General features: G+C 41.8%; 1 protein-coding gene across 1 annotated transcript; it reads left to right on the top strand.

Annotated features, from left to right (window-relative positions):
• The first annotated feature begins 107,869 nt into the window (after nt 1-107,869).
• Nucleotides 107,870-287,199, top strand: LOC127571014 (retinoic acid receptor beta-like). Its single transcript, XM_052016987.1, has 8 exons — nt 107,870-108,294; nt 139,502-139,650; nt 173,749-173,890; nt 218,963-219,123; nt 255,711-255,887; nt 276,746-276,950; nt 282,761-282,919; nt 285,663-287,199. The coding sequence occupies exons 1-8, from the start codon at nt 108,138-108,140 to the stop codon at nt 285,890-285,892; spliced, it is 1,380 nt and encodes a 459-aa protein (XP_051872947.1). The 5' UTR covers nt 107,870-108,137; the 3' UTR covers nt 285,893-287,199.
• The last annotated feature ends 1,159 nt before the right edge of the window (nt 287,200-288,358 follow it).

Here is a 288,358-nt window from a genome sequence, read left to right as displayed (position 1 = left end):
CCCCGACACCTCCCCCCAACCACGCCTCTTCTTTTCTTCCCTTTCCTAGCCTCTGTCTCTTTTTTCTTCCCCCTTCTTTCCTCTGTACCTTTGCCCCATCCCCCGGTGGATCTGCTCTCCCCTCCTCCCCCACACCTGCCCATCACTATCTTTTACCTGCATCTACCTACCACCACCTTGTGACCACCCCGCCTCCCCTCTTTTGTCCACCTATCACTGCTCTGCTTTTCCCTCCTATATACTGGGCTTCCCCTTTTCCTATCTTCAGTCCTGAGGAAGAGTCCTGACCCGAAATGTTGACCACCTGCATTTCTCCACGGATGCTGCCTGGCCTGCTGAGTCCTGCCAGCATCACTGTGTTTTTCATCTAGATATTCCAGCATCTGCAGTCCTTTGTTTCTCCTGCGTTATGGCCTTTTGTGTTATTGAAACTCACCCTGACAAAATTCACAAATCACTACCCAAAAATTATAAATTCAGAATAAAATTCACTCTCACAGAATTTGTGAAAAGGTGTAAATAAATGAAACGCAATTCTTTTTTCTGAGCTCGCATTTCTCAATGCACGTGTAGTTGATGCAGCTACACGTTACATTGAATCATGATGTGGCCTGTTTTTTAGGAACGCAACCCAGCCCCCATAAGGTGGGGGTCGCCTGTAATTCGGAGGAAACTCCGGCAGCTTCAGAACATGGGTGTATAGGTTATGGAAAAATAACATCATATATCATACTGATGTCACACGTATGATGACCTCATTATATCACAGGCGCATGTGACTCATTTTACGTATTTTGCACACAAATGAATTGCAGCCCTGAGCTCTGGAATTCCTTCTCTCAGTTTACCACCCTTTATTACTTACATACTTCTTCAAACTCTGCTTATCTGACCAATCTGTTCTATTCAGAATAAGGGAGTGACAACTTAAGACAGAGTTGAGGATAGATTTCATCTCTCAGAAGTTCATGAATGTTTGGAAATTTCCACCTCAAACAGCCCTGGAGACTAACTCATTGAATATATTTCAAGACCAAGATAGGCAGATTCATAGTCCACCGGGGAGCCAGGGGGAGCAGGCAAAGATGTGGAACTGAGGCCAACATCAAATCAGCCGTGATCTTATTGAGAGGAAGAGGATGTTCAAGGTCAATGGAGGTTTATGATTCATGACCAGAGTGAAGGACCTTCCAAGTATAAACTGGGTGGAACTTATTCCCTCCAGCAATAATATCTTCTAATTCTTACATTTGCATACATCTTTGCAGCAATATTTGTTTAGTAACACTCCTTTTAAAAAATAGGCTGGTATTCACAGTCAACTTGGTTTCTTTAACATGTGAGAGACATTGGTATGACTTTGCTACATTAAAGGTGCTATAAAATGGAAGTTGTTCATGTTTTACATTTTGATGGCAAAAACTTGAAGTCCATAATAAAAAGTAGATTGAAATGCCAAAATAAAATGCAAATCCTCCAGGAGATTTGCAACCTTCCAGTTCATTTGAAAGCATTCAAATTTCATCTAGTTCAAGTTGCAACACATCTGTTGTTTGCTTTCAGTGGAAAGTTGTGCCATGCATATAAAATGTCCCTCCATGTGATAGGTTCTTCTGCTTGTATATCCTTCATAGTCGTTGAGCAAGAATTTTCCATGTTCTAATGTGATCTGGGAAAAGTAGAATTCAAACTTTCATTTTTAGGATCAGCTTTTAATCTCACTTTTTTTTGAGGTTCTCTTGACATCAGAATTCCCACATCTCAAAATGCTTCAGTCAAGAATAACTAGAATATATTTTAAATAATAAACTGGTATTCATAACAAAATTGGTTTCTTCAACATGCGAGAGTCATTGGTGCTTTAAAAACATTTTTTGTAATGAACTTTGTCCTTGTGAAATTGAGGGAATACATTGATGCATAATGATATATTTTTCTTTCTATTCATTTGATACACCCATCAAGTACTTTTAAATTGTTTCTATGTAGATGCATGGTCCCTCTGTACAATCCGGCAACATTTCTCAACCCCAAACTTATAAAAGCATCCTTTGTGTTGGAGAAACATCTGCATTCTCACAGCATCTATTTTTATATCATTTGAAGGACGCCTAGAGAGAACTGATCTGGCACCAATCAAGACCATTTCACTCTAAACAACAATATTTAACAATGATCAGTAGAACGTACATGTCCCTGCTCAGGCCATTAAGAAGTGGAAGGGGTGGGCTTTTGCCCACTGTGTTTTGGACATCCCTTAAAATAACTTTCTTAACTTAGTCCTGCCACAGTGTGTTTACACTTTGACATTTTGGTAATATATTGCAGACATGCCACATTTACCCCTGACACAACAGTTCTTTAGTAAAAACAGAGATCTGTGTTCATTCTCCACTGAATGATTCACCTGCTACTCAACACTGGAAGACCTCTATAGCAGCTTTCATAAATCAAGAAAATTGTCTTTCTTTAAACTTGTTAACAGGCACAACATGCTTCTTTAGAAAATCCTACTATTCTCTCAACAGACTTTGATTGAAAATCTTCCTTTTTAACTAGCACATTCTAATTCACATCTAGTAGCAGCTTGTATGGCTGACTAGGAGCTAATTTATTAGCCTTTAAAGATTAGTCTATGGATGAATGCTTTGTAAGTGTTTAAATTTGTATTCACTCGCACAATGCCACTGAATGTATTTCCCTTGATTCTACTTGAACAATAACCATCTCTATACATTGAATTCAGTTTATTTTGTTTGTTCTACAATTTTTGCCTCTGCTATTAAATTAGCTACATTTTACATTAAAGAAAATTACTCAGAACCTTTCGTGCCTCCTAAGGTTTACTTACAAAGCGTATCATCAATATAAGTGGACATTACTAATAAACAGTTTGCTTAAATCAAAACCCAATCTAAAAAATTACAAATTAACAGTTCAAAACCACATTCTACCTACAGTCATTGCACCAACTCTGTTCACATGGATATTTTTTGTGTGTGCTCTCTAGTGAACATTTCTGTTTTCCCACATCCACATTTTCCCAAATTTATATCTCAAACTTTATTGTAAACAATGTTGTCGGAGCTACTATCTGAACAGATTAGATTAGGTTGTTCATTTTAGAGAATAATCTAATGCAAATTCTTGTTCTGCTAACTCCCTTACCTTTTCTAAAGCTCCAGCTGCAAATCTTTAATGAAAAACTATGGGGCAGATCCCCCAGTTAAAACCCACCAGCTGCACTCACAGCCACTTGTCAGGAGTGCGGGTCTCCCAAGCAACAGCATATCCCAAATTTCCATTCAGCTGATTGCTGATTCGGGAACATCTGCACTCCCCTGTTGGACTCTTCATGGAACACTTAGGCTGGGAAGTCTTCTTGTGTACCTTGCCGGCTCATTGCTTTCAATGGGCAGAAGCAGCTTTAGATGGATGTGTTAAGGTAATTTCCTCTTCATTTGACTTAATTGAGCTGCTTTTAATATATTCAATTACGTTTGTGTTCTTATGTTTTAGTATTTTATTTTTTATTTATTAAATCACTTAATAATTTCAGTGGTAATCTTGGTTTCAGTATTTCAGAATCAGAATCAGGTATATTATCACTGACACGTCGTGAAATTTGTTGTTTTGTGGCAGCAGTACAGTGCAAAGACATAAAAATTACTATAAGCTACCAAAAAATAAACAAAATAGTGCAAAAGAGGAATAATGAGGTAGTGTTCATGGGTTCATGGACTGTTCAGAAATCTGATGGCGGAAGGGAAGAAGCTGTTCCTGAAACTTTGTGTGTGGGTCTTCAGGCTCCTGTACTTCCTCCCCGATGGTAGTAACAAGAAGAGGGCATGTCCCAGGTGGTGAGGGTCCTTAATGATGGATGATGCCTTCTTGAGGCACCGCCTCTTGAAGATGTCCTCGATGGTGAGGAGGGTTGTGCCTGTGATGGAGCTGGCTGAGTCTACAACCCTCTGCAGCCTCTTGTAGTCCTGTGCACTGGAGCCTCCATACCAGCTGGTGAAGCAACCAGTCAGAATTTGAATGTTTTTGAAAGTTTCTGGAAGTTTGATACTCGGCGATGTTTGGAGCAAGACATCACTGGTTATCGGAGGAATCCGGCAGGTGGATCCTGTCAGCAGTGATGGGAGAGACTCCCGTGCTGTGCGAGACTCCTGTGCTGTGCCAAACCTTGCTGATTGTTGGGGGCTGGCTTCCCCACAGAGACCACGTAGAGCCCCGCTCCAATCAAATGTTAAAAAGAGAATGGTCTCTGCCCGCCCGGCTGCATGAAGTAAACATCTTGAGATTAAATTGGGGTCGGTAGTGCCCTTTAATTGGGGTACAGTGACGTCCCAACCATGTTCAATACAGGCGCACAGACTTCTGTTGGTAGGAGTGGTAGATGTTATGTTTGTAAACAATTAACATGTGTAGGTCCAACACTAGCTTAGGTCATGCTGACAGGCGGATCATAGTATCGGTTAGTCTGTGATGCTGATTTAATGCCTGCACTGCTGGTTTGGAGCACAGCGCTTTAGCTTCTCTTAACTTCAGACAGCTGAACATGTTTTAAACAGAATGAAGGGCATTGCCACAAACACTAAATAAAGAGCTTACACTCATAACAGTGCACAGAGCATCGAACAGTCCAGCACTGGACAGGCCATTCGGCCCACAGTGTTGTGCTGATCTTGATGCCAATTTATACTAAATGTCCTCCTGTGTATCATGCATATCCCTCCATTCCTTCATATTCATGTGTCTATCTAAAAGCCTCTTAAACTCCACCAAACTGCCTGCTTCCTCTACAACCCCTGGTGACCCATTCCAGGCACCTACCGCTCTCTGAGTAAAAAAAAATTACCCCTTACTTCCCCCTCCTAACCTAAAAAGCACGTCCTCTGGTGTTTGACGTTTCTACCCTGGCGAACAGACTCTGACTGTCTACCCTATCCATGCCTCCCAGAATTTAAAGAACCTCTATCAGGTCTCCCCTCAGCCTCTGAGGGAGAACAACCCAAGTTTGTCTAACCTTTCCTAAAAGCTCACACCCTCTAATCCAGGCAGCATCTTGATGAACCTGGTAAAGTAATAGAGGCACACAGCAGGAATAAAGATCCTTTGACAGAGTCTGTGGCAACTATGAAACACCTATTTACACTAATCCGACACTAATCCTATTTAATGTCCCCAACTCCCTACAGATGATTCATCCATTCATACTAGGGGAAATCGACAGTGACCAATTAACCTACCAATTCACATTACCTAAAGCACCCAGAAGAAGCACATACAACCATAGGAAGGCTGTGCAAACTCCACACAGGATTGAACCTGGGTCACTGGCACTGTGAGGCAGTGGTTCGACTAACTGCACCACTGTGCACGCCTTACAGAGCAATTATTGGTTGATTTCTTCTGACTGAAAGACACAATGATGCTGGAGGAACTCAGCAGGCCAGGCAGCATCTGTGGAGAAAAGCAGGTGGTCAACATTTTGGGTCAGGACCCTTCTTCAGGACTCTCTACATTGGTGAGACCAAACGCAGACTAGGTGACCGTTTCGCAGACCACCTGCACTCTCTCCGTAACCATGACCTGCATCTCCCCGTTGCCAGTCACTTCAACTCCCCCTCCCACACTATCATTGATATGTCAGTCCTCGGCCTCTTCCACTGCCAGGAGAATTCCAAGCACAAACTGGAGGAGCAGCACCTCATTTTCCATCTTGGAACCTTGCAGCCTAACGGCATGAATATTGAATTCTGCCACTGAGTCCTGAAGAAGGGTCCTGACCCCAAACATTGACCACCTGCTTTTCTCCACGGATGCTGCCTGGCCTGCTGAGTTCCTCCAGAATCATCATGTTTCTCATCTATATTCCAGCATCTGCAGTCCTTTTTTCTCTACGATTTCTGATGTTTTTATAATCCTTTGCCTGGAAATTCTCTAATGGCATCTGAAAGCAGCATCACATGGGAGCTGCAGGCTGTTTTGTCTTTGGGGGGGTGTTCCATCAACAATATTGTATCAGAACCAATCTTGTGCATGAAGATTAACACAAAGGCTGTTCCTCCTCTAACTCTCCCATTGTGTAGTATCAGAAGGAATCAAGTGGGCCATGGATTTCTGGAGCAGGGCAAGGACATGGTTGGGGGTTGAGGTGGGTGGTGGTGTTGAAGACCCAGTGATGGGGGTGAGGGACAATTGGAACTTTGGGGGCTGCAGTGAAGAAGTTGGGGGAAAGGACATCAGTTGGGAAAGGATCATTGGAGGCATAACTGGGAGTCCCAACAACATAAGCTCCATTAGGAAGGAAGGACTTAGAGCAAAGACCAAGCAAGGAATGTAACAGAACATTGATAGAATGGCCTCCACGCATTGGACCAGGGCGATTAGTTCATTTTAACTAACATAGCAGAACGTCTCCATTCTCCAGTTAAACCTTGCTTCAGTATGATTGGCCTACACTGTTCACTGACTTTGGATTTACAATCTAACTTTGCACCAAAATGGCCTCAAAATGTGATCTGGGCACTACTTGCCATCACAGTGGAGGGTTTGTGACTCCCATCCATATCTATGTCATATGTAGATATAGAACAAATTTTCATTGTTCTTGAACCTATGTACAAAGGCAATCAGGCTGTAGGTTAAACTTTGGAAAGAAATGTCCAGTTCTATGAGTTTTGGATGTTTTCTCTGGTTGGTTCAAGTTTCACTTGTCTTTTGGGAGGGGTATGGTAGGTGCTGAAGGTCTTAAACACTTACTTAAATTCTCCAACATTGACCAACATTAAGCCTTCCTGTTCAAATGTTGAAAGCTTGAAAATCTTAAAATCTTGAAAACCTGCACTACCAGGCTCAAGGACAGCTTCTATCCCGCTGTTGAAAGCCTTTTGAACAGACCTCTTGTACGATAAAGATGAACTCTTGATTTCTCAGTTCACTTCGTCATGGCCCTTGCACCTTATTGTCTGCCTGCACTGCACTTCCTCTGTAACTGTAACACTATATTCTGCATTCTGTTTCTGCTTTTCCCTTTGTACTACCTCGATGTACTTATGTTTTGGAATGATCTGTACAAATAGGTTGCAAAACAAAGTTTTTCACCGTATCTCAGTACATGTGACAATAATAAGCCAATTAGCAAAAACTGAGCGTAGTTGGGAGAACACAGAGAGGAACAGAACCGGCAGCAGCGTTGTAGAAGGAGAAAGACTCTCAGTGGGAGGCCAAACCAGCAAAGGGTGCTTGAGGAACAATTCTCCTCGCTGAACTTCGGGCAAAACCAGAGCTTGAGGCATCTGTGCCACCAAAGAGGTCATCACGGAAATATGCCAACAGCTGCAGCCATAACTCTATTTGCAGGACAGGTACTGCACCAGATTGTCTGAGGCTGGAAGGGCATCTAAATAGTTATGTGTCTGTCTCCTTCAACAATGTATCTGGAGATACAACCCAACCACATGCTACTGGCCAATAAGGGTTATCAGCTGATAATAAGACTTGAGGCTCTGCTTCACAACCTGTGCGTGGTAGGCACACAGTAAAAGTCATGGTGTCACAAGAAATCCGATCGAGTGGAGCATTGGTGCCCTGAAACAACTGTCTGTCTGGAGGAGCATGGAATAGCCACAAGATTTGTCAAGCTGTGCTGTAAGGTGTGTAGCTTTGCCATCATGAAATACCTATCAGGTGGAGAATGAGGAAGAACGTACATGAGCCGTAATGGTCCCTGTTGTCTCATCCATGTTCCTGCTACTTCCAAGAGCACGCCAGCTTCTCCTGCAAGAGAGAGGGATGTTTATCAGTGAATATTCAATCTGGCTGAGCGATGTGGCTGTAACAGTTGAATAGCTGGCAGTGTATTGCATGCTGCGAGAGGTGAGTTTGAAATTTTCAATAGTGTCTCTGTTTAAGCATGTGTATGTCAGGGGAGATGCCTGCTTGACAGATATTGTAGGCAGCTGCACAGTGAGGGTGTGGTGAATTGAGTCTCATGATGAAGTTGGTAGGAAATGGTATTTGAGGATGAATTCACTGCCTGATCCCACGTGTAGTGTAATTGAACTTCACCAGAATGCATCCATGTTCTTGAAGCGATACCATTTGCCAGCACTGACCCCCTCTGCTACGTACTACCTCAGTCTTCTGAGGACAGTGGGTGGATCATGGACAATGTGACGAGCAGCCCGTACCTGCTTCTTTGGTCCCAATGGTTGCACTTCCTCTTTGTAAACCAGCAGGTCATTCGCCCCGAAGGCCCCTAAGTCACAGCCCTGCTGCAGGGAGGTACAGTCCATGAGCAGTAGCTAAAGCAGACTGGAAAACCCTGAGGCCCTGTCCCCAGACTGTTCCAACTGTTCCAGACTGCTAATAGTCTGATTATGAGCGACACTTAAAAATGGTTTAATCTAAATAAAAATTATAACCAGATATATTTAAAAATGTTTTCAAGTGATACCCATTATTTAAAAACACTAAGATTAAACAAATTTGAACAAAAACACTTACCTGAACTTACCTTTCCAGTCAAGCTAAGGGGCCCCATTCAATCGAATGGGGCTGCTCTATTCATCCCAGCACAGTGCTTAACGCTGCAGCTTCAAGGCTCCAGGGATCCGAGTTTGGTTCTGACCTCTGTGCAGAGTTTGCACATTCTCCCTGTGACCCTGTGGGTTTCTCCCGAGTGCTCCAATTCCCTCCCAATTCCCAAAGAGGTGCAGCTGGGTTAATTGGCTGCTGTAAATTACTCCACAGGGTCAATCACTTGCAACACAACTGTTGAAAGAGATGCAGTTGATGGGCATGGGAGACAGAATGTATTGCAGGGCCACATGGACAATAAGGAGAGGGAGTCAGACTGAAATGATGGCTCTGTTTAGAGCCAGTATGGATCCAGTGGACCTTATGCCCTCCTTCCATGCCGTAGTGAGTAAGGATCATTGGTGAAGTGTATCCAGCCCCTCAGACAAGAAATTCTGACCTGTGCTGTGGACTCAATGAATCTGACCTCCAGCTCATTGCTGACGTCGATGTAGTGTGCAGTCAGTCAACAACTCTCCATGGGATTGGCAATAGAAGAACATCGTGATCCCACCTGATATTTCTATTTCTTTCCACCACTTCAACTGAGATCATCAAATTCAGCATCTGAAAACCTTTCTTTCAAGGACTTGGGTTTATCCTTTCCCATGTTACATTCACATGTGCAATGACTCAGCATTTATTCCAGCCACAGTGAACCTTGTTCTTACAATGTGTAGCCTAACTATCGCAGGCTTTCTTTATTATTGAACACAACCAACAAAGAGTATGGGGATTGTTGGCTGTACGCAGCTACCAAGGGAAAGAGCAGATATTGGTCTGGTGCATGCATTGCACAGAACAGGTGCTGGTTAATTGTGCATCACATGTACATCAAAACACACAGTGAAATGCGTCTTTTTGCATTACTGAGAATGTGCTGGGGGCAGCCCACAAGTGTCGCCACTCCTCTGGCGCCAACAAAGCGTGCCCACAGCTCCTAACCTGTATATTTTTGGAATGTGGGAGGAAACTGAAGCACCCGGAGGAAACCCATGCAGACACGGGGAGAACGTACAAACTCCTTACAGACAACGGCCAGAATTGAACCCAGGTCGCTGGCGCTGTAATAGCGTTACACTAACTGCTACACTACCGTGCCGCCTCCTGTGCAAACTTTTGTAGGCTAACTAATTTAGCTCGCCCTCTGGACTAAAACATCATGCAGCACACATTCTGTGAAATTTTCGAACGATGCATGGTGAAAGGAGGTGATTCATCCCTCATTACCTGTGCCGGCTCTTTGAAAGAGTTATTAGCTACCTCATTCTTATGTTCTTTACCCACAGTCCGTATGAATTCTCCTTTTCCAGCAGCTAATGAAATTTAGACTGAGTGTCAGATAGGACCCAGAGATAGTGGACTGAAATGGTTTACTCAGAATCACTTGAAATAACTCTACATCAGGCCACAGCGTAAGTAGTATGGCTCAGAGCGGTTTTAAAGCGTTGAAGTGATTTCATTTGTCCCTGTGCTATCAGGAAGGTAGATTACAAGGAAGTACTGCATTTAGAAATCTAGCCCTTTGACTCATTAAATTGTGGATTAAATTTTACATTTTCCAGCTGTAATTATTAATGTCAAGGTGCTTTGGGGCATTTCAACAACAGACTTACAATAAAAATAGGTTGGGAGGTTTTGCTGCCAAACCTGTCTCGTCATGTTGCCACCCACGCACTTCAATCTGCTGCTCCCTCACTGTCACTGGAACTACAATGCCTTTATCTGCAGCTGTTTTCCAGGGGCAACAACATGTTTAAAAAAATAATTTGTTCATCCCAGTAATTCAAGCGACACTGGCAAGCAATCCTTGTTGACTTTATGTAGTCACAAGCAATACCTCATTCTTGCATGCAATTCGAATGTACAAGATTCACTTCCTATTCACTGTGATTGTAGTATCATGGCTTTAAGCACAGAAATCTTAAACCCTTACCAAAAGCATCTTTTATTTAGTGTGCAGATATTATTATTTGGCACTTATCAGCTGTATTTTCCATCTCCTGTTAGAGTGCTGAACCCAAGGTTCAGAGGGCGGTGAGGAAGGAAGTACAGAACAGCCTTGGCTTCACATTATGATGGGTCTGTCTACCATTTCTTCCATTCACGCACCATTGTGGTTCTGCTTTGGGGCTCCTGAGGTGTAAAGAAATAAAGGGCAATTGTTCCTGAGGCTGGTAGGGAGATGGGATGTGGAAAATCTGAAACTGTGAATATTGGCCAATCCAGAGAATGAAATGTTTGACTGACAGTCTCTGGCTGATAAAACTTTCAGATTTTCTACATCCCATCTCCCTACCAGCCCCTGCTCCCCAAACCTTTCCCCATGTTAGTGGGTGTTTCTTGGAGTTTTGTATCTCTCCTCCACATTGCTTGCAGATTCATGTCATCTACTTTTCAACCCGTTCCACCCAGACACCACAGACATCTGAGTTGGCACACCTACACTGTATTTGCAGATAGAAACAGTCCATTCAGTCCATCTGGTCTGCACTGCTGTTCATATTCCACTGAGGCCTCTCCATCACACCTTGTAATGCTTGTCCACACTGTAACAGGATCCATGGTGTTAGTCTCAACTATTCCATTTTGAGGCAACTTCCACAATCTCCACTGTCTTGGTTTCTCTCAAATTCCTTGCTGGATGTATCGGTGATGACCTTCGGTTCCTCCCTACTCTGAGTACCTCTTTGGTATCTGCACAATCAAATCCCTTCATACCATTAAAGGCCTCTCTCACTCACCTCTCAGCCTCTTTGTTCCAGAGAAACAAGCCCCAGCCTGCTCAATGAGCTGTAACTCAACCTTAAAAAACCTATATTACACCTCCTCTATCGTTTCCATATAGTTTTTGCTTTCCACGATGACAATAATTAGTTACGTCTACATAACTAGACAAGCAGCAGAAGCTGGAAATCGAGAACAAAAAGCAAGATCTGTTGAAGGTCCCTTGCTTAAAACATCACCTGGTTCCTCAAGCTGAGAAAAGTGCTGCTTTCTGTCACTGTTTCACACAAACGGATCTTGGTTTAAAAACATATTCAGCAATTCCTTACCTCCTGACAGGACTCTTTGCCACTAACATCAGGGTATTCAGCAGGGCAGGTACCAGATGCTGCCATTTCTTGTGGAAGGGATTCGAAAGAAAACACGTGCCCAAACATCAAACTAACAACCTGAAAAACAACCCTTATTTTTAATAAATTTTGACAACCCGGTACACCACCGATGCAAGGCACACCAAATAAAAGCTGCCAACAGTCAGTCTGGAATCACCACATAACTGGTCATTTTTGGATGGATAGGCTGCTACTAATTGGATGCTGGAACTGCAGATGTTCCCAATCTACATCAATGAAAGTCTTGGGGGTGGGAGTTGAGGGGGGGCCTCAAGTGTAATATTTTTCAAGTTTGATAATGATACAAAGCTAGATGGCAAATCGGGTTGTGGATGCAGTGAACCTTCAGGGGGATATGGACGGGTCAGGTCATTGGGCAAGGACATGTCGACAGATGGAATATAACATGGGAAAAATGTGAGGTCATCCACTTTGGAAATAGAAGAGCAGATGTTTTTGTGAATCGTAAAAGAATGAAAGGCACTGGTGTTTGTAGGACACAAATCATCGCAAGTTAACCTGTAAGTACAGCAAACAGTAAGGAAGGCAAGTGTTATGTTGACCTTTATTGCAAGAGGATTTGAAGAGGTGTCTTGCTGCAATTATATAGAATTGTGGAGAAAATGTATCTGGAACATTATGGACAGGTCTAAATTTCCTATCTAAGGAAGGCTATACTTGTGGTAGAGGGAGCAAACCTTCACAAGATTGCTTCCTGTGATGGTGCACTTTTTGACCAAGGAGAGATTCAGCAATCTATTTGCCATTAGTTGGACCCTCAGTAGATTGATAAATCACTGGAAAATCGGAAGTATGAGACTTAAATGAAAAACAATTAAGAGTGACGAAAAGGTTCCCTCTGATATCCACCTCAGAATACTTAGAAGTAACTGTCTGTTGTGCTGTTTTGGGCTGTGGTGCTGATGCTGGTGTCAGGAACTTTGGTTGGGTAGGGAGGAGGTGTTGTAATAGGTGGCAAGGTCTCATTCATTTAGGTGCTGTGAAAATACTGTTCGTGCTGCATATCCCGGGAAGAACCCAGTCTATTTCTTATGATAAAGAGCTCCTCCTGTTTCCGCCTAACGTGATCTTTAGGCTTGCAAGTTTCTATGAATTGGGTTAAACTTTAGAAGGAGGCATGCACACGTGGTGGTCCCTATCCTGTCAACCTTACAGCAACAGGTTAAGAAAACAATCTGCGAATTGGCTGTGTCAAGACTTGTGGAGAGGGTGAGTCAGGAGAATGGAGAGGTGGGAGAAAGGGCATGTATATAATATGAACAGCAAATCAAGTAACAAAAATTTTGCGTATTTTGGACTTTTTAGTGGCTTGATTTGAAAACTCATAAAGATCATGATTTTCTTCTGTTCAAGCAGCTTAGTGTCCAATAAAACAAAACAAATTAAGTTTGAGTATGGGGTATGTGGGGGGGAGGATGGGGGAAAGTAAATTTGTATTGTTTTAATAATTAATGTGAAATTTATTCTGTAAAGCAGTGAATACGTTGAGATCATTGAGGACACGTTCTTTGGACAGAGGTCCCGACTACTACTGAATCTCCAGAATAGATAAAGGTTAAAAGTAATGGTGGGCCGAAGGGCCTGTTTTGTGCTGTATGTTTTTTTTAATTTCAAGCAAATTATGTTGTTAAACACCAGAACCACCAGTCATATTTACTTGCATTTTAAGTAAGGGAAGTGTTTTTGGCTTGTTGTTTGGTAACATTCAGAACAGAAACCAGCTGTTAATAAATTCTTGCATTTTTGACTGTATACGTGAGTAAAACTATCCTCATTTGGTTATATACAGTTGAAAGAAAGCTTATTTTCATGTCAGTGGCCCTTGGACATGATACGGATTGTCAATTGGGCTATCCCACTGATAATGCTGTACACCACTGCTCTAATTGCTGTTTGTGGGATCTTGCTGTGTGGAAATTAAGTGTCCTACTGTATGACAGCACCTACACTTCAAAAGTGGTTCTTGAGCTGTGAGATGGTTGGAATGCTCAGCCAACACAAATGGGTCTACATAAATATCTGTTCTCTCTGTCCAAAAGCCAGTAACGGTTGATATTTTAAGATTCTGCACCTTAATGTACTCAAGATCATGGAGTCAAATCAATGAATTGCTTTATTCTGCTAAATGAATCCTGAATTCTTACCACTTTGAATTGATGCACACCCTCTTCACAAAAATATCTCTTCACAATGTTCGATAATGCTCTTCATTGCTGTAACTTGCAATCTATACACTTATTGGATGTGAATTTGTCTTTAATGGAAAAAAAAGCAAGGGCATTAACTGGAAGATTGCATTTTAACTGGGTCTAATGTTCATATTGGCTATAAAGACATAAAAAAATACATATTTAAAGGATTTGCTCAGCTTCCAAAATGTTTCTGTATATTTCTGCGCTGCATTGCATTGGATGACACAAGCCAGGAAGATTCATGACTTAGTCCTTGATTTGTGTTAAATTCAGCAGAGGTAGCAGTCGGGGGCTGCAGTTGACATACTGGAACCTCTTGCGTTTAGCCAACCTTAGACCTCAACCACTGCTACATCAACAAGTTCCGTTTGTAAAGCAATATTAATGATTCAGGCAAATCCAGTGAGTTCCCGAGTGTGTTTTTGTGAACACTTTCTCACAAGGATGGGATGTGACAGTGCTCGCAAATCCTGGGCTGGAAATCCTTACCTGCTTGGTAGCACATGTGGGGATTGGTTTTCATATGTGCAGAAACTGCAGGTGACTTGTAAAGTCAATGAGTGTGCACTTCAAAGTGTAGATTCCCGCCATGGTTTGGAACTTCTATATCCAAGAGGAAAACGAGGAGATATTTGGTAAAATTTCTGAGCTGCGTCCATAACTCTCTGCAGTTTCTTGCGGTCCTGGGCAGATCAATTGCCGTACCAAGCCGTGATGCATCCAGATAGGATGTTTTCTATGCTGCATTGAGTAAGTTGGTAAATTTCTTTATTATTGTCACATGTACCAAGGTGCAGTGAAAAACTTGTCTTGCATACTGTCCATACGGATCAATTCATTACATAGTGCTTTGAGGTAGTACAAGGTAAAACAATATAGAATGCAGAATAAAGTGTGACGGTTACAGAGAAAGTGCAGGTGCAGGTAGACAATAAGGTGCAAGGTCATAACGAGGTAGATTGTGAGGTCGAGTCCATCTTATCGTACTAGGGAACCATTCAATAGTCTTATAGCAGCAGGATAGAAGCTGTCCTTGAGCCTGGTGGTACGTGCTTTCAGGCTTTTGTATCTTCTGCCCAATGGGAGGGGGGAGAAGAGAGAATGTCCGGGGTGGGTGGGGTCTTTGATTATGTTGGCTGCTTTACCAATGCAGCAAGAAGTATAGACAGGGTCCATGGAGGGGAGGCTGGTGTCCGTGATGCGCTGAGCTGTGTCCACACCTCTCTGCAGTTTTTTGTGGTCATGGGCAGAGCAGTTGCCATGCTAAGCTATGATGCATCCGGATGGGATGTTTTCTATGGTGCATCAATAAAAAATGGCGAGGGTCGACAGGGACACGTCAAATTTCTTTAGCCTCCTGAGGAAGTAGAGGCGCTGGTGAGCTTTCTTAGCCGTGGTGATTATGTGGTTGAACCAGGACAGGCTATTAGTGATGTTCACTCCTAGGAACTTGAAGCTCTCAACCCTCTTGGCCTCTGTGTTTCGATGTACATGTGACTAATAAAGATATCTTATCATCTTTTCTTATCTTATCTTATCTTAGTGGTAAGCATATGTGGAAATCTTGCTGGTTGGTTGTAATCACTGCAACACGTCCAGCTCCACTAAATTCAGTTTTAATTTCATTTTAATATTTTTGGGACTTCCTTAAGTATAAGAATTAATATAATTATTAAATGTTAAGTGTAATTATAGGTTTTTTTTGTAATTGAGTATCTCAACTGTATCTGAAGTCTTCCCAGATATGGCAGCTGAGCTCTGTAGTTGCAGAATTGGAGTGGGAAGGATGTTGGATACAGTTACCTCTCGTGATCTTTATCAAATTCCTACTCTGCAAAATGTGCACTTGTGGACTGAACCCATCACCCCACACAGCCCCAAATACATACGCGCAGGAAGAGCATTATATGGGCTGCACGCAGACATCTTTAAGACGAAGAATACCATTGGGAAAGTACAAAGAATCTTCTGCACATTCATTATCAGCTTCATCTGAGCCGATGCAATTGGAGTAAATTAGATTTGCTTGAAGTGATGTCTAAGTGACTACAAAATTATTTTCATGAAATCATTGTGCCATCCCTTTATAAGAAGAAAAGCAAAATGTAAATGAAAATAGTAGTTTTTATTTAGATTTCTCTTCATCCTTAATTTAACATATCTGTTGTGAATTATTTTTAAGATTAATTTTCATTCATTTACACTTGTTTTCAGTGTTCCTTCTTGTGTCATCCTCCGGCTGTTACTATGTGGTATTCATTGTTCCTAAGTGACACAGGTAGGAAGTAATGAACACTGTCCCCCTATTGGTGAATCATTCAGTTGTAACACTTAAAATGATGGGGTCACCCCACAGTTCAAGTTTAGACCTTCCAATTGCTATTCTGGGTAAACCAGCAAATATTTTATTGACTTCAAAACAGAGAGATAACTTCACATTAAGTGTGAGGTTGACAGTGTTGTCAATGGGAATGAAGATCTGTGTGGTTTGGATCTCAGTGCTACTGGCAATGAATAAATATACTACAAGGTGAAACCGGATCATATTGGAAACAATGAATGGGGCATTATTTTTATTGACATTTCTCCACTTCCTTCCCTACCATTTTGTTCTTATGTACTAAACTATAAAAACAATTCTTCCAGAAACTTCTGAAAGAATATATTTTTAAATATACTGAGAAATCAATATTGATAGCATAATAATCCTTATCACATCAACATGCCATACATTTTATGATCTCTATAAACAAAATAATGTCTCCTTTGAAATATTGTGCAATTATTACACCATCTCTGCACCATTTAATAATCTGTCAGTGACAAAATAGTGTTTTTAAATTAGAAAAATAATCCAACCCTTATTTTTTTTCAGATAATAACATGATCAGGATAAAAAGGCTTCAAGCAAGTTAACAGCATGAAGATGCTGGATTAACATAACCTTTTTGAAATAGAACAATTATAGGATCTGCCACATCCTAACTGAGACTAGAGTTAGGACAAAAGTGTTACTAGAATAACAGTGAAGTCTTGTAAAAAGTAGCCAGAAAGATCAAACTGGCAAAAACCAAGCTGCCTTGTAAGTAAATTCCCAACTGAACTTATCATTAATTAGTGGGAGTGATTGTAATCAGCCAAGCAGCAATGCTCCTCAGTAGTTCAATGGGCTCAACCTATGCAGAGCAGAGTCATTGCTCTCACACTTCCCTCAGAGCAGCAAGCACACAGATGAAGCTCAGGTAATTTGGAGAAGGCCACATTCTAATTGTGGAAGAATTTTTGGATGTTAATCATCAGCTGATTTTTTTGCACAAGCCAATTACAGATGTGATACTATATTTATTAATTTGCTTAAATGGCAGCAATAATACAATTGATAGGTATCATCTGCCAAAACATGTGTGCAGAGAGCAGAGAAGGATTAAGTACATACTATCCACCGAAAGAATCCAGAATGGGAATGCGTAGGATTAATGGCCCTCTCGGGGCATTGACTCCACAAATTTTCTCCTCGTTCCAGGTTTCCCTGCCCATTTCCAGACCTGCTTTTGTCAAAAGGGGTGGGTTTCCGGCTCATTCCATCGATGCCGCTCCCAGCCAACATTGGGCTTCCCCTTGCCCTGCATTAAAAAACGCCTGTCAATTCCTTGACGTTTTCTACTGTGTTGGTACTGAGTTTAGCGATGGTAAACCATCACTCCTTGCTGTGTGGGTGTCTTGCCAATCTACATGGATTAAAATGCCAATTTACTTTTGGCAATGAAGTAAAAAAATGTGGATTTGAAAATGATACATAATGATGTTTTAATCTCAGAAGCCTTCAAAAATTCTATTCTTCAGGAACATCAACTGCATTAACCATTAAGACTCCTGTAATATTGTCATCATTACTGTAGTGTAGCAGTTAGCATGACACTATTACAGCACTAGCGACCTGGGTTCAATTACGGCCGCTGTCTATAAGGAGTTTGTATGTTCTCCCTGTGTCTGCATGGGTTTCCTCCGGGTGCTCCGGTTTCCTCCCACATTCCAAAGATGTACATGTTAGGAGCAGTGGGCATGCTATGTTGGCGCCGGAAGAGTGGTGACACTCGCGGGCTGCCCCCAGCACGTTCTCAGTAATGCAAAAAGATCCATTTCACTGTGTGTTTCGATGTACATGTGACTAGTAAATAAATATCTTATTGTATAAATATCAATGCAAATGTAGTGTCACGTGACCAGGAAAAGTGGGGTCATGCTTCAGTTTTCTTTTCAGTCTGCATTCAGTTTACTGCCCCATGGATGAACCAATCAGTAAAACAGTGCAACGGAGTGGAAAGGTTTTACAGAGACAAGAACACATTGTGTGGGCTAATGTCAATCTACCCATTCTTTTGTGGTCCCTCCTCCACTCCTCTTAACACTTCTTTGTTATCAGTTATTCATTAGGCATTTTTGATCAAAGTATTTCATCACAAACATCCACAATAGTTTTACTTTGAGTCTTATATTTCCTCGATGAGCAGCTTCAAGTTCCTGGGCGTCAACTTCTTAGAGGATCTGTCCTGGGACTACCACATTAATGCAATCATGAGGAAGGCACGTCAGTGGCTCTACTTCATTAGGAGTTTGAGGAGATTTGGTCTGTCACCAAAGACACTTGCAAATTTCTACAGATGTACGGTGGAGAGCATTCTGACTGGTTGCATCACTGCCTGGTACGGAGGCTCCAATGCACAGGATCACAAGAGGCTTGTCACGAACCAGCAACAAAAGAAACACACTGAGCATGATTCAGTGTTAAAAACTATTTTATTAATCACTATTTATGATAATACGTAAAATAAAAGTAAAAATGTTAGTATGTTAGAATTCAAAAATGTTAAACCTCGAACGTTAACCCCAAAACTAAACTCGTCGTGTGTGTGTGTGACAAAGTCCCAAACTCCAAGTTCCGGAATGGTTCTTAAAGTTCAGTTCCGCAAGCCATAAGGTGAAACATGAGCAAGGGCTTCTTCAACAACCACCGTTGTCTGAAGATAAGACGTAGATGTAGAAAAACAGAGAGAGAGTACATACGAAATCCAAATGTTCCATGATGGAACCCAAACGACACTCCAGTGTTTACTCGGTAGTGACTTCCTCACCCCGAAAAGCATCCGAACCGTGGTCGTCCACACACAAATACCTGTTTCCTTCTACAGGTCAGCAACAAAGTGAACTCCACCGGATTACTTCCAACTTCCATACATGGATTTCAGTGGCAAACACAGTTATTGTTTCTCATCCATCGATAGAGAAAACAAGCAGGCTGGTGTCTCTCTCCCTTCTCTCTCTCTCTTTCCTCTTCTTCTTCTGACTTCAACAACGTCATTACGTCCTTTATCTTCTATTGACGTAAGCACGCCCCACACACACATACACACACACTCTCTATCTTAAAGGGACTTTCACTGAGTCCGTAACACCTCCCACCTAAAAAAAAATTTTCCAAGAAAATTTTAACCGCGCATACAGTTAGTAATGTTAATAATTATCATGCTACACAACTACAGACTATCAGATTAGTACAGATACATGTTTCCCATTTAACATCGGGAAAGACAATCAGCAATCACATTATCTTTGCCTTTAATGTGAGTTATCATGAGATCAAACTCTTGCAAAATTAAACTCCAGTTTAACAGCCTTCTGTTCTTGTTTTTGACTCGGCTCAGAAACACCAATGGGTTATGATCTGTATACACAGTCAATGGTTTCTGAGCGGTGCAAACATATACACTGAAATGTTGCAAGGCTAAAACAAGCGACAGTAATTCTTTCTCTATGGTGGAATAATTCTTTTGATGCTCATTAAATTTCTTTGAAAAGTAAGCTACAGGATGGTCAATATCATCAAGGTCATCCTTCTGCAACAACACAGCTCCTGCAGCTTCATCACTGGCATCTACTGCTAATGAAAATGGCTTTTCAAAGTCAGGTGTTTTGAGCACAGGATGGTAGCATAAAATGGCTATCAGCTTCTCAAATGCTTCTTGACAAGAATCTGTCCAAACAAACTTTACTCCCTTCTTCAGAAGATTAGTTAGGGGAAGAGCAATATCAGCAAAATTTTTACAAAATTTTCGATAATATCCAACCATTCCCAAAAATCTTCTAACAGTCCTCGTACCTGTGGGAATAGGGAACTCAGATATTGCTTGAACTTTTGCCTGAACAGGAGCTTGCTTGCCTTGACCTACAACATAACCAAGATACGTCACAGTGGCATGGCCAAATTCACTTTTAGCCAAGTTAACTGTAAGGTTAGCCTTGGAAAGTCTTTCAAACAACCTTTCTAATGCAGAGATGTGATCTTCCCAAGTATCATTCCCAGTCACTAAGTCATCAATGTAGGCATCTGTATGTTTTAACCCATGAATCACTGAATTAATCATTCTTTGAAATGTTGCCGGAGCATTTTTCATTCCAAATGGCAAAACATTGTATTCATACAATCCAGAAGGGGTTACAAAGGCTGAAATCTCCCGTCCTCTATCTGTTAATGGAACACACCAGTACCCTTTTAATAGGTCAATCTTTGTAAGAAATTTTGCCTTTCCCACTCTGTCTATGCAATCATCCACCCTAGGAATAGGGTAAGCATCTGACTTTGTTACAGCATTCACTTTCCTGTAATCTGTGCAAAATCTAACAGTTCCATCAGGTTTAGGTACAATAACACAGGGCGAACTCCAATTTGAAGTAGAATGTCTAATAATATCATTTTCCAACATGTATTTTATTTCCTGATCAACAAGTTTACTTTTTTCCACATTCATTCGATATGGGTGTTGTTTGATTGGTTTTGCATCCCCAACATCAACATCATGGGTAATTATCGATGTTCTGTTTGGAACATCTGGGAACAGATTTTTAAATTTTAAAATTAATTCTCTCATCTGTTGTTTTTGTGAAACTTGTAAATGGTCCAACTTCGTTTCAAGGTTCTCCATGATATTTTGGTTTTTCAGTTTCGATGGAACAATATTTGGTCTAAATTGGCCTTCCTCAACATCAACATCAGGCATTCTAGAAACAACCTTTTCACCATCCACCAAGGCCACCACTGAATCCCTCTCATAATAAGGTTTTAGCATGTTTACATGACAGAGTTGTGTTTTCTTGCGTCTATCTGGTGTTTTGATTATATATGTTAGATCAGTCACTCGAGATTCAATAACATAGGGTCCAGAAAAAACGAGCTTGCAAGGGATTATTTTGGCTAGGGAAAAATACCAATACCTTTTGCCCCACTGCGAATGTCCTAGGCCGAGCACGTCTATCAAAATATGTCTTCATTCTTATCTGGCTAGTTTTCAAATTCTCTCTCGCTAGCTGGCAGACTCTCTCCAACCGAGTTTTAATTTTTTGGACATGGGGAGGTCTCCATTTCCTCATTAACACTCCATTTTTGACATAGTATCCAGTTGGCACTTTCTCAATCTCCTCACATGAGAGAGCTTTTTCTTTCAATTCTGTCAACTCAGGGTCCTTTGTCTGTTCCACCATAAAATCCTTCCTCGACAAAGACAAATCTTTAAATTCAGGCTCACTATAAGGATGTTGATCCTCCAGTGAAGACAGAAAAGTCTCAGATAAGGCATCATAATTTTCTTCCTGTTTAGGACTGTCACAAGGAACCACATCAGACTGCACCGGACTGTCTGTCTTGGCTAATTCTCTAGCTCTAGCTCGAGTCACCGCACATGATGGGTAAACATCTGAATCATTCTCAGACTCATCAATCCTTGGTTTGGTCGTTAACCGTACCACAGGATCACTTTCTCCATCTGCAAGGTCATTTCCCAATAACAAAGAAACTCCTTCCACTGGCAAACTAGGTCTTATCCCTATCTCGACTGGTCCTTCTACGAACTTTGACTTTAAAATCACCCTGTGAAAAGGGACAGACATGGTCTCACCTGTAACGCCTCGTACTAGATTTACTTCACCAGTGTCACTTTCTTCACCAAAATTTAAAACACTGTCCAGCAAGAGAGATTGACTAGCCCCAGTATCTCTAAGAATTTTCACTGGCACCTGGGGTGACTCATCATTCAGTGAAACAAAACCCTCTGATACATACGAACGGAATTCTTTTCTCACCTCCTCCAACTTTTCCGCTTTTCCCTCTTGCAAGGACTGGTCTTTAACAGCATCTCCTAAACCTTTTTGATTTTTAATTGCCTGAAAACAAGCATTGGGCCCAGCTTCCTTCTTTTTCTTCAAAAGGGCACAATTAGATATCACGTGGCCAGGTTTCCTACAGTAATAACAAGTACGCTCAACAGGTTTCTCCAGCCCTGGCTTCTTTTCATCCTTTCCTTTTTTATTACCTCCCAATTTAATCTCTGGTTTACCTGGATTGTCTTTGTAACTCTTTTGAAAGGTTTTAGGTTGTCCCCATTTGGATTTATGGGTTAAAGCATAATCATCTGCCAACCTAGCAGTTTCTTGTAAAGTTTCCACTGCCTTTTCATTCAAATATGTTGTTAATTCAGCTGGAACACATCTTTTAAAGTCTTCCACCAGTATCAATTCTGTCAATTTATCATAATCCCCATCTACATTTTTAGCCAGGCACCATCATTCAAAACATATTCTCTTTCCATTGGCAAATTCCATATAAGTCTGATCTGCAGATTTCCTCAAGTCTCTGAATTTTTGTCTATAAGCCTCAGGGACCAATTCATAAGCCTTCAAAATAGCTTGTTTACCTTGGTATAATCAGCTGCATCCTCAACAGACAAAGCAGAATAAGCTTTTTGAGCTTTACCTTTAATCACACTCTGTACCATAAGAGCCCATCCTTTCCTTGGCCAGTTTGAACTCACAGCAACCTTTTCAAAATGTTGGAAATACTGATCAACCTGATCTTCTTCAAAAGGAGGGACTAATCGAACCTCCCTGCTGGCTGAAAAACCATCATCAGAATCAGATTCCGAACTCCTACGCTTCATTTGTAACTCATGCTGCCTCTGTTTTTCCTTCTCCTCTGCCTCAAACTTTAACCGAATTAGTTCCCGTTCCCGTTCAGCCTCTAACTTCATCCGAGTTATCTCTTGTTCGGCCTCTAATTTCTTTTGTTCTCGTTCAGCCTCTATCTTTAACTGGGTTTGTTCTCGTTCAGCCTCTATCTTTGCCAGCTGCACCTGTGCCTCAGAAATTGCTATTTCACTGCCAGGAAACTGTTTTAACACTTCCTTCTCAAACACCTTCTTTTCCACATAATGACCAGCTATCAGTCTCTGAATATCTGCCTTTCTCATAGACTGCTTTACTTCTGTAAGGTTTAACCTTGTAGCAATCTTTATCAGATCATCCTTTTTCGTCACCTCCAATCCCTTTTGGGTTGGTGACTCCAAAAATGCCTTAATATCCATTGCTGCTGGTTTCCACACACACAAGCCAATTAAAAACAATTTATCAGACCTCCCTCAAAAATCTTTGGATTGAATCCCGAACAAATCTCGTCAATCTGGGGTACAATCCCAGACGACACTCGTTAACCTTGGGAACTATCCCGGACGAATCTCGTTAACCTTGGGAACTATCCCGGACGAGCCCCCAATTTTGTCACGAACCAGCAACAAAAGAAACACACTGAGCATGATTCAGTGTTAAAAACTATTTTATTAATCACTATTTATGATAATACGTAAAATAAAAGTAAAAATGTTAGTATGTTAGAATTCAAAAATGTTAAACCTCGAACGTTAACCCCAAAACTAAACTCGTCGTGTGTGTGTGTGACAAAGTCCCAAACTCCAAGTTCCGGAATGGTTCTTAAAGTTCAGTTCCGCAAGCCATAAGGTGAAACATGAGCAAGGGCTTCTTCAACAACCACCGTTGTCTGAAGATAAGACGTAGATGTAGAAAAACAGAGAGAGAGTACATACGAAATCCAAATGTTCCATGATGGAACCCAAACGACACTCCAGTGTTTACTCGGTAGTGACTTCCTCACCCCGAAAAGCATCCGAACCGTGGTCGTCCACACACAAATACCTGTTTCCTTCTACAGGTCAGCAACAAAGTGAACTCCACCGGATTACTTCCAACTTCCATACATGGATTTCAGTGGCAAACACAGTTATTGTTTCTCATCCATCGATAGAGAAAACAAGCAGGCTGGTGTCTCTCTCCCTTCTCTCTCTCTCTTTCCTCTTCTTCTTCTGACTTCAACAACGTCATTACATCCTTTATCTTCTATTGACGTAAGCACGCCCCACACACACATACACACACACTCTCTATCTTAAAGGGACTTTCACTGAGTCCGTAACAGGCTGCACAGGGTTGTAGACTCAGCCAGCTCCATCACGGGCACAACCCTCCCCACCATCGAGGACACCTTCAAGAGATGGCGCCTCAAGAAGGCGGCATCCATAATTTAGGTCCCTCACCCTCCGGGACATGCTCTCTTCACGTTACTACCATCGGGGAGGAGGTACAGGAGCCTGAAGACCCACACTCAATGATTTAGGAACAGCTTCTTCCCCTCCGCCATCAGATTTCTGAATGGTCCATGAGCACTACCTCGTTATTCCTTTTGTTTTGCACTATTTATTTATTTTGTAATTTGTAGTAATTTTATGTCTTTGCACTGTACTGTTGCCACAAAACAACACATTTCACATCAAATAAGTCAGTGATAATAAACCTGATCCTGATAGTTGATGGTGGGCTTGGACTCGGTGGGCAGAGGACTGTTTCTCTCTATGACTAGGACACTAATATGCCTCCAGCAGCTATTGTTCTTCATCCTGTCCACATTCCTCTGATCCCTTAGGAGCATTCTCCCACTCCTTCTGCAAACACCCCCCTCCACCTACACCCATCGTTACATCTTCCATTCATTCAGCCATATCTTGCTTTTGTAGCTGGGAATTGCAGCTTGTGTTGTGTTATGTCCCTTTAAGAGCTGACTGCAGGGGTTTCACCTGCTGTGTTTCATGCTGAGACCTTGCAGCACATCCATAGGTAATGCTGCACAGATATTGTCAGTGTCCATTTTACAGTGGTGTTACACAGAGAAGCACAACAACACTACTTCGTGAACCATGTAACTGAAGTTCTATGTGTCTTTTGCACACAGGGTTACCCACACTGCCATTTTAATGCCAAAACGTGGTGTGGAGCAATTTCAATGCCAATGATTTTTCTTGGGAGTTTCAAAGATTCTTATTTGTTTTTATGTCTGAAAATAATTACTCGAATGCGAAATGTGTGGAGAAATCTGCACCCGATCACCAGAAATCCCATTGTGGGAACAAACTGTGGCAACCAGTATTGCAGCAAAATCTTACATGGACTTAAGAACATCTAAACCATCACCATGTCCCCCACAATCAATGGCCTGGAGGTCACCAATGATCAGAAGCTCAGTTAGATCTACCACAGAAATACAGTAGCTACAGGAACAGGTCAGAGACTGGTGACTCCCATCCTGCCACCCCAATGCTTCTCCACCGTCTAAAAATACAATAACGCTCAACCATCCAAGTCAAAGCAGCCGGATTAATTGGCCCCTCATCAACCACCCTCGATATTCATTCCCTCCACACTGGGTGCTCAGAGACTGTAGTGCATGTTACTGTCATCACTAGTCCAGGTTACTTCCTAAATCCACGACCTCCACCACCAAGGACTGTACATCAGGCATATGGGAACACTGGCACGTCACCACTTGTAGGTTCCCCTCCAAGTCACGCACCTCGCAGGCCTTCATTGTCGCTGGATCTAACCCCAAGAAAACTGTACCCGACAGCACTGCGGGAGTACGTTCACAACCAGCCACTCGAGGGCAAGTGGACATGGTCAATAAACACTGACCTTGCCAATAATGCACAGATCAAAGTCGGGAGTGGCGTTCCTTGTCATCTGTACAAGTCCATGTGTGCACAGGTGCAATGAAAAACTCATTGCAGCAGCATCACAGGCACAGAGCATCAGAGTCATGACAGTCACAAGAAAAGCCTAAATTAAACATAAATTGTACAAGAGAGAACACAATTAGAACAAAAAGAAACAAAGTCCATTGTAGTGCAAAGTGGTCACAGTGTTGCTATGCTGAGGTACTGATAAGGGTTTTGCCGGTGAGTTCAAGAACTGAGTGGTTGAAGGGAAGTAGCTGTTCTTGAACCTGGTGGTGTGGGGACTTCAGGCTTCTGTACCTCCTGCCCGATGGGAGCTGTGAGAAGATGGCATGGCCTGGCTGGTGGGGATCTTTGATGATAGATGTTGCCTTCTTGAGGCAGCGCCTCCTGTAGATGCTCCTGATGGTGGGGAGGGATGTGCTCGTGATGTATTGGGCAGAGTCCACTACTCTCTGCAGCTTCTTACATTCCTGCACATTCGAATTGCCATCCCAGACCGTGATGCAACCAGTCAGGATACTTTCAACAGTACATCTGCAGAAGTTCATTAGAGTGTTCGGTGACAAGCCGAACCTCCTAAGAAAGTAGAGATGCTGACGTGACTTCCTTGTGATTGTATCAATGTACTGGGCCCAGGACAGGTCGTCTGATATGTTAACGTCCAGGAATTTAAAGCTGCTGACCCTCTCCACCAACAATATAGACTGGGGCATGTTCTCTCTTAAAAAAAATAGACAGCTATTTCACCCCACTGGGATGATATTATCACGATAGCAGCTTCTCCCTTGAACATAAATGATGTTAGTTTCCATCCCTGAGAGGTGGCTGAAGGCCCATCATGTCCCTTCTCACCCCGTCAAAGGTCTGGCATATCCTCCCCCTTTCAGTCATGCACAGCATGGATAAAATCCAGAAAATATTCAATAATTCTGGCAGAGTTACGGAATAGTCTGTGCATGGATGCTTCTCACCTTTTCTAGGATGTGGAGCCCTCACCTCTATCAAGGAGAAATTCATTGAGCTTATCAGCAAGCCTCTTCAGAAAGGCTCTGTATGTGGCAGTCAAAGTGATTGTAGCCTCAGCATCCATTCAACAGGTTGTTAAAATTAACAGCAGGAGATATCCACTGGATGACACAACTTGCAGCCCACATTTGATCTATTACCTTGTTTGCCCAAGCCTCTTAATTTATCAAACTTCCCCCGAAAACAGGCAGCAACAGAAAATGAAGAATGGTGAGAACATCTAAAGTTCAGAACATTATTGATGACATGAGTCCATGGGAGTCCTCATCTCCCACTGCCAACTCCCATAAATAAATACATTCCACTCCATCAATGTGAATGCCACAAGTGCTAAGTTATGGACGTTAGTAGCAGCTACGATGGCAATAGTGGTAGCTTATGTTGGGCAGTCCATGGTTTTACCAACGTTTACAGGTCAAAGGCTGCAGCATCAGCTTAAAACCCCGATGAAATACCAAAATCTACAAAGTGGTATAAACAAAATAAGGTCCCAGAGCCTCAGCTGAGCAGATTATTCCTGAAGCAAAAATGAAGATGTTTAACTTAATTCACATACCCAGAAGCTTTAGTGATGCACTGACTCCGGAGTTTTTCAGCTGTAGGCAAGTGAAAAGTCAAAGTCAAGTTTATTGTCATACGCACTAGTCCATGTATGCACAGGTGCAATGAAAAACTTACCTGCAGCAGCATCACAGGCACATAGCATCAGATAAGCAGCATTCACAAGAAAAACATGAATTATACACAATTTTTATAAGAAAGAACACAAAACAAAAACGAAACAAAGTCCATTTTAGTGCAAAGTGATTGAAGTGGTCATGGTGTTGCTAAACTGTAGTGATTAGGGTTTTGCCGGTTGATTCAAGAACCGAATGGTTGAAGGGAAGTAGCTGTTCCTGAACTTGGTGGTGTGGGACTTCAGGCTTCTGTACCTCCTGCCCGATGGGAGCTGTGAGAAGATGGCACGGCCCGGATGGTGGGGATTTTTGATGATGGATGTATCCTTCTTGAGGCAGCACCTCCTGTAGACACACCCGATGGTAGGGAGGGAAGTGCCCGTGATGTATTGGGCAGCACTCCTGTAGATACTACTGATGGTAGGGAGGGATGTGCCCGTGATGTATTGGGCAGCACTCCTGTAGATACTACTGATTCTTTCTTTCCTTCTTTCTTTCCATCCATCACTTGGTGACACGAGAGAGAAAGATGAGCTTTTCTGTTACAGTGACACAGAATTTGCTTTCGATTTTCTGGAATGCTGATAACTTTCTGAAATTACTGGAGGTTTTGTATCAAGTCTGGAGAGTTCTCAAAGATGCCAATTAGGAAAATACTTCAGAACAGCCCAGAAAAAAAATCGTGATGCTGTACTGTGGAACAAGCTATAGAAGACATGCCTGCATCCTCTGAATCTCCAATGACCACCTCACTCCCCCAAAAGAAATCCTTGACTCTCCATCCTCACACACTGTCTCCTCATCTCTAACCTCCCTTTCCTCTCTAAGTCCTTGTACTGTTGTAACCTCCCATGTTTATGGCCATTCTTCCTGTTGTTTCTTGTATGAACTCGTTCAGTTAAGTTTCCATCCCAGTCTCATTATAACAACAGCCCTCAGCAGAGTCATTAATGAGGCAGGCGGGGACATAGAATATGACCCACAGTAATCAACTAGTAAAATATGTACAGCAGAAGTTTATGGACACCAACCGGTAGCTTTAAAGATGCACGTGCTTACTCCTCTTGGCATCTGCATATGTTCAATCCCGTGTACTGCCCTGTCTGACACTGTGAGAAAGGCCATCTCCCTCTCTTAATCTAAGGTGCCTGCAACTTTTGACACAATCTATTCTTCTCTCTAGCCTCCCTACTACTGTCTAGTTGGGTATAAAACACACTCACCTTGTTCCATGCTTATCTGTCCAGTTTTAAAAACCATCTCTAACAACCAGTCCTTCTGCACCCTTATCTTTACATCTGACATCCCCCTTGATCTGTCCTGGACCATCTCCTGTTTACTATCTGCGTGAGGACAGCTTCTACACACACACTGAGGACAGCAAACCCTACCTCATAATTGCCTCTCTCTACCCCGCCACTGACTCCAAATTGCCATAACAGCTTCTCCAACGTGCAGTACTAGCTGAGCAGCAATGTCCTCCGACAAGATATTTAGAAGTCTGAAGCCACTGCATTGTGACGCTGTCACAAAATCTGTTCCCTTCATCCCTTTCCCCAATGACTGCCTGAAGCTGAATCATATTGTTTGCAAACTTGGTGTTGTGTTCAGCTTCAAACTGAACTTGGGAGCTCATATTCAAACTGTCATTAAGACTGCCTGTTTCCACTTTGGCTACAACCATCTGCTTCCTCAGGTTATCTAATGCTGGAACCCTTCGCCAATACCTTGTTACTTCCAGAGTGAACATTCCACAGCCAGGCACCCTCATACTACGCTTCATCATCTTGAGATGAGTCCTAACTTTGCCTTAAGTCCCCGACACAGGGCTGGTTTGAAGAGGATAACCTGGAGGTCTAGGAATGAATTAATCACAAGTGCAAGATTCTCGATTTGGAAACGCCAATATTTCTCAAGAAGGCCATAAACAGCTCTACAGGTATCTAACTGCTGATGTCCAATAAAAAACCCATGACCTAGAGAAATGATGGTGGGTAGGAAGACCATATGACGTCCACTGACAATGTCAACACAGGTAGATTTTTCAGGGATATCAAGACCATTTACATCCAAGGACCACCCCACTGAGAGGCGAGAATGGAGGAGGGCTTATCAAGGACAACGAATCTGTCAGCCCACTGGAAGGAGTACTTCAAAGAACTTCTCAACCAAGATATGTGTCATTGATTTGGCATGTCCCCTTTGACACTCACCAAGTTTTATCGATGCACCACAGAAAGCATCCTATCTGGATGCATCACAGCTTGGTATGACAACTGCTCTGCCCAGGACTGCAAGAAACTACAGAGAGTTGTGGACACAGCTCGGCACATCAACGAAACCAGCCTCCCCTCCATGGACTCTGTCTATACCTCTCGCTGCCTTGGTGAAGCAGCCAGCATAATCAAAGACCCCACCCACCTGGGTCATTCTCTCTTCTCTCCTCTCCCATCAGGGAGAAGATACAGGAGCCTGAGGGCACGTACCACCAGGCTCAAGGACAGCTTCTATCCCATAGTGATAAGACTATTGAATGGTTCCCTTATACGATGAGATGGACTCTTGACCTCACCATCTACCTTGTTTGACCTTGCACCTTCTTGTCTACCTGCAATGCACTTCCCTGTAGCTGTGACACTTTACTCTGTATTCTGTTATTGTTTTTACCCTGTATTACCTCAATGCACTGTGTAGTGAATTAATCTGTATGAACGGTATGCAAGTTTTTCACTGTACCTCGGTACAAGTGACAATAATAAACCAATACCAATACTGTCTACAATCTCAGTGTTACCTCGCCCAGACGAGATTGAAAAAGCAGTTCAATAGCTGGAAGCCAATTAGGCCTCTGGTACAGATAAAATCCCTGCCAGAGTACTAAAACATTGTGAAGAAGTACTTTGGGCACTAATTCATGATCTCCCATCCCTCAACTGAGGAGAGAAGAACTTGGCAGGTAAACTCAGAGCTCTGCGATCATAACCATCTTCAAGAAAGGAGCTGTCCAATTGAAGTAGCTACAGAGGGACTTTCCCTGCTCTCGGTTACAGGAAAAGACATTGCAAGGATCCATCTCAACACTTCCTCCCAGTACTCAAAGAGCTTCTCCCAGAGCCACAAATCCATCCAACAAGGAGCGCAATTGACAAGAAATAAACACAAAATATACCAGAAGTACTCAGCAGGCCAAGCAGCTTCTGTGGAGGGAAAACCAGCACTAATGTTTCAGGTGAATTCATTTCATTTGAAATCTTGCCGCATAACCCTTGTATGGTTCTAACTTTGGAGCTTGTTTGGCACCTGACAAGTAGTCATCAAGACACCAACGTGCTCATTTTGTCCTATCATCTCACCCCAAACAGATTATGATTACAGAAACAATTTAGACCTCATTAGAATACATTTCTCTTGCATCCAGCGCATGGGATGTTAACATTATTAAGGAAGTTAAATATTTCATTTTAAGCATCAAATGATTTAATCGTATAAATATTTAGAAAGCTGCACTGAAGAGTTTAACTTATTACTGATAATGCAATTGATAATCAAAGATCGCAATTTAGAAAGCTACTTTTAGCCACAAATAATCTTATTTCTATCTGGTACCCTAAGCAATTAAATAAATTATAGTGAGATATGAAATAATGGCCAGAATTAATGAAGGGCAAAATTAATTGACTAAATCATCGATATGTAATAGGGCATGACTTAAACAGGAATTGATTACCGTGAAAATAATGTGTCTATGAAAAAGAGGGAAAAATACAGAGACTGCATAAGAGGAAGAGAAATCAAAGGATAGAGAATTAAGAATGAGGAGCAAAATATAAAGCCTATTGGTAAAACATACATTAGGAAGATTAAGAGGGAGGATGAGAAAAAAATTGTCAAAACAATTAAAGAACCAAAAGAGAGCACTTAAGATAGCGACAGGTTATTAGGAGATGTAAGCAAGCTTGTCGCCGAGACTGAGGAAATGGCAAGGAAATTTGCTTTGATTTTCTTTAAGAAAATATGTTGGGGATTGTCAAAATGTGGATAGAATATTTAATAAGGTTATTATTCAAACACAGAGGATTACTAAAGAGACTACGAGCTTAAAAATGAGGCATAACTAGAGGACACTTGGTCTATATTCTAGGAAAGGTGAGGAAGCAACACCATTAGACCTGATTCAACTTTTCCAAAGTGACTGGAGAGTGAATGTGGAACCCTTCTTCAAACAGGTAAAGACTGAAATGATAGTGGCAGTTGCTGCTTAACCACTGGAAATCATTGAGAAATATTTCTCAGAGAAAATCTGAAATTTGGTTTGTGGTTGATAGAATGACTTGAAGAACTGAGTTGAAGAGGATACAGTGAATGTTTTCTTCTCACAACCCAACCTGTTCATCACCGTACTTCCAAGAAGAGAACTCGCCATCCTGTACAGAGTGCCCTGGGCAAAGGAAGTGTAATGAATGTAGGCATCCCCATTCTCAGAGAAAATAAACACCAAAAAAATTATGAAAATATAAACAGTGCCAGATTGTTTCCATTAAAGAGGAAAACCTTCATTACCAAGGGGGGGTTGAGAGCCCCCCTCATAGCTGAAAAGGCAATTTGTTTAAAAAGTCAAGTATTAAGTTAAGGCAAATGGAACAGACTTAAAGGACCCAACAGCCTGGATTTGCTCCACGCCAGTCTGTGAAGTTCATTCAGTGGTTGAATGGCAAAACCACTTCACTCTCACTCAGTATTGACTTTGCTTCCCCTGGAGCTTTCTCCATTTAATCCTTCTGTAATGAGACCCACAAAAATGCAAACAATATAATCATTGTGATATAACCAATGTTTGCACAAAATGCTTCTTTCCTGCGGCATTCCATGTCTCAGTTGTAAAAATCAATACAACATTAATTTATTATGGTATTTTATCTATCAAAATATAAAGGTCATGGTTCAACAAGGAGTACATTATGCTAAAGTAGTGAACTCTATGTGATATAAATGTCCCAAGGATGTTGTTTTTCTATTTTATAAACCCTCAGCCTATAATTTTAATGTGTTAAAAGTTTTATTGCCAATGATGTTGGACACAGATTGAAGCAACTGCACACTGAAACCCTCAGTTTCCAAATGCCCAAAGACACAATGCACAGGAATGTAAGAAGCTGCAGAGAGTAATGGACTCTGCCCAATACATCGCGGGCACATCCTTCCCCACCATCGGGGGTATCTACAGGAGGCGCTGCCTCAAGAAGGCAACATCCATCGCCAAAGATCCCCACCATCCAGGCCATGCCATCTTCTCACAGCTACCATCGGGCAGGAGGTACAGAAGCCTGAAGTCCCACACCACCAGGTTCAAGAACAGCTACTTCCCTTCAACCATTTGGTTCTTGAACCAACCAGCAAAACCCTAATCACTACAGTTTAGCAACACTTGATCACTTTGCACTAAAATGGACTTTGTATTGTTTTTGTTTTAATTGTGTTCTTTCTCATAAAAATTGTGTATAATTTATGTTTTTCTTGTGAATGCTGCTTATCTGATGCTGTGTGCCTGTGATGCTGCTACAAGTAAGTTTTTCACTGCACCTGTGCACACATGGACCTGTGCAGGTGATAATAAATTCACCTTTGGCTTTGACTTGACAATTGACCTGCTCTGTGTCTTGGAGAGGAGGGATGGGAGGAAAGATCTCCATCTGTAGATAAATTGCCATTAAACTCCTCCTTGCTGTTCTCCTGACGCCGTGTCTCAACCTGAAATGCAACCATCGCTTTGCTTCCACAGACGTTACTTGACCCACAGAGTATCTCCAACAGTTTCTCTACTTGATCCCACCTTCCTCTGCCACCCCATGTTCACTTTAACAGTGCTGATTCCACTTCTCAGCAGGCAGTCTCTGAATGCAATGGCAACTGCAAAACTCCTTTCTTCGATGACCCCTGATATTCCGGTAGGGAAAATGTAGTCCACATTTAAGACAAGATCTCTTTATTAGTCACATGTACATCGAAACACACAGTGAAATGCGTCTTTTGCGTAGAGTGTTCTGGGGGCAGCCCGCAAGTGTCGCCACACTTCCGACGCCGACATAGCATGCCCACAACTTCCTAACCCATACGTCTTTGGAAGTGGGAGGAAACCGGAGCACTGGGGAAACCCATATAGGCACAGGGAGAACGTACAAATTCCTTACAGACAGCGGCCGGAATTGAACCCAGGTCGCTGGCGCTGTAATAGCGTCGCGCTAACCGCTACACTACCATGTGGGTGAAATTCAATTTCTGAGCAGGAATGTCTTTCTTTCTCACTTTGCACTATGTAAACATGCAGCATTCTAATTGAATTAGTTGTGTTTCGCTTCTTTCATTATTTTTCTGCTAGTTTTCAGCAATCAAACAATTAACATACCTTTATTGCTCAGATCTATGGAGAAAAGTAAACCAGTAAGCAGTAAAAATCTACACATATATAACAATATTTACTTTTTGGCTGTTTCCTTTTTCCTCTTCGTTCTAGAACATTAAATATTTTTTATTATTATCTGCCAATCACTGCAGGTTCCAAAATGTTACTTCTGAAGGCTTCAGTATAAAGTGTTTTAAATTCTTCTATATATCCACTGAAGGTACTGTTTTGGCCTGGGGATGATAACTCAATGTGTTTCCCTCAATGACCTAGTGCGAGGGCACTTCTGGTTCCCTGCTGCTGAGAAAGTACAGTGCAAATAGACAAATAACGTGCAAGGGGCATGATGAGGTAGATTGAGAGATCAAGAGTTCATTTTTATCACATAAATTTTTGTACCTTCTGCCCGATGGAAGGGGAGAGAAGAGAGATTGACCGTAGTGGGAGGGGTCCTTGATTATGTCAGTGGCTTTCCCGAGGCAGCAGGAAGTGTAGACAGAGTCATTGGAGGGCAATCTGGTTTTCGTGATGGACTGGGCTGTGTTCACAACTCTCTGAAATTTCTTGCGGTCTTGGGCAGACCATTTTCCATACCAAGCTGTGATGCCTCCAGATAGGATGCTTTCTATGGTGCATCTGTCAAAATTGGCAAGGGTCATCGGGGACATGCTGAATTTCCTTAGCTTTCTGGGGAAGTAGAAACGCTCGTTTGTTTACTTGGCCGTGGTGTCTATGTGGCTGGACCAGGACAAATTGTTGATGATACTTACACCTAGCAACTTGAAGCTCTGAGCAATCTCCACCTCAGCACCACTGATACAGACAGGGGCATGTAGTCCACCCCGCTTCCTGTAGTCAATGACCAGCTCTTTTGCTTTGCCGACATTGAGGGAGAGGTTGTTGTCTTGACACCATGTCACTGGGCTCTCCCTCTCCTTCTTGTACTTTGTCTTGTCGTTATTTGAGATCCAGCCCACTAACAGTGGAGTCATCTGCAAACTTTAACTTTGGTGTATTAGACATTAAGTCCCAGCAACAAGCAAGCTTCCCAGAATGTGGATTAATTCTATTGGATGAAGAAGTTAAAGCAGTTGTATTTCTAATTTGCCAGATTAGTTTGAGATAAGAGAGCCTTCTACCACACCCCACAGGTAAGGTTAGAATAGCTTGTCTTCGTCGAGTACAGTAGATTTCCAGAGGTCTGAAAAGCTGAATATCCTCCACCTGCTTCTCTGTTTGACAGTTTGTGTCCTTTTAATGAACATTAACTAAGCAGTGCAAGTTCCTCATTTGAAGATAGAAATACAGTTGAGAGTTCATGAAGATGTTCTTGGACATGGAGAGATGGGTTGAGAACAGGTTAAGATTCCAGTCTCTCTCTCTCTCTCTCTCTCTCTCTCTCTCTGCTTCTTCCTTTGAGAAAAAATAAATCAGCCTGTATTTGTTTGGAATATGAAAATCAGTGTGGCAGGTGCTCCTCTCTCTCTCGCCAGGAAACGACTATGAGCAACTATAGGAGAGAACTTCCTGGGTGGTTTGCTTCCTTCTGGCTATAAGACTGCCAAAAAGTTGCGGAAAGTCAAGAGTGACTGCTCTAATTCAACTAGTGCTTGTTTGCGAGGTATTTATGATTCTGACAATTTTACAATGCCATAATGCAGTCACTGTTGGTCAAGACAGTAGGGTTAGTTTTGAAGTTCTATCATTAATGGATATATTAGTCAATAATGGCCATTGATAGTGGCAGCTATGTTAAAGGGTTGCTGGCCTGCAAAGAAGGTTTGACATACTAACAGGACTGGATTTGCATGAAATACAGTTTTCCATGTTACAGAGGGTGATAAGAAAGAGATTATATTTTATTAGCTGTCTTAATTCTATTTAATCATGCACTTGTCATTAAATAGGTCAATTTGGTGGTTCGCATGCTATGTATTATCTATCCACCTTCTGAACGTCACAAATTGTGAACATGTGTGATCAAAGAATCCACTTTACAGAATCAGAGGTCTCATCATACTACAATAGACATCAAGCAGTGAACATCATCTGCATTCCATAAGACCATTAAGACATAGGAGCAGAATTAGGCCATTCGGCCCATCGAGTCTTCTCTGCCATTCGATCATGGCTGATTTATTTTTCTCTCTCAACTCCATTCTCCTGCCTTCTCTCCGTAACCTTTGATGCCCTTACTAATCAAGAACCTATCAACTCGGCTTTAAATATACCCAATGACTTGGCCTCCACAGCCGTCTATGGCAATGAATTCCACAGATTCACCACCCACTGGTGAAATAAATTCTTCCTCCATTCCATAGTGTTCTTTATGAAGTTAGCCAGAGACACTGAGGTTGAGAACTGGCAAGCCTAGATCTGAAAAATGCAACTCCATTTTACCTCAGCAGTGGAATCACTGACTCACTTTTCGGCAGACCTGTAACTCTTCTAGACTTTTAGTAAGGTAAACATGTAGAGCTAGTGTACTTCTGCTATTTCCCGGTATTCTGCATTTAGTAAATGCCCATTTAAAGCCATCTATTTTCTTATCAAATTTCTCTTGTTGTTCAGCTAAACACAAATCTTTTGCCCATGGCAAGATTCTACATGTTTTTTTTATCATTTTATGAGACGTTTAATGATAATCTGACAGGCAAATGAGGCTTTAGTTTAACATCCTTCTGAAGGAACTCCACCTCTGCCAATCCATTACTCTCTGTACTTTACTGCACTGACATGTCAACCTAGATGTTAAACGAGCAGAGAGCTTAAATTCTGACCCTGAGGCAAATTATCAAAGTTGCCATATTTAAGATTCTGAAAATGGATAAAAATACTTATGTCCCAGTGCAAAAAAAAATGCTTTACATAAGTGAAACTGGTACAACCAATGGAGTTGTGATGATGTTCAGTTGAACTGCCTTGTGTTCTGTTAATACAATGGCTAATGGATTATAGTTGTCACCATAGAAATTGTTTAATAAAGTAAAACAGAAGTTAGAATGATTTACATTATGGTTCGATTTTTAAAAGGGGTTCACATATACTGGTCTTGGAAAGTAGCAGAATGCTGATCTAGCTATTAAGGAAACACATGAGTTCCTTCACTTTATAAATAGAAAAGCAACAAATTCCACTAAACCTTTGTGAAAGGCTGGTTAGGCCTCAGCGGAAGTATTGTGTTCAGTTCTGAGCTGCACACTTTAGGAAGGATGTCAAGACCTTGGAGTGATTTACTGGAATGGTTCCCAGGGATGAAGGACTTCTGGAAGAAGAATGGAGAAGCTTGGATTGTTCTGTTTAGGGTAAAGAAGGTTAAAGGGAAATTTGATAAAACTGTTAAATAATCATAAAGGCTTTTGATAAAATAAATAAGAAGAAAATATCTCCACTGCCAGGAGCAATGATCACCAGAGGTCACCAACTTAAGGCCATTGGAAAAAGACCCAGAGAGAAGAAGAGGAGATTTCTTTTAATGTAACTCATTATTATCACACTGCCTATAAGAATGGCAGAAGGAAATTTAGTCGTAACTATTAAAAGGGGATTGGATACATACCTGAAAAGGTCACAGTGAAAAAGTAGAGATGTAATTAAATAGACTTCTGTAGGGCTGGCACAAACCTTAATAACCTATTTTTGTGTTGTACCACTTTTGTGTTGTACCACTTTTGTGTGCAATGATGAATTTAGAAATTTGCTTTGTAATTACATACTGATGAAAGTGTACACTGCAGTGGTTTAAAAGAGTGAGTTCAAGTATGAAATGTGATTGTTTGAACAATGTTTTTCTAATACAGCCATAAGTCAGACAGTGAAAATGGTATCCAATTGCTGAGGAAACCAGATCCCTTGTGCAAAGCTGAAGATAGCAATGATTACAGGAAAAGATACAGCTGGTCGGAATAGTTCCTTCAATGGATTCAGTGCTGGATCCCTGAGATCACTGAAGCTTTCCTGCGGTGGGAACTTAACCACATGTTCAGTAGATGCCGTCCACGTGCTAGTCAAGTGTGATGGGATACTCCTAGTCTCTTGTTTCATTTTGCTGTTTCTACCATGCCAGGTGTTGTAGCTTGCTCATGTCTGCCTGCTGGAAAAAGGGTAGTGCAAGATGGTCCAAGCAAAGACTTACAAGTAAAACCCTTATTGAAAATATCAGCACAACATTAGGACCTTTAAATGCAATTAAGGCCTTGTAATTGCTGATCTCCATTGATATTCAAAAGATCTTGTGTCTGGGGCTCAACAAAACTTGGCCTTACATTTCTGTTCCACAATCTTCAATCAGATCATTAGATTTTAGGACAGCACCATTCAATCCATTTTTGCCTATACTAGCTCTACGATTAGTCCCAATCCCTCACACTTACTCCAAAATATTTCTTCCCTTCAAGTCTTTCAACAATTTCCATTCACAGCAAGTTTTCATGCAGTAAGTTCCAAATTAAGACCCACACTCAACAATTCAGGAACAGCTTCTTCCTCTCCGCCATCAGATTTCTGAACGGTCCATGAACCCATAAACACTACCTTGTTATTCCTTATTTATTTTTGTAACTTGTAGTAATTTTTATGTCTTGCACTGTACTGCTGCCACAAAACAACACATTTCATGACATAGAAGACAGTGATAATAAACCTGATTCTGATTCTCAGTGTTATAAAAAATTCACCCTCATCTGGCTTCTGGCACTCTTTCCCACTACTTTAACAGATTGTCTGATTATCATCTCTCAGCCAGCAGAGAAAAGAGGGCAGAATGGTTGTAGAAACATTGGCTGGGATCTTTGTGCATAGATTGGTGCCAGATCCTGCCAAGGGCACAGTGTGTACCCCAGACCCTTCTGTTCCTGCACCCTCAGCAAAACTAAACTATACAATGTATAATGTATATTGTACATGTCTATTATAAATATATAATAATTAATGTGTATTAATATACTAAACCATACGAGACCCCACCCACCCCAAACATTCTCTCTCCTCCCCTCTCCCATCGGGCAGAAGATACAAAAGCCTGAAAGCATGTACCACCAGGCTCAGGGACAGCTTCTATCCCGCTGTTATAAGACTATTGAACAGTCCCCTAGTAGGATAAGATGGACTCTTGACTTCACAACCTACCTCATTATGACCTTGCACCTTATTGTCTACCTGCAGTGCACTTTCTCTGCAGCTGTGACATTTTATTCTGCATTCTGTTATTGTTTTACCTTGTACTACCTCAATGCACTGTCATAATGAATTGATCTGTATGGATGGTGTGCAAAACAAGTTTTTCACTGTACCTCAGTACATGTGACAATAATAAACCAATTTACCAATTTAATTTTACCCTCCACATTTCATACAACTGTGCGTTAAGTTTCATCTGGCATCTATCTGCTATTTAACAAGTATATGTTCTCCGTATTCTTTTACTATGCTCAATGTTTTTGACTTTTCTACTTTCATTATAAAGTGGAATCACGAAACCACAATATATTAGAAGACCAAAGGAGGGGCTACTTAATTCACCATGCCCATGCCTGCCAGCAATGCTATCCAGCCTAATCCTACTCCCTAGCTCTTGGTCTGGAGCCATCTTGGCTCTGACACATATACGTCTTGTTGTTTTCCAGAGCACTATTTGTTAATTAGATTTCCAGACTCAGATCTGTGGCTCACAATGTGTTTATTCTTCCAGACTCTTTGCCATGTGCCAAATGATACAATGTGTGTTCAGTATGCAAATATAGTGCATCCAAGCGTGATGCTAGAGAAGAAATTTTTGATTTTTCATATGTGAATAGTTGTAAAATTGTAACTAAGGCATGGTGAGAAGCTTAGCTAAGTAAGTTAAGGGTTAAAGAATTGTGTAGCCAATAAGTAAACCATGCATGGACATTTTTTTGTTAGCTGTGATAAGAATCTTTGATTTTGCAATTACCTGAGAAGATATTGCAGACTAAAACCAGCTGTAAATGCTTCTTCCATGAAGCAGTATGTGTTCTTCATTTGTTACTTTAAAAAAACTGCAAAGAAAGACAAACCAGACCAAACCTATAAAGTCATTGACTTAGCAGAAACGAATAGGTATAAGCAACTGTGAGGCTGGATGTCTGCGGAGAAGAATGAGTTAGAAACAGGCAAGAATAATGTACGGGGGGTGGTCATGGTAAACAATCCCTAAATCTGTTAATAAGTACAGAACTTTAGATTTAACAAACTCAGAATCAGGTTTATTATCACTGACTTGTACGTCGTGAAATTTGTTGTTTTGCAGCAGCAGTACAGTGCAAGACATAAAATTACTAAAAAATTACAAAATAAATAAATAAGCACAAAGAAAGGAATAACAAAGTAGTGTTCATGGGTTCATGGACCGTTCAGAAATCTGATGGCAGAGGGGAAGAAGCTGTTCCTGAATTGTTGAGTGTGGGTCTTCAGGCTCCTGTACCTCCTCCCTGAGAAGAGGGCATGTCCCGGGTGGTGAGGGTCCTTAGTGATAGATGCCGCCACATTTATTTTCATTTACACTTTTTGGGAATATTCCTCAAAGAAGACTAAGTATTCTTAAGGCAGAGGAAGATTGATTCATGACATACAAGGAGGCAAAAGGTTGCTGTGAGTGGAAAGGCCTGTGAAACAGAGGTCACAATCAGATCAGCTGTGATAGTATTAAATGGCGGAGCAGGCTTGAGTGGCCTCCTGCTTCATATACACACAAACCTCTGGTTGCTGCTCATTTTGTCTTGTTCAAGAACCATTGTGCAGTACAACAAGTGCAAAATAGTAACAAACAACACACAGAATGCTGGAGGAACTCAGCGGGTCAGGCCGCATCTGTGGAGGGAGATGGACAGTCAACATTTCGGGTCGAGACCCTTCATCAGGACTGGAAAGGAAGAGGGGAGACAGCCGGGGTAAAAGGGTGGGGGGGAAGGGGTGGAGCGAGAGTTGGGGGGTGATCGGTGGATCCAGGTGAGGGGGAAGGGGGTGATAGGCAGGTGAGGGAGGGGGAGAGTGGGAATGGTGTAAGAAGCTGGGAGGTGATAGGTGGAAGTGAGAAAGGGCTGAAGAAGACGGAATCTGATAAGAGGGGACAGTGGACCATGGAATAAAGGAGGTGGGGAGGGGAACCGGAGGGAGGAACGTGTGGGTGAGGGGCAGATGGGGAGGGCAGGGGAGGGGAAAGAGAAGGGGTGATGGGGGCCAGTGGGATAAGGGAAAACAAAGGAAGGACAGAGGGGAGCGGTTAATGAAAGTTGGAGAAGTCGACGTTGAGAGACTGCCAAGGTGGAATATGTGGTGCTGTTCCTCTGATCTGTGTCTAGCCTCAATGTGCAGTGGAGGAGGCCATGGACAGACATGTCGGTGCGGGAATGGGAAGTGGATTTAAAATGGCTGGCCACTGGGAGATCCTGGATGGTGTGGTAGACGGAGCGAAGGTGCTCGACAAAGCGATCCCCCAATCTGCGTCGGGTCTCACCGATGCAGAGGAGGCCGCACCAGGAGCACCAGATGCAATAAATGGCCCCACTGGATTCACAAATCTATCCATAGTAACAAACAAACTGCTGGAGAAACTCAGTGAGTCAATCAGCATCTGTGGAGGGTGGGGGGAGAAGGAACTGTCGACCTGTCGGGTCGAAACCCTGCAACAGGATGCTGCACAGGGCTCCACCTGAAAATTAGTACACTCATGTGTGACAATACATTTACTCACTCAGTATTACAATAACATACTCAACCAACCAGAGACTTGTTAAGTATTTTGACATCTCTGTTTCTACCCCCTTTGCAGGCAGTGAGTTCTGAACCCCTGCTACTCTTCAATTGAAGACCATTTCCCTGCTGGAGATGGAAGCTCTGATCTCCTTACAGATTACCAACTCCTTGTCCCCAAACCTCAAACTCCACAGCCACCTCCCACCTGGTCCTCAGAGTTAAAGTTCTCCATCCATAATCCCTTCATTGTATCTCTTCTGTATCTTCTCCACAGCTATCACGTTCTTCCTGTAGTGTGGTGATGTGAATCATGGTACACTAGTTGTGGCTTGACTGGTATTTTACTTTGTTCTGTTATTTAATATTATTATCTTGGCTTACAAAGGAAAGTATCACCTCTGCTTTATTAACCACTTCAGCTGTCTGTCCTGCTGCCTTTAGTGATCCATGTATGTGCATTCCCTGATTCCTTCATTTCATTGCACTTCTGCTTTATAGTTTATAGCCACAGTAGTGTAGTGGTTAGCGTAACGCTATTACAGCGCCAGCGACCCAGGTTCAATTCCGTCCGCTGTCTGTGAGGAGTTTGTACATTGTCCCCGTGTCTGTGTGGGTTTCCTCCGGGTGCTCCGGTTTCCTCCCACATTCCAAAGACGTACCGGTTAGGAAGTTGTGGGCATGTTATGTTGGCGCTGGAAGTGTGGTGACACTTGCGGGCTGCCCCCAGAACACTCGACGCTAAAGATGCATTTCACTGTGTTTTGATGCACATGTGACTAATAAAGAAATCTTATCTTATTCCTTCGCATTGTTCGTCTCCCCACCCCTACCGCCATCACCCCCTATCTATGAGGGTTGCGTGGTAGGGGCAGGGGTAGAGATGATATGGAGAGAGGTTTGATTGTACCATCTGAAGCACTGTGCATGTCCTGACACGTATTGTGAGTAAGATGGAGGGCTGGCAACAAATCTGCCATTTTAGATATTAGATATTTAGATATCTATATGGCAATCAATAATTATGCAGTAAGCATAATTACTGCAAAAAAGCTGCATAAAAAGACTGTGTACAGTTTTGGTCGCTCTGCTATAGGAAGGATGTGGTTAAACTGGAAAGAGTGCAGAGAAGATTCACGAGGATGTTGCCAGGACCAGAGGGCCTCAGTTACAGGGAGAGGTTGGCCAGGCTGGGTCTTTATTCCTTGGAACGTAGAAAATGAGGGGCGACCTGAGAAGTGCTTAAAATTATGAGAGGCATAGATAAGGTGAACGGTAACAATATTTTCCCCAGGGGGAGGGGGGTATAGATTTAGGGTGAGAGGGGAAAAATTTAAAAGGGACCTGAGGGGCAACTGTTTCACGCAGAGGGTGGTGAGTATATGGAACGAGCTGCCAGAGGAAGTGGGTGAGGCAGGTACAATAGTGTCATTTAAGAAGCACTTGGATAGGTACATGGAGGGGCGGGGCTTGGAGGGATATGGGCCGAACACAGGAAATTGGGACTGGCTGGGTGGGCACCGTGGTCGGCATGGACTGGTTGGGTCAAGGGGCCTGTATCCATTCTGTATTGCTCTATGACTCTAAGCAGCCTCTCATATTTGATTATATCCCTTCATGTAGCACACAGAAATGTGGCGCTGTGCAGAAGAATTTTGAGTCCACCATCTCCTCCTTAAATGCTTCCCAATGCTTTGACACTGATTACCTACAATTAGCTGCTCCTAAATCACATCACCATTTTATAAAGTTGGCCTATCTCCAAATGAGAATGGCCTATCATGCTCCTTTATCTTAACTGCTTTAACTCTAATCGAATCATAAGTCACTATCTCTAAAACACTCTCTCATTGATACCCTTTCCATGTTCAGAGCATCAGTCCCTTCATCTAGGTCCAGAATTGCCTCTCCTCTCATTGGATATGCTTTCTACTAGTTTAAAAAAAGCCCTAAATGCATCTTAAGAAATCTGTGCCAGGTTCTGCCCTGGTTAATATTACAGTGTTTGAAATCCATGTTATTATTGCTCTATTGTTTTTGCATTTCTTGGGAATTTGCCGAGATATTTTCTTTTCAATGTCCCTCTGACTGTTCAGAGACCAAAAGCACATCCCAGCAGTGTGAGAGTCCCTTTTTAGAACTTCAATTTAACTTCTTTGGCTTAATTTGATGAACATTCCGGTATATATCTTTGCTTCTCATAAATGTGAATGTTTCTTTCACCCATAATGTGATCTCACCCTTTTCTGCTTTAATTCTCTTCTGTCTTGTCTTAAAACCTTGAAATCGTGGGTTAAACTACCATCTTTAAGCCATGGTTCTGTAATAGCTACAATATCGTCAACTTCATCTTATTCACGAGGCTTTCAGCATTGAAGTCTAAACCATTAAGTCCTACCAAAGTCAATTTCTCAGCAATGGTTTCTTCTGCCTTGCATTCTCACTTGCTAGTTCTCTGCTTGCCATTGTCAGCTCTTCTACTCTTTCTGAACCTATGCTCAGTTTCCCACCCTCTGCTAAGATAGTTTATACCCTTCCCAACAGCACAAGAAAACACCCCTGTAATGGTATGACTCCTGCTCTTTTAAGCCTCAACTTGTCCAGTTTGCGTAAGTGTCACTTCCCCTGTACAGATCCCATTGTCTGTACGGAGCAACACACAAGATGCTGGAGGAACTCAATGGGTCAGGCAGCATCCGTGGAGAGAAATGGACAGTCGACGTTTTGGGTCGAGACCCTTCATCTGGACTTAAGAATTAGCAAAGACCACAACCTCTGGCTTTTCTCCCTCACAACTCATCCCTTCCCACAATGTTCTGCAGCTGCTTTTGGCACTGCTAACTCTGGAATTTGGGATCATGTCAACTGCTGCAGGAATACCTGTCTGTATCCAGAAGCAGTAAATTCCATTGAGTTGGCTCTGGCTATATGTCACTTCAGAGTATGTTTACCCTTGATAGTATTCAGCCAATTAGGGAGCAAAATACACTCACAAATCATGCCTCCACTATGTAGACAGGCAGCTGCTGTTGCTGGAATCTAGAGCAATAAACTACCTGCTGGAGGAACTCAGTGGGTCGAGCAGCATCTGTGGAAGGAAAGGAATTGTCGACATTTTGGTTCGAAAACCTGCATCTTCAACCTAAAACATCGACAATTCCTTTCCTCCCACAGATACTGCTTGACCCACTGAGTTCCTCCAGCAGATTGTTCTCTCTCCTCTATGTGCTTGATTCTTCTTCTCAATTGTAACCAAATGCCCAGATTGATCAACACTGGTTCACTCTAAGACCAGCAGTCGTGTCTGGTTTCCTTGCCCCATGGTGGAGGATCGGAGCTGCCTTCAACATTTCTACTTGCTAACTGTAAACTAAGAACAGAGTATTGAATATAGCACATTGTGGCTTCAACAGGCTCCTTCTGCCTGTGTCTCAGTGCGTAGTACTCCTGCTATCTGAATTAATCCTGGTTCAAGTCCAAAACCAGAGATATAAATGCACAATCCAAGCTGAAGGACTGAGCAAGTGTTGCACTGCTGGTGGTAACAGGTAAGTGGGGTAAAAAGCTCCATGGTATTGTATTGAAATATTGTGTTAGGAGTCAATGAGTTGTTATAGAACATGGAACATTACAGCACAGTTACAGGGCCTTTGGCCCACAATGTTGTGCTGACATTTTATCCTGCTCTAAGATCTATCTAACCCTTCCCTCCCACATAGCCCCCCATTTCTCTATCATTCATGTGTCTATCTAAGAGTCTCTTAAATGTCCCTAATATATCTGCCCCCCACAACCTCTGCTGGCAGTGCGTTCCACGCACCCACCACTCTCTGTGTAAAAAAAACTTACCCCTGACATCCCTTTTATACCCTCCTCCAATCATCTTAAAATTATGCCCCCTTGTGTTAGCCATTGTCACCCTGGGAAAAAGTCTCTGACTGTCCACTCGATCTATGCCTCTTATCATCTTGTACACCTCTATCAAGTCACCTCTCCTCCTCCTTCTCTCCAAAGAGAAAAGGCCCAGCTCGCTCAACCTATCCTCATAAGACATGCACTACAATCCAGGCAGCATCCTGGTAAATTTCCTCTGCACCCTCTCTAAAGCTTCCACATCCTTCCTATAATGAGGTGACCAGAACTGAACACAATACTCCAAGTGTGGTCTAATCAGAGTTCTGTAGAGCTGCAACATTACCTCACGGCTCTTGAATTCAATACCCTTAGTGAGGGTCCTTAGTGATGGATGCCGCCTTTTTGAGGCACCGCCTCTTGAAGACGTCCTCGATGGTGGGGAGGGTTGTGCCCGTGCTGGAGCTGGCTGAGGCTACAACCCTCTATGGTCCTACTAGTAGTCACCATTTTTCTCTCTGTCTGCACGTTCTCAAGCTCGAGGGTGGGGAGGTGGTGAAAACCTTTTAAAACATGCTATCCATGTAACACTTTGCCTTGCACATGAATTGCAGTATCATTTGCAATTATTCTCTGTAACCCCAAGTACGTGCCATTAATATATATAATAGTCTTAATACTGATTGCACTACAGTGTATGTTTAACCTGCTCCAGATGATCAGAAGAAAGTCTCCTATAACTGGCGACTATGAGCTCCATATGTTAAATTTGTTAATGCTGTTTCACTTCACTTTGCTCTGAGCATGAATCCACATCATAAAACTGACTATATCTCAGCCTTAAGTTGACTGCCTTGTTCAAAGTTGCCATAAGGATAGCTATTTTGGGAAATAGAAATCCAAAGTTGTTTTCAAAAGAACATTACAGGAGCAGATTGGACGATGCTTTGTTCAGAATCAGAATCAGGTTTATTATCACTGACATTTGTCATGAAATTCATTGTTTTACGGCAGCGATGTGACAGTACTTGATACTGGAGCAATGCACCCAAAGTGCTTGAGGAACTCAGCAGGTCAGGCAGCATCTATGGAGGGAAATGAACAGTCGACATTCCAGGCCGGGACCCTTCATCAGGACTGGTGAATCCTCTCTTCGACAGATTCCAGCATCTGCAGTCTCTCTGGTGTCTCGGTACTTGATACAGAACTTGGATGAAACGGGCAAGGATGTGTTCTAGTTTCCAAAAAGATGACTCGTGGCTTATAATAGTAAAAAAAGGACAGTATTTTAAGTTGAGGGAGAAAGAATTAATAATACACACTGACAACCCAAAAGTGAACACAGTCCTCACAGAGCAGGAGAATGTTAGTAGCTCTTGGGCCTGGAGTGTGTTACAAAGTTAAGTGATATAAAGAAAATGTTGCTTTCAATAGCTTATAAAAGTGTACAAGTAGCAGCTTGTCATTTGAGCAGGGTGAATAATTTGTTTGATATTATCTCTTAGCTTTAGAGTTCAAATTATATGCCTTAAATTGCAGCACTATTATCTATTTTGACTTTTAACAGACATAGCCTCACACACATAAACCATGTCAGGAAGGAGCTGCTAGGGAAAGTGAGTGCATGGAAGATGCACAAGAACAAAACATCATCACCATTCTTCCAACAGAAGCGATTGGTGGACTTTGCCTTGCCTTAGAGAGCCATGTCATCAGTATCCACATTTGTAACTCTGAACAGAAACAGCTGTAAAATCTCCCAATATAGGAAATCTGAGGGTTTCCAACTACAACACTATAAACTAAACCAGGAGGTGTCCCAACTTCAAAGGGGTTGTTCTGCTTTTTGAAAGCATTTGCATTCACTTCACTGGCTGGGTCTATGCATATACAACAGGCTTGGCATCGAGTCAAGTTTTCATGACATCAGTTGGAGCAGAGGTCTGGTACCCCAAACCCCAGCAAGAGAAATGTAAATCAATCCTGACAACAATTGCAAATAATGCAAACAGCTACAAAGGGCTCCCTTTAACATTGTTCCAATATTCGGATTGCCCAGAGGTGATCTAACACAAAAGCTACAATGGGCATTAATTAATCTGTAAACAAAAATCATACAGAAATTTTTTCAAGAATACATTGCAGTCAATTTCTTAAAATTGAAACTGCATTAAGCCAGGTGGTCAAAACACTGCTGTGTGGCTATAGCTTTTCTTAACAGAGGAAGCCTGATTATTACCCCAAATGCAGACTTCAATTTCGCTGTCAAAGTTTTAATGGACCTTGAAGAGAAAGAGTAGCAGATGTTATGGTCCACACCCTCAAACAGGCCACCCAGAGTTTTGTGAAGCCCTTTGATTTACCAGTCAGCTTCCAGAGGGTTGACGACTTCATGCTATGATGAAACAGTATTCCTACTGCACACCAGTAACACCCTGCACAAGGCAAAGTACAAAGTTTTATATTATTTAGGTTATGCATCAAGTCACGTTAGGACCCCTCAGGAACCATTTGTCATTTAAAGATTTGTAACTGTGACTATTGTGATAGCTGTAATTTTAAGGAAGTATGTAGTTTCTTGAAATAGGCCCTGGAGCATTACATCTAATGTTTAATTTACTTACTGTGCAGTTCCCCTAATCCCTGCTTGCTTGTCTCCCCAGCTCCCTCCCTCCCCACCCCAGCACACTCATCCCACCCATCAGTACCTGCAGTGAAACTCATAAGACTGCTGGTTACATGTCTGTTAGGGTTATCTGGGATTGTTTTCTCAATTCAAGGGCTGGTCGTTCAATTCAAGTAATTCTGGATTTAGTTGCTTATTTCACCGATTGATCTACATAACCCCATTGAAAGGCTTGGTAGCCAAATGCTGCAGTTCATAATTTGCCAGGGGTCTATGGGATATGCGGACCATTTTTAATTTACTGTGTTTAACTTGGAAGTCTGCCATGGAGAGATTCAAATATTCCACAAAAGATTTTTTGTGACACAGGACAAAAGGTTGTTAAACAAACACAGCTTTTTTTCAAAGAAAGCAAATGTCATTTATTTGTTCAGATGCAAAGAATTTTTCTCTGTATAAACATTTAATAATTTGACGGTTCATTTAGAGGTTCCTCTCCCATTCTTCTGTTATTAGATTTTCTAGAAAAACATTTGCTGCTGGCTGAGAGATTCGGTTTACACCTATATAATAATAACATCTTTTTGTGGTATATCAGTGCCCTTCGAATGCACCCAGTAAAGGTTTACTGATAGATAGATTTGGCACTTCTGCCAAGTCTAAAACCAGACAAAGGGCAAGATTAAGATGGAGGTGTGGAATGACGGTTTATATTCTCTTGTTTCCTTCTCTGTGAGTGAGTATTATCTGAAAACTTACGTAAGTCCAATGATTAATGTTTTCAGATTATAAGGCACCAGGACACATTGAAAAACAAACATCAGTGTTAAAAATAAGACATTTTAGCATCCAATTTCCATTTTGAAAACTTCAGTATATTAAAAACAATGACCCTTCAGTGAACAATTCAGCATTTCATTACCAAACCAAATGAATACAAATCCTAAGTGTAAAATTATTTACCTCAATTTTTCCAATTATTTCTTTCTATTAAGAATATCAAAATAGAAGCTTAGTTAATGCCAGTTTAAGTAAATATTTTTCATATCTATGCTCTTATGTGTCGGAAAGCTGCTTGTACAAACATGTCAATTCATTTCCTTTCATTATTCCAGGTAACCAACTAGTCAAACAGCAGAAGCCCTTCTTGCTAATGTCAGTAATAGTATGGATTAAAAATTCCAGTTCACAGGGGAAAATCCTTGACAAAAGTGCTTGCTTAAATTAACACTTAGACTACTATCATCAGAGGTGCATAAGTAGAATACAAAAGTAAATGCTGCAGATGCTGGAAATCTGAAATGAAAACAGGAAACAGTCAAAATACTCAGCAGGGCGGGCAGCATTTATGGAGAGAGAAACGAAGTTAACTTTCGTATTGGTATGGTTTATTATTGTCACTTGTACCGAGGTACAGTGAAAAACTTGCCTTGCATACTGTTCGTACAGACCAATTCATTACACAGTGCATTGAGGTAGTACAGGGTAAAAACAATAACAGAATACAGAGTAGAGTGTTTCTGGGGGCAGCCTGCAAGTGTCGCCACGCTTCCGGCGCCAACATAGCATGCCCACAACTTCCTAACCCTTATGTCTTTGGAATGTGGGAGGAAACCAGAGCACCTGGAGGAAACCCACGCAGACATGGGGAGAACGTACAAACTGCTTTACAGACGGTGGCTAGAATTGAACCCGGGTTGCTGGCGCTGTAATAGTGTTACGCTAACCAACCCTGAGCTACCTGTCACTTTGTCAATCTGTCAGTTTTCTACACCTGAAGTATTAACCCAGCTGTTCTCAATACAACTACTGATGGCATATCTGCTGTCTGTTTTTGTCAATCTGTTAGCTTCAAATACAGTACCATCAGAAGCAACAATCTGTGCACATAGGTGTTTATTGACTAGTATCTCCTTGTGAATCCATTGTTGCTTTTCTGGGTACAGGCTAGATTATGGTTAAAATAAATGAGCAGGAAATCACTTGTCTTTTCTCTATAAAATTTTAGGAGACCACTTGTTAGAATGTAGGCCTTCTCTCTGTGGATTTGTGGCTTGTGATTTTATGATGACAATAAGGTAGACAAAGACTTTTCATGTGCCATTCCCACATATGTGGAGCATGCAGTCGACACAAGAATATTTTTACGTCGACTGCATGTGCCACACATAAAGGAGTGATGCATGTAAAGTCTTTTCACACTTTTACCTGATTATTTCAAACATTGTTATCACTAAATGACAAGGTGCAATTGAATGAAGAGTTTACATTCTAACAAAAGTTCTTAAATTTTATGGAAAAAAGGCAAATAAAGATGTGATTTCTGGCTGGCTTATTCTGATCAGAACCTGGTCTGTATCCAGCAAAGCATCCAAGGATTCGCAAGGAGATACCAGACAACCAGCACTCTTCAACAACACACACAAAATGCTGGAGGAACTCAGCGGGTCAGGCAGCATCTGTGGAGGGAAATGGACAGTTGACATTTTGGGTTGAGACCCTTCATCGGGACTGGAAAGGAAGAGGAGAGATAGTCGGTGTAAAGGTGGGGGGGAAGGGGTGGAGCAAGAGCTGGCAGGTGATAGGTGGCTCCAGGTGAGGGGGGAAGGTAGGAGGGTGGAGGAGGGGGGAGATGTAAGAAGCTGAGAGGTGATGGGTAGAAGGGGCAAAGGGCTGAAGGAGGAGGAGTCTGGTAGGAGAGGGACCATGGAATAAAGGGAAGGAGGTGGGGAATAGATGGGCAGGTCATGAGGGCGAGGGAAGGGGAAAGAGAAGGGGGAGGGGGGCCACAGGTTTCGTGAAGGCCCTCAGCAACAAAAAACTATCTTCTCACTGAGGACTTTTTAATTGCCCATTTGAATTCTCTGCCCCATCCTGCCCTCGCTGTCTATACTTCTTATGATTTTCAAATGAACCTTATTACAAGCTGGAGGAACAACCAATCTCAAAATTAGGCACAATACAATCTTCCAAACTTAATATCAATTTCAGAATATAATGACTGCTCTCGTTTTCTTGGACAGCGTTTATTGGTAGTAATTCTGCTATTGCTGTTTGTAATTCATCCAGACCAACATTTGATTTCTTTCCTTGTTTCATCCCAACCCAGTTCTAATGCACCATTATTAATATTTCCATGTAATCCCTTGACTTTTCACCCTAACTCACATCTTCCCACTTGCTCCTTCCATTTCCCTCTGCCTCCCTCTTGCCTGTTTTATCTCTTCCTCTGACTTGGATATAGGATCATCAACCTTGACATCTTGCACCCGCACATTGCAGATTCTATCTGATCTCCTGAGTATTTCGCATTTTTTGCAGTTTTACAGAATCCACAGTAGTTTGCTCTAGGGAGGGAGGATAAATTGTTCCTTTTTCTGATTGTCATTGACCCCTTTGACACTGACATTTGCCATAGTATGAGCAATGAAAATAGCCTCATGGTTTCAGACTACCAGCTCATCCCAAGCCATCTTTTCCTCTCCACTTCACAGTTGTAGAATTTGGTTTATCTACATCTCTCATGGGTTCTAATGTTCCAAGATGATAAACCAATTGCTGTTATCGCTTGACAGAGATTCCCCGAGCAATGAAAAGAAAGACTACCCTCTAAGCTATGAGCGATGGTGAATGGAATGCAGAAAATGAACTGCATTGGATTAGTTCACCTAATTAGTGAAGGTTTTCAGACCCATGGGGAAAACTGTCTGTGCTTCATTAGAGGGTGCTTCACAAGTACTTTCTTAACAAATGTAAACTGGCAGCCTAAATGGCATTGCTTCAGAAAGTAACTGACTATCAAAGACAAGATAGTAAAACATCTTTGAAGAAAATCCCTCTCCAAGGAAGAAAACAGTTCATTCATTGTGCTTTTCATTTATAGCGCAATAAAATATTCTCTCACTTTGGGCCATTGATTTTTAATTTACCAAAAGACAATGTAAAGCTCTGTTCTCCATCTCAGGCACGAAAGAGCTTTCAATCCCAGTATTCTGTTCTTCAAATGATACTCTCAAAGAGGGGCAACAATTAAATTAATCGGGTGAAACAAAGGACTGCAGATGCTGGAATATCCTGATGAAAAACACGATGATGCTGGAGGAACTCAGCAGGCCGGGCAGCATCCGTGGAGAAAAGCAGGCGGTCAACGTTTCGGGTCAGGACCCTTCTTCAATCCTGAAATGTTGACCACCTGCTTTTCTCCACGGATGCTGCCTGGCCTGCTGAGTTCCTCCAGCATCATCGTGTTTTTCAATTAAATTAGTCGATATTAGCACATGAAATAGCCAAACGGATAACATGCAGGAATGTTACAGTGGCATTGGGACAAGGATTCCCACATATCCATAGAATATCAAAGATCTGTTACCCCACAGAGGGAACTCAATTAGTCCATAGTGCAGAGAAACAAAGGACTGCAGATGCTGGAATCCAGATGAGAAACACAATGATGCTGGAGGAACTCAGCAGGCCAGGCAGCATCCGTGGAGAATAAGAGACGAAGAAAACTTCTTCAAAGTGGGCATCCTTGAAGAGACTTTGCAGTCCATAATATCCCTATTTCCTTCTTTTGACTGATCTATTGGGACATTCTCCCACATTTTTCCCATTTGCTCTGTTAAATTACCTTAATTCAGTTGTCTATCTACATATCTCCCCTGTTTCTTTTGCCTATCACTTAGAAGCTATCTCTTCAAACTATACGTTAATGAGAAATGTTCGTCGCAATTTACCCTCCCTAAACAAATCAAACCTCCTCTCAGATTGCTGCAAGTAGACCAATCCCAGATTCTCCAGACCATTATTTCAGCTAAAATACCTCATAGAACACAGAACATAGCACAGTACAGCACAGAACAGGCCCTTCAGCCCACGATGTTGTGACTACCTACAGAATGCGCATATCCCTCCATTTCCCTCTCATTCATGTGCCCATCCAAGCCCCTCTTAAAAGCCCCCAATGAATTTGCCTCCACCACCCTATCAGGCAACGCATTCCAGGCGTCCACCACTCTCTGAGTAAAAAAACTTACCCCTCACGTCTCCTCTGAACCTACCCCCTCTCATCTTAAATGCATGCCCCACCCGTAACCTAGATTTCATCTCTGGAACTGACCTAGTACATCTTTTGTACAATCTCTTGGACCTTCACTTCCTTCCTAAAGTGTGGTGACCAGAATTGGATTCAATATTCCAGTTGTAGTCCAACTGTAGGGTAAAGTACAGACAACACTGATTCAAGAAGTAGGTACATGCTTAACTAACTCAGTAAAAGAAAATTTGAAATTACCTAGATTTTTCCAAGCTCTCAATAAGATTATCGGCCAAGGTGATGTCATGAAAAGCTCTACAGAAACAAATACAGTAATTCTAGTCCAAGGAAGATGCAACTATAAATCTGGGTTACAGCTAGTTAATCAGACTATTGGTCTTGAGGAAAGGGAATGTACCTCCAGAATGTCACCATCACATTTCTTAGTTTGGCAGAGTATTGCTATATAGTCCATAGTTTAATCACCATTGGCCCAGACATACTCAGAGCTCCTCATACGAATCAAATGGCTACAGTGGCTATGCCTCATTCAACTCCATTTTAGAAATTATGGCAGGACTAAAGCAAGAACATAGAACATTACAGCACAGTACAGGCCCTTCGGCCCACAATGTTGTGCCGACATTTTATCCCGCTCTAAGATCGATCTAACCCACTTAGCTCCCCATTCCTCTATCATCCATGTGTCTATCTAAGAGCCTCTTAAATGTCCCTAATGTATCTGCCCCCACCACCTCTGCCGGCAGTGCGTTCCACACACCCACCACTCTGTGTGTAAAAATCTTACCCCCGACATCCCCCTTATACCTTCCTCCAATCACCTTAAAATTATGCCCCCTCAAGTCAGCCATTGTCGCCCTGGGAAAAAGTCTCTGACTGTCCACTCGATCTATGCATCTTATCATCTTGTGCACCTTAGAAGCTTTATTCTAAGAAGCTTTAGATTAGATGTTTATTCTGAATGGTAACTTCATTTCACGTGTTCCACCAGACTGCTGCACGGTTGCCCCCCCACAAACACTTGGGCATGTGTCGACAAAAGTTTCTGGGGGACAAAGCCATAAACTGGGAAAGTTCTTAAACCTCTGTAGATGGAAGGTCTCAGCTGTTGATCACGAGGGCAACTCCTCTACCCGTAACTTTATTGTATCAAATCTCCGACCAATCTTGGCCAGTTGTGTAACCACTAAATTGATGAATATTTCAGGATTCCGGTGCTTACCATCCCAGATCTTCCAGTATTCAGAAAGCAATGTGCTATCAAAGGCAAAGATAATAAAACACCATTGAAGAAAGTCCCTTCCGCCGAAATGAAATTCATTCATTGCGGTTTTCTTCGATAGAGCAATAAAATAACTATGAGCCCTTCAACTTTCAGCTCAACATCCACACAGTTATAATGGGTGCTAACAGTACTCACCTCTTGGAAAGCCCAACATGGTAGTTAAGATGCACAGTCTTTCTCCCTCTCTCACTCGCTCTCTCTCACAATCTCTCTTGCTATCTCTCTACATCTCTCAAATAGATGGTGTCTAGGGATCAAGAATGAGTTATTTCCACTCCAGTTCTGTGAGTTCTGAGCAAGCTGATGAGGTCACTGTGGGAGCCACACAGACCCTGACACAGGTTGGGCAGGATGTGCTTGATCAGATGGATGGGAGTGTATTTTGGGAGGTCCGCAGTTTACCCTAGGTTTCCTTATGGTTGCAGGGATGGACTCAAAGTTCTCATTGCCACACTGAATATTCCTTTTGACAATTTGACTAGTGATCAGAACCAGGTTTATTATCACCGACTTATATGTCGTGAAATGTGTTGTTTTGTGGCAGCAGTACAGTGCAAAGACATAAAATTACTGTAAATTACAAAAATAAATAAATAGTGCAAAAAAAGAAATAACGAGGTAGTGTTCATGGGTTCATGGACCGTTCAGAAATCTGATGACAGAGGGGAAGAAGCTGTTCCTGAATCGTTGAGTGTGGGTCTTCAGGCTCCTGTACCTCCTCCCCAATGGTAGTAACAAGAAGAGGGCATGTCCCGGATAGTGAGGGTCCTTAATGATGGATGCCACCTTCTTGAGGCACTGCCTCTTGAAGACGTCTTCGATGGTGGGGACCCATGAGTCACTGAGGATATTATACCTTTCCAATGAGACCTTGAGATTGTCATTGGGTCACGTCCTCCATCCTCCTGGTGATCTCTTGTTTTGACGGAGCTCGGAATAAAATGTCTGTTTTGGGATTCAGGCATACGAACAACATGTCTTGCCTGTCAGAGCCAACCATGTGTAATAGGGCCTCAGTGCTGAGGGTATTGGCCTGGGAGAGAACACTGAAGTCTGTTCACTAATCCTGGTAGTAGATATGAAAGATTACGTGGAGACGGTGTTTGTGGTATTTTTCCAGTACCTTTAGGTGACTGCTGTAGGTAGTCCATGTCTCAAGAAAGCAGGAATAACATAAGAATATAAGAATCAGAGCAGGATTAGGCCGTTTGGTTCCTACAGCCTGCTCCACCATTGGCTGACCAATCTTGGCCTCAGTTTCCTGCTCATTCCCCATACCCCCTGACTCCCTTTCACTTTCAATATATGTCAATTTCTGCCTTCAATACATCCAATGACTCTGCTTCCATAGCTCTCTGTCTCTCTTGAGAAATGCAGAAATTTATGACCTCTGATAGAATAAATTCTTCCTTCTTAAATGGGCAGCACCTTGTTCTGAATCTATGCCTCCTAGTTTGAGATACTCGCATGAGGTGATACATCCTCTCAACGTCCACCCTGATAAACCCCTCTCAGGATCTTATATATTTCAATAAGATAACCTCTCATTCTTTGATACTCCAATGAGTACAGGTATTTGCCTTCTTTCTCATGGTGCCACTGAGGTCACTGGCATGTCCTCCACTTCATGGGAGATGCTGTTGAAATTTGTGACTGAAGATCCTCTCTGCCAAACTTTAGGACTTCAGAAGGGATGCAAACTGCTCCCAAGGTCTTGTTAATTTTCAGTTGTCATATGTTTTTATTTCCCCTTTTTGTTGCTTGGCGGTGGGGAGGTTGGACTAGGTAGTTTATTGTGGAATGGAGTCAAGGGCACTCATATCAAGGACAGAGTCATGGTTATGGAGTATGTCTCCTTTGACAACCCAGCATGATTCAGTGAGCTTTCCAGGACAGCTTCTACCCAGCTGTTATAAGACTATTGAACAAGGACAATAAAATAGACTCTTGACCTCACAATCTACCTTGTTATGACCTTGCACCTTATTGTCTGCCTGCACTGCACTTTCTCTGCAGCTGTGACACTTTATTCTGCATTCTGTATTGTTTTACCCTGTACTATCTCAATGTACTGTGTAATGAATTGATTTGTATGAATGGTATGCAAGACAAGTTTTTGACTGTACCTCGGTACATGTGACAATAATAAACTAATTCCAATTGCTAAACTTCCAGGTACATTGATTAGACAGAAGACTCACTGTACATGTTGGAGAATATTTTTTTTATAATGACTTACCTTTCCCCAGTTTTCACAAGTTGATTGGTTCATGTCACACTGATTATGGATGTGAAAGGTGCTTCACTCTATTTTAATTCGTGCATTGGAGAGATCCTTCCATAGAAATACACAGAATTGGCAGCACCAAAATGGACTATGTTAGCATTTACCCTTCACATGAACAAATAGTTCTTGCCACATTTACCCAACCTATTCACATATCACTTCAACTTCATTTCCTTTATTGAACTGTCGAATCCATCCATCAATAAATATCCAGCAATATCTAAAGCTGAAATACTTTCTGTCTTAACCATTAAACCTGGATTTTCACAACTGTAAGTCAGATAAAGATCACTTACCAGCTGCTGATAAATGGGCTTCATAATGTGCCATTGCAATTTACACAGGTATATGTTGCATGGCTTTAATTAGCAAAATCCCAGTACCATTTCATAACCAGGCGTGGAAAAAAAACCTAACAAAGCATCTTTTTTCCCAACAATCCACAATGAAATTTTGCCGAAGACAATAAGGTTCAATGAGGCATAATAAGTACAAGCCCTTGGAAAAGGCAGTGTAGGTTATCTCACTCTACAGAAAAGGACATTTGCAAACCCGTGGTCTGTTAGTGGCTGGAAGATGTGTCACTCTCATTTTGTTGTTTTTGCAACAACACAAGTTTGCAGAAAATGCCTCCTTGTTGAAAAAAAATGTTTGTTGGTTAAAAATACAGACTAAAATTATCCCTGTTCATTTGCATGTTAACATATGTAAATGAATTAATACCATAGTAAAGCACAGAAGATTCAATGGAATATTTAACTCTCTTTATTTGCTAAAATGTAATTGTTTTCATTCTAATTGAGGTACAGGCATTGTAAATATTACCAATATTGTATCGGCAATTATAATTATTTTCTCCCAATACACAGGACATTACAACCTGGCATATTTACAAGTGAGTGTTTAGAATGGGAATATAAATCATTGGTGATGGGCTTTTAGATCAAACATGGTTGATTGCATTAAAAAAAGAGAGATCTTATATTTTTATAGTGCGTTTTGTGTCCTGAGGCCATCCCAAAGCACTTTGCAACCAACAAATTACTCGTGAAGTATAATCATTCATATCATTTAGGGAAATGTGACAGTCAATTTGCACACACCATGGTCCTACAAATAGCAGTGAGATGCATGACCCATTGATCTGCTTTGTGGTGCTGGATGAGGGATAAATATAGGCCAATACACAAACAGCTCCCTTTTTAAAAAAAGAACCCAAGCTCTTCAGCAGACAGCCTTGGTTGGTATTTAATCTGAAGGACAGTACCTCAAATATTGCAGTATCTCAAATAATGCAGTACCCCAAATATTGCAGTACCCCAAATATTGCAGTACCTCAAATATTGCAGTACCCCAAATAATGCAGTACCCCAAATATTGCAGTACCTCAAATATTGCAGTACCCCAAATAATGCAATACCTCAAATAATGCAGTATCTCAAATAATGCAGTACCCCTAAAAATGCAGTACCTCAAATAATGCAGTACCCCAAATAACGCAGTACCTCAAATAATGCAGTACCCCTAAAAATGCAGTACCTCAAATAATGCAATACCCCCAAATAATGCAGTATCTCAAATATTGCAGTACCCCAAATAATACAGTACTTCAAATAATGCAGTACCCCCAAAAAATGCAATACCTCAAATAATGCAGTACCCCTAAAAATGCAGTACCTCAAATAATGCAGTACTTCAAATAACGCAGTACCCCCCCCAATAACGCAGTACCTCAAATAACGCAGTACCTCAAATAATGCAGTACACCAAATAATGCAGTAGCTCAAATAACGCAGTACCTCAAATAATGCAGTAGCTCAAATAACGCAGTACCTCAAATAACGCAGTACCTCAAATAATGCAGTACACCAAATAATGCAGTAGCTCAAATAACGCAGTACCTCAAATAATGCAGTACACCAAATAATGCAGTAGCTCAAATAACGCAGTACCTCAAATAATGCAATGCTCCTTCAGTTTTGCAGCTGGCTATCAAATTAAGTCATCTGCTTCTGTAAATGTTGCCTGAATCAACAGTCTTCTAACTCGGAATCAGAAGCTAAAAACTGAGAACAAAGTACTCGTATCAGCTGTTAGTTATTTGTCGTGTTAAAAGCAATGAGCACATTTATACAAGTATTTATGTGCTTTTTACTTCTGCCCATTTTGATGATACTGATTGTTGAGATGTGCAACAATGGCATAAACGCTGTGGAAGAAAGACGTTCACTTCAGCAGAATAGCGACAGGAGTGGGAGGGAAAGCACAGGCCTCCTCGCACCAGAAGGAAAGTCTGAAGCTCGAGGTGGTGGATAGAGGATTGGGACATTCAGTTCCTCGTGGTCCATCTATTCAATCAGATTATAGCCAGTACTGTCATGTACCCATCTCCACTCCACATCCCTTGATGCTTATACCAATCAAAAACCTATCCTTCTTAGTCTTAATAATTTCACTTATCTTGTGTCCTGTATCTTTCGGAGAAAGAGATTCCAGGTTGTGAAAAAAAAGTGCTTTCAGATTTTGCTCGTCGGTAACCTGGATCCAGTCTTCAGAATTTAACCTCTTATTCCCGATTCACAAGCACAGAGAAATTTACTCCAAGCAAAAAGCTGCAGAAGCTGGAAATCTGAATCAAAACCATAAGACACTGGGAGAACTCAGGACGTCGGGCAGCATCCATGGAGACAGAAATGGAGTCAATGCTTCAAATCAATGCCCCTTCATCATAACAGAGTAAATGAGCAAACAAGGTGACTTAAGTTGCAGAGAGTGCCACGGGTGAGGCGAACTGAGGGAATGTTTGCAAACCAAAACTGGCAAGCTAACAATTACTTTAAGTATTAACATTTAGAGACAGAAGAGAGGAGAACCAAAGCAGCAAATTGAAATGGAAACATCCAGCAAAACCTATGCAGAAAATAAACAAAAAGCTCGTTACCCAAAATGATTGAATTCAGTATTAAGTCCCAAGGACTGCAATGTGTAAAGATGGAAAATGATTGGAACAGTGTAAGAAAATGGACGGTTGCTTTGTTCAGTCTGCAAGGATTACATAAACGTTCAATCTCCTGTCGCTTTAGTTCTCTGTCCCCTTCCCACGACTGATTTCTCTGTCCTTGGCCTCCTGCACTTCCCCAAGGTAGAAGTGAGGAACAGTGCCTCATCCGCCACCTGAGCACATGGCAACCCTCGGTACTCAGTACTGAATGCAACAATTTCAGGCAACCAACTCTGCTTTTCCCCTCTCTCCACAGACCTTGATGGATATTTCAGCTTCAATTTGTTTCTTCTTTCTACTGATACTTGAAGTGTTTGTTACTTTACCATTCTTGTCCACACTCTATCAGAAACACTCCCTCAGTTCTCTCCACCTTCCCCTTTCTGCAAATTAAAAAAAATGCTTGTTTTCTGACTGTTTCTGACTGAATTTTGACTGTGCTTCTTTCTTCACGGATGCAGCCTGACCAGCTGACATTTTCCTCAGCTTCCCTGGAATTGCCCTATCGAATACATTTGACATGTAAAATACATTGATCAGGTAACCCTCCTTGGTATTGGTATTGGTATTGGTTTATTATTGTCACTTGTACTGAGGTACAGTGAAAAACTTGTCTTGCAAACCAATCGTACAGATAAATTCATTACACAGTGCAGTTACATTGAGTTAGTACAGAGTGCATTGATGTAGTACAGGTAAAAACAATAACAGTACAGAGTAAAGTGTCACAGCTACAGAGAAAGTGCAGTGCAGGTAGTCAATAAGGTGAAAGGTCAAACAAGGTAGATTTTAAGGTCAAGAGTCTATCTCATCGTATCAGGGAACCGTTCAATAGTCTTATCACCATGGGATAGAAGTTGTCCTTGAGCCTGGTGGTACGTGCCCTCAGACACCTGTATCTTCTGCCTGATGGGAGAGGAGAGAAGAGAGAATGACCCGGGTGGGTGGGGTCTTTGATTATGCTGGCTGCTTCACCAAGGCAGCGAGAGGTAAATACAGAGTCCAAGGAGGGGAGGCTGGTTTCCACGATGTGCTGGGCTGTGTCCAAAACTCTCTGCAGTTTCTTGCAGTCCTGGGCAGAGCAGTTGCCATACCAAGCTGTGATGCATCCAGAAAGGATGCTTTCTATGGTGCATCGATAAAAGTTGGTGAACGTCAAAGGGGACATACCGAATTTCTTTAGCCTCCTGAGGAAGTAGAGGCACTGGTGAGCTTTCTTGGCCATGGCACCTACGTGATTTGACCAGGACAGGCTGTTGGTGATGTTCACTCCCAGGAACTTGAAGCTCTCAACCCTCTCGACCTCAGCACCATTGACGTAGACAGGTGCGTGTACACTGTCCCCTTTCCTGAAGTCAACGACCAGCTCTTTTATTTTGTTGACATTGAGGGAAAGGTTGTTCACAAGATCACAAGACAAAGGAGCAGAAGTAGGCCATTTGGCCCATCAAGTCTGCTCCATGAGCTAAACTAAACTATTCCTATCTAGCCCCAATTTCCGGCCTTTTCCCCATATCCCTTGATACCTTGATTAATTGGATACCTATCAATCTCCTGCTTAAACACCCCCAATGATCGGGCCTCCACAGCTGTATGTGGCAAAGAATTCCATAAATCCAGAACCCTCTGGCTAAAGAAATTTCTCCTCATTTCTGTTCTTTTACACTCAAGGGAACTAAAGCTGAGATAACGTAACCAGCTCGAATAATTTAGTCCTGTGTGCCCAGCAGTGTTCTGATGAGTCATTTCTGCTCCACATCCTTGAGGCCAATATATCGCTCCTGACTACAGTGCCCAAAGTTGGAAGCCATGGTCCAGATGGGGTCTGACCAAGCCTCGATACAACTGAAGTACAGCTTCCTCCCCATTGTATTTCAGGAAAGAAAGCCCCAGAGTGGGATAGGAATGTGTCAGTGCTGCAAAAAAAACCCTCTAACCTTGCATTCCAGAGCACTAGCAGTGGAAAGAAAGTCTATCCTAAGGAAGGGGATTTGCAAAATTGAGGAGGGGTGGGTTAGCGAAGGGTGGAATAGACATTTGAGAAGCAGAAGCCTCGAGACAGAGCATGGAAGAATGTTAATAAGATTGGCTAGGATACATGTATTTGATGATACTAAATTGGCTCAGCATTTTAGTCAGCTTCATTCTTTTAGATATATTGAATGTTCAGGGTAAGCTAAGCTATGGAAAAAAATGTATAAACTTAATCTGTTGATTGCTCCGGTACCAACCAATTACAGCATACGTAAAGTGATGAATTCTTTTTATACCTGGTTAAATGTAATGTAAAATAAACAGAATCAGAACAAGTCTCAAATACTGTCAAAGACTGATAGGCTACTTCAGTGTGTCTGTCAGCACTGAGCTGAGTAGGGACTGGACAGTTTCTTTATGAGTAAAGTTGTACAGCTGAGTGTTTTGGACTCCTTTGGTTTTGGCTCCAGACCCACAGTTATTTTCCACTGTTTTTCTAGCGCTTGCATTCAATAAGGAGCTGATTTGTTGATTCTGCAGCATAGGAAAGGGCTGACAACAGATTTACTAGATAGATGGTTCAGCCATCCCCTTCAAGTGTTGTGAAAACTGTTTAAAATGTTTAGATTGGCCTCTCTGATGTACAATAAATTGTTGTTATCTGGAACGGTTGATAATCAAGGAGGAAAAGGCATAATTAAATTTCAGGAAATGCAGGGCCTGCTTGAACGAAGAGAGACCAACTTGTTTCTTTGACAGAAAGCTGTGGAAGGCAGTGTGCCCCACAGGAAGGCCTTGCCTTGCTGTCCTTTTGGTGAACCTGCCTGAAAAGGAATACAGGAGTTATTGGGTAATCAAGAGTTGTCAGCACCTTGGTTATGCAGTATGGGTTCAATCCGATAATGTGAATGGAACCTGTAATAGGGCTGATGAAAAGAGGAGCATTTGAAAAGCCTTGAATGATTTTTTTGTTCCTTTTCTGTTTACATGTAATATGTTATTGATGACTTCATGCATCTGGTTGGGAGGCAGCCTGGAAATTCATTACTTAAAAAAAAGATCCTGTTACATACAGAAAATTGCACTGGAAGAGCATAACTGAAAGATATTGATTTTCTGGCATCTGACTTTTTCAGATTAGAAGTGCCAGTGAAGGAGGCTGAGGAGCTCATTGCGATGTGGTTCAGATGTAGTTCAGTGTCACTTATTGTAATATGTATAAGCAGATTCTCTTGAATATGTACAGGCACAGAGACTGAGATGCTTCATTTGGGACAAAAACAGGAGTGAACACATTTGCTTAGAAATTGGTATTCACCCTGTAGGGATCCTTTAATTTGTGTATCTTTGCTGATTTGCTGCAGGTATTTCTCCTTGTTTTACAGTCGGTTATTAGCGCAAGCCACAGCTTGCACTTTTAACAAACAATTTCTGTCAGTAAGTGCAGAAGTGGCCCCTGTGCACTGGACGATACCTTGAGATGTGTGTCTAGTGCTGGGTAAATGTCAGTCAGGTAAAGCAAACCATGCCAGAAAGTGCGCAGGCCAATTTTCCGATGATCGCTGATTAACCAGGAAATGATCGCAAGTGCAATCTAATACGCACAAAATGGCTTTTCTGCTCAAATCACAGACTGAAAATGTGCGCACATGGATCCAATATCCGAGTGTTTTGAAAGCAATGTTATAATTCATAAGCAACTACGGCAGGACATTGGGGAAGAAGGAAGAGGACAGGAGGAACATCTCCGCAAAAAGAGCAGATCTGGAAGAGTTTTGTTTGTTCTGTTTACTCCTACAAAGCTATAATTTGGGAACATTTTCAAAGCCTCTGCTCCCTTTCCATAGGCCTTTTACACCTATACCCGATGTAGCCCTGGGGATTGATTTCATGATATGTTTGATTATTGTTCAGTAATTTTACTTCTGTGAAAAAAAAAGTCAATGATATCTGAATCAGAGAAAGTTTCCTGTCCCATAAATCTTTGTCTAGTTTCACTTAATAATGTACATCCTTAGGAAAATACAGACAATCATTTTCAATGTTTGAAAAGTAAATTGAGATTTTTAATTTAATTAAATTTTCATTCAGAATGGAAAACAGAAAGTACTTTAGACAGGTCTAAAATTAGAAATGCATGTTCTCTCACAGAGCAGTGACTCCACCCAGGGTAAGACACTTTGTTTTTCTTTCATTGTGGTATTGTTAACATAAAATGACTCCGAGGACAAGTTTATAAGTTCACAGTGACAATATCATTTGTTAGTATTGCTGACTGGTGATTAGTTAACTGTAAGACACACAGGGTATATTATTTTCAAGTATCATTGAATCAACTAGATACAGTATGCTCCTGTTACTTAGGTGGCTTCCTTTTGTCCATCGGGTTTCTCACATTCGGGAATTTGACACTCAACACTGCTTTTTAAAAACCATAAATATTTTCAGTTTTTATTTATATCATTGCTAGTAATAATATATTTAAGAATAGGTTTCAAGCAATGTATTATATCAGTGTTTAGTTAACACTAATATATGTCAAATAACCTTATATAGTAGAACATCATGAAATATTTCTCAATGCACATTAGCCCAAGTATCAATAAATCAGTTTGTGGCCTTATAAGAAAAATATCCAAACATAAGGCCCTTTTGGGAACACTGATATACTACAAGTCACATTACAACCTGCAATATTACTGGTTCATGCACCAAATGAAATGTCATACAAAACTCTCTTCATAACACACTTTTTGTATACTACCCAAAGTCCCAAAGGAACTCAATAAATATATTGCCTTTAAAAGTAAATGAATTATATTAGTTAGTCTTCACATATTTACAGCAACCGGTCATCAAAACTACAGCATGATCTTCAAACTGGATTTTCTGAGTAAGATTTTTATTGTTTAAGTTATATAAAGGTTTTCTTATTTATACATAAATTTACCAGATTTTGATGTAATGCTGAAATAATTATGTTATTTTGGTCACTCGGTGTAAAATATCACGTGTCTGTATGCCCATGCAATGGGGCATTGGTATTCATTGTAGGGTTTTTGGCTTAATCTTGAGTTATACTAAAAAATAAATGATGGTTTGAACTGATGGACAATTAGTAGTTCTGGGATATATTCAAAAATATAAATAATTTTTTTAGGTGGAAGTTGCCAGGGTACCTTGGGGTGATTTTCATTTATGTTATTATTATTAATGATCTAATATTCTAGTAAATGCGTTTTATTTGCCTTGCACAGTTAGAATGGTTGATTGCATGGTACCAAAACCTTATTGAATGCAATTATTGGTATATTAAAATGCTGCTTTAAAATGCAACCGTCAATATCATATTCCCCAAGAAGATAATGAAGCTGGCTTGTACAAGGCATAGAGAAATAATCTAAGACGTTTATGATTTATTATCTGTTGGATTCCTAAGAAATTAATGATAAAAAATAAGATAGATTTAATAATATTGCTGTGATTATTAATATAGTCCTAGGACAGTTGGTGTGAGTTTTATTAAGATGTTATTTTAGTTAACTTTTTCAAGGTATGTTTGTGGCTCTATTTTTTCTTTAAAAGCTTCTTTCAATTCTCTCTTGGATATTATTTCTGATGGGCAAGCAATCTGTATTAGATGGAATAAAATCAGAAAAAGCTGGAAACACCCAGCAAGTCAGGCAGCATCTGCGGATAGAGAAATGCAGTTAGTCTTTCAGGTCCGAGACCTTTCTGTTCTCAGTAGCACAGAAGGTGGTGGGGAGAAAGGGGAATGACTAGAACAAAGGGAATATCTGTGCCGGGGTGAGACCAAATGGGTGCGCCGTTGGAGGCAGACTATGCTTGCTGGATTGCCTGAATGAATGGTCTGTTCCCAGATCTCCTTCTATTCTGTCCTTTGGCCAGCCAATAAGAACTATACAAGGGGAGTCAAACAGGAACAATGCTTCCTAAATTATCCTCTTTCTCTTCTTAGAAATGTGTGGCTATAGTCATGCATGTCCCCAGAACACTGCTAAACATTTCACACTAACGAAGTGCCCTTGAAATGTAATCACTACTCTTGGAAAATGCAGCAGTCACTTTGCACAGTGAAATAAATGTTTCAATGGTGTTGGTAAAAGAGATAAATTTTGCCAGGACATAATTTTCACACAACTATCACAGCATTCATCTGCATTCCTATACTTGGCATTGTTCAGGCATCTAAATCTTCAGGATTTTTCTCAGGGTATAAATGAATTAATTTTATCTTTCCATCCAATTATTCTGTCAACTGTAATTTTTCATTTTTTTCTTATAATTCAAAGTATGTTGAAAGAAATATTTGCTTGTTTGTTCGCATTTATCCCTAAAGTCCATTTTTAATTTCGCAAGGGAAAGTACCTGAAAATTGCTATTTTTAAAACAACTGTATGAGATGAAGGTCCTAACAACCTAGAACTATCTTTAACATTACTGAACTGACTATTCTGTAGTAACAACAGCAGAATGACACTGTATAAACAAATTAACTTTTGGAAACCAGAACAACTGATGACACATGGCCCTTAGAAACATAACAGAAAATACATTCATTTGCAATTAACACTGCCGAGTACTTAGACTGCTATAGGCTCTGCAATCAATTCTATTTTTGCTTCAGCCTTTCACCTTACAACATACGACCTGTTGAAATTTTGAGCTGTGTTTAAGGAGCTATTTTTATACATGCATTACTTTTAATTTAATTTGCCTGCAAGTCTTTGAATTTCTGATGCAGATTGAAACCGTGGAAATTTGACAAAAGATGGTTTTCAACATAAGATCAGAATTTCATTTTCTGGATTTGTTTCCTTGATCAAATCCGATTATTAGTTTCTATGTCTGCTTCAGTTTTGGTGACCTGACACAACCAGGAGCTCCAAGGTTTGCAATTAAATTTTCCCTGTTGACCCAGTGACTCAGCTCGACTGTGCACACTCATTTTTCGGTCAGAAAGTTGAGTGCTCAGGCTTCACTCCAGCACATAGGAGCATAATCTTGGCTGACACCCCAGCATAGAATTAGAATGCTATATTGCCTTTGAAAAGATGTTACACCAAGACCTTGTCTGCCTGTTTCAGTGATCTGAGTAAATGCAACTTTGAGGAAGACTTGGTTAACTTATCTTGCTTATCCAATAATACATGAATAACATTAACTCGTCTTATGGTATTTGTGGGGCATTTCAAATGCAAGCTGTCCATTTTACCTGTAGAATAGCCATAGCTGTTCTTTAAAAATAACTAATGTACTAATACGATATGACTTTGGCCCCAATGTTCCTGACAGCTGCAAGTCGTTCACACTTTCCTAACCCATACTTGTGCAGATCCTATGTAAGAACTTCCTTGCAGAAGCCATCCTAATTCTAATTGACAAAGTCCCACTGACATACATTCTATCATGCTCCCTACAGAAATGTTGAGAAACCTTACATAGATGGCTGAGTCAAGTTGATGAGCTCAACCAGCATTCCAAAACCCTTAAAAAACTTTGAATTTCCCTGACAATCAGAAACACTCAAAGGCTACTAACAAATAAAATTATTTTTTTCAAATAAGTATTTACATATTTTAAAAAATAACATGATAATTAATTTTTACAAACATCAGTTATATTTACCCAGATCTCTTGAAGGCTTTCCCCTCCAATGAAACATACGGAGTTGCAGTTCCTCGTAGAATCGGTGGGCAGGTTCTCCAGCCTAAGTGTACATTCAGCAACTGAACTTCCATGTTGATGCAGAAGTCCCAATCTTCCTGACACCTGTGTGGGGCAGATGCTGTTAGTTCCATATGGGGTTGCTGGCATTCCTTAAGAAAATCCAGGACTATATTGTCTTTCATTCAAGGTGTACGAGTGATACAGACCAGAAATTTGTAGATGTCATTCATATTCTAAACTGATATCTGGTCTTATCAATTGTTGGGACACCATATGTGGCTTCAGTGTTTCTGGAATGAAGAATCTGCAGAACCTCTTGTGTCAGCTGGAGTCTCTGCTCCTGATTATGTCCCCATTACTCTTACTATAAAGTATTGATGTCTGATAGGATCATTTCTGGCAACACTGAGTAAGAAAGAACTGAGCTTGGCTTTTCATGACTTAGTATTGTCATCACTGTCGTAGTGACAACAGAACTATCAGCCTCACCATTATTATCCCATGAAACCAATAGCAACATCAAGATTTCTGTGCATTTGTATATGATAGCAGAAATTTGAAAGTTGCTGTCAGTGATTTGCCAATAAGAAGCAGGCTGCACTCCCAGTCCTGATGAAGGGTCTTGACCTGAAATGTCACCTGTCCATTTCACTCCATAGATGCTGCCTGACCCGCTGAGTTCCTCCAACATTTTGTGCGAGGCTGCACTCCAATACAAGATGTCTTATTAAGTTCAGGGTGGGACCAAGAACCTGGGCTAGGTCTCAATCACTTTTCTTACCAATTTGCCAGAGAATTCTGTGTCAGGTACGAGGATGTGCAAGGGATACTCTCCCAGTGACTACAATGGAAGCAAATGGTGGCAGGAACTATAGGTAAGAACTAGTAAAGATTAAAAAATACCCTTTAAGATTATTCCAAGAATGTCTTTTAAATCTCTCACTGTTCATTAATTTAAACATTTTTTAAAAGTATTTTAAGTGTTCAAAGGTGTTCAAAGGTGTTTTTAAACCACTTTAGGCTGTTAATGTTTCAGGACTTATTAAAGTTGTTTAACATTTCTTTGAGTATTTTATAAGATTTTAAACATTCAGAAACAAATGGTTTAAGGCTTTGACAAGTCTGGTTAAATATGGGGAAAGACTTGGCTGACTCTCAATTCTTGTTATCATTTTGAGGGCAAAGCTAGCTGTGCCTCCCAAGTGCAATGTTCCTTCAACGTGGGAAGCCATTCTGATGATGGAAACCCTTGTTCCAGAAATCCCTCCTGGCATTCACATAAGTTCTTGCAGAGAGAATTACATGAGATAAGGGCCCAGATCCTGCAAATAAATGCTAACAGTTGCAAAAAGAACTACCAAATTTAGCTATTTAAATGGAAGCATTTCTAGTGCTTCTGTATATCCCCTGCAAATGTGGAGTCTGACAGCACAAACCAGATAAGATACCCAAACAATTACCCTGGATCTGATTCCTCAGTGATTTCAATGGGGAATGTAGGTCTGCAGATAAAAAGATGAGGGAAAGAATTCTTTTGTAATTATTCTGATTTACTTTAAAGTGAGTATTTATGTCTTCATCTGTGATCATAGTAGCACTTTATTTTTAGAAATGCTTTAATCTTTTTAATCATTAATTTCAATTTTCATTATTTTAAAATGTATCTGAATAAAAATAATAAGATAACATAAGATTTCTTTATCAGTCACATGTACATTGAAACACACATTGAAATACATCTTTTTGCGTAGAGTGTTCTGGGGGCAGCCCGCAAATGTCACCACGCTTCCGGTACTCACTGCGTTTGCAGTTGACAAAGCTGGGAATGGGGGTTTTGCCAGTTGTAAACATTTGCAGGATTATTTTCGGTTCAAAGCTTGCTCAGTTTGGCCACCAGAGGCTTTGTTGACATCCAGTCCACACCAATAATGTCCAAGATGCTTTGGGCCAACAAGATTGGCCCTCTGCATGCAGGCCTGATAAGTACAAGCATAGGGGCATCCTGGGCAGCGATTACCTTACCACTCAGCAAGCCATCTAATCTTGAAAGGTAAATCTCATAACAGGACCCCAAGTAAGCTATAAAATAAATTCCCAGATTATAAAGCAGTCAAATTGTTAATCAATAATGTGTGGGGATTCAAAAAGTTCTGTGTAGCTTTATTTTTCTGTAGGATGAACAGAATATTGTCTTATGATTTACTGAGTCATATTTATACCTAATTTACCATGTAAGGAAAATGCTCTGGGGATCTTTATAAGCAGTTTGGAAGAGTTGAAGCAAGAAGGGGGAGAGAAGATGGTATTGGTACTGGAATTGGTTTATTATTGTCACGTACCGAGGTACAGTGAAAAACTTGTCTTACAAACCAATCGTACAGGTCAATTCATTACACAGGGCAGTTACATTGAGTTAGTACAAAGTGCATTGGTGTAGTACAGGTAAAAACAGTAACAGTACAGAGTAAAGTGTCACAGCTACAGAGAAAGTGCAGTGCAATAAGGTGCAAGGTCACAACAAGGTAGATTGTGAGGTCAGACTCCATCTCATTGTATAAAGGAACCGTTCAATAGTCTTATCACAGTGGGGTACAAGCTGGTACCCACCTAGAAGTCTAGTGGTAGGTGTCCTCAGGCATCTGTATCTTCTACCCGATGGAAGAGTAGAGAAGAGAGAATGTCCCAGGTGGGTGGGGTCTTTGATTATGCTAGCTGCTTCACCAAGACAATGAGAGGTAAAGACAGAGTCCGCGGAGGGGAGGCTGGTGTCCATGATGCGCTGGGCTGTGTCCACAACTCTCTGCAGCTTCTTGTGGTCCTGGGCAGAGCAGTTGCCGTACCAAGTCGTGATACATCCAGATAGGATGCTCTCTATGGTGCATCGGTAAAAGTTGGTGAGAGTCAAAGGGGACAAACCAAATTTCTTTAGCCTCCTGAGGAAGTAGAGGTGCTGGTGAGCTTTCTTGGCCGTGGCATCTACATGATTTGACCAGGACTGGCTATTGGTGATGTTCACTCCCAGGAACTTGAAGCTCTCAACCCTCTCGACCTCAGCACCATTGATGTAGACAGGTGCATGTACACCGCCCCCTTTCCTGAAGTCAATGACCAGCTCTTTTGTTTTGTTGACATTGAGGGAAAGGTTGTTGTCATGACACCATTCCACTAAGCTCTCTATCTCCTTCCTGTACTCTGACTCATCGCTGTTTGAGATACGGCCTACAATGGTGGTATCATCTGCAAACTTGTAGATGGAGTTAGAGCAGAATCTGGCCACACAGTCGTGAGTGTATAGGGAGTAGAGTAGAGAGCTGAGGACGCAGCCTTGTGGGACACCAGTGTTGAGAATAATCATGCCGGAGGTGTTGCTGCCTATCCTCACTGATTGCGGTCTGTTTGTTAGAAAGTCAAGGATCCAGTTACAGAGGGAGGTGTTGAGTCCTAGGTCTCGGAGTTTGGTGACAAGCTTGCTTGGAATTATTGTATTGAAGGCAGAGCCGTAGTCAATAAACAATAGTCTAACATTGGTGTCTTTACTGTCCAGATGCTCCAGAGCTGAGTGTAGGGCCAGGGAGACCTGTTTTGGCAATAGGCGAAATGCAATGGGTCCAGGTTGTCTGGAAGGCTGGAGTTGATGGTCGGCTGGTGTGGGTGAAAAGCTAGAATTGGAAGATGCATTTGGAGGTGGGGCAAAAGGTGACTGGGGGGGGGGGGGTGTTAGAAATAGTGTGCTGGAGTGAAGGAGGATTGGAATGAAAGGCCTCCCATCATTATGGAAGGGGCAAGGTAATGAGTTAGTTTTCCCTAGGAAGTCTAAGTCAACTCTCAAAGGCTTTAGGTGAGCCACTGGTGAGTGCAATTAATGCCAATGTCTGTCTATGAGGAAGGAGATAAAATACATGGGTTCCAATACCATAAAATCTGACACCAAAAGAAAAAATGTTGGAAGTACATCATAGATCCTCTGAAAAAAGAGAAGTCTGGTTAATGTTTCAGAGGTAGTTCCTTTGTCAGAATTCACAAAAGCCCTGATGAATGGTGTACACTTGAAACATTAACTTATCCTTTCTCCTCCCAGTTACTAAAGGAATTGTTCAGCATTCACAGGATTTTCTTCCTTTATTATCAAGTTTAATTGCTACTTTCCCACATTACGGCAGAAACTACACAACAAAAGTACATTATAGGCCGTGAAGAAATTCAGGATTTTCTGAGGTTGTGAAAGTTAGTAAATGATCTCCTGTCAAGTGGGGATAAGGCAAGTTCCACCAAGATGGTCTTCATACCATGGTCATTTACCTGGCTTGGAAGAATAGAAAAGAATCAGGATCAGAATCAGATTTATTATCACTGACTTATATGTCGTGAAATGTGTTGTTTTGTTACAGCAGTACAGTGCAAAGACATAAAATTACTCTAAGTTACAAAATTAATAAATAGTGCAAAACAAAAGGAATAGCGAGGTAGTGGTTGTGGGCTCGTGGACCGTTCAGAAACCTGATGGCGGAGGGGAAGAAGCTGTTCCTAAATCGTTGAGTGTGGGTCTTCAGGCTCCTGTACTTCCTCCCGGATGGTTGTAACGAGAAGAGGGCATGTCCCAGATGGTGAACGTCCTTAGTGATGGATGCCACCTTCTTGAGGCACCGCCTCTTGAAGATGTCCTCAGTGGCGGAGCTGGCTGAGTCTACAACCCTCTGCAGCCTCTTGTGATCCTGTGCATTGGAGCCTCCATACCAGGCGGTGATGCAACCAGTCAGAATGCTCTCCACCGAACATCTATAGAAATTTGTAAGAGTCTATGGAGACGTACTGAACTTCCTCAAACTCCTAACGAAGTAGAGCCACTAGTGTGACTTCTTCATGATTGCATCAATGTATTTGGCCCAGGATAGATCCTCTGAGATGCTGATGCCCAGGAACTTGAAAGAAGAATATTTCTTAAATGGAGAGAGACTGTAGAATGCCATTGAACAGAGAGATCTGGGTCTCCTCGAAACGCAGGAAGTCGACAAGCAGGCACAGCAAGTAGGAGAGCAAATGGAACGTTATTATTGCAAAGGGGGTGGAGAATAAAAGTGGGGAACTCTCACTACAACCATGCAGGGCATCAGTGAGACCACACATAGAGTACTGCATACAGTTTTGGTCACAAACCAGCAACAAAAGAACCACACTGAGCATGATTCAGTGTTAAAAACTATTTTATTAATCACTACTTATGATAATACGTAAAATAAAAGTAAAAATGTTAGTATGTTAGAATTCAAAAATGTTAAACCTCGAACGTTAACCCCAAAACTAAACTCGTCGTGTGTGTGTGTGACAAAGTCCAAAACTCCCAGTTCCGGAATGGTTCTTAAAGTTCAGTTCCGCAAGCCATAAGGTGAAACATGAGCAAGGGCTTCTTCAACAACCACCGTTGTCTGAAGATAAGATGTAGATGTAGAAAAACATAGAGAGAGTACATACGAAATCCAAATGTTCCACGATGGAACCCAAACGACACTTCAGTGTTTACTCGGTAGTGACTTCCTCACCCCGAAAAGCATCCGAACCGTGGTCGTCCACACACAAATACCTGTTTCCTTCTACAGGTCAGCAACAAAGTGAACTCCACCGGATTACTTCCAACTTCCATACATGGATTTCAGTGGCAAACACAGTTATTGTTTCTCATCCATCGATAGAGAAAACAAGCAGGCTGGTGTCTCTCTCCCTTCTCTCTCTCTCTTCTTCTTCTTCTGACTTCTTCAACAACGTCATTACGTCCTTTATCTTCTATTGACATAAGCACGCCCCACACACACATACACACACACTCTCTATCTTAAAGGGACTTTCACTGAGTCCGTAACAGTATTTAAGGAAGGGTATATTTGCATTGGAGGCAGTAGGGAGAAGGTTCACTTGTTTCATTCCTGGGATAAAGGGATTGACAAATGAAGGAAGGTTGAGCAGGTTGGATCTATATTGATTGGAATTTAGAAGAATGAAACATGATTCTCTTCACTTTTATATACTTAAAGAAGTTCTTATGGTCTATTTTTATATTTCTTATTCGTATGCTCTCATAATCTATTTTCTCCCTCTTAAGATAAGATATCTTTATTAGTCACATGTACATCGAAACACACAGTGAAATACTTCTTTTGTGTAGAGTGTTCTGGGGGCAGCCCGCAAGTGTCGCCACGCTTCCGGCACCAACCTAGCACGCCCACAACTTCCTAACCCATACGTCTTTTTGTGGAATGTGGGAGGAAACCGGACCATCTGGAGGAAACCCACGCAGACACACGGGGAGAACGTACAAACTCCTTACAGACAGCGGCCAGAATTGAACCCGGGTCACTGGTGCTGTAATTGCGTTATGCTAACCGCTACACTACCGTGCCATCCATATTTTTATCTATGATCTTCTTGCTCTCATTGGGCCATTATCATCCCCTAGAAGTGGTTCGAGCCATGATGGCTTTGGGGCAGCTGACACAATGGGCACTTTATGCTGATTATTTTCACCCCTCGCCTTTATATCCATTGCAGAAGGGGCTGACCAGATTCTGTGTACAGAGAGTGCAGTCTGCGCCAGAGTAAGAGAAATGCATTTGATCGCATTAACGTTGGCACAATGACACTGCTCTACTGGTTCTATAATCAGAGAAGTGACAGTAAAAGCAGCTTTTCATTACATCGAAGGATAGCCACCAGGATGAGAGGATCGTGCCGACTGGTCTAACCAAACAATTAAACAGCTGCTCTAAGAAGACAAAACTGCGAAAAATGAAGAGCAGGTCAAATAGCATCAGAAAGAAAAAGGTCAACATTATGGGTGGAACCTTTCACTGGCACCAAAATGTTAAAGCAGGCTTGTGGGTTTTCTGTTTTCAATATTCCAGATTTGCTTTTGTTCTTTTCAAGTCTAATAAAGCAGCTGCGGCTTATCGAGGGTAAGTATTACCATTCTTGGTATTTACCCTGACACTAAAGTGCAGCACTAATGACTGGAATCATAACTACAGCTGTGCTTGTGACTCCAGCTCCTCAATTAGCTTTTCTCACTGAGTGAAATTAATTGAGGTTGCTTTCCGTAGTAGTCATACCTTGTGAAACTATATGATTAGTTCATCTCAATATAACACAAGTCAAGGAGCTTAATTTGAAATGCTTTTCTGTTGGCAAAGTAACATTTTAACTTCTGGAGTCTGAACCAATTTTATCCCCTGAGGGAGTGGAATACACCTAAATTAAATTGATTTGAAGTTAGTTTAAATCCATTGTGTGCACAGAGCTGAACAAACAAATTTCTTATCTTGAAGGATGGAATCATTACCTCCTAATTACCAACTCATTTGCAGATGTATACAATTACCTTTCAAATTAAACACTGGTTTAAAGTAGAAAACGCAGACCCTAAGGGGAAACCCACAAGTGATTTATTCCTCCCTCTTTTATCAATCGACCTTATGATTTGACATAAATTCCACAATAACTACTTTTAGTCCATGTCCTATAGTGACATGTATGTAGTTGAATAACCACCTGTTGTCAATTTTAGTTTATCTTTGAGGGCATGAAAACTATTTTTCCCAAGTGATCCAGTCCATGTTGCTTACAAGTTGCTTAGAGCTGCATGTTGGGATTATAAAAGAGACGTGGTTAAACCAAACACCCCCAACCCCTCATTTTCCATCCATTGTGTATTGTCTGAGGTGTTTTTAGCATTTCCCACAGCAGTATAACTGTTGTGCCAGGGAATAAAATAGTCAGAGGTTGTCACCTGCTGTTCTATCACTCAGTGATATGACGGTGCAATTCTTCCCAAACCAGTGACTTCATACATACAAATATACAGATAGAAGTAGGGAGGGGAATGCAAACACTTTTACAATCTAGTAGTTGTAAATTTTGTGCCGGTAAAAGTTTGTAATATAAACTTAAAAAATGAAAAGCAAGGAATAAAAAATACCTTGTACAGGTGGGTTTTTATCTCTGTTAGTAAAACAAACAGGTTAGGCAACATTTTAATTGTTAAGCCAGTTCTCTATGATGATGCTCTGGGAGCTGATTGATCACCTGCTTTGGTTTCTCATCATCTGATTGACATGTTGCTAAGTAGCACTTGTGCAACTATCTTAATCACTAAGAATCTTACAAAATGGCATCAGCAGCCAGACAATGTGAGGTAATTGGTTTAAGCCCCAAGAAACTAATGCCTGCAGCTCTGAAACAACTTCTTTGTACATAGGCTTGCATGTAGAATGCATTGAATTCTTATGCAGCATTCCAAAGAACTTGGGAAAAAATCTTCTGCATCAGAATCTCAAAGTGACCAGAACACTGACTTAGAAAAGGTAGATGAGGCTAACAGCAGAGATCGGGGATGTCCAACTATTTGAGCTTGGAGAACTTTTTCAGGTTGTAGCAGAACACTACAGGACTGTTTCCAACATCTCTGTGTGCCTGGTGGGGTGGCCACAGTGCATATACGATGATAGCAAGTGGCAAGAGACCTCATTTGACTTCATATGCAAAATTCTACTGCCTGAAAATACTGAAGCAGAGTTCTTAAGGCTGCTTTTGCATTAGTTAAAAGGCTGTTAAGCTGCTCCTGCAGAGTCCTAGACACTCAGGAAGGCAATTTCTTCAACTTTCTATCATTGCTGTTTGTTGTACTTAAACATCCTGAGCCTGATCCGATCCCACGGGCAACCACTCAGTCATCTGCTGAAAGTGGATGGATTACAGGTCAGGATGCTGGGAATGGGTAGAACCTACTTGTGCCAGGAATCGACCCTGTTTGTGCTCCACAAAGGTATTCAATGGTTTGAACCCTTCCACAAGCTGATGGTTTGTTTCAAAGGGGAACATCTGAGGGATTATCCCAGCCTTCCCTTTGAATGGGAGCCTCATGTTCAAGTTTAATGGTAAGATAAGATTTCTTTATTAGTCACACGTACATCGAAACACACAGCGAAATGCATCTTTTGCGTAGAGTGTTCTGGGGGCAGCCCGCAAGTGTCGCCATGTTTCCAGTGCCAACACAGCATGCCCACAACTTCCTAACCCGTACGTCTTTGGAATGTGGGAGGAAACCGGAGCACCAGCAGGAAACCCACGCAGACACGGGGAGAACGTACAAACTCCTTACAGGCAGTGGCCGGAATTGAGCCCAGGTTGCTGGCGCTGTAATAGCGTTATGCTAACCACTACACTACTCTGGTTTATATCAACTAAATTCAAATTCTCAGATTATCATGGCTAAATTTAAACTCACGCACACCAGATTACTTGTTGAGTTATCTTCCAGGTAGGGGGTTTGATATTCTGGAACAGGTATCCGTATCAGGAAAGAGGAAGTGCTAGAACTATTGGAGCATATTAGGGTAAATAAGTCCCTAGTGCCTGATGGGGTTCTATCCCAAGATGTTAAGGGAAGCAAGGGAGGAGACTGCTGGGGATCTGACACAGAATTTTGTTAGCCACAGGTGAGGTAGGTACCAGAAGACTGGAGGAGAGCTAATGTTGTCCTGTTATTCAATAAGGACAGTATGGATAAGCCTGGAAACTGCAGCCGGAGAGCCGGGCATGAGTGGTAGGGAAATAGTTGGACAAGGTTCTGAGGGACAGGATGTATGTTCACTTGGAAAAGCAGGGACTGATTAGGAGGAGTCAGCATGGTTTTGTGCAGGGGAGATTTCTTTGAGGAGGTAACTAAGAAAATTGATGAAGACATATTGTAGACATGGTTTCCACGGACTTTAGTTAAGGCTTTGGACAAGGTCCCACATGATAGGCTGGTCCAGAGGGTTAAGACACAAGGGATCTGAGCCATGTTGGCAAACTGGATCCAAAATTGGCTTGGTGATAGAAGGCAGAGGGTGAATGTGTGATTTTCCAACTGGAAGTCTGCAACTAAGTGGTGTACCGCACGGATTGTTCTGGACCTTTGTTTTTTGTAATATGTATAAATGACTTGGATGAGAATGTAGGTGATAAGTAAATTGGTTTATTATTGTCACATGTACCGAGGTACAGTGGAAAAACTTGTCTTGCACACCGTCCGTACAGATCAAGCTATTACAACAGAGAAAGTGCAGTGCAGGTAGACGATAAGGTAGTCATAATGAAGGAGATTGTGAGGTCAAAAGTCCATCTTATCGTACTAGGGGACCGTTCAATAGTCATAACAACGGGATAGAAGCTGTCCTTGAGCCTGGTGGTACGTGCTTTCAGGCTTTTGTATCTTCCACTTAATGGGAGAGGGGAGAAAGAAGAATGTCCGGGGTAGGTGGGGTCTTAGTAAGTTTGCGGATGACACAAATTGGTGCAGTTGTAGACAGCAAAGAAGATTGTCAAAGGACGTAGATCAGCTGGAAAGTTGGGCAAAGCCATGGCAAATGGAACTTAAACCAGGCAAGTGTCAGGTAATGCACTTCAGGAAGTCAAATTCTTATAGGACATATTAGAGTAAATAGCAGGGATATGGGGGAGTGATGATATACTGAGAAATCTTGGGTGCAAGGCCATAGCTCTCTGCAAGACGTGATGTGACCTCACGATCTACCTTGTTGTGACCTCGCACCTTATTGCACTGCACTTTCTCTGTAGCTGTGACACTTTACTCTGTACTGTTATTGTTTTTACCTGTACTACATCAATGGACTCCGTACTAACTCAATGTAACTGCACTGTGTAATGAATTGACCTGTACGATCAGTTTGCAAGATAGGTTTTTCACTGTACCTCGGTACAAGTGACGATAATAAACCGATACCTATACGAATAGGTAGAAAGGGATGTGAAAACAGAACTTGTTATGCTTGTCTACGTAGGCTGAGGCATTGAGTATACAGTAAAAGTAGGGATATTGCAGCTGTACAAAACATTGGTTAGGCCACACTTGGAATACTGTGTGCAGTTCTGGTTATCACACCATGGAAATGATGTGGCACAGCTGGAAAGAGTGCAGTAGTGATTCACCAGGACGTTGCCTGGGATGGAGGGCTGTAGGTATAGGTAGAGACAGGATAGGCTGGGTTTGTTCTCGCTGGAATGCAGAAGGCAGAGGGGTGACATTTTTGAGGTTGATGAAGTTACGAGGGGCATAGATTAGATTTTTGTTAGATTTCTTTATTAGTCACGTACATCGGAACACACAGTGAAATACATCTTTTGCGCAGAGTGTTCTGGAGGCAGCCTGCAAGTGTCGCCACGCTTCCGGTGCCAACATAGCATGCCCACAACTTCCTAACCCGTACGTCTTTGGAATGTGGGAGGAAACCCACACAGACATGGGGAGAACGTACAAACTCCTGACAGACAGCGGCCGGAATTGAACCCATGTCATTGGCACTGTAAAGCGTTATGCTAACCGCTACACCACCGCATCTAGATTAGCTAGATAATCAGAATCTTTTTGGTTCCCCAGAGCAGCAGAGTTTAGAACTAGAGAGCAAAGGTTTAAGGTGAGAGGGGGGGAAATTTAAGGGAGATCTGGGGGCTAAGTTTTTCCACACAGAGGGTGGTGAATATCTGGAATGAGCTGCCAGAGGAGATGGTGCAGGCAGATACATTTATATCATTTGAAAAGCGTTTCAACAGGGATAGGAAAGGCAGAGAGGTCTGTGGGCTTAATGCTGGCAAATGGGACGAGAGCAGTTACACATTAAGGTCAGCAAGGACGAGGTGGGCCAAGAGGGGCCATTTCTGTGCTGTATGATTCTGTGACTGCATTATCCCACCATACTTGATTACGTACTTGATTACGGCGGTCAATTCAGTTAAAAATGCCTTGAATGAAACCTCCCTAAATATCTATTGCGGGCAGAAATTTTGTCTTATAATGTCAATCAAATAAATGAAATGCTATAAACACGTGATTATGCTTTGTCTTATGATAACTACATATACTGTCTTTACTGAGAAGCCAGCCTGTTTGTTTCATCTGATATTCTACAAAAGTAAATTCAAATGGTATACCTGACTAGTTTGTTTAAACTCCTTGCAAAATATTTCTTGCTTCATTTCTACGATGGGCAGACCTGTAAATGTTTCTGTAAATAATTCCTACTGGACTACAATTCTGGCACCAGCTTTTGGGTGACCTTCATAAAATTGGCAGAAAGATTGCTAGTTGCTCCTCCAGGCTCTTGAGCATGAAGGGAATTAATCGAAGAGGAGCTGTTCGGAGTCCTGTTGTAGGACAAGGAGGTACAGGGAATAAATTCAGCTGCAGTGGAACTAGACCAAGTTGAACGTAACATTTTCAGAGAGGTGCCTGTCCTCCCAACCAAATTCAATAGGCCTGTGAGAACATCCCTCCAGTTCTCTGAAGAACAAAGTAAAATGAAGGATGTGTTTCTCTAGAGACATGTCAGGTCTTGCAAGAAAACCTGTCGCTATCAGCCAGAGCTAGCACAGCATTGTTTGCTGTAGTCATGGTCGCTGCAGCCCTTCACACCTTGCCTCCAGCTCCTGCCAAGCTGCCAGATGTAATTACAACAATCATAGTCAACCTGCAGTGTCGATTTGGATTAAGCAGACAACTAGTGCTTTTTTGCTAGAGAAAATGAATTCTTCGCTCTCTGTACCGGTATCTGAAGACAGCACAATAGTGCTCTGGGATTCTCAATGATTTCGGGATTTTCTTAAGTCCAGAGAGAGTATAATAGATTGTGTCCTCAAGACCTCACAGGCGCCTTCCCACAATGTGACTACCTTCATGTATCATAAAGGTACCATTCCATTAACGCCTAGCTAACGTGATGATCAACAGCACAAGAAGTGTCAAGGTCAAAGTAGAGAAAAGGTTGGCCAACAAAATACGAAGGGGGCTCCTTTTCTTGACAGCTGCCATAGTTTTATATTCTGCCAATTTCTCCACCATGTGGTGGAGTACGATGAGCTCATTTCGTAGCTGCTTGGTATTAAGCATCATGTATGCCTGACCAAAGATGCTTCATAACGAACGCATTTAAGCAGAGGAATGCCTCTACAATCAGACCCATAGTTGGAAAAGACATCTATTGAACAAAACAGCAGGGACAGTGAAAAATGACCTCAATTTCCCAGAGAAATGCTGGTAATTCTGAGCAGAATTGTCGGCACTTACCTCCATGATTGTGCGGGTTTTTCAGGATCCAACTTCAGCAGAGTTTTCTTCATGGAATCCAGCAGTGGCTTGCAAAGTTTCATGGATGTCCCAAGAACAGTAAGACCATTCAATGGACGGAGAGGATTGGTTAGGAGAGAGAAGGGTGAATATCGATAAATTTACATTCTTTAATTTGACTTAAGTTAATGTATTTAAGTTGTTCTAGTATTGTAGAGTTTTAGATTACTTCCATAGTTTTATTTTCCTTTTTAATAGTTTTTGAATATCTATGAATGTCAGAAATGTTCATCAACTTTTTAATTTCTTTGACTTGGCTGGCTGTTACAGCAATTCAGTGGGCTGGACTAACTACTTACAAAGGGAAATGCCCTGCGTTGTGCTGGGCCTCACCGATCAACTATATGCTGGCTTGCCTGAGGAGTTCCATCCTGGGACACCCACCCCAGATAAAACATAAGAACATAAGAAATAGGAGCAGGAGGAGGCCATCTGGCCGGTTGAGCCTGCTCCGCCATTCAATAAGATCACGGCTGATCTGGCCGTGGACTCAGATCCACCTACCTGCCTTTTCCCCTGAACCCTTAATTCCCATCCGATGCAAAAATCTATCTAACTGTGTCTTCAATATATTTAACGAGGTAGCCTCTACTGCTTCCCTGGGCAGAGAATTCCACAGATTCAATACTCTCTGGGAAAAGCAGTTCCTCCTCATCTCCATCCTAAATCTACCTCCCCAAATCTTGAGGCTTTGTCCCTAGTTCTAGTCTCACCTACCAGTGGAAACAACCTTCCTGCCTCTATCTTATCTATCCCTTTTCATAATGTTATATGTTTCTATAAGATCCCCTCTCGTCCTTCTGAATTCCAGCAAGTATAGTCTCAGGGAACTCAATCTCTCCTCATAGGCTAACCCCCTCATCTCCAGAATAGAACAACTGCTTCAAGCAGGCAGGCAAATGTTGAGTGCCAAGTATGAGCCAGGCTATCGGTGAATCCGAGCATTGAGAAACTTCGACACATCTGGTGCATTCCATCAACACAGGGGACGTCCAACATGCAACACACACAAAAAGTGCTGGAGGACCTCAGCAGGTCAGGCAGCATCTATGTTTCGGGTCGTGACCCTTCATCAGGACTTTCATCAGAGTCCTGATGAAGGGTCTTGACCCAAAACGTCGACTGTTTATTTCTGATGCTACCTGACCTGCTGAGTTCCTCCAGCATTTTGTGTGTGTTGCTCCAGATTCCAGCATCTGCAGAATCTCTTGTGTCTGTGGATATCCTACAGGTATGTTGTGTGCTCCAGCATACAAAACTTAACTCTGCATCGTGGAGCATCCAGTCTTTTCCCCTCTTCACTGCCATAACTTTGGTTGAAGTGTACTGGAAATTCCAACTTGCCTCCGGTGCAATTAAACTGGTACTGCAGGAGGAACTTCAAAGAACAACTTTTATAACGTACTTCAATCAGTATCTGAGCTTCAGCTGTTGTTATTCTGGAAAATACAGATGCAACTGTGCTTTGTGGAAACTGTGTAGATAATTAATGGCCTGTTTCAACACACTTTCTGAAAATCTTTGAGATAGCTATTCGGACAACACAAGTACTGACACCGTTGAGACACTTTGAGTAAGGACAGATTTGTCAACAAGCATACAGTATTCCTGGTCTTTGTTGTGTCTTGTTCATTCATAAGTTTCAAGTTGCTGAAAGGCAATTGAGTCTTTTTCCGAAGATCATTTAAATCTATTCAAAATAATACGACAATATTAACATTTCAAAGTTAAAATCTATATTAAAACATTTTTATTTATTACAAATAAGGTAGGTATGCAGTGAAATAAAAGTGGATTCAGACTGTAGTTCAGTTGTAATATTTTATTCTGGCATGTTAGCAGACTATCTTGGGTCTGGTTGATGCACACCAGACTGATATCAAATCTACCTTTTATGATGGCAGCTTAAATAACAATTAACTTAAAGGCCATTACTTTATTTGCTGTGGAATCTTGATAACATTGGCAAGGCAGCATTTATAACCAATCATTCCTTGGACTGAAGCCATTGAAAGTCAATCACATAGCCCGCAAGTAACCAAATGCAATTCAGTTTGCCAGGGTGGATTTGAACTTAAGTGCTCTGAGCTGTTGGTCTAATAAAACAAAACTAAAATCCGACAAAACACTAGATAATGGAAATCTGAAAAAAAAACAGAAAATGCTGGACATATTCAACAGGCAAGGCAGCACCTGTGGAGAGCGGCGGAGTTAATATTTCAGGGCCATTCTGATGAAATGTCACTGAACTGAAACATTATCTCTGTTTCTCTCTCCACAGATGCTGCCTTACCTGCTGAGTATTCTTGGCATTTTCTGTGCTAATCTTCTGGTTCAGTAGCACACTGTCACTTTCAGTCTTGTTAAGTTTAATTGGAATGATCGCTAGGGTTTCCTTTGTGGGTTCTTCGGATCAGACACCATAAGTTGGACGGTAGTCCTGGAAAGCTTGAGGAAATGGATTTCCTGCCAAACCTCTCATACCATGCTCATAACAGACAGAGAGGCCATTCACCATACAGAGTCTATGCTATCTCTCAAAGTAATCCCATTTTCCCAATTATTTGCTTGCAGTCATTCCCTCCTACGTGTCCTTCATCTGTGTGGAATTTGCATAGTTGCTACCTCAGCTCTAGCGATCCAGGTTCATTCCTGTAACTTCCTAACTAGTAGCTCTATGACTGTTGCCACAGACTCCAGGGTGCTCCCCATTAATTCTTATACCACCCACCTACATTAGGAGTAATTTGCAGTAACCAATTACCCTACCAAGCAGTGTGTATTTGGGATGTAGGAAGAAACAAAGCGCCCAGAAGAAACCCACACAGCCACAAGGAGACCAAGCCAGTTCCACACAGTGTGGAAGTAAATCTCCAATTGCTACATAACTGTACTACCCAAAGTTGTGGTGACTGATGAGGAGACTCCACCAGGAAATTTTGAGCAAATTTATTTTTTGATACTAGTCTTTGTTTAAATTATGTTCTTCAGCATCTGCTCCAACTTTTCCATAAATTGGTAAATTGGTTTATTATTATCACATACTGAGGTACAGTGAAAAACTTGTCTTGCATTCCGTTCGTACAGATCAATTCATTACAACAGTGCATTGAGGGAGTACAAGGTAAAACAATAACAGAATGCAGAATAAAGTGTTACAGTTACAGAGAAAGTGCAGTGCAGGCAGACAATAAGGTGCAAGGTCATAATGAGGTAGACTGTGAGGTCAAGAGTCCATCATATCGTACTAGGGGACCGTCCAATAGTCTTATAACAGCGGGATAGAAGCTGTCCTTGAGCCTGGTGGTACGTACTTTCAGGCTTTTGTATCTTTTGCCTGATGAGAGGGGGGAAAAGAGAGACTGTCTGGGGTGAGTGTGGTCTTTGATTATGCTGGCTGCTTTACCGAGACGACGAGAAGTGTAGACAGAGTCGATGGAGGGGAGGCTGGTTTCTTGAAATCTTGCCATATAGCATACAAAAATCAGCTAATCGTGCTTGTTTAGTGCCTACCTTTCATGTGACTTTACCCACAGACATTGTGTGACCGGATTGGTTGCCCAACAGATGTCCACAGTGGAAACATCATCTCAAAACACCAAATATCTACTTTACAGATTTCCAGCATCTGCAGTCTGTCTTGTGCCTCCAAATATCTCCTTGAGTGTGGTTTTCATTGTTTGCAGGCTGCCCACATGTGGTTGGTTGCTTCATTAGACATGGCAACAGCAGCCAATTCTTCTAACCTTGTGACAACTCTTTGGTTTGCTGCTGCACCAAATGGAGGCATCATGAATACAGCTAACACCTCAGACTCTGAGCTATATGATTCTCTGTCTATGGTCACATACCAACTAAATGCTGAGTGAGGATTTACTTATTCTTTTTTTTGGAGGATTTGAGCACGTAAGAGTTGATTTAGAACATTCAAAAGGCATGAAGTCTGTGGCACTCATTGCCATGAGAAGCAGTGCATTAGTATCACCTGCCTGCTCTTGTAAGACAGTTGCTTGCTGGGACCTTCCTGTCTATTGAACCCTGCTTACTTCCAGTGGATGTTCCCTCAACAACATTGTTTCTGGTTCAATACATCTCTCAATGTGCCCATGAAATACAGCCACCATTTTAAGCCTGCAAGAGCCTTGTGGTGCCCCCGACACAAATGCCAGTGGCAGTGTGAGTGTTTCATTACTCAGCATAAAATAGAACCAGGAAACTGACTAGAGACACAAGAGAGACTGTAGATGTCAGAATCTGGAGCAACGCACAGAACGGTGGAGGAACTCAACAGGTCAGGCAGCATCTATGGAGGGAAATGGACACATTTTGGGTCAAGACCCTTCATCAGGACTGGAAAGAAAGAGGCTCTTGCTCCACCCACTCCTCCCAACTTTTTCTACCAGCTATCTCCCCTCTTCCTTTCCAGTCCTGATGAAGGGTCTCGACCCAAAACATCGACTGTCCATTTCCCTCCAATAGATGCTGCCTGACCTGCTGAGTTCCTCCAGCATTTTGTGTGTTGCACCAGGAAGCAGAGTCCAGCTCCTGGTCAGTCCAGTTTGATGACATTCTTCTCGATGTTTTGTCACAATACCTACATAGGTTGATGGTGATTTTAGAGAAACTTCCTGCTTAATGTGGATAAAATAGTCACTGAAAATGGCAGGAAACAATACTACATCACTCTCAAGTGAGTCTGATTGATTTCTTGCCCTCATTGTTTATGTTGTATTAAATAAACTGGCTGAGCAGATTTTGTCAAGATTTGACAAAATTAGCAATTGCTTAATTGGTGGGGTTAATCTTAACTCACAGGCAAAAATGTAGCAAAAGGCACCACTTGCCAATTTAGCAGGTCATCATGCAGCCTTGGCTAACTTAACAGCCGGACGTCTTTAACATGCTGCTTGCAGACAACTCAGAGACAAGAGTCATTAATTGTGCAGTACGTTGTCACTGTTGGGGGAACTGTCCCTTTCTAAAGGCACATTTTCAACAATGAGAAGTCTAATCAGAGGTGGGGGAGTACAAAGCTCAGATTGGAGGAAAGCTCAAGGTTTTCCTATGGGCATGGAAACATCACAAGGAACTTGAAAAAAAATAAATTTATGTAGCTTGCTGTGATGGCCATTCCCTGGAAGTTCAGGCTGCCATGGAATCCATCACTTCCGTGTTCAGCCTTCAGATTATGGCAGCAAATGTCACTGTCGGAAGCCGATCTGCCTTTTGGGAAAGGATCTCACAGATGCAGTTTTGAAAGGAATCCTTGTTGCTTCTAATTTAACATTGGCTACAGTCATCTAGGAAAGGAGTGGACAAGACCAAATTATTTATTTTAGTTCCCTTGTACTTAATAAATACAGTAAGAGACATATGGTAGATAGCCAATTTGTTTGTGTCTGGCAGTATCAGTTCTATTTGTTTGGCGGCACGGTAGCATAGCGGTTAGCATAACGCTATTACAGCAGCAGCGACCCGGGTTCAATTCCCGCCGCTGTCTGTAAGGAGTTTGTACGTTCTCCCCGTGTCTGCGTGGGTTTCCTCTGGGTGCTCCGGTTTCCTCCCACATTCCAAAGATGCACAGGTTAGGAGCTGTGGGCATACTACGTTGGTGCTGGAAGAGTGGCAACACTTATGGGCTGCCCCCCAGCACATTCTCAGTAACGCAAAAAGATGCATTTCACTATGTATTTCGATGTACATGTGACTAATAAATAAATATCTTACGTGAAATTTGTTGTTTTGTGGGAGCAGTACAGTGCAAAATTATAAAAATAAATAAATAGTGCAAAAAAAAAAGGAATAATGAGGTAATGTTCATGGACCATTCAGAAATCTGATGACGGAGGGGAAGAAGCTGTTCCTAAATCATTGAGTGTGGGTCTTCAGGCTCCTGTACCTCCTCCCCGATGGTGGTAATGAGAAGAGGGCAAGTCCTGGATGGTGAGGGTCCTTAGTGATGGATGCCGCCTTCTTGAGGCACCGCCTCTTGAAGATGTCCTCGATGGTGGGGAGGGTCGTGCCCGTGATGGAGCTGGCTGAGCCTACAACCCTCTGCAGCCTCTTGCGATCCTGTGCGTTGTTACAATGTTTTATCAGATGATATGAATTTTGTTCCAGTTTATGATCATCAGAGTAAGTGGTACATATCCGAGACATATCCAAGGTGCTATTAGGACTGAAGTACATTAGAAGCCAATAAAATAATTTAGCATGCTGGTAAGTTTTTTAAGTATAGCCATGGACAGAAGTCATAGAAGAAACATACACACTTGTTTCTGTAAATCACTGCTACACTTCTGAACCTACCCCCCTCACCTTAAACGCATGCCCTCTGGTATTGGATCACTCAATAATGGGGAAAGATATTGCTTGTCCACCCTATCTATGCCCCTCATCATTTTATAGACTTCCAACAGATCACCCCTCAGCCTCCACCGCTCCAGAGAAAAGAGCCCAAGTTTGTCCAGCCTCTCCTGACAGCACATGCCCTCTAATCCAGGCAGCATCCTAGTAAATCTCCCCTGCACCTTCTCTAAAATTTTGACATCCTTCCTACAGTGAGGTGACCAGAATTGCATGCACTACTCTAAATGCGGCCTAACCAGTGTCTCATAGAGATGCATCATAACTTCTTGAATCCTATACTCAATACCTCGATTAATAAATGCAAGCATTCCATAAGCCTTTTTAACCACCCTGTCTACCTGTGTAGCCACTTTCAATGAGTCATGGACTTGCACCCCAAGGTCTCTCTGCTCTTCAACACTGTTAAGGGTCTTGCCCTGAAGAGTGTACTGCCTCTTGACATTAGTCCTACCAAGGTGCAACACCTCCCATTTATCCGGGTTAAACTCCATCTGCCATTTCTCTGCCCACATCTGCAGCTGATCTATATCACGCTGTATCCGTCACCGGTCTTCTACACTATTCACAACTCCACCAATCTTGGTATCATATAGAGAGTTTCTAATGACATCAGACCAAAATATATTTTGCATGGAAAGCGTCACTTGTAACTTGCAGTATTTGCTACCTTTAAGAAATATGTTAAAACATAAACTAGTCACTGTCTGAATTTTAACATATCAACAAATGAGCCTGTAATGATCCTTCTGCACATTATTTGACCTCTGTATTTAATTTTCTCACACCTGATGCTTTCAGTCTACCTTTTAAGTTTCAGCTGCCACCTAATAATGATGAATGCGCTGTCTGATTTTCTGTCATCCTAAGCTGTTAGCTCCCAATAACCAGTGAGATTAGCATTGGTTGCTCAGGTGTTGGGTTTAAAACTAACCAGGCTCTTTCCAATATCTTCAGGTGGGTGAGTTAAGGGTCGCCCCCCCCCCCCCCCCCACCGCCCTCTGTCTGCCAATGCCTGGCAATGATGCAAAATAGGGCAGGAGGGCAGGCACGGTAGTGTAGCAGTTAGTGTGACACTATTACAGTGCCAGCGACCTGGGTTCAATTCCTGCCACTGTCTGTAAGGAGTTTTACGTTCTCCCCGTGTCTGCGTGGGTTTCCTCTGGGTGCTCTGGTTTCCTCCCACATTCCAAAGACATATGGGTTAGGAAGTTGTGGGCATGCTATGTTGGCGCCAGAAGTGTGGCGACACTTGCAGGCTGCCCCCAGAACTCTCGAGGTAAAAGATGCATTTCACTGTGTGTTTCAATGTACATGAGACTAATAAAGATATCTTTACTTATAAGTACTCCCTGAATCTCCTAACTGATGTGTACTGGATCACTCATTTCTTTATTTTGCTATCGTCTTTCACAAGCTCACCATTCCGTGTTTCCCTTTTATTGAGTTCTGTTCAATATTTTCCTGCTGACTTTACACCTGCCTACCTAAAGGAGCTTTGGTTTATAATACAAATACTTTTAGTTGGGCATGATTAAATGCACAATATACACTCCAAGAAAACTGTTACTTTCATACAGATAATACAGAGGATATGGTAAAAATATTTAAAACTGTCCAGCATCAATTATTAATTTTTTCCTCTGTCCTCTGAGGAAGCCCCAAGTAAGATGGAGCGACAATGCTACTCGAGAATTATTTGTTGTTGGAACAGAAGGGATGGTGCTCAAAAGCTGAACTAAATATGCAAGTTTGGAATAGGGTGATCTCCACCTTTCTGTCTTGGGTGTAATACCATTACATGGCAGTAGAAAACTGGCTTAACTTTACGTCCAGAAATTAAATTATATTGGAAAACATCTTTATTGTAATAACTGTTGGAAACTAATTGTGAACCATGCAAGGTGGTCTGTCAAATACGTGAGTGCAGATGATGGACTAAAGCATCTCACCTCTGCCCATTGGTTATGGGTAAATCCAAATCTGCCAATCAAGAAAACATAATCAGGCTTGGAACACAGCACATATTGGAGGTCCACATTCTAAACAGTAATTCTTTCAATCGCTCCTAAAACACATCATTACAATGCTTCATTAATTTGGCCAACTTATCTACTTTAACTGCAGTTTCTGGAACTGAAGAGGCAATTTATTTTCAGGTTTAGAGTGCTGATCAATGTTGTTTGTGGAGTTTTATGATCCAAATCACATTAGAAAATAAAACCAACTTAACTTTATGTACCGCCTTTAATATTGAGAAGCAACCTCAAAAAGGCACAAAACTGAACTAATGCAGCCTTTTGAAGCAGGAAAAATTGCAGCAAGCTTCAGGGTGGAGACACGCAGTGCCGTGTAGGACTGGAAGATTTAGAATGATAGGGAGCGAGTGACATTTGGATGGTTTTAGAAATCAGAATAACATTTTCTGAATTAAGTACATGTGGCTGAAGAAGCAATTGATTAATGGAGGGATGTTGGGTTCAGGACGACATAGAATGAGATATGGGTAGTCATGAGCAACACACAATCTGCTGGAGGAACTCAGCGGGTCGAGCAGTATCTGTGCGAGGAAAGGAATTGTCGATGTTTTGGATCGAAACCCTGCATCAGGACTGAGAGTGGAGAGGTGGGGTGGCCAGGATAGGGAGGAGAAGTGGTGAGAAAGACAGGGTTTCAACCTGAAACGTCGACGATTCCTTTCCTCCCACAGATGCTGCTTGACCCGCTGAGTTCCTCCAGCAGATTGTTTGTTGCTCCAGATTCCAGCATCTGCAGTCTCTTGTGTCTCCATGGGTAGCAGTGAGTTGGACAAGCTGTAGTGTATGTAGAATGGAATTCAGGAAGCTGTGGGCAAAGCATTAGAAAGCTCATTTGATAGTAACAACACGTGCATCAGCTTTTCAGCTTGCTTACACACAGGTCTTTGACCTGAAATATTAACTCTGTTTCTCTTTCCATAGATGCTGCCTGACCTGCTGTGCACTTCCAGAATTTTCAGTTATTTTGTTTTATACCAGCATTCAACACATTTCAGATCTGGTCCATAAGTTAAAATACATCACTGTGTTTGGCTACTCAACTATCAAGGGAATACAATGTTCCATTAGTGGGAATAATAAGCACTCTGGATATCTAACCCACTTCCCCACACATTATTATGTAACCATATATTGTTGTCTGCCTCTCCAACTTGGGGAGCAATGGTAGTTAGTATATTAGTTCATTGTAAGCTATTATAATGATTTACCTTTGACAAAGTGCATCTGAGGAAAATACAATATCTCAGTTTGTTTATGCTTTTGTAACCCTGCAGGTATTTTCAGCAGCCCTGCTAATGGGAAGCTAATGTTCTCAAAGGATGAGAGAACTGGAGCTGGAAAGCTGTGGCCATGTCTCAGAACCAGAATCAGAATCAGTTTTATCATCACTGTCTTATAGACGTGAAATTTGCCATTTTGCGGCAGCAGTACAGTGCAAAGACATAATTTTACTATCAATTACAAAGTAAGTAAATAGTGCAAAAAAAAAGGCTCCCTTTGAACACGGCTACCTGCAGTGAGGGTGGAGTTGGTGAACTTGCCTGTAAATGCAAAGTCAGGGCAAAGAAGAGCTGGAAAATATCAGATTAAACAGGGCGTTGGAGAGGCAGGAGAGTTGAGGGGAATATGATACATAATTTCTGCATTTATCAATTCACAAGCATTTTTAATAACATTTTTGTCTGATTAATTTTTAAGATACCGTCACGATCTACTCAATGCCTTTTAATTTAGAAGGGAATGAGTCAAGGTTATGCTGCCTTGGTGGGAAGGATGTTGCTCTGATTTGGAGATGGTGAAGGGTGCTGGATTATAAGTGCTGGGTGTTGAAACATTCGTGAGCAGAGATAACTTGGTGAAGGAGAACAGATCCTTCAGAGTTTTTTGTTTCTGCAATGGCATCTTGTTCATCTGCAGCATCTGATTGAATCAAATGGCTGACCTACATGAAATCATAATAAGTCATGACTGGCGTCACCATCCCTCCCCCCTGCTAAAGAAAAGTTATTTCAGTTGATGTTACATATAAGTAAAAAAGTGCCTTTTTGGGGGAATGGAAGGGGAACTAACTTTTTCAGTTTTGCTGTAATTTATTTCGACTTTTATTTCTTTTTCCACCTGGCCAGAATCCAGAATGATTGAGAGGATCTGTGCAAATCACACCCCCAGGATTCTGTGAATACTCCCAGCTGCCAGGAGGTATTGGCATCACCTGGCTGGGACAATCTTCCACAATTTGCTTTCCTTTGTGGGGAGATGCTGCAGCACCTGCTCCGCTTGACCGTGAAATGTCTGCCTTCCTCTGCTTTGTTTCTCTGTATTGACTATACAGAGGCTCAGTGATCACCAGTTCACTTTGGGGCTGTCATTTGTCTCATAATAACGCAAACATTTCAGGAGATACAGCTTCTGAAGTAACAGCAACAGAATTTAGCAATATACGTTATTGCTTTTGGAAACTAATGACATTCCTAATATTCTCATTATTAATTAGATAAGATATCTTTATTAGTCACATGTACATCGCAGCACACAGTGAAATGCATCTTTTGTGTAGGATGTTCTGGGGCAGCCCACAAGTGTCGCCACGCTTCTGGTGCTAACATAGCATGCCCGCAACTTCCTAACCTGTACGTCTTTGCAATGTGGGAGGAAACCGGAGCACCCGGAGGAAACCCACGCAGACAAGGGGAGAACATATAAACTCCTTACAGACAGTGGCGGGAATTGAACCCAGGTTGCTGGCGCTGTATTAGTGTTATACTAACTGCTACACTTCCTTCAAGGAGAGGATTAACTCATGGGGAAGAAATAAGGTTAGAGAACAAAACTTGGTCATAATTTTCTAAAATCTGAATAACATTACTCTCTCATCTGTACAAGCTCATTGCCTTGGACACGTATGAGGAATACACTTACAATCATTGATCTGTAATGGACTACCAGTGAATGGGATCTGCTGGAGTCTTTGCCCATATGGAGCTCATATCCACTGTTAACGTAAATTGGAAGTGTCACGAACCAGCAACAAAAGAAACACACTGAGCATGATTCAGTGTTAAAAACTATTTTATTAATCACTACTTATGACCATACATAAAATAAAAGTAAAAATGTTAGTATGTTAGAATTCAAAAATGTTAAACCTTGAACATTAACCCCAAAACTAAACTCTTCGTGTGTGTGTGTGTGACAAAGTCCCAAACCCCAAGTTCAGGAATGGTTCTTAAAGTTCAGTTCTGCAAGTCATAAGGTGAAACATGAGCAAGGGCTTCTTCAACAACCACCGTTGTCTGAAGATAAGACGTAGACGTAGAGAAACATAGAGAGAGTAAATACGAAATCCAAATGTTCCACGATGGAACCCAAACGACACTTCAGTGTTTACTCGGTAGTGACTTCCTCACCCCGAAAAGCATCCGAATCGTGGTCGTCCACACACAAATACCTGTTTCCTTCTCCAGGTCAGCAACAAAGTGAACTCCACCGGATTATTTCCGATTTCCATACATGGATTTCAGTGGCAGACACAGTTATTGTTTCTCATCCAGACAACTAGCAGGCTGGTGTCTCTCTCCTTTCTCTCTCTCTCTCTCTCCTTTCTTCTTCTGCCTTCTTCAACCATGTCATTACGTCCTTTATCTTCTATTGACGTAAGCACGCCCCACACACACACACACACACACACACACTCTATCTAAAAGGGACATTCACTGAGTCCGTAACACCTCCCACCTAAAAAAGAATTTTTCCCAAGATATTCCATATAGTCTGATCTGCAGATGTCCTCAAGCCCTCTAAATTTTTGTCTATAATCTTCAGGTACCAATTCATAGGCCTTTAACAGCAGCTTGTTTTTACCTTAGTATAATCAGCTGCATCCTCAACAGACAAAGCAGAATAAGCTTTTTGAGCTTTACCTTTAATCACACTCTGTACCATAAGAGCCCATCCTTTCCTTGGCCAGTTTGAACTCACCAGCAACCTTTTCAAATGTTGGAAATACTGATCAACCTGATCTTTCTCAAAGGAGGGACAGTAATTCGAACCTCCCTGCTGGCTGAAAAACCATCATCAGAATCAGATTCCAACTCTTACGCTTCATTTGTAACTCATGCTGCCTCTGTTTTCTCCTTCTCCTCACTATCCAGCTCCATCTTCCTTCAATTCCATCTGCCTTCATTGCTAGATCAGCCCTCTATCTTCAATCCGAGTTATCTCTCGTTCAGAGCCTCTAATTTCTTTTGTTCTCGTTCAGCCTCTAATTTCTTTGTTCTCGGTCAGCCTCTATCTTCAACTGGGTTTGCTCTCGTCAGCCTCTATCTTTGCCAGCTGCACCTTGTGCCTCAGAAATTGCTATTTCACTGCCAGGAAACTGTTTTAAAACCTTCCTTCTCAAACACCTTCTTTTCCACATAATGGCCAGCTATCAGTCTCTGAATATCTGCCTTTCTCATAGACTGCTTTACTTCTGTAAGGTTTAGCTTTGTAGCAATCTTTATCAGATCATCCTTTTTCGCCACCTCCAATCCCTTTAGGGTTGGTGACTCCAAAAATGCCTTAATATCCATTGCTGCTGGTTTCCACACACACAAGCCAATAAAAAGAATTTATCAGACCTCCCTCAACATCTTTGGATTGAATCCCGTAACAAATCTCGTCAATTTGGGGAACGATCCCAGACGACACTCGTTAATCTTTGGAATTGATCCCAGACGAGCCCCAATTTTGTCACGAACCAGCAACAAAAGAAACACACTGAGTCATGATTCAGTGTTAAAAAACTATTTATTAATCACTACTTATGACCATACGTAAAATAAAAGTAAAAATGTTAGTATGTTAGAATTCAAAAATGTTAAACCTTGAACATTAACCCCAAAACTAAACTCTTCGTGTGTGTGTGACAAAGTCCCAAACCCCAAGTTCAGGAATGGTTCTTAAAGTTCAGTTCCGCAAGCCATAAGGTGAAACATGAGCAAGGGCTTCTTCAACAACCACCGTTGTCTGAAAGATAAGACGTAGACGTAGAGAAACATAGAGAGAGTAAATACGAAATCCAAATGTTCCACGATGGAACCCAAACGACACTTCAGTGTTTACTCGGTAGTGACTTCCTCACCCCGAAAAGCATCCGAATCGTGGTCGTCCACACACAAATACCTGTTTCCTTCTCCAGGTCAGCAACAAAGTGAACTCCACTGGATTACTTCCAATTTCCATACATGGATTTCAGTGGCAGACACAGTTATTGTTTCTCATCCATCGATAGAGAAAACTAGCAGGCTGGTGTCTCTCTCCCTTCTCTCTCTCTCTCTCCTTTCTTCTTCTGCCTTCTTCAACCACGTCATTACGTCTTTTATCTTCTATTGACGTAAGCACGCCCCACACACCACACACACCACACACACACACACACACACACACACACACACACACACACACACACACACACACACACACACTCTATCTAAAAGGGACATTCACTGAGCATTCACTGAGAAACACACTGAGCATGATTCAGTGTTAAAAACTATTTTAGTAATCACTACTTATGACCATACATAAAATAAAAGTAAAAATGTTAGTATGTTAGAATTCAAAAATGTTAAACCTTGAACGTTAACCCTAAAAACTAAACTCTTCGTGTGTGTGTGGCAAAGTCCCAAACTCCAAGTTCAGGAATGGTTCTTAAAGTTCAGTTCCGCAAGCCATAAGGTGAAACATGAGCAAGGGCTTCTTCAACAACCACCGTTGTCTGAAGATAAGACGTAGACGTAGAGAAACATAGAGAGAGTAAATACGAAATCCAAATGTTCCACGATGGAACCCAAACGACACTTCAGTGTTTACTTGGTAGTGACTTCCTCACCCCGAAAAGCATCCGAATCGTGGTCGTCCACACAAATACCTGTTTCCTTCTACAGAGAAGAAGAACATTCACAAAGAAGTATGTATGGTATAGGAAATAAATAGATTCAGTGGGGGAAACAATTCAACTGTGCTCCAGTCAAAAAAATTATAAAAACATTTACTGAGAATGTGCTTGTAGTTTTGCAATACTTGGCATACAGAGGTAGCATTCCTCTTGTGTTTAAATGACAGTGAATTTTTCTCAAAGTATATTTTTTTTATCTTTAAGAAAGCACCATTGACATTAGGTTTAATTAAAACTAACCAATATAATCATGCCAATCATTCTGGATGACACCCTTTCAATATGCATCTGAAAAACACTTGTGATACTGGCAATAATGCAGAAGGCTAATTACTAAGGAATGAAGTGTCCTAGCTTTGGAAAAATCTTAGTTATTCTACTATGGAAAATACAATATATAAAATCTGCACCAATAATTTTGGAACTGGGTAATGTTAAGTGATCAGCCATATGCAAATAGATTTTCTGACAGTGCTCCATTACTTGACCACGATACATCATGGAAAGTTGATGGGGATAGTTGGTTACTCATTTTTTTATTGTGGAAAAAATTATAGTATTTCTAGATCTTTTAAATGTTATTAGGTCATTTTGATTGGCATGTAATTAAACGATACATATTGGAATTACTGAAACAATAAATAGCTTCTGTATCAACACGAGCTGTATTTTCAAAGATATACAGATTTCATACTTCATAAATTTTTATTGAAGTTAATGAAAATTGAATCATAAAGCAAATAGACGTACAAATGTATTCACTCCATGCTGATAGCATAAGTATAATGTGGCAGTTATTGGATGAAAGAAGCAAAATCGAAAAAATTCACAAAACTAAGAGTTGAGCACAATACATAGACCCAGATTTATGTTTCTTTTGAAAAGAACTGCAATCTAATTGTATTTTTGAATCAACTATTGTAAAAAGAGTATTTCTTTTGACAGGTAAGTACTTGTGTTTGTTTGATTTAAGTTAAGTTATTTTATTGAATTAGATGAAAAGTGATTCCGAATTTGGAAGCACAATTTATTAGGATGGAAAATCAGTCATTTTTTTAAATAGGATGTGTTTGTATAACCCACTTAAAAATAAATGCAGTTTCAGCTATTTAGACCCTTCAAAGAGTACTTTCTGCTGTATCCAGTAATCAACATCGCATATTCCGGTACGTAGCAAGGTGTTAAAATAACCAACGGTTACATTTGAGGCAATTAAATAAACAGGGCAATTGACCACTTTGTGTTGGCAGAACTAGTTGGTATATGACCACAGGTTTTCAAAAACTTAGGCATGAGATGATCAGATTATGGAGGTAGATACAGCCAGGATGACCTTAATATCAAGAAATGCCATCAAGCGCAAGCATTTCAGTAGCAGGTGTGGTGGCCAGGGGCATCAGGTTCTGCTAAGATTTGTGTACACCTTTGGGCAGTGTCAACACTATGGTCCACTGATAGCAAGTTAAGTAGGCACATAATTAGGATAAGGAACTTAAAGAGTTTATCTTAGCTCTATATAACTGTCTGCTAGGTCTGGGGCAGATCCAAGACCTAATTTCTGCAGGGATCTGCTTTCTCAGTTCCAGCTCTAGCAATTGTTGGTCAAGTCAGCTGGAGTTACTGGAGCTTCCATCAGCAGTTATACGTTTTGTAGAAGAACTGGAGCTGGCCTTCTCTGCAGGTGAATGTTAGAAAGGTCAACATTAATATCTCCCTCCAGTCTTCCTTGTCAGTGGGTGGTCCAATCGCACTCCCATGAACTGTGCAGCTTTTGGATGTTTCTGGAAATACTAGAGGGTGTGTCTCCTGCAAGGCTTCATGCTCTGGAGGAAGAGTTCTATACCTCAATCAGTTCCAACTGGGCTGATTGGCTAAAACTTTATTCACTGTGTACAACATAATATCATCATAAAGACATTTCAGTTAGGAAAGTATTCTGATTAAAGGAAAATAATTATGGCATATTTATTTTAGTAACAGAGTGTTATATTTAATTATAACTCTGAGTTCTAGTAATCCAGCTGAACAATAAAGAGCTTCCTGACATTATTGCTCATGATGAATAGTATCAAAAAAACTCTATTTACATAGAAAAAAAAGGATATATGAGTTTTTATGTACACAACTATTCTGGGAAAAATCACTATTTCAGATTAATAAAACCACATTAGATAAGATAAGATATCTTTATTAGTCACATGTACCTCGAAACACACAGTGAAATGCATCTTTTGCATCGAGTGTTCTGGGGGCAGCCTGCAAGTGTCGCCACACTTCCGGCGCCAACATAGCATGCCCACAACTTCCTAACCTGTATGTCTTTTGGAATGTGGGAGGAAACCCATGCAGACATGGGGAGAACGTACAAACTCCTTACAGACAGAGGCTGGAATTGAACCCCGGTTGCTGGCACTATAATAGCGTTGTGCTAACTGCTACACAGTCTAAGCTTAGACAGCAAAAATGTTAAAAGTCTTAAGGGTCTGAAATCTTTCTCAATTTGCATTGTTGATCACATCATAAAATATTACTGGGCTTTGAGGTCTGATTATGTAAGAAAACCTGCAAATGCTGGAAATATGAAATATAAACAGAAAATGCTAGAAACACTCAGGAGGTCAGGCAGCATCTGTGGAAAGTGAAAGAGTTAACACTTCAGATCCTGGGCCCTTCATTAGAACTAGGAAAGAGAGGACAAGCTGGTTTTAGGTAGTTGCAAGGGAAGCAGAGGAATGATAAGATATCTTTATTAGTCACATGTACATCGAAACACATAGCGAAATACATCTTTTTGGGTAGTGTTCTGGGGGCAGCCCGCAAGTGTCCCCATGCTTCCTACGCTAATATAGCATGCCCACAACTTCCTAACCTGTACATCTTTGGAATGTGGGAGGAAACCGGAGCACCCGGAGGAAACCCACGCAGACACGGGGAGAACATACAAGCTCCTTACAGACAGCGGCCGGATTTGAACCCGGGTCGCTGGCACTGTAAAGTGTTACGCTAACCACTACAAAAGGGAATCTCTCTAATAATGTGAAACCAAACATCTGAATGAGGCAGTTAAGTAGCAGTTAAAGATCAGATTAAGCACCTGTGCAAGGCATTGCTAATCGCAAGATTATAGGATATGTCCTGCATTCTGGATGATACAAAAAAAAGAGGAAAAACTGAGACAAAAATGAGGACAGGCAGAAATGACCAGTTCAGACCCAGACAGAAAGAAGGAATGAGTTATCTAAAGATGGAGGATTGGATATTGTGTGCTGAAGGCTGCAATGTGACCAGGTGCAAGATGCAGTGTGGTTCCTCAAGCTTGCCTTGGGCCTCATTGTAACAATGCAAGAAGCCAAAGTCAGGTCAGAATGGAAGTGGGTGGTGGGTTAAAGTGGCAGGCAACCAGAAGCCCAGGGTTACTTCCATGGACTGGCACAGAAGCCCCACAAAATGATCACCGATTCTGCATTTGGCTTCTTTAATAAGAGGAGGCCACTTTGGGTCCCTCAGTGGTGGGAACGGAAGAAATTTACAGACAGGTGCTGCATCTCCTGTTGTTGTGTAGGAATGTAGCCACTCTTCTATCAGAGATGTTCTACCCATCGTTCCCCGCACATCACCCCACCCCGGCCTTCTCTGCTACCTAAAATTAACATTTTTCTTTCTTTCCCAGTTCTGTTGAAGGGTCTTGAATCTAAAACATTAACAATTTCTCTTTCCACAGATGCTGCCTGACCTCCTGAGCATTTCCTGACTAAGAGTATAAGATCGGCTCTTTCTTTCCCAGACTTCAGAAACAAAACTGTTGTAATATGTAGAATCTGAAGGGAACATCATGTCATCCTGGATCAGAGACCAAAAGAAATGGAGCTTACAGTGTTTCTTTTTAGTCATATACACCTATGGTCTCAACCTTACAATGGTATCCTCTGCTACTTTAAGACAATTCATGCAATTTCAATATTCTCAGCTATGATCATTAAAAGTAGAGGGGAGGGGCCTGGAGGGATATGGGCCAAATGCAGGAAATTGGGAATAGCTAGGTGGACAACGTGGTTGGCATGGACTGGTTGGGCCAAAGGGCCTGCATCTGTGTTGTATTGCTCTATGACTCTACGTCAATTAGCATGGGGAATTAACTTTATGGGTACCCTTGGCAACCTTCAGTTACTGTACATTTTATTAGTGATGTTAATTCCTGGATTTTTTATCTAAAATCAGGTTCTTGTGGTAAAAGCAAACAATTTAGGTAATATTACTATTTATTTTGCCTCTTCTTACAAATTCTTACTAGTTACAATTTTTTTTAAACCTAATGCTGTATTTTCAAAGAAACTTAGATAGCTGTATGGAAGATAAGTTGTAATCACTTATGGTGAGGATATCAAATATCCTTATTTGTCTGGACAGGATGGTGGAATTTTCCACCTCTTTTGCTTTTTGCTACTATTGGTAAAGTTGACATAGTGTAAGGATGTGCAGTATCTCATTTTCCTGACTATTAAGCTGCTTGTCTCCTTTTCTAATCTAACCACGGAACAATGAACATCAGAAGAATGGAATCCACCCCCACTCCCCCGCAATTGATCAATTTATTACTTAAACAAGCTTTATGTTGCAACATTAGTTTTGTCGTGCAGCAAGGAGAATTATCATAATCCTGCAGTTTCTTGCTCTGAAACACAAATAATGATGTAGTGATTTTGGATCAGGACAAGCAAACCAACTGACTATTAATTATGCACACCAGTGTATTAAAACTGTCTAAAGAAATATGCCACCCCAACTTAGTGTGGCTACACATGGCTCCCAACCCATTGGTGATAAATCTGCTTGGAGTTTCTCCACATTAAGTCGGGGTGGCATATTTCTTTAGACAGTTTTTAATATATTAACAAGGTTCCCAGGAAGGGTCACTTGGATTCAGACAGCAGAATGGCATCAGCTCTTGGTATGTGTGCTGATTCTTGAAGCTTTCAGGTATCTAAGCCATTGATACGGAAAAAGCTCTTTGATATTTTCTCAGAACAACTAGGGATGGGCAATAAAAGGGACCTACAAATAATGCCAAGAACGGCGGAGGTGCTCAGCTGATCAAGGAATATCTGTGGAGGAGGGAGAAAAGAGTTAACGTTTCATGTTGATGACTTTTCATCAGAAATGGGAAAAGACGGATATAAAACCATTTTTAAGGTGCAAAAAAGTTGTGAGTGTGGTTGGGGGGGTGTGGAGAGTAGAAAAATGCCATTGTCGCCCTCTGTTGCTATTGTCCCTTGGTTAGCGTCACGCTATTACAGCACCAGCGACCTGGGTTCAATTCCAGCTACTGTCTGTAAGGAGTTTGTACGTTCTCCCCGTGTCTGCGTGGGTTTCCTCCGGGTGCTCCGGTTTCCTCCCACATTCCAAAGACGTATGGGTTAAGAAGTTGTGGGCATGCTATGTTGGTGCCGGAAGCGTGGCGACACTTGCGGGCTGCCCCCAGAACATTCTACGCAAAAGATGCATTTCACTGTGTGTTTTGACATACATGTGATAATAAAAAGATTTTATCTTATCTTGGTGGTGGCAGAGGTAATAGAGAGGTAGAGTCGGAATTGTCCTCAAACACATCACACATTGGGATAGCATTTGGATTAGAACTATTGCCAAATAGAATAATTAGTATTGCACTTATTAAATAGAAGTGAAATGTCAAGTGTGTTATTGCTTTCCAAACAATATCTGACATGAATTGTAGCTGCACATCTCACTTTCCATTTTTATATGCAGTGATACAGCTAACCGTTTTCTGTATGTTATTCAAGGATCAGAGTGGAATCTTTGACTTTATGGATTCTAAAGCTGCATTCATTGCCAAATTGATAACTCTAGGTACTAATTTGTATTGTGTGAACTGAATATGATAATATGATGACCAAATTCAAGCACATTCTACCAGCATTGTAACCAAATTCTCAAGAACTGAGCATTATGAAAATTATAACACGGTACCATGCATCGAAAATTGTCTATTGTATTGAATTAAATGTAGTTCAAAAAGTTAGAAATTAATATTTTGGGGCTATTACAATCATTGTTCATGAAAATATGAAAATAACAGGGTATTTCATCATCAGCAGTGACATATGATAAATACCTTCATAAGTACGTTTGGCCAGATAACTTATGAGGGAATAAGTCATGAAGGAACTATGGTGAGAATCACATTAGAGATAGTTATCACATTTTGGCTATGACGTGCTTATGCAACTCATTTCAAACATAATATTTAATTATGGTTATGTTTTATGCAATTGTATGACTGGAAATATGAAAAATAAATCTCTATGGTTTTCAGGCTAAACAGCAGCAGTATGAGATTAATGCATGACATTAATACTAGAGCATGATACAATGTGGATTAATTCTTTTATCATTTTATTAATGGCTTCTCAAGCACGTGAGAAATTTGTTTTGAGGCAAAAAAACTATTTAAGCAATATAATGAACAAATGTTGGCCATGTATTTTATTTTCATCATCATTTTCTTTTCAGACTATTTCTGTTGTGCCACTGCCCCTCACCTGGGGTTGCAGCTGGGCACTATTTTGTCAGGCCCCATCACCGTTTCCACTGTCACAGGTTTGCTGGCTTCGTTTAGAGATGAAAGCTGCCGTTATTTTGTTTCAGCTCTGGATCCTCAGGTGGGAGGGAAATAAATTGTTGGACTAATGACAAAGTTGTTCTTCAATTTCTCACTCCCCACCAGCCTACCACCCCCCACCAGCCTACCACCCCCCAACAGCCTACCACCCCCCACCAGCCTACCACCCCCCACCAGCCTACCACCCCCCAACAGCCTACCACCCCCCCAGAAAGGTGTGAAAAATGCAGCGGTGTGAATGATCAGAAATATATTGGAACTGGCTGGAAGTTGGTAGAAGAATTTTGCACATGTCCTGGTCCCCACCATCCTACCACCACCCAAAACCAACAAGATGGAAATCTTCTGGTGAGGGAAGGCATCACAATTGAGTTAGTCAAGATAAAATAAAAACAGCCTTGCGGATGTGCATTTGCAAGCTTCCTGCAATGGCAAGGAGAGGTCCCACCTCCTGCCATTCACAAGGCTCGTGCATGACGGACAACTGCTTGAGATGATATCCAAGTAGGTCTCTCACAACACAGAATACATGCAGAGAATGTGTGTAGAGAGAGGTGAAATTCAAGAAAATCAATGTATTCATGAGTTGATCATTAAACATAAATCTGTTCTCCAAACCGTTTGATCCAACGAAGAGGGATCATGCCAAGCTCGGGTATTACAGACCCAATCCTGCCCATTGTTGACTTCTGATTTAAGTTATTTATTCAGAATAATTTTATTGGTATTGGTATTGGTTTATTATTGTCACTTGTACTGAGGTACAGTGAAAAACTTGTCTTGCATACTGATCGTACAGGTCAATTCATTACACAGTGCAGTTACATTGAGTTAGTACAGAGTGCATTGATGTAGTACAGGTAAAACAATAACAGTACAGAGTAAAGTGTCACAGCTACAGAGAAAGTGCAGTGCAATAAGGTGCACAATAAGATCGTGAAGTCATAGCCCATGTCATTGTATAAGGGAACTGTTCAATAGTCTTATCACAGTGGGGTAGAAGCTGTCCTTAAGTCTTGTGGTACGTGCCCTCAGGCTCCTGTATCTTCTACCCGATGGCAGAGTATGAGTAAAAGATGGATTCAAACAGATTTTAAAGAATTCTTCTGAAAAGAAAAGAAGAAATTGTTTATTTTCATAGGATCTGCACAGTTCAGCGTCATTGTTTATTTTATGGATTTTTTTGTCAAAAATAGGCCACTGTATTCCGTGAACTGTTTAATTATTCCTGCGACCATACATCCTTTTATTCCAAATTAGGTTGATTTATGTTTTTATACTGAATAGATTACCCAAATTTCAAAACATCAGCTGTAATGGTTTGATGTTGTTGGATATTCCTTCAACTGTTCCTCTATTTCCTTCTAAAGTCACAGCAGCATATCTATAAGAGTGTAAGATACTGTTAAATTCCAGTTATCTCACCACTTTCGGGAGCTTCATTCGTAGGAGCCCCCATATGAATGTAAAGGGAAAAGCCTTGTGTACTTTCATGTGCAGATCATATCAGTAAGATGTGCTGCATTTCACCCTCTGTTGCATGCAGGTACTAAGGGTTGCTACTTCACCTGATTCAGAGTCTGCATTCAAAAAGATGTTTTGGTTCAGAGTTGAAACAATGGGAGTTTCTCTTTTACTGGAAGCCATGGGAGTATCTCTGCAGTTGCCTTCAAATTTTGCTTTGAAGTGAAAGCCTTTGAGTGACAGAGTTTTTTTTGTCCCTTCTTTTAATTCTTCAATTAAATGACACGAAGGCATTACTGTTCTGCAGCAGGCAGCAAAGCGACAGGGTCTCAGAGACGTTTCTTATCCTGGCTGTAAAACGCTGGGCGAGCATTGTCCCCACTTTAACAACAAATGAACATCACTCATCAATTACCATTTCACTCTGCTTTAATGTTTGCTCAAGGGAAGTGGGTGGGGAATAATAGCATTCAATTTGTCCATTCACTGTTTGGTTATGATGCATGTACAACGTTTGCATGCAGGTGGGGGGAAACTCACTTAAATTCCAACTACTTTCTCTATAGGTTTTTTCTGGGAGAAACTTTTTCAAATTTATTTGAGCAGTTAATATGAATTCAGATGACTTTCTTAAAACAGTTGCTGAAGGCACCCTTCAACTGTCTGAGGTCTGTTCCTGTGCCTGGAGGAAGCTGGCCTTCTTTTGAGCAATACGATCCTTTCTCTGTGCTAAAGGCATCTTGGGACGTCTCCACCCTCTTTTTCTTGACTTCTTTCTCGGGCTTCTTCTCATGAATGGGATTTTCTCGACTCTTCCCCTGATAGTCAAATCATTGAAGCAATTGTCAAAAGAATTTTTAGTCTGAGCAGTGATGCTTCCTGTCAGTGGCACTGACTGATTTTATTCTTGTGAAGGTTGATGCAGGTGCCAACAATAGCTCAATTTTGCCATGTATTCTCCAACCTCTGTATGACTTCTTCTAGCTAATATTTCAGTGAAAGTTTGAATTTGCACTAGAATTTGCACTATTATTACACAACCTGTGTAACATTCAAATTGACCTGTTAGAAAGTGATAAAGTTGGCAATGTGATCAAAGGTGTGAAACTGATCATTTAGATCTGGGTTTAAATACAACACCAGAAACTAGGTACTCAAACAACTGTCATGTTTTTTTTATGACAATCTACTACAATTAGGGTGCAGAATAACTTTTCTTTTCAATCTTTTTATTAGTTTTCAAATTAATACAGATTAATATATAACATCAGGGTGCAGAATAACTTTACCCACATCGTCAAATAAAATGTCCAACTCACCAACAGAAAACCTGCACTGCACTTTCTCTGTAACCCTTTATTCTGCATTCTGTTATTGTTTTCCCTTGTACTACCTAAATGCACCGTGTAATGAATTGATCTGTATGGACGGTATGCGAGACGAGTTTTTCACTGTACCTCGGCACAAGTGACAATAATAAACCAATTTAAGCTCCAGCTCAACTGAATGTGTCATGATTAATATTGATAATAGTTGGAAAGCTTGCAAATGCTGTTTTTATTTTAACCCGAGTAGCTCAGCTGTGATGCCTTCCCTCGCCAGAAAATTCCTATCTTGTTGGTTTCGGGTGGCGTTAGGATGTTCAGCACCGGGAAACGTGCAGAATTCCCCAACCAACTTCCAGCCCGTCCCTGCATATACTTGATCATCCACGCCACTGCATTTCTCTCAGCTCTCTGCTGAGGAGGGGGAAGAACGCCAGTGGGGAGTGAAAAATTAAATAAAAACCCACTCCAATTCTTTATTTGCAATCAGTATGAAGGACTTTAACAACCCCCCCCCCCCCCATCACAAACAGGAAAGCAAGAGTCGCTGATAGCAACAGCTGCAAGATTTTGCGGAGGGGGGGGGTTGCATTTTGTAAGGAGGGTGTTTTGCATTTTGCAGGGAGGGGTTGCATTTTGCAGGGAGGGGGTGCATTTTACAGGGAGGGGGTGCATTTTGCAGCCGGGATGTTGACTGCAAAGGGTGGGGTTGGCCGGGCCCCCAACCCCACCTCCCTCTCCTGGTTGAAGAGTTGCCCGCCGCGGCTGATTTTGCAGGGAGGGTGGTTTTGCATTTTGTATTTTGCAGCCGGGCACGTTGAATGCACGGGGTGGGGTTGGCCGGGGCCCCCCGGTGGAGGAGCTGCCCGCCCGCCCGCTGCCGCTGCTCCCTCCTGCCCGGGGCTGCGGCGGCGGCTCCCGAGTGCGGCGGGAATCCTGGGAGCTGGTGATGTCAGGCGGGCCGGGGTCAGCTGAAGGTCAGCAGGCTGGGCCGGGTTCAGGGAGAGTTCATCCGCACGCACTGAGGCAGCGGCGCCCCCCCTCCCCCCTCCCCCACCACCCTCCCCCTCCGTCCCCCCTCCCTCCGTCCCCCCTCCCTCCTCCCCCCTCCCCCCTCCCTCACCACCCTCCCTCCTCCCTCCCCACCCTCCCCCCTCCCTCCGTCCCCCCTCCCTCCTCCCCCGTCCCCCCTCCCTCCTCCCCCCTCCCCCTCCCTCACCACCCTCCCCCCTCCCTCACCACCCTCCCCCTCCGTCCCCCCTCCCTCCTCCCCCCTCCCTCACCACCCTCCCCCTCCGTCCCCCCTCCCTCCTCCCCCCTCCCTCACCACCCTCCCCCTCCGTCCCCCCTCCCCCTCCCTCACCACCCTCCCCCCTCCCTCACCACCCTCCCTCCTCCCTCCCCACCCTCCCCCCTCCCTCCGTCCCCCCTCCCTCCTCCCTCACCACCCTCCCTCCTCCCTCCCCCTCTCTCCGTCCCTCCCCCTCCACCCTCCGTCCCTCCCTCCCCCCCTCCCCTCCCCCTCCCCCTCACTCCGTCCCTCCCCCCTCACTCCCCCCCTCCGTCCCTCCCCCCCTCCTCACTCCCCCTCCGTCCCCCCTCACTCCGTCCCTCCACCTTCCCCCCCTCCCTCCGTCCCTCCACCTTCCCCCCCTCCTTCCCCCCCTCCCCCTCCTCCCCTCCCCCCCTCCCCCCTCCCCCTCCCCCCCTCCCCCCCTCCCCCCCCCCCCTCCCCTCCTCCCCTCCCCCCCTCCCCCCCTCCCCTCCCCCCTCCCCCCTCCCTCCCCCCTCCTCCCTCCCCCCTCCTCTCCCTCCCCCCCTCCCCTCCCTCCCCCCTCCTCCCCTCCCCTCCCTCCCCCCTCCCCTCCCCTCCCCCCCTCCTCCCCTCCCCCCCTCCCCTCCCTCCCCCCTCCTCCCCTCCCCCCCTCCCCTCCTCCCCTCCCCTCCCCTCCCCCCCTCCCCTCCCCTCCCCTCCCCCCCCTCCTCCCCTCCCCCCCCTCCTCTCCTCCCCTCCCCTCCCCCCCCTCCTCTCCTCCCCTCCCCTCCCCCCCCCCACCTCCCCTCCCTCCCCCCCTCCTCCCCTCCCCCTCCTCCCCTCCCCCTCCTCCCCCCCCTCCCCTCCCCCCCCTCCCCTCCCCCTCCTCCCCCTCCCCTCCCCCCCCTCCCCCTCCCCTCCCCCCCCTCCCCCTCCCCTCCCCCCCTCCCCCTCCTCCCTCCCCCCCCCTCCCCCTCCTCCCTCCCCCTCCTCCCCTCCCCCTCCCCCCCCCTCCCCTCCCCCCTCCCCTCCTCCCCCCCTCTCCCCTCCCCTCCTCCCCCCCCCCTCCCCCCCCCCTCCCCCCCCCCCCCCTCCCCCTCCCCCCCCTCCCCTCCCCCTCCCCTCCCCCCCCCCCTCCCCTCCCCCTCCCCCCCCCTCCCCCCCCCCTCCCCCCCCCCCCCCCCTCCCCCCCCCCTCCCCCCCCCCTCCCCCTCCCCCCCCCCTCCCCCTCCCCCCCTCCCCTCCCCCTCCCCCTCCCCCCCTCCTCCCCCTCCCCCCCCCCCCTCCCCTCCCCCTCCCCCTCCCCCCCCTCCCCCTCCCCTCCCCCCCCCCCCCTCCCCTCCTCCCCCTCCCCCCCCTCCCCCTCCCTCCCCCTCCCCCTCCCCCTCCCTCCCCCTCCCCCTCCCCCTCCCTCCCCCTCCCCCTCCCCCTCCCCCTCCCGGCCGGGGCTCTCACTCACGGAGGAGGAAGTGAGCGGACGAGTCACTCCGGGGGAGGCTGAGGGAGGGGGCACAGCCGGCGTCGCCAGCGGGTTGGAGGAGGGAGGAGGGAGGAGGGACGGAGGAGGGACGGGGGGGACGGGGGGGGAGGGGGAGGGACGGGGGGGAGGGAGGGGGAGGGACGGGGAGGGAGGGGGGGGAGCCGCCGGTCGGGACCGGTGGGATTGTCCGCCCGGCAGGTCCGGGCGCTGCACCCCCCACCCCCCCCCCCTCCACACCCTCCAGCCACTCCCCACCCCTACCTCACCCCACCCCACCCCTCCTGCCCCCACCCCACTCCCCTCCAACACCATCCACCGCTCCCCCACCCCCTCTCCTACCATCCATCCACTCCTCCTACCCCTCCACACCCTCCAGCCACTCCCTCACCCCCACCCCCTACCTCACCCCACCCCTCCTGCCCCCACCCCACTCCAACACTATCCAGCCACCCCACCCCTCCAGCCACTCCCCCACCCCCACCTCACCCCACCCCCACCCCACTCCCCTCCACATCCTCCAGTCACTCCCCACCTCACCCCACCCCTCCTACCCCCACCCACATCCCCACCCACCCCACTCCCTCCACACCAGTCACCCCCTACCCACTCCCACTCCCCCTCACCCACTACCCCCTACCCACCCCCTAGCCACTCCCCCCACACCTCCCCCACCCAGCCACTCACCTCCCCCCTCTCTCTCTCATATTATTTCGAATCGAGCGCCGCAAGTTGCCTCGGGGAGGGAGGGAGGGAGGGAGGGGGGCTGTCGGGTGGTGGGTGAACATGGCAAGTGATCACTTGGATCAGTGACAGGCTTTTAGTGGCGTTGTCTGTCATAATTCATGATTCTGCCTTTGGGAAAACAGCCTGACGTGCCAAGGAGGAAAAAAAAGAGGGGAGGAAAAAAAGAAACAAAATATAAGGGCAGAGTTTTGATGGGAGTTCGGACAACTTTTTCCTTTTGCAAATTTCCCCACACCTAGAGAGAGAGAGAGAGGGAGGAGGAGGAGAACCACTTTTGGCTTCGCAGGTTGTGGGCTTCAACCTCTCGTCATGTTTGACTGCATGGATGTTCTCGCAGTCAGCCCTGGGCAAATGCTGGATTTCTACACTCCGAGCCCGTCTTCTTGCATGCTCCAGGAGAAAGCTCTGACTGCATGCTTCAATGGACTGACACACAGGGACTGGCAACAGAAGCCCAGCACTCAATGTAGGTTCTCTTTATTATTGTTGTTCATAATGCATATGGTAGAAAACGTTGCGTGTCCGCTTATCTTTCTTCTCCCCCCCCCTCTAATATACAACCCCTCTTCTCTTCCCTGATCTGTCCTCAGACGTTGCACCGAGGTTTAGTCTGTTCTGCTGGGCATCAGTGCTTTGCCGTGGATAGCAGGCAAGGCTGTGTTACAGCAGTGAAAAGTAACTGGATACTTTTGCCACTTCAACACTGGCGTACGCATCTTTACATAGTGTGCCGAGGAATGCAGTTGGTAAACAGTGGCACAAGCGTTAAAGTTAGAGAGAGAGAGAAACACACAAAATTGGAAATGAAACACTCTCTCAGTTTCCCCGTTTGAAGGTTGCAGGCAAGCAGGGAGCCGAGAGGTTGCTGTGTCTGGCTGGACAGGGCTTCCAATAAATCTCCATCAGTTCCTCCTTAGCTGTCTGTCTTCAGCAGGGAGAGAATTTACAGCGGTTCTTTTCCAAGTGTCACTTTCGTTCATTCATTTCCACCGGTTGTTGTTTCCATCTTTAACGTAATCGCCTGAATGGTATTTCAGCAGAATAAGTACAGGTCTGGCTCTGTTTGCGGTGTGTGGGAGTTTTATTTTTTATTTTTTTTCCCAGCGAGGTGAAGTGGCTTTTCACGATCGTGCTGCCTTCTCTTGTAAACATCAAACATTGTTTTAGTTTTTTTTAAAAGAACAAATAAAACATTTTTTTGAGGAGAAAACAAATAAAGACTTTACCTTATCAGAAACATCGTTTCTGGTCTGGTAAACGAAGAATTGAGGATAAAAGATTAGCAGAAAACAATCAAAGAAATGGCCAAACCCCTAACATCACCAGTTATAAACGTGAGAAAATAGATTTTTAAAATGATTTTATTTTAGCTTAGTGCTTCTCTCTGAGTGTTATTTTCGTTAAGATTAGACAGTTGCGCACATCCTTAATTTGTCGAATAATATTTTCATTGTGCAGATGCCTCGTTTATTCACATCGAAGTATTTATCATTTGACTTTCTCTCCGGCATCCTATTGCCATAATGTCCAAGCTGTAATTGCGATTTTAGTTTGACCCGCCGACACAAAAGCCCGTCATCGTTTTTTTTTAAAGAGTATTTTCAGTTTCTTATTGAAGAAATTTAATGTGTTTTTTTTAATGCAAATTGAGAAAACATAATGTTACTATACATATAGCATTCAGGGAAACGCTAGGCTGTTAAATGATCTATTTGAGCCATGCATAAGGAACAGCTACAGTACAAAAGCAGATTATAGAGGGTAAATCTGGAGGTAATATTGCCCCGGAATAGCAGTGACCACAGACCTTAGTATTTCCTGGTTTGCTGTTCCTCATTAAGCACTTCGTGGCTCTGTGTTTATTAATGGCTAGCAGAGACTGCAGATTGATTGCATTGACCTGCCACATATCTGAAAAACCTTTTTTTCATTGTGCCAGTGTAATGAAAAGGAGATTGAGAGAGCTGACAATACTAAGGTTTTAGTAATGTAATAATGTTGTAAGAGACACTTAAATTACCTGTTTGATGTACATTCAGCAATTTCAGCTGTTAAAGGAAAAAAAATCAATCCATGGTACAGTAACTTGTCCCCTGTGTACTGCTAACAGCTGTATGCTGCTTTTCTTAAGCACTTTTCACTTCAAAGTTTTATGGGCAAATCTCAGTGTCTTTGGGGTTTAATTAAGTTATTACAATGAAAACTGATGCAAATATAACTCAATTCCATTGCAGTTTTAGTGTAGAAATACTGCTTGCTTATATTGTGAGGTTCCTCAGGTCAAATTATTAATTCATTGTGCTTTTATAACTACTTAGGCATGATTACTCACCTATTAAGCACTGTATATAACTAAGATGGCACTGGCATCTTTTATAAATGGAACACAATCTGTTCCGACTTAAGGTAAACAAATAACATGCAGGAGTGCTATCAAAAGTATTGGATGTTGCTGCCTTAGAGAAGACAAAGTTTACTTGTTTTTTTTCTATAACTGGGGTGTACCTTTCCCTACAAGTGCTGTGCTTTAACCATTAATTGGTAAGAAATAAATAGATTTAAAAAATATTGTCCAAAAGGAAGGCATGCATTTTTTTTCCCTCAGTACTTTTCAATGTTGCTCAAAATATCTCCACTAGGAGGTGTGTGATCCAGCCCAGGTGACACTCCCTCTTTCGTGGTAGGTAAATGCTTGATTTCTGCCTGGTAACTTCCCATGGTACCAATGTTGGGATCAAGTATTTGGCATTTAACTCTCAGGTGGTAGACAGCTTATGGGCCAATGAACCCCTAATTTTCAGTCTGCTTGTGGTTTCAAAACAATGTGCTGCATCAGCATAAGGTGCTTAAAAATAAGAGTATAACAAGAAATTTCATTTTGTGACAGCATGTCTAAACATTTTCTCTAATTCTAATCTTATCCATGTAAGAGGACATACTGATTTATATGGTTAACTTTGTTTATGGGTGCAGATTGGTAACAGTAATAGAAGTCATCATCGATAGATGGATTAAATTAAATGAGTATTCACATTGATAGAATGAGCATACATGTTAAAAAAATGTGTTTCTTAGTTATCCGCCACTGATGAGCATATTTTATGTTGAAAGGGGAGACGTTTTCAGCGCATAGCTCCTTGTTCTGGCATAAATCATTCATCATTGCTGTAATGAATATTGAACAGCAATAATATTTCTATTCATTATTAGAACTTACAAATCTTGTTTTTTCATTAGTGCAAATATTAAAGTATTATTAATAAATGTATCTCACTACTAACTTTAAAAAGTTGAATCCAATTTTGTGGAATATTGATAAACATTTTTTTTAATATTCAAAGACTGTTGGTTTCTGCACTAGTGGATCTGAATAATATGCCATATTTGTTGTCTCAAACCACTTCCTGATCCTACTGCTCACTTCCCCAATTAATAAGTTTGATTAACATTATAATATTTGTACAGACATATTAGTCTCAATGACCTTAAGCATGTGATGACAAATGAACTAGCAATTTGAGAATGCAGTACGAGAAAAAGATTTCAAAATAATCTTGAAATACATGAGAATTTAGTTTCTAGGACAGCTGTTTTCCACACTCAGTTTAATTCATCAGTTCATCGTCGTCATATTGACTGACAAATTGTTGGTTGCATGATTATAGGAGCCTTAAAATGGAATGAGGAAGCAATTTCCAATGTTGTGTAATTGTAACAGCAACTTGGTATTCATCAATGTCACATCCCACTGCATTTAATCTGGGATATGTAATAGTACTTTGAAAGAAAGGTTTAATTAAGTAATGTAGCACTGGTTTTGTTCAAGCTGAAATGAGGCAGGATTAATGCAAGAAGTGGTTGTCATGGTGTGTCACTTTAGGGGCTCTCTGTTCGGGGGGGGGGGGTACATGTGCTATAGTCATTGGTAATATGTCCAAAAACTGTGGTTATAGAGTCAGGCCACAGAAACCCCTTTGGTCTGTCATGTCCTTGCCAACCATTGTACATATCTATACTAGTTCCACTTACTTGCAAAATGTTTCTAAAAAAAATATCAGGGTACTGATTAAACATTGAATATTAAATTGTAAAAATGCTGTGAATTTGTTCCTGTTAGCTAGACAGTAAGAGCTATAACCATAGAATACTCACCACAATTATTTTTTTTCTGACAAGATGTATCAAAAGCAGCTGTCGGAGCAATGGACCAATTGTTGGTCACAGTAAAAGTTGCAACAAAGATAAATTAAAAGAAAACAAATAGGAGGTTTTTGTTTTGCACATTAAAATAAAGTATTTTTTTGAAATTAATTCATTCACTGGATGTGCTCATTAATGGCAAGGCCAGCAGTGGCTCCTGAAGCAGTGATGGTGAACTGCCTTTTTAAAATAGTGCAGTTCTTGTGATGAACACCCTCCCGATGTGCTGTTACATTGGAAGTACCAGGACTTTGAACCAATCTCAGGAAGGAATGCTGATTATATATCCAAGCAGAGAGAACGGTATCTGTTTTGTTCTTCCAGATAGTTGATTCAGGAAAGGATCTCAAAGAGGCCTTGAAGAGTGCTTCTTGTAGATGGTATACATTGTGGCCATATTGTTTTGATGGTGGAGAGGTCAACTGTTTGGGGCAGTGAACTGGTGCCAGTTAAGTGACTGATTGGTACTTGGTTGAACACTGAGTGCAGCTCAACCAAGTCAACTCCAGAGCATTCCATTGCATTCTCAGCTTGCGCTTTATAGGTAGTGTGAAAGGTTTGGAGAATAAAGTCAGTCACTAGTCACAGAACACCTAGCTTCAGAGTTGGTCATAGTTGGCAGATAAAGTTAACTGTCTGATCAGTTGTGACCCCAGAATAATGGTAATGTTGTGTGTCAAGGAGACATGTTGAAGGGAAGTGGTTGGATTCACTCTTGTTGGAGATGACCTTTGCCTGAATGTCACTTTTTACTTATCGGCCAAAGCTTGTCAAGTTGCTGACAGACTTCATGGCTCAAACCAATATTTTTGTGAAGTAGAAGAGGAACAGGGGCTTAAAGTGCAGTTGTGTCAACCAATAAACATTACTTCTTTCCCCTGGTCCGTGGAGCAGGCTTTTAACATCTTATTCCAGAACAAGTTCAGAAGCTTCATAATTGAAGATGCTCTGGATGGAAATAATTATGCATTATTTAGTCTATTGTGCTGTATTTTCATTATTTAAACTGCAAATTAAATGAATTTCTTTTTACATCCTAAAATTACACTGCTGTTTCTTTGTAAGATGACAAGAGGAAAAAAGGCATGTCTTTCATTGTTTCAAAGCTCACTCACTCTCTGCAATGTTGCCACCAAGTTTATAAATTGTGTAAATATTTTGCATGCTGTGAAATTAGAATAATTGTTTACTGTACACTGATAGTATTGGATTGGAAATTAGGTGTTGAAGTCTCAAATGATTCCAAGATAAAACAGGATGAGACTTTGATGTCATTATCAGGCTGCATGTACACAGTCACTGGAGCACACTGATGTGTGACAGGAACACTTTGCACCAATGCTATAGTTACAGTCTAAGTGTTCAATGCTACTTTCAGTTCATTGCCTCTAATTACTCTAATTGTGGACAGCAATCACTATTAATTCACCCTTGTGTTACTTAACAAAGTCACAACCAAAGTTTGGGAGGACAAAGCTTTTTACAACACAGATGAATGATTTCCACAGCTGAAGTGGACACAGCATAGAAATGTGATTGATCAACCATCTTGCTTTATTGGAATTATTGACAATTCTAGTGTTATATTAAGATTATAGAAATGCATTGGGAGGCATTTACTATACTATCAGCCACCTTACTTGAGAATCATATTTGTATCCTGAAGTTTCAAAGAATTAGCCAGGTTGGAGAAGTCACTGTTCTCAACATATAGGGATAATTTGTAATAACATATAGAACAGCTCAGAGTGAATAAAGAGTGGCCACGGGAGCTGGATACATTGACAGGGCTATCTGAGATTAAAGGCAGGTTACTTATGGCTGCTACGACAATTTATAAATTGTTGACAACCTTAGAATGAACTAAAGTTAAAGGCTCAGGTATTTTTTGAGGCAATATTCTTTTACTGTAGTTCTTAAATTAACATTTGCTATATATCAAAACTGCTTTGAAGCTACGGAGACTGCTGCTAATTCCAATAGTCACTCTGCTTCCTTTGAAATGTTTAAAATTCTTAATAGCACTTGCTAGTTACATCTTATACAGTCCAATAACAGTGATCTGGTAACTTCGGTAGGCCCTCTCCAGGTTACGACAGGGTTCCATTCCTGAGAACTGTTCATAAACCACAATATATCTCAAAAACATAGGCCCACCAAGGGCAACACAGTTGAAGTAGGCTGGTCTCCCAAACACTCACTAGAGTGTACGGGCTGTTCATAACCTGGAGAGGACCTGTATGTGATTTTCTTTTAACAAAATAGATGATGTGCTACTTGCCTTGCTAATTTGGACTTAAATATTTTTGTTAAAAAAGTCATTGCACTAAAAATTTTAATTTATATCTTCAGGTTAAATTGCACATATTTCAGATGTGATTATCAATATGATAACAGGATACTTTTTAATATTGTCCCAAAAATCAAGACCTCTGCAAGGCAGAAAGGTGAACATTCATTCATTGGAATGAAATAAGCCCCATATTAATTTCTTATGATACTTGTACAAAGTGACAGGAGTTATATGATGAAAAGATTGATTGGCTTTCTAACTTCTCATAATTTCTTACTGATGAATTAAAAATGTAAGCATCAAGGAAGGACAAGGAGTACTCCACATTATGAATTATATATTTTCTTACCATTTCTGTCTTTTGATGTTTATCAATTCAAGCTGCAGACCATGCCTGTTTGGAATTAGCCTTACTAGCAGGATAACAAGTGTGATCAAACAAAGCTCCTTCCAGGACTGACAGACTGACACTGTCAATTGAATCAGAGCAAAGCACGCAATGCCACCACTAGCACCGAGCAGAGCTGAACATCAGACGTTTTGATTAATACACAGTATATGGAAATGTACTGTCTCTAGTCTGACACTTGAGTTCCTTGCAAGGGCACACAACTTCATCTTTTGTCTTTCCATTTTTAAAAAAAAAATTTAGAAATCAAATGGAAGGTTTTCCAGGAAAAAACTTTGTTTTCCCAAGTCATCCACCCACATCAAAACATTCCTCTTGCCGGGGGTTGGTCTGAACCATCAACTCTTTCACAGACTTCACTCTACGTATTTGCCTGACACCCTCTCTCAAAGGTGGCCTTGATGTGGATAATTATCTTTTAGGGCAAATTCTTTAATTTGTTCTCATAACTACCATTCTTCTCTCTCCTCCCAACCCAATTTCTCATCTGGATCCACCAGCTAAATATCTCATTAGAGACTGGAAAATGTGCAGCCATTTGGAAGTCTGAACACAACCATTTCCAATGCTACATTTCAAGCTGTCTCCTGGAGGAAGTGGAGTTTGCTGTTTCTGTGGCCATCACAGAGCTACTTAGAACATGGAACACTTCAGCACAGTATAGGCCCTTTGGCCCACAATGGTGTGCTGACATTTTCAGCTGGTATACCTGGTGATGTGATCCCTAAAGTCCCTTTCTTGAATAAGATAATCCCCTTCCAAACCTTGGTCAATTTTGTAAATGTTACCGTAAATTTTTTTACTTGTATAATTACTGCGCTCATTTAATAGCCTAAATATACACACAAAATATTAAGACAGTTTTGTTCAGTGCCATAGGTGTCAAGTGAGCATCATTTTTGCTAACTGTTGTATCAACTTCCCAAGATTAATTTTGTTATTAACACTTAACTGATGCATGCAGGATTGGAAATTAGCAGGTGTTTTGTGACACTGATTCCTGTTAGCTCTTTTTGTCAGTTTACTTTTTGATCAAAGTTCTGAGTTGCTAATAAAGGTAGTTTTGGCGTCCTGTTGCAGACACCTGTTTCACAAACTGTTCAGAGCCATGTATCACAGAGAGCCTGATCCCAGCAGTACTGAACAGTCAGACTTGGGTCAAATACACAGACTGAAGGGTCACTGGCAGTTCACTGTGTCCGATCTGGCAAGCAGCAAATCCCTCCCTCTTAAAGAGCATTAGCTCCTTCATTGCCTGCTCAGAAAAGAAAATTGACATCCTCCCAAGAAAAATGTAACTTGAATAGTTTGTGAAATTATAAGTTTGGTTTACAGTGTCAGAATGAAGCATGGTTCTCCATCAAGGCACCTAGACATGAAATTTATAGTGAATGAACTAACAGGATTTGTGCAGTGATAGGGTATAGCAAATGAAGATATGTTGTGAGAGCTGACTGCTTTAATTAGTCTAAGATTCTTTAAATAATTTAGTTTAAACATTTTTATTCAAACTTTTTTGTTGTTCTTTTTATTGTTACTTAGGCTCAATTGATAGAAGTCACCTCTAAGTCAGAAGGTTAAGGGTTCAAGTGCCTCTTAAGTCGAGCACTAATGATGCCGTACTGAAAGAGAGTGTGTTGTATTGTCAAATGGCACTCTTTGAATTCAGTGTTTATTGAGAATGGCTTTTACATCAGTTGATAAAGCAGTGATATGATGACATCATTCATTCCATGAGCTCCTGACTATTTGTTCAAGTGGTTGTTAAAAGACTCCCCAGCCACTATTTGAAGAAGAGTAGGGGATCCCCTGACGTTCTCCCTGAAAACATTACTACAAAGAGATTTATCATATTTCTTTCGGTAAAATCTTCTGCTTAAAATGGCTATAGTGTATTCCTGAATAAATGTAGTTATAATGAAAAATATTGCTTATGAGATGCTTTGAAGGACTTTTGAGATATGTGATTAAGCTGTACTTAAATCCTTTTTACTTTTATGAAAATGATTCTTAGAATACCATTTTAATTGCTCAAAAGTACATAGTTACATTTGTAAAATTTTTGGAAAAGCCCTTTATATAATATGGTAAAGCCACAACATAACACTTTGGGTGTGGAATTGTGTTTGGATGAAGTTTGTGTATTGAAAATCTGTTTTGCTTGATTTCATTGCTATGAAATTCTTTGAGGCCTGTTAATCCCACAAAGAGACCACAGTCACCATGTTCAGATTTCTGCTGGTTTTGTAATTCTGGGGCATAGATTATAAGAGCAGTACGATTATGGTACAACTTTATAAAACATTGTACTTTGCAATTTTGGTCACCACACTATAGGAAAGATGTGATTGCACTGGAGAGGGTGTGGAGGAGATTGACCAGGATGTTGTTGATTGGGTGGTGAATGCAGGTACTCTCATGATATGTAAGAAGTGTCTAGACGAGTGTCTGAGTTGCCAAGGCATAGAATGCTACGAACCGAGTGTTGGTAAATGGGATTAACATGGTTAGATATTTGATGGTCAGCAAGAATGTGGAGCCTGTTTCTGTGCTGTATGATTGTGACTTTTCACAGACTAGAAAGACTCCTGGTCTGATCCCTGATCTGCATTGAATTAACTGATTTCAGGCCAAGGTGTAATGGCTCTACAACTTGCATTACCTTAATGAAAACACTCATTGTTGCCACAAGGCTGTTGGTTGAATTTGTCTGCCTGAATAACTCCTTGAAAGAGCCGGCACAGATTCAGTGTGCTGAGTGGTCTCCTGTGCTGTGATTCTAAGATGTCCTGCAGTAATTTGTGGACGTAATCTGGAATATCACTATTGAAGGAGTGCAGCCATGTCACTGCTGTTGTCTGGCAGAAACTGTCTATCCTGTAGATGAACCCATGATACAATTTGAAAAATAGGGTTCTTCCTGTAGTTATGCCTGACATTTATCCCTTAACAATAGTGTAAAATATAATCCAGTCATTTATTGATGCCTGTATTAGCTGCCATGTTCCCACAATAACTACAAAAAAAAAGTATTTGTTGAGTGTACCTTGGGATGTTCTGGGGACATTAGTGATACTGTGTTAATAAAATGTTTGTTTTTATTTCATAGGAAGTGTAGCTAAGTATCTAATGATGGAGACACAAGAGACTGCAGATGCTGGAATCTGGAGCAACAAACAAAATGCTAGAGGAACTCTGGTCAGGCAGCATCTGTGGAGGGAAAATGGACAGTCGACATTTCGGGTCGAGACCCTTCATCTGGAGTGGCTATTTCCCTCCACAGATGCTGCCTGACCTGCTGAGTTCCTCCAGCAGTTTGTTGTATCTAATGATGGGCCTTGGAAAGTGAGCATGATGAATCCTGGTAAAAACCAACAGTTAAGTTAAAATGAATGAGAATAGTCAGCCAACGCAGTAATAATCATAAGCCAAGCTTATTGGTGAAGAATACAACTGTTTGGGGCATGAGATTGTGTTCTGAGGTAGCTGAGTTGCTTTTCACCCAGGCAGATCAGAAACTGGCTAAATTTTATTCTTATTGATTTTGATGGAATTGAATACAAGAGTGTCTAGATGGACAACCAATCTGCAATGCTAGTTTTATCCCAGAGCATCAAGTTGAAAAAGTGACCCAGCAATATTCAAGGAAGAAGGGATCAGGGGAGAAAGACAAGTGGATAAGTGAAATTTATTTTCTGACCAAGAGTTAGAAATCCTGTACATGTTGGCAGTGTAGATAAACAGGATGTTTTTTTTTAAAAAAAGGCTCTGCAAACGTTTGCTGCTTTTTACCCATGTGACCTTCCTTGCTAGTGCAGAATTTGCGTGGTGTTTGTGTTGACAACAATGTGATGGGGCAACTGCTGTAAGTGTACACTGCTTACATTTTTCCTTCAGCCCTGCCGGTAAGAGCTATACTGCTGAAGTTTAAGGAAGGGACATACAAAAGTCATTATTAATGTGCCGAATAACTTTCCACTGCTCAGTTTTGCTGACAGTAAAGGTCTAATGAGCTAAAAGCCTTATTTCCACTGACATCAAAACTGCTACCTGCCTAAGGCAAAGAATCCACAGATACAAACATTGAAGCCAAATGCTTTGAGCTTCATAATGGCAAATGTACTTTAAGGTCTTAATATTGTCTCATAGAACATTACAGCACAGGCCTTTTGGCTTATGATGTTGTGCCAACATTTTATCCTGATCCAAGATCTATCTAACCCTTCCCACCCACCCACCCACCCACATAACCCTCCATTTTTCTATCATGTGCCTATCTAAGAGTCTCTTAAATGTCCCTAATGTATCTGCCTCCACCACCTCTGCCGGCAGTGTGTTCCATGCACCCACCACTCTAAAAACTTACCTCTGACATTCCACCTTATACCTTCCTCCAATCACCTTATAATTATGCCCCCTCCTGTTAGCCATTGTTGCCCTGGGAAAAGTCTGACTGTCCACTTGATCTATGCCTCTTATTATCTTGTACACCTCTGTCAAGTCATCTCTCATCCTCCTTTTCAGAGAGGAAAGCCCGAGCTTGCTTAACCTACCCTCATAAGAGATGCTCTCCAATCCAGGCAGCATCCTGGTAAATCTCTGCACCCTCTCCAAAGATTCCACATCCTTCCTATAATGAGGTGACCAGAACTGAACGCAATACTCCAAGTGTGGTCTAACCAGAGTTTTATAGAGCTGCAACATCACCTCACAGCTCTTGAACTCAATACCCTAACTAATGAAGGCCAGCACACCATACACCTTAACAACCCTATCAACCTGCACAGCAACCTTGAGGGATCTATGGATGTGGACCCCAAGATCCCCATGTTCCTCCACACTGCTAGGAGTCGTGCCATTAACCTTGCATTCTGCCTTCAAATTTGATCTTCTAAAGTGTATCACTTCATACTTTTCCAGGTAGAACTCCATCTGCCACTTACCAGCCCAGCTCTGCATCCTAATCAATTTTCTGTTGTAACCTACAGCAACCTTCTACGCTATCCACAACACCACCAACCTTCGTGTCATCTGCAAACGTACTAACCCACCCTTCCACATCCAAGTCATTTATATATATATAAAAAAAAATCACAAAGAGCAGGGATCCCAGAACAGACCCCTGTGGAACACCACTGGTCAGAGACCTCCAGGCAGAATACGCTCCATCTACAACCACACTGTCTTCTATGGGTGAGCCAATTCTGAATTCACACAGTCAGGTTTCCCTGGATACCATGGCTCCTGACTTTCTGAATGAGCACTCCGCGAGGAACCTTATGAAGTGCCTCACTAAAATCCATGTACACCACATCCGCTGCTCTACCTTCAACGTGCTTTGTCACATCCTCAAAAAATTTACAGGCTCGTGAGGCACGACCTACCCCTCAAAGTTATGCTGACTGTCCCTAATCAGCCTATGCTTCTCCAAATGCCCATAAGTCCTGTCTATAAGAATCTTCTCCAGTAATTTGCCCACCACTGAAGTAAGACTCACTGGTCTGTAATTCCCAGGGTTATCCCTACTCCCTTGCTTGAAAAAAAAGGAACAATTGCAATCCCCCAATCATCTGGCACTACTCCTGTGGCCAGTGAGGACACAAAGATCATCACCAAAGGCACAGCAATCTCTCCCCTCGCTTCCCATAATAATTTTGGATATATCCCATCTGGCCCCAGTGACTTATCTATCCCAATGTTTTTCCAAAAGTTCCAGCATATCCTCTTTCCTCACGTCAACATGCCCTAGTGTATCAGCCTGTTGTACACCATCCTCACAAATGTCAAGGTCTCTCTCTGGTGAATACTGAAGCAAAGTATTCATTAAGGACCTCCCCTACCTCTTCCAACTCCAGGCACGTTTCCTCTTTTATCCCTGATCAGTCCTACCCTCACTCTAGTCATCCTCCTATTCTTCCTGGCACGCAGGGAGGCAACATACCATTCAGAAGTCTCTTTCACATCCACAGGATCTCCTGTCTGCCCCCCTTACTATGGAACGCCTATCACTACCGCTCTCCTCTTCTCCCCCCACTTCCCTTCTGTTCCACACAACCAGGTTCAGTGCTGGAGACCTGGTTACTACAGCTTTCCCCAGGAGGTCATGTCTCCTCTTTGCCCCCCCCCTTTGCCCCCCCAACAACAGTATCCAAAGCAGTATCCTTGTTATTGAGGGGAACAGCCACAGGGGTACTCTGCACTACCTGCCTATTCTCTTACAGTCACCCAGCTACCTGCATCCTGCAGCTTAGGAGTGACTGCCTCCCTGTAGCTCTTATCTATGAACTCCTCATTAACTCATGGGAGCCTAAGGTCATCCAGCTGCAGCTCCAGTTCCCTAACAGTCTTTAAGGATCTGCAGCTGGATGCACCTTGTGCAGATGTAGCTATCAGGGAGACTGGAGGTCTCCCAGAACTCCCACATCTCACAAGATGAGCACACCACTGACCCCAGAGCCATTCTAACTACTCTAGCCTGGCAGTAAAAGAAAAATCAAAGAATGTACCAGAGACTTTCCTTTGCCTCCCCTTGCTGAAGCCTCTTGGGCCTGGGCCACTCCAACATTGGCTGCTCCACTTATACCTACCATCCTTTTATTTGCTGCTGTTAATTGGCCAATCAATTACTAACAATTTGCGGATGTGCCTCTTTTAGACTCTTGCAAGATGAAACCCACAAGCACGCGCACAGAGACTCAACGCTTTTCAGAGCTCCTGTTCCAAATCTCCTTATTGCTCATAATTATGCTGGCGTATTATTATCACACCTTTGATGCTGTGATAAAGCTGAAAACTTCAGCATGCGGCTAAAAACCACCACATCTATAAATTTCAGATGAAGAGTTTTGGTAGCATCTTTGCTATATGCTATTTTTTCCTCAAGAGGTAATTTATTATAAGGCTGACCTTCCATCCATTTCTCCCTCCTGCTGTTGACTGAAAGAAAAAGAAAACATATCATTTCAGTAGTACATGAATTTGATTACCACAGATATCGATGGACATATTGAATGCCAGTAATTGCCACTCATGGTCCCAATGCACCCACCCACAATTAATTTTTCTGGATGCAGACAATAAACAAGCTGAACCTCTGCATACGACAACCATCTTGCAAGGTGGGACAGAATCCACGTCGGAATAGGGCTTGGGCATCATATCCGAAGACCCCATTTCCACAATGCCCTGAATGCCTTTGATAACTTATAAGTTGTCAAAGGCTTTTGAACATTTTATAAATGTCTCTGATAGTCAAGTGATTAAAAACTAAAAGAAAAATAAATTTACTTAAAAACATCAAATACTGACAAATAGTTAGGCACGTTAAAATAAATTAAGTCTATCTTTTTCCATGGGATCAATGATCATCTTCAAGCCAACTTCTCACCTCAGCACAAACTGCTGTATCACTGGACGCATTGAGTTATGCAGCAGAACAGACCGTCAGGAGTGTGGCATCTGACTTCCAGCTCATGCCTGAATTCTTCTTTTCACTAAGCACAAGTGGAGTTCTGGATGGCAGTGAGTGGGAGCCATCAGTCACCAGTCAGCATGATGTGGCCCAATATATTTAATCAGAAGAATGAGGTGTTTTGTCATAAAATTTATTCTTATCAGTAAAATTAATATATATATGTTTAGATGTCTGGCAAGAAAGTAGAGTGGTTCCAATATTCTTCCAGTCAAATTCCATTGATCAGCTTCACCTGCAGGGAGTAAACTACAAGCTTGCTGCTGCCGCAAAACAACAAATTTCACGACTAATGTCAGTGATAAAAAAACCTGATTTTGATTCTGATTTCTCCATCATCTGCAAAGAAATGGCAAGAAGTATTAGAGTGAATTTAATCACCATGCTACTAGTGCTTTAAATGGAAGTTAAATTGTTACCTTAATCTTTAAATGCACTTGCTATAACATGCAAATTTCTGTGCTCTTTGGCAACACTGTAGTACTAGCACGATAACGCAGAGGTGAGCAGAAGATATATGCAAAAATACTACTTAATGAGCTTAGCAATGTAAAGTGGGCTTAGCTGGCTATGGAATCAGAATCAGGTTCATGATCACTGACATATGTCATGACATGTGTTGTTTTGCGGTAGCAGTACAGTGCAAAGACATAAAGACCTTAAGAATTACTATAAGTTACAAAAATAAATAGTGCAAAAGAGAAACAATGAGGTAGTGTTCATGGGTTCATGGACCATTCAGAAATCTGATGGCGGAGGGGAAGAAGCTGTTCCTGAAACGTTGAGTGTGGGTCTTCAGGCTCCTGTACCTCTTCCCCAATGCTAGTAACGTGAAGAGAACATGTCCCAGGTGGTGAGGGTCCTTTTACGATGGATGCTGCTTTCATGAGGCACCGCCTCTTGAAGATGTCCTCGATGGTGGGGAGGGTTCTGCCCATGATGGAGCTGGCTGAGTCTACAACGCTCTGCAGCCTCTTTCAATCCTGCACGTTGGAGCCTCCATACCAGGTGGTGATGCAACCAGCCAGAATGCTCTCCATCGTACATGTGTAGAAATTTGCAAGAGTCTTTGGTGACGTACCAAATCTCCTCAAAATCCTAAAGAAGTAGAGCCGCTGACGTGCCTTCTTCATGATTGCATCAATGTATTAAGCCCAAGATGGATCCCCTGAGATGTTGATGCCCAGGAACTTGAAGCTGCTCACCCTTTCCACCGCTGACCCCTCAATGAAGACTGGTGTGTGTTTTCCTGACTTCCCCTTCCTGAAGTCCACAATCAGTTCCTTGGTCTTGCTGACGTTGAGTGCGATGTTGTTGTTGCGACAGCACTCAGCCAGCCAATCTATCTCATTCCTATACACTTCCTCGCCATCTGAGATTCTGCCAGTAACTGGTGTCATTGGCAAATTTATAGATGGTGTTTGGGCTGTGCCTAGCCACAGTCATGAGTGAAGAGAGAGTCGATAGGTTCTGAGAGAAATTAGGACTAAAGATGCAACCAAAGTTTACACACCACATCTCCATTTCAGGAGACATGGGTACAGTCCTCTCTGGAGGACCAAGCCACCAGTACACAGTTGATGAAGGAAATGTCAGAGGCTGTCACAGAGATGATCATTGTAGGATTAAATACATCAGAAGTGGAAGAATATCTGTATGAAATTGTTAGACTTGAGGAAAAGTACCAAGGTGCAAAGTGGAAAAAAAATGTAAAGGTAAAAAAAATGAAGGCTGACTGTAATTACACACAATGGTTTTAAGATCATAAGAACATAATAAATGGAAGCATGAGTAGGTTGTAAGCCCCTTCAAGATTGCTTCTCCATTTAATAAGGTCACAGTTGATTCTGTACCATGTCCAATCTGGATTTGGAATTGTTTTATTATTGTCCTATGTACCAAGGTACAGTGGAAGAACTTGTGTTGCGGACTGTTCATACAGATCAATTCATTACACAGTGCATTGAGATAGTACAGGGTAAAGCAATAACAGAATGCAGAATAAAGTGTTACAGTTACAGAGAAAGTGCAATGCAGGTAGACAATAAGGTGCAAGCTCAAAACGAGGTAGACTGTGAGGTCAAGAGTACATCTTATCGTTCTAGGGAACTGTTCAATAGTTTTATAACAGTGGGGTAGAGGCTGTCAGGCTTTTGTATCTTCTGCCCGATGGGAGAGGGGAGAAGAGAGAATGTCTGGGGTGGGTGGGGTCTTTAATTATGTTGGCTGCTTTACCAAGGCAGTGAGAAGTGTAGACAGAGTCCATGGAGGGTAGGCTGGTTTCCGTAATGTGCTGAACTGTGTCCACAACTCTCTGCAGTTTCTTGCGGTCCTGGGCAGAGCAGTTGCCGTACCAGGCTGTGATGCATCCAGATAGGATGCTTTCTATGGTGCATCGATTAAAAATTGGTGAGGGTCGACGGGGACATGCTGAATTTCTTAAGCCTCCTGAGGAAGTAGAGGCACTGGTGACCTTTCTTGGCTGTGGTATCTACGTGGTTGAAGCAGGACAAGCCATTGGTGATGTCCACTCCTCTGATCTTGAAGCTCTCGACCTCAGCACCGTTGATGTAGACAGGAGCATGTGCACCGCTCCCCCTTCCTGAAGTCAATGAGCAGCTCTCTTGTTGTGGCTACACTCCTATATCCTCTGACTCCCTTTGTGTCTAAAAGCATTGAATACAAGTGAGCACCCACAGCACCCCCATGTCCACCCCCCCACGCCCCGAGGTAAAGGTTTACAAAAATACACAATTGTTTACATTTTTTTCTCATTCTAAGTGGTTGACTCCTTGTCCTGGGAACCTCTCAGGATCTATCCTGTCAGTCTCCCGCAGAATCTGGTACATCTCAATAAGATCACTTCTCTTCCTTCTAAATTCTAGTGAGCTAAGGCCAATCTCTCTTCATAGGACAACCACCTTATTTCTAGAGAGTAATCCAGTGAATCAATACTATACTGACTCTAGGGCAAATATATCTTCCTTTAGCTATGGAAACCAAAATTCCTCACAGCAGAGTACTCCAAAAAAAAGTCTAATCAAAGCTCTGTGCAATCTCCTTAAGTATCTACTCCAGCCTCCTTGCAATACAAATTTACTTTCTGCATCTCATGAACCAGAAATCAGGATTCTGCTAGGCATCAGTATTTATTTGCTTTTCAGCATTTAAAAAATATTTTGCTGTCCTTTCTACTAAAGTGAATACTTTCACATTTTCTAATATTATACTCCATTACATTGCACTTAATTAATGCCTCAGTCATTTATACCTACTGCCTAGACAAATTATGTTACTATGCAAATCTGTGCATAAGGCCATAAAATGTTAGGTCTCTATCAATGAAATTGAAAAACCTTGTGCAATTTTGCAAACCGTAAAAATTCAGTGATGTTACATCAATGCTAGTGCACCAAATGATTACACGTTCAATACGTATGAATCAGAATCAGATTTATTATCACTGACTTATGACGTGAAATTTGTTGTTTTGTGGCAGCAATACAGTGCAAATACAGAAAAATTATTATTACCACTAAATCAGAGCAACTGTGATTAATTGTAACCACTAATAAGTTGTTACCTCTAATTCAGAGTAACTCACCTGACTGACCTGCATACCACTACTAAAAACCATGCCATGGCACAGAAATTAACTCCTCTACAAGAACCTTTGTTTTGGTATTGGTTTGAAAACTGTGCAGAAGTAATAAGCTAATCCAAATGGCCACATAATTTCCTTTCTGAGAAGGAAGGAATTTCTTCAAGAAGGCAACTAAACCAGATGTGGGATAGGTGAGTTTCGATGAAAAGATATGCCAAATAATTTTGGGAGAATCAGGGAGGAATTATTGTGCAAATTGTAAAAGTAGGAACAGTCCATCAGTGGATTATGTGCATTCAGTAAATTCCTTTTTGCTTGATGCATACCTACATTTGTTCCTTCAGTGGATGGAATTGAAAGTGATTATTTAGTATCATTCTGTGTTATTAAGCCTCTGCAACCTCCTCTCTAATCCTCAGACTCCAGTATACCGTACTTTGTGAGACCACTGTGGCAACACCATTGGTTGGTTTGCCCCATTCTTTAAAACTCCCTGCATAAACCCTCACACCTCTTTGCCTTTGTCCCAATCTATCAATGTCTTCTCTGAGCATATCTCTTAAATCAACTTTTTAGTCCTATCTTTTCTATGGCAACAGTAGATTTCAGGCTTTTGGATGATGCAAGTATCTCCAGCTCCAGCCTGGAAATAGCTTAGTGCACAAATGTTCATTTCAATGGTCACCTGCCCAGCCACTGACAATGCAATACATCCTCTCCTTTGAGGTTGCAGTTGTGACTGCAGCAGTGGGTAAGGATTTCCTATTTAAGTATAGATGTTTTACATATTGTTTCTGGATGAGGTTCAAGCAGGAGAATTGTTCCAGGTAAGTATAGTTGTTTCAAGAACCTTCCCTTTTTTCCCTCTCTCTTCCAGTAGGGTAGTGTCTACTAACACGTGCAAGTATTGGAACAATGGGTGCGTACCAACCCGTTCTCTATAGACTTTATAATGTTGAACCATGGTAGAAAGTACCCAACAATTGGTGCTTGTTGAATCACACACAGCCAGAAAAAAACAAACAGCAGCTAACTTAAAATTTAAAATTAAGATCACTTAAAATTATACTGTGTAGGCTCCTTCTTACTATTGAGTGCCTGTTAAACTGAGGGGGCCTGAGATGAAGCATCAAGCTCCACAGTGGTACTGTTGCTATTAAATCAATGTTGCCCTGTGACTGTTGTCATGATCTGCCTACTCTGTTTGTGTTCAATGCATCCACAACAACTCACCTTCAAACGTATAAATGCACAGAACATTCTCTATTTTTATACAAGTGACATTCAAAGAATGTGCATTGTTGAACTAAATTTCAGGCCAAATCTGTCTACAAAATACAAAACAAAACTAGGCCACAGGAAGAATATTCTGACCTGAACTTGCTTTGAATTTCTCTTCGACTAATAATTACGGAGAAATAAATTTGGAGGTTCCTTGAAAGTGGCCATTAGTTTTAAGCTAGGATTGGAAAGTTAATTGGGTCATGGGAATAGGACAATTTAAATTCAAATTAAAACAAAGAATTGCTAAAGTTTTTTCCTGGATTGATAAAAAACAGACTTGTTCTGATTCTGAAGTCTTGAATTAAAAATAGGGCTGCTTTTGTTTCCTAACTTGAGGTGTCTTATAAATAAAAAGCAGTATTGAATATACACTGAGGTATGTCGCAAATCTGTTCCTAATTACTTGTACTTTAGTTGAACTTTAGCGTTTCCTTTGACATACTGCCTAATGTATGCGAACTGCGTGTCTTTTTCTCCAACAGTGAATTCATAAAAAAAATCCTGTCTGACTTCTTTCTGTGCCAACAAAAACGAGGAATATCAGAATGTTTTGACCAAATGCAACACTTTCTATATACTTTAATTAAATAAAATTGCTCTATTCCACATGAGGTTTGCAGCTTAGTACTCAAAACTCCCCCTGGGTCTGTACAGGAAATGCCTTTTGCTTTACAACTTCTTTCTGGAGATGATATTGTTTTCTTCTTTCTTTGTTCCTTTTCTTCTTCTCCCCCCTTCCCCCTCTTCTCCCCCCCCCCCCCCATTTTTCACTCCCTTCCAGAAAGTGCTAACTCTTGTTAGACACATTCTATGGACATGAGCAGCTGTTTGTACAGCATTGTACCTAGGTGTTGGGGCACTCCACTTGGTCACACCACTCATTGGATAATGAGGTCCAGATCCCAATTGCTGTCCAGTAATAATTATTAAGTCTGTGCAGATATCAACTGACAACCATAGTTCCCGCCATCTGTCCCCTCCAACCTCCACTGACGTCCTCCACTCAACCCCCTTGCCCAAAAAGTTTGATGGCAGTTTTGGCTCGTTCTTGAAGCGTGACCACTTGGATGAGTAAACAATTGGTCCTAATGAAAGCAAATTGCAGAAAAAAGATGGTTTCTTTGAGAGGATAGGGGAAGACAAGTGAAGGGGGAAAAAAATGAAGTAATGTTTATCAGAAGGTTGTCAACAGCAATGACCTGTTGTCTGATAGGATATCTTACTGTAACAAAATCTCTTCATCCAGTAAGATATATGACCTTTCAAAGAAATCATGCGTAGGTAGTGCTTTGTTTACTGAGCTATTGTTTCATTTGATCTGTAGATGAAATGTATTCAGGTGCATTTAATTGAACGTAGCGCATGTTGATACTGCGCATTGTCATAATTACTTAATGTCAAAAGAATATTGCTTTTAGGAGGAATGAATTCAGATTTTGGGTTGATATCATTGAGGTGTAAAAGGAGCTTTGCAAAGGGAGGATAAATTGGCTCTTCCCTTTGCATTCAGAAAGTATAGGCATCTTTGTGCTGGTTTTCTTTGCATTAGGAGTTCTATTTTGTTTGAGAAATTGCATTCAAGTGTATAAACCTTTTGGCCACATTTCCTTCAACTGCATTCAATGGTTCCCTGCAGTGCTTTTGCACACAAGTACATATATGGCAATTAAAACATGGAAGCAGGCCATTTGGCCAAAGCAATCTTTATCAGCTTGCACTTTTCATGCCAGCAAATGTTCTTAATTATGTTTAACTGCTTATACCTGTTCATCTCCTTTTTCTTCATGCACCCATCCATTATCATCTTCAATGTTGACATAGTTTCTGCCTTAAGTACTTATCAAAATAATGAATTCCACAGTGGCAGAATGATCATGCATAGAGGGGTTTCTCCTACCCTCAGTTCTCAATCTCTTGCATTTAAATTTGTTAAGCACAAGTAAGGGCCAAGCAACCAGGGCAATTGTCAGAATCTGTAAAGGCTCCACTAAGTTTAGTGGTTGTAGGCATCATCAAGGCTGTGGTTGGGTGGGAAACAGGAAGCTATATGCCTTAGATTATGCCCAGACCGCTATTCTAATATCTTTGCTAATCACATATCTATGCCCCCTCACTGTTACTATCATATAATCTGTTTTTTTTTCTTTAAACAAATAAATATTTGCACGCATTTATACAAGATGGCATTCTGTATAGATTAACAATATACTCCCTAAAAAGTCCTTATATCTTTTCTATACAGCATGGGCCCCAGTAACTAAGGTCTTATTATGATTTACAGATACACTTTTTTTATATTCTGTAGCTCTTGTGATATCTATAAATCTATCAGCTCTTTTACATACAAATTAGTCTGATATGCTACATTTACTGCGCTGTGACTTCAGATTTAAAATTCACAATTTTTTCTTCAAGTGGATTTTGAATACTCTTCTTGAAATTTGTTATTGACCTGCTTCCACCATCCTTTTTGAAAGTGCATTCTTGCACTAACTGTCACTTTTTAAACTAATATAATCCATCATAGGAAGAACAAAAGAAATCCTAATGTGGGAACTCAGCCATTTTCTGAATATTATAGCATGAATAACTTGCCTTGGTATATAAATGTTACTGTCATCTCTTAACATGGCGTAATATGGTTTTGTGCTTCCACAAATAGTTTTGTGATCTTCAAAGGGCATTATAGTTATATGAGGTCAAATCATTTTATGATAATTTTGGCACTGAGTACAGGAGTTGGGACATTATGTTGCAGTTGTACAAGTCGCTGGTGAGGCCGCACTTGGAGCACTGTGTACAGTTTTGGTCGCCTTGTTATAGGAAGGACATGATTAAACTTCAAAGAGTGCAGAAAAGATTTACGAGGATGTTGCCAGAACTAGAGGGTCTGAGTTACAGGGAGACGTTGCCAGGCTAGGTCTTTATGGTCCTTGGAGCGTAGGAGAATGAGGGGTGACTTTATAGAGGTTTATAAAATCATGAGGGGAATAGATAAGGTGGACTGTAACAGTCTTTTCCCCAGGGGAGGGGAGTCCAAAACTGGGGGGGTATAGATTTAGGGTGAGAGGGGAAAGATTTAAAAGGGAGCTGAGGGACAACTTTTTCATGCAGAGGGTGGTGAGTATATGGAACGAGCTGCCAGAGGAAGTGGGTGAGGCAGGTACAATAGTGTCATTTAAGAAGCACTTGGATAGGTACATGGAGGGGCGGGGCTTGGAGGGATATGGGCCGAACACAGGAAATTGGGACTGGCTGGGTGGGCGCTGTGGTCGGCATGGACTGGTTGGGCTGAAGGGCCTGTATCCGTGCTGTATTGCTCTATGACTCTATGATACATGAAGTGAAGGATGTCAGTATTAAATGGAGCACTTTTCAGAGGTTCATTTGTTAGCAACAAACATGACCAGATCCAGAGTGAATCTCTTATCTGTTAACCAGGGATGACTCCTGTATTCTACTACACCTTTTGTTCAAGTTAACACAAAACATTGTGTAAAGTTGGCATGAAAATTGCATTCAAAAACAGCTATGTTTGAGTGCCCAGATGGGTGGCTTATTGCCAGAGGATTGCTCCAAAAGCTCTAGTGTAGGAACTAAAAGTCAATAAGCATGCAAAATATAGTGTCTCTTGTGACAGCCTGACTACATTGCATTAGTCCTGTAAGTGCTCAGGCTCTCGAAGCCATGCATAGAGGCTAAATATGTATAATGTGCCACTGCACTTATGCAAACATAAACAAGAAAATCTCAGTGGCACTATGTAAAGCTAATGTAATCTCACAGCGTGAATGAAGCAATTTTGTTAGGTTTTGCCAATGCTGGTCATGTGATTGCAACAAGGTACATGGCACCGTTGGAACCAGAACAAGCAAGCCTCACCCATTATTTAATTAGCTCACAGCTGATCTAATTTCTGGATAGCATACCACAGTAAATCAATTCCCACACATCTCTAAGAACAACACGTACCTGTTTGAAGATAATTTTATGCCAAGGATCCAGATCCATGAGAAGCTGAGAGAAACTCATTTAACCAAGAATCCTTCAATCATCTGAGAGAAGCAGTTCATCCTATCATATGGGTTGGATTTGAGCCCAATGATAAAAGCACAGTTGAGACACTTGGAATATTTGTGTGCGTGTAGAGAGAGGAGAAGCAGCAGGTCGGAAAGTATAGCTTAGTCAGATTAAATCCTTTATGAAATTGCTTTTAATCTCTCTTGTATCTCTGTCAATATCTCACAGTATTAATACGTTTGGTTCTGGTAATAAGTGGATCCTGTCAGTTCTACAAGAACAAGTTCTATGATTAGAGACCAGCAAGTAATTTTTCTGATGGATCCAGAGGGCATGGCTGAAGTACTAAATTAATATCATTCTTCACCAAGAAAGAAGATGCTGCTGGAATCTCAACAATGGAAAGTGTAACTGGGATTCTGGTTGAGTATAGAAAGGTTAGCTGCACTTCAAGTGGATGCATCTCCTGGTCCAGATGAGTTGCATCCTAGGTTAGAAGGGAGAAAATTGCAGAGGCCCTGGCCATAATCTCCTGAACAGAGGTGACTTGATAGAGGTGTACAAGATGATAAGAGGCATAGATCGAGTGGACAGTTGGAGACTTTCTTCCGGGGTGACAATGGCTAACACAAGGGGACATAATCTTAAGGTGACTGGAGGAAGGTATAAGGGGGATGTCAGGGGTAAGTTTTTTACACAGAGAGTGGTGGGTGCGTGGAACGCACTGCCCACAGAGGTTGTGGGGGCAGATACATTAGGGACGTTTAAGAGACTCTTAGATAGACACATGAATGATGGAAAAATGGAGGGCTATGTGGGAGGGAAGGGTTAGATAGATCTTGGATCTGGATAAAATGTTGGCACAACATCATGGGCCAAAGGGCCTGTGCTGTGCTGTAGTGTTCTATATGTTCTATGAACATTTATCGATTCAGAAATGTGCCAGAGGACAGGACAATATGAAATAACACACCTTAATCCAAAAAAGAGCGTAGGCATCATTCCATTACAAGGCAGTCAGTTTGACCTTGGTTACATAGTCACAGAGCTGTAGAGCACAGAAACAGGCCCTTCGGCCCACCACATCCACGCCAGCCACTATGTCTATCTACGCTAATCCCATTTGCCTGCGTTAGACCTGTATCCCTCGGCTTCTTTCCTATCCAAGTTCCAATTCCTTTTAAATGTTGTCATTGTATCTGCCTTTACCGCTTCCTTTGGCAGCTTGTTCCAGATAACTACCATCCTTTGTGTGGAAAACATGTCCCTCAGATCTCCTTTAAATTCCTCTCCTCTCACCTTAAACCTGTGCTGCCTCGTTCGAGACTCCCCTGTCCTGGGAAGAAGACTCTGACCATCTATCCTATCTGTGCCCCTCATATAAGGTCACCCCTCAGCTTCCTACACTCCAGTGAGAACAAACTCTCCTCATAACTAAAGCCCTCTATTCCGTGCAATATCCTGATACTTCTCTTCTGCACTCTTTCCAAAGCTCCCACATCCTTGCTGTGGTGGCAGCCAGAAGTGTACACACTACCCCAAGTGTGGCTTAAGCGATGTTTTGTACAACTGCAACATGACGTCCCAACTCTTATACTCAATGCCTCGACCTCTGAAGGCAAGTGTGGTGAATGCCTCCTTCACTGCCCCATTCACTTGTGTTGCCATTTTCAGGAAACTCTGAACTTATACCCCAAGGTCTCTCTGTACAACTCCTAAGGACCCTGCCATTTACTATATATGTCTTGCCAATATTCGATGTCCCAAACTGCATTACATCACACTTGTCTGGATTAAATTAAATCTGCCACCGCTCTGCCCAACTTTCCAGATGATCTGTGTCCTGCTGTATCCTTAGACAACCTTCTTCGCTATCTACGACTCCACCAATTTTTGTGTCACAGCAAACTTGCTAATCAGACCTCCTACATTCTCATCTGAATCATTTATACATATGACAAACAACAAAGGTCCCAGCACCGACCCCTAGGTTACACCACTGGTTACAGACCCAGTCAGGAAAACAACCCTCTATCACCACCCTCTACCTGCTATCACTGTCAAATTTGGATTATGTTTTACCATCACACCTTGGATCCCATGTGCTTTAATCTTCTGGACCCACCTACTGTGCAGGACCTTGTCAAAAGCCTTGCGAAAGTCCATGTATATAACATCGACTGCCCTGCCTTCATCAACTTTCTTAGTTACCTCCTTGAAACACTAAATCAGATGTGTGAGACAGGATTTCTCCTGCATAAAACTATGCAGACTCCCCCTGATCAGATGCTACCTTTCCAAATGAACGTAAATCCTGTCCCGGAGGATTTTTTTCAATAATTTCCCTACTATAGATGTAAGGCTCACTGGCCTGTAGTTTTCTGTCTTATCCCTACTGCCCCCTTTGAATAAGGGAACATTTGCTCCCCTCTGGTCTTCCGCTACAACACTGAGGCTAACAAAGATACAAAAATCTCCATCAGAGCCCTGGCAATCTCCTCCCTTGCTTCCCAGTCCTAGAATAGATCCTGCCAGGCCTTAGAGGTTTTCCACCATAATATGTGCCAATATTTTTAACACTTCCTCCTTGACAGAAACATGTTCCAGAATATCAGTGTACTCCTCCCTTAACTTTCCATCCTCTGTGTCCTTCTCCATAGTGAATACTGATGAGAAGTACTCATTTAGGACCCCACTCATATCCTCTGGCTCCACACATAGATTTTCCCTTTGGACCCTGATGGGACCTACTCTTTCCCTTCTGCTTTTAATATAATTATAAAAGGCTTTGGGATTCTCCTCAATCGTGCTTGCCAAGGCCATTTCATGTCCCCTTTTTGTCCTCCTAACTTTCTCCCAGATATCGCCTATGAACTTGAAAGGACTCATTTGATACCAATTATCTATACCTGACAGAAGCTCCCTTCTCACCTTCTTGGTGGTGGGCAAAGTTCTCAAAATAATAATCAGGGACAGAATTAGCAGTCATTGGACAGTAGGGACTGGTTGGAGACTGTCAGCACTGATTTGTTAAAAACAACTAGGAATCTAACTGACAGAATTTTTGGATGAAGTAGCAGAAACGATTGATGAGGGGAATGCAGTTGACTTGGTAGATATTGGCTTCCAAAATTAATATTAAAAGTTGGCAAATAATTGGCATACATTTTCACGCAGAGGGTGGTGAGTATATGGAACGAGCTGCCAGAGGAAGTGGGTGAGGCAGGTACAATAGTGTCATTTAAGAAGCGCTTGGATAGGTACATGGAGGGGCGGGGCTTGGAGGGATATAGGCCGAATGCAGGAAATTGGGACTAGCTGGGTGGGCACTGTGGTCAGCATAGACTAGTTGGGCCGAAGGGCTTGTGTCCATACTGTATTGTTCTATGACTCTATGACTATGACTCTATAATTGTCTTGATAATAAGATTGGAATAAAAGAGTCTACAGCAGCATGGATGTAAAATTTGCCAAGTTAAAAGGTGGAAAAATCTGGAAATTCTCAGCAGGTTAGGCAGCATTGATGAAAAGAGTAACTCAGTTAATGTTTCAGGTTGAAGACCCCATCAGAGCTGGGAAAGAGAGAAGTCAAGTTTTATAGAACTGCAACGTTACCTGCGAGGTAATGTTGCAGCTCTATAAAACTCTAGTTAGACCACACTTGGAGTATTGTGTTCAGTTCTGGTCGCCTCATTATAGGAAGGATGTGGAAGCTTTAGAGAGGGTGCAAGGGAGATTTACCAGGATGTGCTTGGATTAGAAAACATGTCTTATGACAAAAGGTTGAGTGAGCTAGGGCTTTTCTCTTTGGAGAGGAGGAGGATGAGAGGTGACTTGATGAAAGTGTATAAGATTATGAGGGGCATAGAGTGGACAGCCAGCACCTTTTTCCCAGGGCATCAATGGCCAATACCAGAGGACATCCATTTAAGGTGAGCGGAGGAAAGTTTAGGGGAGATGTCAGAAGTGGGCTTTTTACACAGAGAGTGGTGGGTGCCTGGAACACACTGCCAGGGGGTGGTGGTGGAGGCTGATACAACAGGGACATTTAAAAGACTCCTAGATAGGCACATGGATGTAAGAAAAATAGAGGGTTATGGGCTGTGTAGGAGGGAAGGGTTGGATTGATCATGGAGTAGGTTTATATAGGTCAGCACAACATTGTGGGCCAAAGGGCCCCTACTGTTCTGTGTAAATTAGCTGTTAATAGCAGAGCAGATGGGACAATTGTACAGGACAAAGGGAATATCTCTGACAGGGTGAGGCTAAGGTTGCCATGGTGATCAGCTGTTAATGAATTCATCCATTTGATAGTTTAATGAGGGAAGTTAGGGAGAAAGGATACAAACAAAGACACATTAAAGCTGAGAGATGCAGAAAAAAACTGTAGGAAATGCCCAGCTCATTAGAGGAGAGAGAAAAACTGAATTAATATTACAGATGGAGAACCTACAGCAGAATTGGCCACAATTCCCAAATAACAAGATGTGGAGAAAAGCAGTTTGTTTTTCAAAATGGAGGGACATGTACAGTGGATTTCAGTACTGAGACCGTTGCTTTTAATACATATTAATGAATTGGACCTGGATGTATAGGGCACAACTTCCATTTCATTTCAACAAAATGTGTGACCTTGCACCTTATTGCACTGCACTTTCTCTGTAGCTGTGACACTTTACTCTGTACTGTTATTGTTTTTATCTGTACTACATCAATGCACTCTGTACTAACCCAATGTAACTGCACTGTGTAATGAATTGATCTGTACGAATGGTATGCAAGACAAGTTTTTCACTGTACCTCGGTACAAGTGACAATAATAAACCAATACCAAGATCTGGAGGCATAGTGAACTGTGAGGAGGATAGTAATTAACCAAGGACATATCAACAGGTTGATATTGGTATTGGTTTATTACAATACAGGCCCTTCGGCCCACAATGTTGTGCTGACATTTTATCCTATTCTAAGATCTATCAAATCCTTCCCTCCCACAAAGCCCTCCATTTTTCTATCATTCATGTGCCAGAAGAGTTGCCAACATTAAAAACCTGCCAACATTAAAAAGTTTAGAAGACTTTAGGACAGGTACATGATAGGAAAGGTTTGGAAGGATATGGACCAGATACAGGCAAATGGGATTAGCGTAGGCAGGCTTCTTGGTCAGCATGGACGATTTGGGCTGAATGGCCTGTTCCCATGATGTATAACTCTATGAATCCATAATAAACTGGAAGGTCACAATTCTAAAATGGACGCAAGAGTTTGATGAAAATAGGAGAACAAGTTGAGAAAGTGCTTAAAAAGGTATAAAGGATCTTGAGTTTATAAATAGAGACATGGTGTACAAGCACAAGGAAGTTATGAACCATAATGAAACCTTGGTATGGCCACAGCTGGAGTACTGTGTCCAATGCTGGCTGCCACAATTTAGGAAAAGGATGAAGGTTTTGGAGATGGTGCTGAAGGCATTTATTAAAATGATTGCAAAGATAAGGGACTTTAGTTGTGTAGATAAGCTGGAGTAGAGGTCGTCATTTTCCTGTTTGCTCCCCTTTTAGAATTGTGACTTCTAGCTTTATTATAGATTCATTGAGTTGTACCGTATGCAAATAGGCCCTTCAGCCCAACTCATCCATGCAAATCAAGATGCCTTTTCAGGGTAATTCCATTCGCAAGGGGACCTGATAGAAGTATGTAAAATTATGAAGGATATTTACAGCAGAGATGGAGAGAAATTATTTCCATTGGTGGAGAAGTTCAGGAATTAAAAGAACATAGAATGAAGGTGATTGGCAAAAGAACACGAGGATTTTTTATATTAGCGATGGTAAGGGACTGCAGTGCACCACTGAGTTGATAGTGGAGATGGATTCATTGTAGCATTGGAAAGGGAACTGGATAAGCATCTGAAAGGAAAGAATTTGCGGAGCTCTGGGAAGAGAGCAAGGCAATGTGACAAGCTAAATTGCTCTTGCAAAGAATCAGTATGATCTTGATGAGCTGAGTGGCTTCCCACCATGCTACAACCATTCTGCAGTTCGGTTTCTGTTTGTTGTTCCTCATGGAAATGTTTCACTACTGTACATTAATACAATATTAGACTCCTATTTTTTCATATTATCTTTGTATATTTCATCAATGGGTCACATAATATTAGTAATCCTTTATAGCTGTTGATTCATTGTTTATTCAAGTTTTTAATTCTACTTTTTGAACCTTCCACTGTCTGTATCAAACTAAGTGTAGATCTAGTGATGGGTTGCTGGCTCACTCAGATCATTCAGTTTGTCTGTAACCACATCTTGACCTTTCTATGACTCAATCATGTCAACTATCCTCTCATTCATGCTATTGATTTTCCATCTTTATTCTCCCATATTGCAGCAATAAAGCTCAACAAAAACTTCAGGAAAATCCATCCACTTCCCTCCTTCTGTAACAGTGTAGGCCTAACTGGATAAATCCAGATTGAGTACTGACAACTGACCAATGAATTTAGCAATGAGATTAGTGGGACATCACATTTCTTAGTTTATGTCTTGCTTTTGATGTACAATCCAATAGACTTTGAAATGTGATCTAAATTACCAGTTGGATGTTGTAAGTTTCTTGCTAGTAAAACTACATTACCATCAAATTCCAAATCAGTCAAGTACATTGTAGATCTTGAACATTCCATGTAATCTATTCCCAGTGCCCATTCTTCCCTTTTAATTATATTTTCTAAATGGCTTTACTTTTAAATGAAAGTAAAAGTGTTGAAATATGGTGGAAAGGGGACATCTATATTTCTGTGTAAACCACCTGTGACTTCTAAAATATGATACAGGCTTCTAATATGATTTTGTATAATTATTTGAACTGGAGTATCAGAAATAAAATGCAATAGAATTATTCTACTTTGTGACCTATTTAAATTGTCAAACACGTTATTGTTTTTTATGTGCTATCTTTATTCTGGTTAAAACACATTATATAGTTTGAGAACAGATTTTGATTTATTTGCTGTACTTGTTTGTACACCTTTAGCGTTCATATTTCTATCTGTGAATGATCGGTATTAATTTACATCCGATTCTGTTGAAAAATTAATTGTGTTAGTCATATTGAAAGCAAACACAGGATTGGACAGCAGAATATTATTCTTGTTCAGAGCCGACCATTCCCTAGGTCTGATATACCAAAACAGAGTAAAGATTGCTGTACTTTGTCTCAACAATGTATTTTAAAACTTGCCTTTGACTGCATCTGCAGAAACTTTTGGATTTCCCACATCAGCCACTATTATAATTGGTACCACCAATTACTGTTGAGTTGTAAGCTGTTGTGTGCTCATACTTGCTGAAAACAAATTTATTCACAGTGGAATATGACTGTGCTTTGTCATGTCTCTCTGAGTTGAATTTAATACATTGGTGAGAGAGGTGAATGGGTTGGGTGCAACTTCGCCAAGCCAGTCAATTCCCACTCAAAATATCTTCAAATCTTTAAACCGAAGAAATGGCAGCATTTCAAATATGTATCTGAGAGAGTCATGAAGATTAATAGTGTAATGGTTCCCATGTCACCAGGTCTGGAGACTGAGATTTGCCACCCACCCATGTCATTCGCAAGCCCCCTTGTGGTTCATAGTGCAGCCAGGGCAGAATGCACTGGGTTGTTCATTCCAGCCCCTAAAAGCTATTCAAATTTGGCTTGTTTGCTGTAAAGTTAATTGAAGTTCCAGAGAGGGACACTGAAGGTAAAGTTCATGTATTTCGACTCTAGCACCAATATTTGGTTCTATACAGTGAGCACAGAGTTCATTGAAAATAGTTACAAAGAGGATATGTGATGTCCTCTTCTTTCTCTGGAATGTGTCTTTTGGAAAATAATGAAAATATTAGGTGAGATAAATTAGAATACTCTTATAGAGAAAAAACAATGTCATCTGAACTCTACTTACTAAATCTAAAAATGCCACTGGATTCATTTTCTGTGTTTGAAGGTCAAGTATTGGCATGGCTGCAATGGGTTAATTGACTAATTTCTGGACTTCAAATTTGACATGACTTCAAATTTGGTGACATGAATATGGAGGTGCTTCAGAAATTAGCTCAGCTCCACAATATTGAGATGCTATTCTGAACAGACAACACCCAGTTCTCTTGGAATGTGCTCGAGGAGTTGTTCTACAGTTGTAGAATAGCAGAGTTACCCACTGCGTTATTGAATCTTGGCATTTTGCCTAATAATTAATCTTATAAGGATGGTCATCCTATTCCACTGCCTCTAAGGAACTGTTTCCATATTGGAGGGAGAAGGATCTTGAGGAAAATAGTTTATGTCTGATTTACTAAAGCATTTTACCTGTCTGTCGTGTGTACATTTATTGTGTTTTATCTTTCAGCAATAGAAACACAGAGCACCAGCTCCGAAGAGATCGTACCAAGTCCACCATCCCCCATTCCACCCCCACGAGTGTACAAACCTTGCTTTGTCTGTCAGGACAAGTCATCAGGCTATCACTATGGAGTCAGTGCCTGTGAAGGATGCAAGGTAAGGGTGCTGTGGAGAGAATTCATTTTGTTGATAAGGTTTTACATGATTTTATTACTATTGTCTGCTTGTGGTCCTGGCGTAGAAGATGTCAGTGTGACAACATGTATGCTTTCAAGCATTCTGTGGCTGGAGGAAGAGCTGGTAGTACCACAGGACCCCAGCACTTACACTCTGGCACCAGGATGGGGGTATTTATTTATGCTCAGCAGTTTAGGGGCAAATATTTGTGAAACCACCAGAAATGAGTAAAAAGAACAGCCACAGAATTACATTCTGCAACTGTACACAGCCTAAAAATCTCTCATCGCCTTAAATATAGCTCAGGAATGAACTAAGGTTCCCTCCTATAAATTCAGTGATATCATTGATTAAATTAGGGCTACTTTCCGTCTCATCCCACAATAGCCATTGTGCTCTCCAGCCTACTCTGCAGTGGATTTCCAATGCTTGTTTAACAACTGAGCACTTAACAACTAAGTTGCTTCAGACAACGCTAAATTAAAACTGTCTTAAAAGGAAGATAGGTGAGGTGTAGGGCACATGTGTTTGCTTCTGTGCGGCTTAACTGTTCCTGTCCACCCGTGCCATATAAAGGGAACTGTACGTTATATTTGAGTGAATGTATTTTTTTGGCATTAGTTACGCCTTTATTTGAAGAATCATAGAATATTCCAGTGCAGAAATGGAACTTTACATGAATGGAATTGGTATCTACTCTGAAATATCAAAGTGTTTCAGAAAAATCACTCAGTTATTTTTCAAGTAAGAATGAGCTAGGTGAACACTTCACTCATTTATACTATACTTCAGAGCTTCATGACCAGGGAAAGGAAACCCAGTCCCCACCAAATGGAAACCTAGGCAGCTTTTCTCAAGAGTCTAAATAAAGCAATGTTTACACAATAACCCATTTACCATTTGTTTTTCATGTGCAAATACAAATAGTTATGCATTCAAATTTGAGAAAATACAAAGGGTGCACCCCTGATTAAATTAATTGTCATAACCTGTTTTAAAAAGAATTATACATGTCATGACAGCATCCAACTGCTCCTTGAATGAACCCAGATCTATTTTCTCTACTGCCGTTCCAGGTATTGATCGCAATTTTCAAGAAGAAATATTTTGTGCCATGAGTCTGGAATTCGTCTTTTCTCAGTGTATGCTGTTGTCACATTACATGCATTTTATTCTAGTTACTACCTCCTGAAGGTCTTTTACATTTATCCTGAAGCTAAATGTTCAAATTTTTCCAGCCTTTCCTCATAAGTCATTACCAGGGATCGTCCTCGTGTTCCTTCACAGTTCCAAGACCAAGATATTTCCTGTGTGTCTCAGTAATAATGGTAGTTCTAAGCATACGGTTGGGTAACACCAAAGTCCCACCCACTTTAACATGTCAGATTTACCATCTATCGACCATGATGGTGTTGAAAACAAAAATACAAAGGCTTTCAAAGGTGAAAATGTGTCCGTCTCTTGTGCATGGCACAGCCTCTCCTGTATGTACACACTGCTAAGTGGGTGCATTTTGGAGAGTCTGTGCCACGTAAGCTGCTGCTAGAATTCACCTATATCGATGTCAATGACTCTGAATTTTGGAAACTAGTACAATGAACAGCTACTACATTGTGAAGTTAATAGGCATTTATTTACCTCCAAAACTGTTTAATATGTTCTTGTACTTGTATGTCCAAGATATTACACCTATCTGCATTGAATTGTATTTTATATCATTCTAACCATTTGTAATTATTATCTAGGTTGTTTTTAGAATCCTTGGCTGCTTAATTCACTTCTATCTCCACTGTGGAATTATTTGTTAATTAAGCTCAATTTACTGTAATATTGAATCAAGGTGGTTTATGGAGATCAGGAGCAACAGGTGTCCTCACAGTGACTTTTGGAATATTCCACTCAGTACATTCGTTAAGTAACTCCTTCAATTCATATCCCTTGTTTCCTTTCTTTTAGGAAATACTTATTCACCTTTAATTTTTACATTTGTGGAGTTTAAACATCAAAACACCATCTAGTTTTATTGCTTAATAAAGGTCTGCCACTCTCTGTGCCCTTTTTTTCAACAAAATCAAATCATTTATAAAATTATGGTTAAATCTGATACTCTCTTGCTCTTCCCTGCCTGCATTTGTCAATGCTGATTTTGTTTTAACCATGCATGGTGATGATCTCCAGCTCAGCTTGGCTTGGAGCTCTTTCCAAGCACAAAGTCTGCCATATTACAATACTGTGAGCTTCTAGAGCTCCATCTCCACCGTTAGGCCAGTTTTTAGATGGTTCATCTGTGACAACCTGCAAAGAAGCCATAATTGCCGAATTATTCTGCATTCTGGATAGTGGAGACAGCATCAGCCCATCTGGTTCCTGAAATTCTGGTGAGTAAAATTACAGTTTCTTTAAAAAATACTTTTCAATTGTCCATGCTTGATTATTTTGGCATGACCATAAATTAGTTCTTGGTTCAGTTTCTTTCATATTGCTAAATGTTATGGAGTTCACAGGATGGTCAAAATTACTTCTAAGAAATGCCTCTTGTTTTATCTTTGTAGATGGTGACTCCACATACTATTTAAAGCCACTTATGCACCCTAATCTGCTTGTCCTTGGAAGAGCAGATGAACATGATATCTGGAGCACGATTGCATCCTACAGACTGATGGCGGGGAATTTAATCTTCATACTGTCAGGACATGTGAGGGGACTTTCCAGCTCTCCTCTTCTGGAGCTGGAAGGTCAAGTTTCCCAGCCAGAGTCGTCCATTCCTGGTGCTTCACGATTCTCAACACAGCCACACCACCAGAAACAAGAAACCAACTTGGGTCTTTAAAGCATTGAAAAAATGCCGCTTTCATCGTGCAATCTGGCTTCATGTGGATGGATGTCAACATTTCAACATAGTACACAATTTGCTTGATGCAGCTGATTGATTTGATGGCTCTGTCGTGAATCCCCTCACTGGTCAGAATCTAGTAAACCTGTGCTTTCTCCTTTGGTATGCAAGCATCAGGGCCTGCGTTAGTTTTGGCCAAACATGAATTTCCACTGTGGTCAATGTGCTAATTTATTTAGGATAGTAATCTTGTGGGAGGTGCATGGGATCTGCTCAAAGATCAGAACCCAGTTTGTTGCTAATTGTCTACGTGGATAATGCTAACAGTATAGGATGTATTTTCACTGATCGGAAAAGTCATCAAAATGTGCCACCAGATCGAATCAGGTGGAAGTTTCCATGTGTGGACTTGCACCGAGTATTTCATTCATGTCTGTAGATACATCCTTACTTTAATTAACTCCCTTTTTTTTCCTTTTAGTGGTTAGCCACAAGTCCATTTGAAAAATTGTTAGAAAGGAAGTTTGATATTTTGTTTTAAAAGAAGCTTATTTTACTGTCTTCAAGAAAATTCTGCATATAGAATTGAAATTTGAAATAAAAAGAAAATATGCAAAACATGTACAGCTCTGGAATGGAGCTCTCTGGAACTCTCTCAACTCCTCTGAAGCCCAGTCAGTAACAGCGATAGAAAGATAGTGTAACCCTCATTTTATTTGCATATACTTGAACAGACTTATTTATCTGGAATCTTGTGTGAATATTTCACTTTTTTTATCATTGTCCAGCTACTTTGTCTCTTCACTGTAATGATCAGCTGCAGTGTTATTGAAACCACTGTAAACATGGAGCATGTTACCTTTTCATCTCATTTAGAAGCCATAGCATGGAAACAGGCCATTTGGTCCAACTCGTCCACACCAACCAGTGGGCATGTTTCTGTACTAAGTTCTATCTCCCAGCACATGGTCCATACCCTACGTATTCTTATTAAAATGCAGTTGCTGGTAATTTTTTTTGCCATATAGACTACTTTTTTATCACGGAACTCCTGATATTTGTTACTATTTGCAAAGTATTTTCCATGTGTGATTTTATTACAAATCCATAATACTGCTCTGCTGAAACATTTTTAGCATGTGTATTATCGAAATGATTTATTGCTTTGTATTACTTTAATCTGCATGATTCATGATAACATGAGTGAGAGGGGAGTTCTCATTCCCTTTCTGAACTGAATTGCATTGGGCATATTAAAATAATAGTGCAGAATCAATAAATCATTAAGCAATTGCAAATGCTATTATCTTTCCGAGCAATGCAAAATTGAAATTCCCAAGTCTGAACACATCTGTGTACATCTAAAGGTTGATTTGGCTTCTGTACATTGAAATGGAGTTTAATTTCTTCAGTAAAATGTTACAGTTGTAAACTATTATAAAGCATATTGAAAACAGCCTTATAATCACAGCTTTTGCCCTGAGCATTGAATTAAATGGAAGCAGGGGAAAAATATTATTGTAGTTTCTTCATGAACAATCATAATATGCTCACTTCACTTTGCAAATTCTCTCATATGTTAAACAAAAATTAGATACATTGATTTCAAGCGATTTATAAAATAAAACAGTAGATTTAACATGAATTATGGGGTGGTGAAATAAGAGGTATAAAGTACTAGATCTGCCAGATTTATTAATTGGACTTAACTATTATAATTGGTTATATTGATGATCTTTTCCAGGACCAATAATCGTTAACTATTGTGATAACCTATTAAGTGAATATGGGGGAGGTGACATTTCGAAAATAATCTTGCTCCCCATGTTTGATTGTCCTGTGATCCCTTGTTTTCATAATCAAGGGGTGTATAAAAAATCTCACGATTTTTGTCTTACAGCGTACTAATAATTTGCTTTCAGTTTATCTTTAATATTTCCTAGTTTTTGCTAAATACGGTTCCTTCCTGGCTACCTTATAATTCTTCAGAGCCCTGTCATTCAAGGCACCCTCTAAAGCAGTTTTGTTTGGGAGTTGCCAAGTGTGCTTTATAAATGCTTTCTATTAAGGATCCTTGAGCAATGCAAGTTTCATCAGAGGTTGTCATGCACAAGTCCATTTTATAATGGAACAGTGTTGTATTTTGAAGATGGTGTGGTTTTTGGACTCTGTGTATCAATTACAAAGATGGCTGCTAAAAGGTACAGGAAATAATTGTGATCTGTTTCACGAAAGAAGCTAGCAGTGCCCCTATTAAAGTTTCTGAGAACTTGTGTTGTAACAAGAAATTACCTATGAGTAGATTTCAGTGCTCCCCAGTTTTGCATCATTTCACAAATTAAAGCACTTCCTTATTATTTGCATGATGTAAATGCACCTGTTTCCCGCTTCATGTTGACAGTTAATTGACCAAGGTATATTGTGATTCTTCTTCCCTTCTACCACCAGCCCCTCTTCCTACCAAACTCCTCAGCCTTTGCTCTCTGGTCTGATAATGAATGTTCTTCACTGTGGACCATTGCAAAATGAGTGGCAGTTACATGGACAGAAAATAGTTGTTAAAAAGATGCTAGGGACTTTTCAAAAGCGGCAGAAAAGTGACTTCATGGTCTTTGTAGCGGTTTTTGAAATCCTAGTGCAATGACTCTTGAACAATGCCAGTATTGTTTGTGGCAGAGAGGCACTAGTGCTTTGGCAGATTCTGCTATCTGTTAAATTCTTGTTACTTGTACTTGCACTGAAAAGACGACATTCCGTTGCCAGCGGTGTGCTTACTAAGTTTTTGGCAAGTGCTGAAATGGGTAGGACAGTTGCCTAGGGCTTTTTATTGGCAAGGACAGCAAGCTGTAGAATGTGAAAGGCATTGGTGGCATTTTAATGGCACTTAAGACAAACCAGTTTATGTGGATAATTAAAACTGTAATGGTGCCACACTGTCTGCCTCTACTGAGGACAAGGAATGGGAACAAAGAAGAAACTAGAAGTTTTTAAAAAAAGCAACAGTGCTGAGTCCCCAGCATTGTCACAACCAAAAAACTGTGATGCAGTTGAAGCTCCATCAATGCTAATTGAGGAGTTTCTTGGTTTCCCTCCAGTATTACAGACAGACATCATAATATTCGTGGCAGACTATTAACCCTTTTAAGTATCTCTTGCCTTTTGAAGCATTGTAATGCTGCATCTCACAGAATAGAATTGGACTACAGTACTGCCAAACAAAGTGCTTTCAGAACCACAGAGTCACTGCTTATAGCACAGAAGGTTGCCATTCAACCCTGGTGTCTGTGCTGCTGCTTTTGTTAAGGCAACCAAGAAATGCCACTGCCCTGTTTATTGCCCGGAGCCCTGTCTCCTTTGCGCCAAATATTTCTCTACACTTCTGTTAAGAGACAGAATGTTGTCAGCCTTGAATGATGCCTGTGGCAAACATTCCATACTTCAATTCTCTGCACACAAAAAAAAATTATCCTCATCTCAGTCTCTCAAGTTTTAAATTGATGACCTCTCAAATACCCTTCTGGCACTCTCTGGGAAATAGTCCAGCACCTCACATCTTTACTTTGTCATTTTTAGTATAAATGTGGCAAACTTGCACCATTTGCTCTCTGTGGATGTGATGCCCTTTCTAAAAGAAATTCTCCAAATGCGCCAACACCAGTTGAGTGGCCTGGTGTTGAGTTCTAAAACACTTTATGATCACTTTGCTTCCTTACTCACTGCTTCATTGTATAAGACCCCAAATACTGGTAGCATTTCATTGTAATATTTACCTTTGTTTTTACCTGTACTACATCAATGCACTCTGTACTAACCCAATGTAACTGCATTGTGTAATGAATTGACCTGTATGATCGGTATGCAAGACAAGTTTTTCTCTGTACCTCGGTACAAGTGACAATACTAAACCAATACCAAATGCACTTAAGGTATCTGTAACCATGGATTTTACTCTTCTTCTGTGTCCTTGAGCACATTCCACTGAATATGTCCTCCATTGTTACCTATCAGAAGTGGGTTGTCTAACACTTTCTAATTAAATTTTCTCTACCAACAAACTGCTTTCTCTGCCCTCTCGATAGTTTTATAATAATGCTATTTTATGGACTTTTCAGAGCATTAAGTATAGCTTTAATGTAATTTGCTATTTTTTTCTGATCCATTCCAAGGAAAGGGCGGAGGACATTGGAATGTCTCAGTGTCAGATAGAATGCTATAAGGCTATCTTTCACCAGAAGTTTAGTATTTCAAATGACATTTCTGGGACTTTTAAATTTAGATGACAGTAACATGACCAAGTGCAAAAAAATTAATTGAATTAATTAATTTAATTTAATTAATTTTCCATACTGGATGTTCATTGTAAAAGCAACATGAAAAGCGAGACCAACCAAGTATAAGATGAGGAAGTGTCTACTTATCCATGTATAAAGTAGTCTTGCCATCATGGATACTGCTCAAATGTTAATCATGATTCTTTACGGAACAATTCTCACTCAGAAATGGATAGCTATGGTATCAAGAAACATATTTAGTGAGTGGGGGAAATTGAAGAAGTTAGTAAAAAGAGATAAGGGGAAGAGAATAGAATCTTACTCAAAATTAAAGATATACCTGAAAGGCCTGTTAAGCAGTTTAGCTTGAATGGGCTTCCACTCAAATGAACAAGGAGGAGATCTGGTTTAAGTACCTAACAATGCATGAAAGGGTCAGCCTTTGTTGGTATCTTCTTTTGATTCTGTTATGTAAAAAGAATGGTAGATACAGTGGTGAGGAAGCTGGTACAAAATAACCTTTGTGCACTTTGTACTATAGCTGAAGTCATTTGTGTAAATACTTTGGTCCATTTTAGAAAAGTTACAATATCCATCAAAATACAAGCAAAACAACTGTTGAGCCACTTGTTTTACTTTACGCCCATTCATGTAAGCATACTTCCTCAGCTGGCATGGAGATCACTATTCAAATCTATCTGGTGCAGTGTTTCTTCTCTGTGTGCTAGAGTGTAGCTCACCTGCGTATCAGTGTCCTCACACTCTCACTCGCACACACTTACCTCCAACTCTGTTTTAAAGAGATGAGATTCAGGTTTCAACATACCAAGCTATCGATCAAAGTCACTGTGATCTCGTGTGTGACTGCAAGGCTTCCAAACATTTACCTTAGCTAAGCCCCAGCTATTTGCAGAGAATGAAATAATTCCTGTCTTATAGGATTGTACACAGTATGACACAGTGGCCTGAACTGCTTGATATATTTTATAAATTTTAATTTACTAATGAACACGCCAAATCATTATGCTCATCAGTCTGGTTCAGACTGCCAGCTTGCATTGGAGAGAAAATGCTGCTGAATTGAACCTTCCAAAAGTGCAACAAATTTAGCTGAGACAAAATTCCCGTTTATTTCAGTCAGATTTGTATTTGGTTCAGAGTGAAGTCAATGCAGTCCCTGTTGTCGTGTGACAGTGTGAATCTGCCCCTCATTCGAAAGAAAAAAGCTTGCTTACATGTTGTGGTTTTCGCGACCTCAGGGATCTTTCAAATCACTTCGGAGCTAATGACAAATCTTTGAAGTGTAATTACTATTGAAATGAAGAATCATGGTAGCCACTTTGCCCAGAGCATCTCCACAGATACCAGTGAGTTGAACTGTAAGATATTTTGTTTTGGATGTTCATTGATGAATAAATACTGCCCCTTACAGTGGAATACCTTCACAATTTTATGTCTGCTGAGAAGGTAAACATTGCCTCAGTTTAGCCTCTCGTCAGAAAGATCATACAACCACTTGATGCAGGCATTGCTACATGACTCTGGATCAGTGGTTCTCATAGTTATGTGGCTCTGAGACCACATTCACAATCGTCGTTAATCAAATGAGCCGTGCCCCGTGTACCGCCCCACTGAACACGCATGTACATCCATCTACCAGAGAAATACACGTGATTATTCAAAGAATATTAATTGATTTTTAACTGGTGACCTAATCTTAATCATGTATAATGAGAAATGTAATAACCTTTCTTACTCTAATACAGAAATTGGAGGTCTTGATGGGCCACAAGCCACCCCTCACTTGTGGCCTGAGTATCACTGCTCTAGATTTGTGTGTTGAAGTTTTTGGAGTCAGCTTTGACCCAGAAGCATCTGATTCAAAGCTCAGTTTGCTAACATTGAGCTTTGAGGAGAGAACAAAGATTGAAGAACTTTCTTTAAAATGCTGAACTAATTGCTGCAGCCGTCATTCTCTGTTGTCTGCATTGTTTCAGTGCAGTATCTCTATTGTACTTTACACACAGATTGGACGTATGCAGTTCTGTTTTTAAATAATACATCTGGTAAATTGCTTTACTCATAGCTTTTGTGCTCATGGTTCTGTGTATCACTTTTCACTTTCTTTACCAAGATAACATTTCAACTAATTAAGAATTAAAAATAAGCTGCTCAATCTTGTCAATGTTGAAAGTAATATGGCACACCACATTCTGCACTGACTATTAATTTAAGCAGTAATTGAAAATTCCATATTTCTGAATCTGATAACAACCTCTTACTGCTCATGAACGATTGATCAAATATTTAAAAGGTAGAAGCAATGTTTGCCAAGCTCCTGCTTCAGTAGTAAGATCTGGGTCTGTGTCAAAGGCCCTGTGGTGTGAGCTCACAATTTCAATAGAGGGAGATGGATCTACACCAGTGACCCCACTGCCCCCATAAAATGAGTTCACAATCTCAGCTGTACTCAGATATTACATGTCCTCCATTCTAGACTGCTATTCTAGAGCTTTAAATAACCAGATTACATCTGATAATGGAAAAAGCAGTTTATTTGCAGATCTGTGGAGTTTCTATTGTTGTTCACCAAGGGCATAGCTTGAGATCAAGAGGAACAACCACTTGCATCTGTATAGTATCTTTGAAGTAACTATATGTCTCAAGACATTTTCCAGGAGATTTATAAGATGCCAAATCAAGGAAGATTATTGGAACAGATGCCTAAAAGCTCAGTTGAAAACTATGTTTAAAGATAAATGTGGAATATTATGAGTCCTTAAGAACCAGTCTCAACACTGCCATTCGTTAACTCACTTAGACATAGAGTTTCAAGTAAACACAACCTTTATTTGTGGCCTTTTGTCCTCATCTGAACGACAAGCTTGGTGCAAATCATGTTACAAGATATAATGACGTGACTCAGTCTCACCTATCTTGACACAACACTTTACCTAACAGTTAACAAACATACTGTACAAACAGATAAACACATTTCCATTGGAGGCTTATAAACACTGATAAGTGAACACAGCTAATTTATAAATATATGCTTAAATATATCCAAGCACAAAATTATGAATTTGGTTATAGTTCATGAACTTATATACACAATAATACTCTTAGATACATTGCAATTTCTTTATTCTTTGGAAATCTTGTAGCATCCCTTTGCCCTGTATCTTTACATTTTCTAGAACTTCCAGTAGGATGTATCCCTGACCTATATCAGTTATATACTGTTTGATGCCCTTGCAGACATTTGTTTCTTCGGCTGCTTCTGGAGAAACCATCCAGGGCATTAATTGAATTTTCCCCATAGCATGGACCACTTCTGTGCTCTCTATACTCCAGTGTAGATTCATTTCTTCAGATCCGTCTGTTCTGGTGCTGCTCCTCAGTGTTTAAAATCTCGCAGACCTTCCTTTCCTGCACAGCTCTTCTCCACTGCTCTCTCTTGCTTTGGCTGGTAGTCCTCATCTCTGGTTCCCTTCTGGAGAGCATTCCTTCGGCCCCTGCCTTCATCATGCTTACGGTTTCACCTTGCAGTGTTAAACCAACCTCTGTCTCATTGGAGCGTAGGAGAATGAGGGGAGATCTTATAGAGTTGTATAGAATCATGAGGGGCATGGATAGGGTGAATGCACACTGTGAGAGGGGAGAGATTTAATAGGAACCTGAGGGGTAATTTTTTCACCCAGAGGGTGGTCTGTACATGGAATGAGCTGCCAGAGGAAGTGGTTGAGGCAGGTACATTAACAACATATAAAAGACACTTGGACAGGTACATGGATAGGAAAGGTTTAGAGGGATACGGGCCAAACACGGGCAAATGGGACTAGCTTAGATGGACATCTTGGTCGGCATGGATCAGTTGGGCCGAAGGGGCTGTTTTCATGCTGTATGACTCTACTATCTGTCTTGTATCCCAGTGCTGATCCCAGAACCTCATGGATCCTTTTCTCCATCTGCAACCAGACCACCCCAGGAGCTGCAGGATCAGTGACACACACTTTTAACAGTGATTCACTGTCCTCCGAGACAGCTAGTGTACCCAGACCTTGCTGCTTCCTGTGTCCTTCTTCCTGCTGTGTATGTGATCCCAGGCAGCCATTTTGTGAACTTTGCTTTCCACTCCGTTACAGGACTTTGGTTGCATTTGTTGCAACTTAGAGCAAGTAGCCAAGGCTCATACAAACGTGACACGTACCAGGATGACCTTTCCGAAGAGTACTGCTTGACAGTACATAAGTACTCCATTTGTTTGATTGGTCAACCTTGCCACTTCCATCACAAATCTAATCTGAGTTTCCTGATGCAGACATATAAATTAGGAGCAGGACTAGGCCATTTGTCTCCTCAACCTTGCTCTGCCATTTAATAACATCAGGGCTGATCTCAATTTGCCCTCAATCCATATTCCCATCTATCCATGGTAATTTTTCACCCCCCTTCCATTTCTCTACTTTTGCCATAAAAATAATCAGTGACTCTGCTTCCACCCTTTAAGAGAGAGTTCCAAAGATTTATGTCCCTCTGAGTTTCCTCCCTTTTTATTTGTAGTCACACTAACTGTTGTGTCCCCACTCTCTAGTCTCTTCAAACGAACTGTTGTGTACCTATTCTTGGGTCTTGTCATGTTTACACCCTGGAGACTCCTTGGTTCCCTTGGTCATGCTGACTGTGCTTCCCACTATTTCACTCTCATCGATTTCATGTGCTTTTTCAATCAGTTGCTTTATCACAAGGTACACATATCCCAACTTCCTATCCAGATCAATCTGGGAATAGAGGATTTCCAGTATTTTATCATTCTTTTGTCCTTCTTCAGAACTCTGCACCTTTTCTCAGGAGTCAGGTTGGTCACAAGAATTGGGAGCTTTCAAATATCCATGTTCACCTTTCCTTAGGACCCAGACACTGTAACAGACAGACTACCCTCAGCTGGCTGCTCATAGCCTGTACGGTTGACTATTCTGAACAATTAAGCTTGCAAATTGTTCAGTAGAATGCCCACCACTTGTGTCTGTGCCTGTCTCTGCAGAGCTTGTCACGGTGTCTGTGCTGTGGTGCTCTTTACTACCTCCGCACCTTCTCCTGCTGCTGACTTCACTCACCCTCCCCCAGGCATTTCCTGTCACTGCTTTCACCACTAACTGGCTTGGGTGTGTGTCCCTCACCTTCCATGCATTGTGTTCAATCAAAGGCAAAGTAAGTGATTCTCGAGGGAAACACTTTGCCTTTCACCAAGTTCCCTTTGCACCAAGTGGAGCTGAGGTGGAAGATATTCATCCCAAAACCTCTAATCCGGTGCCTGCTCAGTGTTGGTCAGGGTTTCTGGACAGAGTCTCCTACAGTCATCAGCATAGGACTTCCAAGTTACCTTGAGCCCCAGAGCACCCATTCCTTCCTGTGTTCACAGTACTTCTCCAGAGTGTGTGCATAATAGGGTGTTCTCTCTTCTCCCCCCTTTCATCGGGCAGAAGATACAAAAGCCTGAAAGCACGTACCACCAGGCTCAAGGACAGCTTCTATCCCACTGTTATAAGACTATTGAATGGTTCCCTAGAACGATAAGAGGGACTCTTGACCTCACAATCTACCTTGTTGTGACCTTGCACCTTATTGTCTGCCTGCACTGCACTTTCTCTGTAACCGTAACACTTTATTCTGCATTCTGTTATTGCTTGACCTTGTACTACCTCAATGCACTGTAATGAATTGATCGTTATGTATGGTATGCAAGACAAGTTTTTCACTGTACTTCAGTACATGTGACAGTAATAAAGCAATTTACCAAATTTAATTCACCACTTTACTTTCCATTAGCAGGACTTGTGTAAAGTTTTGCCTGTGAGTGTCCCATCCCCATTACTTGCAACCTGCCCCAGTAATCACACATACTGTGTCCTGATCCTTCACTTTAACAGTAATCATGCAGTCATCATCAGTGGTGTGGATACTGCCCAACAGGAACTCCTCAATACTGTTATTAAGTTCACCTAGATTCTCTGGGTCTCCTTCCTATCACATATATCCCTCTTGTTCTCTCCACCTCCACAACTTAAACCACACTTTTCATCACTTTTGCAATTCTGATGAAATGTCGACTTGTTAACTCTCCTGTTTCTCACTGCTTAACCTGCGGAGTCTCTCCAGCATTTTCTGCTTTTATTTCTTTATTTGTGGCATTGGATTTTCAACTGAACTGCAAGTATGGTACAAACTCATAAAATATATCCAGATAACATTTTATCTGCAGACAGCAGGAACCCACCAACCTTAAAGTAGGAATTTTCTGTTTGGCCAACAGACATAGACCACAATAGAGACGCAGAGAGGTTTAAGAAGTCCTAATCAGCTTTCAATGGTGAGGTGAAAAATATGGAGTGTACAAACAGCACAGAACCTGGCAGAGGTTATACAGATAGGCCTTTGAAGGATTTGAACACAGATGAAAGTTTTAACACTGAGGCATTTATCTTTGCGAACTGCGCAGTTTGACAACAATAAATAACATTTATATCATTTGCAGTAATGTGTGAATAGATTGCAGTGGTCACACTGACTTTACTGCAGTTATTTATTGAGAACTCAATACAAGGCATCAGACACATTAGCATGCAGTGTTAATCCAATCAAAAATCAATCGTCTTGCATCAGCATTAGAGTAGATGGAACATTTCAGAAAACAATAGTGGTGGGCAAGAGGGATGGGTAAACAAAACTTGGTGCTCACCAAGATGTGGGCAGCATCTCCCTGATTGGGAGAATGCAGAGGTTCTGCTCTGTGCCACTATTCTTTCTATAATTCAGTTGTTGAGCTTTATTCTTTTGCCACATTAAATGGTAACATGATATATTTCTAGACAGTGGGAGTATCTTTAAGTTTGGTATAATGCATTAAAATGGTCTGCTTTTTCAAAGCTCTATGTAGGCATGCAACTTGCGAACCAGAAACAAAAGCTGGTTTTCAGTTGTTTGTTTTTCTGCTGGAACTGATTCCTTATATTCATAAATCACTGTCAGGTCATCCTGATTATGAATTTCTCACAGAAGGGGAACAGATGCAATTCCATGCCAAGAATTTTCCCTGGACAAGTTCAAAAAGAAACACCCAGCATTAGTAAGTTAGTCATCAAATATTTTCTTGTCTCCTACCACTCTATTTACAAGGTTTCTGCCTCCCTCCATGTGCAGTGTCAATATGGTTTCTGTCATCCAACCATCATCTAATTTAAAGCTCTTCAACTGTGTAGCAAGTAATTTTTCAAATAAACAACATGTTGCCTCCAGTTTTATTATAACATTAAATAAAATGCTCTTACTAATCCATTTATATCTCTTTAATACAGAGGTCCCTAGAAAATCATCCTCAGTCTGCATTGCTAAGCACACAATATAATTGCATCAACATTTTGAATTCTGCCTCTGAAATATATTGCATGGAATCAATGTAATGAAATTTGGAGCCAATGTACAACATGTTGATAGAAATAGTACATTTAGTGGTATTGCCCTGAAACTCGTTGTTTTGGCAATGGTGTTTTCAAGTTTTGGAAAAAGAAGTCTCCTACAAGACACAGAACTCACTGTATGAACTTTATTAAAGACAGAGGTCATTGCAAGTACCAGAAATACTCAGCAGGCCAGGTAGGATCTGTAGGAAGGACTTGAAATACTGATTCTGTTTTACTGTATATTTTTGTCTAGAAATTTAATCACCTTAACTTATTTTGGAATGAAATGCAATAATGGCCATTTCTGATCATTTCATGTCATTGTGCAAATTTGACTGATCATCTCCCTGGCATTTGTGATGTGATGTTTGTATCAGTGGTGCATGGGATGATGCCATTCCTCATGCATTGCTCTGTTTGGAACGGCATTGCAGGTACACTAGATTTTTGAGGTATTTCTGTTTGTGTTCCAGATTTCCAGCATCTGTGGCATTTTGTTTTTCTCTGTGGGCTTGTGTTATGTGTTCTGTGTCAATTTTCTATTTTATTGTGGGCCACTAGATCTCCTTGTTTATCTTTCACATAGATTCAGCTCCAAGTCACTAAAATCTAATGTTCCCCACCTCTCCTATTTCCTAAAATTTCTCACCTTCTCCAACACTGATAAAGGGAAATTGATTTTTGATTGGATTAATATTGTATTCTAATGTGTCTGATACCTTGTATTGAGCTCTAGATAAATAACACTTACTATTTTCCTGCAGTAAAGTCAGTGTTACCATTACAATCTATTCCCAAGTCACTGCAAATGTGTTCAGTTATTTATTGCCATCTAACTGCACAGTTCCCAAAGATAAAGATCCAATTTCAATGCACCACAAGGTGGAGTTTAGATAGGTTTCAGAATGTTTCAAGTGGGATTTAATGCATTTTTTGAATAAGTCATTGTCATTGTAGACTCTTCTAATGCTCCATTTAAACTTGTCCTTGAAGAGCATTGCTATAGAATCTTCATTGACTCTGGGAATAATCCTTAGAGTAAATAACTAGTCTGGGCTCTCAGTATGATGGGCATTTTTTATTCTTTATGATCTGCATAAGTGTGACAATGATATATCACCACAAAGCAACCACGGGTACTTTTTTTTTATTAGGTGGATATAAATGGCCCCTTCACTGGCAATTTTATTGATGATTGACTCAAGTGAAAATAAAAGATTACACCTGCACATGTGAACGTATTTACTGCTGCCCATAGCATCACAGTTATGGCGCAGCTTCAGTTAATAGCCTATTGAAGTGTCGAGTACTACTCACAGGTCAGCTGTATGTATAACTAAGAATCCCAAAACTCTAGTAGTTTGACCCTCAAAGAAGAAATTCATTGAATGAATTAACAGTTATTGAGGATATAAAATATCTGAATTTACAACTGAATGTTTATATTTAAGAATTGTTCAGCACCCATAATTAAAGCTCTTTGATTTGACACTACCTGCCATCCTATGACAAACGCGATGATTTCTGTAACCTGCTGTGATAAGCATCCCCAAATAGCACAATATTTTAAAACTGTTTACATTCTACGAGACTATTTTAATTGGTGCTATTAATAAATTTGCTTGATAAGTTAAACCTTTTAAGATGTCATAAACAGTGCTGTAATTAATTGGATTAATGCACAGTATCCATTTATATTGCCAGTACAATGCAGCTGCTGCAGAAATTCTTCCAAAGTGCCCATTCTGATAAAATAATGTGGCCAGAGTGCTAATATTAATGTACTAATACTGCTGATCTTTCCAGAATCAGAATCAGGTTTATTATCACTGTCTTATATGATGTGAAATTTGTTGTTTTGTAACAGCAGTACAGTGCAAAGACATAAAATCTATAAATTACAAAATAAACAAATAGTGCAACAAAAAAGGAGCAACAAAGTAGTGTTCATGGGTTCATGGACTGTTCAGAAATCTGATGGAGGAGGGGAAGAAGCTGTTCCTGAATCGTTGAGTGTGGGTCTTCAGGCTCCTGTACCTCCGCCCCGATGGTAGTAACGAGAAGAGGACACGTCCCAGATGGTGAGGGTCCTTAATGATGGATGCCTCTTGAAGACGTCCTTGATGGTGGGGAGGGTTGTGCCCGTGATGGAGCTGGCTGAGTCTACAACCCTCTGCAGCTTCTTGCGATCCTGTACATTGGAGCCTCCACACCAGCCTGTGATGCAACAAATCAGAGTGCTCTCCACTGTACATCTATAGAAATTTGCAAGAGTATTTGGTGACACACCAAATGATTGATTAATGATTGATGAAATAATATTGCCTGTGGAAAGACAAATATTACTTTTTAATGAAGCAAGAATGACGCAGGGGAAAACACACCCATGGGGTTGGCATTCATTGTGAGTAAAGAAATGGAAACCTTTGTGTGTGTCTGAACAGAAATAAACTAGTATTAAGTAATCAACTATCGTTTCATGAAGGGCTGCTCTGGCTAAAATATTTTTCTTTGAGGATGTGACAAGGAAGCTAGAGAGGGATAAGGTAATGGATGTAATATATTTCAGTTTCACTAAAAGTAATAAAACATTTCCACCACTGTGGAAAATTGGTAAATTGGTTTATTATTGTCATATGAAAGTGAAAAACATGTCTTGCGTACCATCCACACAGGTCAATTCATTACAACAGTGCATTGAGGTAGTACAAGGTAAAACAATAACAGAATGCAGAATAAAGTGTTATAGTTACAGAGAAAGTGCAGTGCAGGCAGACAATAAGGTGCAAGGTCATAATGAGGTAGATTGTGAGGTCAAGAATCCATCTTATGGTACTAAGGAACCAATCAATAGTCTTACAACAGCGGGATAGATGCTGTCCTTGAGCCTGGTGGTACGTGCTTTCAGGCTTTTGTATCTTCTGCCCGATGGGAGGGGGGAGAAGAGAGAATGTCCGGGGTGGGTGGGGTCTTTGATTATGCTGGCTGCTTTACCGAGGCAGCGAGAAGTATGGACAGAGCATGGAGGGGAGGCTGGTTTCTGTTAAATACTCAAAGTAAAAATTTGTGGAATAATCTCACTGTGGATGTTTAACTCATTGACTAATAGAAACCAGAGGGTAGTCATAGCAGATAATCAAATCTGGGAAAAATGTTAACAAGTAGATCCCTCAGCAATCTGTTTGTGACATTTTGGTTCAACATAACAGGTCTGTCTCTCTAGAAACTAAACTGAAGTAGCCATATACACAATGTGGCTACAAGAGCAGGTCAGAGGCTAGGAATCTGTGGCAAGTAACTCACCTCCTAATTCTCCAAAGCCTGTCCACCATCTACAAAGCTTGTCAGGAGTGTGAGGGAATACTCTCCATTTGCCAGGATGAGTGCAGCTTCAATGACATTCTAGAAGCTTGACACCATACAGAACATAGCTGCCCGCTTGACAGGCACCCCATCCACAACCGATCACTCACTCCACCCCCGATGCACAGAGGCAGCAGTTTGTACCATCTGCAGGATGCACTGTGACAACTCACCAAGACCTCTTGTTCAGCTCCTTCAAACCCACCATCTCTACCAGCTAGAAGGACAAGGGCAGCAAAAGCCCGGGGAACACCACCCTCTGGAAATTGCCCTCCAAGCTACACAGCATCCTGACTTGGAAACACACTGCCATTCCTTCACCGTCACTGTGTCAAAAACCTGGAACTCTCTCCCTAACAACATTGTAGATATACCCACTCCTCAAGGACTGTAGTGGTTCAAGAAGGCTGCAAGAAGGGACTGGCAATTAAACGCTGGCTCAAGCTGTGAAGCCCACGTCCCTTAATGATAGAAATAAATATCTGCTGCTCCACTCCACAGCTCCTATTGCTGGACTCATCCCACTGCTTACAGCCGCAGAAACTGAACACTCTGCTCACTTTATCACACCACTGTGACTACACATCTTGACTTCTGCCACATCTGCACTCACAACATTCTGCGCTGTGGCAGAGAATGAGTTTTGCAATCAACTGATCTCCCCAATCTATGAGATCTCTCCCTCTCCCCACTCCGTCTGATTTTTGAATGTCCTACTTTCAATTGCTGAACACCTCAGCCAACTCTGAACGAAGGTCTCTCAACCCTAATCCCATCTCCCTAGCTCCAACTTTTAACTTGTTAACTAGGCTGATCATATGCCTTCACCACAGCACTAATTCTGACTGTCCTCTCAATTGTTGAGGAAGATCCCCAAAGATCCTGGCACCAAAGTGCTCTTCCTTTGTTTGTCTGCTGGGCAGAAAGCACAATAGAGGCGATTAGGCCTGTAAATAGAGCTAGCCTCCTCATCCATGGCCTTACCATATACTTTGTTCATTTTTGGTCTCACTTGCAGTTATCCCACTGGATATCAGGACTAATATTTCAGTGAGGTTAATTCGAAACTGTGGAATTGGCTTGAAGGTATTGTTGATGGAATTAGAAAAGGGTTGATCAATTAGAGGATTTCTTTCAGGGAATAATATATTGGGATTGAGTGTGCTAATAATTTGACACATAGAATTTCAGAAGCGTGGCAGGCTTGTGAAGAACAATTAGTTTGGACTTCTGGATTCTTTATATTCAGGATTCGAAAAGAATTCCACCACTGTTGATTTTTCTTGTTACACATCTGGACTGTGTCAGATTAATTACATCAATGGTGCTGAGGTCGAGAGGATTGAGAGCTTCAAGTTCCTGGGAGTGAACATCACCAACAGCCTGTCCTGGTCAAGTCACATAGATGCCACGGCCAAGAAAGCTCACCAGTGCCTCTACTTCCTCAGGAGGCTAAAGAAATTTGGTTTGTCCCCTTTGACTCTCACCAACTTTTACCAATGCACCATAGAAATCATCCTATCTGGATGTATCACGGCTTGGTACGGCAACTGCTCTGCCCAGGACTGCAAGAAGCTGTAGAGAGTTGTGGACACAGCCCAGTGCATCATGGACACCAGCCTCCCCTCCTTGGCCTCTGTCTTTACCTCTCGTTGTCTTGGTGAAGCAGCCAGCATAATCAAAGACCCCTACGACCTGGGACATTCTCTCTTCTCTCCTCTTCCATAGGGTAGAAGATACAGGAGCCTGAGGGCACATACCACCAGACTTAAGGACAGCTTCTACCCCACTGTGATAAGACTATTGAACGGTTCCCTTATACAATCAGATGGACTCTGACCTCACGATCTACCTTGTTGTGACCTTGCACCTTATTGCACTGCACTTTCTCTGTAGCTGTGACACTTTACTCTGTACTGTTATTGTTTTTACCGGTACTACATCAATGCACTCTGTACTAACCCAATGTAACTGCACTGTGTAATGAATTGATCTGTACGATCGGTTTGCAAGACAGGTTTTTCACTGTACCTCGGTACAAGTGACAATAATAAACTAGTTTACCAACACTAATTGACAGAATTTGATTGCTAAAATTAGTCAGTAATCCCATCACTTTTGTACCCTGCGGCAATGAGGGTGCTGTCTGTGTGGAGTTTGCATGTTCTCCGTGCATTTCCTCTTGGTGCTCTGGTTTCCTCCCACATCCCAAAGGCTTGCGGGTTGGAGGTTAATTGGCCATTCTAAAGGTGAGTGACAGAATCTGGAAGGAGTTGATGGGAATGGGGAGAGAAAATAAAGGGTGACAAAATAGAGTAAATGAGGGTTTGATGGTTAGTATGGACTCAATGGGCCAAAAGGCCTGTCTCCTGTATGTCTCTATGGCCATGTGACAATGGTGGAAGTTGAGCTACCTCTATTTGTTCTATAATTTCCTGTATTCCTATCAAATGTAGCTGCCCCAGTGTACTATCTTTTGCATGGAATACCACTTAACATGTAGCAGCACCGAGGCATTCCGACAGGAAGTCCCCAAGACCCTTCCTGAACTGGAAGGAAACTTTTGGGAAGTATTTACTTTTCTAAGAGAGCAATTTGTTGGTATGTTAAAGACTATCAGTCCTCTCTTGAGAGCTTGTGAAGCTTTTTAAAGGGAAGTATGTTTGTGTGTGCCCAGGAACTTAAGGCAGACGTGCCCCTTGATGTGAAGATGGGGCCAATGGAAAGTCCGATGAAATTAAAAGCTCTGTGAAAATTGTTTGGTCATGGCATACAGGAGGTTTACAGGAGTGAGGTAGATCAGCTGGTTAAGTAGTGTTGCAACAAGAACCTCGTACTCAGTGTCAGCAAGACCAAGGAACTGATTGTGGACTTCAAGGAGAGGAAGTCAGGAGAACACACACCGGTCCATTGAGGGGTCAGCGGTGGAAAGGGTGAAGAGCTTCAAGTTCCTGTGCATTAACATCTCAAAGGATCTATCCGGGGTCCAACACATTGATGCAACCACGAAGAAGGCATGCCAGTGGCTCTACTTCTTTAGGAGTTTGAGGAGATTTGGTGTGTCATGAAAGACTCTTGCAAATCTCAACAGAAGTACAATGGAGAGCATTCTGACTGGTTGCATCACCGCCTGGTACGGAGGCCCCAATGCACAGGGTTGCAAGAGGCTGCAGAGGGTGGAATCCATCATCAAGGACCTTCACCACCCAGGACATGCCCTCTTCTTGTTACCACCATCGGGGAAGAGGTACAGAAGCCTGAAGATCCACACTCAGTGTTTCAGGAACAGCTTCTTCCCCTCCACCATCAGATTTCTGAACGGTCCATGAACCCGTGAACACTACCTCATTATTCCTTTTTTTTTGCACTATTTATTTTTTTTTGTAATTTATAGATTTTTACGTCTTGCGCCGTACTACTGCCACAAAACAACAAACTTCACATCATATGTCACTGATAATAAATCTGATTCTGATTCAGAAATGCTTGATCCATCTATTTCTTAGAATTTTGGAGCTTCGATTTTGTACTAACAAAAGGGACAGTCAGGGCATTGCCAGTTTCTTCTGCGAATAAGTGTTAAAATATTATATTAGCTTTGTACCCCAGCAGGAGTGCAGTAGCTATCAGCTATTCAATACATTGGCCGTGCCTGCACAGCCTTTATTCAATGGAGCAGAAAAGCGCCTGAAGACCCAGACCTTGGATCTGGCATAAAACACAAAAATAAAACCAGCACATATCTGCTTCTGAGACCTGGACTACAGCAGCAGGCACCTCTAAGTTCCATGGAAGTATAAGCGAATCATTGTCAGCGTCCTCTCCCAGGCCAGGATCCCCAGCATTGAGGCCCTACCCACACCAAGGCAGCTATATTGGGCATCTGCATGCCCAGTTGGAGGTTCCTGAAACAGACATCCTATTCCATGTTCTATCACAGAAGGGATTACCGACTATGTCGAGGGAAGGATTCAACAAAGTGCTCAAAGCTTCCTTCCAGCACCTCCACTGACTCTTGGGAATCTCTGACCCATGGCTGCTCAAAGTGCAGAAGGAGCATTGTGGAAGGCGTTGAAAACCTCGAGTCCATGCATCAGGAGCTGACAGAAGCCCCGTATAAATGCCAGAAGGAGCACAATGCCTCACAAACTACCCAGTCTGTGAGAACCACATTGGTCTTATCAGTTTATTAAGCAGAAATGTCAATAGTAGCACATTAAAAATAAATCAGGGCATTGCCAGTTTCTTCTGCACATAAGTATTAAAATGTTGTTTAGCTTTGTACCACTGCCAGTCATCTTCAATGCCAAGGGGCTGACGCAGAAGGAAAAGGACGATATTGACAATGAAACTGGGCTTTGTGGAGTCAGTTTTTTGGTGCTGTAGAAGTTATTTGATTACGGTTTTGTCTGAGTTGAAAGTGTACATTATTAGCACAACTCATTGTGCTCATCACATTGGATAGCATGGTATTGTGTAAATAGAATCATAGAGTAATACAGCACGGAAACAGGCCCTTCAGCCCAACTGGCCTGTGCCAACCGCAGCACCCTCCCTGCTAGTCCCAGTTGTCTGCGTTTGGCCCATAACCCTCCAAGCCCCTCCTCTCCATGTGCCTATCCAGATGCCTCTTAAATGTTGCAATTGTACCCACCTCGACCACTTCCTCTGGCAGCTCATTCCAGGTACTCACCACCCTCTGTGTAAAGAAGTTACCTCTCAGGTCTCGTTTAAATCTCTCCCCTCTTGTATCAGTGCCCTCTAGTTTTAGATTCCCCAACCCTGGGGATAAGACTATGAACCTTATCCATACCCCTTGTGATCTTATGCACTCCTGTGAGGTTTGGAATGATGGAAGAATGAAAATTAGGCAGATAGTGACAGTAATTCCTTATGATCTTAATTTGACACAAACCCAACTTAAATGGGCCACAGTGATCCAGCTAACGTCATGTGGCAGCTTGGAAACCTGACATTTAGCAGCAGTCCATCCCCTGCACCAATTCCCTGCCAACCTTGGTTATTTGAAGGATCTCAATAGCCTTCATCTGGTCTGTGGTTGAGTTGAAAGTTGGTCTGTTCAAGCAGACTTTTGTTGTGTGTTCGAGTGAGGAAGTAACATGCTGCTGACTACATAGAGAATGCTGTGCTGTGGTGGAGCTTGAAATTCCCAGTTATCTCTTAAGTCATTGCTATTTCCTGGGACAGAAGGTGCATTGATGATCGTTTTGCTGATTGGGAGAAGTGGGGTGGGTGGTGCAGATCCTTGAATCAGGACTGAGCCGAGCCCAGGCTTGCTGCTGGCTGCTGACATGCCACTATGCCTGTCTGATTGCCACTATGCCTTTTTTGCCTGTGAACTCAGATCAGATGTGACAATCCAATGAATTTAAGCATAATACTGATCAGAAGGAAAAGAACCAATAAAGATTCCCCTGGTAACTGACTAAGGAAGAGCCCAGGACTGAACCCCCGCCTGCCATGCTGAATGTGTACAGAAGTCCTCTTCACCAATGTCAGTCAGAAGGTCAAATCCTCCTGATTGAGACTCAGCATGCGGATGGTGTGAGTCCCTGTCTGGTCAGTATGGAACCTTCTTGGAGTTGGACTGCTTGTGAATACAGTTCATAACGGTTAGTATGTTCCATCCAACCGAAAGGCTGGCAGGGGACCAACAGTCTACAAGCACCGTGAGGGAACATTGAAACAAACTTTGAAGGGAGTTCAAGAAAGCATGAAACTGTTGTAGCAGATGATGTCTTCGCAGTTAGATCAACTAGTGTCTTAAGACTTGCAGTGAAATCTCTTGTAACAGCATGTGTCATGGATAACCATAAACCAGCTTCAAGCATTAGTTCACTTTTTTTCCCCAAGCACTCTGAAATAAGGTGTGGTAGTTGTTAGCACAGTATCTTGACAGAATTTAACTACTAATATCATCACTCACACAGAAGAATGACACAGTAATTGGGGATGACAATTTACAAATCTACAGTGGTGCTGAAACTGCTGTAATTGCTGCATTGACAACATTAACCACAAAAACTTGCAAAGTTGGATATTTCATTGGTTGTTTCACAGAGTGTGTGACAACAGGATTTAAGGCAGAGTGAAGGTGATCAAGGAGATGTGTATGGAGATCCGTAAGGATGGTGAAGGAGGTTCCAGAGATTTGACTAAGGTGGCTGAAGCTTTTGTTACTACTGGTAGGATAAAGGATGATGAAGAGCTAAATACTATACCAAAGTCAGAAGACGATATGTTATGTGGTACGATGTAAGATTGGAAAAAGTTAGGACTAGGACAAGGAGAACCTGAAGATACAGACAAGAATTTTAAATATTTTGAGTTAGCAGTTGTGTTGACAAAGATAGGGAAAATATGAATGGACTGAACTTGGATAATGAACTCAAGACAGGTTGTACTTCATGGGAGCTGGCAAATGGGAGATTACCAAGGAGGACATGGCAGGAATTGAATCTTCTGGTGACACAAAAGAAACCTCAGCATGAAAAGTAGGCATTGCAGAAAGAAAAATGTGTTCTTTCTTCTACCTCTGTTCAAAACCTGGCTTATTATGATAACATTTCTGTATTTCTACATGTGTTGACATGTCGAACAGTGCTTCCCACTACATGTGACATCAGCACCCACTGATTCAGCAAGGAATCTCATTACTTGATGTTTTAAATAAAATATTCTTTTCTCTCAATAGATTGTCAGCTGCTACCTTAAAATTACAGAATAACTGGGTAGAACATACTGTACACAGGATAAAGAGCCCCTGTGTTTAAAATGCACTGTGTAATTTTCACATTCATATCATAGAACGGGCACAAGAATAAACCTGTAATTTTAGCCTTCTGATCTCACTCATCCATTCTGTTTAATTATAAGCGCCGCCAGTCTGCTCAACTGGTGCAGCCTGCTTATTACTACAATCAATTCCTACGCTGCTGCTCAGTAAAAGTCATTTCATTGTATCAAAATAAGCATGCTGTATACATTGTGCAATCAGTTATCATTCTATTTCAAATTAAAGGGGAAGGGAACATATTGTGAAGCCTCTGTCTTTCCTTCACCAAATAGCAGTTCCTTTAGTTTTTCTGCCCTATGCCATGTCTTTGGTGGAAGGTTTTAAACATATTTTGTAATACTTTGAATGTAAAACAGAAACTATACTTGATGCAGCTGTTTCTAAATATGCCTGAAAATCTGCCTGCAATGATTACAGTTTAGCATGGTCATTTCTTCTTGCTGATCTATTTAATTTTCCAAACAAGCATGGTACACTGATGCAATATCAATTTCAAGAATTTGTTGTCTTTATTCCAAATGAAGTGATGTAGTTGCCTCCATGTTTTCTGTTATTTTCTCCTCTTTTAATTCTCATCCAGCTCTGGTTAAATGAATAGGTTTGTGAGCTCCTTTTCTGGCAGTTTGTATTTATGCTATATTTTGAAAGCTTTTTTAGGTAATTTTCTTGCTGAGCTATTTTTACTTCAAATTTAAAGGTTAGGTGTTGATTGTTACATCTTCTTTGCAATTAATGTAATGTTTGAATACATGTTTACTTCATAATAACTGCATTATTAAAGAAGTACGCATGTACACGTGTCAGCCTGGTACTGATTAATATTGCTATAATTTAGTATTCAAATGATAAGCACAATGGCTAATGAGGTTTAATTTTTATCACATTGACAAAAATTAGACTATTTGTTAACCAGTTTGTAAATCTAGAGTCTAAAAATTACTGTTGACAATATTACCAAATAAATCATTAATGCACATTTATGAAGATCCCCTGTCAACAATTGTAGGCAACAAGATAAATGATTCAAAATAAACAGGTGTTTATATCTTCATCAGATTTCATCGTACTGTGCTTCTGCTAATACTCCAAGCAGTAATTTATGTACTCAATTACCTACCTTGTTGGAAATGTCTGGTTTAGTTTATCAAGGCAATTGACAAGAATTAAAACTTCATTTGAATCTCATGCCTATTTGAGTCATGATGTAACTTTTGTTTTTTTATACAGTGTATATTTTTCCTCTTCATACTCATTTTCTTTCCTTCATAACCCTTTCCTGAGAAACACAGTAATGCTATAGATGGGCTTTACGTACACCAAGGAGCATCCGACCTCAACGTGTGAGTGAAGGTGGTTTCTCATTCTTAAGTGAAGATGAAACCTTTCTAGCAGCTTTGTGACTTCGGGATTCAAGCCCAGAATCCACTGATGATGTTTCACAAATTACTCGTAACTAGTCATTTTCTGTTAGAATAATGAAGTCAGAATATTTCCAAATTGGATCTAGCTCTAAAGTGGTAACAACCTTTTGGTACTAAAGCTGTCACGTGTAAGATTTATTGTATTGTTATTTTAGAAATTTCTTTCCTGACTAACATAATAAAATAATTTGGAGAAAAATTGCACGAATAATACATTTGGAAAATTTAGTCATAGTGCATGATTTTTTGACCATTTACCAGAAAGAGTGGAAGATTGCATATAATACTGACATAAAATTTTAATGCATGCTGCTGGTGGGCATTGCTCTCTGCCAGAAGTATGGTATTACTCCTCATAATGTCCCCAAACTTCAAAGGAAAATTGTGGATAAAATAAGGAACATGATACAGAAAAAAATCAACAGCACCCTGAATAAAAACTTGTGCTGATCACACTTGTTTTAAGCTCTTCAGGCTTTTTAATTGACTAACCAATTAAACAAAGAACCAATCGTTTGTAAAGAATTATTGTGCTGTTGGCCAACCCATCGTGTTTTTTTGTGAATTCAGTTATGATAACCTTGTTAGGTGCCTGGTTGAGAAGAACCAGTCAAATTAAGGGAGCTGGGTTAATCAAGAGTGCAAGATTGATTTTGGTATTTTTTTGTGTGTGCTATGGGGTTCAAAAGGCATCCACAATATACTTGCACACATGCCTGCAGTATGAACCAGTTGCCCTCAGTATGATCATATTTGTAGATTCCCTTCCATTATGGTATGAATAAGAGAGTGAGTAGAGGGCACATAAAGCAGAACATGTTATTGGAAGAGGGAGAAGGTCTCTCAGTGGAAGGCTACATCAACCCAGGATATTCAGAGAGCAATCCCACCATCTAAACATCAGCAAGGAACAAAGCGTGAGATGTCTGTGTTTCCATAAGCACACTCTTCCTGAAAATGTCCACCTGCTGAAGGCACATCTGCATCCCCAGAACAGGGCATGACTGTATTACCAGTGGCTTTCCAGGTGAGTATGGTAAGGAATTATTTATGTCTCTGGCTTCTTCCATGATGGAACTGGAGATGTTTGCAACATCTCACCGTATTTCATCAATTGTTGAATAAAAGAGGTGACTGGTGCTCTATTCATTTTATCCTCTCTTGTCAGGGAACAGCAGACAGAGAAAACATAGAGCTTTCTGAGGAATGCGGTTTCTCTGTGGTGCAGAGTGCTATTGACTACATGCATGTAGCTTCACAGGCACCCAGTCTTAGCCATCTCCTATCCTGGAACTGAAAGGAATTTAATTCTGTCAAAATGTAGCTAATGTGTGAAACGAATTATGCCAGTCAGCATGCAATATCTTCCTAAGTTTTGGTGCTATAGTCCTGCAGCAGTGCACTTTGTCCGCTCCCTTTGAACCAACAGAGTAAACAAATGAGTGGAGAAAGGGCACCCAGATCCGTCTGCTGACAACCCTGGGATGACTCTGGTGCACAAAACATGCATAAGTGGAAAGGATAAATTCAGCAAAAACTACATTGCCATATGAAATCTGCCAGAGCAAATTTTGACGGGGTTGTGTGTGTCTGTACATTTGTTGAACCTGGTTTGAACATTAGTGTTCTAACATTTGTTGTAGTCATCAAAGTGCTGGGCGAGTGCTGCTTGTACTGCTGTCAAATCTGCCGCATCAACCGTGAGGCTCTGCTCCAAGCTTGAGTAAGACTTTGCCATCGCATCCACACTGGAATGTGGGTCCAAACTCTGCACAAAGCCCAGTGCTGCGTTGGTGCCAGACTTCCTGATGCTGTTTGACATTAGACATTGGCTTCCTGGCAGATTCCAAATGCACAATGCATTTCTTTGTCCATATCCTTCGGCCTTCTTGTGTGTTTTGGACAGGGTAAGGTCTAGGCTCTCATTTGAATTTCTGCATCTGAACTCACGTTGCCCGCTGTTCTGCTGACGTCCATTGTGGCGAGGGTGAGGTGCGGTGAGGGTGAGGGTGAGGCGTGGTGAGGGTGAGGCGTGGTGAGGGTGAGGCGTGGTGAGGGTGAGGTGCGGTGAGGGTGAGATGTGGTGAATGTGAGGTTGCAGTGAGGGTGAGGGTGAGATGGTTAGGGTGAGGTGTGGTGAGGGTGAGATTGGGGAGGTGAGGGTGAGGTGTGGTGAGGGTGACGTGAGGGTGAGGTGTGAGGGTGAGGTGTGGAGAGGGTGAGGTGAGGACGTGCGGTGAGGGTGACGTGCGGTGAGGATGAGGTGCGGTGAGGGTGATGTGCGGTGAGGGTGAGGTGTGGTGAGGGTGAGGCGTGGTGAGGGTGAGGCGCGGTGAGATGGTGAGGGTGAGGTGTGAGGGTGAGGTGTGGTGAGGGTGAGGTGTGGTGAGGTGCGGCGAGGGTGAGGTGCGGCGAGGGTGAGGTGCGGTGAGGGTGAGGTGCAGTGAGGGTGAGCTGTGGTGAGGGTAAGGTGCGGTGACGGTGAGATTGGGGAGAGGTGAGGTGTGGTGAGGGTGAGGTGTGGTGAGGGTTAGGTTGTAGTGAGGGTAAGGTGCGGTGAGGTTGAGATTGGGGAAGAGGGTGAGGCTGCAGCATTGAGTTATGTGCCAATTTGCCTTCAAGAGAGTGATGTCTATTTGTGAGTCTTAGGCAATGTTTTCCTGTGATGTGGTTGTTAAGAACATAGAGCAGTACAGCACAGAACAGGCCCTTTGGCCCACGCTGTCGTGCCGACATAGCTAATCCCTTCTACCTACAAAATGCCCATATCCCTCCATTTTCCTCTCATTCATGTGTCCATCCAAGCCCCTCTTAAAAGCCCCCAATGAATTTGCCTCCACCACCCTATCAGGCAATGCATTCCAGGCGTCCACCACTCTCTGAGTAAAAAACGTACCCCTCACGTCTGTTCTGAACCTACCCCCCCCCCCCCACCTTAAATGCATGCCCTCTGGTATTGGATCGCTCAATAATGGGAAAAAGATATTGCTTGTCCACCCTATCTGTGCCCCTCATAATTCTATACACTTCCAACAGATCACCCCTCAGCCTCTGCCGCTCCAGAAGAAAAAAGCCCAAGTTTGTCCAGCAAGCCCAAGGTTGAGTAGCTGGCAGCATATACAAGTCACGAGTATGAAGGTTGCAGCAGTGTTAATTGTGTGAAGGTGCCGTGGAGCACTTGAATGCTAGATGCTGGAGAATATTAGTGAGTGGATAACAAGTGTGGAAAATCGAGCAGTATCTGAGCAAACTAAAATCAAAATTTGGTGGGGCCAATCAAGGAGATGAAACTTAAGTGATCAGTTTGACTTCCAAATTGCAAAGGTGAAAAACTAGCTTCAGTAACTCTTCAACAGAAAAGACCATCACAATCCTCTACAAGTAGATTTTGTTTCCAATGGCTTATTTCATAATCATCTTCAGACATTTTAATATATTTTTCAATCCTTCTGATATTTTCTGGTGGGGCTGGTGCACATGAATCAAAGTTGATTGGAAGTTGTGGTGATCTCCTCAGCAGATACAGCAGCTGTAGGAGTGTGGTTGGTTGGGGTGGGGGTGGACTTCTGCCACTATCACATTTTCTTATCATGACATGATGCACCCAATGACTCGGTGATATTTTTGTGGCTTTCAACACAAATTACATCATCAGTTGCAGTAGTGTGTAAACAGAGAAGGTGGTCTTGGCAAATATTTATCATGAAAGTCAGAGCTTTTTCAATAAATTTGCAAAAGAATTATGTGTATATTTATACTGTGGATCTGTGACATAGAATTCAGAACTAGTAACTTCTTGATGGAGAACGACTCTAACACAAAGTGTTTTAAGAGATAATGTTTCACAGGGTATACTCTATATCCTGTGCTATGTTTAAATAATGCAGCCAGTAAATTGCTTCTTTAATACCTTTTGTACTCAAGATTCCACATATCACTTTCCACTTTCTTTACTGAAGATAAGATTTCATGGCAATTAAGAATTAAAAATGAGCTGCTCACTTTTGTCAGTACTATATGTCTTTTTGCTTGCAGGGAGAATGCACACTACCATCTGACAGAAAGCCCAAATTCTTGCAATAAATTTCATAGATGTGCAGTAAATTTCTAGAAATGTCCCAGAAATCTTTATCAGTGTTTGCAGAGGTGCGTTAAAGAATGAAACTTAGCACAGCAATGACGAAAGTGCTGTTAAAGTGAATGTCACGTCCAATTTGATGCAGAACTTCCATCCAGATTAAATAGGAGCTTCAGTGGCAAAAGAGTCGGAACTGATGCAATCTTTCGGAGTATGATGTCCAATAACACACACATTGAAGCTGCTTAATGCCTACTAATGGACATAAACCTCTTCAATTTGCATTTGGTTCTGAAATGCTGATCAATGACAGTAAGTCACGTCCACATTTCACTCCAGATTTTGCCACTCGATAAAGAAAGTCATCTGAGTGGTAACAAGATGAAACATCTGAATAATGGCGATACTTCAAGGGTCAGGAAAGAATGAATGGGTTGGACTTTTTCTTTAAATGAGAGAAGACTGTTAGAGATCTTTAAGTGTTTTGGATATGCTGGGTGTTTATACTATCGAGAGAAATCAATTTTAGTGACAATAAGGAGGAGATATTGACTAATGAATTCAATTGAGAAATAATAATTTTCTTTACTCAGAAGTGGTAAGAAAAAGGAACATGAAGGAGCTGAAGCAAACAGCTTAGCTGCGTTTAATAAGAAAGGAGAAACATGAGAGAAATGGGAAAAGGTCATCTGAAAGGCTGAGATAAAGTAGGTGGAATGGGAGGAGATTCATGTGGATTATAAAAACCATCACCAACTAGAATGGCTGACTGGCTCCTTACTTTTGTAATGTTGTGCAATTTCCTCTTGTAAGCAAATGACGAATGGAGAAAAGTGATAAACGACACAGTAACCAGGCATTCTTGCGAGGTGATGTTTCAAGTTCTGGAAGCTAAGAAGCTGGATCCTGTGGGACCTGCCCCCACCCAGATCCTCCACCCGCGTTCCCCATCGAGTCACATTGACGCTTTCCGGATGTGGAAGGCCAGACTATTTGAGCCTCCACACTCAACAAGGTAGAACGGGGTCCATGTAATGAGTAGGGCTCAAGCATAGTATCCTGAAGCCCTGCTCCATGAATATCCAGACAGCCTTTGACAGGTTACCAGCTGTAAAAGGGTTTCAACTATTTTTAAATGTCTCTGATAGAGGTCTCGAAACTGTTCAAATAGCTTTAAATAAATAAAGAAAATTAACAGAAATATTTATTAAAACACATTGAAATGCAAACAAGTAATTAAAATATTTAAATGAAATAAAATACAGTAAAATAAGTTAAGCACTTAGATTTACTTTCTTCCATAAGGTTGCTAATCCTATGTAAATCAAAAGGGTTAATGTTCACCATCCAACCCTCCCTGAGGGCAGAGTACAAAGTGCACCTAGACCTTCTCTTCAGAGAGTCACTGCTCCGCTGCTGGGCTCAATGATGAGTAAAGTCACAGAATGGACAGTCAGGTGTAGTGGACTCTGCCCAATACATCATGGGCACATCCCTCCCCACCATCAGGAATATCTACAGGAGGTGCTGCATCAAGAAGGCAACATCTATCACCAAAGATCCCCACCATCTGGGCCATCCCATCTTCTCACAGCAACCATTGGGCAGGAGGTACAGGAGCCTGAAGTCGCACACCACCAGGTTCAGGAACAGCTACTTCCCTTCAACCATTCGGTTTTTGAACCAACCGGCAAAACACCAATCACTACAGTTTAGCAACACTATGACCATTCTGATCACTTTACACTAAAATTGACTTTTTTTTTGTTCTAATTGCATTTTTGTCTTGTAAAGTTGTGTATAATTTATGTTTAATATATGTTTTTCTTGGAAATACTGCTTATATGATGCTATGTGCCTGTGATGCCACTGCAAGTAAGTTTTTCATTGCACCTGTGCACACACGGACTTGTGCATGTGACAATAAACTCGACCTTGACTTTGAGATTTGTCTGCATCTGACTTCCAGCTCATCTCAACCTCGCACCTTTGATGCATGTGTACAGTGATCCAAGACTTGCTGAGGTACAATGGCTGAAAACTGGTGGTTTTCTTTGGAACTGCTTTCTGGCAGTCAGAATAATTGGGCCATTATTTGGAGAAGATAAAGCAAGAGGAATGAAATTAGTTTTGGAAATAGCGCAGCACATGCATCATTTGCCTTCTCTATACCCCACCCTATTTCAATTAGGTTGAATATAAGGCATTATTGCAGTTCCATGCAGTACTCTTAGTTATGTACTGCTGTTCCAGCCAGTTTTCTAGCACATGGCATTCAGTGTAGATCAAACTCAATGTGTATCTGAAGCTGCTGGGCAAACTAGAGTGACAAATTTGACCCTATTCCACATAAAGACTCCTAAGCCACTGCCACGGCAACAATAAAGTATTAGTGTAATGTTATTTTTCTTTTTAAGCTGAGTAGATTTTATAAGGAATTTTTAAGGAATCCACTATTTCTGTTGATTCCCACTAGCAGTGTTTGGTATGTTTGGTATGTAATGAAGCTGTTGGCCATGGGGATGCCGTCAAGTTCAACAGAGTTAGAATTTAACTTTGAGCGAACAAAATTAAATATCATTTTACTTGTTTTCCTGGCATAATACAAAGGTGAACAGGTTTAATTTCAAAAGACTGTCCTGTGCCCAAAGAAACTTGAAATGTTATTGCTCTCATATGCCACTCAGGCTGCAGTAGATTTTATTGCTCGTAGCAGCCTGACAAGTGGTCCTTCAAGGCACACCAGAAGGCTACCCAAGACAAATGCAACTTCTTTCTCTCAAAGCTAACTTCTCACTACTTTGATGTAATTCATTGACCTGAAGAATTAACCCTGTTTCACTCTCCACGGACATTTCTAGCATTCCTCTTTCTGGTAAGTTGGTAAATTGGTTTATTATTGTTACATGTACTGAGGTACAGTGAAAAACTTGTCTTGCATACCATCCATACAGATCAATTCATTACAAAAGTTTCTCTTTACTTGCCATACTTTGGGACCAGGCAGCAGCATTGTGGTCTCGTGGTTACAATCCTGAAGGCCTCTGCTGGGCGGTCTTTTCACTGTCCCACTACTCACCCCACCTTCTCCCAGGAGCCACAAGAAAGCTGTTGCAACCAGTTGAACTAGCACTGGGCCAGACCAAGCAACTGCGTCAGGACTTCTGATCACACCAAGTGGTTCAGCATGGTCTGAAATTGGAGGATCAATTTTGTGCAAACCTTGGGCTGATTCCTTCAGTCATTACCTATTTGTGTATAACCAACTGTTCCACCCAATAATATTATTTTAGAAATGCAGAGGCACATTAATTAATAATTGCTAAACAGTTAAGCACTATATGAACTATAGTTGTGCAGTTATAAAACTCATGAAACCATGTTGTACTTCTGCTTTTCCTGTTCCTCTGTATGAGCAGATTGAGTTGTTTTATCAGACTACTTTATGTCTCCAGGGCAGTAAATGGATTTGATCAACCGTAATCTCACTCAAAGGCCGAACAGGCTCAATGACCTACTTATATTTCTATGTTCCAAGAATGATGTGTATAAATGTCTTCAGATGTTGTCTCCACATTTGCCTCCATAATGACAGTTCCAAAATATCAGATTCTGAAGTCCATCCACTTCTTTCTCCAACATTAAAGTTCTGCCAGGATATTTCCATTATATTAATTGATTAATTGAGATGAATGTGGATTATTTTTCAGTTGGATCATCACGGTCTTAAAATATGGCTTCTATTTGTTACAGATAATGTAGTCTGCATTGAAAAAGTGTCTACATCAGTTCTGGGACACAGCTCTTACATTTCCTTTTTGCTGCGTCTTTCAGGGTTTCTTCCGGAGAAGCATCCAGAAAAACATGGTTTACACTTGTCACAGAGAAAAGAACTGTGTCATCAACAAGGTTACGAGAAATCGCTGCCAGTACTGTCGATTACAAAAGTGTTTTGAAGTGGGCATGTCTAAAGAGTGTAAGTTCACGTTTTACTCTTTATCATTTCAATATTATAAGTAGTCCAGTTTGCCTCTATGAATCACCTTGTAGTGAAAAGCCAGTAATGGTTGAAAAATAAATCTTTAGGCTAAAATATGGATTTCTTCTGACCTTCTTCTGACTCATGTTTGGAATATTTTCATTGCTGCACAGGCCCATAGGACATTTTGCTTCCCAGAGGGGCTGCTTTCATTTCATGCTCATGTTGTGAAGGTTGTGTCCAGGAGCTTTCAGTGACAATTGCATGTATCTTCTCAACCGAAGTCTTGTAATAATAGGACATGGCTTTGAAACTAGGTGTCTTGCTGTTCCATCATTCGATATACCATGCTGTCAGTAAAACAATATGCAAAATAAACACTGTGACTGGATTGCAAATTGAAATATAAACACCAGCAATAGTTTAACTTAGAAAACTTGATCAGACATTTTGTAGAGGCTTGTGAAACATGGAGACAAAGTCAAATAAGGTATAATTTTAAAGTTGATCTAAATGAGCTCAATTTTAAAAACAGCCTTAATAAGACAGAGATGCAAATTAGTTTGAAGTAAGAATTCTGGACAGATAGAGTTGGTGAAAGGTATTACTACCAGTGCTGGGTCAAAGAGGAAGGAATGCACAGGAAGCTAAAACCAATGGGATGAAGATTTGCAGGATGGAAGGAAATTGTGGAGCTTGTGAAGGTTAGTAAAGCAAGGAATAGTGAAGTCATGGAGAGTTTAGAATCAAGAATGAAAATTTTTAATTGGAAACCTGGTAGATCAGTGGAGAGAGCAACTGATGAGTGAACAGTACTTGGCATGGAGTAAGAAACAGGAAGCAGAATATTGGATGTGCCGAAGCTTGCAGAGAATGGGGAATTGGGAGGTTTCTCAGCAAAGGATTGGAATAATTAAGTTTGGAGGTGTTGAAGGCATAAATGAGAGCAGTTGAACTGACTTAAAGGTACTGACAAGTGATGCTATTGATATGTATGTCAGTGCATTTTGTTAAGGGAGTATTTATGCATTAGAAACATATTGCTGAGGTAATAACGGTGGTTGCAGGAAATCTGAATTAAAACAGTGGATGTTAGAAATGCTCAGCAAGTCAGGCAGCATCTGTGGAGTGAGAACCAGAGTTAACATTAGCTCTATTACTCTCTGCACAGATGCTGCCTGACCTTATGAATACTTTCAGCACTTTCTGTTTCTTGCCAAGATAGTGAACAACTTTGATAATAGGGACAGATAGAGTTGGTGATAAAATAACGATTAGTTGCTGAGGGCTATTCTCACCATCATACACCCTATAAAATCAACATTACAGTTAACAACAATGTTCTTTTTCTTTTTTTTACTCATTTCTGTCCATATTTGCTAAAATGGAAATGACTTTATTGGGCATACTAGCATGAATGAGTCACTGAAGTTAACGTCATATGGGAAAAGAATTAACATTGTTAGAAGTAGAATCTGTTCTCAATTGTGCTTCATTAATAAGAGCTGTCAGTTCAACTTCTTCATTCAGCTCAAAAATCCTTTCAAGACTGTACTTCTAATAATGGTATCAGTTAATGGTACCTAGCTTAAACAAAATTTATATTTTTCTTCTTGGTGTGATAATCACTTAGATAGCGGTTCTTTCAATCCAGTGCCATGACTTCAGCATAACTGGTGAAACTCCAGAGCATTAACCCAGAGGTTCTGTTAAACCTTCACTGATATTTTGGGAAATGATCAGTTAAATTTCTGTGGAAAAGTTCCATTCTAAATTCTTTTCAGCTAAAAGTAAACCCAATCAAACAGAATGGTTTTTTTTAGAATTGTGATGGTACAGTTGAAAATGACCAGTATTTTCAGATTTTTGCTCTCCTATTCTGTTTTAATATGTGACTATGTATAACAATGTTGTTTTTAAAAACTAATATTGATATTGAGCAGCACACAAAATGCTGGAGGAACTCAGCAGGGCAGAAGCCAGAATGAAAGGGTAAGGAGAAGATGAAAGGGTAGGGTGCCCTCTTCCTTCCCAGTCCTGATGAGGGAATGTTGACTGTTCATTTCCCTCCATAGATGCTGCCGGACCCGCTGAGTTCCTCCAGCGTTTTGTGTGTTGCTCCAGATTTCCAGTATCTGCAGTCTCTCTTGTGTCTCTAATATTGATATTGCATGGATCACATTTTCAAGATGGAAATCCTAGTCTTCAGAACTCAAAACAGTATAGTTCACAGGATTTTTAAACTGTTCAACATTATTATGTTACCATATTAATGCTTTACTGCAGTTTCTAAAAATATTTCAACTTGTATGGAATGCCTAATATTTCTGTCAACAAGGGTAAAAAATTTTTAAAGAAAGCAGCTATGAAATTATAACCATCAGAAGTTTAGTATGGAAGAAAAAGAGCTAGATAAAAAAACTTTGGTAGAGAGAAACTTTGCAAGTGGAAAGCAATTAAACCACTACAGTAAAACAAAGGTGATCACACCATGAGAAAGCTAAACTCTTAAACATAATGTATGTCAATGTATGATGTTTGACAAATTGCAAGATTAGTACATAGACTTCCAATTTATCGATTTAATTTTTAATATATTTTGTATGTTTGTGTTTACTTATTTATTTAGTTTGTCATCCAGTTTCACTAAATGCTTGCTATTGCTATGTTGTAAATATTTTATATGTGCCTCTTAATATTTTATTTCAAATGTAATGAAGGTTCCATTAAACATTTATGAAGCCGTTATACTGTACCCTATTATGAGAGGTTACATAATCCCATGAGAGTGTCTTTCACAGCACATACATGCTTTTGATCATGTAATATCCATGCATCTGATTTTCAATAAATCTCTTAAATGCTGAATGTTCTGATATTTAGCCAGAGAAAGACATATAGCTGTAAAACAGTTCCTAATTAATACACACAAAAGCAATAAAATGTATATTCTTCAATAATTTTTCAATATCTGAGGTAAAATATATACCCAAAGTCGAGTGTGAGAAGAGAATGTTTCTTAATTCCATTGTGTCAAGTTAAGGCTGAAATGGTAATTCCACTTTTTCTTTCATCAGTGCTCCTGCTGAACTTAGTCTTTGATACCTTGGGGAATTTGGTACCTCAAAGAATTAAATCTAGACTTAAAAGCTGTGGTTTTCACTATTATAAATGTGGTCCCATGGTTCCAAACAAATCATGTAAAATACATTTACTGGATGAAAACAAAACTATTCAGAGAATGTTCATGAACATTTATACGTAAAGTGTAATTTTTTGCTACTTTATTAATTATATTTCCTCACTTCTTCTACTAGCAAATAAATAATCTCTTATTAATCTAAAAGAAATTTTTTTTCAATCAATACAGGATGTCGAACTTGCAAATAAAATTTTAGTGATTTCAACCTGTCACTCTGATGTATTTCAATCACTCAGTCTTCTCTTCAATTAACCCTGCACAGAGACTTTCCCAAATATCCATTCATCCTGCAGAAGTGTTACTGTGAAATGAAGCATGCACCACAGTCAAGCTTGACCATGACTTAAACAGTTACAGACTTTGGAGAGGATAATGAGTATGAGCAGAATCTTTCCCTATCCCAGTAATTCCAAAACCAATTGTCTGGTTGATAATGACCAATCAGCCAGACACTGAATCTGGGACATTCTGGGCTGCTATGGACTAACAACACATGGGGCAATTTATTTACTCGTCAAACTATCGAAGTTTGATACTTTATATAAATGCTACATATATTTGGGGCAGATTTTGTAAAGTAAGACAAGTGTAACAGAAGTTAGTAAAGCTATGGCAGAATAAACTTGTTTCTGACAGAAGGAGTCAGAAACATTGAACCTTCATGTAAAGATAGATTTATGAAAAATAATGTTTTCTTCATTTATTCAACCTTCACATTCAAATAAATAAGCTATTGCCCAAGCAACAAGAAACAAAGGACACTGAATTATATGTCCTTGTAGAACCCAGCTGAACTGTGTGATCTCTTCACCATTTGCACTGTATATCAGGCCTTGTCCTTGCTTCACACCTTAGTTCCTTTTCTTTCTCTGGCAATTCAGACCAAGAAAACACGCATCATTTATCATTTCCCTGGCTATTCATTGAATGCAGTCACTGCAGTGACTAGTTAACTATTCCATGTGTCTGCTGTAGAGAATGGCGATCATTGGTATTTCCCACTGGTGCATAGAAACGACTTGAGGTATTCTCGAAACTACTGAAATATTCTCATACAACCTGAGGTATTCTCATACATTATTGTCATATTCTCATTGTATCAATGAACGTCACGGCTGATGACAGTCACTTGTTTTTAAAGCTGAGCATCTTTCTCAGTTTGTTTTTGTACATGCTAACCATTCACAAACAACTCGCATTTTGAGAATTGTTCTATCTGCTCTTGGTCAGAACTCATCGTCCATAGGATGTCTTTACCAAATTACAAGGTATTTTATAGTGGGGGGAGTTTAATTTAAAAGACCCTAAGATCCACCAATAACCCCTTGTAATGTGAAGTAGCACTGCCAGCTTCTGCTTCTTCACCACTTTACCTCCTTCCCTCTCTCTTCACCACTGCTCCTGCTTGAGTCCTTCTTACCTGCGGTAAGTTTGGCTGCAGCAGATTGTGATCAGACATGCCTGTAAGAGCAAGAATTTCTGGCAACAAAGTTCTGCAGTCAGAATCAGGATTCGAGTAAGCGTGGGGCTGAAGTGGGTGAAATGAGGTAAATAAGGCATGTTTTGGGATATTGTTTTGAATGCTGCATGTCTCCCAAGTGCTGTATTGGGATCGGGAGGGGAGGAGCAGGAACAAGGGTGTAATTTTCTTTTACCCATTTAAATTAAATTCAAGTTAAGAGGTGGTTTCTTAGCATTCAAATCTCCTGGATATTATTTGCATTGTTATTTACATATCCAGGTGCATGTTTGGGTGGGTGTAGGAAGCTGAGATTGTGTTTGTGAAAATGATAGAGGAGCACAAATTATGGGGAGTGTCAGAATGGACAGAGAGTGATGCCGGCTTTCCTGAAGGTAGATGATGCAGCTCCACCGCGACCTCATTTCTCACACCTACCCAAATGGAGACATTTCCCTGTTGTAATCCAACGAGAAACAGATAATGCTGGAAGTACTCAGCCAAGCAGATAGCATCTGTGGAGAGAGGAACAGTATTAATGCTTCACTCTATTAACTAACATTGAAGTACTTTATTATGGACATTGGATTTCTTTACAATAAAACTGCTTTGCCCAAATCAAAGTCAAAGTCAAGTTTATTGTCATAAGCACAAGTACATGTGTGCACAGGTGCAATGAAAAACTTACTTGCAGCAGCATCACAGGCACATAGCATCAGATAAGCAGCATTCACAAGAAAAACATAAATTATACACAATTTTTACAGGAAAGAACACAATTAGACCAAAAAAAAGCAAAGTCCATTTAATGTAAAGTGATCAAAGTGGTCATAGTGTTGCTAAACTGTAGTGATTAGGGTTTTGCCAGTTGGTTCAAGAACCGAATGGTTGAAGGGAAGTAGCTGTTCTTGAACCTGGTGGTGTGGGACTTCAGGCTTCTGTACCTCCTGCCTGATGGTAGCTGTGAGAAGGTGGCACGGCCCGGATGGTGGGGATCTTTGATGATGGATGTTGCCTTGTTGAGGCAGCATCTCCTGTAGGTACTACCAATGGTGGGGAGGGATGTGCCCGTGATGTATTGGGCTGGGTCCACTACTCTCTGTAGCTTCTTACGTTCCTGTGCATTTGAATTGCCGTACCAGACCATGATGCAACCAGTCAGGATACTCTCAACAGTACATCTGTAGAAGTTTTGTTAAACCTCATTGTTCACATTATGCAGACATAATCACATTATCTCTGCCCAGCATTTAAGTTCTCGCTCTTTTCCCTTATAATATTTTTAATATACTAAAACACTTGATAATGACATCTGTTGTTTCATACAATATAATTATACAATATTCTCATTAAAATTAAAATAGGAAAATTGACTGGAATATCAAATAGTATTTCCTTCTACCACTTATTCTAAGCTACATTGCAGGCCAGAGAGAGGGAAAAACATACACACACTAATACAATTTTGATAACACTTCCAACATTAATGTATTTTTCTAACTTCTGATCAAAGTGGAAAAAGTTAACATGATTGTTTAAGATAAGATTTAAGATATCTTTATTAGTCACATGTACATTGAAACACACAGTGAAATGCATCTTTGTGTAGAATATTCTGGGGGCAGCTGGCAAAGTGTCGCCACACTTCCGACGCCAACATAGCATGCCCACAACTCCTAATCTGTACGTCTTTGGAATGTGGGAGGAAACCAGAGCACCCGGAGGAAACCCACGCAGTCACAGGGAGAACGTATAAACTCCTTACAGACAGTGGCGGGAATTGAACCTGGATCGCTGGCACTGTAGTAGCGTTACACTAACCACTACACTATCGTGCCTGCCCCCACCCATTGCTGCATTGGAAGATACAATAGTATAATCAGTTTAGGAGTGGCACTGTTGATTCTTCGCTTAAATTTGAGGAAGTTTGGAGTCCACTCATTCAATATTTTCATATGATATAGATCCCTTTTCAACAATCTTTGAAGTTAGAAGAGCGGAGTTGACGACAATATAATGCTCTTTGTTCATCAAGAAATGTCAGTCCAGTTTTTTTTTCTTTTGAAATTTTTTTAGTTTGTTTCATTTTATTACTTATAATTTTTTTTGATTTGGCTTTTTTTATATAATAAATCTTTTTCTTTTTGATTTTCTTTGTAATATATTTGTTTACTAAGAAACCGTGGGGCTTAGAATATATTTTTTATTCTTTATGACCATATATGTCATGATTGTCCTCCCGATCTCTTTGTATTACGTGTAGAATTACTGATGTTATATGTATTAATCTGTATTAATTTGGAAATTAATAAAAAGATTGAAAAAGAAAAGAAGAATCAGTTTACAGTAACAAAAATATTTTGTATACTACTGACAATCCAAATGACCTGAAGTACTTCACAGGTGCAACATCAGAGAAAAAGTGGTATGGAAACTAAGAAAAAAGATATCAAGAGCCACGATGAAGAGGTGGGTCTCAGGGAGATTTTAAAGTGCCGGAGACCTGTGAAAGCTGAGAGAAGGAAATCCAGAGCTTGGGACCCAAGGAGATAAAGGCATGGTGGTCCAAAAGGAGTCGGGAAGTGGAACCACCTTTCTATTTCATCAGAAAAGTCTCAATTTACAGAACTCCTGTCCTGGTCCAACACACAATGACAGCAGGCCAGGATGTGTTCTGCTTTCTCCAAGCCCGCTAGTGACAACCCCTCCAGATGCTCCCTAGCTCATCCCGGACTCTGTCAGCATTTTCTTCCAAACTCTAACTCCTAATCAGATTGAGACCTCTCATTAAGTTACTGATCCTCTGTAAACCAATAAGTAGCTCAGTCTGCCAGCAAGGTAAATTCTGATTGGTGGGGCTCAACAGCTCAATCCGCAGTGAGGAAATGAAAACTGGCTATTAAATGGAACGGGAGATGGAGATAATTGGAGCCAAGGGCTGAACCCTGAGGTTGCAGCATAGACAGCAGAGATCTGGGAATCAGTGGGAGGAATGGGCGGTTATTCACTGCAAAGACAGCCATAAACTTTCCTACTGCCCAAACTTCATGGAGGGGCTCGCACGCCCACCAGCTTAGGGAATCTCTCTGTAGAGAAGATAACGTCCACCATTCTTTTCCCAGGTGAGATGAGTACTTTCCACGCAGGTTTGGAACAAGACCAGAAATTTTTAAGAGTGGTTGTGCAAACCTTTAGCAACAAATATCACACTGCATCAGGTATGTTTCTAGGTTCTAGATATCTGCTCGCCAATAAAAATGCTAACTATCCAATTGACCTTGAATATTTACGTTGTGGCACAATATACTTAGAGACAAACTTAAATTCCATAATATCTTACCTTGTACCTTTTAGTGATAACTGTATTCTATCCATCAAAAAAGATCTGCAGAAGAGAGTAATACTAAGTGTTCCCAAGTTGAAATTTTCTCTTATTATTTTGAAAACGCTCCTTAAAACATGTGGCTCCGTGCCAACTTTAAACATGATTGCCAGTAAAGTTTGAAAAATAAACTGGAATTTGCTAAAATAAGTGAGTACTTGCAGAAGAGGATCCCCTGTGCCAGAAAGCTGTCACATTGCCAGGGCCAAATGAATCTCCAACCATAAAATTGGTCAAATCACACCAGCTTTTCAATGCCAAGAGTCCCAACTTATGTATCATTTTAATAGGCGGTCAACCTAACTTTGCCTCTGATGGTTTGTTTGGCTGAAGGAGTCTCAGGTCATTTCATACATATCAAGAAGGTCACAGCCATGGTTCCCAGTTTGTGAAGCACTGGCCAATCAGAGTCAAGCCGGCAATAATTGCCTCAGGGTCCCTGAACTTTAGTTCTGTTTACTAAGGAATAATAGAAATTCACAGCACAGAAATTGATCATTTGGCCTATTGTATCCCAACTAGGTTAAAAAGACCTATTCAATCTACTCCCACTTTCCAATCTTTGACTCAGACCCCTCCAGTTACAACACATCAAATACACACTTTTCAGATGTGATAAAGGATTCTGTCCCTGACTCTTCCAAGCAATGAGTTCAGGATCCCCATCAATCATCAAAATATTTATCCTCAACCCTTTCTAATCCTTTACCAAATATCATGGTTCTGGTTATGAACCTCTTTGCTAAGGGCCATAGGTCATCCCTCTACACTCGATCGAAATCCTTCATAACCTTATACACCACAATTAAATGCCACCTCAGCCTCTCAATGTTTCTGAGGCAGCAGTCCCTGCCTATCCAACCATTCCTCTTAATTAAAATTCTCCAGTTTTGGCAACATCCTTGTAAATGACCTCTGAAAACACTGCATTCTAGCTGTGCCCTAACATGTCTACAACAATTTGAGCATAGTGCTCTTGTATTCAATAAAGGCAGGCACTTTAAATTCTTGCCTTACCACCTTTTCTACCTTTATTGTTTCCATTAGTGATTCATGTACATGCTCCATTGTTTACTGGTTAGGCATTGACTAGTTAGTCATCAGGCAGTTTGGGACAACGAGTACGTTGAGCAGTACAATTTAGCATAAGTTCTGTTGGAACTTATGGACATGTCCCTTCCCAATCAACCCTTGCAATACTTCACAACCCCAAAGACTGCTGGCTCTTGTTCTGGGTATATGAATATGTTTTCTTAAACCTGGCCTCAGCTAATGTCATGTACCAGCTAGAGGCCCACCTCTAATGGCTGGGGTGTGGAATGCCAGCAGAAAATTATTTAATACACTATATAAATATTGTTCCAATATTGATGCATTTTTAGAGGAAACTGTGCAGGGTATAGTCTATATTTTAATGAAGTATGGTCTCTCAATAATGCTAGCGCATACTTTTTAATGTTATGTGTGCCTAAGTTCTTAATACTGTCTGCAAAAGGTATTTTATTAAATATATGTTTTCTTTCTGCGGCTCTGTGTTTAAAAATAATAATTTTAAAAGTACTACTGCATTAGGATGAACTGTCACTGCTGGGGAAGAAGGAACCTAGAGTTGATGCCTCACTTCAAATTTAGACAACTCCCAAATTCATTGTAGCTAACAAAATGCTTCGTCAACGCAGAAGGATTGTGGACATGCTAGAGCTGCTTGCTTGCTTTGTTTGAAGCCAATCTTCTTGTGTGGTAATAGCTGATGGGGAGCTGAAGGAAGGAAGGTTAGCCATTAACCCTTTGGTACTTTGAATTTTCTTTGTGCTTGTGAGTCAGAATCATTTTCTAATGCCAATAGAATAAAAAAACCATTGATAGTGATGGAATAATTGGCATAGGGAGGAATGCTGTTAAAACTTACATACATGCATAGTTATACAGTTTGAAAAGGGAATCTTGTTTACATAGTGTTCTTCAAAGATTTGAAAGACAGCTTATGAACCCTTCTTAGCTAGGGGTTAAAAATATCCCTTTTTAACAGGAATGGCCATTTCCTGGAAACTGGCATCCACGCTAATCTATTCTGGTACTAAATCAGATCGGTGGAAGAGTCTCCTTTGATGGATAGCCAGCTTCTGTTAAAGTGCTTATTGTTGAAGGATGGATGCCAGCTCAGTAGCAGGCAGAGAATGGGCAGCAGTGTGGGATTAGCACAATACATAACTATCCACCATTCATAATCAGAGCTCCAGTACCAGATCCTTTTCAGCAGATTTTTGGAATTTGATTAAATGCCACACCAGCTGCTACTAATGAAGATTATTCCAAATCATTTTTAATGCTAGATTCTAGATTCATTGAACTTCGAAGGACACAAATATGGACCTATAGTAAGATTGCTTATCTAAGTTGATGAAATCCCTTTTCCTGTTTAGTATATTGGAAATATTTAAACACAATTTCAGATTTACTTATGCCTCTCAGGCAAAGCCACTTTTTTCTGTCTGAATTTTTACTCAGACATATTACTGGGAATTACATTGTATGAGTTAAATATTAAAGTAATTTAATCAAAGCTTTACCATCATTTGTTACCACTGCAGCTACCATTCTGTTGGGCAGGGGAGTGGAATAGCATGTTCATTTTTATTGTGGAACATGAAAAAATGTTTTAAAGTTACATACGTTGATCAAACTTGATTTTTGTTGTAGTCCATATATATAAAATTTATACAATATTATTAATGAATCTCTAATTGAAATTAATGCTCTTTGAACAGTAGATTCATCAATAATATTAAAAGAACCCTGTTCCTTCTTTTTGTACCATGTAGTGAATAGTATGTGATTAAATTAAAATTGATTAAAAGATTATAAACCATCTCTTCTTTGATGTCTACTTCCAAATCACAGTGGTATTACATTTGAGGCTTTTTTAATGGTTCTGTTAAGTGAACTACGTTTTCTTCTGTAAGATCTGGTGCTACTTTCACTGAGTTCAAAGTAAAGCATGAGCTGCCAACATACTTGGAGAAGTCAGGACACTAGGAGAATAAAATAAAAGTGTTATGAGATGACCATTAAATATATATACATTGCGAGCTTCTTTGCATAATTTATAACGTTCACTTTCACAATGGAACTTTCCATTTGTTCATGATGTAACAGCTTTTTGTCACTTTATGCCTCTAATAAAGCAGCTTAATTTCTTCCCTGTTAAAACAAAGAGTGTCAGTCACTACAAATAAATCTCTAACATAGAGGTCACTGCAGCATTTCAAACAAATATTAATTTGAGTTTTATTTTCTCAAGTGAAAAATGTTTTCAGGTCGCTTGAAATCAGTAAGCCAATTAACTCCTTTCAAAAAGCACTGTGCAATAACACAGCGGTAAATATATTAGTGCACATAGTTTTTAAATAACATAAATCCTTATATTCAGAGGTATTGATCTCTCCCAGACGTTTTGAAACCTCTTGTGTTTTAATGCGTTTGAAAATGTGGAATTGACCAGTTCCAGGATTGTGCCTATCTTCAAAATATCACTGTTATCGTGAAATTTAAGAATTGAAAGGAAGAATAAAAAAAAGGATAGAAGTCAACATAATCTGTTCTATGAAAAGCTAGAGATCTTCAGATGATTGGAAATTGATAATTTACTTCTCAAGCTCTCACACGAATTTGCTGAGGTAATTTTTTTTGTCTTGTGGCTAATCACAACAAAGAAAATGAAAAGTCTGATAAGAAGGAATTTACATTTCTCTCCCACCCAGCTACATCCAGGAACTGTTGCAAAATGTTTCATATGCAAAGGATGTCAAGCACTGGAGAGGGTGCAAAGGAGCTTTGGCAGAAAGCCACCAGGAAGGAACAGATCAAAGTTGTATGGGGAGACTGGAGAAGCAGGGATAAAAATGGAAAATGCTGGGAAACATTCAGAAGCCAGGAATAGATGGAGAAGTAGGGTTAACGTTTCAGGATGATGACTTTTCATCTGGAGAGCTGGGATTGTTTCAGGCATAGACGTTGAAGGAGAATCAATAGAGGCCTTCAAAATTAATGTGGTCGATGGGGAAACGAGGGCAGGAGGACACAGGTTTAAGATCCTTAGCAAAAATACAGAAGGGAGATGAAGAGTGTTCTTTTTAATGCAGCCTGCTGTTATGATCTGGAATTTGATCTTCAGATTACATAATAGCATTTCAGAATGGGAATGAATAAATATGTAAAAAGGTTTCTGGGAGAAGAGCAAGAATGTGAGATTAACTAGATTGCACTTTAAAGGAGCTGGTGTTGGTACAAATGAGCCAAATAGCTTCCTTTTTTGTTGTGAGATCCTATAATTCACGTCATGGCCCTGGGACAACTTGGGCCACTGGGGCTGAAGTAACCTTTACATGACAAGGGAAATCAGCTTTAGTGCAATGTAAACCTGTGCATGAATCCTCCCATGGTGTCCTGTTTGGTTCTCACTCCCACAAGAAGCCTTCCCCTCCAGCAACCTGCTACTGTCTTACAGGACCCCTAAAGCAAAACCCCAACCTAATTATGACCCTGACCTCCACGCTCAACCAAGTGTGACCTTAACACACCTGCAGCCAGTTGAAACAACTGAGCTCCATTCCCTGCCACCCCCCCCCCCCAACCCACCCTCAACCAAATCACTCATGAACTTGCTTCTGCCCCCTCCAATGAAGATTCAACTCATCTTAACAGCTCCTGGCACAAGATCTCCCTTAATCACAAAACATCACGACTGTCACTGTCTCCCTTCCTCCTCCCACCCCAGCTCCCAATGCTAAACTGGTTTATTATTGTCACATGTACTGAGGTACAGTGAAAAACTTGTCTTGCATACCGATCGTACAGATCAATTCATTACAACAGTGCATTGAGGTAGTACAAGGTAAAACAATAACAGAATGCAGAACAAAGTGTTAAAGTTACAGTGAAAGTGCAGTGCAGGTAGTGCAGTGCAATGGATCTGCAAACCAAGACCCCTCTGAGATTCTCAATCATTGCGGAGGAAAGGCCATTATGCACAATAGAATATTGCTATGGGAGACTAAACCATGCTCTGGTCACCTGTACATCACCTTTTTGACTTTCAAGGAGTGGAACAATATCTAGGGCATTATCTTTCCCAGATTCCCAAACGCAAAGCATACAATATCTTAAGTATGATGTGTTTCTCCACACTGTTTGGTAAGTTGGTGAATACAATAACATCACCCACTGCACACTTCTTGGACAGCCCAACAAATAGTTGCATTTAGAACCTTGGGCCCACTAATTTAAGTTGTCTTTGTGTTTTTACAGAAACCACATAAATATAGCAAATACCATGGAATCAATTTTGGTCGTCATTCAATTGAGTGAAATCCATATTAATGTTGATTTTTTTAAAAAGCCATCACATGAATACCCTTGGTTTGGTACCACTTTTATAAGTGTTTAAAAATATTCTGTACTTGAAGTTTTGATTCCCGCTATTTCAGCTAGCGTACAGCAGGATGCTGACGACATGACATCACAATACCACAAAGGAGGTTCTGAAAGGAGTTTTGGCAGGGACCTGCTAACCCAAGTGAGTTGAAACTTCAATTTTGACTCACTTGTATGCATTCAGAAAATTTACATTGGTGATTAATTGTAGTCCTATTCATGTTAAAGTTGAGATTTTATTATTGTGGCACCCGACTGATTACATTGGCATTGCATAAAGCTACTTCTTTGTGTTTTTCTGGGGTGGGGAAGATACTTGTCATTCTGAGAAATCAATTTTTCTTTTGCAGATCTTACCATCCAGTGTTAACATCGAGGGTTTCTAGGTTAGTTATTGGCAGAGCCCGTTGCAGCACAATGCCCCATTTATTTTGTGTTGTTTTGAGTGTGGTTATCACTTTTCTGCCAGCTTGCACTGTGCGTTTGCCGGTATTTGGCTCGAAATCTGACAATCTGCTTTTCTTGACGGAACCCTTATGCTTAAGGCAGAACAGATTTTCCACTCAGCAGCTTGAGGTAAATTGGAATCCTGGACTCATAGGTCAGAGTTCAATACGCAAGACCAGTGCCAAACGCACCATGTCTTCTATATTTAAAACTGGAATAAATAAGGGCTCTATTTATGACCATGTTAACTTATGGCTTTCTTGTGACTTTGTGCAGAAAAAAAAGGACAGCTCACTATATCCTTTAGTGAATCTTTTTACATATTTATTTTTCATTGTTAATTTTTTTCAATGATTTCAATAATACATCATACTTTTTTTTAAGTTTTACTGCCTCATACTGTCATCTGAGAAGTATTCTTCATTTGCATGAGAGGTAAAGAGGAGGTAGAACAATTTTTGTGTAGCAGAGTTGCATTTAAATCAAAATGTTGTTGCTGGTGTAAAATATCATCACAAGGTAAGTTTGGATAAAGAGAGCCATTGAGCCACTGATGTGATCCTTTCAGAATGCCAGCACTGTCGTCTTTACGTTACAGCTTTAACATTTAACCAAACAGCAATAGATGTACATAATTTAGATTATATGCTTGAAACCTGGTTTAGGTTTTAAATTCACAAATGCACGGCTCAGGAATGAAAATATTAGCTGCTTATCTATGTTTATTTCACTTTCTATGACCATAAAACGTGTTCCTAGTATTATTCATTATTCAAACATCTTAAAGAACCAGAGATGCTAAAATCATAAACAAGAGTAGCACTTGTTACCAGAAGTAGAAAAGGGGAAAGAGAAGTGGTAAAGGGGCCAGAAGGATAAGGGAAAACAAAAGGGAGGGGGGGAACAGGGGGGAGTGGTTACCGGAAGTTGGAGAAACCTCCGCTCCCCCACCCTTGTGACCTGCCCATCACACACACCTTCATCCCTCTGGTCCCCACCTCCTTCCCTTCATTCCATGGTCCACTGTCTTCTCCTATCAGATTCCATCTCGTTCAGACCTTTGCGTCTTCCACCTAGGGCAGGCACGGTAGTGTAGCAGTTAGCGTAACGCTATTACAGCGCCAGCGACCCGGGTTCAATTCTCACCGCTGTCTGTAAGGAGTTTGTACATTCTCCCCGTGTCTGCGTGGGTTTCCTCCGGGTGCTCCGGTTTCCTCCCACATTCCAAAGACGTACGGGTTAGGAAGTTGTGGGCATGCTATGTTGGCGCCGGAAATGTGGAGACACTTGCGGGCTGCCCCCAGAACACTCTACACAAAAGATGTATTTCACTGTGTGTTTCAATGTACATGTGACTAGTAAAGATATCTTGTCTTGTCTTATCACCTCCCAGCTTCCCACATCATTCCCACTTCTCACCCCCTCCCCCACCGACCCACCTTCCCCCTCTCACCTGGATCCACCTATCACCTGCCTGTGTGTGCTCCTCCCCCTCCCCCCCCCCCCCCTTTTATTCTGGCTTCTGCCCTCTTTCTTTCCAGTCCTGATGAAGGGTCTCGGCCTGAAATGTCGACTGTCCATTTCCCTCCATGGATGCTGCCTGACCCGCTGAGTTCCTCCAGCACTTTGTGTGTGTTGCTCCATGGAAAGTGAAGCTATCTGAATTTGTAGCATCATTGCTGTCTGTTGTTTCAATGAATACCTGTAATATGTATACAGCGCTCATTACTGGGTAAGCGGGACCATACTATCATATTGCAGAACTTAGACAATGAGACAGTCCAGCTGTAATGCTCAAAAGCAAATTAATGGTGCCCGTAGTCTAAAAATAACAATGTTTATGAATGTTCATTAACCATTGAAGACCTTTTGAAGAGGAGCACACAGTTCTGGAGATTGAGCTAATTAGAAAGCACCTCTGCCCCAATTATGTACAAGTAATCTCACTGAAATAGCTTACTTTTCAATATTTTCTCGAGTTCGGGGGTGGGGTGAAGAGACTGGGGGTGATTTTGCTGTGGGCGATAGTAAATCAGCAGCAACTTCCACATTGCTCTCCATTTGTATTTCCACTGAAGTGAATGGAAGGGAAAGTCTGGTCAGATGTCAAAAAAACTCCACAGATGCTGGAAATCTGAAATAAATGTTGGAAACACTCAGCAGGTCAGGCAGCATCTGTGGATTAATGTTTCAGGTTGAAGACCCTTTATCAAAAATAACATCACCAATTTCATATTCCTACCAAAGGTCAAACATACCCCATTTGTTTTAAATACCATCACACAAGAAAGAGTTGGGAATACCACCAGTGTGGAGAAAGCAGAAATTTCGTGAAATCCAAGCTTGAATTCGTTCTTATGTAAGTTGTATATTGTGTGAGAGTTTAGAAGGTCCCTCTAGTAATGAAACTTCTGGCTTTAACATCTCGTGGTGTGATCTGCTTTAGTTCTATGCAAAGGCTGGTATGTGAAAGAGTCGACACTCAGGCATCACAAGAGACTTTCAGTATTTGGAGCAAGTTTTTGTTCCAGCATAGCTGGAACACTTGTATGACTTTTAAACCCTGGAGGCCAAAATTGCTCACTGTTGCAGCAGATGACATTTGAAGTAAATATGTTCAGCTAAAAAGTCATCATTAAAATATGACATTGAAAGCACACTGCTTTCCATTGATCAGTATAAGACACAAAATGTGCCTTTTACCAACTTAAAAAGCCCACTCCATTTCTTTGTCTTTTTGTTATCACCCTAATCTTTATGGCATTTTCTTTTGCAGGGTAAGATTCAAATTAACAGACAGGATTTGTCTAAAATTAGCTATTTATATGATGATTAATACAGCTATAGCTTATGGGATTGAGAGGGATTCACCTGAACAGCACATAAACTGCTTCTAAAAAAATGTATTTGATTAATCTGTATATAGGTGTGTACAAGTACAATCTAAATTGTTTTTACAACACTGCACCATTTCAGAAGATAGCAATTTAATCAGCTTCCATGCTGTGATTAGCAGATAGGGATCTATGCTCTGTGCAAGAAATATACACACTTGTGCTTTTAAAAGATGGTAACAACTTTAAAACATTGCAGGTTAAAAAAGGGTACATTTTGTTCTTATTTTGTTCTAACATACTGTAAGCTGCTTAATGCCTTGAACTGAACTTGAAGTAGAACTTGAACTGTCACTTGTGATGGAGGGAAAATTGTGAGTGGAAACTGTTTTAAAGTTTTTGAATTTGTGTGGTGTTTTTACAGTAATTGAGAGAGTTTCAGCATATGAGAAACAAAGGAAGGTCTGCTCTTCACAAGTGGCTTGAAAAGGTTTCATGAGTAAAAAGATGATAGCTAAAGCATAGCTCTTGGAATGAAGATCTGAATGCAAAAAATGGGACTAGTATTCCAAGATAGGCAAACTGGAGCCTTGAAGCCATTTTTAATTTGAAGGGAAATTTATTTTGGCTTCTGAGATGGAGGATTGCTGGCTTGGCTCCAGGTCAATAAAATTAAACACCTGAAGCCAAGTTTTATTTTCATTTTTTAAATTAAAGCGCTCAGTAGGCCTGTGCTGACTTCTCTGACGCCTTCAGATCTGCCAACCCTGAAAATGCATAACTTGCTTCAATAATTCCTCCTCTTTGAAAATAAACACATTGCTCTATGTTTTATTGGGCCTGTAATCCATCTCATTCATTCTGCCTCTAAAGACTTAATTCTATTAATGTGCCAAGGTTGGTGGCTAAGCACCATTCTCTTTCCTTGGAAGTTAAGCAAGTAGCAGTCAGAGCATTGTGATTGATAGAGTATAAAGAAACAGACCTGATCATAGTTGGTTTACCTTCGGCGACTGTAAGGCACGATTGAACCACTTGGACAAACTCATACTTTAGAGTGTTCTTTTTTTCCATCCCCTTTTTTGATGTATTTTCGTTGCTTTTGCTCATTGCAGTACAGCTGCTGGAGCAATGAAAGAGTCAGCAGTAAGCATGAGAAAGAGCAAATGCCTTTGGTTAAACTGAAAAAGGGGTTGAGCCAAATAGGGGAAGACAGCTACGAGAAAAGAACTGACGCTGTAAGAGGAAAAATTTGAAAACAAGCAAAGTTTGTAGAGGGAATGGGGGATGAGATGAGCAGACCATATGGGGAAGAGCAGCTGACAAATGCCTCAGACAGCAAAGTGGCTGAAAATGAGAGGTGATGGAAGACAGAGACAGAGAGCAATACATGTTGCTCAGAGTGCCTTCTGATGTTACGATTATTTTCTCCACATGGCTTCTTTACCAGCCTTTTGATTTGTTTGCTTTTATTAGTACCAATCCAATCATATAGTTCCCATGTCTTCCTCTTGGGCAGTCCCTTGAGATGGAGGATGACTTACATCCACTCCTGTTTTTTTGTGTTTTGAACTGACTAATGAGGCCACAGACGTTTCCACACGTGGAGGAGTTGGAGTTAATGGGGTGGGCGGGTAAATAGTTCATGTGGTTTGTGAGGGGATCTGTTCCTTACACCATTTAAGGAGGGCCTGTTTATGATCATGATACATGGCTTCGACATTTTCAGTACTGTGCCCAATTGATCCTTCTCCACTTGAAGTGGTCATGGACCAGGGATTCCCAATTCCCAGAAGTCAGTCGGGTGTTGCCTTTTCTCACAGAAACTTTGAACATATCCTTGCATGTTTTTCTCTGGCTGCCTGCTTATCTCCTCCCCAGGGAGAGCTTGGAATGGACCACTTATTTTGGAAGTTGGCCGTGTCAATGATGTGGCCTGCCAATGTAGCCAACGAAATGTAACTAATGCCTCAATACTGGGGACATTGTCCTGGGAGAAGACTTGATGTTGGTTCATTTGTAGCTCCTGTGAATTTGGAACATTTTGCAGTGACTGTGTTGGTGGTATTTTCCAGTACCTTAAGGTTCCTAGCTTCGATAGTTCAGGTCTAAGAAGCAAGGATCACAGTTGCATGGTAGACTATGAGTTTTGTGCCAATCCTAAGGTTGTGAGTACTTTGTAACAGAAAGGCAAAAACCTTTCAAATTAAAGTAAGCATAAGTGGTTGAAGGCCATCCTTCGGGTCAGTCCAAACCACTGTTGTTGAAAATCTTAGCCATGTTTCTCTTTCATCTGTACCAGCCACTAGAGCTTTTCTCATATAGATTCCAACATCTGTAACGCACATCTTCTCAAGTCTTGCACACATTGTTCTCACTGATCTCCAGTGCCTCCCAATTTATCAACTTGCCAAATTCAAATTAATAATGTTCATTTACAGGTTCCCCATGGCATCATATAACCGTATTTTACAATGTGTTTTATCTCTGTGTTCCTGCCCATTGCCAACAATTTTCCAATCATCTTCCCTCATTTGGTGGAAGAGTTCTCTGTCTCAATTCTGGAGCCTGCTTCTGTACCTGACTGCTTTAGAACCTTCTCATTTGCTATTCCTACGATTGTGGCTTAGACTAGTTCTTCTAAATGTCTACCATTTGTTTCATCTGTATAGATTTTTTTGAATTTTATTCTGACATCATAAGCACTGTTCAATGTAAATTGTGTCGAGAATGGTTCAACCTGTCATTGTTCATCAATTGACCTCTTTGGATTCCCCACCTTTGCTCCATTACCAAAGACACCTACAGAAAGCCCATGATATTTCTATCCCCCAACAATGTTCTGCTCTTTGTAGAGTCCATTCCATTCTTGAGTACTATCCCCTCAGCAGGGGAAACCCTTTCAATTACCTTCTTGTATATCTGAAGGGAATGCAAGAAAGGGAGTCTTGTGTTGGATTATTTTCTTGGGGTGACTTTGCCATAAAGGGTTGGATATAGCAGGTCTTCTGTCCTACTGGTGTTGTTGTAAATCTAACATAGTTCTGTTAAGCTCAGATACCTGGCCACCCTGATTGTGAGACAGCAAGATTTAAGAGCTGTCGCAGCCACTCCCACTGTTGCTTCTTAAGGAGAGGCTGGAACTAACGTGAAAGGTACAGAGGAGCAAGAGGCCTTTCCAGTTTGCAGAAGATCTTAAAGGCTTATTGTTATAGGAGTCATGAGGTCAGAATCGATCACTCTGCACACAAAGGAGATTGCAGATGCTGGAATCTGGAACCAAAAGACCAGAATGCTGGAAAAACTCAATGGGTCAGGCAATGTCTGTGGAGGCAAAAAGTATAGGTTGATGTTTCGGGTCAAGACCCTGTATCAGCATGGTTCATTCTAAGGTGTTCTCAATCTGTCAGGTGGTCTTCCCACCACTACCTCACCAAACATTGTCATTGCAGCATTGGGGTCTTCCCTGGAGGTACTCTGGTGGGAAGATCCACCCCTTCACCATTTAATTGTAACCAATGTCGGGAGGAGGTTGAAAGAAATTGCAATTGGTTTATTGTTGTCACATGTACCGAGGTACAGTGAAAAACGTGTCTTGCATACCATTCATATAGATCAATTAATTACACAGTGCATTGAGGTAGTACAAGGTAAAACAATAACAGAATACAGAATAAAGTGTTACAGTTACAGAGAAAATGCAGTGCAGGTAGACAATAAGGTGCAAGGTCATTAAGAGGTAGATTGTGAGGTCAAGAGTCCATCTTATCGTACTAGGGTCCCTGCATCAAGATTCCCTGATGAAATGAAATAAGATTTTATGTATATTTTCGGAGAGATCTGAAGTAAGGTCTTCTAAAGATCTGTTAGTCAGGTTGCCCACTCCTCCTCCTCCCCTCCTCCACACAATTGCCATAAATTGTTGAGAAACAAAAGACTGCAGATGCTGGAATCCACATGAAAAACATGATGATGCTGGAGGAACTCAGCAGGCCAGTCAGCATCCGTGGAGAAAAGCAGGCGGTCAATGTTTTGGGTCAGGACCCTTATGGTAGTGTAGCGGTTAGCGTAATGCTATTACAGCGCCAGCGATCCGGGCTCAATTCTGGCTGCTGTCTGTAAGGAGTTTGTATGTTCTCCCCGTGTCTGCATGGGTTTCCTCCGGGTGCTCCGGTTTCCTCCCACATTCCAAAGACGTACAGGTTAGGAAGTTGTGGGCATGCTACGTTGGCACCAGAAGCATGGCGGCACTTGCGGGCTGCCCCCAGAACACTCTACGCAAAAGATGCATTTCGCTGTGTGTTTTGATGTACATGTGACTAATAAAGATCTTAATCTTAAAAGATAGGAAAAGGGGAAGCCTAATATTTAGGAGGGAAAAGCAGAGCAGTAATAGGTAGACAAAACAGGGGAGTCAGGGTGGGCACAAGGTGGTGATAGGTAGATGCAGGTAAGAGATAGTGATGGGCAGGTGCGGGGGAGGAGGGGAGAGAAGATCCACCAGGGGATGGGTCAAAGGTAAGGAGGAAAGAAGGGGTTAGAAAAAAGAGAGATAGGATAGGAAAGGTTGGGGGGAGGGTGTTGTGGGGATTACTTAAAGTGGGAGAAGTCAATGTTCATGCCCTCAGACTGCAAAGTTCCAAGACAGAAAATGAGGTGCTGTTCGTCCAGTTTGTGCTTGGAATTCTCCTGGCAGTGGAGGAGTCTGAGGACTGACATTTCAGTGATGGAGCGGGAGGGGGAGATGAAGTGACCAGCAACGGGGAGATGCAGATCACGGTTACGGACGGAGCGCAGGTGTTCTGCAAAATGGTCACCTAGTCTGTGTTTGGTCTTGCCAATGTAGAGGAAGCCACACTTGGAGCACCAAATTGTTCTTGCTTTCCTCTGAAGGGAATTAAATGCCAAGGATAAATTTTCTTAATACTTCACCCACCCTCTGCACCAGAGACAGAACTTCAGAGGAAATGTGAACACTGATCTTCAGCCACAGATACACCAAGAGGCTGAGGTACAGTACTAAACATGGGAGCAAGAAATAGAAGCAAGAGGAGGCCATTTGTCCCCTCTTGCCTGCTCTGTTATTCAAGAAGATCATGGCTGGTCTTTTAGCTCAGCACAAGGCTCTTGCTTTTTAATCCTATATCTCTTGTACAATATCCTAGGTTCAGACACACCAGAGGGCTTTATAATTCGTAGAAGCCACGGCCAAGAAAGCTCACCAGCGCCTCTACTTCCTCAGGAGGCTAAAGAAATTTGGTTTGTCACCAACTTTTACCGATGCACCATAGAAAGCATCCTATCTGGGTGTACCACGGCTTGGTATGGCAACTGCTCTGCCCAGGACCACAAGAAACTGCAGAGAGTTGTGGACACAGCCCAGCACGTCATGGACACCCGCCTCCCCTCCTTGGACTCTGTCTTTACCTCTCGCCATCTTGGTGTAGCAGCCAGCATAATCAAAGACCCCTCCCACCCGGGACATTCTCTCTTCTCTCCTCTTCTATCGGGTAAAAGATAGAGGAGCCTGAGGGCATGTACCACCAGACTTAGGGACAGCTTCTACCCCACTGTGATAAGACTATTGAACGGTTCACTTATACGATGAGATGGACTAAGACCTGACGATCTACCTTGTTGTGACCTTGCACCTTACTACACTGCACTTTCTCTGTAGCTGTGACACTTCACTCTGTACTCTTATTGTTTTTACCTGTACTACGTCAATACACTCTGTACTAATTCAACGTAACTACACCGTGTAATGAATTAACCCGTACGATCGGTTTGTAAGACAAGCTTTTCACTGTACCTCGGTACAAGTGACAATAATAAACCAATACCAATAAAGTAGAAATTAAAACAATAGAGTCAGAGCATCAATTGATCCAGTGCATTGTGAGGACACAGTTCAGACAATGAAACCACACAAGCGAAAATTTGTAAAAGTTGGCTGAGTAAATTAAGGGAGGAAATAACAAGTAATTTTCCTCTTTTCAACCAAAGCTAAGTACTCAGTGAGAAAATTCATCACGCTTAGTGTGGCGACTGCAAGGCAGGGGAGCTTATGGACAGTTAGAAAGTCCCCTCACACTCAAAATCATTGAGTTGGTTTGTGAAATAGATTTGCTCCAAAGGGGAGAGATTTCTGATTAGTTTCATCCAGAACACCGTGCTTCCGAGGAATGCAGAGTTGCAGGAGCTCCTTTGTGATGAGCAGCAGAGACATACATTAGTCCTGTTTTGGTGCACGTGGTTTACCAGCTGTCTGAATTTACAGGGAAAATACCTTAGGCATGGCCACAATGCAAACCAAAGCACTGTGGCTCAGAAGCCTCCATGATGTAGGTGTGAAAGTGCAAGTTAGAATTGTGGGAGTGATGGGGAATTCTATAAATAGAGAGTTAGATAGCATCTTCTGTAACCACTAATAAAAGTTCCAAAGCATGTACTCCTGGTGCAGGAGAAGAGAAATCTTGGGGTGCTGAGGTGGAATTTGTTTCGGCAGGCTGTGAATCCGATTGTCACAGTCCATTCTGCAAAGACAACGCAGGTAGGCACAGGGAGGATGTTTCCTGTGAGAGAATTAGGTTTATTGAGGGTAGTGTTGTCAAGATACTGCCTGAACTATGTGCAGATGGATAGCAAACAGGGAAATCAGGTCAAACAAAACCATTAAAGTATGGGCATTGGCATCATTGTCAGAACAGGAAGGAGCTGAATTTCTTTGAAAGGTTGTTACCTTCCCGTTATCAAGTACTCACAACTTCAGAACTGGTACAAAACTCACAGTCTACCATAGAACAGTGATGCTTGCCCTCTGCATTACTTCTGAAACCTGGACTGTCTAAACCAAGCACCTCAAGGCTCTGGAAAGATACCACCAATGCTGTCATTCCAAATTCACAGGAACTACAAATGAACCAACATCAAGTCCTCTCCCAGGCCAATGCCCCCAATATTGAGGTGTTAGTTACATTTAGTAGGCTACATTGGGCAGGCCACGTCATTGACATGTCTGACACCAAGCTTCCAAAATACGAGGTCCTTTCCAAGCTCTCCCATGGGAGGAGATAACCAGGCAGGTCCAGACAAGAAGGTTCGGACTGGATGCACCTGAACGGAATCTGATGAGGGACATTGACCTGAGCACTAACTCTGTTTCTTTCTTCACTGCCCAACTCACTGAGTGTTACCAGCACTTTCTGTTTTTATTTCAGATTTCCAGCATCTGCAATTTTTTGACTGTGATTTGGAAGGGGTCTAGCATTTGGAAAGGGCATTCAGGGAGATCATAAAAGCTTAACAAGTAAGGCAGGGTGTGGGGTGGAGAGAGAAGGAGTTGGATGCAGGGATACTCAAAGTGAAATACTTAGCTATGAATGTAAACGAAAAAGTAGCAGAGTAAAAGGGAAGGTATAGGACTCACCAGCTATGAGAAAACCTACATAGCCTAAAAACAGAAAAATCAGAATCAGGCTTATTATCACTGACATATGACGTGAAGTTTGTTGTTTTGCAATAGCAGTACAGCGCAAGACATAAAAATTACCTTAAGTTACAAAAATAAATAATATAAATAAATAAAAAAGAGAGCAGGAATGTAAAATTTAGTTACAATAAAATTCGAGAAACCGTTAAAAATAAATTAAATATAACAAAACATGGGAAATGAAATAATGCAATGGGAAGAATTGGTTGTAACTGGGATTATTGAGACAGGTACAGAAAAATCATGGCTGAAATGGTAGAGTGTGGTACTTCAATAGAGGGGTAAACAGGAATGTATTTGCTTTGTGTATGAAAAAGCAACAGAACCGAGGACAGAACCTGTGTGGATAAATAAGCAATAAAAAAGGATCAATTGTATAAATGGAGATAATCTACAAGTTAACTCAGTAGAAGGGAGATGAACAGAGCAATATACCGATAAATGAGTAAACTAGAAGCAGGAGATTTCAACCGTTGTTAAAAATGTATCAACCTGAAGCAAGATGGAGGAGGGGGTAGAGTTCAGACCACAGTTTTTAACAGTCTGGCTCATTTTAAGACAAGGAGAGGTTTGGTGGCTGGGGAAAAGTGCTTGGAACAGGGACCAAAAGCAATGCCTTTGCTCTTGATAAAATTTAATTGTAGGCAACTTCAGCTCATCTGTAAGTTGAACAAACAATCAGCAGTCTGAGACCGTAGATGGGTCACGGCAGTTGGTGGTGCAGACAGGATGAGTGTTGTCAGTGTAGTGGAGGCTGGCTTTGCGTTTTCACTTGATACTGTCCGACGACAGCATGTAGGTAGGAAGGAGGGGGGGCTAAGGTAAGATGATTGGTATACACCAGGGTTAATGGTGTGGATTCAGAAAGAAAAGCCATTGAAAGTGATTCTGGAATACTGCGGGATAATAGCGGATGGGATCAGACAATTCTGGACACAGCCAGTTAAATGATGGGTGGAACACCACCAGAACTGTGCCAAAGGCTGCAAGCACGCCAAGAAGGATGAGGAAAGATAGATTACCTTTATCACAGTCACATAGGACGTCATTAATTACTTTGATGAGCTATTTCAGTAGTGTGGCAGAGCCAGAAACCTGATTGAGGAGGTACAGCAAGGTGCTCCGAGAAAGATGAATTTAGGAGGCTACAATGTTCAAGTCAGTTTAACAGTGGAAAAGCTAAAAATAACAAAATCCCTACTAAAGGAGAGCATACAGAAATATAAAATGTAATGTTACAGCTGTATAGGACAGAGGTGAGACCACGCCTGGAATATTGTGTGTAGACCTGATTGGCCTTCTACAGGAAGGATGTGATTAAACTTGAGAGGGTGCAGGAAAGGTTCACAAGGATGTTGCCGGGACTGGAAGGTTTGAGTTATGAAGAGAGACTGGACGGGCTGGGACTGTTTTCCCTGGAGTGAAGGAGGCTGAGGGGTAACCTTATACAGGTTTATATAATCACGAGGGGCATAGGTAAGTTGGATGGTCAACAGTCTTTTTCCGTGGGTTAGGGAGTCTAAAACTGGAGGGCAAAGGTTTGTGAGAGGGGAAAGATTTAAAGGGGACCTGAGGGGCAAGTTTTTCCCTCAGAGGGTGGTGGGTATATGGAATAAGCTGCCAGAGGAAGTGGTAGAGGCGGGTACAGTGACAACATTTAAGAGACATCTGTACAGATACATGGATAGGAGAGGTTTAGAGGGATACGGGCCAAATTCAGGCAAATGGGACCAGCTCAGGAAGGCACTGTGGTTGGCGTGGTCGAGTTGGGCTGAAGGGCCTGTCTCTGTGCTGTATAACTCCATGACCCTTGTGATTCTAGTGGGTTGGAACAGCCAGACCAGCTGCTGCTTGAGTCCCCTGACCAGCCACACATATTTTCTCCTCTGGTTCTGCAATTGGCAGCTGGTGAGCAAGCACCACACTGAGCGGTCTCGGGCAACACTTCCTGACCGCGCACCCCCAGAACACAATGGCATTTGTAACAGTTCATAAATGTCTCTGACAGGAAATTTTATTACATTTAAATGACTTTTTAAAAAATAAAAATTCTTTAAATATTTTTTCCAAATAATTAAAATACTTGTGTTCATTTCTGGTCGCCTCATTATAGGAAGGATGTGGAAGCTTTAGAGAGGGTGCAGAGGAGATTTACCAGGATGCTGGCTGGATTGGAGAGCATGTCTTATGAGGATAGGTTGAGTGAGCTAAGGCTTTTCTCTTTGGAGAGGAGGAGGATGAGAGGTGACTTGATAGAGGTGTACAAGATGATAAGAAGCATAGGTCAGTGGACAGTCAGAGACTTTTTCCCAGGACGACAATGGCTAACGCAAGGGGCCAAGATTTTAAGGTGATTGGAGGCAGATATAAGGGGGATGTCAGGGGTAAGTTTTTTACACAGAGAGTGGTGGGTGCGTGGAACACACTCTCTGCAGAGGTTGTGGGGGCAGATACATTAGGGACATTTAAAAAACTCTTAGATAGACACATGAATGATAGAGAAATGGAGGGCTATGTGGGAGGGAAGGGTTAGATAGATCTTAGAGCAGGATAAAATGTCAGCACAACATTGTGGGCCGAAGGGCATGTACTGTGCTGTAGTGTTCTATGTGCTATGTACTTACAAAAATGCCAAAATATATTTTTAAAGTCTAAAATGTGGTAAATTAAATCAAGAACATACCTGCACTTACCTTTCTCCACAGGGTTGGCCATCCCATTGAGTGGGATTGCCGAATGCATGTAATAAAGCTGAGGACCTGATGCGCAGTGCATCCAGATCGTCTGTTCAGTGAGTCCAGTGATATAGCTGATGGTCACATATGCCAGCATCAGATCCCCAGCATGTCCTGGACTTGTTTGACTGAGCACGTGCAGAAATCTGAGGAGTGAACCCTTTGGAACTGCGGGGTACCATCCTGCATGATTCTGACTACTAATGAATTGTCAGGTTGTTTTACAAAAGGGAAAGGCTTGCTTGACCTTCCTCAATGAACTTCGTGGAGGGACAATTGAGAATAGATAAGTATTGCAGACCAGCTACACATTGAAGGATTGAAAGCCCCTGTAATTGATAAGTACTCCTGGGTGATTTGAGGGCACCTTGGTTGCTACTTCTATGCAGTCAATAACATCCTACAATTATGGAAAGTAAACCAGAGCTGTGAACCTGAACAGCCACTTGTGCTGATTGGCATCGTTTTGAGAGAAAACTTGATACAATTGCTGGCCCTGGGAAAAAATAGTAGTAATCACCTGCCTTCTATATCTGTGTGCAACTGACTGTGGGATTCTGCTGATATCTTCAGCAGTATCTTTGAAGGATCCCAAAGCAATGGTGGTCACATTTACAGCTGTGGATAAGGTGCCATCATCTGGTCTAGCAGACAGCAGGCTGCAAAAATCAACCACCACTTCATGCAGTATCTTCAGCCTCCTGAGTTACTCACATTCTGTCATGTTGAGAAACCTCATCCCTGGTGAGTTGTCTCTTTGAGCTGCTTTTCTCTGCTGATCCCCTTCTTCTGCAAGTGTGTGAGGAGCTCTTGCTGTTATTCAATGCAATCCTCAGGATCCCACAGTCAGCAGATATAGTACCCACACTGATATGGGTATGGTTGTACCTCCAGAGTTTGAAAGCAGGGCAGCAAGGTTCACAAATTTAGCTCCAATTCTAACAAAGTTTATTCCAAAGATTTTTTTTTTAAACAATCTACTGATACAATTTCCATGGAGGAAGTCTTTTGCAGAGTCAATGAAGAAAGCAACTGTGAGGACTTTCTCACCCTGAGCACTCTCACCTGGGTTTCACTGGCAAGTTCCAGGAAGCTGGGCAACCCATGTAAAGTTAAATTACCAACTGCTATTAATATTGTTCCTCATAAAATTGCCAACCTGCCTTTTCCAACAAAGTTTCCTGCAACTTAATGTACTTGGATTAAAAGTGGAAGTTGGTGGTTTGGCACTGGGTTTATGGGATGTTATCACCATTAACATATTTAACACTCCCTCCGTGTACTTCCAAAACCACCCACTCACAGGAAGCATCTGAGGAAGTTGAAAACTAAAGGTGATCGGTGTAAAATAGTCAGCAAGAAGGCAAATGGGGAATTTACCCAGCGAATGCTGAGAATGTGGAACTTGCCATCCATAGGTAGTGGTTGCTGTGAAAAGCAAAGCGTGGACTTATGGGGAAGCTCGGCATGTGATAGAAAGGGTTTTATTGATCAAATTAATTGAAAAGAGCTGGAGGAGAGTATAACCACTGCATGGACTATGAACTCAATGGCCTGTTTTTGGGCGATGCAATTATGTGTAATCCAGTGGTGGGGCCAGTGTTACATTGTGAAAATTTCATGCACTATGAGGGTCAGTCTGCATTTCCCCTTGTGCATCAGAAGCAAAACTCATCACTTCATTCTTTCCAGCATCGGTAATGAGGAACTATTAATCTCCCTCAGCTTCCCCTCACATGATTTTCAGGCTTTTAAAACCCAAGCACAATGTCAGCTACTGACACTGCTTACTAATTCACCTAACCTCTCTTCCCCCTTCCACACTTGCTGCTGCTGTATAACACAGCTCTGCTAGCTCAAATGTATAAGTGATAACAAATAATAAATAAGATAAAGTGTCTGGAAAATGACACATATAGGACAGATATTTCAGAATCTAGTTTGCTACTGCAGGCTTTAAACCTTTAAGCCTTTAGCAACTTGCTAATATTTTTCATCTTGCAAAATGAGAGCTATGGTTCACATGAATATGAGAGCAATAAAGCTGGTTCCCGTGTGAATTATCTCGTCTCTTGAAGTCCTTGGCAAGAGTTCACAGGACTGCAATATATAACTGGGTCCTTTGGACATTTTAGATTTGTGAATGGAAGGATACGATTTGTTTTATTGTTAAACAAGGCCATCAGGCAATTTTAAGATGTAGATGAATGTGTCTTTCTAGTGAAAAGGGTTTTTTTTCCTTCTAATTGAAAGCTGGTGGAGACAGTAAATTTTCTATTGAGTAAGTAATTGACAACTGACATGGAGATTGGAAATCAGATTCAACTCAGATAAGCAAACACCAAATTTTAAGAATGTCTGGTGTTGTATTTTACCACTAACGATCATTTTCTCATGGAGGTATACTTCATAACATTTGAAAAACAAAAAAAAATGGAAAATATAAAGCATATATAGAGATATTTACTTTGTTTTCAGGAGACTTGTTCCAAATTCAGTTGTATTTCATATTCTTTCCTTTTACTTTTGAATTTTTAATTGATCAAAGCAGCAAGAGTTTGTCCTGTATTTTCTTCTCAGGTAGCTTTGCTGCAGGAGGATTGTCAGGGCACCAATGATTCTGCCATAATTCTGACCCACTTTCCTGGTTGGTGGCTAAATAAATTTGCATTTTTGCCTGTTGCAAAGAGGAGGAAGACTTGACCCATTTTTTTCGACAACTTCCTCAATTGAAAATTTGAGGTCACCATGAGGAGAGAGATGGCCGCCGTTGTAACTGTTATTCTTTCTCAAACAGCAGAGTACTCTCACTGCAGTCTTCTGGCATCACTTTTTGCCCAAGATCAGTAACAGTAGCACTGAAATTGGTGACAAGGCTGTTTTTGGACTTTCTTTCATTGTACAGGTATAGGAGGTTGGTCAAGGAACAGCTTGATGAGATAAGGAAGTTTCCTTAATTCTGACTGCCTTAAGAAGGAAAACAAATACCTGGCATTTATATATTGTCTTTCACAACTTTATTTCACCTTAAAGAACTTGCAGTCAATGAAGTGGCTTCGCAGTGTAGCCACATTTGTAATGTAGGGAATGCAGAAGCCAATATACAAGTAGCAAGTCCTCAGGAAATGTAATGCTGAGAAGATGTAAGAGGAAGAGGATGAGAAGAGGAAGGGGTTGAGGCAGGTAGATAAACAACATTTAAAAGAGCTGACTTGATAGAGGTGTACAAGATGATACGAGGCATAGATCGAGTGGACAGTCAGAGACTTTTTCCCAGGGTGAAAATGGCTAACACGAGGGGACGTAATTTTAAGGTGATTGGAGTAAGGTATCGGGGGGATGTCAGAGGTAAGTTTTTTACACAGAGAAGTGGGTGTGTGGAACACACTGCTGGCAGAGGTGGTGGAGGCAGATACATTAGGGACATTTAAGAGACTCTTAGATAGACACATGAATGATAGAGAAATGGAGGGCTATGTGGGAGGGAAGGGTTAGATAGATCTCAGAGCAGGATAAAATGTCGGCACAACATCGTGGGCCAGAGGGCTTGTACTGTGCTGTAGTGTTCTATGTTCTAAAAGGCACCTGGACAGGTACATGGATAGGAAAGATTTAGAGGGATATGGGGCAAGCCTGGGCAAATGGGACTGGCTTAGATGGGAATCTTGGTCGGCATGGACTAGTTGGGCCGAAGGGCCTCCTTCCATGCTGTAAGACTCTATGATTCTAAGATAATTGGTATAATTGATGTTGGAAGTGGGATAAATATTGGCTAGGGCACCAGCGAAATAGTGTCCACAGATCTTTTCAGATAACCAGTAAGGGAAGATAAAAATTTTGTTTCAAGATCTCCTTCCAAACACAGTCCTTCCCACATTATTAAGCACCCTCAGTACTGCAGCGGAATGTCAGCCTAGATTCTGACTTAAAGTCTCTGGTGTGACTTGAATCTGATGCAGTGGCATCCAGGCAGAGATAACACTGAGTGCACCGTCATGGCACATGTCAACATTTACGCTTCCTATACATGACATCAGTGTGGCCTCTCTAAAAGAGACTTGCAATTAATATGACACCCAGGTGTAGAGCTGTCCTAGTCATATGCTTATAAGGACATTGAGGGATGTAGATTTTCCAGATTTCAGAACCCATTGATCTTCACACACAAAGTACTTTATAGTTTCCCAATAAGTGAAGTTTTGCTTTCAAAAGAACAGATTTTTCTTTTAATAACCAATCTATGCCAGTTTATGAGCATCGCTATGCTATGGGCTTCACCCCACTGAGAAAGCTTGGAAGAACACAGTTTATAAAATCATGAGGGGCGTAGATAGGGTGAATGCACACAGTCTTTTTCCCAGAGTTGGGGAATCACAAACTAGAGGGCACAGGTTTAAGGTGAGAGGGGAAAGGTTTAAGAGGAACTTGAGGGGCAACATTTGTACACAAAGGGTGGTATTCATGTGGAATCAGCTGCCAGAGGAAGTGGTTGAGGCAGGTACAATAACAACATTTAAAAGACAGTTAGAAAGGTCCATGGATTGGAAAGGTTTAGAAGGTTATGGGCCAAATGCTGGCAAATGGGACTCGCTTGGATGGGGCATCTTGGTCAGCATGGACCAGTTGGGCCGAAGGGCCTGTTTCTATGCTGTGTGACTCCATGACTCTTATGTGTGTTGCATGTTTGGGATTTCAGGTTTAAATTGTCATGTATTCACCCACATAAACAAGTTTTGCACTTGGGCAAAAAAGGATGTGTGCTAAAATTTGGGTCCTCACTCCTTTCATAACTATTTAAAAAAAATAGTTGAAAAAAAATCATGTGCACCTGAATTTCCAACAGGGACCCCCAGCGGTGTGATTCTCCACTGGCTGCAGTTCATCTGACAATAAAGTATATGATCTCAATTTCCACATTAACATACAAAGAATGAAAGTGGCCATCAAAAACTTGAAGGCTAATCTACACTACACCTTCACCTGTTTTTTTCCTGGGTTTTTCTGAATGCTAAATCTCAAACCTGCTTCCTGAATTCTGCTGGCATTTTCCCAGATGCACTTGAAATGGTGTGCAGCAGGGGAGCAGAACCTCACTAGAATCCAGCAGCAATTACATTGGGGAATCTCCTCTTCAATCCTCTGCCAGGGTCTGGAAGCCCATTTACTTTAGTGGAAATTTTACAGCTGTGCAGAAGATTATTAAGAATAAGGTAGGTTGCATTAGTTTTGTGTTCACAGTAAGGGTTTTAATTATTTAAAAGCATTTATTATTTCAAAGTGTTTTATGTATTTTCAGGTGATTTTACTTTTAGTTTTCAAATTTGTTAATAATAAAAGATTTTAATGGCAAAGCTGAGGTTTGGCTTTGGCATCTGTTAAAGGTTCTCTCGGCTGTACAGTGTTTGATGTCTTTAGTGGCTCAGCCACATTACCTGATTAAGTTATGCAAAACCTTTATAAGTTATGCTTTGCCCTTGTGGCTGGTAGAAACTAAAACACAGCTCTTTGACTTGTGCTCTTAGAAACATTTTTCAACATAATATAGTGAGATGGTATTTTGGTTGGGTTAGAAGGCCCTTTACACTGAGAGGATGATGTTTTCCTTCAAAGTCAAGTTAATTGCCATATGTACAAGTCCATGTGTGCACAGATGTAATGAAAACCTTACTTGCAGCAGCATCACAGGCACATACCAGCATATAAGCAGCACTCACAAGAAAAACATAAATTAAGCATAACTTATACATGATTTTAACAAAAAAGAACACAATTAGAACAAGAAAAAACGAAGTCCATTTTAGTACAAAGTGATCAAAGTGGCCATAGTGTTGCTAAACTGTGGTGATGAGGGTTTTGCTGGTTGGTTCAAGAACTGAATGGTTGAAGGGGAGTAGCTGTTCCTGAACCTGGTGGTGTGGGACTTCAGGCTTTTGTACCTCCTGCCCGATGGGAGCTGTGAGAAGATGTCACGGCCTGGATGGTGGGGATCTTTGATGATGGATGTTGCCTTGTTGAGGCAACACCTCCCGTAGATACTCCCGATGGTTGGGAAGGATGGTGCTGATATAATAAATGATAATATTAAAGTCTTAAACAAAATAGCTATTTAGATAGTTAATACATTTGTTTTATTTTTTTCAAATTCACTAGATTCAGGGAAGGTTCAATTAGTTTGGAAAATAATGATTCTAATACCTTTATTCATTAAGGGTCACAGAAAGTAGGAAACTACAGGCTAGTTAGCTTAATATCTGGCATTGAGGAAATGGTACAACTTACTATTAAAGACATTACAGCAGGACGTTCAGAAGTATTAAAAGCAATTAGACAAAATCAATATGTTTTTTTCTGAAACAGAAATCATATATGACCAATTTACGCAGTAGCAATTTGATAAGATGCCACATTCAAAGTTGTTGCAGGAAGTAAAAGCTCATGACTTTGGTGTGGATAGAAGATTGGCTAAATAAGTCCTTTCTGGTTGGCAAGAGGTAACAAGTGTGTCACAGGGATGTGGTTTCTACTTTTTCTAGTTTATGTAAATGACCGATGAAGACCCCAAAGGCCTTCATTGCTAAATTTACTGATGACATAAAGATGGGTAGGAAAATAAATTATAGTTGTAAAATAAGGATAGAGATTGATTAGGTAAATGGACAAATATTTGGCAAATGGAGAATAATGTGGGAAAGTATGAAATTGTTCGCTTTGGCAGCAAATATAAAAACGAAGCTTATTACTCAAATGATAACAGCTCTGATATGCAGAGCGATCTAGGTGGTCAAGTGCATGATTCACAAAAGGCTAATATGCAGGTCCTGCAAGTAATTAAGGAAGCTAACAAAGTGCTATTGTTTATTGAGAGGCAAATCGAATACAAAAGGAGAGTGGTTATATAGATTATGGGTGAGACCACATCTAGACTTCTGTGTGCCTCCATACAAGGCTGAAAGTAACTGTTTTGGAAGCAGGTCTGAGAAGGTTTGTAGATTAAGAGCTGGAATTGTGGCTTGTCTTACGAGGAAAGGTTGGATTGGACAGGTGTTTATCTTGTGGCATTTAGAAGCATAAGGAGGCTTAGACTGAAACATATAAGATCCTGGGCAGTGGATGTAGAGAGGACGTTTCATCTTGCGGGAGAACCTAGAGCTTGGAGTAGCTGCTTAAAACTAAAAGGTCACCCATTTCAGACCACTGAGCTGGAAATTTTTTCTCTGAGGATTGAGAGTCTCTGGAACCCTCATCCTCAAAGTATGGTGAAAACATGATCTTTGAATATTTTTAAGGTAGCATAGATAGATTCTTGATAAGCAAGAGGGTAAAACTCTACTGCGGTACGATCTGATCAGCCATGATCTTGTAGCGGTTGCTACCGCGGAATAAAACAAGACTCTACTCGGAGGATTGCCAAACAGAACTGGTTTTATTTTCCCGCCTTGCGCGGGCCCTTTAAGGGAGAATGTTCCCGCCCAAAACAACCAGCAATGACGTAAGTCCTACGTCATCAGGACTTGCCCGCGCGCGGGTTCTCCCCGTCGCTCGGAAAGACGAGGCCCGCCGCCATCTTGGGCCTCGTCGCTCCGACGCCGCGCGACCCGACTGCCGAGCCGGTTCGCCCGACTAGACGGTGAGTCGCCACAATCTTATTAAATGGAGCTGACTCAAGTTGTGAGTGGCTATCAATTCATATTATTTTGAGTTCTAAAGATCCAACGCATTCAGAGGTGTAGTTTTTGGGGTTCCATTAACTGGCATCGGTTTGCACTGACTTTTAATTGCGAGCGTTTTTGAAACAGTGATGATACATGGTACAAAAGGCAGAGGGTTGCATGGAAGTCCCTGCTCTTTCTTAAGTATGGGTTTCCTGCCTATTTACTTGTAAAAGCAGCAGGAAAAATAAGGTGGTAACCTTTAACATTATGCGACAATGTGAAAGAAATGCATGAATCATTGGGCTTTCTATATCTCTCAAAATGTTTATCTTTAATAAACATAATGGAACTGAAAATTGGCACTGATATATGAACAATATTGTATATGGTCAAAATCAATCCCTAACACTTTGGACAAAAACTTGACAGTTTTTGAAGAAAAACTATCAACTGGCATTGAAATTTGAATGCAAAGTAAAATCTTTTTTCTTGTCCCAAATTAGCTATACTAAAGGTCTAATCCAAAATTCACTACAGATTCTGTTTATCCCACTGTGTGTTTCTAACAATTGCTATTTTTGTCTTGATCTCTTCAGCTATGTAGGCAAATGGCATACATGAAGCAAATCTTTCCATTCCTGTTACTTGCTGTCATCTCCAGACCTGGTGCAACCTTGCAACCCTTCTTCCTCACCTTTGTGAGTTCCCATTGTGGACGTATACTCACCCACTGACAGACAGTGGCATGGCCACTCCTCTGTTTTAGAATCTCATCTTGGAATTGGTATTGGTGAAAAAACACAACATTTGGCACAGATTAAACTGTAAAATGCCAGATGTCTGTGTTTTCTTTGGAAAAGTTCTTTGTAGAGAGTAATATGTGGGCTCATGATGTTCTGAGAACAATCTCCCAATATTTTATTTTAATTTCACAGTTTTGGTATACAGGCCAGTTTTCATTGAGCACACTGACTTTAAATTCATTTGTGTCTTAACAGAAATCCCAGCAGCAAGAAAGCAGGCCAGTTCTCTCCAAGTTGGCCTGGTCCTCTACTGTCTTGGCCGACATTATGACAAGCCCATCCTCAACTATTCTCAATGTGCTAGCTCTAAGACAGTGGTCTAGAAATTGAACTGTGCCATTAGAGGTGCGCTGAAGTGCCGTGTGGCACACCAATGGTCATTTTGGTTGTGGGTTTGCTGGATCAGGGTTCAGTAGCACCTGAGGCCCCAGTGGCTGGGCATTGCTGTTTGCCCATTCCACACTTTCTGTTGCACGCCCTGCATAACACAAATGAAACGACAGCCAGTGTAGTCCCGAGGCCAAACCTTGGAGGTCGTAGGGGAGGGAGAGGTGGGAATCAGGTGCCCAGCTGGGGCCTGTGTTGGTTTGGATGTCAAGAGAATGGAGCCTGTGTCAGAGGAAGGTTGTGAGGTGGTCAGAAATTAGAGGGGGAGTCACAAGATCCAAGTCTGTGGGGTTGTCAGAAGGTCAGTGGACCAAGGATGAAGGGACCAAGGTGTCCAAGATATAAAAAAAGTTAAAGGGAACTGTCTTATTCAGATTCGTATTGCATGGCTGGGATCTATTCCAGGAGATTCCCTTTAAATCACACTGTTGCAAAGGGAACAGTACCACGAAAGCATGCTTGCTTTGGGCATGCCCAATAATGTGTTATCCTTGAAACAGCATTGACTGTTTTTCTGGTCAGAGTCAGGGTCAGAATCAGGTTTATTATCACTGACATATGTTATGAACTTTGTTGTTTTGCGGCAGCAGTACTGTACAAAGACATGAAATTATTATAAATTACAAAATAAATAAATAGTGCAATAAAAAAAGGAATAATGGGGTAGTGATCATGGGTTCATGGATTGTTCAGAAATCTGATGGCAGAGGGGAAGAAGCTGTTCCTAAATCATTGAGTGTGGGTTCAGGCTCCTGTACCTCCTCCCCAGTGGTAGTAATGAGAAGAGGGCGTGTCTCAGATGGTGAAGGTCCTTAGTGATGGATGCCGCCCTCTTGAAGATGTCCTCGATGGTGGGGAGGGTTGTGCCCTTGATGGAGCTGGCTGAGTCTACAACCCTCTGCAGCCTCTTGTGATGCTGTGCATTGGAACCTCATACCAGGTGGTGATGCAACCAGTCAGAATGCTCTCCACCGTACATCTATAGAAATTTGCAAGAGTCTTTGGTGATATACCGAATCTTCTCAAACTCCTGACGAAGAGGAGCCGCTGGCGTCCTCAGTGCTTCAAAGCAGCATTGCATTGGAAATGACGTCATCCCATGCTCAACTGATGCAGATACATAGAACTTAAACCTTGGAACATTTTCCTCTAGCATGATTGAGTACTGAATTTGTAGTCAACTTCAAGAATTCTTTCACCTGTAAGGTAATAGCATGAGCTGCAGGATTCGATCTAAACTACAAAATACATTTTACATTACATATTCACCTTTTGTTATGAGCTGGTGGTTGGAATTCCCTTTCACTGCCTGCACTGTGATCTGGCAGAGAAGTTCACCTGTTGGTTGTGTATCTATTTGCTTTTCAGGTCATTAATTTTCGTGAACTATGACTGGAAGTGTCCAGTTAAATTTCTAGAGAGATCGATTAGCACAAAACAGTCCCTTTGGCCCATCTAGTCCGTGCCGACCTGATCTTCTGCCTAGTCCCATTTACCTGCACCCGGACCATATCCCTCCAAACCCCTACCACCCATGTACCTACCCAAACTTCTCTTAAATGTTACAATTGAACCCATATCCACCACTTCCGCTGGCAGCTCATTCCACACTCGCACCACCCTCTGAGTGAAGAAGTTTCCCCTCAGATTCCCCTTAAATATTTCACCTTTCACTCTAAACCTATGTCCTCTGGTACTAGTCTCACCCAACCTTAGGGGAGAAACCCTGCATGCATTCACCCTATCTCTACCCCTCATAATTTTGTATACCTCTATAAGATCTCCCCTCATTCTCCTGCGCTCCAGGGAATAAAGTCCTAACCTATTCAACCTTTCTCTATAACTCAGGTCCTCAAGTCCCAGCAACATCCTTGTAAATTTTCTCTGCACTCTTTCAAGCTTATTGATATCTTTCCTATAGGTAGGTGACCAGAACTGCACACAGTACTCTAAATACGGCCTCACCAATGTCTTGTACAACTTCAACATAACATCCCAACTCCTGTACTCACTGCCCTGATTTATGAAGGCCAAAGTGCCAAAAGCTCTCTTTATGACCCAATCTACCTGTGACGCCACTTTCAAGGAACTATGGACCTGTATTCTCAGGTCCCTTTGTTCTACTACACACCTCAGTGCCCTACCATTCACTGTCTTAAGTCCTACCCTGGTTTGTCCTCCCAAAATGCATCACCTCACACTTGTCTGCATCAGCCCATTTTCCTAGCTGGTCAAGATCATGGTACAAGCTTTGATAGCCTTCCTCGCTGACCACTACACCCCCAATCTTGGCGTCATCTGCAAATTTGCTGATCCAGTTTACCACATTATCATTAATTTATAGATGATAAACAACAATGGACCCAACCCCGATCCCTGCAGCACACCACTAGTCACAGGTCTCCAGTCAGAGAGACAACCATCTACTACCACTCTCTGGCTTCTCCCGCTAAGCCAACGTTGAATCCAATTGGTTACTTCATCCTGAATGCCAAGCAACTTAACCTTCTGGACCAGCTTCCCATGTGGGATTTTGTCAAAGGCCTTGCTAAAGTCCATGTAGACAATGTCCAATGCCTTTCCCTCATTGACCTTCTTGGTAACCTCTTTGAAAAACTCTATAAGATTGGTTAGACATGACCTACCATGCACAAAGCCATGTTGACTATCCCTAATCAGTCCCGGTCTATCCAAATACTAATACAGTATATCCTGTCCCTTAGAATGCCTTCCACTAATTTACCCGCGACTGACGTCAGGCTCACCGGCCTCTAATTTCCTAGCTTACTCTTAGAGCCTTTCTTGAACAATGGAACAACATTAGCTATCCTCCAGTCCTCCGGCACCTCACCTGTGGCTATGGATATTTTAAATATCTCTGCCAGGGCCCCTGCAATTTCTGCACTAGCCTCCCACAAGGTCTGAGGGAACACCTTGTCTGGCCCTGGGGATTTATCCACCTTCATTCGTCTCAAGACAGCCAGCACCTCCGCTTCCATAACCCGGATACGGTCCATGACCTCACTACTCTTTTGCCTCAGTTCTATAGTCTCTGTGTTTGTCTCTTGAGTAAATACGGATGCAAAAAATTTATTTAAGATTTCCTCCATCTCTCTCAGCTCCATGCATAGATGACCACACTGATCTTCAAGAGGGCCAATTTTGTCCCTTGCTATGCTTTTGCTCTTAATATAGCTATAGAAAACCTTGGGATTCTCTTTCACATTGTCTGCCAGAGAAACCTTGTATCCTTTTTTTTGCCCTCCTGATTTCTCTCTTGCATTTCTTATACTCCTCAAGTGCCTCATTTGATCCCAGCTGCCTGTGCCTGATAGGTGCCACCTTTTGCTTTACCAGGGCCTTGATAACCAAGGTTCCCTAAACCTGTTAGCATTGCCTTTTATTCCAAAAGGAACATACAGATTCTGTACTCTAAATATTTCACTTTTGAAAGCCTCCCACTTACCAAGCATCTCTTTGCCGGAAAACAGCCTATCCCAATCCACACCTGCCAAATCCCTTCTGATGCCATCAAAATTGGCCTTACTCCAATTTAGAACCTCAAGCTGAGGACCAGTCCTATCCTTCTTCATAATTATCTTGACACTAATGGAGTAATGATCACTAAATCCAAAGTGCTCCCCTGCACACACTTCTGTCACCTGCCCTGTCTCGTTCCCTAAGAGGAGATCCAGTATTGTGCTCTCTCTGGTTGGGACCTCTATACACAAAATATATGTTTGTTTTGGATCAAACCCTAAAGCAAATATTGTCATCTCGTAAGTGAAAGAATACTTGAACCTAACATTACTATTAAATAACGAATGCATTAAACAGTCATGGAGAATTTTCCATGGTACTGTTTACTGTGTATTGGGAGATCACAAAGCCCCAGAACTAATAATCTGCATTAAAACTTTACATTGTAAATCTTTTCAATTCTCTACCTTAGAGGGATGTGGTTGCTCAGTCATTGAATGTACTTAAGAGAGAGAATGGTTAGTAAGATGAGATAAGATAAGATGAGGTATCTTTATTAGTCACGTACATCGAAACACACAGTAAAATACATCTTTTGTATAGAGTGTTCTGGGGACAGCCCGCAAGTGTTGCCATGCTTCCGGCGCCAATGTAGCACGCCCACAACTTCCTAACCCATACGTCTTTGGAATGTGGGAGGAAACCGGAGCAATCGGAGGAAACCCACACAGACACGGGCAGAACATACAAACTCCTTACAGACAGTGGCCGGAATTGAACCCAGGTCACTGGTGCTGTAATAGCGTTACGCTAACCGCTACACTACCGTGCCTGCCTATATTTGGAACACAAAAGGAGTATTTGGACTCGGAAGGAGTCAAGACATGCAGGGATAGTGCAGGAATGTGTAGCTGAGGCAGAACTTCAGCCAACATCATATTGAATACCAGAGCAAGCCCGATGCACAGAATTAATTAGCTCTGATACTTTTTTTTTACACGTATTTCTCATGGAATATTTGAAGAAGATTCAGTACACCTGCAAGGATTTCCACTGAAGTTAAAAAAAAACTGCCATGTAGTTATTTTTCATGCTTTTTGCTACTATGGTCATGATGGTGCTCCCCTATTGCCTTTTTCACCAAATATAAAGCATTAATTGAAAAATGTGTTCTTGCAACATGTTCTGGTCACATTTTCAGGCCAATTTGACATTTCTGCTGCTGATTCTAATCATATTTGTGGCTTCTTTGAGTAAGGCTGTTTATGGTCTGACATTTTTGAGATTATGATGCGAATTCACACCTGAACAGTTCACCTATCCTCTCAGGTGCTTCCTGGAACATGTCGACTACAACCTGCCAACGTGCACACACGTGACTGCCATCTGCTTACTCCAGCTTGACTTCTGATGTTGGATTGGCCTTGGTTCCGGAGTATAGGCACCATAGTTGAACAGTTTCTACAGCAGGCCTGCAGATGAGCTCCACTCCTGTGGGAAGCTTGTTGAAGGTGACATGCAGTGTTACCGTGAGGAAGATTGAAGAAATTATCGGGGCAATAACACCTTCACCAAACTGCCCCTCTGAACAACACCACCTACCAATAATAAAGATTCACACCAGAAAATCCTTCAGGATGCCCAGGCAGTCCGAGATGCTGCCTACCAGGCATCGTATGCACCAGAGGTCTCAGTACAATTTCCACCATTGACATTTTATTCAGGCTGCACATTGCCATTGGAATTAATGTTGCTGTCTCACGGCTCCAGAAACCCGGATTCAGTCCTGTCTGAGGTGTAAACATCCTCCTTGTGACCTCATGGGTTTTCCCTGGATGCTCCAGTTTCCACCCACACCTCAAGACCTGCCTGATAGATGGCAGGCACAGTAGTGAAGCAGTTAGCGTAACGCTATTACAGCGCCAGCGACCCGGGTTCAATTCCGACAGCTGTCTGTAAGGAGTTTGTACGTTCTCCCCGTGTCTGCGTGGGTTTCCTCCGGGTGCTCCGGTTTTCTCCCACATTCCAAAGACGTACAGGTTAGGAAGTTGTGGGCATGCTATGTTGGAGCCAGAAGCATGGCGACATTTGTGGGCTAGGGCAGCCCGCAAGGGGCAGAAGATGCATTTCACTGTGCGTTTCGATGTACATGTGACTAATAAAGAAATCTTATCTTCATTGTTCACAATAAAATAGCCTTTCATGGAATTAAGTGGCAAAAACAATCAATGGGCATGCAAAAGAGAATAAGTTGCTGAGCAACAGAGAAGTAAGGAGGGGGGAATGGGCAGATGAGGTTGTTCTGTTGCAAGGTGGCAGGGGTCGGATGGCCTCCTTCTGTGTTGGAATAAACGGTGAAATAGGCACCAACCACTTCCCATACTGTGGGAATCACCTCTCAGCAAAGGCAGCTTCGACGGTGAACTTCATCGTTGCTTTTATGCACCTGCACAGCATTTGGTCAATTGAAGAAAAGGGTGTTTGAAGACCAAAACCTCGGACTTGCACATTACTGATGGTCTACAGGGCAGCAGTGATCCCTGCTACCCAACATGCTTTTGAGACCTGAACCACCGACCGCAGGTATCTCAAAGCACTGGACTGAAACTGCCAATGCCGTCTGCACAAAATCCTGTAAATCCACTGGAAGGAAAAGTAACCCAAAATCAACGTTGTCTCCCAAACCTACACTCCCAGCATCGAGGCCTTAGTTGCACTCAGACACCTCCATTGGGCAGGCCATGTTATTCACATGTCCAACCCCAGAGATCCGAAACAAACACTCCATGTGGAGTCCAGAGTATAGTGTTGGATATAATGGCTTCCTCCACTCAGTGAGTGCTGGACTTCTCCATTCAGCAGCATGTTCATGGAGATCTGAGACTCTCAGAGGTCTCTGACCTGAACAGCCTACAAGGATTCACTCCAATGAAAAGAAACTAGTTTTAGCCTTTAAGATGTAGAAGCTGATTCTACAGTTTTGAAATAATTAGATTTGACTCTATGAAGTATGACTATCTATTGTGCCCATTCTAAAAAGCTTCTAAAATGCAGTTACTATCATAAGCAAGGAGATGCACCATCAGTAATAGATGATTTGACTACACCATTTAATGTCCATGCCCCAGCAACTCATAAATATTGTGTGTTTTTATTTATTTGCATATCTATTATCTATCAGTTATCAATATTCAACTTCTTTTGGATTACAACTTAAGGAGAAACCTATATGCAAATAAAGACTGAAAAGATATTCAATAACATGCAAGATATAGGAAAATGTAGTGTAGGAATTAATTCATATTCATTTTCTTTATATTATCGTTTTACAATTTCTCTTCCCATGCATTTCATTATCAGGTTGCTTTAGCTGGACGTGTACTCATGTATTGTTCATTAGTTGCTCCTTTGTGACTGGTGAGACAGGATTAGACATTACCGATATGATTGATATGGATCTTGCAACATGGATCGTTGCATGTTCATCTGTCGTTGTGTCTTTCTGTGGTTTGGTAGTTTGGGATTCACTCCAAAGGCAGACCCTCATTACACTCAGGGAAACGTACTGATAATCTTGCTTCTCTGCAGCATTATTCATTTACTTTGAAACAAAGAAATCTCATATATGGAGGACCTTTGAGGAAATAATAACCATTGCAGAATTGTAATACTTTTTGTTTCCTTTCATAGTGAACAAATGCTTTGAATAAAATGTATTTAAGCTTGCACTTTCTAGGGGAGAAAGTTGATGTGCCTAAAGCAGGCAGAGAGTCATTTGGCCAACTGCTTACGGCGTGGGTCTACACAGCCCAGAACAAACTTTGGTTTCAAGCTTCATGTGAGTTGTGGGTGTTTTCACTGCAGCTCACCAGTGGAGAACATCAGTGTGTTCTAGTGATTGGGGAGTGAAGACCTGGAATGAATAGTCAGTAGGCTCAGATCTTTGTGTGGGCTTCTCCAAGGTCAACAAAGAAGAAAACTGGAAATATCATAGAACATAGAACACTACAGCACAGTACAGGCCCTTCGGCCCACAGTGTTGTGTCGACATTTTATCCTGCTCTAAGATCTATCTCACCCTTCCCTCCCACATAGCCCCCTATTTTTCTATCATTCATGTGTCTACCTAAGAGTCTCTTAAATGTCCCTAATGTATCTGCCTCCACCACCTCTGCTGGCAGTGCATTCCACGCACCCACCACTCTCTGTGTAAAAAACTTACCCCTGACATCCCCCTTATATCTTCCTCCAATCACCTTAAAATTATATCCCCTCGTGTTAACCATTGTCGTCCTGGGAAAAAGTCTCCAACTGTCCACTCAATCTATGCCTCTTATCATCTTGTACACCTCTATCAAGTCACCTCTCATCCTCCTTCTCTCCAAAGAGAAAAGCCCGAGCTTGCTCAACCTATCCTTGTAAGACATGCTCTCCAATCCAGGCAACATCCTGGGAAATCTCCTCTGCACCCTCTCTAAAGCTTTCACATGCTTTCTATAATGAGGCGACCAGAACTGAATACAATACTCCAATATCCGTCTCACAATACACAATATCCTTCGCCATATTGAAAGACCGGCTGCCTTTGATGGCCTCAAGTGATATAGAACATAGAACAGTACAACACAATACAGACCCTTTGGCCCACAATGTTGTGCCGACCTTTAAACCTCGCCTAAGACCATCTAACCCACATGTCCCTCCAAATGCTTATCTAGTAATCTCTTGAATTTGACCAATGGGAGATGGGTAGGCAGTGCACCAGGCCTGAATGTGACTTCAGATAATCCTTGAGCTATCACCCCTGTGGGGCCTTCAATTGTTGGGGCACATTGTTGGGGCACGGTGGCGTAGTGGTTAACGCGACGCTATTACAGTGCCAGTGAGCAGGGTTCAATTCCCGTCGCTGTCTGTAAGGAGTTTGTACGTTCTCCTGTGTCTGCGTGGGTTTCCTCCGGGTGCTCCGGTTTCATCCCACATTCCAAAGACGTACGGGTCGGTTAATTTGGGTTTAAAATGGGCGGCACTGACTCATTGGGCCGGAAGGGCCTGTTATCACGCTGTAAATAAAATTTAAAATTTATTTTTTAATTTGATTTTTGGAGTGGGTTGCTCTGTGTGAAACATCATAGATGGTGGTATCATAAGTAACAGGGGCTGGAGTTCCTCGGGAGTCCAAGTGCAGTTTTCTGCTGCCCACACCTGACCAAGTCTTTTAACCAAATAACAGGTTCTAATGTACTTTATTAGCACTGTTTTGTTTGGCAAATAGACTGAAATAAAGGTTTGCCAAAGACATCACCTTTTGTTACCGTAGTTCTGAATCTTGTGTGCTATTTATCAATTCTTCCTGCTTCCTGTGTAAGATTGACCATTTCTTTTCATCTTCATATTTGAACCGTTCTGTAAAATTGACTTATTCACTCTTCAGAGGAGTGATAAGGTTTTTAGTTTTGCAAATACGGTGAATGATATACATAAACTAGTTCTGCATTCTAAAACCATAGGCAGCCCTGACTAAAGATCTGCATGAAGCCATTCTTTGTTTTTATTCTAAACCTTTTACAATGGGAGTAGGCCATGCAACGTTGCTGCCACTTTGTGCCTTCAGATATTGACTTGTCCCCGTACCTCAGAAAATGATTAACCGACTGGCTAGAACAGTTACTCCAATTCAGAGTGTGCATTATTTTGCTGCAGGCTTTGAAAGATGCTGAATAAATTGCATTAAAGATGCCTGATTGTGATTTATTCCCCTTCTAGCTGTAAGAAATGACAGAAACAAAAAGAAAAAGGAGACGCCAAAGCAAGAATGCTCAGAAAGCTACACAATGACAGCAGAATTAGAGGATCTAATTGAAAAGATTCGTAAAGCTCACCAGGAAACCTTCCCTTCTCTCTGCCAGCTGGGGAAATATACTACAGTAAGTATTGGGCCACGGGATGTTTGTTGCTATTAGCTGTGCATTCACATTGTTTAATTGGGTCATATGATTGAGAAGAGGTCTATATATATTAAAGATTTAATTCACTGGTGATTGTGTTAAAATCAGAAAATCTAACAATGATACTGTTTCACAGATGTGGGAGAATAAGAAACAGAAGCAGGTGCAGGACGTTCAGCTCCCTGTATCTGCTCTGCCGTACTTCCCTGCACTAGCCCCATAGCTCTTGATCACCTTAGTTTCCAAAACACTTACCTACCCCTATCCTGAAAATACACAGCAACTGAACTTCCACAGCCCCTTGGAGTTGAGAATTCTCATCTCTGTTCTGCATGACCAGTCCCTGATTTTGAGATAAAGATCTTGATTTTGGACACCCCAGGCAGGACAAACATCAACTCTGCTTCTGCCCTGTAAGACTTCTGTTCACTTCATCAGATCACCTCTCACTTCTCTAAACTAAGCTTGGTCTGCTTATGCTGCCCTCAGACAAACCTGACATCCTAGGAATCGATCTAGTGATTCTTCACTGCACCCCTTCTATCACAAGTACATCTTTCCACAGGTAGGAAGACCAGACCTGTGGCCAATATTCCAGATGTTGTCTATCCAGGACTTTACATAATTGGAGCAAAATGTCTCTACCCCCGGACTTAAATCCTCGTGCAATATAAGCTAATGTACCATTTGCTTTCTATATTGTTTGTTGAACGTACATATTAATACCCGTGACTTGTGTGCAAGGACATTCAGGTCCTTCAGAAGACCAACATCTTTAAATCTATCTATTTGAAAAATGTGCTGCATCTATCTAATTTTTTCTACAAAAATTAAGAGGATAATTATCTTGATGGGGAATTGTCCATATGGAATTGAGGTTGGAACTTGCTATGCCTGAAGAAAAGCAAATTTTCCATGGAATCTCAACTGCCTGTCAGGTGGTGTCACATGTATTACTATTAGGTGTTGGGATAGTGAAGTTCAGGAGTATTCATGCCCTTACAAGCAACAGCATCATTAAAGGGGAACTAACAATGAAAATCTCATGCAAGAATTATATCAGGAGTGACACAAAGTTCTGGAGGAATTCAGTGGGTCAGGCAGCATCTGTGGAGGGAAATGGACAGTCGACATTTTGTGTCTGGCATTTTGTGTGTTGCTCCAGATATCCAGCATCTGCAGTCCTTCTTCTGTCTCAATTATATCAGGAAGCTGGTTATTCAGATTATTTAAGATTTTTTTTTAAATTCAGCTGCTATTTCTGTTCATGAGAGTATAGTAATCTCTAATGATGGTCAGGAATCAAAAATGTCCCCGGCATTTTAAGGTGACCACTCACTGTGAACGTATTCATGTTGCTCTGCCAGGCGTGAAAATAACATTTCATCTAAGACCTTGGGTCCTCCTGCAGGCAGTTCTCGAGAAAACTGTTAAATGGGTGGCACTGCGTCATAGAGTCATAGAGTCATACAGTATGGAAACTGGCCCTTCAGCCCATCTGGTCCATGCTGACCAAGATGCCCATCCAAGCTAGTCTCATTTGCCAGTGTTTGGCCCATAACCTTCTAAACCCTTCCTTTCCATGTACCTGTCCAAGTATGTACCCGTGTGACAAGAAGTAGGTAGGGAACATGGAAAACATCTCCAGATGTGCAATGTGTGAAAGCAGGAGGTTATTGATGCCATGATGAAATTTTTCCTGTTATCCCAGTGGCTCAGAACATGAGCACTTTCAAGAGGAAGTGTTGGATACCTGCTCTCTCAGCAGTTGTCGACAGTGGAGGGAGCTTGTAGTTGCTGCCCCTGGACTGCCTTGAAGTATGTTATGTGGGAAAGTAATCAATGTGGCCTCCATCAGAAACTGAGAAAAGACTTCATGCAACAATTGTTAAAGTATTTATACTTGGAGACATCTGACATTCATTTGCATGTGATTTAAAATGCTTGGTCCAAATTCACATGTTTTGTGTACTTAAAATATCAGAGTCATAGAGTCATACTGCCATACAGCATGGAAACAGGCCCTTCGGCCCAACCTGTCCGTGCTGACTGAGGTGCCTACCTGAGCAAGTCTGCATTTGGCCCATATCCTTCAAAACCTTTCCCATCCATTAATTAATGATAACCAGCTTAGAACCCACCCTCAATCTGCACAGGCATTCAAGCCACTGCTAAACTGGCTTGTTGCTTATGTCTTTGGCAGCTGAAATAAGCACAGGCCTCATTTCAAAAATAGAAAGAGCTCTTCCACTCATTTCAGGTCAAGTCTTCTAATTTCTTTCCATTAGAAGTAGTTTGCAACTCTTTAGCATTTAAGCTAGCCCTATCCAGTGGTCCTTAAAGGATCCTCTAGAGCACATTCAATAATGGAACAAAAACATAAAAGCTCTATTGTATTCCGCAGAGTTGGAAGTTGAATTGCTTTTCCTAGCTCCATAAAGCAACTGTAGGATGCTGCTTAACCTTTTCAGCTTTATAATTCATATTCTCATTGCACTACATGAAGGAGACGTGAAGTCATAAATTACCAGTGGATTGCATTTTTGAGAACTTTCAAAATTCTAGTTGTCTGCTGCTCACCAATGAGTGGTCACATTCAGAATATGTAGGACTTGAACCTTTAGGTTTTAAACAATAAAAAGCAGATCAAAATGTAAAACTCATTTATTCGTTATGTGGCATTCAGCACGAATGTATAGACAAATGACAAATCTGCTTTGTCTGTGGGATACCTGCTCAGTGAAATGACAGTTGAGAAAAAAGGAAAGAGTTAAAAGCACATGCAGAAACGGGGGGAGAAAAGGACTGAGTGCAGGTCAATGGGACTAGCGGAATAAAGTTTCGGCACAGACTAGAAGGGCCGAATGGCCTGTTTTCTGTGCTGTAGTGTTCTGTGGTTCTATGGTTCCCTTATACAGTGAGATGGACTATGACCTCACGATCTACCTTGTTGTGACTTTGCACCTTATTGCACTGCACTTTCTCTGTAGCTGTGACACTTTACTCTGTACTGTTATTGTTTTTACCTGTACTACATCAATGCACTCTCTACTAACTCAATGTAACTGCACTGTGTAATGAATTGACCTGTATGATCAGTTTGTAAGACAAGCTTTTCACTGTACCTCGGTACAAGTGACAATAATAAACCAATTTACCAATACCAATGTGAAAGAAAAAGGTTTAGCTGAATTCATTCAGTTTGAGGCATTTAGCTCCAGAGCACCGAGCAAAACTTCTATGAATGGTCTCCAGTATTCAACCAGTATTTGACCAAGCACCTACAAAATCATCATGTAGTTTGGAGAATCAATCCACAGACATTTCATATCAGCCTATGACTTTGATATTTTGATTTAGTTGCACTAAATGGGTCCAACACTTGCAACGTTAAATATAATCTGTGGCCAATTTGTTAACCTGTGCATTTCCTGCTGAATTTGCTAAAATACTCTTTCTATTTTTATTTAGTCAGTAAATTTTGGTAGTTTGCCCAGTTGAAGTTGTATAAGACATTGGTGAGGCCAAATTTAGAGTATTGTGTGCAATTCTGGTCACCTACTTACAGGAAAAATTCAATAAGCTTGAAAGAGTGCAGAGAAAATGTACACAGATGTTGCCAGGACTTGAGGATCTGACTTATAGGGAAAGGTTGAATAGGTTAGGACTTTATTCCCTGGAGCGAAGAGAATGAGGGGAGATCTTACAGAGGTATACAGGGTATAGGCAGGCACGGTAGTGTAGCGGTTAGCGTAACGCTATTACAGCGCCAGCGACCCGGGTTCAATTTCTGCCACTGTCTGTAAGGAGTTTGTACGTTCTCCCCATGTCTGCGTGGGTTTCCTCCGGGTGCCCTGGTTTCCTCCCACATTCCAAAGATGTACGGGTTAGGAAGTTGTGGGCGTGCTATGTTGGTGCCGGAAGCGTGGCGACACTTGCGGGCTGCCCCCAGAACACTCTACGCAAAAAGATGCATTTCACTGTGTGTTTCGATGTACATATAACTAACAAAGATATCTTATCTTAGGGTGAACGTATTGCAGGCTTTTTCCCCTCAGGTTGGGTGAGACTAGAACCAGAGGTCATAAGTTTAGGGTGAAAAGTGAAATATTTAAGGGGAATCTGAGGGGAAAGTTCTTCACTTAGAAGGTGGTGCGAGTGTGGAACGAGCTACCAGTGGAAGTGGTAGCTGCAGGTTTGATTGTAACATTTAAGGGAGGTTTGGATAGGTACATGGATGAGAGAGGTATGGAGGGATATGGTCTGGGTGCAGGTAGATGGGACTTGGCAGAAAACCTACCCAGATAAGTGTGAAGTTGTTCATTTTGGTAGGTCAAATATGATGGCAGAATATAGTATTAATGGTAAGACTCTTGGCAGTGTGGAGGATCAGAGGGATCTTGGGGTCCGAGTCCATAGGACGCTCAAAGCAGCTGCACAGGTTGACCCTGTGGTTAAGAAGGAATACGGTGTATTGTCCTTCATCAATCGTGGAATTGAATTTAGGAGCCAAGAGGTATTGTTGCAGCTATACAGGACCCTGGTCAGACCCCACTTGGAGTACTGTGCTCAGTTCTGGTCGCCATAAAAATAGTGCAGAGGTGATTTACAAGGATGCTGCCTGGATTGCAGAGCATGCCTTATGAAAACAGGTTGAGTGAATTCGGCCTTTTCTCCTTGGAGCGACGGAGGATGAGGGGGGACCTGATAGAGGTGTATAAGATGATTAGAGGCATTGATCATGTGGATAGTCAGAGGCTTTTTCCAAGGGCTGAAATGGTGGCCACAAGAGGACACAGGTTTAAGGTGCTGGGGAGTAGGTATAGAGGAGATGTCAGAGGTAAGTTTTTTACTCAGAGAGTGGTGAGTGCGTGGAATGGGCTGCCAGCAATGGTGATGGAGGTGGATACAATATGGTCTTTTAGGAGACTTTTGGATAAGTACATGGAGCTGAGAAAAATGGAGGGCTATGGGTCTCTAAGGTAGGGAGATGTTCGGCACAGCTTTGTGGGCCGAAGGGCCTGAATTGTGCTGTAGGTTTTCTATGTTCTAAAACCAAGCTGGCATGGACTAGATGGGCCGAAGGGCCTGTTTCTGTGCTGCAGTACTCTATGACTCTATGACTAGTCCCAAAACCTAATCATTGAGAAATGTGATGCTGACATTAACTCTGGGTTCACCGTTGCTTAATCCTTCCAGTCAGATGGTTGCAGCATAATCATCGCTCTCAGTCTTTAAGCTAATTGTCCATCTGTTTCTCATTTTCTCCCATAGCCTATGTTTTCCTGACCCACACGAAAAATGATCCAAGTTAAAATCAACCACATTATGGGACAGACAATGGTATTAATGAGGTTTAAAACTTTGGGATCAAACTTTTGGAATGAATTACATTTACATGTGCCGTAGATCTCACCAACAACAGGAAAGTAAGTTGAGCACCATACAATTCTAGGGAACAGTTTACTGCAGAAGGCCTCTTTAATAAAGAGAAATTCCAGATTTTTGGGAGGTTTTTTACAATTTTGCTTTGGCTTTGTTGCATAATTTTCCATGTACAGGTTGGCTTTGCTAGTTATATCATATAAACTGGTGAACAACTCCCGCAAAATATTTCCTAAAGCTGGCACTAACCAAGGACCTGCACTCATTAAAACCAATCTCTTTGATCAAACATTTATTCATCTCTCTTGATAATTCCTTTTGTGGATCTGTGTCAATTTTCTTCTATTAGCACTCCTACAAAGCACTTAGTGATGCTTTGTTACATTAAAGGTATGTATAAAGATATGCAGGCAATACAGCATTTAGTGCTGCTGTCTCATGGCTCCAGAGAGCCGGGATTGAACCTGACATTGGGTGTTGTCTGTGTGGAGTTTCATCAGTTTCCCTGGCTGCCTGGGTCTTCTAGTTTCCTCCCACCTTCCAAAGATGTGCTGGTAGTTTAATTGACTACTGTAAATTACACCTTAATGTGGGCTGATGGCAAAAAGAATCTAAGTGCAGTTGATAGGCATATGAGAGAGAATAAGCTGCAGGTCTACGTGGAAAGTAATGAATGAGACTGATGGGATTGCTTTGCTTGGTACTGGTGTGGACCTGATAGACCAAATAGCCTCCTTCTACGTTGTAATGAGTATGTTTATGCTGTTGCTCTTGTCTCTTTATGATATTTGGACTCCATTAGAAGAACGTGAACTTAGGATGCAATTTGGGGAGCTTAGAAGCTTTGGGAAAGATTTGATAGAAGTTTTCAAATATTAAGGGGAATTGATTGACAAGAATGAATGAGATCTTTCTGCTGGTTGGTTAGCCTTGAGCCAATGAACATAGTCTCCAAATTAGAACCAGTCCTTTCAGAAGTGAAATTATGAAACACTTACATACAAGGGAGAGAAGTTTGGTGTCTTTCTTCCTAAAGGAATAATGATGCCAACTTAAATAAGATAAGATTTCTTTATTAGTCACAAGTACATCGAAACACACAGTGAAATGCATCTTTTGCGTAGAGTGTTCTAGGTTAAATGTTAAATGTGCCGTTAAATGTTAATTTTGTATCTATAAAATTGATATACTTTTGTTAACAGAGATATTAAGGGATATTGGTATGATTTTAGAATTAGGTCACAGACCAAATATGATTGCGTTGAATGGCAGGACTGGTCCTATGTTCTTTCCAAGAAATACCTGCATATCTTGCTATCTGTAATGTAAAGTGTTATGCTTGTCCTGTGGTAAGGAGGCAACATGGGTGAGAAGGCATAACTCTTTGGGTCTGGTACAGTTCCCTGAAAAATGATGTGAGTCAGACAATGATCCTATTCACTCAAAGCATCCTACAAGTGTCTACGTACAGCAGTGACTGTAATGCAGGATATAGCCATGATCCCTTCAATTTGCATCATCCCTTGATTATTTGGAGGAGAATAAACCTCACCACCGAGCAGTATCTTAGCATCGATATCTTCGCATCTGATTGCTGTCCGTTAGTTCCACCCTCACCAACCTGAAAAGTGTACTGCATGCAGTTTAAGTGCAATAAAAAAGCTTGTTCAGCAGAGCAATGGCTCTGCACAAAACTTCATGTAGTAACTTGCAGTGTGCACAGTAACTCCCAACTTGGTTTTGCATAACCTGATTCCACTGTATACAGAATAGTTCCCCTAACCTTCCTTTCAATACTCCCTTTATTTGCACCCAGATATTTTGATGGCATAGGTTTGGTTCAGTGTTCCTCCAATATCCAGCAGGTACACCCCACTCTTCAAGTTCAGACAAGCACCGTCGCCCACATGTCTCCACGTTACCATTGTGAAAATCTTTCTCCAATTTTATGCACAATTGGTTTGACTTTTTGCAAAAGAATAAGCATAAGTGGGCGTAGGAATTTGAGTTATTTTGGCACATCTATTTTGTTTAGTTACTTTAACCGCACCCACTACAATGCTCAGTCTTAGGCTAGGCTGGAATTCACCATCTCAGAGGGGACAAGGGCCAGATAAATCAGCAGTGGAAAGGTTTTCACTGAGTTTTCCGTTGATGACACATGCTCTCTTTTTTAACTTAACTGTTTTGACAAAAACTTGAATTTCATTTGGGTGAGAACTAATAAAAATCATTAGTGTGTTAATATTTTTGATGATTTTGTAAGACTGATTATAATATGAAAGTTTAAAACTTTGCAAGTTTAAAAAAAAATTACCCTGAAAATATGAATTTGCTAATATTGATAATCTATTTGATGTATTGTTCAAATGTACCTATTTTTGTAAACTAACCTTTCAAAGGTAAAATGCTGACTTTATACAATCTGGAGGCTATAGAATTGACTTTTCTGACTATTTTGCTAGCACAAATGTTTTTCAATAATTGATTTACCAGCTAATATCTCATTCAACTTCACTTCATTCTCTCCCATGATATGACTTCAATGCAGGAATGACAAATTCCTTCCTTACTAGAAAGTCCATTCCCTTCAAAAGATCTGCTTCAGTCCTTTATATATCTGCATTAATGCCCAATATCTCACTCCCAAATCTGCTCTCTCTCAGTTACTGGTGGATTAAGCACTGAGAGCTCACAGTAAATATTTAATTAGGGGTCACCTGGAAAGATTCATTTAATATGATCTAAGTGCAAAATTAACATTGCTGCCCTCTACCTATATTTACATTCATCGCTGCAGACCTACTTCATCGACGAGGCCAAATGGAGAAGTGTGTTATAAGAGAAGCAAATTAGAGCTAATTTTTAAATGACTGTTGAGGTAAATTAGAAAATAAACTTTCCTTTGTAATTCATCCATTTTGGAGTTCTTGTCACATGCTTTTCCTCTGCATAGTAGACTGGGTGAGTGTTATTTTTCAATGAATTTAGTATTATTCCTTGTTGTCTATCACAGTACAGCCTCTTAGCATCACAAAATATCTCTTTGTTCTATCATGTGATGCAAAGCCACATGGAAAAATTGGCAACCATAATGGTAGGAATAGTCATTGGGAATGTGTTCAAAGCAGTGACCGGATGACTGTGTGAACTGCTGGAGTTTCACTTTTGCAGTTTGATGCAGTTGATGCAGATGCCCACAACCCTTTCTAGTAAGTGCAGCTGCATAAGGCATTCCTGCCCATCCGGTATTCTGTGTTATTTATTTTAAAACAGGATCTGGTTAACTAAACAGTCCTTTTATGATTTACGCATCCTAGTTGTCCTGATACAGTGTTATGGGAAAGCTGGTAGTGTTGAAGGCAAAAGAACCCAATTTTAAACACTGGGTGTTTACAAGAGCTGAGAGCCAGGACATATCTGCTGAACTACGTTTATATTGGAAATACCTCATTGGCACTAACACATGTTTTATGTTAGCATTCTCTATGGCTCTGACATAATCATATTGACGTAATTTATCAAGGTGCTGGCTAGATAAATAATTTAAAACTTAATGTACTTTCTCTTTAGTTTTTGTTTGTATTTTTTGTTTATTCATTGAATTTAAGGAAACAGTTTCATACATCGTTGGTATTTAGTTTTAGAAAACCTTAACAGAGTTGATACTCCATTAATGAATAAAAATGAATCACCTCTACTTTCAGTTCTTCAATTATCTGTTTATTCTGCAGCACATTTAGTTTTAACTTATCTGTAACTATTAATGGACATTACCATATATTCAAAGTGGTGTTAAGTGTTTGGGCCTGAGAATATGACAACATCCCTCAGTTTAGTCCCAACTATGGGTGGAAACCACAACGCAGAAAGTATTTTCCCATAGAGCTAAGGGATAATTGCAAGGGCATCAACCCAAGCCATTCTAACAATCTCTTAGCCTCTGGTTACAGAGCTGCTTTGACAGTGGCCTGGGAACTGGAAATTAACCTGCATAATTAACCACCTGCTAATCTTTTCAACATTGGACAGTTCAGCAGAAGTTAAAGGAAAACTTCAGTGCTATTTTGCAAAGATTTTACAAGTTCTTAAGCACAAATTGGTTCTCATGGCATTGGCTTCCTCCAAAAAGTCAAAAAAGGGACTGATGAAATCTCCAGCTTCTGAGGATGTTCTCAAGTTAATAAATAATGCAGGGCATTAAAGAGAAGTAACTATAGTCCACAACACTTTAATTGTTTCAAACCCACACATGTAGAAGGAATTTTCCATGCCCTTATCATCAGTGAAGCCTTGCATGCAGAGGACTGTATCATACATTGATAGCCATTTTCCATTAATGGCAATGCATAGCAAAATGCAGGTTGTTGACTCAATGGGAACAATTCTGACTTTTTCTGATAGTATAATCCTGGTTATTTGATCAGCCACCTGTCTTACATCTCTTCAACTCTCAGTTTCATTGACCTCATATATACTGCTGGCCAAAATCAAAATTACTCGCCATTGTTTTTCTTTCTGTTATTGGGATCATTTTTAAAACTTATTAAGTGAATCTTTTTCTTCCCAAACCAGCAAATGACGGCACGGTAGTGTAGCAGTTAGCGTGACACTATTACAGCGCCAGCGACCCGGGTTCAATTTCTGCCACTGTCTGTAAGGAGTTTGTACGTTCTCCCCATGTCTGCGTGGGTTTCCTCCGGATGCTCCGGTTTCCTCCCACATTCCAAAAGATGTACGGGATAGGAGCTGTGGGCATGCTATGTTGGCGCTGGGAGAGCGGCGACACTTGCGGGCTGCCCCCAGCACATTCTCAGTAACACAGAAAGATGCACTTCACTGTGTGTTTCGATGTACATGTGACTAATAAATAAATATCAAATGCCAGAGATGTTCAAAAATACACAATTCAGACTGCCTGATCCATTTGACCATGGATGTGATCCATGTAAATAAAGTTATCTCCTACTGACTTCTCAGTCTTTTAGTGGCCAATATCAGATTCACAAATTCCCTCTAGTCAAGTAACAAGAAGACTGAAGCATTGTCTTTGATCCACAACACAATCTCTATTCTTTAGTCATTGGCTCCAGCTCTCTTTCCGGTCACTGTCTAAAATTAAGCCTGATTGTTCATTACCTTAGTAACATGTTTAACATGCAAATCAGCTTTGAATTGCATACCCCCACCTTTTTCACTCCCACTGCCTACTGCCATCTCCGTAATCTTGCCTGAATTCTTCCCACTTCAAATCATCTGTACTAAAATTTACTTTTGTTCCTTAATTACCTCCAGACTTGACTCACACAGCACACTCCTACAACTCTCTTATGTTTCCTTTGATAAACTTAAGATCATGCAGAACACAAAATCAAATCCTAATTCACACCAAGTCCTGTTCAACTATCTCCCCTCTGCTTAATCATTGTATTGACTCTCAGCTAAGCAGTGGGATGGTTGGGCAGTTAAGTGAAACCTCACCCTCTGTCACATTTTAAAATCAGCAGATTGGCTTAGTTTAAATAAATTATATTCATGGTTTTTTCCATTATACCAGAGCTGCTTTTCCCACCCCTTCCTCTGATGTGCAACTAAGAAGTCACAGTGTGTACCAATGTCATGGTAATAAGATGATGTCCATCCCCAACCCCACTCCACCCTTGACATTCTGGTATGGGCAGGAAGAGGGATCTTCTGCACTTCCACTGAAGGAGTTGGCCTTAGTAGCGTGGGCCAAATTTTTAAATTGGTTTATTATTGTCACATGTACCGAGTTACAGTGAAAAACTTGTCTTGCATACCATCCATGCAGGTCAATTCATTACAACAGTGCATTGAGGTAGTACAGGGTAAAACAATAGCAGAAAGCAGAATAAAGTGTTACAGTTACAGAGAAAGTGCAGTGCAGGTAGACAATAAGGTGCAAGGTCATAAAGAGGTAAATTGTGAGGTCAAGAATCCATCTGATCGTACTAGGGGACTGTTCAATAGTCCTATAATAACAGCGGGGTAGAAGCTGTCTTGAGCCTGGTGATAAGTGCTTTCAGGCTTTTGTATCTTCTGCCCGATGGGAGAGGGGAGAAGAGAGAATGTCCGGGGTGGGTGGGGTCTTTGATTATGCTGGCTGCTTTACAGGGGCAGCGAGAGGTGTAGACAGAGTCCACAGAGGGGAGGCTAATTTCTGTGATGTGCTGAGCTGTGTCCACAACTCTGTGCAGTTTCTTGTGGTCACGGGCAGAGCAGTTGCCTTGGAGAATTCTGCCTCAATCCCAGTGGCTTCTTCTCACCAGCAATAGGCTGCAACCTTCACTCGTCACTTTGGAATTTTTGGCCTGTCTTTGCAGTGATTGACAATCTCAGTCCATCACTTAATAGTGTATCAAAGTACAGTGGGAAAAGCAGATGTTTTGATTGTCAGACATTAAGTTGTTTTGCAGAACTTCACTGCCAATTTGTTCTGATTTACTTGTTAATATTCACCCCATTGCCCTATGAATTTGTACATGATCTGTTATAAAAAACTGTGCAACTGATTTGACTTTGAGCTCCATATAGTGCTCGATATTGAACACTCAAGAATATAAAATGGCTGGAAAGAAAAGCAGCTTTTATTTCATGCATGAATTATTTTACTGATATCGGTGAGTACCAACCAAAACATTGTAGTTAGTGGATGAGAGGGGAAGCTTCAATAGTTTTGAAAGGGTGGATATCTGTGAAGGAGAAATCCAGGATACAGAAGTGCAGTTGCAGCCTCAGAGGTGCTTTGATATTGATTTAAATACTGACCTTACAAAGCAATATATATTTTCAATTCACTGGTGTAACCATTCCGCCCTGGGTATTACATGGTGCTTCATGGCTACTATCAACTGCCATATTTGGTAAAGGAATCAAAATATGAAGAAGATATTATGGTAAATTTATCTTTGTGGTTTAGGTGGTAATCTGAAAGAATGGATTAACCATACATTATGAATCCTGCCCCGTAATCATTCCAAAGAAACAATGGAATGATAAATCGGTTGATTCTGTAATGGGTGCTGAGCTTCTCCAGATCATTAGTCATGCAGTAAAGATTCAAAATAGCTCCATAAAATTAACCACACACACAGGAAACACTTTGGAAGATCACAATCATTTTATGGGGAGCTTTTCATAACACTTTAACCTTTCTTTCAGATTTAAAGAAGTTGTTTTACTCTATTAACTATCTGCAGCCAGCAGGTGTCAGAAGGCTGATTGTGGCTGGGTGGGGTTGGCTCCAATCACACCTTGAGAGCCAAGATGTTGAGCATCAGGGCTGGGGGAATTGGTGGGTGAGAAGGGTTATCAAGAGCTTGGGGGTTGGTGAGGATAGGCACAATGGATTGACATCTTTAGGGGTAGGCTTAGGTACAGGTGGGGTGGGGGATTGGGGACTTCCAAAAAGAGTCAGTAAGTAAATAGTTTAGAGGGGACCCACCTAAGTTGATTTTCCAGGGCCACGTTGGGACCGGCTCAGGGTGGTCCTTCTAAATCAGCACAATTAAAATCTGAGTGTTCTAGTAGTTCCCAGTGGCAGGTGTACTTTGCCACAATGTGGCCTGGTTCCTCAGACAAAGCTCTAAAGGAGCTTTGCTTGGTGAATGACCTTGTTTTACATGCAGCTGATATAGGAGTTAAATCATTGGCCCAAGCTGATGCATGATCAGAAGTGCCTGGTCAAATTTCCAGGTTGGCAAGATTTGACCGACAGATAACCCCAGTGCCATTCAGCTCCAGAAATGAACAATTTTCATCACCTAACATTGCATCCAATCCCACCCCCACACCTGCCCCCTGTCCACCCCCCAGTTCCCGGAGCATCTATCAGGTTCCTAAGCAGCTCCTGACTGATCTCCCAGTCAGTTATCTCACCACTGATCTCCACCTCCATCTCACCAGCAATCTTCCATCCCAACCCTCCGCCAATCACTGACTCCTAGCAGCCAATCACAATCCCAGTAGTCCCCCAATCCCTATCGATGATCCTGCCTGATCTTCCTGTTTCTGTTCTCAACCCCTGTTGACTGACGTCACTTCCGACTTCAATGACCCTGGGCTTCGCACCCCTGAAATTCCTGCCCTCCCACCACATGTGCAGCCTGGACCTGCTCTTTCCTGATTCCCTGCAATTTGCAACATGGAAGGCCGACTTTGCTCTGGCATGCCACAAACAGGACACATTGATCTGCTGCGCACCATCCCATTTACTCATATGTCTTACGAGTTTCAATTGATGAGGCCAGAGTCCTAAGAAAATGCTGACAATGAAACCCCCCCAAACTAGTTCAACTTTTGAATTTCCTCAGCTCAGTGGGTATGCTGCAGTTAAAGTCAAAGTGGAGTTTATTGTCAGATGCATAAGTCCATGTGTGCACGGGTGCAATGAAAACCTTATTTGCAGCAGCATCACAGGCACATAGCATCATATAAGCAGCATTCACAAGAAAAACATAAATTATGCATATTTTTACAAGAAAGAGCACAATTAGAACAAAAAAAAGTCCATCTTAGTCCAAAGAGAGCATAGTGTGGCTAAAATGTAGTGATTAGGGTTTTGCCGGTTGGTTCAAGAACCGAATGGTTGAAGAGAAGTAGCTGTTCCTGAACCTGGTGGTGTGGGGACTTCAGGCTTCTGTACCTCCTGCCCGATGGGAGCTGCGAGAAGACGGTGGATGGAGCTTTGGACCATGTTTGGAAGACCACTGACCAAGGATGGAAAGATACGCAGCGTGCTGTGATGAAGGAGAAAATGAAGCCTGATCACCTCCTTCAAGATGGGCATCTTCTATGTAAGAAAATGAGGAAAATAAGAGCAAGGGTGAAATCATTTTGTTTTACCACTGCTTTAAATACCAGCAGTTAAAGATTGAAGAGGAAAGAAACAAAGCGACAAATTGACACCTATATGCCCAGCAAAGAAAAAGGCCAGTTAAAGTGATGGTTACTGTGGCCACTTTGGTTCCCATCCTATCCCAGACATTCCTTCTATTCTTTCTCTTCCTCCCTCTTCATAACCTGTTTCGCAACCTGCTTTCATAAGGCACGCTCCCCAATCCAGGCAGCGACCTTGTAAATCTCCTCTGCACCCTCTCTATGGCTTCCATGTCCTTCCTGTAGTGAGGTGACCAGAACTGAGCACATTACTCCAGGTGGGGTCTGATCCGGGTCCTATGGCAGGCACGGCGGCGTAGCGGTTAGCGTAACGCTATTACAGCGCCGACGACCCAGGTTCAATTCCGGCCGCTGTCTGTGAGGAGTTTGTATGTTCTGCCCGTGTCAGCGTGGGTTTCCTCCGGGTGCTCCGGTTTCCTCCCACATTCCAAAAGACGTACGGGTTAGGAAGTTGTGGGCATGCTGTATTGGCGCCGGAAGCGTGGCAACATTTGCGGGCTGCCCCCGGAACGTTCTACGCAAAGGTGCGATTCACTGTATGTTTCGATGTACATGTGACTAATAAAGAAATCTTATCTTTCACTACAACTTAACGGACACTTGTTTTCTCACTTTTCCAGTTCTGATGACGAATCACTGACCTAAGATGTTGCCTCTACTCCTCTCCTCACTGATGCTGTCTGACCTGCTGAATGCTTGTGACATTTTCTGTTGATGTTCCAGCTTTCTAGCATCTGCTTTTTTTTATTAGTTCCATTTTTTCTGTCGACTGTAGGGTGGAGCTCACCTTCAGACTCTTTGTCTTGCTTGTGACCAAGCCCCTTCTGCATTTGATGCTATGAAAGTTATTGAGGCACAGAAATGGTCCCGTTGACCCACTGCGTCCATATTGATCTCTTTGCCTAATTATGCTAATCCCATTTGCCCGCATTGTGTGTATATCCCTCAATGCCCTGCCCATTCAAGTGCCTGTCTAAAAGCTCTTAAAAGTAGTGATTGCATCCGATTCTCTGTGTAAAAACTTTCCCCTCTGATCCACTTTAAAACTCCTCCCTCTCACCTTAAACCTAGGCTCCCATGTTGTTCATATCCCTGCCATATTTCTTGATTTTCCCCTCTTCTGTCCCATTTGGTGATACAATCCTGCAAATCTGTGTTTATATTAAAGTAGGAGGGGCGTTTGTGCTGCGGCTTCCTAAAATAGTATTGGTGTGTTCAGCGATCGATTGACTAAGATAGTATTCAACTAAACACTGGCTGTAACAAATGGGATTAGCCTCACAGTGCAACTCTAAGGACTTGTATTTCAATGATCTAGCTATACCAGAATTCTACTTGCCCCTCTGAATCTTACCCACATGTCTTGATATTAAGAACTGAGAGTAAATTGCTATTATTGAGTCATTTGCAGAAGCTCCTAAACTTTGCTAAGTCTTTTTTGTCTGATGAACCCGCTGCCTCTGCTGTATACTTATGCCACTCATTCATTCCTTGCAGTATATCTGCATCCTGGGAGGAAACAGTTGAAGACAATGGCAGATATAGAGAGTAATACTCAATTTTTGGATGGAGAGTTAAAAGTTGCTGAGCAGAATAGATTTTCTGGCAAAATGAGGAAACTGAATTTCTTAGAGCAAATAAGGAGATTCGGGAGTTCCATCTGAGATTAGAAGAGATAGCAAGACCAAGAATACCAGTATTATTTCTATGTTGCATGTTGAAATTAGAAACCTACTATTAAATTAAACAAGCCTGCCAATCCCCTGTGAAGTTATAGTTCTTTAAAGCTAACTATTTAAAACATAATCAATTTAGCCTTTCAATAGGAAAGTTGAATTGAATTTAATACCAAAAATACTTACCCTTTCGATGGCCTACGGCTCTGGGGAATTAAAGGCTCCATAAACCAGCTTTTATTGAACTCACAGTAATGTTGAACATACCACAATATTATCCACAGTAGCTTTATTATCCACGGAACTAAAATGAATTCTGGAAAAACAATTGTGAATAAAAATAACAAATTTTAAACATCTGGTCATACAACTTCATCATTTCTCCAATTTCTTCTTATTATTTTATTAGCTTTGCTTTACTTTTATTTCAGACCGATATACTAGATTATGTAATTTACATATTTTGTTGCTCTCTCGTTTTTTTTCTGTTTGCCTCTGCAATGTGAAAAATTAACATCTGGAATTTGGAGCCAACAAAGAGGCCAACATTTAAAAGCATTTTTTAGCATCAAGCCCAACAAACCATGTTAACAGATTCATGCCTCTGACAGTTTAATCATACCCAGATGAGATAACATATCTCAGATCTCCTCAGTGTTAAATACTCAAATGACAAGGAAAGGAGTTTGTAATTCTGCGTAAAACATCACTCGGAGCAGATAAAAGATAATGCACAGTGCTGTCCTTTCTTATTCATTTTTGTTGACAAGGTCAGCCTTCCTTGCCCTCCCCTAATTGCCCTTGGAGCAATAGAGGTGGTGGTGAGCTGCCTTCTTGAACCTTGAAGTTACACCCACAGTGCTGTTGGGTAAGGCATTCCAGGACTTAAACTCAGTGACAGCGAAGGACTGGCAATGTATTTCCAAATCAGGAAATAGTTTGTGGTTTGGGGAACCTGCAGTAGTGGTGTTCCCACGCATCTAATGCCCTTATTTTCCTTATTGGTAGTGGTCATGTGTTTGGGAGATGTTGTTGGCATAATGTAGGTGAATAACTGCTGTGTATCTTGTTGACAGCACACACAGCAGCCAGTAATGGAGGGAATGAATGTTTAGGACAGTGGATGCAATGCCAATTGAGCAGGCTGCCTTGTCTGGATAGTGTTGAGGTCCATGTGAATGTTGGAACTGCACACTTCCAGGCAAGTAGAGAGTACTGCACAACACTCCTTACTTGTGTCTTATAGATGGTAGAAAGGCTTTGGGGTGGCAGAAAATGAGCCTCTGACCTGTTCTTTAGCCACAGTGGCTGATCCAGCTCAGTTTCTGGTCAATAGTGTCCTCCAGGAGATTTATGGTGGGGCACTCAGTGATGGGAATGCCATTGAATGTCAAGTGCAGGTGGTTAAACTTTTTCTTATTGGAGAAGGTTACTGGCACTTTTGTGATGCAAATGTTATTTGCCAATCAGCCCATGCCTGAGATATTTCTTTGCGTATCAGTTTAGGACTTTTTATTTAGGATCTATCTCTTGCTTGGCAATAGAGGAACAGTAAATAAATTATTAGACAAAGGCAGCTCATACATAAAGGATTAACTGCCTTGCCATTGTAATATGCAAAACTTGCACAAGGAAGTAGATGACATGACATTTACTATATATAGCTCACGTTTCAAAAGCCTCTTCTATAATGAATTTTCCAAATGAAATTTTCTAAGGAGCTTTAAAAACCTGTTTTCTACTGGAGTACAGATACATGCGTTGTGTTTAGATTTTAAACAATGTAATAGCTTCCCACAGATGGACAATTTAAAAAAGCTGTTTTCAATTTTTGAAAGCAATGTGAAAATTGTTGGTATTGGAAAAAAAAACACATGGCTACGTGCTCATCTGGCAGTAGCTTCTTGTCCCTGCCCTTGTTTGCCATAGTCAAAACAATCAATGCAGGCATTCTGCTAAATAACAGGAATTACTGCAGTGGCCAAGCACGTTCTGCTCCCTCAGGGTTTCTGCTGTATACTGGATTCTGTTTCTGATAAGAGTCAGCTGGTGGCAAGCATCAGAAACTTGCTTCAAATCTCATGCTTTCCAAAACAGCTCAGAGTTATTTTTCAGATCACATTATAAGCTCCAGGTCAGCTGACAATGGCAGTACTGCATTAACATCGCTTGGGTTCACAAGCTCCACTGAAACAGATCCTTTCGAATCCCAGGCAGGAACTTTGCCTTGCACAACATAATCCTGTGCACACCTTATTGAACTGTCATTGAGACAATGTACCGAGGAATTCATAATAACTCTTACAACCAGGCAAATGCTGCTGAAGTTCGATTGTTAATCCCATGTTCTTTTAACAACTTTCTGACAATCTCTTGTGCTTCTGTGACTCATTCTATTAAAGATAACCAAGAACTACTAGTGTAGTTCAGGAACAGAAAGTTCAGAGCAACTCTGATCGTAGGGTTGGAGGGTGGAAGGGGAGTCTTGAATTATGGGCAGTTGAGGCTGGCTGGGGTGGGGTTGGGTAAGAGCACTGGAAAAACCTCAGAGTGTCAGAACCGTTGAAGGATAAGTGTGGGGTGAAGAATTGGTTCATCAAGAGGATTAAGTGAGGTAAGGAAATTACTTTACAGGGATTTATTTTAGTTAATTGGTAAATTGGTTTATTATTGTCACATAAACCAAGGTACAGTGAAAAATTTGTCTTGCATACAGTCCATATAGATTATTTCATTACAACAGTGCATTGAGGTAGTACAGGGTAAAACAATAACAGAATGCAGAATAAAGTGTTACAGCTACAGAGAAAGTGCAGTGCAGGCAGACAATAAGGTGCAAGGTCATAATGAGGAAGGTTGTGAGATCAAAAGTCCATCTTATTGTACTAAGGGACAGTTCAATAGTCTTATAATAGCAGGACAGAAGCTGTCCTTGAGCCTGGTGGTACGTACTTTCAGGCTTTTGTATCTTCTACCTGATGGGAGAGGGGAGAAGAGAGAATGTCTGGAGTGAGTGGGGTCTTTGATTATGTTGGCTGCTTTACTGAGGCGGCGAGAAGTGTAGACAGAGTCCATGGAGGGGAGGCTGATTTCCGTGATGGTCTGAGCTGTGTGCATAACCCCCTGCTGTTCCTTGCGGTCCTGGGCAGAGCAGTTGCCGTACCAAGCCGCAATGCATCTGGATAGGATGCTTTCTGTGGTGTATCGATAAAAATTGGTGAGGTTCAAAGGGGACAAGCCAAATTTCTTTAGCCTCCTGAGGAAGTAGCAAAACATGCTTATCTCAAATTTCCTTGCTGGAGCTTTACTCCAAAAGGAGCACTGCACAGGAAATGACATCCTCCCATGAGTGTGTGATGCAGAAGTTGTATCACTCAAGCATGGATGTCTCCGTCCTGGACAAGCCACATTGATTTACTGCCATGACATGAAACAACTGAGGAACTCAATGTTACACATTTAAATTTCTCTGCCCCTTGAGAACATCTGAAAATATGTTAGTGTATCCAGGAGGGCAAGTAAAGCACTAAACCAACACTTAACAAACATCTGCACAATGATTCCCTTTCACCAATTTGTAGCAACATTGCATTTGCATCCTAGTTAAAGAAAGATATCACAAGGCACTTCACAACGTAGGGCTTGGAGGGATATGGGCCGAATGCAGGAAGTTGGGACTAGCTGGGTGGGCACCGTGGTCGGCATGGACTGGTTGGGCCGAAGGGCCTGTATCCGTGCTGTATTGCTCTGTGACTCAGTGACTCTATGACTAAAGCAGTAAGAGAAACAGGTGCTGAGCCAATGAATAAGTGGTAAGCAAAAGCTTGGCCAAAGAGATGAGCTTAGAGTAGGGGAAAAAGGTGGAAGTCAGATAGACCGCACAGTTGCAGGTGGGTACAGGAAAGAAAACTGTTTCCCTGATGCAATACAGCATGCTCTTCTGTGGCTGGAGTCAGACACATTACTGGCTCTGACCAGGATAGGCTCGGCTCCATCACTGGCCATGCTTACTTTTCCTCTGAGGATCTTCATACAAAAATCATTCCAGAAGTGAGAAAGTGTTTCATTCTGCAGCATGAACATGTGGTATGTTGACAGCATAACCCATCACTTGTCAGTGAAAATTGTGATCTTCTGCAAATGCATCCATCCACTTGAGACTTTTCACCTTCTTCATAGTTTGGAAGGAAAAATATCCCAATGCCCACTTGCAGCACATTAGCAGGCTATAAATTTGCATTCTGAGATTGTGGAACATTTTGAAGTGATGTGCAGGTTCAGCAGCTTACTAATTGTTAAAGCAGGAGAATATCATTGATATGGTACTTGGGTTTTATTTCACTGCTATGATCAGAGTTGCTCTGAACTTTCCATTCCTGGACTTTTCCAAACTGCACATATGCTGGCCTTTGTACACTTCCTCCAGCCTGAATCCTCACCAAGACAAATGAAATCTCGCCGCACAATTTCCTCTTTCCCAGGACCTTAGGACTGTAGTAGAGTTTCTTTCCTCCCATAATTTGCAGGTTTTTATATCCCAGACTGCTCATCACACGACCACAACTCTGTAACTTTTCTCAATTGCTCTTAGATTTCTCTCACTTTTCAAAGAAATCATGCTGCACAGATTTGTCTTTTATTGAGTAGATTTTAGTACTGCTCTTGGTTTATGTTACAGGGTAAAGCTGACAGGCTAGGTTAAGGTCTGTTTCAAATCCAGTAACAATGAATAAAGAGAGTCTAGTCTCACTGACTCTCCCATGCTTGTCCTGAGATCCTAGGAACATGCCAAGATTTCTAAACTTGTGTTGATAGCCTCTGAATACATCCTTTTGTCAAATATTATTCATCAGTCTCCACCTACTTGTACTGCAATCCTAATACATGTTTTCACTTTACAGCTACACATTCAGCAATTAACCCCGTGTGTGCTGAATTCTTTGTACATTCTGAAATCTGTTTTTCATAATTTTGAAAAGAGACGCAGGTAAACTTTGGACATGGATGTGATATAATTAAAATTGAAACAAATTTACCATAGACTGGTTTTTACCTTAGGGCCTGGCCTAGTGGAAAATAGCCATTGAAAGGAAGGAGATGGAAGTAACAATATGCCAAAGATAACGGAGGTAATTATGTCAGAGGAGCGTCAAAACACTGTTCTTCAATCAGCTTCTGGAAATTGATCTTGTTACTAGAAATTCATTCAATTTCCAAAAGAGAGCGTTACACCATTGAAAGTCTTCCTAACCCGGAGTAGAGCAATTTTGTGCACACTTCTTGCTGTCGTTGTATTCAGGAGGAAATTAGTCTCCTCATTTTTTGTGCACACTTCTTGCTGTCTGTTTAGGAGGAAATTAGTCTTCTCATTTTTCAGCAGGATTTTCATTCTTCCTGGCACATTTTTCCAGCATAAAATTCCTCCAAGTGACATCCACAGTACTGTAAAATAAAAAAATCATCGGCTATGAGATTTTTAAGCTCACTGTTCAGAAAAAAAACAAATTTTATCTACTCATAGATCAACAAGCTTTAGCTAATCGTGTCTCCCCAGAAACTCTGCTATTTAAAGGGCCAACATCCACACAGCATTCTTTGTCCTCACTGTGATCTCTGGTCTCCTCCTGCTTTGATGTCTCATGTAAGCTCATCTATGTGTCTTGACTGTTTTGTCCATTCAGATCAGAGTCATGGACACACTCTGTTTCCCAGCCTCAGGATCATTTCAGGCTGCTCTGCTGATGGTTTTTGCTGTTCATTATTACATACGACATGAGCAAAATTACCAACATTGAATTTCAACTAGAGAAGATTTCATCTACTTTTCCTTCAGCCTGACAGAACAGGCCTGTATGTTCACTAAGCAATGTGAGCGTTCACAGATTGTACTCATGTCCTTGCAGAGACCTTCATGGCAATGGCAACCTCCTGCAGGGAGGGCCTGGCTGTAGCCCTCAAGGGTCTCCATGGCCATCTAGCACAAAGAATATCTCTCAGTTCCTCAGCAGCTTTTCAGGGTCCCACTGACCCTTTGGACTTTCCCACCTCCCTGCCCATCATGACACAGATATTTATCTAGTGGCAGCACTCCACTGCAGTTGGAAGAGTGTTGCCCCTCTCAGATCAGGCAGCAAAGATCACAGCTGCTGTGCTACATGTTGAGGACCATGAAAATTTGCAAAATCTCAATAAGGAAAGCTGCACTGAACCTGTTAATGATGTGTAACACAGAGAAACCTGATAACATTGTTCAATGAATCTTGCCTTTGCCATTCCTGTTCTTTATGCGCCTTCTGCAAGCAGCATTAGGGTGAACCACAGAGGTGCTCTTATGCAATAAAAGGGCACAGAACAATTTCTAGGCCATTGTATATGTAGTATTATCGGAAAACAAAGTTCTACATGGATGCTGGGAGATAAGAGGAAGATATTCAGATTCAGAGTCAGAATCAGGTTTATTATCACTGACATATGAAATGTGTTGTTTTGTGGCAGCAGTACAGTGCAAGGCATAAAATTACTAAAATTACAAAATAAGTAAATAGTACAAAATGAAAGGAATAACGAGGTAGTGTTCATGGGTTCGTGCACCATTCTGAAATCTGATGGCGGAGGGGAAGAAGCTGTTCCTGAATCATTGAGTGTGGGTCTTCAGGCTCCTGTACCTCCTCCCCGATGGTAGTAACAAGAAGAGGGCATGTCCCGGGTGGTGAGGGTCCTTAGTGATGGATGTCGCCTTCCTGAGGCACTGCCTCTTGAAGATGTCCCCGATGGTGGGGAGGGTTGTGCCCATGATGGAGCTGACTGAGTCTACAACCCTCTGCAGTCTCTTGTGATCCTGTGCGTTGAAGCCTCCATACCAGGCGGTGATGCAGCCAGCCAGAATGCTCTCCACCACATATCGTAGAAATTTGCAAGAGTCTTTGGTGACACATTGTATCTCCACAAACTCCGAATGAAGTAGAGCCACTGGTGTGCCTTCTTCATGATTGCATCAATGTGTTGGACCCACATTGCTGTGATTGCTTTGCATAAGATAAGATAAGATTTCTTTATTAGTGACATGTACATCGAAACACACAGTGAAATACACCTTTGCGTAGAGTGTTCTGGGGGCAGCCCGCAAGTGTCGCCACACTTCCAGCGCCAACATAGCATGCCCACAACTTCTTAACCCATACGTCTTTGGAACGTGGGAGGAAACCGGAGCATGCGGAGGAAACCCACGCAGACACGGGGAGAACGTACAAACTCCTTACAGACAGCAGCAGGAATTGAACCCGGGTCACTCGGGAACCTCCTCTGATCAGCACTTCTCAATAAGTCATCCAAAAAGGAAATATTGCAAAAAGTATCAACTAAGGCAAATCTTCTTGATTAAAAAAAGATTTTATTAATATATTTGCAGGATTTTTGCATACTGTAACCACAGCAGCTCTTCCCTGTGGAAATTAGATTGCATCTCAATGATTTACAAAGCAAATTAGGGCAAGTTTGTGTCATGTTGATGTCACATATTGACAGAAACAAGATGTGTTTTAACTCTGTTACCCCATTTAAAATAAATTGCTGATCTACTATCAATCTCTTCACCAATCACACAATCAATACCTACCATCTTGTATCTTATGCATTTATTCTCTCGAAACGTCTTCCAATAGATTTTAGAATTTCACATAAGTCTGAATCGTGAAACAATACAGCTTCATACATACATCAGTGGTACATATGCAATTAATCTGTACTTTTTTCATTGTATTTGCAACTTCAGGGAGTGTGCTGGGATGATTTATTAGGGATTTGAGAAAATGATATTAATTTTCTTTTTAAGCTTTATGCACATTAGCTTCAAGCAACTTTGAATCGTTCAGTCTTCAAGATATACTGGTTATTGTTTGTCATAAAAAAGGGAGTCAGATCATTGAACACAAAAGCAGGAAAATGGTGTCAGGAATTGGACACCAGGCTTCTCAAACCTGCCCGGCCATTCAATATGATCATGTTTCAAGTCAGTTCCCCATAACCCTCAATTCCTCAACCTTTCAGATGTTTATCTATCTCCACCTTAAATATATCTAGTGGTCTGGTCTCCACCACCCTCTGGGACAGAATATTCCAGAGATTCCCTCCCCTCTGAGACAAGGAAGTTCTATGTACCTCAGTTTTAAATGACCAGCCCCTTATCTTGTAACTATGTCCCCTTATTCGGGACTCTATTAATTGGAAAGTTTGAATGAGAGGGTTAAATGTGGTCAGGTGAACTAGTGGATCTAGAGGATACATTGCAATTTTGGTTCCAAAGCCCAAAACCCAATGGTTCATCTACATAACTCAACAATTAGAAGTATTTGTGTTCCTCCAATTCTGAACCCTTTTGAATCCCCACATTTAATCTCTACAATTGGTGGCTATGACTTAAGCTGCCAAGTCACTAAACCCTGGCATTATATTACTCTGCCTCTCTCCCTCTCCTTACTTCTTTAAGATGTTCTTCACAACCAGACCAAGCTGTTGATCATCTTAAATGTCTCAGCATCATTTTTTCTTTGCTTGATAACACTCCAATGAAGTATCATAGAACCATAGAACCATAGAACCATACAGCACAAAACAGGCCCTTCGGCCCACCATGTTGTGCCGTCCATCAGACCACCCTCACACTACCTAACCCCTTCCTCCCGCATATCCCTCTATCTCACATTCCTCCATGTGCCTATCCAACAAGCTCTTGAACCTGTTCAATGTATCTGCCTCCACCACCACCCCAGGCAGTGCATTCCATGCACCAACCACTCTCTGGGTGAAAAACCTCCCTCTGACATCTCCCCTGAACCTCCCACCCATAACCTTAAAGCCATGACCTCTCGTCTTGAGCATTGGTGCCCTGGGAAGGAGGCGCTGACTGTCTACTCTATCTATTCCTCTCAATATTTTATGTACCTCTATCATGTCTCCTCTCATCCTCCTCCTTTCCAGTGAATAAAGCCCTAGCACCTTAAACCTCTCCTCATATTCCATACTCTCCAATCCAGGCAGCATCCTGGTAAATCTCCTCTGCACCCTCTCCAATGCCTCCACATCCTTCCTATAATGAGGCGACCAGAACTGAACACAGTACTCTAAGTGTGGCCTAACTAGAGTTTTGTAAAGCTGCATCATCACCTCGCGGCTCTTAAACTCAATCCCGCGACTTATGAAAGCCAACGTCCCATTGGCCTTCTTAACTGCTCTTTCCACCTGTGAGGCAACTTTCAATGAACTGTGAATATGAACCCCCAGATCCCTCTGCTCCTCCACACTGCCAAGTACCTTGCCATTTACCCTGTACTCTGCCCTGGAGTTGGTCCTTCCAAAGTGTACCACCTCACACTTCTCCGGATTGAACTCCATCTGCCACTTGTCAGCCCAGCTCTGCATCCTATCAATATCCCTCTGTAAGCTCCGACAGCCCTCCACACTATCCACAACACCGCCTATCTTAGTGTCGTCCGCAAACTTACTAACCCAGCCCTCCACCCCCTCATCTAAATCATCTACAAATATCACAAAAAGTAGAGGTCCCAGAACCGATCCCTGCGGGACACCACTAGTCACTGCCTTCCAATCCGAGGGCACTCCTTCCACCACAACCCTCTGCTTTCTACATGCAAGCCAATTCCTAATCCACACAGCCAAGCTTCCTTGGATCCCTTGGCCTCTGACCTTCTGAAGAAGCCTACCATGAGGAACCTTATCAAATGCCTTACTAAAATCCATGTAAACCACATCCACCGCACTACCCTCATCAATCTTCCTGGTCACCTCCTCAAAGAACTCTATCAGGCTTGTGAGGCAAGATCTTCCCTTCACAAAGCCATGCTGGCTGTCCCTAATCAGTCCATGATTCTCAAGGTGTTCATAAATCCTATCCCTTAGAATCCTTTCTAACAGCTTACCCACCACAGACGTGAGACTCACCGGTCTATAATTCCCTGGCCTATCCCTATTACCTTTTTTGAACAAGGGGACCACATTCGCAACCCTCCAATCCTCCGGCACCACCCCCGTAGACAACAAGGACTCAAAGATCCTTACCAGCGGTTCAGCAATCTCCTCTCTAGCCTCTCGAAGCAGCCTGGGGAAAATCCCGTCAGGACCCGGAGATTTATCTGTCTTAATATTATTTAACAACTTCAACACATCCTCTCTCTTGATATCAACAACCTCGAGAACATTACCCCTACCAGCACTCCCTTCCGCATCATCAAGACCCCTCTCCCTGGTGAATACCGAAGAGAAGTACTCATTGAGAACTTCTCCCACTTCTGCCGCCTCCAGGCAAATTCTCCCACCTTTGTCCTTAATCGGACTTACCTTCACCCTAGCCATCCTCCTACCCTTCACGTACGTGAAAAAGGCCTTGGGATTTTCCTTAACCCTACTAGCCAAAGCCTTTTCATGTCCCCTTCTAGCTCTCCTCAGCCCTTTCTTAAGTTCCTTCCTCGCTACCCTATATTCCTCACGGGCCCTGTCTGAACCTTGCTGCTTATACCTCACGTATGCTACCTTCTTCTCCCTAACAAGTCGTTCCACCTCTCTCGTCACCCACGGTTCCTTCACCCTGCCATTCCTTCTCTGCCTCACCGGGACATATTCATCCCTAACATCCTGCATAAGATCCCTGAATATCGACCACATCCCCATGGTACATTTTCCTTCAAAAAGGACATCCCAATTTACACTCCCAAGTTCTCTCCTTATAGCCTCGTAGTTAGCCCTTCCCCAATTGAAAAACCTCTTGTCCTCTCTGCACCTGTCCCTGTCCATGACAATTTTAAAAGTTATGGAGCAATGGTCACTGTCCCCCAAATGCTCACCCACCAATAGATCCTTCACCTGTCCCGGTTCATTTCCTAAACTAGATCTAACATGGCATTCCCTCTAGTTGGCCTGTCAACATACTGCGTCAGGAATCCCTCCTGGACACACTTAACAAATTCCGTCCCATCCAAACCTTTGGCACTAAGCAGGTTCCAGTCTATATTTGGGAAGTTGAAGTCTCCCATTATAACAACCCTGTTATTTCTGCTTCTCTCCAAACACTGCCTGCCAATCTGCTCCTCTATATCTCTACTGCTACCGGGGGGCCTATAGAATACTCCTAGTAGAGTAACTGCTCCTTTCTTGTTCCTTAATTCCACCCATACGGACTCTACAGATGATCCTTCTACAACATCCATCTTTTCCACAGCTGTAACAGTGTCCCTGACCAGTATCACCACCCCTCCACCTCTTCTCCCCCCTTCCCTATCCCTCTTAAAACACCGAAAACCAGGAATATTCAATATCCACTCCTCTCCTGACGTCAGCCACGTCTCAGTAATAGCCACGATATCATAGTCCCCCATACTTATCCGAGCCCTCAGTTCATCCCCCTTATTCCTGACACTTCTTGCATTTAAGTAAACACACTTCAGTCCATCTACCTTACTACTTTTATAGCCTGTATTCTGCTTCTCCTTCCCCAAAGCCTCTCTACCTGTTTGATCTAACTTTTCCCCATCCCCTTCTTCCTCTGACCTACTCCTCCAGTTCCCTTCCCCCTCACAAACTAGTTTAAACCCTCCTGTACCACCCTAGCAAATCTCGCCGCAAGGATATTGGCCCCCTTCTGGTTCGGGTGTAACCCGTCCTCTCTGTACAGGTCCTTGGAACAATTTTCCTGAATTTAAAAACGAAACAAAAAGGAAAGTTGCTGTTGTTGTTGGAAACAATCAGAAAGTGACCTGGGTTGCAGGGATAGGGGTGGGAAAGGATGCTGGTAATGGGATGATTTTTTCTTATCAGCTCGGGAATATCGTTCAACTCAAAATTTGTTGAAAGTATTTAACAGGACCATTTTTCAGTGGGCCATTAGCCACAGCTGCTCTCAGTGGTGGGGACAGCACGTGTACCTGTTTGACCACTAAAGTTCCCTGAGATCCTCCGTATGGCTTACGAAGTTTTGGATGGGATTATGAAATACTTACATTTAACTCTACTTGAAACTGGCAGCCAACTCCAGCACAGTACATGCACCACACAATTGGGATCTCAGTTGCTTGTTGTCACTTACCTACCAGCACACACCCAAATGCTGCACCTGAGCATGGGTTGCTTCATTATCCAAGAGAAAAAAATGGAACTAAATGGTGCTCAGCTGTCATCAAACGTCTCCACTTCTGATGTAAACCAAAAAGTGTTAACTAGAAAAGAGGTGACATAAAAGATCATTATTGATGCAATGCTTTATTGAAGGAAAGAAGAATTAGAGAGTGTTTGGGAGAGGGTGCCGCACGGAGGTGTGAAAATGCGGAGGGCGTTTCCCAAAGCTGGCATTAGTAGTGCAGTAAAAGTATCAAAGTCAGGTTGGTGTCCAGTCGTTTCGTCGGCTCTGCAGTCAGTCCATGTAACTACTCCATATGCCATTGCAGGAGCACTGAGGAAAATCTTAAGGCCCAGACTGTTCTCCCAGATCCCTTAGAAATGAAGGGGTTACTGCTGCCTGGACTTCTTCCTCTTCCATAGTCGAAAACCCTTGTCCTAGCCTCTCTGGATTCAACCATACAGCACAGCGTATTACGAGGATATTGCCAGGACTAGAGGGCCTGAGTTATAGGGAGAGGTTGGCCAGGCTTGGTCTTGATTCCTTGAAATGTAGGAGAATGAGGGACGACCTTATAGAAGTGTTTAAAATTATGAGAGGTGTAGATAAGGTGGACGGTAACAGTCTTTTTCCCAGGGGAGGGAAGTCCAAAACTAGGGGCATAGGTTTAGGGTGAGAGGGGAAAGATTTAACAGGGACCTGAGGGGCAAGTTTTTCACGCAGAGGGTGGTGAGTATATGGAACGAGCTGCCAGAGGAAGTGGGTGAGGCAGGTACAATAGTGTCATTTAAGAAGCACTTGGATAGGTACACGGAGGGGTGGGGCTTGGAGGGATATGGGCCGAATGCAGGAAATTGGGACTAGCTGGGTGGGCACTGTGGTCAGCATGGACTGGTTGGGCCGAAGGGCCTGTATCCGTGCTGTATTGCTCTATGACTCTATATCATTCTTCAAGTATCTTCATTGCTGCCATCCTCTCCCTTCCAGCTCTATCATACCCTGAGCATTTAATAGCTCTTATCTTCAGCTTTGTCGGTTCTCCCCTCCTTTCACCATGCCACTAATGGACGTACCATCAGCTGTCTAGGCCCTAACCTCCGGAGCTTATTTCTTTAACATCTTGCATAAGGAAAGGAAACTTTGATGAGTAAATCAGCCAAAACTAGTTAAAGAGTCTTCTGTAGGTGAATAAGGTTGGAAGAATAGTTGAGATGTAGATTTGAACCCAGGTTTTATGAGTGGGAGGTCAATATTCTACCTAGAATGCACCATACAGCTTTACCCTTTACAGACAGAATGTTCCAAGTGTTAAGGCTCTTTCATATTTACCCATGCATCTTCTAGCAAAGTCCATCCAATATGCCTTATTGTGTGCCTAACCCTAACCCTCCACAAACCCAATTGAACCCCCCTCCCCCCATCTCACATACATGACTACAGTACCTGGGACCCCGATCCCATCCTATTAAGATATGGAAAAAAGAATAAGGCACAGATCCCAATAAAGGCGAGTGGAGCAGGACCAGGATAATGAAAACGTGGGCCAGATCAAAGTGGCAGAGTCCAGTGAGACTGAATCTCCAGTAACAAGATCAATGACCACTGCCTGCTAACTCACAACCTAACCCAAATGCTCTCCGTAAAAAGGCAAATCATTGTTGTCCTACCAGTGACAACCTGTACCAGTTGTTTCCAGCTGTGTTTTTGTTTATAACCATGCTACTGCAGCAAGTGTGAACTGTGTCTGGGAGACATTGGTTCACATAAGAAGACAAGTCGGCCATTCAACATTACAGGGCTGTGCCATCAGTGAGGTGCTGATCTGTGCCACTCAATCCCATTTCCACAGCAGTGCACTAAACCCACTTTTTGATGAGGAATTTGTTCAGTTCTGCCTCCAATATATCTTTCTTTGGTGCCTAAAAGCAAAACTACTCTGCCATCTCTTTTTTACAGATATTGGAGAGTGTAAGAACCACACCTAACAAAGTTATTCCTATTTCTCACTTTTAAATCTACTGCATAGATCTTTAAATTGGTTGTTATACAGAAGGAATGCTTTATACACCAAAGGCCTGTTATTATAGAATGATGGGTGCCAGTTCAAGTTCCCTCTGCCTACTTCAGTATCCTTCTATTGGGTTGGGATGGAGTTCCCAAACGTTAGTGAGAATACATCGCCTGGACCTCAGTGTCTCACACTGTTAGTTAAGAACCCACAGGAGAGAAACTTCCAAAGTTGAAACTTTAAAAAGAAATGAAATGTTTAAACTTGTCATGTTTTTCGTGTATCAGATTACATTAAAAATTCCACCTTTGCAGCTCCTCTGACTGACGTACAGATTTAGTTGTGCTTGTGTGGTTAGTGAGTGAATGTCGGCTGTGTTCCTGTTTGTCAATCATAATGTCTTAGGCAAAAGTGGCCCTTCACCTTGTTTTTAAACATAAAATGAAGTCTGTTTGCCCCCAGGTGGCCTTTAAAATGTTCCTCTGAACCTTTGCCAAAGAGCATTTTTGAAAACTGATAGCTCAGTGTGGGATCTTTTGTGGTTTACTACCAAAATAAATATGAGCGAGGTTGCTTTTAGCAGGGAAATCTGGAGACCTACCAGACTTGAGAACAAGGGGAAGGCTGACGCTCTGCCAGTCAAGGGTTGGCTGCCTGGACATCTCTTCAGTGTTGCACAGCAAGCAGAGGTTATCAAGTCATGTGTACATGGTCCATCCTGAACTAAAGTTAAGGCTTTAAACAACTTCAACCACTCTGTTGTTTTCTGTTACTTTAGTTCTCTCATAAGATTTAATGCTCAGCCACATCAGGTCACAAATCCCATTTTCATTCGAGAACTTTGGAGTTTGCTATTCTCAGTAAATTGGCAGGAAGAGAGACATACTTGAACTCAGTACCAGGATTAAGGCAGGCAAGAAATCAACAATGGTCCATCGCATTGATTGCTGACCAGTGACCCCTGCTGGAATGTATGCATGTTGTCATTTGCCAACAAACAATGTGGAATTAGAATTGGAATTGGTTTTTTATTGTCACATGTACCAAGGTACTTTAAAAAAATTATCTTGCATACCAAGATAATTCACTAATTATCAATTCATTACACAGTGCATTTAGGTAGTACAAGGTAAAACAATAACAGAATGCAGAATAAAGTGTCACAGTTACAGAGAAAGTGCAGTGCAGGCAGACAATAAGGTGCAATGTCATAACGAGGTAGATTGTGAGGTCGAGTCCATTTTATCGTACTAGGGAACTGTTCAATAGTCTTATAGCAGTGGGATAGAAGCTGTCCTTGAGCCTGGTGGTACGTGCTTTCAGGCTTTTGTATCTTCTGCCCAATGGGAGGGGGGAGAAGAGAGAATGTCCGGGGTGGGTGGGGTCTTTGATTATGTTGGCTGCTTTACCGAGGCAGCGAGAAATGTAGACAGAGTCCATGGAGGGGAGGCTGGTGTCCGTGATGTGCTGAACCGTCTCCACAACTCTCTGCAGTTTCTTGCGGTCCTGGGCAGAGCAGTTGCCATACCAGGCCGTGATGCATCCGGTTAGGATGTTTTTTGTGGTGCATCGATAAAAATTGGTGACGGTCGACGAGGACATTCCTCTGTTTAGCTTCCTGAGGAAGTTGAGACACTGTTGAGCTTTCTTGGCCGTGGCATCTACACGGTTGGACTGGAGGAACTCAGCAGATGGAGCAGCATCTGTGGGAGGAAAGAAATTGTTGACGTTACGGGTTGAAACCCTGCATTGGGACCGATAAATTCTTTCCCCCCACAGACACTGCTCGACCTGCTGAGTTCCTCCAGCACATTGTTTGTTGCTCCAGATTGCAGCGTCTGCAGTCTCTTGTGTCTCCATTGTAATTTGCCAATGCAGAAATGGCCAAGCTGTGATGCTTGCAATAGTCAAATATCTTCCAGCATTCACTGTCATACAGAATTGCCTCCGGATGAAGGATCAGAAAGCAAACTATCACCAGGCATTGCTCCCCCAGGATCGGACAGAAGATCTGGGGAATGAAGGGAAATGTAATGCAATAGAGGGACCAAGGAGCACAAGTGGCATCAGAGGTAGACAGGGTGGTGCAAAAGGTGTTTAGCACGTTGGCCATCACCGGTCGGGGCACTGAGTACAGGAGTTGGGACATTATGTTGTAGTTGTATAAGTCATTGGTGAGGCTGCACTTGGAGTGCTGTGTACAGTTTTGGTCGCCCTGTTATAGGAAAGACGTGGTTAACCTGGAAAGAGTGCAGGAAAGATTTATGAGGGTGTTGCCATGACCAGAGGGCCTGAGTTATAGGGAGAGGTTGGACAGGCTGGGTCTTTATTCCTCAGAGCGTAGGAGAATGAGGGGCGACCTTACAGAAATGTTTGAAATTATGAGAGGCATAGATAGGTGGATTTTCCTCAGGGTAGGGGAGTCCAAAACTAGGGGTTATAGGTTTAGGGTGAGGGGAAAGATTTAAAAGGGACCTGAGGGGCAACTTTTTCACGCAGAGGGTGGCGAGTATATGGAACGAGCTGCCAGAGGAAGTGGGTGAGGCAGGTACAATAGTATCATTTAAGAAGCACTTGGATAGGTACATGGAGGGGCGGGGCTTGGAGGGATATGGGCCGAACACAGGAAATTGGGACTAGCTGGGTGGGCACCATGGTCGGCATGGACTGGTTGGTCCGAAGGGCCTGTATCTGTGCTGTATTGCTCTATGACCTATGATTCCAAGGCAAAGCAAAAGAACCCTGCAAAATGCATTGGTGCAGTTGTTGAACTAACTGAGTTACTGGAGTTAAATCTAATCTCGTGTTTGTCTCAGAATGGTATGCACAAGAACCCACCAGGGTTCCGTGTTCTGCTGTTCATGCTGGTTCTGTGTCATTCAGAGGATGGCAGCTCTGCTGATGGTCTGCTTGCTTTCAGCTGTAACTTTACCAGAGTCATGGGAACTACAGTGGAAAAGCTGTGTGTACAGTTGTGCAGCACAATTCTTTTCCAGCATGATTATTGAGGGGAAGTTAGACTTTCTTTCTATGTAAGCCAACCAAACTTATTTTCATTATTATTCAAAGAATTGGACAATGAGTGTGCTTTTTATGGTTCTCATTGCTCCTGAGACAGACAGTGGCACCATCCCAACCAAAGGGAAGAACAGAAGTGTAACAGTCCAAAAAATAAAATGGGTTAGGAGCAGATGTATTCCCCCTGAAGTCCTAAAACTCAGTGGTGAAGTACTTCGATTGTGATCACCCTCTGAGAGGACAAGGATGAACCAGGGACTTCAGAGATACTATCCATCGTGACCATCTTCAACAAAGGAGACAGGTTTGGTAACCGCAGAGGAGGTCTCCCTAACCCCCAACTCCAATCCTTATGTTCCCTGCCAAAAAGCAAATCATTGTAGGGGTCCTTCTGAACCTCCTCCTCCCAGTAACCCAACAACTGCTCCCTGAATTGCAGAGTGGATTGCATCCATCTCTAATCAACGTGATCTTCATCACACAAAGCTCCAAGAAAAGTGCAAGAAGCAACTCTACATGGCTTTTTCCAACCTCACCAAAGCCTTTTACGCCATGGCATGGAACAAATGTCAAATACTAACCAGTAGTATCGGAACTCATGGGAAGCTGTTCAACTTAGAGCAACTACACTGCAGAACTAGAGTCACCTGAACCTCAGTAGTCAAGCTACAGTATACACATGCTCAAAAGCTGAGCTCAAAACACATGAGAGGATGGGCCTTGCTCAACACCTGCAATTCGAAAGTCCTCTACCAACCTGCCCCTGCTACACACCCTCCAAAAATAAAATTTCACAGCAAGACCCTGGGAAATGTTTCAGAAGCCATCTCTTGGCAAAGGCAGACATTGGTGATGAAATTCAGCATTTACTTCAATGTGCTAAGACAGCCCTTGGTCAATTGAGAAAGGAGGTTTTGAAGATCAAGACCTCAGACCTGGCATAAAACTCACAGTCTACCAGACATTAGTGCTGTATGCTGAGACCTGGACAACCAAAGCAACCAAAGTGCTGGGAAAGTACTACCAACCCTGTCTCCACTAAATCCTTCTGATTCACCACATCTCACTGAGTCAGCTATTATGGGCAGGCCATGATGTTCACATGGCCCACATCTATTCCGGGTCCTGTTATGGGAAATGGCCAGCCGGTGTAAAGAAGACATTTAAGGATGTGTCCAAAGCCTCCTTGAAGAAATTAAACATCTCCACAGAGTACTGGGAACCTCTGGCCCTTGACCACTCAAACTGAAGAAGAAGCATTCATGATTGTATTGAAAACCTTGAGGCCATGCATTGAGTGCAAAGACAAGCCTTGCGGAAGGAGCAGAACACCTCAGAAAGTACACATCAGCCCACACCATGAGCCACCTCCTGTCCCATCTGGGGGTTAGTCTGTGGGTCCCACAGTAGCCTCATTAACCACCCCAGAACCCTCACAAAACCAGAGTGGAAGTGTCATCCTCAATCCCAAGGGGCTGCACAAGAAGTTGAAAGAACAAAAATGAATTTTAATTTAGGGAAAAAAAATGCAGATGAAAACTCAAAGAAATTGTTAGATGCAAAATCTATCAAACTTGCCTTCTATCATCTTAGGGAATGCACGGGAGAATAATGTTGCCTTTTAACTAATTTTGGCATTCAATCTCTATTAATTAGGCTGCAATGGAGCTGGACCTCGATGTAGTTGTGGAGAGCTTTGGAAGTCATTGGTTGAAAGTCATTTGCCCCTCTGAAGTTTGCTCCCCTTACCATGTCATGTCTCATGTCTGAAATTACCCACATGCTGAATCCCAAAAGGTTATTTTCTGTAAGAAATCCATTTAGTTTTTAGTTGAACTGCTCCCAATTTCTGTTTTCATGCATTGCATTGTTCATACTTTACCAAAACTGGTCACTTGTGATGGCAGATCTCTCTAACTATTTCTGAACAATGAATACTGAACGTTCCATAGGGATAAACAACAAGACACGTGGAAAAGGTCATCAGCATACAAGTGGAAAAATCTGAAGTATTTTATTATTTATACATCTGTGCTCATATCTGTGCTTCAGATCACTTTTGAATAAATTGATTTCCTCCATCTTTATTGAAGCATTTGTATCCTGTGAATCAAAGAAAGATAATAATTGCATTTTAAGTAAAGCTATTAAACGGTTGCAAAACAAAAAGCTAATAGCAAGAAACACATAGAGTTAATCTACATTAGATTCCCTAATTACTCTTGACACCATGTTGGGAAATTGTACTTTGGGAATACCTTCTGCTTGGTAATTTACCACACACTGAAATTCTGAGTTATTGACTTTATCCTGATTTGAGGCGTCCATAATTGTAAGCATATCCTGTCCATGAAGATGAAAAAACCACAGTTGTTCAGGCAACATGCTTCTCTAATATATTTTAGAACATTGTAGAGACTATTTTTGATAGCACTGTAAAATCTGCACTGGGATCATGGTGTGTGATTAACCCATACCTGTTTGACCCGGGGAGAGAAGCACATGAAATTCGTTCTCCTATCTGCTATCCTGATTGTGACATGCAGTTAGCGTTAATCCATGCTATTTATGCCTTAGCACTTTGTCATGGAGTCCAATGTTATGAGTGTCTTTACGCATGTTAAAGTTTGTAAAGGGTAATCTTCTATGGGTTCACTCATCAGGGGGACCAAGCCTGGGCTGAGAGAATATTGAAAGCCACAGATTTTTTTTCAATACCCACAGATTAGGTTTCCTGCCATTGGTTTACAGTTGGAAAGCAATCTCCATGGAATTAAGGTGGACGGTAACAGTCTTTTCCCCAGGGTAGGGGAGTCCAAAGCTAGGGGGGCATAGATTTAGGGTGAGAGGGGAAAGATTTAAAAGGGACCTGAGGGGCAACTTTTTCACGCAGAGGGTGGTGAGTATATGGAACGAGCTGCCAGAGGAAGTGGGTGAGGCAGGTACAATAGTGTCATTTAAGAAGCACTTGGATAGGTACATGGAGGGGCGGGGCTTAGAGGGATATGGGCCGAACACAGGAAATTGGGACTAGCTGGGTGGGCACTGTGGTCGGCATGGACTGGTTGGGCTGAAGGGCCTGTATCCGTGCTGTATTGCTCTATGACTTTATGAACTGTATTTATTGAGGAATTACCCATTTATTAACCAATAGTATTTTATCGAAATCTTTGAAATAACAGCATGTAACTTTTGTTTATTTAAAATATATTTTATTAAAGATAATTGAGTGTATTTCCATTAAAATTTATCTGAAATGTGCAAAGAAAATCTCATTCTTATTGGATTATAGATGCAGATTACAAAGTTACTGACAGTTTAAATGCTGGTCTTCATGTGAATTGGATGGTGGAGTGAAGTGAGTTCTACTGTACTGCGACTGTAATGTACTTTTCGTTCACAGTGATTATACATTGAATGATTTTGTTGATTACAGAATTCCAGTGCTGACCACCGGGTACGGCTTGACCTGGGTCTGTGGGACAAATTCAGTGAACTTGCCACAAAGTGCATTATCAAAATAGTGGAATTTGCTAAAAGACTGCCTGGCTTCACAAGCTTGACCATTGCGGATCAGATCACTCTTCTCAAAGCTGCCTGCTTGGACATCTTGGTAAGTACACAATCATTAAGAAGGTTTATCTTCTCTCGTCATAATGTTATCTGCCCTTAATATTTTGTACCTGTTGTGTCAAAACCAGCTGAGAACACTGTGATCATCGACACTGGTAAGTGGGCGAGCTCTGTAGTCTCCATGCTGCTGTTGAGACAATTATATTTACAAGAGTTTCCAAATTTCTCCTAAATACCTGCCTTTGATCAAAATATTTCATAACTTTGGACGTATGGCTATATCATTGGGAAAACAGTAACGGCACAGTAATGTAGCGGTTAGCATAACGCTATTACAGTGCCAGCGACCCGGGTTCAATTCCAGCCACTGTTTGTAAGGAGTTTGTACGTTCTCTCCATGTCTGCGTGGGTTTCCTCCGGGTGCTCCGGTTTCCTCCCACATTCCAAAGACATACGGGTTAGGAAGTTGTGGGCATGCTATGTTGGTGCCAGAAGCGTGGTGACACTTGCGGGCTGTCCCCAGAACACTCTACGCAAAAGGTATATTTCACTGTGTGTTTCGATGTACATGTGACTAGTAAAGACATCTTATCTTATCTTTGTACTCCTGTGACAAGAACAGCCCAGGCATCAGTGGAAGCTGCAGCTCCAGAGAATTCTACATGAATTATAAGATTCAAATGAACTCTATAGCCCAGCCAGTTCATTCTGGTAAGTCGAAAACTGCAAGAGAAACTGGATGGTTTCTGCAGTCAGCAGCTGACCAGCATCATCAGTTTTGGATCCAGATTGGAATCCACAACTAATATTCCAATTTTACTCTTCCCACTGGAAGCTCCTTTTAATGGATCCAGTGGAGATAATCCCTATGGGATGTCATGTTGCAACTGTACAAAATATTGGTTAGAGTACTGTGTACAGTTCCTATAGAAGGAGATGGTAGCCAGAGGAGAGTGCAGAACACCAGAACATTGGAATGGAGGCTGTCGTTATAAGGAGACACCGGATAGGCTGGGTATATTCGCATTGGAACATGGGAGGCTGAGAGGTGACTGTATAGAGGTTTATAAAATTATTAGGGGCATAGATAGAATCTTTTTTTCCCAGGGCAGGGGAGTCTAGAACTAGAGGGCACAGGTTTAAGGTGAGAGGGGAGAAATTCAAAGGAGATCTGAGGGGTACGTTTTTCACGTGGAGGGTGGGTGGTCAGATGGAGCAAGCTGCCAGAGGAGGTAGAACATAGAACAGCACAGCACAGGAACAGGCCCTTCAGCCCACAATGTTGTACTGAACCAATTACATTAGTAATAAAAAGCCCAACTAAACTAATCCCTTCTGCCTACACAATGTCAATATCCTACCATTTCCCGTATTCATTGCCTATCTAAGAGCCTCTTGAACGCCCCTATCGTATCTGCCTCCCCACCACCCTGGCAGCACATTCCAGGCACCCACCACTCTGTGTGTAAAAAACTTGCCCCGCACAATCTCCTTTGAACTCCCCCCCCCTCACCTTAAATGCATGCCCTCTGGTGCCACCTTCAGGGAGCTACAGACTTGGACCCCAAGATCCCTCTGCTCATCAACACTGTCAAGGGTCTCGCCATTGACAGTGTACTGTCTCTTTACATTTGATCTCCCAAGCTGCAACACCTCACATTTGGCCGGGTTGAACATCTGCCATTTCTCCGCCCATATCTGCAACTGATCTATATCCCGCTGTATCCTTTGCCAGTCTCCTACACTATCCACAACACCACCAGTCTTCGTATCATCTGCGAACCTACTAACCCACCCATGTACATTTTCATCCAGTCATTTATATACATCACAAACAGCAGAGGTCCCAGTACGGATCCCTGAGGAACACCACTAGTCACAGACCTCCAGCTAGAATAGGTCCCATTGACCACTACCCTCTGTCTTCTATGGGCAAACCAGTCCTGTATCCCAATGGTTAATTCACCTTGGATCCCATGGTAGAGACAGATCCAATTACAATGCTTGGACAGGTACTTGGATGGGAAAAGCCTAGAGGGATCCTAACGCAGGCAAATGGGATTAGTGTAGATGGCAGCATGGACAAGATGAGCCCAAAGAGCCCGCTTGATTCTATGACTCTTTGATGATCTGGAAATGAGTTTAGTTCTATGCCACAATTCTAAGCTAAACTAAACACCTGCCAGCTCTCTTAAAATGACCACCGGCCCTACATGAACAAATATGGTGAGATCAGAAGGCTAGTTATCTGCCACTTGTTGGAATTAAAGATTGCAGCAGAGACCATGCACTGAATTCCTATCTAGATCCAAAACTGATGATGCTAGCCAGCTGCTGACTGTAGAAACCATCCAGTTTCTCTCATTGTTTTTGATTTACCAGAATGAATTGGCTGGGCTATAGAGCTCACTTGAATCTTGTAATTCACATCGAATTCTCTGGAGCTGGAGCTTCCACTGATGCCTGGGCAGTTCTTGCCAATTGTCTTGGCTCAAACCAATGAACTCGCTGGTCTCTATTAGATGAGTAAACTGATAGAAAATGAAACTGTTCTCTTGAAGATTTTATGCTTAATGAGTCCAAAGTTTTTGCAATATATTTTTGTTTTATTGCTTTTATAAAAATGTAAATGTTTATTTGTTGAGTCCTGACTCCAAAGAAGAAGGAGCCAACCCATATCAGATTATTTAAAAATGTCCACAGATTTCTGCACTGCTTTAGTAGTATAGAAAATGTCTCCTTCTTAATTAGCGCATTTTTTAATAAAGCATTAAACATTAATGTTTATTGACCTGTACAGAGAGGATGGGTTACACCCAAACTTGAGGGGGGCCAATATTCTTGCGGCCGGGTTCGCTGGGGTGGTTCAGGAGGGTTTAGGGAGGGGGAAGGGAACCAGAGGAGTAGGTCAGAGGAAGAAGGGGATGGGGAAAAGTCAGATCTGACAGGTAGAGAGGCTTTGAGGAAGGAGAAGCAGAGTACAAGCTACAAAAGTAGTAAGGTGGATGGGCTAAAGTGCATTTACTTGAATGGGAGAAGCATCAGGAATAAGGGAGATGAACTGAGAGCTTGGATAAGTACATGGGACTATGATGTTGTGGCTATTACATAGACATGGCTGACATCGGGGCAGGAATGGAGATTGAATATTCCTGGTTTTCAGTGTTTTAAAAGGGATGGGGGGGGGGGGGGCAAAGAGGAGGAGAGGCGGCGATACTGGCCAGGGACAAGGTTACAGCTGCAGAAAGGGTAGATAATGTAGAAGGATCTTCTCTAGAGTCAATATGGGTGGAAGTTAGGAATAAGAAAGGAGCAATTACCCTCCTGGGAGTATTCTATAGGCCCCCCGGTAGCAGTAGGGATACTGAGGAGCAGATTGGGAGACAGTTTTTGGAGAGATGCGAAAATAACAAGGTTATTATAATGGGAGACTTCAACTGTCCAAATATTGATTGGCACCTACTTAGTGCCAAAGGTTTAGACAGGGCACAGTTTGTTAAGTGTGTCCAGGACGAATTCCTGACGCAGTATGTTGACAGGCCGACTAGAGGGAATACCATATTAGATCTAGTTTTAGGTAATGATCTGGATCAGGTGACAGATCTATCGGTGGGTGAGCATTTGGGGGACAGTGACCACTGCTCCATAACCTTTAGAATTGTCATGGACAGGGATAGGAGCAAAGAGGACGGGAAGATATTTAATTGGGGAAAGGCGAATTATGAGGCTATAAGGCGAGAACTTGGGAGTGTAAATTGGGGTGACATTTTTGAAGGGAAATGTACTATGGAGATGTGGTCGATGTTCAGGGATCTTTTGCAGGATGTTAGGGATAAATTTGTCCTGGTGAGGCAGAGAAGGAATGGTAGGGTGAAGGAACCGTGGGTGACGAGAGAGGTGGAACAACTAGTTAGGAAGAAGAGGGCAGCATACATAAGGTGTAAGCAGCAAGGATCAGACAGGGCTCGTGAGGAATATAGAGTAGCAAGGAAGGAACTTAAGAAAGGGCTGAGGAGAGCTAGAAGGGGACATGAAAAGGCTTTGGTGAGTAGGGTTATGGAGAATCCCAAGGCTTTTTTCTCGTATGTGAAGAGCAGGAGGATGGCTAGAGTAAAGGTATGTCCGATTAAAGATAAAGGTGGGAGGATGTGTCTGGAAGCTGTGGAAGTGGGTGAGGTTCTCAATGAATACTTCTCTTCAGTATTCACCAAGGAGAGAGGTCTTCATGATGCTGAGAACAGTGTAGGTGAGGGTAATGTTCTAGAGTATGTAGATGTTAAGAGAGAGGATGTGTTGGAGTTGTTGGAAAAAATTTAGGACAGACAAGTCCCCAGGGCCTGTCGGAATATTCCCCAGGCTGCTTCGTGAGGTGAGGGAGGAGATTGCTGAACCTTTGGTTAGGATCTTTGAATCCTTGTTGTCAATGGGGATGGTACCAGAGGATTGGAGGGTGGCAAATGTTCTCCCCTTATTCAAAAAAGGTAGTAGGGATAGTCCAGGGAATTACAGGACAGTGAGCCTTACGTCTGTGGTGGGTAAGCTGTTGGAAAGGATTCTAAGAGATAGGATCTATGAGCATTTGGAGAATCATGAACTGATTAGGGACAGCCAGCATGGCTTTGTGAAGGGAAGATCTTGCCTCACAAGCCTGATAGGGTTCTTTGAGGAGGTGACCAGGAAGACTGATGAAGGTAGTGCAGTGGATGTGGTCTACATGGATTTTAGTAAGGCGTTTGACAAGGTTCTGCATAGTAGGCTTCCTCAGAAGGTCAGAGGCCAAGGGATCCGGGGAAGCTTGGCTGTGTGGATTAGGAATTGGCTTGCCTGTAGAAAGCAGAGGGTTGTGGTGGAGGGAGTGCATTCAGATTGGAGGGCTGTGACTAGTGGTGTCCCGCAGGGATCAGTTCTGAGACCTCTACTTTTTGTGATATTTATTAATGACTTAGATGAGGGGGTGGAAGGCTGGGTTAGCAAGTTTGCAGATGACACAAAGATTGGTGGTGTTGTGGATAGTGTGGAGGGCTGTCGAAGCTTGCAGAGGGATATTGATAGGATGCAGAGCTGGGCTGACAGGTGGCAGATGGAGTTCAATCCGGTGAAGTGTGAGGTAGTACACTTCGGAAGGACAAACTCGAAGGCGAAGTACAAGGTAAATGGCAGGATTCTGGGCAGTGTGGAGGAGCAGAGGGATCTGGGGGTTCATATCCACAATCACTGAAAGTTGCCTCGCAGGTGGATAGGGTAGTTAAGAAAGCTTATGGGATGTTAGCTTTCATAAGTCGGGGGATTGAGTTTAAGAGCCACAAAATGATGATGCAGCTTTACAAAACTCTGGTTAGGACACACTTAGAGTACTGTGTCCAGTTCTGGTTGCCTCATTAGAGGAAGGATGTGGAGACATTGGAAAGGGTGCAGAGGAGATTTACCAGGATGCTGCCTGGATTAGAGAGTATGGATTAAGAGGAGAGACTAAAGGAGCTAGGGCTGTTCTCATTGGAGAGAAGGAGGATGAGGGCAGACATGATAGAGGTATACAAGATATTGAGAGGAATAGATAGAGTAGACAGCCAGCGCCTCTTTCCCAGGGCACCAATGCTCAAAACAAGAGGACATCACTTTAAGGTATTGGGTGGGAAGTTCAAGGGAGATGTCAGAGGGAGGTTTTTCACCCAGAGAGTGGTTGGTGCATGGAATGCGCTGCCTGGGGTGGTGGTGGAGGCTGATACATTGGACAAGTTCAAGAGATTGTTAGATAAGCATATGGAGGAATTTAAGATAGAGGGATAAGTGGGAGGAAGGGGTTAGATAGTCTTAGGTGTGGTTTGAAGGGCGGATCAACATGGTGGGCCAAAGGGCCTGTATTGTGCCGTATTGTTCTATGGTTCTATTAATGTAGGTTCTGGCACTAACTCAAAGTTTGGGTTTTGGGTAAAGCCCCTGGCTGATCTCCCTGTGTTAATGTACAAATATAATGGGATATTTTGTTGATGAGTGTTACAGATTTTTTGAGGTGAAATTGTTATTTTCATTTCCCTCTTGCTGAACACTTCAATTGCAAAGGGTGATATTCCCCGTACCCTAAAGGACACACACTCCTGTAAAAACTCCAATTAGTTTTTCCGTCTCTACAGCAGCCGAAAGGAATCAGAATCAGGTTTATTATCACTGTCTTTTGATGTAAAATTTGTCATTTTGCAGCAGCAGTACAGTCCAAAGACATAAAATTACTATAAATTACAAAATAAAGAAATAGTCCAAAAAAAAGGAATAACGAGGTAGTGTTTATGGGCTCATGGACAGTTCAGAAATCTGATGGTGGAGGGGAAGAAGCTGCTCCTGAACCGTTGAGTGTGGGTCTTCAGGCTCCTGTACCTCCTCCCCGATGGTAGTAACGAGAAGAGGGCATGTCCCAGATGGTGAGTGTCCTTAGTGATGGAGGCCACCTTCTTGAGGCATCACCTCTTGAAGATGTCCTCGATGGCAGGGAGGGTTGTGCCCATGATGGAGCTGGCTGAGAAGTTCAGGCCAGAGCATGAATGCATGACTGAGCTCTGTTTGCAGGAAGATCTCTGTCACTACTTTCTTTTTGAAAGTCAGGGCTTCTGGATGCATTTCCCATCAGACAGGTTGAAGTAGGAACTGCGCTGACAGAAGAATCTTGGTGGGATGTGGCAGTAAGTTCTTCAGGCGAGAGCCCTTCACCTCTGGACCTTCTCTAAAGGAGGCCTTGCTTTTGTGCCCTCTCCAGGTGCTATTGGTCATGTTGGTGACCCACCAGAAGCATAACAAAAACACCCAGATTTTTAGTATAATTTGATCCCTTGCAGACCTGAAAGCTATAAAGTTTGTGCTGGGGGCTTCTTTCTACTGTTACACACTTGACTTCCTACGTGTGTTCCATGCTGTGTAAGTTGCATACAGGTATCAAGGTGCATCAGGTAATCATTCCATGAGGATCAACATCACCTCATTACACTCTGTTTGTTGGTGTGATACAGTGTTACAAGTTGCATTAATAATTTATTTGTTCCAATCACAAAAGGGGCTAATTGTACATTTTTTAAAAAGTGTCACACAATCAATATTCTAGCCCCAATTTACTTACAGAAATATCAGAATCAAGTTTATTATCACAGACTTACATGACATGAAATGTGTTGTTTTGCGGCAGCAGTACGGTGCAAAGACATAAAATTACTATAAATTACAAAATAAGTAAATAGTGGAATGAAAGGAATAACGAGGTCGTGTTCATGGGTTCATAGACCGTTCAGAAATCTGATGACGGAGGGGAAGAAGCTGTTCCTGAATCATTGAGTGTGGGTCTTGAGTCTCCTGTACCTCCTCCCCGATGGTAGTAATATGAAGAGGGCATGTCCTGGATGGTGAAGGTCCTTAGTGATGGATGACGCCTTCCTGAGGCACCGCCTCTTGAAGATGTCCTCGATGGTGGGGAGGATTGTGCCCGAGATGGAGCTGGCTGAGTCTAGAACCCTCTGCAGCCTCTTTTGATCCTGTGCATTGGAGCCTCCATACCAGGCAGTGATGCAACCAGTCAGAATGCTCTCCACCGTACATCTATAGAAATTTGCAAGAGACCACTGAAGGCAACAGGCAACAGACAAGAAAAGATTTTATATACTTATCTCAATGTGGGTGCAGAAGTTTCATGGCTCCACCTGACCCTACACCAGTAATGCTTCTACCCACCGTTGTCTTTTCTGAAATAGGTTGGCTGGAGAAGCTGAATAGCTTCCCAGCTCAGTTACTAACCTACCTGTTCTTTCATTTGACCATGTGGAGGTTCAACAGAAGATTTTTAAAGTGAAATTGAATTTTGCTTTTTGATTTCGAATAGAAATGTCATTCTATGTCAGCTGAAGGATGATTCAAAGTCGAGTTTATTGTCAGATGCACAAGTCCATGTGTGCACAGGCACAATGAAAAACTTACTTGCAGCAGCATCACAGGCACATAGCATCAGATAAGCAGCATTCACAAGAAAAACATAAATTATACACAGTTTTCACAAGAAAGAACACAATTAGAAAAAAAAGAAGTCAATATTAGTGCAGAGTGATCAAAGTGGTCATCGTGTTGCTGTATTGAGGTAGTGATTAGGGTTGTGGCGGTTGGTTCAAGAACTGAATGGTTGAAGGGAAATAGCTGTTCTTGAACCTGGTGGTGTGGGACTTCAGGCTTCTGTACCTCCTGCCCGGTGGTAGCTGTGAGAAGATGGCACGGCCTGGATGGTGGGGATCTTTGATGATGGATGTTGCCTTCTTGAGGCAGCGCCTCCTGTAGATACCACTGATAGTGGGGAGGGATGTGCCCGTGATGTATTGGGCAGAGTCCACTGCTCTCTGCAGCTTCTTACATTCCTGTGCATTTGAATTGCTGTACCAGACCATGATGCAACCGGTCAGGATACTGGTTAGTTTGTTGAAGTGTTCATGTGTTATTAGAGCATACTTAACATAATTTTTACACAGTGTCTTCTGTCCAGTGCAACACTAAAGACAAGAGAAAAGGATTGCAGAGTAATTGTTAAGTATCATTAATTTTTTCTATTTCTACATTTGATTTATAGCATTTTCTTTCCAGTCAAAGCTGTGGTCTGGTAAATTGCTGTCAGGTGGCCTCAGTCAGTCTGGCAGTACTTTTGTACTTCAGCAACAATCTCTCCAGCCACTTGACTAAAAACAAACTGGGCCAAGAACCATCAAAGCACTCCCTGCAGGTTAGTAGCAGTGACTTCATTGAACAAACAAGCCATTAACTATCCAATTCACCTAAAGTAAACACTGTAGACATCTCCACACTAATAAAAACAGTAACAGGACATGGCAGGAAACACTGGTAAGGCAAGAACAGTGCAGCAGCTAGCCACAGATCACTGTACATCCTACTTGAACATTACATTGGGACCACCCAATATTGAACAGTCAATTGGGATAGTCAATTAATTAATTAGTGTCTTAAATGTCTTGTAGTGATTCTACAGTTTATGCACTTGGATATTGATTGAATCAGAAGGTATGATGTAGCTTTACACTAATGCCTTAATCTGGCGTAATCTTTCATAGCACACCGTGCTATAAAATGTGCAACACAGCTACAAATTTCTGAAAAACTGATCCGTTCAATTTAGCAGTAAGGCTGTTGTGAGGAGTCGGGTTTACACTCTTGAGTAAGCAGCAACAACTTGTATTTATAAAGTTCTTTGATGTAGCAAAACGTATTCAGATACTTCACAAGGACATCAACAAACAAAACTTGACACAGGGACGCATGAAAGGTATTAGTGCAGATGATCCAAGGTGTTGTCAAAGAATTAGATTTTAAAGAGTGGTTTAAAGGAGGTATGAAGGTTAAAGATGCAGATTTTTAAAGAGGGTGTCCCAGTGTTGAAGGCACCGTTGTTAAACATGGTGCAGCCACATTTGAGATCTCAGCAGACTAGATCTGAGGGTGCATAAATACCTCAGAAGTTTTCAGAGCAGAAGCTCATAGAGATCAGGAGGGACTGGCCATGGAGGGATTTGAAAACAATGACATCTGAAATCGAGTTGTTACTTAACTTGGAGCCAATATGAGCACAGAGGTGACATGTTGAAGCAACTCAGTGAGTCAGAAGATGGGCACGGAGATTTGGATGGCCTCAGGGCTTTTGGAGGAGAGAACAATGGAGGCTAGCCAGGAGTATTTGGGAATCGTTAAATGTAGAGTTAACCGTTAAATTGGTACATTGGTTTATTATTGTCACATGTACCGCGGTAGAGTGAAAAACTTGTCTTCCGTACCATCCATACAGTTCATTTCATTACAATAGTGCACTGAGGTAGTACAAAGTCAATACAATAACAGAATGCAGAATAAAGTGTCGCAGTTACAGAGAAAGTGCAGTGCAGGCAGACAATAAGGTGCAAGGTCATAACGAGGTAGATTGTGAGATCGAGAGTCCATTTTATCGTACTAGGGGACTGTTCAATAGCCTTATAACAGTGGGATAGAAGCTGTCCTTGAGCCTGGTGGTACGTGCTTTCAAGCTTTTGTATCTTCTGCCTGATGGGAGTGGGAAGAAGAGAGAATGTCCGGGGTGGGTGGGGTCTTTGATTATGCTGGCTGCTTTACCGAGGCAGCGAGAAGTGTAGACAGAGTCTGTGGAGGGGAGGCTGGTTTCCGTGATGTGCTGAGCTGTGTCCACAACTCTCTGCAGTTTCTTGTGGTCACGGGCAGAGCAGTTGCTGTACCAAGCCGTGATGCATCTGGATTGGATGATTTCTGCCGTACATTGATAAAAATTGGTGAGGGTCAGATTGATGAGGGACATGCCAAATTTCTTTAGCCTCCTGAGGAAGTAGAGGTGCTGGTGAGCTTTCTTGGCCTGTTCCAACATTTTATTGGCACATCCAGAACCTCTACAGGTTTACCCCAGAATTACCAGAACCCCAAGGACTTTGGGGTGAATGGTGGAGAGGCTCCCTTTTCTTCAGTGGCCATACATCATTGCTTCTCCAACAAGGCTCCGTGGAGGATTTCAGGGGGAGGTCGAGAAAATAAAAATTCCATCGTGAGCATGTGGGAATCTGCTTGTATTTGCCACGCTGCTCCAGCTCACACTTCAAGGTTTTCGTCCTATAAATGGGAGAGAGAGTTGGGCACGTGTTGAGACCAGTCCCCCAGAGACTGGGGGAGGGTCGAGCCCAGCAGTGTGCTGTTGAGATGCAGCAACTAGGTGCCGAAACAATTCACATCCCTGAAACATTTAAACCTGATTTTATAATCCTAAATGATTCTTTTTCATATCTCTGAACAAGATTAAAAAAATCCAACTTATTAACTTAATTAAATTATTATTGGTACCAGCCAATGACCAACATTGCCTTAGTTCTGATGCCATGTCATTGATGTTCATTAAGGTTTGAATGGAATTAGGCTTTTGAATGAAAAAAGTAGCCACTTGAGCGTGATAAGTTTACAATTGAAGGGGACATGGAACCGTACAGCACAGGAACGGGCTCTTTAGCCCACAATGTCTGGGTACATCGAAAAACATTATTAAAACACATAAGAATACAGAACTTTCATGTTATGAATATTAGGTACAATTCTAATTTAGATTGGTGGCCATGATTAACTATCCATTAGAAAAGAGGTTTTGCAATCAATTGTGTTTGAGAACCATTGCAACATGCTCCAATTTCCCAGGAGTGTCTGCAAATGAGGCATTGTACCTTTGAGCAAACAAAGTCCCCAGAAGGGTCCCTGGTTCACAAAACTCAACCCGAAGAGCAGAGCAGACTCCTAATGCACTACTGGTGTCGGATGGATGCTGACACAAAATGCCCAGTTCTGTGGGTGAGCCTGAACATCTGCCTACTGGCCCCAGAGACATACACATGCACTCATGCTTCAGCTGCACAAGTGCTTAGCTGCACCCTGCAGCTTGTTCCCTGAAAGATCTCCCAGACTGTTAAAGGCAAGTGTTCTCAAATATGTTTCTGAGATTGTACCTGACTTGCATTTTAACTCACCATGTTTCCATAGCCCTTAATATCCTTTCCTAAGAAAAATCTATTCGTCTCAATTATGAAATTTTCAATAGGTCAAATCAGCAGGATTTTAGGGATTTTACAGGAAGACTTGTGCTGCCTGACGTCACCTGTAAGTAACCGTCACCCCTGAGTAACCGTCACCCCGGAGAAACCGTCATCCCTGAGTAACTGTTACCCTGGAGTAACCATCACCTCTGAGTAACCGTCACCCTGCGGTAACCGTTACCCCTGAGTAACCATAACCCCTGAGTAACCTGGCTCTTGTACGATCAATCTCCCTGGTTCTAGTCAAACCTCGGCAACAGTGTTCGCATTTAACCTGTTTAGCTCTGCTGTTGTTCCGGTGAATCTGCCTTGATGGGCAGTAAACATCATATTACAGATGTAATCTAACTCTGTCTCTGCAGCAAAAGCATGACCTCCATCCATTGCCTTTGAACTTCCTTGAAATAAAAGTGATCATTCCATTAATTTTTTTGCACCTGCCTGCTGGTGTTGGCTCAGCTTCTTCTGAACTGGGAGCAGCCGGTGAAAACTCCAAGGCACGCACACATGAATCAGAATCAGGTTTATTATCACTGACTTATATGACGTGAAATGTGTTGTTTTGGGGCAGCGGTACAGTGCAAAGACATAAAAATTACTGTAAATTACAAAATAAATAAATGGTGCAAAAAAATGAATAACGAGATAGTGTTCATGGTTCATGGACCATTCACACACACACACACACACACACACGCATGCATGCACACGGAGAACTAACATACATACATACATACATACATACATGTTTGGTCAGACACAGGCACAGATGAAGATATTCACACACACAGGTCCTCCGCTTTGCCCAGTCTAAGAATGTCAAAGTCAAAAGACAAAGTCGAGTTTATTGTCAGATGCACAAGTCCATGTGTGCACAGGTGCAATGAAAAACTTACTTGCAGCAGCATCACAGGGACACAGCATCTTATAAGCAGCATTCACAACAAAAACATAAAGTAAGCATAAATTATACTCAATTTTTAAAAGAAAGAACAGAATTAGAACAAAAAAGCAAAGTTCATTTTAGTGCAAACTGATCAAAGTGGTCACAGTGTTGTTATACTGAGGTAGTGATTAGGGTTCAAGAACCGAATGGTTGAAGAGAAGTAGCTGTTCCTGAACCTGGTGGTGTGGGACTTCAGGCTCCTGTACCTCCTGCCCGATGGTAGCTGCGAGAAGATGGCATGGCCCGGATGGTGGGGATCTTTGATGATGGACGTTGCCTTCCTGAGGCAGCGCCTCCTGTAGATACACCCAATGGTGGGGAGGGATGTGCCCGTGATGTATTGGGCAGAGTCCACTGCTCTCTGCAGCTTCTTATGTTCCTGCACATTCGAATTGCTGTCCCAGACCATGATGCAACCTTTCAACAGTATACCTGTCGAAGTTTGTTACAGGTGGAACTGTTACAATAAATGACCTGTGAAATATCCCACTGAACAGCCTTTTGCAAATTACTGAGGCAAACGCAGGAACTCCAGCTTAATAAAAAGCCACCAATAAATCAATATGTCTGGAAATACACATACGTATTAAATAATGGAAAACCTTATTTCTGCTGACTGCAAGATATAGTCTCAGCCTGCAGGGTGGGAGACAGATTCTGGGAAGACTCTATATGTGGAGACAAGCACCAAGAAGATTCTACACACCAGCGAGCTGGCAGTTTCATTTTGCAGATCATAAAACATATGGAAATAGAGCACTATAGTTGTGTGGCTGTTAACCACAAATTTCATGTGGGAGAACACGAAACAGCATAAACCTACCACAAACTGAAGATGTCCACAAAAATGTTTGTGCAATGACCCAGTTGGTTGTTTTTCTTCCAAGTTATTGTCTTCAGGGGAAGTGAGGGAATGGATCAACTGTGGCAGTGGGTTCACTCACAAAGCGATCATTATTTTAGACACCACTGCTACAGGGTGAAGCCCAAGGAACTTCTGAGCTCATTTAGCTGCTGCATTGACTGCAGCAACATCAATGCTGCAAAATGTATTGACTTAGATGAAACATTAAGGGCGCCAGGAATAAAGCCCTGCAGCCAAGGGTTGTCCAATTCCCCCACCAAAGGCAGGAAATTGAGACAAACGCTGCAGGAATTCATCAGCTCGAAGTGGGAGAGCACAGAAGAGTAAAGCAACAATAACCAGCTTTGATTTTGGACAGAACTGAACTTGGTGCATGTTGAGAGTCACCGGCCTTGAAATTCTATCACCTGAGGCAGCATTTCTGAGAACAAAGTGATGGATTTTAAAAAACCACAATAAGTAAACAACCTCGGCTTCAATGTACCCCATGAGCGCACTTCCAGAAAATAGGTGTAATTCATCTGTCTGTGTGACAGGTATGCACACATAGGCCACTGGGAAGGGACATTATCGTCAGATATTGTGCAATGTTCAGTTTTTCATCACACACAAAATTACACTGTAGATGAGGCCTGCAAACAATACAGATCTCACACATGGAAACGGGAGGTACTAAATGGAGCATTCAGCAAGATTCAGCAACAGACATCATTTAGAGTCAGAGTCATAGAGCAATACAGCATGGATACAGGCCCTTCAGCCCAACCAGTCCAGGCCGACCACGGTGCCCACCCAGCTAGTCCCAATTTCCTGCGTTCAGCCCATATCACTCCAAGTCTCGCCCCTCCATGTACCTATCCAACTGCTTCTTAAATGACACTATTGTACCTGCCTCACCCACTTCCTCTGGCAGCTCATTCCATATACTCACCACCCTCTGCGTGAAAAAGTTGCCCCTCAGGTCCCTAAACCTATGCTCCCTAGTTTTGGACTCCCCTACCCCCAGTAAAAGACTGTTAACGTCCACCTTATCTATGCCTCTCAGAATTTTAAACATTTCTGTAAGGTCTCCCCTCATTCTCCTACGTTCCAAGGAATAAAGCCCTAGCCTGGCCAACCTCTCCCTATAACTCAGACTCTCTAGTCCTGGCAACATCCTCGTAAATCTTTCCTGCACTCTTTCCAGTTTAACCACGTCTTTCCTATAACAGGGCGACCAAAACTGTACACAATGCTCCAAGTGCGGCCTCACCAATGACTTATACAACTGCAACAAGATATCCCAACTCCTCTCAATTTTTCTGCATAATCCTCATATTCCTTGTTTCCTCTGATATACAGCAACTTGCAGTCCCTGTTTTGAATAAACTTAATGACTGAGTCTCCACAAACCTATGAGGTGAAGAGTTCCGTGGATTCACCACCCTCTTAGAGAAGAAATTTCTCCTCATTTCCCTGCCAAATAGCCTCCCCTTTGTTTTGAGACTGTGACCCATCGCTTTAGATTCCTGAGACCAGGGAAACATCCTTCTCATATCTATCCTCTTGCACTCTCTAAAAATGTAGTGTGTTTCAATCAGATCACCCCTCATTCTTGTAAACCCTGGGAAATAGAAGTCCAAGCTACTCAATTTTTCCAGGGAACTGCTCTGATGAATCTTCACTGTATCCGCCTTACTGCAAGTAGATCCTTTTCAGTGAAGACAGCTCACTTGTACACAGTACTCCAGATGTGGTTGCTGTAGGTCCCTATATAACTGTGGTCATACAGCTATACTCCGGTAAACAAACCCTCTTGCAAATCCACTTCCTAATCTCCTGCTTTATCTACATATTAGCTGACTGGTGCCTCTTTGATTATCATCTTCTCCCAGTGTGTCACTATTTAAAATATACTCAGCTTTTCTGTTTTTTCTACTGACATGAATAAACTGTTCTACTTGTCACCTGATTAGTTCAGGGGAATGTAATCTGAAACTCAGAACTAGACCATTCAGAAGAGAAATTGGGAATCAGTTCTTCAAGCTAAGTCTGTCGGAGTTCTGTGGAGCTTCCTCACACAAATAGCAGTAGATGCCAGCTCAAGAAATGAGCTTAAATCTAAGGTTGATTGCCAGTCAATGTTACAAAAGGAAATTAAACAAAAGCAGGTGAATCAGGTGCAATGTCATTAAATGACAGAACATGTTTGAGAGGCAAATGGTCTGGTCCTGTTACAGGGATCCAAGTCAGAACTACAGAGATGTAAATATTGGATAAATTATCATTAAAAGAGGTGATAACATAGAGAGTTGGATTCTACTGAAAAGTTATTCTCTGTAATAAAAATATATTTTCGTAGCAGTGAAATTCTATGAGGTGTTTAAATCTGACATAAAAACACCTCCTTTAAAGAAAAGAATTTACATTTAGAAGGCACTTTTCATGACTTTGCAGCTTCACGATGTTTCAAACACCTCTCAGCTAATTAAGTATTTTTTGAAATATACTTATTTCCAGGTCAGAAATGCAGCACCAGTTTGCATGCAGCAAGGTCCACAACCGGCAAAGGATGACCATCTCACCTGTTCCACTTATTGGTTAAGGGTGAGATGTTTGCCGGGTGAGATGTCCCTGCTGAGCTTTGGATCGTACCCAAATACTCAGTCTGTACCTTAAATCCCAACCCCTTCCCCACACACATGAGGCTCTGTGTAATGATCTATCAAAAGACATACTGTGCCTGCCAGGATTATTGTGCTAGAGTCCGCCTGGATTATGTACACTGTCTAGGAATTCAGGTGCACTAGATGGCCAACAGAGTGGCTCATCAGTGCCTGTTTTTTTCCCCGTGGGCCTGAGGTTGCAAACATGCCACTGAGGAGGTGCTATACGTCCTGTAAATCCTTTATCCAAGACAAATGTGCCTCCTGGGAATAAGGCCCAGATCAGAGAATTTGATGGCATGTGCCAGCTCAGACCCGGAATCGGGTCAACATTAAGGCTGGGGAAGCTGCGGAGATGTTAGTGTCCATGGAGGGACCCCAACGGGCAAAGGGTCAGGGGGATATCCAGATTGGTGGGTGGGGGTTGTTGGGGTTTGAGCTCATTGGAGCATTGCAACCATTAGAGTTTGCTAGGCTGAAGCCTGGATTGTTATCTGGGACATGTCAAAGGATAAAAGTTATGGGATTTATCTTAATGGTCCCAGTCCAGTGTTGCACTATGAACTTTCGGTTGTCTTGAGAGTGCTCAATGATGCCACTTCTGGGCTAATACTGACTGATAGTCCCAGCAACGCTGCACTCCAGAGCTGGCATGAGGTAATGAGGTCATTTGATATCATTCCTCATGCCAGAGAGTACCCAGTCAATCTCTGAGAGCAATGCAAAGCAACCAGGAAACGTTTGTTCTTGTGATTCACTCCATGGTAAATACATTTACAAGTACAAATTCTGCCTTGATGTCAATGACAGTCATTCATTCAATATCTCAGCAACTCAGCACTTTGGGCCTTGTTTGGCTGGAGCCTAGTGGTCCTGGTAAAGCCCAAACCGGGCCCCAGTTATCAGGCTACTGGTGAGACAGCTCCACTTGGTATTGACACTTTTCACTATTTTACTGATGAATGTGAGTAGATCGGGTTCTAATTCCATGGGGTGGATTTATCCTGCTTCTTACAGACAGGACATAACTGGGCAACTTTCCATGGTGTTGGCTAGATGCCAGTGCAGTAACTCCACAGGAACAACGTGGATAAGGGGAATAATTTTCTGCAGCGCATGTTTTCCCAGATGTTTTCTGATTGCACAGTCTTTTCTGCATCTCAGTTTCATTACAATCCTTGGCAGTTTGTAGCGCTCTTGAAAAAATACTTTAAAAAGGTAAGAGGAATAAACTGTTTTTGTTTGCTGAAGGTAATTTACCTTCAGGATCCTTTAACTATACCACAGCTCTCCCAAATCACACGGTTCGATTCACTGGAAGTCACTAGATAGGGTATAGGCCGTCTTTGTGATAAAAGTGAATAATGTTTTGTGACCACTTGGTCCACGGGTAAAAGGCATTTGCATTCAGGAAGTATTCATACAAAATGGTACTTCATTTGTTCATTATTATTTTAAGTGTTTGGCATTTACACTAATAATTGAACAATTAACAGATGAGAACGTCGGCAGAGTACAGAGAGTAAAATGAGTTCTTGAAAAGCAACTTATGTTCATCACACCTTGGAATAAATTTGTATGAGAATGTAAAAGCAAACAGTACTTTCTGAATGATAACCTCTTAGTAAGCTGATTTGGAATTTGTTAAGAGTAGATATTCATTGATATACACTCCTACTAATCTTGGACATATACTAAACTTAGCTTTCTTCAAGACACAACAGACTGGAGATGCTGGAGATCTGGAGCAACACACAAAATGCTGAAGGAACTCAGAGGGTCAGCCGTGGTCAGCGCATCCACCGTAGACTGCTATGTTTCGGTGGTAGGCGAGTTGCAGTGGGTCAATGTTGTCTGGGAGGCTGGAGTTAATGTGTGCCATGACCAGCAGGTTGAAGCTGCCTGACCCGCTGAGTTCCTTCACCACCTTGTGTGTTGCTTCAGTTTACTTCAAAGGGTTATTATTATTCCACGAGGCTTTGCCCAGTAGGCTGTTAAAAAGCTCCTGGGGGTTCTATGTGTGTCTGCAATTTGCCCCGTCCAGTCCAGGGCTGTACCTCACCCAGATGCAGGAGATATGATGATGGATGAGGAGTGAGGCAGTGGGGCCACTAGTACAAACTTTCAGCTCAGTTACTGCTTGGCATGTATCAGGCAGTGAGAGTTAACATTTAATCCAATAAAGCTGGAGTACTTGCAGACAATCTGAAGCAGGTTTGGAAAGGAAAGTGATGGGAAGGCAGCAAATCCTATTGTTAGGACCCCTCCCTCCCCCCACCACCCCATCCAAATTGTTTCAAGGGTGATAGACTTTACTCCATTGATCTACATTGCTATATTGCAAGACTCAATGGAGATTGGACTGAATTACTGTGAGGTACACTTTGTTCATTATTATACAATGTAGAAAATTAAAAGGCATGCTATTTTAAGATTGGTCTTATCTCACCACTGTTTACCAAACCATCATATGGAAGATGAGAAAAACGCCTGTGAGGGTACATGTGAACATCCAGTACACACAATGAGGGTTTTCATTGTTATGACCCAGGTCACGCTATCATATGACTACATATTTAGCAGTAAAAATAATCTCCTGATTCTGAATCTAATAGAATCTCTACTGTGGATATAACATTTTCAACAATAGGATCAGTGAAGTCACTGTGTGATCCAATGACCCTCTCTCACTAAATGTGAGAGCTCTGAGTACTCCTCTCTAATACTCAGTAAATCTGCCTAAAAATGAAAAAAGGAAATTACATACTTGATGTATGAGTTTTAAGTTTATTGGAAAATTATGACTCAGACCACAATGAAAGAATTCATTTGACTCTCACTTAGTCTGAGCTGCACAATTTTTATTTGCAGTAAGGCTGTAAAGAATAGTCCCTCTGTTACCTTTGCTGTTGAGGTTATAAGGTGTCGACGACAGCTAAAATATGTTTTGAACTGTAGACAGCCTACACTTATACAGCATTCTTAAGTTATTGATATTAATAGGCTCAACATTAATTCACTGTTTAGGAGTGTAAAAGTCAGTAAATAATCCCCATGATTTAAGTATTATACAGCCTGGATTGTAATAACTTTCTCAGTATTATTTCCTCTCTCAGCAGTCCATCCAGCTTCCCAAAAGTGAGCATTGTTTCCTACAAAGCTATCCGAACTCTGTGTATTTACTATAGCATGCCTTTCAGAGATGCACTACCACTGTGCTAACAATTTTTTGTTGGATTTGCTGTAGACTTCTATTATGAAAACAAAATATGTTTCAAGTAGTGGTCATACACTTGAACAGGGCATATTGTGTTGCACCGCACATGATTCTTTTGTGTTTTGGGATTAAATAGCAGGTTACCATCAATTGCAAGATGTGATTGACACCTAACAGCACACATTGTGCACATTGCAACTTGAATTACTGTGAAGTATATTTTGTGGTTCTATACACATAATGTTCACCAGCTCAATAAAGCCTCAGTGTGTACTAGGGTGACATCAATCCTGTCTCCCTTGTGAACTGTTTCATATTATGTTTCCTTATGGCACTGAAGGAGGCTGTTTGGCCCATTGAGACCATGCCAGCCCTCAGAGTGATATAATCAATCACATTCCCCACCTCTTTCCCTGTAACCTATTTTCTCACATGGGCCCATCTGCTATCACCCTTCAACACCGACCAACTAACCTACCAACCAACACATCTTCGAGACATGGGAGAAAAACTGAGCGTCCCGGGGGAAACTCATTCCTGCTTAGGCACAGCTTTCTACCGCATGGCCTGCTTCCCATTCTTCTGCCTGTGACCACTGCGTACCTATTGTCAGATTTCCAATCTTGCATTTATACAAGGTGCAATATTGTTGAAACATTTATGTCCTTCACACAATTAACTCTATTTGAAATACAGTTATAATACTTAGGTAACCAGAAAAAACTATCTTAAACACTTGTTTCTTTTAATCTTTCCTATTTTCTTAGTTCAACACATAAAATGCTGGAGGAACTCAGCGGGTCGGGCAGCATCTGCGGAGGGAGATGGACAGTCGATGTTTCAGGTCGAGACCCTTCATCAGGACTGGAAAGGAAGAGGGGGGACGGCCAGTATAAAAAGTGGTGGGAAGGGTTGGAACGAGAGCTGGGGGGTGATGGGTGGATCCAGGTGAGGGGGGTGATAGGTAGGTCGGGGAGGGGGAGAGTGGGATTGATGTCAGAAGCTAGGAGGTGATAGGTGGAAGTGAGAAAGGGCTGAAGAAGATGGAATCTGATAGGAAAGGATAGTCCCCTCTTTCCCTCCAGTCCTGATGAAGGGTCTCGACCCGAAACATTCCATTTCCCTGCAGATGCTGCCTGACCCGCTGCGTTCCTTCAGCATTTTGTGTGTTGTTCCAGACTTCCAGCATCTACAGTCTCTCTCGTGTCTCCTATTCAGAGTCACAGAGCACTACAGCACAGAAACAGGCTCTTCGGCCCATCTGGTCCATGCCGATCTGATCTTCTGCCTCGTCCCATCTACCTGCACCCGGACCGTATCCCTCCAAACCCCTCCCATCCATGTACCTATCCAAACCTCTCTTAAACATTACAGTTGAACCCACATCCACCACTTCCACTGGCAGCTCGTTCCACACTCGCGCCACTCTCTGAGTGAAGAAGTTTCCCCTCAGATTCCCCTTAAATATTTCACCTTTCACCCTAAACCTATGACCTCTGGTTCTCTATTTACTTAGTTATTTTCTTTACATTTAAGTAACATTCATGAAAGAAGTTCAGAGTATCAAGGTTCTCATGGTGTTTCGTTTGGAAAAGAAAGTTAAACGTTTTTTATTTCTCCAGATTCTCCGGATCTGCACCCGATACACACCAGAACAAGACACAATGACCTTCTCCGATGGCCTTACATTGAACAGGACTCAGATGCACAATGCGGGTTTTGGGCCCCTGACAGACCTTGTATTTACGTTCGCCAGCCAGCTCCTGCCACTTGAAATGGACGACACCGAAACTGGCCTTCTTAGTGCTATCTGCCTGATCTGTGGAGGTAGGTGTGTCGAATTCACGGGAAAGTGCTGTGTCTCCCATCATTAATCCATTCTCTCAAGTTACCAGTGCAACTACTAACTCATGCAAAGGGCCTCAAAGCTTTATGTTTTCCTGTTCTACAATAAAGCAGTTGGTAGTGTGGATCCATAGGATTATTACAGGGATGGGAAATTTTAACTATTGCATTAGTGGTAGTGTAGCGATTAGCGTAACGCTATTACAGTGCCAGCAACCCACGTTCAATTACGGCCACTGTCTGTAAGGAGTTTGTACGTTCTCCCCGTGTCTGCGTGGGTTTCCTCCGGGTGCTCCAGTTTCCTCCCACACTCCAAAGACGTACAGGTCAGGAAGTTGTGGGCATGCTATGTTGGCACCGGAAGCGTGGTGACACTTGCGAGCTGCCCCCAGAACATTCTCAGTAACACAAAAAGATGCATTTCACTGTGTGTTTCGATGTACGTGTGACTAATAAAGATATCTTAAAAATAACAGGGTAAAGACATCAAAACCCTTTTCTTAAGATTAGCTTCACTGATGGCAGGATTCTGAGCAGTGTGCAGGAACAGAGGGATCTTGGGGTCCAAGTCCATTAGATACCTCAAAGTTGCTGCGCAAGTTAATCAGATGGTTAAGAAGGCGTATGGTGTGCTGGCCTTCGTTAGTCAGGGGATTGCGTTCAAGAGCCTTGAGGTAATGTTGCAGCTCTATAAAACTCTGGTTAGACCACACTTGGAGTATTGTGTTCCGTTCTGGTCACCTCATTATTGAAGGATGTGGAAGCTTTAGAGAGGGTGCAGAGGAGATTTACCAGGATGCTGCCTGGATTAGAGAACATGTCCTATGAGGAAAGGTTGAGCGAACTAGGTCTTTTCTCCTTGGAGCGATGCAGGATGAGAGGCAACGTGAAAGAGGTGTATAAGATTATGAGGGGCATAGACAGAGTGGACAGCCAGCACCTTTTCCCCAGGGCAGTAATAGCAAATACCAGAGGACATCCATTTAAGGTGAGAGGAGGAAGGTTCAGGGGAGATGTCAGAGGTAGGTTCTTTACACAGAGAGTGGTGGGTGCCTGGAACGCACTGCTGGGGGTGGTGGTAGAGGCTGATACAACAGACACATTTAATTGGCTCTTAGATAGGCACTTGGAAGGGATATAGGCTGTGCAGGGGTTAGGTTGATCATGGAGGAGGTGTTCATATAGTTCGGCACAATATCGTGGGCTGAAGGGCCTGTACTGTTCTATGTTCTATTAACAGTTTAATGGAATTGGCCTACTCTCACTGTAACCTTTCTGGAAATCCGTACACCCCAAACTTCCCGAGGCAAGGGGGTGAAGTTCCATTATATGAAAATAAACAAATTGAGGGAAATGTCCAACTTCCAACGTCCCACTGCACGGATCTCACAGTAGAACTGCAAGGTCCAGCCATCAGCAGGTAACATTTGCACCACTTAAATCCCAGGCTCTGCCCATCATAGGGAAAGAACACATCACCTCTGTCAGAGGCAAAACCAACGTCAGCACCGTGCCCAGGTGAAGCCTGACCCACAGTCGCTCCGTGTTCAGGAATGAGTGGCTGACCCTCTGATCTCAAGCACAAGGGACAAGTCAGAATTTCGATGGAATACTCACCATCTGTAGGATTGCCGAAGCTTTGAATATTTCAGATTCAAGCAGAGTTTGCAAACCTTTCAGTGGAAGTGGCAAAAATGGGCCACTGGAACAGCCACATGTTTCTGGCTCCAAAGGAAAAGAACCAATTTTTATTTTCCTTGGAATTAAAGTTCAAAACAGATGATTTAAGTGCATAGGAGCTTTAATGGCATTTAAAAACTAAGAAGGTAGTTAATGCTAAAGATGCAAATGTTTCATCAGCTCCTCAGATGTTTACTGTGACAAGAAACCTCCATTGTATTTGTAGCAACACACAAAACGCTGGAGGGACTCAGCAGGTCAGGCAGCATCTGTGGAGGGAAATGGATAGTCGATGGTTTGAGTTGAGACCATCAGGACTCCAAAGTCCTAAAAAAGGGTCTCAGTCCAAAACGTCGACTGTCCATTTCCCTCCACAGATGCTGCCCGACCCGCTGAGTCCCTCCAGCGTTTTGTGTGTGTTGCTCCAGATTTCCAGCATCTGCAGAATCTCTTATGTCTCCACTTCACTTTACTTGTGTCAAGCTGCTGCCATCTTCTGTCCAATATATTTGATCCCTGCAAAAGAAAAAAATTAACTTACTTATTCTGTGTCTCTTGTGTCTTCAGGACATCCCAAAGTTCTCTGCAACCAATTATGTACTTTAACTTACAGTCACTGTTATAGGGAAATGTGTCAAGCTCTCCGCATCAGCACTCTGATAACGGTAGGAAGAACAGAAAAGGAGAGTATTGTTTAAATGGAGACAGGCGACAAAGTGCAGCTGCGCAAAAGGGATCTAGATAATCCTGTACATGAAACACTAAAAGTTAGCAAGTTGATACCATAAGGCAGGAAAATAGAATGTTCATTTACATAGCAGAAGTAGTGAATCTTGCTACATCTGTACAAACGTTGGTGAGATGGTGGAAGGGCAGTGTGTACTGTTTTGTCCCCTTGTTTAAGGAGAGGTATGTTTGCAATGGTTTGGAGAATGGTTCATGAAGTTGATTCTTTGAATAAAGGGGTTGTCTCTAGAGTTTAGAAGAATGAGCAATGATTTTATTGAAACATGTGTGATGAAGTATCTGAGGAATTTCTTCTCTCACACAGTCATGAGACTTTAGCATTCTCTAAAGAAACTCAATTATTGACTGTATGCAAGGCCAAGGTAGCAACTTCTTTTGATCTACGGGAGAGTCAAGGACTACGGGGAACAGGAAGGGATGTGGAGCTGAGGCCAAGATCAGATCAGCCATGAGTGTATGAGTGGCAGGGAGGACTCAAGGGACCATATGATAAGATAAGATAAGATCTTTATTAGTCACATGTAGTAATATCGATTTGAAGTTGAAGAATCTTTTTGATAATAACCCAAGTGTTGGATTTTCTGTCATTTGTCCATGAAGCTAATATCTAAGGGAGATATTAGCTAATATCTAATTTGAAACTTCCATGGATGCATCGTTTATTACAAAAATTCTAAAAGATTTAAGATTTAAGATACCTTTATTACTCACATGTACATCGAAACACACAGTGAAATGCATCTTTTGCGTAGAGTGTTCTGGGGGGCAGCCCGCAAGTGTCGCCACACTTCTGGCACCAACATAGCATGCCCACAACTTCCTAACCAGTACGTCTTTGAAATGTGGGAGGAAACCAGAGCACCCGGAGGAAACCCACGCAGACACGGGGAGAACGTACAAACTCCTTACAGACAGCAGCCAGAATTGAACCTGGGTCGCTGGCGCTGTAATAGCGTTCCACTAACCGCTACACTACCGTGCCTGAGTGCCCTCTCGGTACTTCATGTAAGCCTGGTTCATGCATTCATCTCCTGGGTGGAACTTGATCCCAGCCCCTTCTGTTGCAGAGGAGAGGATGCTCCCATTCCACCAATATCAGCTCTGGGAGATTAGTGCAGGACACTTGTTATGATTTGCCTTTGGGCAATTGGGCTTTCCACACTTATTCGTCAAGACTGTTGGCTTCCAGTAACTGGGGAATCCTGCTGGGCATCTCCCTGGTGTTGCAGCAGCAGACCAACAAAAGCTCAAGAAAATTCACTGCAGCTTTTAAGATCTACACAGAAAAACTTGATTGGAAAGTTTATAATGCATCTAAATTTAGGTCCACAGAGCAACTCCCTCACGAAAGCTTGAAATGGCGGTTGTAGTGTGTATGCTTAGTTTCCACCCGCATTGTCACCAACAAAAAAGCCTTATTTTCTACGTAGGACTTTAGTTCCAACTATAAAAGAATATTTATAGTTTGAATCCTGGTCCCCGCCTGACAGCTGTGAGTTATGTGGTCAGCGTGTCAATTAGCAAACCTATGGAGGATTTATTTCTGCCGATCTGGCAGTCTTAGTCCTGACCCTTGTTCTGCCCATAACCTCACAAGCCCAAAAGCTTGAATGCTGGAAGTGAAAGTTAGTAAACAGAAAAGGTAAAAAAATGTTCAAGTTCTTCATTTTGTTTTAAAAGAAAAGAATGGACAGGACTTTGGTGGTGAAAGTAGCAGCAACGTAAAACTTTGTGACTGTGCCTAGCCTGGTGATCAGTCTTTGCTGGGTTGCAACACCTCAAGTAATATATCTCTATGGCAATAAAAAGAAAATAAACCCTGCACAAAAGACATAGTGAAGGAAAAGAGAACAACTCACCGTCTGAGTGATTCCAGTATTTTCTACTTCTATATCAGAATTCCAGCAGCTCCTGTATTTTGTTTTCCTTCCTGGAGGGACACTGTTCAGTCTGGGCTGAGGCAAACACCCCTTGTGTCAAAACCCAACCTCATTGTCTGCAGGGGTGCCTATAGCTGTGGCTGAAAACTGGAGGACTGCCAGAGCCCATTCATGTGTTAGATCTGTGCACTCAAGGCACTTCCCACTTTCCCAATTAGTTAGAGTGTGTTTTAAATCTGGGACAGTCATGCCTAGAAATTGGACCTGAATGAGAATAATAGCACCTTTTAATGCATAAAGAGCTTTTTCCTGTTTTGAAGGGTTTATGTCCGTACGTAATGCACATGCCAACCATCAGAAAACCGGATTGGATACTTCCTGTTGTGATTCATCCCAGCGCTGGTGTAACCTCCCCATTGTATTTCCATCCACGATGACATCAGCATGAGCAGTGCTCATTAATAACTTGCCAACAGAAACTGGATTAAAAAATCGTGACTTGCGACCTTCAGACTTATTATTCACTCACAATTAAACAGAGTATATCACAGTGAAAGTAGTGATTCATGCATAAATTAGAAGGTCCCTGCTGAGACATTCACTGACTCCCCAACATTGACTGTAATGAGCAGAGGGCAGGATTTATAAAGTGCTGCTGACAATGACATTGTAGCCCTGATGACTGCTATAGAGCAACTCAGTCGGGCACAGAGTTGTGATTAGACCAATCCACCACTGTTCAGAGCCCGATTAAACGTGCCATTAGTCCCACTCTGGCCCATTTTCCTCCCTTCCCCAATTTCCCCTCTCCTCCAATTCCCCTCTTCTCCATTTTGCCTCATCCACCCCTCACCCCCCATTTTCTCTCATCTTCATGAGTGGCCACTATGATGGATTTGGTATAGGTATTGGTTCAATATTGTCACATGGACTGCAATACAGTGAAAAGCTTTTGTTTGCATGCCATCCAGACAGATCATACCATAGCTCTTTAACAGCATGGCCCTGACTTCCCAGCAGACACTGGTGTATGAGATGGGCTCCTGTGACACTGCAGCTGCCGTTCACAAAAGTACGACTCAGGTTGTGCACTTCTGAAAGAGAAGAAACCATGATCACAGTTTCTTAAAGCAAGGATGGCCCAACATTGCATTTCTTTTGGTGATCCTTGATTTGCCATTGGACCGAAGTGTAATGCCCGTTCAACACACCATAAGTGGATGAAATTCAATTTCTAGGCATTAATGTTGTGAGAGATGAATATCCAAATCTGGCAGGAGGGAAGAACGCCCTCATATCGTTATAAACCTTCTTCCTACTGCTGGCAACAAACTGGCGTTGAATTAACATCTGCAGACAAGTTGTCAATTGTCCAATCACCTCTTCTGTCTGCGACCAGACTGGGATTGTAAACTCAATCAAGGTGATTTTATCTTTGGTCTGCTGATTGCCTGATGTGTTCTGCCAAAATCAATCTCTTTATAGATCGGCAAGATCTGGAAAATGCAGGAAAAGTGGACAAACTGCAAGAACCACTTCTGGAAGCTTTAAAGATTTACATACGGAAAAGAAGACCCAATAAGCCCCATATGTTCCCAAAGATATTAATGAAAATCACAGATCTCCGAAGCATAAGTGCAAAAGGTACCAAACAAAATAATTATTATAATTTGTTGTTTCTATGTTTTTATGCTGTTATCTTACTTCTTTGAAGTAATGATGTTACTTCTTTGAAACTTCTTTGTGTTATTGGGATTAGTTTTTTTCTTTCTTTTTCAATCTTCTTATTAGTTTTCAAATTAATACGGATTAATATATCAATATTTATACATGTAATACAAAGAGATCAGGAGAACAATCATGACATGGATAATCATAAAGAACAATAAAGTATAAAACAAAATCTGTAGATCCAACGATCTGTTAGTGAATGAATATAATATGGAAGAAAAAGATTTATTATAAAATATAAAAGAAACAAAAAAAAATCCCCAGAACAATAAGAAAAAATTATAAATAATATATCAAACCAAACTAAGCTAAACAAAAAAAATTCAAAAAAAAACTGGATTGAAATTTCTCAGTAGAAATAGAGCAATATTATGTCGTCAACTCTGTTCCTCTAAATTGAAAGGTTGTATGGGATTAGTTTTTTGATATCACTGGATTAGATATGGTTTCCCTACCCACTCATGTAGAATAACCAGGTATAATTCAACAGGATGATAACTGGAATGAAATAGCTGAGAAACACTGAGACACAGGGTATATTTGAGTTTGATTTCCTAGTGGTGGTGAGGCTAAGGGGTGGATATAGTTAAGCACGTAATTGACTGGGAGGAATCCAGACCAAGGGACAAACCTTAAGCTAAACCAGTCAAAACTTGAAACTGTAAGGAATGCCTTGAATTGTTTGAATGTGAAATAAACCATCCTTGAATGAATTAAAGTCCATAAAGGGAAGATAAATAGTTCCTTGCAAAATATAAACAGTAAGAGTCAATGGAAAAAGGTGTATGGTGATTAAAACAATGCATTAAGAGAAATGACAATGCAGTATCCATGGTCTGTATAATCTTCTGTGACCTACCTGCTCACGTGGCATGAGTTGATAACAATAATCCAGCAATAAAAGCTCTTGGATGCCAGATGAAACCATCACTGAGTGTTTGTGCAACCAGGGGGAATTGTGTCAGTAGAAGGGCATCATCCACTTCAAATGGAGAAAGGGAGGAATGTTTTCTCTTACGGGATCATGAACCTTCAGAGTTCTGTACCCCTGGGAGTTGTGGAGATGGTCATTAAATATATTCAAGATAGAGATTGACAGGCATTTAAACTAAAGGGAGTGAGGGGATACAGAGGAGAGCAGGAGCTGAGACAGGACTCGATTGCCTGTGATCTCACTGAACGGCAGAGCAGGGTTGAGGGCTGACAGGGCCACTCCTGCTCCCCTTTCTTACATATATGGTAAAAATTACGGCTGCTTATCTTTTCCGAAGATCGCGTATCCTCATACCAATTTCTTTTCTGCTCTCTTGAAACATCCTGCCTTGGCGTGTAATATGCACACACACTCAGTATTGTCCTCTCTTGGCGTGTAATATGCACACACACTCAGTATTGTCCTTGATTCTTTTTCTACTGTAGTCGATGGTAGAACTGTCTACTGAATCCAACAGCAGAAACATTAGCAAATTCTCAATATTTCTCTTTTAATAAGTAGTTTTTAGACCAAGAAGATTTGCTGACACTTTTGCTACCTTCCCATACCTTATCCTGCCTGTGCCTTCTTTTAACTCCTGCGTTAAATGTCATCTTCCCGCCCACCGGAGCACCAGAGGAGCACCCTCTGCCTCAGCACCAGAGATCCAGGTTCACGCCTGACCTCGGATGATGCCTTTGCGGAGGTTGCATGTTCTGCATGCAATCGCCACATGCAATGTCCTGCATGTGACTGCATGGGTTTCATCCAGGTGTTCTGGTTTCTTCCCATGTGTGGGTTGGTAGGTTATTTGGCCACTGTAAGGTGCCCTAGTGTGGAAATTGTGGTAGAATTCATGGGAATGTGAGGAGAATTTTAAAAAATGGGATTAATGTAGGATTAGTGTGAATGGATTGGTGCAGACCACGAGGGCTGAAGGACCTGTTTCCGTGCTGTATCTCTCTCTAACCAGGACTCATAAAACCCTCCCAGTAACTAGCTTAAACATCCATTTATTCTGTGTTGAAAACTCATACTGATTTTGAACTTCTCATTGCATTCTGAATGTAGTTTGGTTACAGATGAACTTTGCTTGGAAAGTGAATCTGGTGTTGACAGGAAATATTGTCAGGAAGAGTCCCATAATGATCTATCAAACACTTTCCTAGTGTGCTTGCATTTAGATCTTCTCAATTCCAAACAACCTTCTCCAGAGGTCAAGCTAATATCCAAGGGAGAAAGATTGAAGGTGCTTCCCCTGAAAACTTCCTACAGGACTAAAGATGCACATCTATAGTCTTGTTTGATGTATAATAATCCGTGGTTTTCATGAACTTTCCTAAAGCTACTTCTGTCTTGCAGTACCATAAATAGATCTTCCCATGGTAAATATTTTGCAATGCTGTTCGCGCTGCAGGTACAGCACTGTCTGAATTTCTGGGCAGACGATTATTAAAGTGGTTATGATTAGTCTGGACAGGATAAATCTAGAAATGAAAAGCCTGAGATGCTGAAACTGTCATCACTGGAAGAGGAGCAAGGTTGCATTAAGATTTTTACAGAGGTGGTCTGAAAAGCATATTTGCTCTAAATTGTTTCAAAGTTTGTGTGTACTGGATAGGGACTAAAGACAATTGAACAAAGAATTTCACTGTAACTAAAACAAATCTCTCCACCCTCCAGGGGCAGAACGTGTCATCACACTCAAACTGGAGATCCCCGGATCAATGCCACCCCTTATCCAAGAAATGTTGGAAAACTCAGAAGGGCACGATCCCCTCACTCCCGCAGCAGACACAAGCACAGAAACTAACGGGAGCAGCAGTCGAGCGCTAGAAGCCAGTCCCAACCCCACTCTGTCTCCTAACACTGCAGTCAATGGACCAAACAGCCATGTACCAAACACACAGTGAGATCTCCCTGCAGCTGACCAACCACTTCCATTCCCGAACATGATCTCTTCAGTTTTGTTTTCTTTTTTGTTTTGAACAAGCAAGACCCAAAGGGCCAGGCTGGTAACAGTATATTCAACATTAGAACCACTGAAGCTCCTGACTATAATGGACTTTGGAGTCTGGGAATACTGAGGAATAAACAGTGTTGGTCAGGTTCCACCCTCATGAATTGAATGCAGTCAGTTCAAAGACTGATACCTGGTAAAGTCCATCTGTATATCCACTGTTGCATGCCGGGAAGAAGCCGTGGAAATGATGTTGAACTCTGATTATTACGTTATTTTGCAGAGTTATTCCTCGATGTATACTCACTTTCTATGCTGGAGTTTCCGGTGCTTTCTCATTGCCTTGCATATCATGTTTAAATACACACACCAAAATATGGAACAAAGCCTAAACACATACGTCAGGTGAGTTATGGTTGTAGGATTCTCTGGCTTATTCTTAATGTTACTGTTGTATTTTCCTGCATTTCTTATTCAGAATAGCCTAAAGGTTGGAATTTTACCCTCAGTGCACCAGCATTCAATTTTGTCAAATAAACAAGGACATATTTCCACCTTCTTTTGCAATGAAAAAGAGAGTTTGATATTTTAATTTTTTTAAATGCTATCATTATGTGCTGCTGGCAATTGTTTCCCACTGGCACACAGTTAGCCTACAGTACCATGTTCTTTGTATGAGTGTTTACAGTTCACAAGCACTTAAATAACAGATTTTTTAAAAGAGAAGGCAATTCTCTGAAGACACTAAGTCAGAACATGATATTTTTGCAGTAGGGTTCATCCATTGCCCACCGACTATATACTAGCGTCCAAAGCTAGTCAGATATGTTTTTTTATTATTATTTCAGCTGTGCAAATTCATTTCGTGTTCAGCAACAGATCAAGGCATAAAGTAAAATGCTGCATGTTGTTTGCAGTAAAGGTAGCCTCCAAGGCACAACACTTCTCAGTGTTATTTTGTTGTTTTATTTGCTTGTACATGAGCCAGTAAGTAAATTTCACCTGGTGGCTGACGCACATTATATCTCTCTGCAGAAGTGTGTAACTATTGTAGATTTGATCTTGAGTACAGTAATTTGAGTTTATTGAATCATTCTTGTGTCTAAAGCACTAGTGGGATGTTGTTTTTTAGCATTAGGATTGCTCTGTACTTTTACTGGCTCTGTACATTGAAATTGTTTAACAATGCTTTCTATGTTCATATACTGGTTATCTTTTCCATTAAGTTTCCTGGCAAAAGAATAAAGTATATTTATTTTATTGTGTGTTCCCGGGTTATTTCTCCCTGCAACTTCAGCACATTTTATCATCACCGATTGGAGTAAGAGTTAAGTGAAGTTTAAAAGAAAACACACCATCAAAAAACAGAATAACAATATTTGTCTCAAAAGTGAATTTCACCCTTTTTTGGTGTGCCAAACCATCGCTTTGTTTCATGTTAAGATCCAATTGGATCTCATACAAAAAATAGTGAAATTGGCCACAAATATAATTGAAACAATATCAGTGTGGTTTCCATTCCAGAAGGAAGCAGAAAAATTGACCTGCATAGTACCCAGCAAGACCAGGCTCAATTGGACACAGCTGCCAGCACTTTGCTGTACACTACCACAGTCAGCCCTTAAAGGTACCCCAGGCAGCAGTAGCACACATTATTGGTGTGGGTTTTATAATTGTCAGATGTACTGAAACACAGTGAAGAGCTTTTGCTTGCGTGCCATTCGGACATATCATTCCATACATAAGTACATCGAGGTAGTAGAAAGGAAAGCAGAATGCAAAATCGAGTGTTACAGTGACAGAGAAAGTGCAGTGCAGGGAAACAAAAAGTGCATGGTGACTGTTAGGGAAGAGAGAGGCTTTAAGTAAGGAGACAGAGAGCTCTATGATTCATTGAGAGAGATATAGAATGCTCAACATGGAAATTAATCTTTTGAGTTTCATGCACTAGGACCCCTCTATACCACAACATTTTTTTTCTTGTCTTATTCCAATTAAGTAATATTTTGTTTTTTTATTCTTCCTTCAAATCCCTCACTAAGGACCCTCCCCATCCTGGACATGCCCTCTTCTCATTACTACCATCAGGGAGGAGGTACAGGAGCCTGAAGACCCACACTCAACGATTCAGGAACAGCTTCTTCCCCTCCGCCATCAGATTTCAGAATGGTCCATGAACACTCCCTCGTTATTCCTGTTTAGCATTATTTATTTATTTTTGTTACTTATAGCAATTTTATGTCTTTGCTCCGTACTGCTGCCGCAAAACAACACATTTCACAGCATATAAGTCAGTGATAATAAACCTGATTCTGATTCTGTTTCAAAAGTGGATAACTTTACATTTCCCTCTTTATACTCCATCTCACAATTTATTACCCACTCAGTCATACAGCATGGAAACAGGCCTTTCAGCCCA

The sequence above is a fragment of the Pristis pectinata genome, chromosome 5 (assembly GCF_009764475.1).
Source record: "Pristis pectinata isolate sPriPec2 chromosome 5, sPriPec2.1.pri, whole genome shotgun sequence".
NCBI classification, from domain to species: domain Eukaryota; kingdom Metazoa; phylum Chordata; class Chondrichthyes; order Rhinopristiformes; family Pristidae; genus Pristis; species Pristis pectinata.
Note: the sequence above shows the minus strand (reverse complement) of the source record. Positions and strands in the feature narration are given on the sequence as shown.

Bases quoted from the DNA above. Each gene is read 5' to 3' on its own strand.
- LOC127571014 (XM_052016987.1), top strand. From the start codon at position 108,138: ATGTTTGACTGCATGGATGTTCTCGCAGTCAGCCCTGGGCAAATGCTG. The intron at 108,295-139,501 runs GTAGGTTCTCTT...TTTATCTTTCAG, and splicing joins ACAGAAGCCCAGCACTCAAT to CAATAGAAACACAGAGCACC. The intron at 282,920-285,662 runs GTACCAAACAAA...TCCACCCTCCAG, and splicing joins CCGAAGCATAAGTGCAAAAG to GGGCAGAACGTGTCATCACA.